The 209,247-nt window shown below is 41.9% G+C and overlaps 3 protein-coding genes across 4 annotated transcripts; 1 reads left to right on the top strand and 2 right to left on the bottom strand.

Moving 5' to 3' along the window:
• Positions 1-12,700: 12,700 nt before the first annotated feature.
• On the bottom strand, positions 12,701-27,677 carry COPE (coat protein complex I subunit epsilon). Its single transcript, XM_075280724.1, has 10 exons — positions 27,508-27,677; positions 27,051-27,113; positions 26,593-26,693; positions 25,646-25,798; positions 19,751-19,804; positions 19,179-19,260; positions 18,109-18,264; positions 16,268-16,336; positions 14,436-14,510; positions 12,701-13,047 (listed from the first exon to the last, which is right to left on the bottom strand). Exons 1-10 carry the CDS (start codon positions 27,604-27,606, stop codon positions 13,000-13,002), a joined length of 900 nt encoding a protein of 299 aa, XP_075136825.1. The 5' UTR covers positions 27,607-27,677; the 3' UTR covers positions 12,701-12,999.
• An 89-nt stretch (positions 27,678-27,766) lies between these two features.
• DDX49 (DEAD-box helicase 49) lies at positions 27,767-51,595 on the top strand. Its single transcript, XM_075280750.1, has 13 exons — positions 27,767-27,904; positions 28,275-28,398; positions 30,503-30,588; positions 30,681-30,802; positions 31,299-31,486; positions 32,356-32,496; positions 35,616-35,691; positions 36,588-36,664; positions 40,645-40,742; positions 42,663-42,737; positions 43,099-43,187; positions 45,343-45,414; positions 50,453-51,595. The coding sequence occupies exons 1-13, from the start codon at positions 27,790-27,792 to the stop codon at positions 50,636-50,638; spliced, it is 1,449 nt and encodes a 482-aa protein (XP_075136851.1). The 5' UTR covers positions 27,767-27,789; the 3' UTR covers positions 50,639-51,595.
• Positions 51,596-77,180: 25,585 nt separating this feature from the next.
• On the bottom strand, positions 77,181-202,427 carry HOMER3 (homer scaffold protein 3). Of its 2 annotated transcripts, XM_075280786.1 has the most exons (10): positions 201,910-202,427; positions 155,383-155,561; positions 147,931-148,087; positions 147,721-147,852; positions 137,525-137,632; positions 122,479-122,600; positions 104,140-104,296; positions 102,390-102,497; positions 90,091-90,171; positions 77,181-79,589 (listed from the first exon to the last, which is right to left on the bottom strand). In XM_075280786.1, exons 2-10 carry the CDS (start codon positions 155,400-155,402, stop codon positions 79,401-79,403), a joined length of 1,074 nt encoding a protein of 357 aa, XP_075136887.1. In that variant the 5' UTR covers positions 155,403-155,561; positions 201,910-202,427; the 3' UTR covers positions 77,181-79,400. The 2 variants fall into 2 exon arrangements, with proteins under 2 accessions (XP_075136887.1, XP_075136879.1); XM_075280778.1 differs by lacking the exon at positions 155,383-155,561.
• Positions 202,428-209,247: the final 6,820 nt, after the last annotated feature.

Genomic DNA, 209,247 nt, shown 5'->3' with positions numbered 1-209,247 from the left:
CCTAGGGGCTGTCGTCTGTGCCTTGGGAAGGGGGATCCCTTAGAGGTTGCTGTCTGATGTGGGGTGCTATCTTCATGTAAGTGGGGGGTGCTGCCTCTGTGTGAGGGGAGGCTGTGGGTGTCCCTGGGCAGGCTGCCACCTGTGTGCATGGGGTCAGGTCCCTGGTGGGTTGTCATCTGTGTGTTGGTGGAGGGGGTTCCTGGGGAGTGCCGCTTTTCTAGTGTGTGTGGAGTCCCTGGGGTGTTTCTGCATGTGTGAAGTAGGTGGTTGGGGAAGGGGGCTCCTTGGGTGTAAGCAGAGTAAATCACGTATCTCTGGTTACATAGCGCAGGGACGCTGAAGTTATAACATACAGTAGTGCCCCTGTGTTACATATATTCTCACTCCTCCTGCATTATAAATAGAATGGCCCCCACATCCTACTGTCCCACCCTTTATATCCAGGGAGTGAGCTGTATGCATAAACATTCTGCACTGCTCACTCTCCATGGTGTTTAAAGAGGACCTTTCATCACTTGGGGCACATGCGGTTTTATATACTGCTAGAAAGCCAACAGTGTGCTGGATTCAGCGCACTATCGGCTTTCACGTTCTGTGCCCCCGGTGAAGAGCTATCAGTGCCGGTACTGTAGCTCTTCATAGTCAGAAGGGCGTTTCTGATACTCTGTCAGGAACGCCCTTCCTCACAGCAGCGTCTATAGCGCTGTACTATGAGAGCGGGAAGGAACACCTCCTCCCTCTCCTAATAGTACTCGTCCATAGACTAGTACTGGGGGGGCGTTCCTACCCGCTCTCACAGTACAGCACTATAGGCACTGATGTGAGGGGAGGCTGTGGGCGTCCCTGGGCAGGCTGCCACCTGTCTGCATGGGGTCAGATCCCTGATGGGTTGTCATCTATGTGATGGTGGAGAAGGTTCCTGGGGATAATACTCGTCCATAGACTAGTAGTGGGGGGGGGCGTTCCTGCCCGCTTTCGCAGTCCAGCGCTATAGGCGCTGATGGGAGGAAGGGCGTTCCTGACTGTCATAAACGCCCTTCTGACAGTGAAGAGCTACGGTACCGGCACTGATAGCTCTTCACCGGTGACACAGAACGGGAAAGCCGATAGAGCGCTAAATTCAGCGCACTGTCGGCTTTCTAGCGGTGTATTACACCGCATGTGCCCCAGGAGGTGAAAGGTCCTCTTTAAACAATGTACAGCCTGGCGCACATGTGATCCTATCTTTCCTCTAGTAACCCCATCACATGAGATGACAGTGGCTGGTTTATTCCATAAGAGCAGGTAATACTAGACCAGGACAGGTAAGTGGATGGAAGGAGGGGGGGTTGATAGACTACGTTGGTAACTAGTGGAGGTGTTTTTTTTGTTTGTTTATTGTTTTGTTTTTTAAAATGGATGAGGATTGTGCTGATGGTTTTATTTCAATAAAATATATATTTTTTTAAATGTATGTTTGTTTTATTAATATTACTGTAGGTGGAGCTTATAAGATATAGGCCCTATACTGAATAACCTATAGAGAATATACCCAGACCATGAACCTACCTGCAGCAACTCCATTCTAGTCAATTCTGATGTGAGATAGCTAGAATGGAGTTGCTGTAGGGAGGACCTACCTATAGCAACTACAGAATACCCTGAGGCCACGAACCTACCTGCAGCAACTCCATTCTAGTCAGTTCTGTAGTGAGACAGCTAGAATGGTGTTGCTGTAGGGAGGACCTACTTATAGCAACTACAGAATATACCCAGACCATGAACCTACCAGCAGTAACGATATACTGATAAATCAGGCGCACAGCGATACGTCAGAATTTAACTCTATATCAGTTATCAATTGCCATATATTTCCATTGTCAACAATGTCTTACAATAAGAAAGTGACGCGAGTTATAGTAAATACATCAGGCTGCGGCATCAGTGCCCTGTTCAGACCATATGGTACATATATATATGTATGTATATTTATATCTTATATATTTACAAAATATATATGTAATATATATCTATTTATCTATCCCTATATATATATATGTAAATATATATATATATATATATATATATATATATATATATATATATATGTGCCATAAGTATACATGTCCAGGAATGTGTTTTTCCTATATTCTTGTTGATAATCATATACATATACAATGTCTCTCTTGGCCAGTAATGGATCCTCCCTATAGACACTCCATTCTAGCTGCTTCTGTAGTGAGGTGACTAGATTGGAGTTTCTGGCGGCAGCTCCTCTAAGCAACTCCATTCTAGTCACCTCACTACTGAACAGTCTACATTGGAGTTGATTCTAGCAGGTCCTCCCTCCAGCAACTCCAATCTAGTCACCTCACTACTGAATTGGCTAGAATGGAGTTGCTCCTGGTAGGTCCTCCCTCCAGCAACTCCATTCTAGATGGTTCACTAATCTAGTGTTTGCGTTATGAGATCGTTTTTGTTTATTTATTTTTAGTTGTGACCTAAGGAAAGTGGTGATTTACATTTTTTTTATTTGTAAAAACTTTTTTTTTTTTTTTTGTTTTTTTTTAACTCCTTCAAGACTGAGCCAATTCCAAGAGCCATACTTTTTTCATTTTTCAGCTCACAGAGTAACATGATGGCTTAGGGCGGGTTCACCTCTGCGCCCGGTCTCCGGTTTTAGCCAATCCAGCCAGTTTCCGTCTTCTGACCAGCGAAATTGAACAGGAGAGGGAAACCCGGCGGTCAATTTTCAAATCCATTCACTTGAATGGGTTTGTAAATGTGACTGCCTGTGTGCGTCTTCTGCCTCTCTGCAGGGAAACAGTTTTTTTAACCGGACACAAAGTCCTGCATGTCTGACTTTGTGTCTGGTTAAAAAAATTGGTTTCCCGGCAGAGAGGCAGAAGACGCACACAGGCAGTCACATTTACAAACCCATTCAAGTGAATGGGCTTAAAAACTGCCTGCTGGGTTTCAGTCTCCTGTCCAGTTTCGCGGGGCAGAAGACGGAAACTGTTCGGATTGGCTAAAACCGGAGATCGGGCGCAGATGTGAACCCGCCCTTAATTGTTTGCAAAACAAATTGTACTTTGTAATGGCACCATTCAATATCCTGTGCAATGTACTGGGAAGCTGGAAAAAAAATTCAGAATGAGGTGGAATTGGAAAAAAAAATGCATTTGCGCCAATTTCTTATGGGTTTAATTATGGGCCTCGGCTTATATTCGGGTCGGCTTATACTCGAGTATATACAGTAATCTTCTGTATGGGTACATGGAGGGGGAAGGGGGCTCGGAATGGAAAGAGCACTCTGACTTTTGAAGGAAGATTTTACTGGAATAATTTTTGTTAGGCAGCACGGTGGCTCAGTGGTTAGCACTACAATCTTGCAGCGCTGGAGTTCTGGATTTGAATCCTGCCTAGGACATCTGCAAGAAGTTTGTATGTTCTCCCCATGTTTACATGGATTTCCTCCCACACTCCAAAAAGACATAATGATAGGAAAAAAAAAGTAATAATTTTTGGATGCACGTCATATTTTCTCTTCTTTGACGTCTGCCGTCACATGCAAAATAGTCCCGGCATTGCGCTGTTGCCAGCACTCCATCTCTACTGTGCAGGCGTGGGATGTTCCTCTATCCTGCGCATGTGCCGCAGATGTCAAAGAGAAAGAGGAGCCACCCCCACAGAAGGAAGTCTGGACAGAAAGACAGCTAAGAATGATGGAGTGGGGTGGAGGTAGTATTGGTGATGTTCCGTTTCTGGAAATGGGGAAACGGAACATCATTGGATAATCAGAAAATGTGCCACATGACCACCCCAGGGATTTGGGCAAATATACATTTTGGCTAAATTATGTAATTTAGAAAGTAGGCAGGGGAGGATGTATAGATTAGTATAGAAATTGCATTTGATCCTGGACAACCCTTTTAATGGCCCAAAACATTTATGGCTATTTAAACTATGTAAGTAATCCTTGAAATCAACTCCAGCTAATTCATTTTCTGGCACATGGATCTATACCTCCTAATGCGAGTCCTCATTGCTCAAAAGAGCTTATCTGCATATTGAAAAAAAACAAAACAGCAATATCTCAGCAATGGAGGCTCCAATTTACCAGGGGAAAACATTATTGACCCTAACCTATGGTAGTGCTAGGTTGATAAGCTGTGTTGTAATGACAGAGCAATCATTAGGACCAGCAAATAATACACTGTTCTTCATGAATGTGCCCAAAAAATGTGTATTTGTGAGAACAGCAAGGTCTGTACTTTTTTCTACTTCCATTTTGTGAGAACATATTGTTATTTCTGGATCACATGCAGCTCAGCTGGATTAAATGGACTCTATCATAGTGATCAATGATGCTGTGAGTAACAGTCAGACCATGGATCTACTAACCCATATTCATATGATTCTGTGATTATGGGACAGTAGACGTATGATGGTCCGTAACTTACAGTATGTATTCTGTGCATCAAATTTTATAGGGGTCTACTGCTTGCAAGAAAAAAAATAAAATAATAGTGCATATTTTTATTGTATTAAATATATGAACTTGTTTAACACTTCACTGCGACATAAATATGAGGTGCACGACCATAAACTAATAAATGCAACCCTACTATTAGACTAAGCCTCCTAGGCTTGGACCACATCTACAATACAAAGCAGCACAACAACAGAGATACAGAGCACAAAATACAGTCCTATGAAAAAGTTTGGGCACCCCTATTAATCTTAATCATTTTTAGTTCTAAATATTTTGGTGTTTGCAGCAGCCATTTCAGTTTGATATATCTAATAACTGATGGGCACAGTAATATTTCAGGATTGAAATGAGGTTTATTGTACTAACAGAAAATGTGCAATATGCATCAAACCAAAATTTGACCGATGCTAAAGTATGGGCACCTCAACAGAAAAGTGACATTAATATTTAGTAGATCCTCCTTTTGCAAAGATAACAGCCTCTAGTCGCTTCCTGTAGCTTTTAATCATTTCCTGGATCCTGGATGAAGGTATTTTGGATCATTCCTCTTTACAAAACAATTCGCGTTCAGTTAAGTTTGATGGTCGCCGAGCATGGACAGCCCGCTTCAAATCATCCCTCAGATGTTCAATGATATTCAGGTCTGGGGACTGGGATGGCCATTCCAGAACATTGTAATTGTTCCTCTGCATGAATGCCTGAGGATTTGGAGCGGTGTTTTGGATAATTGTCTTGCTGAAATATCCATCCCCGGCGTAACTTCAACTTCGTCACTGATTCTTGAACATTATTCTCAAGAATCTGCTGATCCTGAGTGGAATCCATGCGACCCTCAATTTTAACAAGATTCCCGGTGACGGTATTGGCCACACAGCCCCAAAGCATGATGGAACCTCCACCAAATTTTACAGTGGGCAGCAAGTGTTTTTCTTGGAATGCTGTTTTTTTTTGGACACCATGCATAACGCCTTTTTGTATGACCAAACAACTCAATCTTTGTTTCATCAGTCCACAGAACCTTCTTCCAAAATGAAGCTGGCTTGTCCAAATGTGCTTTTGCATACCTCAGGCGACTCTGTTTGTGGCGTGCTTGCACAAACGGCTTCTTTCTCATCATTCTCCCATACAGCTTCTCCTTGTGCAAAGCGCGCTGTATTGTTGACCGATGCACAGTGACACCATCTGCAGCAAGATGATGCTGCAGCTCTTTGGAGGTGGTCTGTGGATTGTCCTTGACTGTTCTCACCATTCTTCTTCTCTGCCTTTCTGATATTTTTCTTGGCCTGCCACTTCTGGGCTTAACAAGAACTGTCCCTGTGGTCTTCCATTTCCTTACTATGTTCCTCACAGTGGAAACTGAAAGGTTAAATCTCTGAGACAACTTTTTGTATCCTTCCCCTGAACAACTATGTTGAACAATCTTGGTTTTCAGATCATTTGAGAGTTGTTTTGAGTAGCCCATGATGCCACTCTTCAGAGGAGATTCAAATAGGAGAACAACTTGCAATTGGCCACCTTAAATACCTTTACACATGATTGGTAAATTTTGGTTTAATGCGTATTGCACATTTTCTGTTAGTACAATAAACGTCATTTCAATCCTGAAATATTACTGTGTCCATCAGTTCTTAGATATATCAAACTGAAATCGCTGTTGCAGACACCAAAATATTTAGAACTAAAAACGATTAAGATTAATAGGGGTGCCCAAATTTTTTCATAGGACTATACATGTGAACAGATAAAAGTACTCAACCAGATATGGTACGTAAAAAGGCTTAGGGCATGCATGGAGCCTATATAGCATCCTGGTTTCATGTACTGGAGTACCATATTCTCCTTTTAAAGGGATCTTTAATGCAGTAACTGACCCATGTTTCCGTAATGTACTTATATGTCATATATTGCCTTACAGAAAGGCATAATGACGAACAAAAAACATCTTAATAATTGCTTGGACATAGAATACAATCAATAGCAGCTCAGCTGACAGTCAGCATCAGCAAAATCTCTGAAGTTGACTATTAAATCCCTTAGATACTGTGGTTGCTATTGAGCGTACCATCTAAGTGGTTGAATAGCCCACAAAAGAGTATAAATTATGTTGGCTGTTACAATAGGAGATTAACAGAGTAAGGGAGCTCTTTATCTGTTCATCAGCTCCTACAATATGAGTCTACCTGTCAGTATTAAACTGTCAGGCAATAATGCAGTATAATTTATATTAGATGCTAGCAGGAGGACCCAGCTTTGCAAGGGTGTATTTCATTTTTTTGTTTGTGTAGTGGCCCCATAAGAATTGTCCAGTTTAGCACACGTGTATTTTGTATATCGTTTGCGTGTATGTCCATAAGCATCTCATTTTGGATATCAGTGAAAAACCTGCGATAGGTTGTTATGGAGACCTGGAGTAAAGCTGTGTGTATGTGACCTTGTGTAACAGTGTCATCCACAGCGCCTTGTCCCTGACATAAAGCAGTGAAGAAAAATGTCTGGGTTGCTATGGAAACCTGGAGTAAAACTCTAAAATGTGGTACTCTGTGCAGAGCCGTGTATCTAATCCTCCGGCGTGTGGTATTGTGTGCAGTGGTCTGTCTCTAATCCTCTGGCGTGTGGAATTGTGTGAAGATGCGTGTATCTAATCCTCTGGCGCTTGGTACTTTGTGCATATGCGCGTATCTAATCATCCAGCTTGTGGTACTGTGTGCAGACATGCGTATTTAATCCTCTGGTGTGTGATACTGTGTGCTGACTTGTGTATCTAATCCTCCAGCGTGTGGTACTGTGTTCAGACTTGTGTGTCTAATCCTCCAGCATGTGGAACTGTGTGCAGACGTGCGTATCTAATCCTGCAGCATGTGGTATTGTGTAAAGACGTGCATATCTAATCCTGCGACTGTGTATTTACGCACGTATATCATCCTCTGGCGTGTAAAACTGTGTGAAGACGCGCATATCTAATCCTCTGGCGTGTAGTACTATGTGTTGAGGTGCGTATCTAATCCTGCGGTGTGTGTAGCTTTGTGCATTGGCGCGTATCCAATCCTCCGGCGTGTGGTATTGTGTGCAGTGGCGCATATCTAACCCTGTGGCATGTGGAACTGTGTGCAGATGTGTCTATCTAATCCTCCTGTATGTGGTATTGTGTGTAGTGGTGTGTATCTAATCCTCTGGCATGTGGTATTGTGTGAAGATGGGCGTATCTAATCCTCCAGCGTGTGGTACTGTGTGCAGACGTACATATCTAATCCTCCAGCCGGCGTGTGGTACTGTGTGAAGACACATATATCTAATCCTCTGGCATGTGGTACTTTGTGCAGATGCGTGTATCTAATCCTCTGTCATGTGGAACTGTCTGCAGATGCACGTATTTAATCCTTTGGCATGTGGAACTGTGTGCAGACGCACGTATCTAATCTTCCGGCATATGGTACTGTGTGCTGACTTGTGTATCTAATCCTCCAGAGTGTGGTACTGTGTGTAGACGCACATATCTAATCCTCCCACGTGTAGTACTGTGTGCTGACATGCATATCTAATCCTCTGGCATGTGGTACTGTGTGCAGACGTGTGTATGTAACCCTCCCCGTGTGGAATTGTGTGCAGTGGCACGTATCTAATCCTTCATTGTGTAGTATTGTGTGCAGACTCGTGTATCTAATCGTCCGACATGTGGAACTGTGTGCAGACGTGCGTATCTAATCCTCCAGCATGTGGTATTGTATAAAGACGTGCATATCTAATCCTGTGGCTTGTATAACTGTGTATAGACGCACATATCTAATCCTCTGGCGTGTAGTACTATGTGTTGAGGTGCGTATCTAATCCTCCGGCATGTGGAATAGTGTGTAGTCTTGCGTATCTAATCCTCTGGCATGTGGTATTGTGTGTAGATACGCATATCTAATCCCGCGGTGTACAAAACTGTGTGCATTGGCACATATCCAATCCTCCGGTGTGTGGTATTGTGTGCAGTGGTGCATATCTAATCCTCTGGCGTGTGGTATTGTGTGAAGATGTGCATATCTTCCAAATCCCATAACTTTTTGATTTCTCCGCTCTCAGGGCCAAATGAGGTCTTAATGTTTGTGGGACAATTTTTTCTTCATGATGCTACCATTAGTTATTCTGTACAATGTACTGGGAAGCTGGAAAAAAAATCAGAATGGGGTGGATTAGAAGAAAAAGTACATTTGAGCGATTTTCTTACGGGCTTCGTTTTTACAGTGTTCACTGTGCAGCCAAAATGACATGTCACCTGTATTCTATGTTTCAGTACGATTCCGGGGATACCTAATTTATATGGTTTTATTTACATTTTAACCCCTTAACAAAAATCCAATACTGTGCCAAAAAATTATTTTTCTAAAAGTCGCCATATTCTGACACCCGTAACTTTTTTATACTTCCGTGTACGGGATGCATAGGATGTCTTTTTTGCAGGGCTAGGTGTACTTTTTAGTTCTACCATTTTTGGGAAGCGTTATTGCTTTGATCACTTTTTATTCAAATTTTTAGCAGAGGCAAAACAGTGAAAAAATAGTGGTTTGGCACTTTTGACTTTTTTTTTTCGCTACAGCATTTACCATACGGGAAATATATATTTATAGATTTGTAGAGAAGGCATTTTCAGACACAGGGATACCCAACATGTATATGTTTAACAGTATTTACATATTTTTATACGTGTTCTAGGTGATTTGACTATTTATTATTATTTCCATCCATACAAGTTGCTGACAGACCGGATTGTGTGTGTGTGTGTGTGTATGTATATATATATATATATATATATATATATATATATATATATATATATATATATATTTTACTGGTGCTGCTACAACTATTTTTCTTTGAAATATATATATATATATATATATATATATATATATATATACACACACACACACACACACACACACCGTATATACTCGAGTATAAGCCGAATTTTTCAGCCCAGTTTTTGTGCTGAAAAAGCCCCCCTCAGCTTATACTCGAGTCAGCAAAAAAAAAAAAAAAAAATTTTTTTTTTTTTTTAGGAGGGAGGGTCTATGACCAGCCACAATATTAATGTGTAGAATCTCCCATAAAATAGTGCAAAAGAAAAAAAAAAGATTTTAAAAACATAAAAGTTCTAAAACACTCCTTTTCCTAGAATACATACAAAACTAGAAAATGACTGTGAAACACATACACATTAGGTATCCCTGTGTCTGAAAGTGCCCGGTCTACTGAATATAGGGTACCTGCAGTGCTCCTGTTCCGTCGGGAAGGGGTTAATAGAAGCACTGCAGATCCCCTATATTCAGCCAGACTGAATTCCAAGTGGGGGGAAGAAAAAACCCAGTCCTCAAGCTCAGGGAAGGGGCAGACAGACAACCAAAACACCCCCTCCCCTTTCCCAGCAACTACTGCACCCAAAAACTCTGACCATTTTAATTTTTGAAATTTTCCAGTAGCTGCTGCATTTCCCCCCCTAGGCTTATACTCGAGTCAATAAGTTTTCCCAGTTTTTTGTGGTAAAATTAGGGGGGCTCGGCTTATATTCGGGTCGGCTTATACTCCAGTATATACGGTATTTTTTTTTTAATTTTTATGCATTTATTAGACTCCCTAGGGGGTCTTGAACATTAATTCAATGCATTACAATGCTAATGCATTGCAAAATACCAGGGTTTCTATTGCAGACTACATAGATACATACATACATACATACATAGGCCTGCAATAGAAGCCAGTCAATGACAGGCTGGGGAGCCTTCACAAGGTTCCCTGCTGTCATGGCAACTCTATCCCGGACCCAGAGCTTTGACCTAGGCACTGGAGGGATTACCAACCGGGGGCATTAGCGCTGGGTGTCTATTGTATAAAGTACGGCAGATGTCGGGAAGGGATTAAGTCCTTTCCATATGAACAGTCTACAATGTTTGAGCAATGACTTATAATCAAATGGTATAAATTAGATTGTAGTTTAATTCCAAAGTATATTAAGCAAGTCGCATGCCACCTAAATGGAAAGGTGTCATGCCACCCTCTTCTGGCAGAATCAAATATCATTAATACTTCAAACTGTTCATTCTCAACTGCGCATTCATTTCTGGAAATTAAATGAATGCAATGCTCAAGGGTTAAAAATGCTTGCTATGCCAGTTAATAACACTTGAGGTGTGTAATTTCCAAAGTGGGGTCACACATCTGCAGATTCTACTTTACTGGTAATTCAGTGGCTCTGCAAAAGTGGAATGATGTCCAAAAGCCAAACTGTGCTCCACAAACCAAAATATTGCTCCTTACCATCTGTGCTGAGCAGGGCCCAAACACCAATTTATAGCCACATATGGCATTATGTATGTTATTCTGGATACAACAGTGTCACACATGTGGATATAAACTACTATTTGGGTACATAGCAAGGCACAGATGTGAAGGAGTGCTATGTGGCTTTTGGAGTGCAAATTTAGATTGTTGATTTTTGGACATCATTTATCATTTGCAGAGACCATTTAATTTCCCCTAAAAAAAGGGGTCACTTCTTGGGGAATTCCAATTTAATGGCTCTGCAAAAACACGGCATCCATATCCCTCTAAAACTGTACATCAACAGCTAAAAAGAATAGTGCTCCTTCCCTTCTTAACGCTGCTGGGTACCCAAGCAGCAGTTTACACCCATATATACAACTTTTTTTGTACCCAGGATAGCCCACGGAATAGTTTTAGGAGTGTGTGTCTCTGATAATACACAGTGGGCACAACATACTGGACAATAAAATGGTATATTTCTATAAAAATTTTAATTTTCATTTTGTAAATTAATTTTTGGATAACACTTTTGGGCTCAAAATGATACCACCTGAGAAATTCATTGAGGAGTGTAGTTTCTAAAATGGAGTCACTTTTGTGGGTTTCCATTACGTTGGTACTTTGGGGTCTCTGTGAATGCAATATGGCACCTGAAAACTATTCCAGCAAAATTTGCTTTTCAAACACCCAGTGTTGCTCCTTCCCTTCCATGCACTGCTGTGTGCCCAAATATCAGTTTACACCCACATGTGGGGTATTTCTCTTGTTCTGCAGAAATTGCATAACAAACTGTCAGATGCATTTTCTCCTTGAACACTTTGTGAATGCGTAAATTTTAGGCCTAAATGAATGTAGTATTGAAATAAGATGAAATGTCTAAATTTCACCTCCATATTGTTTTGATTCCCATGAAATGCTTAAAGGCTTAACAAAGTTCTCAAATGCTGTTTTGAATTAATTGGGGTGTGTGGTTTCAAATATGAGGTGATTTATGGCGATTTCTAATATGTAGGCCTTTATAATCCTCTTCAGAACTAAAGTGGTCCCTAAAAAATTAGTTTGGGAAATTTTCTTGTAAATTTGGAAAAACACTGTTACACTTGTAAGGCTTTTAACATTCAAAATAAATTAAAGGATGACTAAAAGATGATGTCAATATAAAGCAGAGAGATGGTTGATAATATTTATTAAAGGGGCTCTATCACTAGGAAGTCATTTTTAACTAATCACACCTTTGCATAGCCTTTAGAAAGTCTATTTCACACCTACCTATAGTATGTAGATTGCCTCAGTGGTTTCTGAATAAGTCCGTTTATATTCATATGCTAATTAGACTAGTGCACGATAGATGGTGCACACCCTTTGCCATTGTTTTCTATGGGAGACTGTTGCTGCTGATGACTCAGTTTCCTGTTTGGTTCCCAAACATAGGAGATAATAGAAGAGAGGAGGCTGCTGGGAACTTCCTGTGCTGGCTGGAAGCTCATTAGCATATGAATAAAAACGGACTTATTCAGACACCACTGAAGCAATATACATACTATAGGTAAGTGTGAAATAGACTTTCTAAAGCCTATGCAAGCATGTGATTAGATAAAAATGACTTTTCCCAGTGATAGAGCCCCTTTTATTTATTTGGGTGGTATGACTTATCTGTCTGAGAAGCAGGGTACTTCAGATTTTGAAAATTGTGATGTTTTCTAAATTTCCATCAAATTTCCTATTTTTTTTTCTAAATAAACACTAACATGAAGTACAATGTGTCACGAAAAAACAATTTCATAATCACTTTTGTAAGTTAACGAGTCTCAATGTTATTGCCCTTTAATCTGACATGTCAGTTTTGAAAACTTAGAGCACTTTTGGGCTGTGTCTTTAAGGGTTAAGGCCCCAAATATGTTTCTGTATAGACACAAGTGTAAACAGAGAGTGAAAGAAAAAAAAAAAGGTTTTATTGGGAATGTCAAAGCTAAACAAAATGAACACAAGTTGAACATGTGAAAATTTTACAAGGAATAATACAGTCAGGGAGAGTGGCAAGACTTACTGAAAAACAGTATATTACATTCCTATACAATGATGGAGTAAAGGAATATCCCCTCCTCCATCACTTGCATTAACTTGTGAGACTTGGCATTCCGCCTGATTTGAAACTTATGTATTTTCATTGAAAGAACTAGAACTTGTGTTGATAGAGTAAATATAAATTAATCGGGTCCAGGTCATGCGCTGGGAGCATACTGAAGCACAAGGCGGTCAAATTCATTCTCCTGGAAGAAACAGAAGAGAATTGTTAACGCTTTGAAAGGAGCAATTCCTACAAAGATTGACATTATATTCCATCTGATAGAGATAGTAATGACTAAACTACTTTATGTACATTATACATGCAACTTTCCTAAACCTATGTTACATATTCAACCAACCAAAATCCTTTCCAATACATATATGCCACAGCCAATGAAATGCATTCCTTCTGTTACCATTTAGAATAACCATTCTTAAAAACATTTTAAAGGAGACCTATCATACACCAAAGTATAAGTGAAAGCATCGGGCAGGATTTATTATACTCTGTATGTCAGGCATAAAAAATAAAAAAGTTTAGCTTTTTTTTTTTTAAATTAAATATTTTCTGGCACCCATAACCACTTTTATTGATGGAAGCATGGCATGGGAGGTGCACTAGATTTATCAGCACTTTATGCCAGTTTACTGGTGAAAATGATATGAGAAATCTATGTCAGCTGCAAGGAGCAGATATCAGTGCGCAGGTGCATGGCCTGATGCAGGGTGCTCCTGAGCTAGGAAGAGGCCACACATGAGGTTCATCAAACACATACTCATATTAGAAAAGCGGTGTGTTTTTAAATGAATACTTAATCTCCCTTTTGTGTTTAATGTTATTTTTAAGGAACAAAAAGTCAATCACCTGTTCTCTAGTGGGAGCACCCCTCCAAACAGGTTGTTGTTTATTCTGTTGTAGATGCAGCCAATTTTGGGGTTAAGGATGCAGCAAGTGAAGGGAAAATGGTTTTCATAGCAACTCATAAAGCACACCATTATTCTCAAGTAGCACAACTGGCGTTAACAAAGGAAGCTCCTTAACTTTGTTGATGCTCTTTAAGTGCTACAATCACTGCTGACTGAGATACTTAATGGGACAACTGGCATTCCATATGAGAGACACTTTCCACTCATGCACTTCCTTTTGGTAGCAGCAATAATAGGATCAATGAATCGGGACTTATGATGTATGCAGCAGCGTATGTAGGCTCTTCTACTTCCGCTATCACTGCTTTTGTATTGTAAGTCCTGGTTCTTTGATTCTGTCTATAATTCAATTAGAAAGTAGTGCATAGATGATTGGGAATTGGGTAGTGCTGCTCTACACTGTTTCCAGAACTTCCATATGGGTAAATGAGAGCTACGAAAACAACATAGCAGAGGTGAGTTGCTTAAAGTCCCATCCCGGTGGTCTGGACTTATGAGCAATTGTTCCGATCTTGTCAATCTGGGAATTACTTTATTAATGGCACGTGAGCACTGAACACCACAAAGATTTCTAGAAATTGAAAGCAGATATAGAAATACTGCAAGAATATTGAGGCTGTGCCTTTTCAATAGCAAAGTATCAGTTTTACAAAATGGCAGTTACCTTTGCTTGAAATTCTCTAATAAACGGGTGATTTCGATGTCCATCCTTCAACTGTGATAGATAGCGGTTTGTGACCTTGAGAAAAAGAGGATAAAACCCAAATCATGAAAATAACCCAAGCAGTTTACTATTGCCCTTACTGAATCCCTTGAAATCAGAGGACATCTTAATAACATTAGTGTGTCATTTTTAATATATACAGTTATAATTTGGAAATATTTTTTTAAAAAAATATTCTCTTGCACAACAAATGTATATGGTTTCAATTCAGTTTTAATGAGCTTTCATTTATAAGACTGTGCCATTTCAAAGTATAATGTGTGTAGTATTTCTCTGTGTGCTGGTATTACGCTGGGTTCACACTAGCGCCCGGAGTCCGTTCTGAGCTTTCCGTCTTCTGCATGCAGAAGACGGAAACCTGTCATGTCGTGAGCGCCGGTGAGCGGAACCGTTTTTTTTTAAACCGGACACAGAGTACTGCATGTCCGACTCTGTGTCTGATTTAAAAAAACGGTTTTGAAGCGGAGAGCATAAAACGCTCACCAGCGCTCACGGCCGGACATTTTTCAAACCCATTCAAATGAATGGGTTTGAAAGAGTCCTGCAGGTTTCCGTCTCCTACTCAGTTTTGTGCAGGAAACGGAAACCTGCATGAACGGAGACCGGGCACAGATGTGAACGAGCCCTTAACTGTGTGCCAAAATCCACAGCACAACTTTTCTGTCTAAATCTATTCTAACAGTACCCATACAGTGTTGCAGCTCAGGTGGAAACCTCAATACATGCTAATATCTACCTAAAGAAGAAAATGAAATAAGGAGAGAAGTCAATGGAAAGTCAAATTCACACTTGCTTTCCAGGATGTAGTTAACACAATATAGGAAAGATGACTGCCACTCTTCTCATTCCATAGTTAGACCGACACCGCCATTAAAACCTAGCTTGTATTTCTAGGAATCCAGTGTAACAATATCAAAATAAAAAAGTGGTGGCAACAACTTACGTGCTTTGAACCACTGGTTCCTAATCATAACATAACAGTTTACTGCACAAGCTGGGGGACCAGAACAACAAAGAGCCTGTGTGCTAAAGCCAAGGACACCTATGGACCCCATAAACTATAATGGGGTCTGCCGGGTTTTCGCAGTTTTTATACTGAAACCAGCGGAGAGAAAAGTCCTCTGTGCAGATTCCAACCTAAATATGCCATAAACACCTGACATGGAAAAAAATTTAGGGTAGCTGGTATCTAATTTAAAAATCCAAAAAGCTTTCTGTTTGACATATATATATATATATATATATTATATATATATATTTTTTTTTACTATTTTGATGCTTCTGTCATGAGCTGCAAGTATTGTTCAAAACACACGAGCTATTGCACTGCATGTTACTATTGTCATGATACATTTTTAAACAGATTCCTTGTAAGAATTTTTACTGTTTATTGTACCTGCCACCAGCTGTGGAAAGCCTGACATCCCCATATTAGCTCTGTCCTATTATATAAATCTCTATCACCTTTACACAGAGATTAGAGAAATACATCCATATATAAAAGAAATGCCACAGATTTCACTCATTGAAGGAGTGAGAGAACAAAGTCTGACGCATGTGGCCAATTGCATCAGTTTTTTTTCTGAAAAACTGTACGACCATTGGCTATGGTGGGAGGGTGAGGTCTTGGCTAAATAATTATCTTCAACACAATTTGCAAGATTACTTTGCTGATTTTTCATAATTTTTGCATTAAATAATAGCCTAAGACCACCTGAGCATCACAAATAGAAAACACATCAATAAGAAGATAAAAACAATTCCTCTATTACCTCTGGTGGTTTTCCAATGTGTTGAGTTAATACAATGAAATTAATAAGCGTTTCTGGGTGACTGTTGTCCTGAAAATTAATGAGAGATATTGTCATTTGACTTCAATCTTTTTATTAAATCAAAAAAAGGTTTACAGTGACATTTAACAACAATACAATTACCACCGACCAATCTCTTTGCTTTATTCTGACATTAAGGTCATGACATCAATAACATCAAAAGGTACTATTTATAGTGCGGTGGAAGCCCCGACACTCAGTAGGAGTGCCCTTTATCACCCTTATTGCTTGCAATCACTATTGAGCTATTGGCAGCAGCCATAAGGGCTTCTAGTACAGTTGAACACATAATAAAAAAATCACATTATACAGCTGTAGCAGGGTTAACCACAACTTCTGCAATTGGCTAACCTGCGGCAGTGTGATATCTTATAACAAAAGACATCAAAAACCTATATAAATTAATAAAATGACCTTTCATTGGTTTTTGTTGTCTTCGATGATGAGATATCACAATGCAGCAGTACAACAAATTGTAGAAGTGTGGGTTAATTGTGTTATATCTGTACATGTATGACACTGGCTCTTGGTTGTTGGCCATAACATCTCTGAATGATAGCTTTGGAGGTTGTCTGGCCTCAATACCAACTGGCATAAATTGGCTTTCTTGCAGTAGCCTGCAGCTCATTAATGTCAAGGACTAGTATTCAATGTATGCATCAGATATCAGATTCTATTACTGGATATAGAGTTGCCAACGTGTATAGTGGACTTTGAGGATTTGCAAGCACTACTCTAGAAACATATAACTAAGATTGAAACATGGTGTAACTTGTTTCACTCTGTAGTGGAGCTTCTTAACTTTACACATTACACCCAGTTTTAACCTGAACCGGGGTGCAGGTAAGAGAGTCATTGGTGCAGCTCCCTATGTCCACTGTGGCAATTAGTGGCAGAAGAAAGGGGTAGCCTGCAGCTCATTAATATCATGGACTCCTTTCTCCCTGAGTAATATGTGCTCTAGAACTAATAAGGCACAGGTGTCAAAAACACAAGACCAGCGAGCCAAATGTCCTGTCCTCTGCCAGAATGTTGCCAGTACTCTAAGCTGGGGAGTGCTACAGGCCTTCCAATGACAAAAGAAACAGCTATAGAGGTCACAGTGATTGCCTTTGCAACTGCGCCCCTAAACCAGGAGGCCTCATAGCTTCTCTCACCACACTACTATCCCCAGGTGTAGGAAATTGAATACTTACCTCTTTTTCCTGCAAAGTGCTGATGTGTCACCCGGCTGTGCACTTCTTCTATTGTCCTGCTGGCTACCCTGTTACTAGCAAACTATACCATAGAGAAGGAGATGATATGGCCTGGACTGCATGTGATGTAATTTAGGGTGGGGAGAAATATTACCTGAGGGGTCAACTATATCTATGTTGAGGGGACAAACAGTAAACGATGTTTACCTTCAGGTGGGAGATAATTAGGACACCATTACCTATGTGTATTAACAATAATGTTAACATCATCCTTATGGTTGGCTTCAACAGGCTATAAATGTAACTGCACCTAACTGGTATAAGTACGTTTATGCAGTCTCATAATTATTATTGACCCTTTGAGTAAAACCATAAGGCTGATGTTGCCCTTAGCTAATAGGAGTTTGGCACACCTATAATAAAAGGTATAAATGTCACAAAAAGAATTTTATTGACTGAAATCAGTGCGCCTGTCATTTCCTTATTCTACCTTAAAAGAGAGGAGCATAAAGGCAGTGACAGATTCCTTTAAAGTCCTTGTATGCTAATAAAAAGTATCACCAATAGATAATCATGTTCAAGTACCTTGTCCAACGCCTCCTGTAGGACTCCTTCCGCATCCTCCCACTTTCCCTGTCCCATATAACAAGCAGCTTGACCATTTAACAACAGAACAGTGGAAGAGTACTTGTCAGACATCTCTTGGAATATGTAGAAGGCATCCTGCAGTTTATCTCCACCCTGTTGGAATAAGACTCAAGCATGAGAAAACTGAGTACAGAGATACAGCAGCAACAGACAACACAGTAAAAAGCTATCTTGATCTATGAAATATTCATGAATTATCACGCAACCTAGATACACACACAGTGTCCTCAGTTTGATGCATGACAAGGGCAACTGCCACAGGAGGAAAAACACATATATATATATATATATATATATATATATATATATATATATATATATATATATATATATATTTTAGTATGAGTCTGCTTACCAGATGCAGAAAGGATTAACGTAAGGTACATTCTAAAAGTAGAGATGATGCTCCAATTTCACAAGAGAAGACACAATAAGGTCAGGAATTTGGGAATCATTAGTTCATAATTAGAGATGAGCGAGTGCTATTCGAAACGGCCGTTTCGAATAGCACGCACCCATAGGAATGAATGAAAGTGGCTACGTCCATTCATTCCTAAGGGCGCATGCTATTCGAAACTGGAGTTTCGAATAATACTCGCTCATCTCTATTTATAATGGTTTTTACTTTTGCCAAAGATTCAAACTAAGTATAGAAGGTGTTGGTTACACTTCATCTTGTATGGTACGCTGACTGACCATAATCTGCTCTATTCACTTTCTGAAAGCAGTTGTCTATCAAAACAACTAATTTAGGTGGGGTTAGGGGGTCCTTGGTGAGCTGACCATTTCCCCTGCATTGGGTTGTGGCTTGGACTGTTACATGGCACTCATTTAAATGAATGGCCACCTATATAATAAAGAGGACAGTTTGAGACTGCCAGAAATGGGACCTGCTCTCATAGTGCCTCTAATATGGCACATGGATAAGAACTGTTTTTATGATACAACCACTGTAAAAAAGTACTGGTAACCTAACTTTCTACATACAACCCATGCCATATACTGACCAGGGCAATGTTAACCCATGCTGTTGCCAGCTGTGTCAGTGTTGCATCTTCGTCTGTATCCACCATCTTCTTCAGTTCTTTGCTAGAATGAAAATATAAGAAAATAAAAGTAATAGGTACTACTAAAGAAGCAGTTATATCAATTCTCTTAAATACTATAACATGGGTTTCAAGAACTTCTATACATCGTCAGGGTTAGGGCTAGTTCACATGGGGATTCCGCAGTGCATATTCCGTTGCGGCAAATGAAAGGGCCCAGTCCGGATCGTGCTGCCGCGAGATGCGGCTGAATCAGCTGCAGAATCCGCCTGAAGAAAGGGCAGCTCACCTCTTTTTTCTAAAAAGAGCGCTAGCGGTCTACATAGACCGCTATTGTGAGGGGGTGGATTATGACGTGGATTCAGCGCCAAAATCCACTCCCTCTTGCGCTGTGTGATCAGGGCCTTAACTTGTATACCAAGTTACTGCCAACACAGTGTCTATTTGTGGTGCTTCTAATGTCAACCAACATATGTGTGTGTGTACCTATGATTATACATACTCATAATATATACAAAGAAAAATACACTTACCGAGCTAGATCAAGTCTGTCTAATTTCAGAAGTATCTGGATCGCTGTTGCCATGCTGTGATGAATAAAATGATATTGTTAATACTTTTTGCTCACTTCTTCTATCATATCTATACACAAACGATCATTTGCAGATGCACCAGATGTGAAATAGCGTTTTTCTCATATTCTGAGAAACTAGGATGAATTTTATCTAGTTGTCAGCCTTTTTTCCTATGTTTAAAGGGGCTTTCAAAATAATCAAAAATTGGTCAAATGAGGAAAATGACATAAATAATGCCTAATAAAAAGCCTAATTTGCCTAATAAAAACCCTGCCATTGATGCACCATTGAAATAAGTGATATACTTCAGAGGTCACATAGGTAGGTAGGAACATCACCTCTACAGAGAAGACAGGTAAGGAGAACAGAAGAGGCCAATCTGAAACAAGGGTGATTTAAAAGGTAAATAATCCTATCCTACTAATATTATCAATGTGACAGTTTGTGTGTTTGTTACTCAATGGCGCAAAAACAGCTGAACGGATTTGGATGAAATTTGGCACACAGATAGATTGTAACCTCAATTAACACATAGGCTACTTTTTATCCCGGTTAATGACATGGCTTCACGTCTGTTATGAATTTATGTACATATACTATATTAAACTGTTCTTGTCAGCAGCTTATCTCAGGTTCTGATAAAGCCAGGTCTGTTATCTCTCTGTGTAAACACATAGAAAACACAATACTTGTGTACAAGCATTTGCAGATTATCTGATATGCTCTAGTCAGACACACACAAGAAGGAACTCAGGAACTCTCTGCCCCAGGAAGTGGTGATGGAGGATTCATTAAACAAGTTCAAAGAGGGCCTGGATGCCTTTCCTGAAGAGAAAAATATAACAGGTTATGGACTCTAGATTTTAAGGACATGTTGATCCAGGGTTTTTATACTGACTGCCAGATTTGGAGCCGGGAAGGAATTTTTTCCCCTGAAATAGGGAAATTGGCATGAGCCTCATGGGGTTTTTTGCCTTCCCCTGGATCAACACTGTAGGGATTGTAGGGTTATAGGTTGGACTTGATGGACTAATGTCTTTATCCAACCTCATCAACTATGTAACTATGTTTAATCCAAATTGGCAGTTTCACAATTTTAAACATGCCAGTAAAAAGAAAATCTAATTTGTCGCAAAATTCTCAAACAATTAGAGCTATGAAGGTAGCCAGAAGTCAACAGAGTTCTACTCAAGTGGAGCTGAGGAGGACTGAACAAGCTAAGCGTCAAGCGGCTCTTAGAGCAGTCGAAACGCAGAAGCAGGCAGATCACAGACTCCAACAACACACTCATTATATGGCGTCCCAGGGAGCTGCTGAGATTCCAGAACAATCCAAGGCATGATGCAAGTAACAAGTTCAGCGACAGGCCAGCTTGAGGGCTGTCAAAATGCCACAGCAGGTGGATCATCGACACCAACAACACGTTTATATGGCGTCCCAGAGAACTGTTCAGATGCCAAAACAATCAAGGCATGATGCAAGGAACAAGTTCACCAGCAGGACAGCTTGAGAGCTGCCAAAACGCCAGAGCAGTCAAACCATCAACGGCAGCAATTTGCTGAATATAGGCGGATCATCGACGCCAACCTCACACAGACGAAGTTGCAGGCAGAGGCTAATAGTTATTATTTTATAGCATTTATTCCCTCGTTGGCCCAACTATTTTTTTTTTTTATTTCACTTTTACACAGTATATTTTAAAATACTACAATATGAAATTGTAATTTAGGTGGCACATTAAATTTTGTGTAATCGATAATTCATTTTACTCCTTAACGTCTAATGATAAAATGCACATCATGTGTGGCTATACGTTTCCACACAATGGTGTATTTTTTTCGGCATATTTATTTATTTATGGGTACTATCAGGAAATTTCATTTAGTCCTACTGACACAAGTATACACAATTCAACATTTAGCTATGCAGTCGGTCTTAGACACCATGCACATTTTTGGAATCCGGACTGGTTGGAATAGATGGGACACCATGTCACTTTTGTTAAGCCCCAGAGATAATAGTAAAGTAGGATTTTCCAAGAACACCATTATGTAAACAACCTCAAGGAATTTATCAAAATGCGCATTAAAGGGGTTGTCCCATCACAAGGATCCTATCTATACTGCTTGTTAATGTGAATGTAAGACTTTTCCTAAATACACTGCTTCAGCAAAACTGCTTTGTTTGTCCACTATCTTACTTTATTCATTTTTTTGGGACACATCCCTTGACTTATCTGGTCATAAGTCAAGTGATGTATCTGCTGCTCTGGGGGGGGCAGGCGGAGGAGCGAAATAGCTGCATCGCTTCTGCCTTCATGCAGGGCAGGAGCATGGAGATGTTGCTGGCATCTGTGCCGGCGTCTGTGCATCTGTGCCGACATCTACACTCCCCGGCATCCGTCTCTCTATTACAGCGGATGCCGGGTCTGTATTCACATATGCAAAGCCAAAGCTGGCCCTGCGTGCGCGCTCATAGACCAGTCTAGCCTTCATAATGTGAATACAGACCCGGTATCCGCTGTAATAGAGAGAGGCGGATGTCGGGTCTGTATTCGCATTGTGAAGGCTAGACTGGTCTATGAGTGCGCCTGCAGGGCCAGTGGCATCTCGCCGCTTGGCTTTGCATATGTGACCCCGCCCACCAATGACGCAACAAAGCCGGAAGACAGAAAATTTTATAGCAACGAAGACTGGCGAGTATGCGACGTGGGACAACCCCCTTAAGAGTTTTTAACCCCTTCAGGACTAAGCCAATTTTGTTTTTTGCCTCCCCACATTCAAAGAGTCATACTTTTTTTCATTTTCAGTTCACAAAGTCACATGATGGCTTATTGTTTGCAAAGCAAACTGTACATCTGGGAAAGAATATATCCTGTGCAATGTACTGGGAAGCTGGAAAAAAATTCAGAAGGAGGTGGAACTGAAAAAAAATTAAAATAAAAACACATTCATGCCTAATTTGTATGGGTTTAATTTTTACGGTATTCACTGTGTGGTAAAAATGGCATGTTACTTGTATTCTGTGGATCACGGTGATACCAAATCTATATAGTATATTTAATGTTTTGATACCATTTAAAAAATTTCTTTGTGTCACCATATTCTGATACCTGTAACTTTTTTATATTTATATGTATGGAGCTGGATAAAGAGTCTTTTTATATAGGACAAGATGTCATTTTTATTGATACAATTTTGGGGAAGGTCAGCTCTCTTTTTATTCATATATTTTAGAAAGCAAAGTGTTGAAAAAACAGCTATTTGGCAGTTTTGATTTTTTTTTTTCTTTCCTACAGTATCCACTGTAGGGGATGTAATATTTTTACATTTTAGTACTTTGGGCATTTTTCAGAACGGGGGTACCGGAAGTGTTTGTTTATTTTTTTTTATATTTGATCTAGGAAAAGGGGGAGATTTGAATTTTTATATATATATATATATATATATATATATATATATATATATATATTATTTTTATTTTTTTTAACTTTTATTTTCAGACCACCTAGGGACATTGAATACTAGGGGGTCTGATTGCTCATACAATATAGTGTATAGTAAAATCCATTGACTTCTATTACATACTGCTTATGACTCCCAGCTGTCATGGAAACTGATGACATTATAGAGGGTGGTGATCATTATTTCGGCTCTTAGCCTGCAGGAGCTGTCTGTATTATATAGCCGACATCCCCAGTGTATGGAGAGAACTAAGCTCCTGAGCCCTCTCCATACAGCCTCTCATCCTTCAGAGTTGAAGAAATTTATTTTCCAGAAATGAATACACAGCTGTAAAGTGAAGTGAATTGCAATTTTTTTCCAAAAATATGCCATTTAAGCACCCAATATCTTGTGCCCAACTTGTGTCAGCAGAGACACACACACTCTAAAAACTGTTGAGCTGGTTATCTGGGGTACAACAGCTTTTTGAGTGTGTGTCTCCTTTGACGCAAGTTGGGCATAACTTATTGGGCACTGAAATGGCATATCTCTGGAAAAATAGCACTTTTCATAATAATAACGCTGACAAATAGTGTCATGCTTGCTGTGAAGAATGCAGACAGATAGATGCCTGGGAACGAGTAATTCCATGTGACATTTCTGCACAGATGAGAGACTGATTTGGCTGACTGGGGTATGCACAGGTAAGATTATAGGAATGCCATGGATATGTTATTGAACTATGGGACTCAAAAAGATAAGGCAACAAAAAAAAGGAGCAGATAGTTGCCTACTAGTACATTTGCAAGAGGGGTCTATAACAAGATCTTGAGAAGTCCATTTAGTCTGCCAAAATGTGTAACCAGCACTGTTAATAAAGCACTATTTGATGACCAACAGTGAAGATTTATGGGGGCTACAAGATCGTGACCAAGATCACAGCTCCAGAGTTAGAGCCATTTAAAGTTAGTGTGTTGCTGAACATGCTGTAGTCGGGGTGAACAATAATGCACTTAGCTCAAGCCCTAAGTCCAGCTCTTCCAAAACTGTAGAGGGGGTTAAAGTGAATCTGTCACTATGCTTTCAACATTAAACCCACAGCAATGTCACGAAGGATATGTAAACTATTTTTTTTTTTTACCTTTTCTGTTATATTAAAATGACTGTTTACCTATAAAAACAAATCTCGGACTTGATGGTCTATGCTCTGAAAATCATCACCTTGAGAGATTGGGGGGATAATTTTAGATGCAAATACGTTGAGCTCTGTTGTGCCTAAAACCACTATTCTTACGTAGCGAATCTGAGCTTTTAAACAAAGCTTGTGCTACAGAAACTGAGCTATCAGTACTTAAAGACACAGGGGAGTATGAGAGCTGCTAATACGCAAATACAAACAGCCTCTCAGTGTGACTCTTCTCTTCAGAAAACAGGCGAGAGTGACTCTTCTTAGCTAATTTACATACTGATTTCTGAGGAAACTATTATAGGTAAAAGGGTGATTTCTATCATAACAGCGGAAAAGCTAATAATGATATTTCATACCCTACCGGGCAGTGCTGAAAATCTTGGTGATCGGTTCCCTTTACAATATATAAATAGCTTGTAATAATGTTCCCCCCTAATTTACCTGACTTTTACATATTTTCCCAGGATAGCGGCGTACCACAGAACACGATATTGAACAAGTGTCCAAGCCTCACCATTATTTTAGGCTGCACATTATTTGCTATATGTACAATGTTTATTTTGTCACACCAAAAGAAGACTTAAAGGGGTATTCCCACCTCACATACTCATCAGTCTTTACTGCTGTAAAATCTTCTTTCTTCCTGGTTTCTTGCATCATTTGGTGGGCGGGGTTTCACAGGCAAACTGTCGTTTAGCTCCACCCCCAAATTCACGTGTAGCTCCGCCTACCCATATTGGACTATGAAGAACAGGCAGGAGCAACTCCATTCTGTGTTACATACAGAGACTGCCTGTCTCTGCCATAATGAACACAATTGATTTAGCTAGCCTGATAACTGGGAGAACAGAAGATATGAAAGCAGCTCCTCTCCTCTGATAGCAGGAAGCTAGGTCACGTGGTGTAGACACAGGAATAGCTAGATACACAGGTTGACTCCCTGCACTTAGCCCCTCCTCCCTCCCCCCTGAGAGCAGGCAGCCCCTCCTCCCTCCCCCCTGAGAGCAGCAGATACATCACTTGACTCATGAGCAGCTAAGTCAGGGCTATGGCCACAAAGAATTGAATAAAGTAAGATAGTGGACAAACAAAGCAGTTTTGCTGAAGCAATGTATTTAGGAAAAGTCTTACATCCACATTAACAAGCAGTATAGATAGGATCCTTGTGATGGGACAACCCCTTTAATATAGTATTTGGCAGGGTAAATGTGGGCTACTTACCATTCCAGACTTTCTCCTTGGTGAAGAGTACGCAGGGCAGCATCTGTGTTGCCATCATGGAAATAAATTGCAGCTGCCATTAACAGGAAGGTTGTGTTGGTGACATCAACACTTTTAGCCATCTTCTTATCAAGCTCAGAGACAATAGCATCCCTATAAAGGACACAATATATTAAAGTAAACCTGTCAGAGCAGCATGTGACAGGAGGGGGGATGCTGAGCTCTGTGATATATACAGAAGGATAATAAATCCTGATAAAACTCCTAAAAGAGACAGTGGGAGTCCTAACCATCCTGACAGTTCAAGATATCAACAGACTGGGACCAAAATCTTCAGAAGGTTTGGCAAGAAGAAGCGCTCACCCAATTGGATAACGATATGTTTATTAAGGCACAATGCATTTCAGGCACGTAGGCCCTTTATCAAGTGTAATAAATCACCCTACCCAGATCAGCTGGGAGTCTTAGTGGCTCCGAGTTCAGGCCAGTTCAAGATAGGCTGCTTTCCTTGTATCAATGTACATGTATAAGGAGTTATTGTGTGGGTAGGTTGATCAAGACCTATATGTCATAGAGCTCATCTTCTCTCTCATTATCACTTCTTACTCTCAGATAGGGCAACACAAATCACTTGACAGGTGTAATATAAAGATAAATGAAATCAGAACAAGGGAAATGCTGCTAACACACAATATGGAACAAAAGCATTTCTTCAACTCACCTCCAACATGTGAACGATGCAGTCCCTCAGTTTGAAAAGGATTTTCACATAGAATACAGGTGAAAATCCAGCACTCGCATAAAACAACTAATTTGTTGACAGTGAGCAACCTGTAAATGATGCCTCACAGGCAAAACTGTACCTGGACATTAACAGGGGAAAATGGCCAGGCCTGCAACTGGCTAAATAAAGGAAAAAGCCAAAATAGATTTCATAACAAACGTACCTGCGACTTTCATTGGACAAATACTCCGCAAACATGCGAACAGCCTGCAGCTCAGCACTGGAGTTAGAGCGAATTTCATCCAAAACAACCCCATACTTCCTCTGTTACCAAGAAAAAACATAAGACGTAATAATGAGGACACAATAATAAGCCTTATAATATGTCATAATGAGGACACAATAATAAGCCTTATAATATGTCATAATGAGGACACAATAATAAGCCTTATAATATGTAATAATGAGGACACAATAATAAGCCTTATAATATGTAATAATGAGGACACAATAATAAGCCTTATAATATGTAATAATGAGGACACAATAATAAGCCTTATAATATGTAATAATGAGGATACAATAATAAGCCTTATAATATGAAATAATGAGGATACAATAATAAGCCTTATAATAATAATAAGCCTTATAAGAGCAAGAACGGGTCATATGTTACCGTACCTGAGCTATATACGCCCGGTAGAGGAATACATCTCTTTCCACCTCTTTCTCTGGACTTGAAGGCTACAAAAGAAAAAATAAAAGTTAATTCCCTTAGTATAAGTATTATTACTGCTAGTATGGCGTCAACATACTCGACAGCACTGTACAAATTGTCAAGACTCACATCAGATCTTGTCCCCAATGGGGCACACACAGTCTAGTCCTATTATCTCAGAATCTCATGGGCAATAGGAAGCCATTTAACCCATTATGCTATTGGAATGTGTGTTATCCAGAGACAACTGAATTATTTCACTGACTTTCTGCTTCACACATCACATAGCGATCTCCTGAAAGCCTCTGCACAGCTGTGAACATACTTTTAGACCCTTCAATACTGTGTTGACCATGGATTTGTGTTATTGAGCAGACAGCTACCGTGGGAAAGCCCTGGACTGCAGGAACATCTCCTCACCTTGACTTTCTGTGCCTCGTTGATGCTCTGTTGGTAGCTGCCTATATAAAACCAATTTTTAACATCGAACAGCTCGTCAACTTCTCCCTGTGCAGCCATCTCCAAACCAGACACGTCACCCAGACTGCTCTATGGCACTTCCGCCTGTGTACGGCTCCCCCTCCGCGCATGCGCGGCTAGCTTCAGGAAGCGCATACCCAAGGTCCAATAGCACTGCGGCGCACAGTAGTGAGGTAAAGGTCTGCACAGGAAGTGCTGTCAGTACTCACGTGTGAGGAAAAGATGGATGAGTTTGCGAAGTTGGGGATTTCTTCGTGGCTACAGGAGCAATGCAAGCAGCTGGGTATCCGCAAACCGAGCCCGGTACAGGAGAACTGTATCCCGCCCATCATGGAGGGTATGTGGCTGATGTGCTAGAAGTCTGACAGAAGGGCTGGGTATCTCTGAAGACTTGTTCAAGGGAACTTGTACTGCAATAGTGCACCTGCCCCCCCTGCTATTACGTTGTCACACCGCTAGGCACACCCCAGACATGCAGGGTCAGGAGGTGACTCCAGCACTTACCTCAGGGGCTGCATCTGGCCAGGAGATTCACAGGCGGCTGACTAGCAGGCAAGCAATGTCAGACCTGACAGGAGACCGAGTTATTATAGAGCTGGCCCTCACTACATGTCCTATACATGCTGAGTATTGTGCTATAGCTTCTCTATGTAAATGCTATGATCACATATGTTCTGATGTGCTCAACTGCTTTTGTTTTTATGTAGGCCGAGATTGCATGGGTTGCGCTAAAACTGGCAGTGGTAAAACTGCAGCCTTTGTTCTACCCATACTCCAGAAGTTGTCCGAGGATCCCTTTGGAATATTTTGTTTGGTGCTCACACCCACTCGGTAAGATCATACATTATTATTATGGTGCAGCTAATCCATTGGTCACTTAAAATACTGTACAACGATATGGGGTCACACAGCGTAGTTTTCATCCATTTCTTCTACTTATCAATAGGCGATAAGGGAGCAGGCGTCTTGTGTCTCTTTCTTAAATTGATCGGCAGTAGTACATATTCACTGTACCCCCTTTCACTGTTTTAGAAACTGCGATGGTGTGGTAGTCTCGCCCCTGTATTAATGCACCATGCACATTGGTGACCCCCGTTCTCATGAATGGTAGGGTTCCTAAAGGCTGGACACCAACAGACACTTAAAGGGGTATTCCCATGTACATAATCATATCTATATTTGTAGATCATTAAAAGGTAAACATTTTTGCAAATATATGTAACTTCGTCTGCGGTGATTGTAGAAGTGGGTAAATACAGGTGCGGGTAAGGTTTTCGTACTGTGTATAAGGTATGGGATATGAAATGTAACTTTGTATCTTGTGTTTGCTGTAATTCTGAGAATACATGAGACTTTTGTGTTGAAGTTAATTTGTATTTCAGCTGCTATATGGTGTTCTGAGAAACTTTACATAGTGACTTTGGGACAGAGGTATTTCAAGTGAATATACTTCGATATACGACATTGTATGATTTGTTATTTTCCGCCAGTACATGTAAGTTTTGGGCACAGGATACTCTTGAGCAAGCAACATAAAGTCTGTCCCTGTGCATGACAGTTTAGTAACTCCATGTGCCTCTTAATAGCAATTAACCCCATCATGTCCCTCTCATTAACCCTTGTGTAAGAGTTACTGATATGTCAGAGACTTTATTACTGAGGTCTTTTATTAGTAGCTCCATATGTCTCACATATTAGTAAACTTCATATGAGGCAAACAGGGGTTAATATGAGGGACATGATGGGGTTTATTCATATTAATGTGAGGCACACAGGGGTTAATATGAGGGACATGATGGAGTTTATTCCTATTAATGTGAGGCACACAGGGGTTAATATGAGGGACATGATGGGGTTTATTCCTATTAATGTGAGGCACATGGAGTTACTAAGACTAAACTAATAACCCCAAATGCCTGACATTAATGAGAATAGTAATCCTATGTACCTGTGTGTTTTTCAGTTTCACTTTGCTAGCAGCTTCCTCTCCTCGGCCAGCCTTTGGGCAGGAGCTATCACTATAGCAGGCATAGTGATGTGAGTTTGGGTTTTGTGGGGGTCCTGGGAAAAACGTATGTGCGCTATTGTTACGAAAAGTAGCCTATTGCGCAATCCAGTGTAGTAACTGTTTGTGGAAAATTTCAGCCAAATCGGTGAAGCGGGTTTTGCGTGATTGAGGAACAAACATCCAAACACACAAACATCCAAACTCACAAACTTTCACCTTAATATTAATAGGATTAAAAATTCTGCAAAGTTTTAAAGATTTTTTCTAACTTTCTTAGTGGTGACAGTCTGTGATCTTGATCGGTTGCCAATGGTTACGACCACTATTGCAGAAACTTTCTATGGTCTGGGACTTGTCAGGAACCCAGCCATGACTTTCTTATTGTAGCCGGGTTATCATGCTACACTACATGTTTGAGAAGATATCCCGGCCACAATAAAGAAATCATGGCTGATTTTCTGACCTTATAAAAATCCTGCATTCATGGTCGTATCCACAGACAACCGATCAAGATAACAGACTGTGACCACAAGATATTTAGAGAAAATCTTTAAAACTGCAAAATGTTTAATTACTTATATCTGCAAAAATGTTTTACTTTTAATTATCTACAAATTTAAAAATAATTATGTAGATGGTAATACCCCTTTAACTGCTTTACTGTAGATAAGTGTTGTTTGTGGGACAGCACTTTAAGGCTACGTGCACACAAATGTGTGTATGTGCGGATCAGTGAGAAAATGGCAGGGATCGCACATGTATGATATTTGTGTGACGTCCATGATCTCCTCCGACCTGTACATTTCATTGAAGAGCCTGGGCTGTAAACCAGAAAGGAAGAGGACATGTCCTGAATACTGCCTCAGGGCTTGTGGCCCACCCACCCAGATCTGACATAATCCAGCTATGTTTATTTTTTGTCTACAGTGAACTGGCATATCAGATTGCCGAACAGTTCAGAGTCCTTGGAAAGCCGATAGGTCTGAAGGATTGTATAGTTGTTGGTGGGATGGGTATGTATCTCTTGGTTAGAGTCTATGTCTTACATTAAGTTGTGTATTGCTCTCAGTATGTATTTACACATTTTTTTTTTTTTTCTGCACAGATATGGTTGCGCAAGCTTTAGAGTTGTCCAGAAAGCCACATGTTGTCATAGCTACACCTGGTCGCCTGGCTGATCACATCCGCAGTTCTAACACTTTCAGCATCAAGAAGATTAGGTTCTTGGTAAGATGTTGAACATAGGGCCTTAACTTCTTGCTTACTAAGTAATATGAATCACATGTTAATATAGGTATGCTACAGGCTTCAAGAAGGCCCTGAAGACTCACCTATTCAGGAAGGCCTACAACCTCCAATAACACTATCACCGCACTGCCATCTGTACAGTCTCCCCCTCTCCTTCTGTCTCTAGCCCCCTTCCCTCATAGATTGTAAGCCCTCGCGGGCAGGGCCCTCTAAACCCACTGTGCCAGTCGGTCATTGTTAGTATTATATCTACCTGTATATTCTGTGTATTGTATGTAACCCCCAAATGTAAAGCACCATGGAATTAATGGTGCTATATAAATAAATAATAATAATAATGCTGCCTGACATCCCTATTGACAATACTGTTGTTAGATAGTTTGACAAATGTCTTGGCATTTTAAAAGGCACATTGTGCTGTTCATTACTCTTTATATATATATATATATATATTTCTCAATTTTTATGCTGTCAGGTTCTGGATGAGGCTGACCGTCTTTTGGAACAAGGTTGTACTGATTTCACTCAAGACTTGCAGGTGATTCTTGGAGCAATTCCTGCCAAGAGACAGACTCTTCTTTTCAGCGCCACCTTGACTGACACCCTTCAGGAGTTGAAATCTGTTGCAATGAACAAGCCCTTTTTCTGGGAGTCCACTTCAGAGTAAGCAATTGAATGCAGATGATAAGAGACTCTAACTTCATAGCTCAAGTTTGCTTAATTCTTAGAGAAGAGTTGTATGTATGCAAAGGGCATGAGTACACTCTGGGGACTGCAGTGAAGTTTAGGAAAAATATCTGATCTTTTAAAAGGGTTATTCAGCAAAATTTATATGTTTAGAAAATAGGTGATGAATGGTGGGGTGTCACTTCTGTGACTGTAACCCTTTATTAGAATACGGTTCTGTAGCCCTTGTGCATAGGACTAATAAGATAGCTGAATATAGTACTAGATTATGTCAAACCGTCCCACTGATATTACAAGGTGTTGGAGGCATGTTCCAGTTTTTGAGAATGCTGGTGCCCTGCAAATTAGTTATCCCTCATTTTGTTGACGGGAGTGAATTGGGTATTTGTTATTTCACATTAAGAGTAAGCAACACAGAATTATGTATTCCATAACTTTATACTTGTTATCTCTTCACACAAAATACAGAAATTCCAGGTTAGACTTATTCTGCGTTGTGTTAAAGCGAATTGATACCCAGTATTGGAACATATCTTTTGATATTTGTGGTTTTAGTTTTTGTAAAAATTATACTGGATCTGCATTGACTTACCAATTCTCCGCCTCTCACTATTGTTTAATGAGACATTACTACTGCTATCTAACTTTTTTAATTAATGTTCCCGTATTCCTTTTACAATCCTTTTGCTGCTATTTTTATTTTTTAATGGAGAAGCAACTGTTAGCTTCCCAAATTGAGAGAACATCTGATTTGAAGGTGCTTTGTTTTGGGAAAAGAAAAAGAAGCTTATAAGTCACTGTCCTGTTTATTAAGAACCTTGGCAAACTATTCTATTTTTCTTTAGGGTACGGACAGTGGAGCAGTTAGACCAGAAATATATCTTGGTGCCCGAGAAAGTAAAGGATGCCTATTTGGTGCATTTGATCCAGAAGTTCCAGGATGAGCATGAAGATTGGTCCATCATGATCTTCACCAACACTTGCAAGTAAGCTGTGATAATTCTTTTAACAGAGTCCAAGCTACTGAGTTGAAATTAGTGTCAAGTTTTGTGGGACATGATCTACTTGTTTGGAAGGGGGCTCAGGGTGCATGAAGTACTTGTGTATTAGAGCTGGCTAAAACTAAGGAGGCGTCCAGACTACAGAAATATTTAGATTTTTTTTTGGGGGGGGGGGGAAGGGTGTGGAGAAAGCAGGATGTCTACAGTCATAACCAAAAGTTTTTGAGACTCGGAAATTTTGGTTTGTAGGTCTTTTAGTCACTTTTTTTTTTTTTTTTTTTTTTTTAAACTCACGTTATTGATCTCACAACGTAATAGGTCTTTCTCATGTCTTCATGCATGTGCGATTTTACGTTCCGCTAGAAAAGCCAACAGTGCACTGTTGGCTTTCCCAGTATGTGCCCTGAGGCTGAAGATATTGATGCCGTTAGTTTCAGTACCGATCTCTGTCCACTATCAAAAGGGCAATCTTCACAGTTCAGTGTCATCATTGGGCGGTAAGGAACGCCCCCTCTAACAGTACAGGGCTATAGACGAGTACTGCCAGGGGAGAGGAGCGTTCCTCCCAACCCAGCGATGACGCTGAGCTATGAAGAACTATTGACCATTGAGGGGATATCGGTGCCGAAACTAATGACACTAATGTCTCCAGCCTCGGGACACATACAGTGAAAGCCGGCAGTGTGCTGAATTCAGGGCACTGTTAGCTTTCTAGTGGTATTTAAAACTGCATGTGCATGAGGATCTAAAATGTGTTCTTTAAATATATGCATTTATTAATTTTGAGACAAAATATTCCATGTTGAGTAACCCAAGATGTGTGCTAAGGTCCTGCAAATACCAATAAAATTAATGATTACCTTCGTAACACAGCACAATACCACTAACAATATTATTCAACAATGTACATTGTGTGCAACAATAAAACGGATACAAGAAACCGTGCACATAAATTCTTCTTTATCAAATTATGAATTAGTGTGCATCTGGACACTATCAGGACACAGGCAGAAGTTGCTTTCCAAATTTCAGCACATTAGTGGTCCGCTCATCAGGGGCTTCCAAGTATATATGACTGTTTATGTATACCATAGAAACATCTGACTAAAAGATCTAAAACCACTGATGCAGCACACTAAAATCTGTGTTGGGTGTCCAAACTTTTCAAAATCTATTAAAGCTCAATCTAAAACTTTTTTATATTTATATAATTTTTACTTATACCATTAAAATTGAATAAATGCCCCAAAGGCGCACAAATGATGATGCTGGCCATGAGCATGGAAAAAACAGATAATACTCACAAATACTGTTTGAATCCTAACTCTTGATGAGGTGGAAATCAGCCCAGGGAGTTCTTATTCCTCAAGGGATTTGGTTAGATAGGAAATATCTATTGGCACATTTCCCTGTTGTCACTGTATAATATGTCTTTTGATTTATAAAGGACCTTAAAGATCTTTAAACGTGAGACCATAAATATAATTTAGAAAAAGATCAAAAAAGCAGGGGCCCTCACCATTCTTAAAAAGCAGTCTTTTTTTCGAAAATGTCTATAAAAACATTCGTGCAGACATGATGGGGTGAATGGGTCCACATCTGTGTGACGTCATCGTGTCATGCAGAAGTTTTATTACGGCCAGCTTAGCTTGGCCATTTACTTGACTGTTTGTTATGGTGTTACACGTACCACGATCTGGATGCTCATCTGGCCCTTTGTTTCCATCTCCAGGATCAATAGTTTTGGCTCTTCATCAGAACTGCATTTTAGATTTTTGTTTATGGTACACTTTTATTATAGTTCCTTGATGAACTTCCTGCATCTTTTATCTGATTATTGTATGGAGTGTTTATTCTGTTCCAATGTTTTATGGTGAGCGTTAGTTTATTTCCCTATGGTTTACATTGACCTCTAGATTCTTTGTATCTCTTTTCTGTGATTATCTCAGCTTTTTGTCCACAACTGTACTTGGTCTGATAGTGAAGGCACAAGTTGGGAGGGGGGGCCCCATACTCCAGCGATTTGACACTTTCCGTATCCTTCCTATTTTCCACACCTGTTATCACTAGAGATGAGCGAACACTATTCGAAACAGCCGTTTCAAATAGCACGCTCCCATAGAAATGAATGGATGCCCCCGAGTGCCGGCCGCTTCCATTCATTTCTTTGGGAGCGTGCTATTCAAAACAGCTGTTTCGACTAGTGTTCCCTCATCTCTATTTATCACGAATTAAAGACATCTAAACATATATATACGCTTGGGAACATATGTGTAGCTATATTGTCAGAAAAGGACAGAAATTGCCTAGATGTCTCGTTACAGTAGAAGAATTGTAGACAGTAACCTGAAAGCTCTGCTGGGTTACTGGAGGAGCTTTGCAGCTTCTTAATGATCATGGCTGTCAGACATTTTTGAAGGAGCAGAGCAGGAGTTTGTAGGCCAACTCTATTTTTTCATAGCCCAACTCCAACTCCACAGCCCTGATCAGAGTGCCCCATCCTCAGAGTGCCCCATTTATACTTCCTGGAGGGTTTTAATAGGTGCAAAAAGGCAATAGGAGGGTTTCTCAAACTAAAACACTACTACTACTACTACTACTACTATACAGACCTCTCTTGTAAGTTAATATTTTACCTAAATACCCCATGATGGAAAACCGAGCAAGACCGATCTTGCACGTGATGTAGGCTGCCCCACATCAGAGACCATCAATATTAGATCTGCAGGGGATTGCAGATCACCGGTACCAAGGCATTGAAGTCTATGCAGTAGACTGTGCTGCTGTGCCGCTTCTGTTACCTGAATAGGAGAGCCATTGCTATCTCCCCAGCCACTTTTTAGTAGCTTTCAGCACCCTGGGTCTGCCAGAAAAGCTGATCATTGTCGGGACCAGGTGTTGGGCTCCTACAGATCATATACTGATAACCTATCCACTGGATAGGTCTTCAGTATGAAAAATATTGTAGGGGATGAAAACTCATTTAAATTGTGTAAAGGGCAATTTTTGTGTTCTTTTATACTGTCCTTTAATTTAACTACAGCCAAAACAATCTAAATAGAGATCAAAATTTATCTCTTGGTCATTTCATATTGATGTTTTAGGAACTGCCAAATCCTCAACATGATGCTGCGTGAGTTCAGTTTTCCCTCTGTAGCTTTGCATTCCATGATGAAGCAGGTAAGTGTTTGCAAATTGCCACTTAATTCTACACTGTGCTGTGATATTACACTTTCATGCTGTGGGCACGGAAGCTGTTGAAAAATTCCCTAACTGGGACGGCTTGAGTGCTCAGATGCCATGATCAATAGTGACCATGGCATCTTGAGATTTGGGGCAAGATCGTGGGAATATATTGTGCTGGGAATCAGCAGATGCCAGAGTCTAGGAAAAAGGTTGAAAGTTATAAAAATAAAGTTTGGAAAAAACCTTTTAATTAAAAAAAAAAAAAAAAAAAAAAAAGCTTTTTTTTTTCTTGTACTTTGAATGCCATAAACCCCCCCCAAACCTGCAATTCACAAATTAACATATTTTGAAAAGACCGCAGTACTTACCTGGCTGCTGTGGCCCCTTTTAGTCAACTAACTGACAGAGATGCCAAACAGCAGTGAAAACCACCACCGATCTGATATGGCCTATCCTATAGATATATGCAATAAGTTGTAAAGTCCCCCAAAACCCTTTCAAAATTGAAGTATTTCTACAAATAAAATTTCCATTAACCATGAGAGGCATAGCAAGATGACATATCAATGCCTTTAGGGGTATACATAACTATACTGTATATTTTCCTGGGTATTTGCCTAAAGCAGAAATAAAATGTCCAAATAAAACTTTCCTGGACACTTTGGATTGTTACTAATAACCAATGTGCGTTGTAGCAATGTTTCTTACTCCAGTTCATGATATGGAAAAATGCTCTTCTCTTTGTCTAGCTATGACATGTGAAAAGGATTGGCTCTGCAGCTGACAAAGCATAACCCAGCTGTATTTTAGCATCTTTTATCTAATGCATGGTATAGGAGAGCTCTGTAACTCTAGGGTAATAGTTTCTGACCTTGTATTCTTCTTCACAGAAAGAGAGATTTGCTGCCCTTGCTAAATTTAAATCCAGCATTTACAAGATTCTTATTGCAACAGATGTGGCAGCCAGGTGAGAAGGTGCATGGCACCCTTTCAGTTTTCTTGTTCTCCTTAATCATTGATATGAAGGGAATGTGCAGCATGAGTTGTACTGCTGATGAGCAGGACTTGGAGAGGACTTAAAATGCATCACTGTCATCTTTTACAGACGTATGTTAATTTGACATTCCATCCCACGATGTAGTAAACTTTAAATTGACATTTAATGCATCACATACTACTCGTTTCACTGACCTGTGATGCATTAAATGTAATTTTAGGTGACTCGCATCCTGTAACTAAACATCACTGTGTTGCTTTGTGACTCTGTCACTAAGGTAACTGAGTGAAGTCACATTGGAACCTAGGGGATATCGTGACCCCTATTTTTTTCACAAAAAAATTGAGCAGTGTTCTTTTGTCATATGATGTGAGCCATAGTCGTCGTGTAACTCTAGGCTTAACGTATGTTATATCCGTATGTCTTTTCTGTGGAAGGAATTACAATCTTACAGTGCTACTTATTGAAGTGTCTGACAGGTTTTCTTTTAGTGTGTTGTTAAAGGTGTTTTCTGGGATCAAAATAATGATTTCTCTCCTTATGATATTGATGGGCTAGCTTATCAGTGGTTGCCTGATTTCAGGACTGTGGAGGGACTGATTTAGACTCCCCTATTTTTCCCCAGCCAGACTCTAATTTGTTCATAAATGGCTGATAGACATGGTGAGCTAAAATATACTATTATTCGTTAAAGTCTAGTGACTGAATTTCTGTGAAAGTAAATATGTAACAAACTATGTATCAAATTATGCAATAGAAGTTATTATTATTGTTTATATAGCAACATTAATTCCATGGTGCTTTACATTTGGGGGTTTATATACAGTACACAAAATATACAGGTAGATATAATACTAACAATGACCGACTGGCACAGTGGGGTAGAGGGCCCTGCCCGCGAGGGCTTACAATCTATGAGGGAAGAGGGATAGAGACAGAAGGTGAGGGGGAGTCTGTACAGATGGCGGTGTGGTGATAGTGTTATTGGAGGTTGTAGGCCTTCCTGAATAGGTGAGTCTTCAGGGTCTTCTTGAAGCCTGTGATTGTGGGGGTCAGTCTTATGTGTCTTGGTAAGGAGTTCCAGAGTATGGGGGATGCACGAGAGAAATCTTGGAGATGGTTGTGTGAGGAGCGGATGAGAGCAGAGCGGAGTAGGAAGTCATTGGAGGATCTGAGGTTATGTGTGAGCAGGTAGCGGAAGATTAGGTCAGAGATATATGGAGGGGCCAGGTTGTGGATGGCTTTGTATGTTAACAATAGTAGTGGAGGGACTGGCAGAGGGGAGCAGCCGATGAAGATCGGGGTCGAGGTGGATTAAGCAAGCAGCGCAGTTTAAGGTAGACAGGAGGAGGGCGAGGGAGTTTGCTGGGAGTCCATGGAGAAGGGTGTTGCAGTAATCTAAGCGGGAGATTATGAGGGCCTGAGTTGTTGAGTTGGAGACGGCAGGAAGTGTTGAGGGTTTGAACGTGTGACTTGAAGGATAGGTTGGGGTCCAGTGTTATCCCAAGGCATCGGACCCCTGGGACAGGAGTAAGTGTGGTTCCGTTAACTTTGATAATTGCATAATATAACTAAGAATAATAATTTTTTGTTGGAGTGTGTAACTTTTTCCAACTCTACCCAAAACAAAATACGTTGGCGCTATACAAGTAAGAGAAATAAACAGCAGTGCAAACAATGAAGAGGGCACAGTTTTTGACAAGCAGTTTGGCCCTTTCGAACAAATGATTGTGTGGTTGGAGAGATTCAGATTCCCATATCTGATAGTGATGAACTAACCTGAACCCTGAAAACCCTTTTAACAACCTTTTTTTCTGAGGTTTAATTTGAAAGTGTGTCATTTCCTAATCCATTTTCGCATGAAATGTGATACCACTGGTGCCTGTGAATCCGTATGCTTTTTAGCAAAGAAAATGAAACCTCATTGGACCGTGCAAAATTGTGTTGTCTCAGACTGCAATGAATAAACCATGAAGCTAAACTTATACAGCAAGCCACAGAATGCAATAGTCTCTTAAGGGCTCAGGCCACATTGCAAACAAATTGTTTTGTTTTTCCTTTCTAATAGTAGATTTAATATGTACATAAGTAATTCCCTTTACATTTCAATTTTTTTTACCACTCTGGGCTTTGGCTCTACATTCAAGTTTGTTGATGCAGTTTTTGTAGCCAAAACCAGGTGTGGATAGTAAAGGGTAGTGGCAAATAGTGTTTTTTTCCTTTTTCTGTTATAAATCCCATGGTGCTTTAAGTACAGATTTACACCACCAGCTAGAGACCATGTCATCTCTGCCTCCTGAGGGACACTGTAACTTTCCTTTTTTTTTTCTTTTTTTTTTATATACCGTATTTTTCGGACTATAAGACGCACCTAGGTTTTAGAGGAGGAAAATAGGGAAAAAAATTTTTGAAGCAAAAACTGGTAAAATATTTAATATATGGGAGTTGTAGTTTTGCAACAGCTGCAAGGCCACATTGACAGGTGACCCTGCAGCTGTACGGGGACGCATAGAGTCTTTTTTTTTTGCGGGGCCAGATGTACTTTTTAGTTATACCATTTTGGGGAATATCTATTGCTTAGATCACCTTGTATTGAAAAAAAACCTGGTGGTTTATGATATGATTTTCTACTTTTATATATATATTCTAGTGACAGGAGGTGATTTAGAACTTTTATTTATTTCATATTTTTAAAGTTTTTTTTTTTTTAAACACTATTTTATTCCCCCCCGGGGGCTTGAACCTGCGGTCACTTGATTGCAAGTCCCATAGACGGCAATACAACTGTATTGCCGTCTATGGGACATTCTGTCTATTAGTATTACGGCTGGTCATAGACCCAGCCGCAATACTAATATATAGCAGTGACAGGCCTGGGAGCCTCATTAGGCTCCCGGCTGTCACCCGAACAGGTCGGCTCCTGCGATATCGCCGCGCAGGAGCCGGCCTGCAACTTCACAGGTACGGGGCCGGTGGGGACCGGGCCCAGGGGAGAGGGGCCGCTGATACTGACCCGGCATCCGCTGTACTAGAGAGGCGGGTGCCGGCGAGGGATAGACGCTGGCACTGGTGCCGGGGCCTGAGACATCGCTACGCTCCTCTGCCCTGCATGAAGCCAGCGGTGGGGGGACGTGGCTTCATGCAGGGCAGAGGAGCGCAGCGATGTCTCAGGCCCCGGCGTCTATCCCTTGCCGGCATGCGTCTCTCTATTACAGCAGATGCCAGGCGCCACATTCGGACTATAAGACGCAACCTTCTTTTCCCCCCAAATTTTGGGGGGAAAAAGTGCGTCTTATAGTCCGAAAAATACGGTAATACTTTTAAGACTTTATTCACATTTCTGTATTTGGTCAGTGTGTTGCTTCAGTGTTTATATGCCGGATTGAGGAGCACACACCAACAGAGAAGGGAGGTACCACCGGCCAGGTCACTGTTCAGATTATCCGTGTGTGGGTGGTCTCACTAACTTATTAATTTGACCCTATGCGTTTCTTCTCTATGGGAGAGAATCATCAGGGGTCTATCTGTAAGGTCCTCACTCCAAGAACACAAACATAGTATTCAAACAGAAAGCGGTAAATGGTCTGACCGCTAGCAGGACCGCCGCTCAATTGTTCAGCAGTGAATAGCCCTGCTCCCTTACAGGTATTTAAGTCACTTCCCACTCCCTCCATCATCGCAATAGCCAATCAGCTTCATTGGCCGATCACACCCTCTCAGAGACGTAATAACCAGTAAATTATCCTTCCGTCACGGGCGCCTCCCATCTCCAATCTCATTGGACGGGGCCGACAATGAGATTGGAGATGGGAGGCGCTCGTGACGGAAGGATAATTTACTGGTTACTACGTCTCTGAGAGGGTGTGATCGGCCAATGAAGCTGATCAATTAATGAAAGTAAAATAAATGACCAGAGTGTTTCTTTAATTCTGCCATATTTACATTTCCAGAGGGCTAGATATTCCCACAGTGCAGGTTGTCATCAATCACAATACCCCAGGCCTGCCGAAGATCTACATTCACCGCGTGGGCCGTACAGCAAGGGCAGGTAGGATTCTTTCAGCTTCAGATTTCCTTTTTACTTTATGACCTAGTTAATAGAATTAAAATAGAATTAAATATGATTATTTGGGGTCACTTGTTGAAAATACTCTGGGCTTTTGTCATTACTGAATTATTATTTTTTTTTCTCTATACGAATTACATTTTCTGTCTTTGATTAGATTGTTTTTTCAGTATGTTATTTAGGTATAGATAGAAGTTTAGTTAAAAAATACGTTTGACTCTTGCTTTTCTGAACTCTGCTCACATATGCATACATAGGCACCTGCTTTGCAGCAAGGCATGCAGTTGGAACAGAAAATAAATCAACAAATGATGGCGTATGAGAGCTTGATAGGGCTCCATTATATAGATTTGAATCTCTGCTGATAAACCTGCAGTGGTATACCTGGTTGCCACACATTAGGGTAGGGCCTCTGCTTCTTATTGAAATGAGTGGAGATTGGTTTCTGGGTATATTTGAAACTGTTTTTGAGCCAGAATCCACCTCAAATTCAGTTTCAAATTTCACCATGTGAACGTGCCCTTAGAATATCTCCCAGGTGGGTCCTTGTTCCAAGCAGAAGGTCTCTCACGATGTTCCCATCCTACAGCTGATTTTGTCAAGGGACACAAACTCAGGCAATCTGTTATAGGTAGTTGGAGACCACCAGTAGATGAGCTGCTCAATAGGAAATATTGAAAGAGATTTGTCATTAGAAGACAGTCCATTAAAAGAAGACTTCCAGCAGACATTTACATTTCCATTAAAACTTGCCTGTCTACTTAAAGGGGCTCTATCAGCAAAATCATGCTGATAGAGCCCCACATATGCGTGAATAGCCTTTAAAAAGGCTATTCAGGCACCTCTAAAGTTATATTAAACTATCCCCCCCCCAGTTTTAAAATAAAACCCTAAAAAAGAATGTGATCTACTTACCGAACGTGCACGGTGGGCGGGCATTCAGGGTGTGTCTTCATCTTCATCCCCGCCTCTTCTTCCTCCGATGTCCTCTGGTCCCATCCTCCTCCGGCGCTCGCGAGTGGACACTGATATAGCCTGCGCAGTAGCCGTAGTAGAAGCCGCATGCTACTGCGCAAGCGCCCCGGCCATTTTTTTTATATCAGTGTCCACTCGCGAGCGCCGGAGGAAGATGGGACCAGAGGACGTTGGAGGAAGAAGAGGCGGGGATGAAGATGAAGACACACCCTGAATGCCTGCCCACCGTGCACGTTCTGTAAGTAGAGCTTATTCTTTTTTAGGGTATTATTTTAAAACTGGGGGGTAATTTAATATAACTTTACCGGTGCCTGAATAGCCTTTTTAAAGGCTATTCACGCATATGTGGGGCTCTATCAGCATGATTTTGCCCCTTTAAGGGATAGGCTGCTCCATGGACAATTCTGGTAATAGTACTCCGGCCACACCTTGGCTCTATTTGTTCACTGTTTCTCAGGAATAACTTATGCAATAGATTGTGGATGTTGTTTCTTTTGATGTGTAAGGGTGAATTTACACTACTGTTTTTATAGTCTGATGCTCTCATCCATCATATGATAACAGCAATGAACAGTAAAGGTTCTCTCAAGAATCCGTTCACTTTAATTTTTTAACATTATGGTGAATTGGAACGGACGCAGATGGAGGGGCTCTGCAACTATCAGTTTGAAGATGTGACTTTGTGCAGTAGAACTTCCCGTTATGATTTTCTCTTGTCCTTGGTTTTTCAGTCCTTTTCACTATCCTTTTGTTTGGCGCAAACAGTTATTTGTTCTAGTTGGTTGAAAATGTGTTTTGTTATAGAAGCTGAATAACACTGAAAGATGAAGAGTTGCTCAATTGTAATATCTCTTATATCAGAAAAACATCAAGTGTTGCATTGTTTTTTTGTGTGTTCTGATGACTTTTTTTTTTTTTCTACTTTAGGGCGACATGGCTTGGCGGTAACATTGGTGACTCAGTACGACATTCATCTGGTGCATGCTATAGAAGAACAGATCAGTGAGTGTCTGCTCAGTCTTAATATTCATTTATAAGCCCCTTTTTACTACATAGCAGCCTAATCAAAACTAAAAGACTGTAAAGAGAGTGTTCAGGTTTATAATAAGTATAAGTACTTTTTGTCAATCTAGCGGTTTGATGTTCACTCTTTCATCCTGCTCTGAGCTATATTTACTTGATTTTCTATTATTTTCTGAGATTTGTGGTTGTACTGTAGATCTGAAGCTATCAAAACCAAAGGTTGATGACTGCCACTTCATTCCTAAATTTCTTTGGCTCTGTATCTTGGACATCTCAACCTATCAAATATTGTGAAAAAGTAAACCTTCAGTTGAATAATTCTACCTTTCTCAATGAGCAGATCTGAAATTACAAGAATACGCAGTGAAAGAAAGTGAAGTCCTGGATATCCTCACTCAAGTGAATGTCACCAGACGGGAATGTGAAATTGTAAATATGCTTTCAGTTCCTTTAAAGATATAAGAAGCCTCCAAAGTGTACATTATTTCTCGTTTATATAACTGGGGAACACAATACCATTGCTATAGGCCTGGTCACTAGGTGGCTGACGATAGGAATCAAAAAGTGTTTTTTCCAACTCTCGGCTATATATACCTTCTCCTCAGAAACTATGCTAGACAATTTTAGGAGGCTGACACAAACTTCTTGTTTCTCTTTATTTCTTTCTTGTGCAGGTGCAGTCGTACCCTACACCCCCCCCCCCCCTTCCCGGGTGCTGTGCAATTTTGAGCATCTAGCCTGTCACCCCATCCCCATTGCCCCATCCGCGACTGGAGTGTGACCCCACTTGAGGAGGGGGGCACTACTGCCATTGATGTCCCTGTGTCTCGGGACACTTTCCCCTCCATAGCCAGGCCCCCTGTTCTTAGTGTGCCCCCCTTCAGTCCCCTGCCTATCTTTGTCCAGCTTCTGGTTGTCCTCTGGTACCTTTCTGTCACGATCCCTGCCCCCTTCCTTTTCTTCTCCAGCAGCAGCCTTAAGCCAGCTTGTTTGCTTGTTTTTTTTTTTTTTTTTTTTTTTTACGTGCACCCATGTAATTGGATCAGGATGATCACACGGCAGCTATCTGTTCCCAGTGTCTGCCACTCAAGCCTGCCCAGGACCCTTCTGGCCTCCCTTACCCTGGCTATATATGACCTTGCCAGACTTATCCAGTCTTTGCTGGAGACCTTGAACAGTTACCCTATCAGATTGCTGCTCAGTCTGCACCCCTCAGGCATTCTCCTGGCCATGGGTCCCACTCCTGTTCCAGCTCTAGGAGTTACTTCCATAAACAAACCAGGAAGTCCTCATATAGGTCTATCTTCTACTCCCCTTTCTCTGAGTTTTCCCCAGACAGGGCTGCGGTTTACAGCTGTCTCCGGCCCAGTCTGTTTCTCCTGGTGACGCCTTTGACTCAAACTAAGCAAGGCAACATCTTTATCAGCTGCTAAGCAGGATCTCATTCATGCAGTCAAAGCCATCCCTTGTACCGAATTCCCCTGTATCCTCTGCAACTGATTATACTGCCATGCTGGGACCTGTCCATCTGGCCTCATCCACCTGATACTTCCCTGGTTTTGCTGGAAACTTTTCTGGTGGCTATCCTCCCCAAAGATCCTTCAGGGTAGGTTTGTTCTCACTTTTCATTGGCAAATGGTCTCCACCAATGCCAGTCTCTCTGAATAGGGCGCAGTCTTCAGTGCCTTCACTTCACCATCCTGGGCCAATGGTCTAAGTTTGAAGCCTCTCTCCAGATCAGTCTTCTGGAACAAAGGGCCATTTTCTTTGCTCTGTCCCATTGGACCTCTGAAAAAGGAATGTTGGTTCCTTGTTCTATGGCTTCTTGTCAAATTTTTTTCTTTGTACTTCTGCGGTACAAACGGGCTATTATAGTATCTGATGAGAGAGTATACCCTGGGGGTGTCAGTCTCCTAGTGGTCAGGCCTATATCCATGGTGGTGTAGGGCTAGGCAATTATTTGAAAAATAACCAAAACCGAATGTCAACCTGGATAATTGAGATTTCGAATATTACAGTATATGCAGTTTCGTTCAAGCCAATTATTATGACCTTAGAGTATAATAAGCGGAGGGCTAGGAGAGGTGAGGAAAAAAAAACAGTGTAACTTACCTCTCTGGCGTAGCATCTCAGTGCTTGGGTCTACGCACCGCGACACCACATGATGCTGAGGCCCAATAAGTGATCTCTGACATCATCAAGAAGCTTCAAAGACAGCAGGGAGTCACACCAGAGAGGTAAATAACACTGTTTTTCCCAATGATAGAGCCCCTTTAATATACTCTGGGATCTAAAACTCCACAGCATAATAGTTTCAGTTTAACCATGTTCAGTCCGAATGAAACTGCTGGGCGAACCTTGCAAGATGAATTTTGGTTCACCCAACACTTAATTATACTATGAATGGGGCATGACCTAAAAGGAGAGTGACCTAAATAATCACCATTAATCGAAATCAAGGTAATATTTCATAATCTCCTAACCCAGGTACTGTGTCCCCCAATGAATATAAGGGGAAAGGGATTTTATATTGAGTACAAAAAACAATTTTTAAACACTGCCACATTTTTTATCTTGCTCCTAGAAACTTGAATGTACTGATTTTGATGAGAAGAAGGAGATAAACAAGAGGAAGCAGCTCATTTTAGAAGGGAAGGTAAGGTGCAGCCAATTGAGACAGTGTCATGGGTTCCTAGGCTGGCCATTTTTATGGATGTGACAAATTTAGTTTGGAAAATATTTCACTACTTATATCGCTTTACTTTATCTTTAGCTTTCAGTATTAAAGCAGAATTGTGGTCAATGACTGCAATTAATATGGGGAGATTTACTCAAAAGAGGCCCTGAGTATTATGTAACAAAGGGCCTAGGACAAAGCAATAGAAGACCCACACGGAAGACCTTTCACTCCGCCAGTTTCAATATAAAAAAACAACTGTCGGACCATATCATAGTCTATGGGGTTTGTTGGCAACCACTGTTTTAGCGGACAGGCTTTCTGTTGTTTGGGTCACCAGTGGACCCGAACTACAGAGACCCCAACTCAAGTTTGAACCTAGCCTTAATAAAACATTGTTCAATGTGCTCCTCAGTATGTGGAGCATCGAACAAGCTCCTGAACAACTGTGACACATTATTTGTGCAATTTTGCCCTTTTTGAAGCTCTTTGACATGCTAAATCAGATCTCCTAAACTCCCGTGTAAGATGTCCAAGAGCACATCATTGGTTGTACCCCGCAACATTTTTGGATAGCCTCTGCCATTAAGAAAGGATCAGTGATCCCGTTTCCACACAATCTTGTGATGTGATTTTCTGTATATTTATTTTTTTTTTAGATTCTATCTCGCTCAGTTGAACTGTACCTAATATAAAATTACAGACCTCTCCGTTCTTTGAAGGTGGAAAAACTTGCAAAATTACTAATGTATCAAATACTTATTTTCCCTCACAATAAGAACTACCTATAAAAGGAATAGAGATATCACTAGTTGAAAACATGGTCAGGAATATGATCTTATAAGCATAATGAATTGCTGCATACTAAGTTCTAATTCCCAGCTGTATTTTAAATTGGTGATATCTCTAGTCATTTTCATTTTATAGCTATGCACATTTTTCTATCTGGTATAAAACTGGGTAGGGCCAAAATGGACCACCTTTTGAGCTAAAAACAGACAGTGAAATATAGATAGAAAATCGGGGACCTCAAATAGAAGAAAAAAATTACAAAAATGTACACAAACCTGTGAATAAGGCCTGACTGACTACTGCTCAGACGTCTTCTTAAAAATGGACACAAACCTGTGAATAAGGCCTGACTGACTACTGCTCAGACGTCTTCTTAAATGACTCATGAATAATTATTAGCAGAAACAAATTTTCTGAGCGTAATATGAAATTTGATATTCAATATTATCAATATAAATGTTTATTATAGCATATACAGAATGTATAAATATTCATTTTTATTATTACATTAGGGAAATATTAAAATTTCACATTAAATTCCACAGCTGATTGAAAGTCTGAAGGATTTAGAGTTAAAAACCATTATTAAAAACCATTATTTTCTTTTTTTTTTAATGTAGATTGTGAGCCCCACATAGAGCTCACAATGTACATTTTTCCCTATCAGTATGTCTTTGGAATATGGGATGGAAATCCATGCAAACACAGGGAGAACATACAAACTCCTTGCAGATGGTTTTTTGCCCTTGGCGGGATTTGAACACCAGGACTCCAGCACTGCAAGGCTGCAGTGCTAACCACTGAGCCACTGTGTGGCCCCACAAAAAAAAAAACAAAATGCAAAAAAAAAACCATTATTTTCATCATTAACCCCTTCCCGCCGATGGCACTTTTTGACTTCCTGACCAAGCTCGATTTTTCAAAACTGACATGTGTCACTTTATGTGGCAATAACTTTGGAACGCTTTAACTTACCAAAGTGATTTTAAGATTGTTTTTTCGTAACACATTGTACTTCATGTTAGTGGTAAATTTTGGTTGATATGTTTTGTGTTTAATTATAAAAAAATTGGAAATTTGGTGGAAATTTTGAAAAATATGCATTTTATAAAGTTTGAAATGATGTACATTACATACAGATAGTCAGACCGCCAAAATTATATCATAAATCTCATGTCCCAGATCTCTGCTTTATGTCGGCATCAAACTTTAGGCGCCCTTTTAATTTTTACGGACATTATAAGATTTACAAGTGAAACAACAATATTCAAAATTTTCAAGAAATTTCCAAAACCCATTTTTTAAAGGGCCTAATCCAGTTATGAAGGCGTTTTGAAAGACCCTTGTATTAAAGCCCCCCATAAATCACCCCATTTTCAAAACTGCACCCCTTAAATAAGCCAAAACAACATATACCTAGTAATTTAACCCTATAAGTGCTTAACAGGAATTAATACAAAATGGAGGTGAAATTTTCAAATTTGAATTTATTTTACTAATATTTTCGTTTAGCACTAGAATTTGCACATTCACAAGGGGTTAAAGGAGAAAACGCATCCCACAATTTGTTAGGCAAGTTCTCCCGACTACCATAGTACCCCACTTGTGGGTGTAAACGAATATATGGACGCACAGCGAGACGCAGGAGGGAAGGCGCGCCAAAGAGCTTTTAGAGGGCAGATCTGGCTGTGATCAGTTTCAGGAACCATGTCACATTTACAAAGCCCTTGAGGAGTCAAAACAGTGGAAACCTCTAGAAAGTGACCCCATTTTGAAAACCGCACCCCTCAAAGAATTTATCAAGTGATGCAGTGAGCATTAGTAACCCCAAAGTGAATATGTAAGCTGTGCGAAGTAAATTGGGTACACCAAATCCCATTCTATTTTCCCACTAGCTCCTATGACACAGACGGGGAAGAGGAGCATTCTGGGGAATCAGCGCTGGTGTATGCTCTCTCATAAGCTCTAAATATGGGGTGTCCCCTGAAAACGCTCGCACCGCTTACACATTTCCTTCTAGTCGCAGCCACTTATGTCCTAATGATTTGGCGACTTTTGGGGTTTTTGTCTTCACATTGTACAAGGTAGATTTTTATTTTTATTTTCTGGCAATGTGGCCATATGAGGGCTTGGTGTTTGCGGTATTAGATGTACTTTTCAATGCCACCATTTTGGGGTGCCTGTAACTTATTGACTACATTTTATTAACTCTTTCTGGGTGGGATGTAAAAGGAAACATCAATTCTGGCATTGCTTTTTAGCATTTTTTTTTTCCCCGTGCAGCGTACAGCATAAGTAACATGTTACCTTTATTCTGCGGGTCGGTACGGTTACAGCGATACCTCATTTATATGATTTTTTAATGCGTTGCTATTTGTGCAGAATAGAATTCAATTCAGGGAAAAAAATCTATTATTTTTGCATCGCCATCTTCTGAAAGGCATAACGTTTTTATTTTTCGCTAGACAGAGCTGGTTGAGGGCTTATTTTTTGCGGGAAGACCTCTTTTTATTGGTACCATTTTGGTTTTCATCTGACCATTTGATTACTTTTTATTGAACATTTTGTAAGGGAAAGGTGGTGAATAATCATTATTTTGTGCGGTTTTCTACGTTTTTTTTTTACGACATTCGCCGTTCGGGTTAAATAATGTTTTAATTTCATTGTTCAGGTTATTACGGACGCGGCGATACCAAATATGTAATGTTTTTTTCTATTTTTCTTTATTTTACATAATAAAACATTTTATATGGGGAAAAAGGGATTTTTGGGGCTTTATTTATTTATAATTTATTTTAAACTTATTTAAACTTTTTTTATTTTGACTTTTTTTTACTTTTTTTTTCTGTCCCCATGGGGGATTGAAGCAGTGATCGGCTGATCACTGCTTCAATAGAGATACGCTGCAATACACGTGTTACACGTGTATTGCAGAGTATAGGAAGCTGTCAGCCTGTGTGGACGCACAGGCTGACAGCTTCATTTACGGCAGGATCGGCCAGGCGCGAGGATGGGGTAAGTGAAGGGGCAGACCCGGGGTCACTGATCAGACCCCGGGCTGCCCCCTACGAACACCGGCACCCCCTGAAACCGGCGCGGGGGGTGCCGATCGGCACCATATGACGTTGTAACCCCGGAGGTGCCGGTGGTCATGTTGATCACCGGCATCTCAGGGGTTAACACCCGCGATCGGACCCGGTTCCGACCGCGGGTGTTACAGGGCATTGTCAGCCGTGTGTTACGGCTGACACCCGCTGTGCATGGTGCGCACACAGTTTCTGTGTGCGCACCATGCATCCGCAGTAATAGTACGGCGGTTTGCAGGAAGCCCTTCCCTGCAGCGCCGTACTATTACGGCGAATGTCGGGAAGGGGTTAATATACTAAAACCCAAACTCCTAAATTTTAATATGAACAAAGCTGTGGAGCTTACTGTACATAGAACCGTAGAACTGCTGGAACATGAAAAGGCCTTGCTATTGTATGCTGTAGCACTGACCATTACCAGTCACTTGGAAGTACAAAGATTAGCCCAAACTCTGTGGCCTGGTTCACATCTGCTTTCGGTATTGACGAGCAGTGAGCTTATGAAAGCACACGGACCTCATAGACTATAATGGGGTCCATGTGTTTCCCATGTGGTGTCTGCACAGAACATGCGGAGAGAAAAGTACTTCTTGAACTACTTTCCTGTCTACATGACGCATGTGGAAAACAAACAGACCCCATTATAGTTTATGGGGTCCGTGTGCTTTCTTTGCTCACCGCTTATCAATGCGTTTGGTATTCTCTTCGGGGGGTCCCCAAGTGGACTTCACCAACGGAATATCGAATGCAGATGTGAACCAGGCCTGAAAAGAGTCCTTTATTGTTTACGTACCAAATATTATACATTCTATGTATTCTGGAAGGTGGCACCCAACAGGTATTTGCCTAAAATAGATTCTAACCCAGATTCTTTCTTCAGATGTACTAGATGGTGAAACTACAAAAACACACTACCACTGCTCCAGGCGTTACTCTTCTCTATCCTGTGCATAGCATTGCACATAGGGGTATCAGACTTATGTGCACCTGCTTGATCATGAAGAAACTTTCAATGTTAGAACTGGCACAGGCACAACTGCAGAGCCTGCACTATCCTTATGCCGTACATTTATAACACTGTGGGGAAAAGGTTAATAAAGTTCAGTTAATTGATTTTTCACATCTTTATTTTAATTTAGGATCCAGATCTGGAAGCAAAAAGAAAGGCAGAGCTTGAAAAAATAAAAAAACAAAAAAAGAAATTCAAGGAGCACATTCAGGAGGCAATTCAGAAAAAACAAGATGATCAAGTCCGCAGAAGGCTGCAGAAGAAACAACTCAGACAAAAAAAGAAGGCTGCCAAAGCTCAGCAGAGCAGTGACTGAATCTGTAGCGATCTATGTACTGTTTTCAGTTACCAGGAGAGGCAAAGGCAGGATGATAGGATTGCAGGAGCTGACCGTTTTCTATTATATCTATTAACAGCACATCTGTAGATACTGTCACCCCGTGTCTACCCTTGGTATGTGTCATTTAGTGGTGGATTGGAAGTTCTGGCACTTCAACTTGTTTGCCAGCATCAGTGATTTATTATTTTTTTTTACCTTATTTGCCTTGAGCTAATTTTGTGTTATTAGCCATTCAATTGGTACAAACACACCTTTCCAGTTCTTTAATAGTGATCTGTATGTGTTACTAGATCAAGGAGTATTGGTGCTTATAATTATAATACTTATAATTGTAAAATGGTTGTCCCAATTTAAAAAAAAAAAAAAAAGTGAAAGAAACTGAATTCCCCTCGAGCATCTTCCTTTTGCTTCTTGCAGGTCAGTTAGAGATGTAAGTTATATGTCAAGACAGGCAGGTGTTTGTGGTGCATAAAATATTTCTATTGTTGCTATTTTTCAGTATGTGATTTAAAGGGATTTTCCCACCTCACTGTTTCACAAGTCTGCCTGCTGTCTCTTCTTCTCACTTCCTGTAACGCCCCCCTTCTCTCTTAGCTTCCTGAATGGGAATCACAATACTTATGCAGATCAGATAATATGCACATGCTTGTACAGAAGGGACTCCGTGTTATCTGTGTGATAACAGACAGGGGTTTATCAGCAACTGCAGAGCAGTAAGTGACATCACTTTTCCTATCACACAGGTCCATAGTTATGGAAACGTTTTGTAAACAATGGGAGGAATAAGTTCACATAGCAGGAAAACAAAGCAGCATTTCTAATGCAATCCTTGAGATGGGAATACCCCATTACGGTAACCAACTCAAAAACCTTGTTGTCCAAAGTATATAGACTCATTGGTAGAGGTCTTGTGAAAGGAAATATCTATTTTATTTAAGTTTTAAGGCTTTTCCAGGACTGTGTAATTATTGTAATATATTTTCTTTTTTAATAAAAGTATTAATTTGCAAAATCTGAGTGTGAGCTTTATCAGGTAGAATACTCAGTATACACTAATGTAGTGGTCTATTCTCCTTGAAAGGAAGGTTTCTCATGTTCTCATTTCTGAAAGCTGTTCTATAGCAAAAGTTTGTTTTTGCCTAAGGGTTAGTGAAATTTTGAGATCATAGATGCTCCTCCATTCTGGGGGTAAAATTTGGAAAGATATGAAAGATATGCGATATTGAAAGTTTGAAATTCTCTGCTTTTTATACAGGGAGTTTAACTCCTTCCCGACATCCGCCGTAATAGTACGGCGCTGTGTGCGCACCATGCCCCGCGAGTGTCAGCCGTATGTTACAGCTGACAATGCGCTGTAACACCCGTGGTCAGAACTGGGTCCGATCGCGGGTGTTAACATGACCACCAGCATCTCGGGTTTCAGTATATAATGGTCCTGATCGGCACCCCCCCCTGCCCACCCGAAACTGTGGTGGTAATGGGTAGCCCGGGGTACGATCAGTGACGTACCTGGTTTATCCTGCCAAAATGGAAGCTGTAAGCCCCGTGCATCTACACAGACTGACAGCTTCCTGTACACTGCAATACATGTGTGTTGCAGCGTACATCTAGTTAAAGGGGTATTCCCATGTACATAATTATTTTTAAATTTGTAGATAATTAAAAGTTAAGCATTTTTACTAATATAAGTAATTAAACATTTTGCAGAGTTTTAAAGATTTTCTCTAAATATCTTGTGGTCACGGTCTTGTGGTTTTGATCGGTTGCCATCGGATACGACCACAAATGCAGGAACTTTCTAAGGTCAGAAAATCAGCCATGATGTCCTTATTGTGGCCGGGATATCTTCTGATACATGTAGTATCCCTGCCTGATAACACAGGTACAATAAGAAAATCATGGCTGGTTCCTCACAAGTCCCAGACCATAGAAAGTTTCTGCATTTGTGGTCGTAACCATTGGCAACCGATCAAGATAACAGACTATCACCACTAAGAAAGTTAGAGAAAATCTTTAAAACTCTGCAGAATTTTTAATTACTTATATTTGCAAAAATGTTTAACTTTTAATTATCTACAAATGTAGATATGATTGTGTACATGGGAATACCCCTTTAACTCCTTCCCGCCGATGGCATTTTTTGATTTTCGTTTTTCGTTTTTGACTCCCCTCCTTCTAAACCCCATAACTTTTTTATTTCTCCGCTCCCAGAGTCATATGAGGTCTTAATTTTCCCTGGGACAAATTTTTCTTCCTGATGCCACCATTAATTATTCTATATAATGTACTGGGAAGCAGGAAAAAAAATTCAGAATGGGGTGGATTTGAAGAAAAAATGCATTTCTGCGACTTTCTTACGGGCTTTGGTTTTACGGCGTTCACTGTGCAGCCAAAATGACATGTCCCCTGTATTCTGTGTTTCGGTACGGTTCCAGGGATACCAAATTTATATGGTTTTATTTACATTTTGACCCCTAAAAAAAATTCCAAAATGGTGTTAAATTTTTTTTCTAAAAGTCGCCATATTCCGACGGCCGTAACTTTTTTATACGTAAGTGTACGGGGATGCATAGGGCGTCTTTTTTTGCGGGGCCTGGTGTACTTTTTAGTTCTACCATTTTCGGGAAATGTTATTGCTTTGATCACTTTTTATTCAAATTTTTAGCAGAATTAAAACAGTGAAAAAACGGCGGTTTGGCACTTTTGACTATTTTTCCTGCTACGGCGTTTACCGAACAGGAAAAATATTTTTATAGATTTGTAGAGCGGGCGATTTCGGACGCGGGGATACCTAACATGTATATGTTTCACAGTTTTTAACTACTTTTATATCTGTTCTAGGGAAAGGGGGGTGATTTGAACTTTTAATACTTTTTATATTTTTTTATATTTTTTTTTACTTTTTTTTTTTTTTTTTTTGCATTTATTAGACCCCCTAGGGGTGTTGAACCCCAGGGGGTCTGATCACTAATGCAATGCATTACAATGCTAATGCATTGCAATGCATTGCAAAAAAGCATCATCTCTTTTGCAGGCTGTATACACCAGCCTGCAAAAGAGAGAATTTGCAGACTGGCTGGGAGCCCTTAACAAGGCTCCCGGCTGTCATGGCAACGGGGGGTCGGCCCTGGAGCATGCTCCAGGAGCCGGCGATCCCTGCCAAAATGGCGGCGCCCATGCGCCGCCGGGAAGATGGCGCCTCCGGCGCCTTTGACAGCAGCGCCGGAGGGGTTAATGCCTCCGATCAGTCCGGGGACCGATCGGAGGCATTAGAGCCGGTTGTCTACTGCTTGAAGCAGTAGACACCCGGCGGCTATGACGGCCGCCCGGCTCCCGGGCGGTCGCCATAGTTACAGACCCGACACGCGCCGTACTATTACGGCGCATGTCGGGAAGGGGTTAAGCATCGGGACCGAAAAAAAAGTTTAAAAAAAAATAAAGTTTAAATAAGTTTAAAATTTAAAATAAATTATAAATAAAGCCCCAAAAATCCCATTTCCCCATATAAAATGTTTTATTATGTAAAATAAAGAAAAATAGAAAAAAAATCACATATTTGGTATCACCGCGTCCGTAATAACCTGAACAATAAAATTAAAACATTATTTAACCCGAATGGCGAACATCATAAAAAAAAAAAAAAAAGAGAAAACTGCACAAAATAATGATTATTCACCACCTTTGCCTTACAAAATGTTCAATAAAACGTAATCAAATGGTTAGATGAAAACCAAAATGATACCAATAAAAAGCAGAGGTCATCCTGCAAAAAATAAGCCCTCAACCAGCTCTGTCTACTGAAAAATAAAAATGTTATGCCTTTCAGAAGATGCCAATGCAAAAATAATAGATTTTTTTTCCCCTAAATTGAAATTTATTCTACACAAATAGCAGTGCATTAAAAAAAAATATAAATGAGGTATCGCCATAACCGTACCGACCCGCAGAATAAAGGTAACATGTTACTTATGCTGCACGGGAAAAAAAAAAAATGCTAAAAAGCAATGCCAGGGGGGGCGTGGCCTAGACCTGTTGGCTTTTACCCTCTGTGGATCTAGTCCTCTGTACCCGCCACCATACCTACCTCCGCCACACAGAAAAAGGGTGGCGGCGGACTCTCCAAGATGAGTTGCCCGCAGCCCACCCCTGCCTCCGAACGCCTACGTAGGTTCGCTAGATCTGTCACACACCCCCCCCCCCTCCTCCGTTTCCCCTACTGCCTCTCCTCCTGGCCCATCTGTGGAAGATGCCGAGCCTACCCTGGTCACTGCTCAGCTTTTGGAAAGTCATTCAGGCCGGCACTTCCTCCCTGACTGGCAAGATAGAAGAAGTCAAAATTGACCTTGGTTTTCTCCACCAGGATTTTCAGACTTTGCGGGGCAGGGTGGGTGAAGTGGAGGACCGTGTTTCCCATGTGGAGGACTTCAACCTCTTCCTGCCAAAATTCAGGAGTTAGAGAGGGCGGCGACTCTCTGGACGCAGAGGGCAGATGATTTGGAGAACAGACTACGCCGCAACAACCTTCGGATTTTGGGCCTCCCGGAGCGGGCTGAGGGTGCTGACCCCCGCTCCTTTATTGAAAAGTGGCTGCGGGATACCCTTCCGGAGGCACATTTTTTATCGATATTTGCTGTGGAAAGGGCCCATAGAGGGCCCTGCTAAACCGGCTCCCCAGGGGGCTCCCCCATGTCCTCTGCTGGCTCGTCTGATTAATAGTACTGACCGGGATGTTGCTCTGCGGGCTGCACGCCAGGCTGGCGAACTTAAGTTTAATGGAGCTACAGTGGCGCTCTTTCCTGACTTCTCGGCTGCCCTCCAGAAGACCCGGGCGTCCTTTGTAGCGGTTAAGAGATGTCTGCGGGAGAGAGCTATACAGTATTCTATGGTTTATCCGGCCAGAATTTGTGTCATCCATGGTGATCACTCCCTCTTCTTCAATTCCCCTAAGGATGCGGAGGACTGGCTGTCTCTCCTACCCGGCTCCCCACGTCGTTGATTGCATATTTCGGTGGTGGGCAGTTCTCCTGGACTATGCATAAGGACCTATGATTCTGCAGTACTCTTGCACTTATACTTTTGCTGTGTTTGATACGTATCCTTTTACTATTACTGTCTAGGTGGACTTCATAACTGTTTTCTTGCCCAGGGACTTCGAATGTTTATAGTAAGCTTTTGTGTTTTCGGCTTTGTCGCATAGTCGTACTTCGCTCCACTGCGCTACTTTTGAGAAAGTGCCCGGACTTCCATCGGTATTGGGTGCACTTTCTCCCCTGTTGTGGTGGTCACAGTATAGTTATGTCTACTGTTTCTGAACTGTTTGTATTATTGCTTGCACTTCTTGTGGGTGAAATGTTTTGTTTTGTTTGTGTTTTTGCTTGGTTTTTGATCTGCCGCGCGCTCTCTTGCCTGTGTGTCCTGCAGCTTCCGGCCTGTTTCGATAAGGTAATGGGTTGTCATGGCGTCACTTAGTGTTCTCTCCTGGAACGTGAGGGGGTTGGGTAGCCAGCGTAAACACTCCTCTGTTTTTTCCCAGATCAGGCAGTCTAATCCCCATATTGTGAGTCTCCAGGAGACCCACTTGATATCTGAGACTTCCAGGTGGTTACAAAAATCATGGGTTCAATGGGCCGCTCATTCTATGCACACCACTTTTTCCAGAGGGGTATCCATTTTGGTGCATCGTAATCTTAGATGGGAGTTGGGGGTGGTTGAGCGAGACCCAGAGGGGCGGTATGTGTATGTCCAGGCTTGGATTGATTCGGCCTTATATGTAATATTAGGTGTGTATCTGCCCCCCGCATCTGACCTGTTTGTACTTCAGTCTGCAGCCCAATTTGTAGCCAAATTCCCTGGGGCTATGGTCTTATGCCTAGGTGATTTTAACAGGGTGCTTAATAATGCCGGTTCGGATCCTCTGCCCTCCTCTCGTCCCACACCATTGGCCAGATTGGTCCAGGAGTTGGGACGGCAGGACGTGTGGAGGATTTTGTCTCCTGATTTTAGAGCTTTTTCCTGTCATTCTGCCCATAATCATGCCCTGTCACGTATAGATCAGCTTTTGGGAATCTGAAAACGTGTTCCCTTTTACACTCCGCATCTTATTTACCTAGGGCGATTTCGGACCACTCTCCCTTCCTGGTCACATTAAAACATGGCGATACTGTTAGATCATATCAGACTTACCGCATACACCCCTTCTGGCTCAATTTTTTTTACCCACTGACCGAATTCCTGATCAGCTGCGTACCTTTTTGGAGATTAACTCCGCTGGTACTCCCCCTTCCCTTTTGTGGGAGACGACTAAGGCATACTTCAGACGCTGTATTAAATCCTCTATCTCCTATGTTAAACGGGAATCCTCGTTGTTGGAAACTAGTGTAGCGGCTCAATGCACCTCCTTAGAAGCGGCTTATGTTGCCAACCCGACTGATGATGCTAGATCCCGATGGCTGCATGCTGGTAGACAATATTTACATGTTTTGCATGATAAAGCCCGTAGGTCCCTGTTTTTTAACAAGCAGTGATTTTTTTGAACTAGGTAACCAATCGAGCAGTTTACTAGCGCACTTGGTGCATCAGAATACGGCTTCCCCTGCTATTCTTCGTGTGCGCTCGGCCACAGGCGACACTATTTCTAATAGCCGGGATATTCGTGACAGATTCCATCATTACTATAGTGAGTTGTATCGCTCCCAACTTAGGACTAGTGACCAGGAATTGTATGCTTATCTTGACTCCATCCCCTTCCCCACCTTGTCTGCCGACCAGGGTGCTTTTTTGAACTCTTCTTTTACCTTGGAGGAGTTAACAGAGGCGCTGTCGGGTATGGCAACAGGGAAATCCCCGGGCCCAGATGGCATTCCTGTGGAGGTTTACACCCCGTATAAAGATGTCCTTCTTCCTCTATTACTTGTGTTACAATTCAGCTTTTGGGGGCCGCAGTCTCCCGGCGTCCTTTTATTACCATTATCCTGTTACTCAAACCGGATAAGGACCCGCTGGACTGCGGCTCTTACAGACCTATAAGCCTGTTAAACATTGACTATAAACTCCTGGACAAAATGTTAGCTAATAGGCTTAACTCGGTGGTTCTTGGTCTGGTCCACCCGGATCAGACTGGTTTTATGCCAGGCAAGTCCACTTCTGATAATCTGAGGCGTGTCCAGGTGGTGACCCAGATTGGTTCGGCCTGTTCGGAGGATTGGGCAATAGCTTCTTTAGATGCAACCAAGGCCTTCGACTCAGTCGAGTGGCCTTTTCTTTTGCGCTCGCTATACCAGTATGGCTTTGGCGATGGCTTCATTACATGGGTGTCCCTTCTGCACCAGTCCCCTAGGGCGGCGTTGTCCATCAATGGATTGCTGTCCCCGTATTTTTCCTTAGGTGAGACCCTGTCTTCCGGGGTATTCTCATTGGCTCCCGAGAGGAGAGAGTCACGCTTTATGCCGATGTTCTCCTCCTCTTCCTGACTAATCCCTCTGTATCGCTGCCTCAAGCCATGGAGCTTATAGAGGAATTCGGTAATTACTCAGGCCTCTGCACTAATTGGTCTAAATCTTCTTATATGCCCATTAGTTCAGTTTCAGCGGCGGTGGAGGGTACCATGATGTGTGGGCTTCCGGTTGTTCAGGCCTGTAAATATCTTGGTATTGTTCTTCTGAGGGACCATAAGAGGTTCCTGGATCTAAATGTGTTCCCACTCAACTCCCATTTTAGGATTAAATTCCGGACCTGGGCTGCATTGCCCCTGTCCGTAGCGGGTCGTATTAACCTGTTTAAAATGATAGTTTTGCCCAAGTGTTTGTATGTCCTGAGCCACTCAGCCGTGCCCGTGCCTCTCCAGTTTTTCCGTCAGATGGACTCTCTGACGTCATCCTTTGTGTGGGGCCACTCCAGGCCTAAACTGAGCTTGTCTACCCTCCATAGGCCAAAGCAACTCGGTGGTACATCTCTCCCCGATTTGTTCCTTTATTACTTAGCTGGCCAGCTTCGTTTTCTCAAACCCTGGCTTTCATCTGAACTGCTTCCAGGCCCCGAGGCCCACCTGGCTCACCATCTGGGCTTGCGTATCTTGTGGCCTGTGTATCTTGTGGCCTGTGTTGGAATGTCCCCGATTGTTTAGGGGCAGACTTCTGCCCCTTCACTCTCTGGCGGCACGGGTCTGGAAGCAGGCCCGGAAGGTGTCTTTTTTTTCTCTGATGTCCCTGCGGAGACCCCTCTATGGGACAATCCTGGTTTGCCAGACCTCCATAGGTTGCCTGATGCTCAGTCCTGGTCCCGTTATGGTGTGTCCTCCCTATCAGACCTATACGAGCAAGGTGTCTTTGTTACATTTGATTACCTAGTCTCCTTACATGCTATCCCCCGCCATCAATTCTTTCGCTTTCTCCAAATACAGCATGCCCTCTCCTCCATATTTCCCGCTCAGCCATGTGCTATTTCTGAATACCCGCTTATTGGTGTGCTCTGTTCCCAGGGTCCGAGGAGTCTGATTTCCGCTCCTTATGAGCATTTAATTTACGCAGAGGTCTCTGACTGAGGCCCCAGCCCTGGCACCTTGGCGCACCAATATCCCAGAGCTGACGGATGAGACGTTTCAGGATGCTCTGAAATCTTCCTTGTATGTTTCACCCTCAGCTAATAATACACTGATTCAAATTTTTATTTTACATCAGTGTTACCTGACCCCGGCCCGTCTTTTTAAGATGGGTCGTCTACCTGGCCCGAACTGCCTCAGGTGTCCGTTTCCTCATGCGGACTTCTGGCACATGGTGTGGAATTGCCCAGTTGTGCAGACCTTCTGGCCGAGGTTTTGGGCCGTCCTGTTCCGCTTTCTCCCGAGGTCTGTCTGTTTGGAGTGCTTGATGAGGAGCTGTGGCAACATCACATCCGGGTCTTCCTTCGGGAGAGTCTGTTTTATGCCAGGAAGGCCGTAGCCCTCCGGTGGATGGCCTTGCAGTCTCCAATTGGTATCTCAGTGGCGGAGACTGGTCAATTCAATCCTCCCATTTAATCAAATTGTATATAAAGGTAGGGGCTGCCCCCAGAAATTCTCTAAGGTCTGGGGAGCGTGGTATGCTTCTCCTGTTACCCAGTACTCTTCCCCCCTCCATGCTCTGGGTGCCTTTACACCTTGAGTAGGAGTTGTCGTATTCCTTGCTTACTGCTGCATTTCAATATGTGTGTTTTGGTGGTGGACCACGGTGGGTCGGCATTGTGGCAGATCTCTGTTTGTTTGTTTGAAATTTTCTTTGTATTTTATTTTTGAACTCCTTTGCCTGTATTTTCCTAACTGCATCGTTTGCTATGTTACTTCTCCTTCAATAAAACGAGTTAAAAAAAAAAAGAAAAAAAAAGCAATGCTAGAATTGATGTTTCCTTTTACATCTCACCCAGAAAGAGTTAATAAAATTTAGTCAATAAGTTACAGGCACCCCAAAATGGTGGCATTGAAAAGTACATCTAATACCGCAAACACCAAGCACTCATATGGCCACATTGCCAGAAAATAAAAATCTAGTTTGTACAACGTCCATGTCCATCGCAACACCACCAACATGGCCTGCAGGGCTGAGCTAGGCAGACTCCCCCTATGGCTCACCATACAGAAGAGGGCGCTAGCTTTCCAGGCACACATCCAGGGGAGCAAGCCCGACTCCTACCACCACCAAGCAGGGCTAAGCCACCTGAGCAAACCAGACACCAAACAACAGCCAACCACCAAACCAAAAACACCAACAGATGATAACCAAGGCCGAAATAAAGGCGACCACAGAGGCAAACAGAGAGCGGTACATTGAAGAATGGAGAAACGAAATAAATAACTCCAAGAAACTCACCGTGTACCAATCCCTACAAAGGGACTACACCATGGCCACCTACCTGGAGAGAATACGCCACCCCAAGCACAGACAGACCCTGAGCCGGTACAGACTGAGCGCCCACAACCTAGAGATAGAGACAGGGCAATACAGGCAGACGTACAAGCCACGGGAGAACAGACTGTGCCAGCACTGTGACCAGGGGGCCCTAGAAGACGAGACCCACTTCCTGCTACACTGCACCAAATACTCAGCTGTGAGGGCTGTCTACTACCAAAGACTCTCTGCCCACATCCCAGACTTCATATCTGCAGACGAGAAGAGGAAACTCTACATCCTACTGGGAGAAGAAGAGGCCACTGTGGAGATCGCTGCCCAATACGTGTCCAGCTGCCACCAAGCAAGAGGAAGATGAGACTCCACGGACTGTTATATTTATCCCAATACACCCGCCCTACCCCACCCCCACCTCCCCATATAGCAGTCACCAACGAAGAGGAAGATGAGACTCCACGGACTGTTATACCCCAAACCAACCGCCCCGCCCCATCTCCCCATATAACGGTCACCAACGAAGAGGAAGATGAGACTCCACGGACTGTTATACCCCAAACCACCCACCCCACCCCCACCATACCCACCACTCACCCACCCGAGTCCAACTCCCCCCCCCCCACACACACACTTTACTAGCTTTGGCAATGCCAAATATCTATTCGGACGTGCCAATAAAGCTTTTTTGATTTGATTTGATGTGAAGACTAAACCCCCAAAAGTCGCGAAATCATTAGGATATAACTGGCTGTGACTAGAAGGAAATGTATAAGCTGTGCGAGCGTTTTCAGGGGACACCCCATATTTAGAGCTTATGAGAGATAATACACCAGCGCTGATTCCCCAGAATGCTCCTCTTCCCCGTCTGTGTCATAGGAGCTAGTGGGAAAATAGAATGGGATTTGGTGTACCCAATTTACTTCGCACAGCTTACATATTCACTTTGGGGTTACTAATGCTCACTGCATCACTTGATAAATTCTTTGAGGGGTGCGGTTTTCAAAATGGGGTCACTTTCTAGAGGTTTCCACTGTTTTGACTCCTCAAGGGCTTTGTAAATGTGACATGGTTCCTGAAACTGATCACAGCCAGATCTGCCCTCTAAAAGCTCCTTGGCGCGCCTTCCCTTCTGCGTCTCGCTGTGCGTCCATATATTAGTTTACACCCACAAGTGGGGTACTATGGTAGTCGGGAGAACTTACATAACAAATTGTGGGATGCGTTTTCTCCTTTAACCCCTTGTGAATGTGCAAATTCTAGGGCTAAACGAAAATATTATAAAATTTGAAAATTTCGCCTCCATTTTGTATTAATTACTGTTAAGCACTTATAGGGTTAAAATACTAGGTATATGTTGTTTTGGCTTATTTAAGGGGTGCAGTTTTGAAAATGGGGTGATATATGGGGGGTTTTAATACAAGGGTCTTTCAAAACCCCTTCATAACTGGATTAGTCCGGTAAAAAATGGGTTTTGGAAATTTCTTGAAAATTTTGAATATTGTTGTTTCACTTGTAAACCCTATAATGTCCATAAATAATAAAAGGGCGGGGGTGGGGGCATCCTATCCCATTTTCTCCGGAAATTTGCTTATTTGGCATCCTGGACGATGAGGCTTGGCAACATCACGTCTGGATCTTTCTTCGGGAAAGTCTATTCTACGCCAGGAAGGCTATTGCCCTTTGGTGGATGGCCCCTCGGTCTCCGTCTCAATGGCGCAAACTGGTTAATTCGATCCACCCCTTTAACCAAATTATATACAAAGGTAGGGGCTGCCCCCAGAAATTTACTAAGGTCTGGGGAGCGTGGTGCGACTCCCCCGTCACCCAATATTCTGCCCCCTCCATGTGCTCGGCGTTAGGCGCTTACATACCCTGAGGCATGAGGTCTGCCAGGTGGATCCATTGCCCCTTACTTGTTGGTAAAATTGTATACTTGCTGACACTGTAATGCCTTTTGTTTTTGCAATTTTCTCTGCTCATGGTGGAGGGGCGGGGGTTGGATGGTGGCGGGGCAGTTCCTCGATTTTTTTTTTTTTCTCTGTGTTGTTCTGTTTCTATGTTTTACCCTATTTGCTGTTCTGTACATGTTTTTTATGATTATCCTGTTTATTTTGTTGCATCTCCTTCAATAAAACGAGTAAAAAAAATAACCCACAAAACATATCAACCAAAATTTACTACTAACATGAAGTACAATGTGATACGAAATACCAATTTCAAAATCACTTTGGTAAGTTAAAGCATTCCAAAGTTATTGCCACATAAAGTGACACACGTCAGTTTTGAAAAATCAAGCTTGGTCAGGAAGTCAAAAAGTGCCATCGGCGGGAAGGGGTTAAACCAATAAAGTGTTTCACAGAAATGAAAATAAAGTTAAATTTACACATTTCAGTTTCTTGCACTAATACGTTAATTTAGACCTAAGATTTACATAGGCACAGGGGGTTAAAGGAGAAGATGCATCCCACAATTTGGATGTAAATTATTGTTTGGGTACACAGCAGGATGCAGAAGGCAAGGAGAGCCATTTGATTTTTGGAGGGCAGTTAGAAATGGAATCATTTTCAGGTGACATCTGCAGTGTCCCTGAGATTCGAAAACCGTGGAAATCCCTGAAATGTGATCCCATTTTACAAACTAGACCCTTCAAGGAATTTATCAATGGATATAATGAGCTCCCAAATAAACTGTCGCTTTAGCCCCAATGCATTAATGGAGAAAAAGTACCCCACAGTTTGTATGGGCACATGACCAGGTTTGAGTGCCCATTTGCACAGCCTCTGACGTACCAGAACATAACCCCATTTTGGAAACTAAAACTCACAAGAAATTTTATTAAGGAGTATAACAAGTATTTCTCGCTTATTTCATTGGGGGAGACAACACCATGGGTATAGACCTGGCCACTAGGAGGAATCATTAAAGAAGTCAGCTCTACCTCAGGATTTTGTACTCGCTCTAAAACCCCTTTCCCTGTATTCATTGGGGGGCACAGAGCTCACCATTCTTGTTGTTCCTGCCCTGGGCTGTTTTAGTTCATTTTCAGGTTCGGGACAAATTGGTGGTTGTTGGTTCTGTTTTTTGGACTATTTTTTTTTCCTTCTGTGTTTCCCTCCCTCCCTACTACTTTGGTACAAACTGGTTAGCACAATGTCTGTGGAGAGGGTATAGCCCCAAAATGCAGGTACAATTTGACACGATAACAATATGAAATGACAAATCCAGCATAATATATATCAAGGTAGTATATATGTAAAATATTAGGAGGGAACAGGGGAAAAAGATAAAAATGTCAACCAGGGTCTGGTGCCCATACGTTACTGAAGATGGGGTGGGTATCAGAAATGGTGGAATTGACCTTCTCCTAAAGCATAATGGTATCAACCTGTCTCAAAACCACGCGCACTGAGAGAAAAGGTTTTCTCTAGCTGAAGGTGATGTGGATCTGGGCAGTTAGTAAGATAAATTGGAGTAACTTGAATTGCTTGAATTTAAGGTTAACGGGTTTAAGAAGAAATAAGGGGGCCTGAAATGGGAATGACTGTCCAAAACCTGTTGCGCAGACCTATGGGTATCCTACCAATAACGCTGGGCATGAGGGCAGATCCATCACACATGGAGTGCAGCACCCAGAGCTTCATGGTCCCTGAAATAAAGGGGTGAGACCATAGGGAAAAAGCTATGGCGTTGATGGGGGACCAAATACGTCCTATGAAGTACTTTTAGGGAGAATTCTGAGGGTGACCTGCCAGCTGACCTTGCTAATCGATGTACAACAATTGACGCATTGGGCAGGGGTCAGGGTAATATTCAGGTCTCGCTTCCAGACCTTATTGTCAGTGGGCGGGGTGTTATATATAAATGAAAGGAAGCCTCTATCTGCTACCCTGAACAAGCATTGTATTTCGAAGCTAGAGGAGAAAACATCAGAAATGAGTGGTGTGAGGGAACGTAACAAAGATACCTGGGAAGTCTGAAAAACCTCAGAGGGAGTTGGGGAAAATGTGCTTGCATAGTAGTTTTTGGTGAAGACCCGCCGATTGCAGACAGCGAAACCAGTTGTGTTTCCGCCAAACACCTGAGGTGAAAGGCCGGGGGGGGGGGGGGGGGAGGAAGAGGGTTATTGAATATTTGTATAAGAGGAGAGATTGGCCTTTGTAATCTATATTGAAAACACACCCTCCTCCATAACTGTAATATATAGTAACTCACTTTAACAGCAGATGGATAGCTCTGAGCTGAGAGAGCCTGAGCCTGGTAGCTATATAATATTTATAAAGATGATGGAGCGAGAGTCCACCCATCCTCTTATTGTAGTTATTATAATACATGCCTCGTCCCAGCGCTTCAGTGATCCATTCAGGACCAGTCAGTCATGGACAGCGGACCTTCACACCCATTCAGTTGGGATTTGTTGGACCCAGGGGGCCTGGTCTCTCCTCCTCCTTTTTAACTATAGCTTAAATGAAACAAATAGACAGAACCAAGCATTGTGTAATACTAATGAAACAGTAAAGTAATTTGGTGAGGAAATAATGGTAAGACCCTCATCTTGTTAGGTTATGATATGGTTCACAACTACCATAATGCACATATAATCCAGGATAATTGGTTTCTGGAGCAGCTGGAACTGATGAATGCCCAGGGGTGGGGTGTCAAGAGGCATAGAGTGAAGGACCAAAACTCAAATCCAGAATGGGTTATTGTTGGAGTAGAGGAACTGCGCTCGTCCAGATGTATAGTTTGCAAAACAGCTTTATTTAATCCACATACTATGCGTTTTGGGGAAGACTCCCATTTCTCAAGTGTTATAGAGGATTGCATGCTAACTAATAACCACCAAGAGGAAGTATATAAGGGTATAGCACAATTACTACCGCCCTCAGGGGTGGATCATCATAGTAGTCACATGGTAAGTCATAAACAGAACATTCATTTAAATATCAATATAAACACAATGTACAATGTACAAATATACATTAAGCACACAACTAGCCAAGGTTTATTAATTTTAGAAGCTTATTTTGTTGTTTTAAACCTTGGCTAGTTACCAGAGGGCGGTAGTAACTTTGCCATTGTGCAAAAAAATGCCATAAATGTGCCATCTAGGTGAAACACACGTTGGGGTTCATCTGCTACATTTGATTTGTATTGCTCTAGATTGTTCTATTGGTGGTTTATGTGCTGGTTACCCATCCTTATATGTAGTATGGCTATTTACACTTACACTATTTATCCCAATTCTGGTTTATGTAACTCTCTAACATCATTGTCTTGTTCATGGCCTTATATAGTAACCCTTTGTTTTACTACCACATTTATTTCCACCATTTCTGTACTGCATTACTTACCTGTCTGCGGATTGCTTTCTGTGACTGGGACTCTGTGTTTTGCTCCCCACCTTTCTTACCTTTTTATATTTTTTTATAAATAAAATGGATTTTAAGATTTAAATTAGTTGTGTGGGATTTTGTTTTGTATGTTCAACATGGACACAGAGACCAAATACATGTAAGCTGTGGCAATGCATCACCGAAAATAACAAACCATGTCAGGAAGGCATTAAAGGGATTCTGTCATTAAAATTGTATTTTTCCTCACTAACACAATGGCAGAGCTGACTGCACATGCGTAGAAGTTTGAACAGAGCGCCAGAAGAAGACACAGAGAGAGGCCGTTCCAGACAAAGATGGATGCGTCGCTGGAGATTCCTCTCGCAGCATTGGGGACACCCCCAGTGCTGCGAGAGAACTCATTTGCATACTGAAGAAAACCGGGATTTCCACCTAACGGTGGCGCAGAGAACACTTCTAAAGGTAGGAGAAAAATAGTCTTTCTTAAGGCTATTTCTAGGTGTTAGTGAGTAAAAATACCATTTAAATGATAGAATCCCTTTAAAGGTCATCACTTTGGATCTATAAGGTGTCCATTTTTGCTCTTCTGCATTTTGCATCCAGTTAGATCCAGGCTGCCCTCTTGTGGATACCTGCCTATGAAATCTTCAGTTTCTTGGCAATTTACTATTTTAGGTTGTCACAATAATACTATTTATAGAAAAGGAATTTCACAAACTAAACACACAAATACTATTCAAAGCTGCAAAGCTTTATTAAAATTGAGAAAAGCTTCAAAAGTCTAAACAGTTTGAAATATAAGAATTGTTATTGTGTTCTATCCATAAGAGAGGAAAGTCTAGGAAATGGCAAACAAAGTTTGTGCTTTTAAAAAATCAAACCAGTAACTTGATGGCTCAGTTGACATGTTGTCTATTTTCCTGATAGGGGATGAAGATGGTTCCTGACAGATATGTGAAGGCAAAAGCTATACTGTAATTCACCCCTAATAGCATATACAATATCTATTCGTTCCCAGTATATTTTCTCTTTGCATTCCTGAGCTGCTGAGACCAGAATTGGTGAAAGGTTCCTCTTTTCCAGTGACACTGCAGGAATGCAGCATATGGACACCATATAGCGGCATTGAAAAAAAATTGCTGTAAGTAGACCGATTCCTCTAGTGGTTTTAACAATGACTTTATATTGGAAACCATCAAGAGGCAGGGCTTGTGACTTAAGTTTTATTCTAATTACGATTTATGTACTTTATAATAGACTACAGTTCTGCTTATATATACAAGAGGGATCCTATAAAGAACTCAAGGGTAATAGCTTGGCAAAAACTGTCAGATTCATGGAAATCATGAATACTGTACACTTATTAAGAATGGTTTATTCATTGGTGCATCAGTGAACTTGCCCAACCTCCCAAGAATAGAGGACTTAAAATTATGAGATGAGATCTTTAAGGGGTTCTCCAGGAATCTGACAACTCATATTGGAGGCCATGTAAGGTGAAACATAAAAACCCCATCATGCTTACCTGTCCCTGGCGTTCCAGTGTCTGTTGTCACCGGAAGTCCTGCACCACACTTACTAACCTATGTCACCAGGTCCATTCCTATGGTCATTGATTTGCCTCAGTGGTCATGTGCAATGCAGGATATCCAGTGGTGACTTCATGGTACATGCCTGAATGGATAGCTACAGGTTTTTTTTCTTTTAATGTTTCATCTCCCATGCTTCCTCTATGAGTTGTCAAATTCCTGGACAATCCTTTTAACAAAACCAAAATGTATTCTTCATTGATGCTAGGGTCACGCTAGCGTTTGGGTCTGCATGGCGACCACAAAGATGGAGACCGTGTCCACTTAAAAAGCGGCTACCAGTGGAAACATGCAGACTCCATAGACTGTACTTGGTCTTTGCAGGACTTTTCTCTCCACCGATTTTACACAGAATCTGCAGTGGAGACTCCAACGCAGATGTAAATCTAGCCGGATAGCTGCATTTGTCACAGACTATCGAGTACCTGAAGCTTGAGCAAACACAAAGTAGCTCAGCCCTACAGGAAAGAAAGTCTTAACTCAGAAGTACTTGGCACACCCATTTTAATGTTTTTTTGATACAACAAAAATGTCGACTGTACTACGTTTGTCCTGCTCTACATTATAATTGGAACTGTAGTTCTGTTTGCTAAAGGAAATCAGATAATCTTAGGGTGTCTCACAAAATGAAATCTGGGCTATGTGTGTATAATAAATATGTATATCGTACACACACAATGATCACACTTAAAAATCATGTGTTAGACTACATTCACACTCCATTTTTTAGCAATATACTTCACTTTTTCTTCTGAGAATGGGTTTGCATGGTGCTTTCTTACTGAAGAACTGTATGCGGTATTCAATAACAGTAATGTCTAGCAAATGTTACTGTACACCTCACCAGAAGTTTAATGTAATGGTCATCACCATATAGGCAAGAAGTATAGTGCCATGTGCTAGGCATGATGAGTTAAAAACTGTGCACAGTTCTTCAGTACAAAAAGCACCATGTGAACTCAGCATAAAAATACTGAAAGCAGACTGAATGGACCATCTGTCTGTTTTCTTAAGTAAGTTGACCACGTTCATAAAACTTTAGACAGTTTTCTGAAAACAACACATAAATACACCTTCTAAGAGATGTTAGCACCATCTGACCATGTGTTAACGGAGAAGCGTAGATTATGATGTTACTCTGATTTTCCTTAGTCCCAACATCAGCACAATAGTGATATATTTCTGCCCGTGTGCTGGTAGGACAGAATGAAATTTTTAATGAACAAACAAATGGTTAAAGATTAGCCCCTCCACCTCCTCAATATAAGGAAGGAAGTACCGACCCCCAACATGTAATTATAGAGACAAATACATAACACATAGGGATGAAGCCTTGTGCTGCTGTTGGGACTAAGGGAAAATAGATTAACATCATAATCTACGCTTTCCTTCCATCATACCAGCAGCATAATAGTGGGGACCTAGCATGAAAAATCCCTGGGGAGGGTGCTCTTGAAGAACAGAATTTAAACGGATCCTATCATACAAACACATTTTTTTCTTAGTAACACGTCGGAATAGTCTTAAGAAAGGCTATTCGTCTCCTACCTATCATTGTCTTCTCCACGCCGCCGTTCCGTAGGAATCCCGGTTCTTGTTGGTATGCAAATTAGTTCTCTCGCAGCACTGGGGGCGGGTCCCAGCGCTCAAACAGCACTGGGGGCGTCCCCAATGCTGCCAGAGAACTCTCTCCAGTGCTGCCTCCATCTTCGTCAGCAACGTCCTCTTCATCCTCTTCTTCCGGCACTGGCCTCAAATTTCTAGGCCTCGGGCAGAGCAGACTGTGCATGCCCACAGGCCACGAGAAAATGGCCGCTTACATAGTATGAGGAGGCTTTTAACAGCCAGTTGTCCAGATAAGGAATAATCATGATCCCCTGGATTCTCAGAGATGCAGCTACCACAGATTCCATCTTTATGAATACGTAGGGTGCTGACATTATCCCAAATAGAAGGGCTGTGAATTGAAGGTGTCTCAGCCGACCTTCTACAATCACAGTTATCCTTAAATATTTCCTGTGAGCAAGAAGAATAAGGATGTGAAGATAAGCATACTTTAAGTCCAGAGTGGCCATGAAACCTCCTTGTTGGAGAACAGATATTACAGATTTCACCGTTTCCACGCGGAATTTACTTTTTGTGATGGATGTGTTGAGATATCGCAGGTCCTTTCCAGACCCTTGATATTGCAGCGGAATCTCTTCCAGGACGTGATGTTTTATGTAGTCCAGTACTGAGGACTTTAGAGCCTTCTGATGGACAGCGAATGGCGAGTGGTCCGTATAAATCTGTCCTGGTGAGGTACAGAAAAAACAATGCCGTACCTGGACCGAATCATCTCCAAGACCCATGAATTTGAAATATATATATATACAGCGTTGGCCAAAAGTATTGGCACCCCTGCAATTCTGTCGGATAATACTCATTTTCTTCCATAAAATGATTGCAATAAAATTCTTTGGTATTATTATCTTCATTTCATTTGTCTTCAATGGAAAGCCACAAAAAGAATTGTCAAAAAGCCAAATGGGATATAATTCAACACCAAACATAAAAAAGAGGGTGGACAAAAGTATTAGCACTGTTTGAAAAATCATGTGATGCTTCTCTAATTTGTGTAATTAACAGCACCTGTTACTTACCTGAGGCACCTAACAGGTGGTGGCAATAACTAAATCACACTTGCAGCCAGTTAAAATGGATTAACGTTGACTCAACCTCTGTCCTGTGTCCTTGTGTGTACCACATTGAGCATGGAGAAAAGAAAGAAGACCAAAGAACTGTCTGAGGACTTGAGAAGCAAAATTGTGAGGAAGCATGAGCACTCTCAAGGCTACAAGTCTATCTCTAAAGACCTCAATGTTCCTGTAGAAAAGAACAAACAATTGGATGGACCCAAGGATAAATCCAAAAATAGAAAACTGCGCTGAACCTATGACTGATAAAATGTAAATACTTTATTGACGACACTTTATAATTACACACTACATATAGTCATAGGTTCAGCACAGTTTTCTATTTTTGGATTTATCCTTGGGTCAATCCAATTGGTTGTTCTTTTCTATTGTTTGCTCCCCTTTATTGGTGGAACTTAGAATAACTGTTGCTCCAAAGAACCGATCACCTTTAGTGGTAATATACCACCCTAGGTTTAGATCAGCTCAGTGCATTGAACTATTTCTGAATGTTCCTGTGTCTACCGTGCGCAGTGTCATCAAGAAGTTTAAAGCCCATGGCACTGTGGCTAACCTCCCTAGATGTGGACGGAAAAGAAAAATTGACAAGAGATTTCAACGCATGATTGGGCTGATGGTGGATAAAGAACCTTGACTAACATCCGAACAAGTTCAAGCTGCCCTGCAGTCCGAGGGTACAACAGCGTCAACCTGTACTATCCATCGGCATCTGAATGAAAAGGGACAGTATGATAGGATACCCAGGAAGACCCGACTTCTTACCCAGAGACATAAAAAAGCCAGGCTGGAGTTTGCCAAAACTTACCTGAGAAAGCCAAAAACGTTTTGGAAGAATGTGCTCTGGTCAGATGAGACAAAAGTTGAGTTTTTTGGGAAAAGGCATCAACATAGAGTTTACAGGAAAAAAAAAGAAGCCTTCAAAGAAAAGAACACGGTCCCTACAGTCAAATATGGCGGAGGTTCCCTGATGTTTTGGGGTTGCTTTGCTGCCTCTGGCACTGGACTGCTTGACCATGTGCATGGCATTATGAAGTCTGAAGACTACCAACAAATTTTGCAGCATAATGTAGGGCCCAGTGTGAGAAAGCTGGGTCTCCCTCAGAGGTCATGGGTCTTCCATCAGGACAATGACCCAAAACACACTTCAAAAAGCACTAGAAAGTGGTTTGAGAAAAAGCACTGGAGACTTCTAAAGTGGCCAGCAATGAGTCCAGACCTGAATCCCATAGAACACCTGTGGAGAGATCTCAAAATGGCAGTTTGGAGAAGGCACCTTTCAAATCTCAGGTACCTGGAGCAGTTTGCCAAAGAAGAATTGTCTAAAATTCCAGCAGAGCATTCTAGGAAACTCACTGATGGTTACCGGAAGCGGTTGTTCGCAGTTATTTTGTCTAAAGGTTGTGCTACCATGTATTAGGCTGAGGGTGCCAATGCTTTTGTCCGGCCCATTTTTGGCGTTTTGTGTAAAATGATCAATGATTTGACTTTTTTTTCATTCTCTTTTGTGTTTTTTCATTGCAAGCAAAATAAATGAAGATATTAATACGAAAGAGTTTGTGCTTGCAATCATTTTCTGGAAGAAAAAGTATTATCTGACAGAATTGCAGGGGTGTCAATACTTTTGGCCAACACTATATATATATATATATATATATATATATATATATATATATATATCTTGAATATAACTAAAGGACTGCGGAAGGGTTTTTCCTTTCTTGTCCACCAGTCCTTCCATAATTTTGTCAAGTTCTTAACCGAATATCTTGCCTGGTTCATATGGCAACCCACAAATATTAAACTTTGAGGCATTGTCCGCCATCCAGGGTTTTAACCAAAAGGGGCGACAGGGAGCCGTAGTCAAAGCTATAGACTTGAAGAGAAGCCTCATTAAGGTAATCCACCTCAAGGAATATACCCTTAAAAGAGATCAACAATTCATCCTGAGAGACTCCAGAATCGATTTAAAGAAGAGAGGTTGGAGCACAGTTTCCTTGCTACCTCACTAGTAGCAATGCCGATAGAATACTGTGCAGAGGAAGCCGTATGTGCTTTTCTCAGGGAGCAGTCCTCCCGATGGTCCATAGGGTTCTGAAGCTTTGATTTGTCTTCAGAGGGCACACGTGTTCACCTGGACAATTTGGCGACCTCCATATAAACTTTAAGTGGAGGACTCGAGGTCTAAAACTGGTCCTCAGATATTGGGAATTGTTTTGAACATTTTAGATAACACGCAGGCCTTCTTTGGATGTTTCCACAGTGGAAATAGCTTTTTTCAGCATGTTGTCCACTTTGAAGGCCCTAGGCCCCCTAGTGGTGGAACTAGAGGCTTCCCCATAGTCACCATCATGGTTCCCTGACTTGATGGACTTCAACAATCTCTGGATTTTTTCCAGAGAAAAAAGAGATTTCGCTATATCAGTATCCGAGTCCTCAGATGAAGAATTAGCTTCATTTACCACCCTGAACTCCTCATTGGATCATATGATAGAAGCAGATGCCTACTGCGACTGGGCCTATGAGACAAGTGAGTTAAGGACTCAAATCCTTCATGGTGTCCTGGACATACTCTTTAACCCAAATAACCACATTTCTAATAGTTGATTCCTCAGAGTCTTCTTTTCAGCGGCACTGACAGCATGTATTGAATTCGTGACTGTCAGGCAAAGAAATTTCAAAGGAGTGACAGGTTAGATGTTTGCACTTACGCCTGAAGGACTCATCACCACCAGACGCAGAGGAAGACATCTTAACGCAAGTGTGAAAGTGAATAGCAAGAAAGGAAACGCAACAGTACTAGTCAGTTGAACTAGAATGTACAGAATTATGGTTCTCTGCAACGCAACAAAGAGGCAGAGGAAAGGAAGCAGCAGACTTATAGAAAAAATGGAGTGCAAAGACACTCCTATTTCTTGTGTTGGGTTAAGCAGAGGATAAAAGCTGTACGCAAGCCAGCGTACTCTGGACTCTGCTGTCCCCACACAGGGGAACTGGAGAAAAGAAGCAGGAATTGCCATGTGTCGCAAAAAACCCAAGCGATGCAAGGTTTACAGAGCCGCAAGGTTCAGTGTAGGCACTAAAGGCAGCCGACTCGTTTGCCGACCCATTATAAACAACAGCTGAAAAAAGGGCTTTCCCTGCAAGTAAGCAGACTAAGCAACAGAGGCAGGAAAGACAGACATAGAGTTTTAACCCTTGTATTTTGTACCAACAGGAACCAAAGGCAAAAAAGAGTCCTGACAACTGGAGAATAGAAGACAAAACAAACTCAAACAGGAGTGAGGAGTATCAGTTCAGGGCTCGTTCACATCTGCGTTGTGCACTCCGTAGTTCAGGTTTCCATTTCCTGCCTAAAACAGAGCAGGAGACGGAAACCTGCAGGAGGATTTCTCACCCATTCATTTGAATGGGTGAGAAAGCTGTCCGGCCGTGAGCGGCGGTGAGCGTTTTAGGCTCTCCGCCGCGAAACCAGGTTTTATAATCCGGACACAGAGTCGGACATGCAGTACTCTGTGTCCGGATTAAAAAATCCGGTTTCGCGACGGAGATCCTAAAACGCTCACGGCCGCACCCGGTCTGAGCTTTCCGACTTCTGGCATGCAGAAGACAGAAAGCTCAGAACGGACAGATGAACGCAGGTGTTAACCTAGCGTCATTCTGACTCTTGTACAGCCTGTTCTGACTGTAAAACAGTTGAGACACCAACCTTAATGAGCGAGAATGTAAAGGTGTTTACATGACAGTGAAAAACGGGCACATGATTGTCCATTTTTTTTTTTTAGTGGCGGTCACATGGCTTCACTAAATTCAATGGGGCACATTTATTAAGCTGCTTGCATCTTTTTTAGCATAAATTGCTCCTTTTGTAGTCTCTTTCTGCCCTACGCGTCATTTAAGAAGCAGTTGTGCTTTTTTTTCCCCACATGCTATGTTGCTTTCACCACTTTTGCTTATTGACGAGAAAAGAGGTGTGGCCTAAATGGAGATCCTTTTCATGCCGTATTTATGGCTTGATCCTTGTTAAAAAGACACAAAGAAAAGGTGTGAATGCACTCCAGTACCTGGACAATTTGCATTAAAAAGGGACAATTGTGCCTTTTTCGATTAAAAAAAAAAAAAGAAAAAAAGGAGCAAAATACAAATAGCTTTAACTAACCTGTGCTCAACATTTAACAAGGAGCACTAAAATAAGACTAGCGGTGCCTGAATAGCCCTATTCAGGCATATGTGGGGCTCACACAGCATACATTTGCTGATAGAGCCCCTTTAAGTCAAGAACTTAATGAAATATACACTTCTACTAGAGAATACTATAAGGCCAAATCCAAATGCTTTTTGGCCTATCATACAAAGGATAATGTAATCTACTTAGCTTGTGATTGGCTAAAAAAATTATTGTTAAAGACTTGTGGCCCTTTCTCTCTTCTGAGCACAATTTACAAGGGCTCAGATATCCCTGTACAAATAATGAGATACACAAAATTGTCGAGAGGACCTATTCTAACCTGGAGTCATGTTCATGCTAGGAATAAAAGATCCAGCAGCATCATAATAGTTTCCAGATTGTAACTGGCCATATTCTTGCCAACTACATAGCCAGTGTTGGTAAAAAATGATGTTTCACATTAGAGCACCTTCTCTCAGGTTCTTACATTGCTATATGTACCTGTGCTGCTAAGTGATCATGACAATGACAAACTCTTCCATAAACTATTTCTAACAGAAAGGGTGGCTATTTAGTAGCTAGTAACCATCAACGACATAATCTCCTATCCACAAATGACTAGAATCATTTCACAAAATCTTACAATACCTCCCACAAATAACTAAATAACAAAAATCTCCAATTTCCAAATGTGAATACGCAGCCATTATAGTTATTCAAAAATTGTGATAGAGAGGCTACTGAACTTGAGATTTACATGTAAAAAGCTGTTTGAATGTCAGCAAGAATTTAAGAGACAGACTATAAATTCTGAGCAAAGCCATGCATAGTGATTGACAGATGTGAATGCCCAATCTCTGTCTATGACATAGAAAACTATATATCCTCTATTCTGTGCTACCCAAGTGTCTGCTTGAAAGATTCCTTCAACTGTATTATTTTTGGGTTACCAGCAGTACATTTATAAATTCCATCAATAATTAATTTATATGATTTATATGCAAGTCGCAGAAGGGAACATCAATGGTTAAAGTCAGCTGAATGAAGCCTGCAGGGTTGTGTTATGCACAGCAATTTTTTTTTTTTTTTTCAACATGGGCAGATCCATTTTTAGATGTCTGCTATGGACATCCTGCAGTAGATTTGACCCATGTGCTTTAGATGAACACTCCACATAGTGAACCACAGCTAAAAAAAAAATTGTATTTTTGCACTATTTTTCTTTCCCTATTAAATCAACTGGGAAAACGCTTGTATTTACACAGCTAAAATTGACATTTCAAAAAAGCAGCTTTTCCGCAGCGCTTATTTTTCTGCAATGTGTGGATTGGATTAGCCAGAATCTCAACCACTTTGCTGGTACTGTAAAATTAAGCGTTTTTTTTCCCACTGCGTTAGGATATTTTGGAAAAACTCCATTGCAGGTTTTGATGCACTTCAGAAGCAGATGCAGCAGGAAGGGGAAATGTAAGTTTTCCTCTATATTTTCCAGGGGAGGGGTTTTTTTGCGTCTCTGGCACTTTTTTTTCCTCACCAAAATGCAGCATGTCCTAGGTCTGGCAGTCAAACTGTGAGGAAGATCTATAGAAAGGACACAATGTCGATCACTTGACTTAAAAGCGCAAAAAGCAGGTATATCAGCGAAAAGAAAAAGAAAACCTAATTGCAAACACAGTTCTCAACTACCTTTTCAGGTCAGTGACCTCCATTCCCAAAACCTCATGATTAGGAACAGTTTATCTTCAGATATGATATCACAGTTTTGTTAGTGGTTAATCTTTTCACTTGGTGGCTGAATACTAAGGGTAAGTTCACATAGGTTTTTTTGTTCAGGATTTTGAGGTCGTATCTGCCTCAAATCCTGACCAAAAAGACGGCTCCCATTGAAATCAATGGGAGTCGGTGACTTCTTTTTTCCAGGAGTCGTTTGTTCCAGCTCCCAGAAAAAAGAAGTGACATGCTCATTCTTTCAGGCGGATTTGCCTCGCAACATCCACCTGAAGACACCTTCCTCCCGACTGGAGCCTAATACGGAGCAGAGTGCGCAACTGGATGCCAGTGCACTGCACCAGCATCCAGTCACAGCTACCTGTATTTTGGTCAGGAACCTGAGGCGGCCTCCGCCTCAGGTTCCGGGCCAAAAAACCTGTGTGAACTTACCCTAACTGTTCATAACTGTGAGATGCTGGGAATGAGATGAGATGGAGGTCAGTGATCTGAAGAGGAAAATGGGAACTGCGTTTGTTGTTTGAAAAGGAGTACTATAAGTATATACTATAACATCTAAATGAGTGTCCTTATACTGTGAGGCAAAGGCCCCACATAGCAAAACGCTGCAAAAAGAAGGTTTTTCTTCGGCAGCGGTTTTTGTTTTTTTTGTTGTGTTTCACTATATGGAGCCTTAGGCAGTATTTGTAAGTCAAAATCAGGAGTGGAACAGAAAAAAGCAAAAAGGTACTGTCATGGTCGTAAGTGTTGGCATCAGTGAATTTTTTCTAGAAAATTAAGTACTGTACTTCTAGAAAATTACACGTTTTGTTATATACATGTTTACTTCCTTTGTGTGTATTGGAACAACACACAAAATAAAAAAATGACCAAAAATGGGCTGGACAAAATTACTAGACCTCTAACTTAATATCTAGTTGCACACCCCTTTGGGGAAAAAAAAATATCTGTAATCAATCACTTCCTATAACCATCAAGCTTCTTACAGCCAACTAGAACTTTGGTGCAGTGTTCAAACTTCTCCAAGTCTCTCATATTTGCAGGGTGCCTTCTCCCAACAACAATTTTAATATCGCTCCACAGGTTTTCAATGGAATTTAGATCTAGGATTTTGGTTTACTCACATACATTTTGGCAAATTGCAGTCTAGCTGCAGGACAGTTTGAATTTCTTTGGAACTTGAATGAGGCTGTTATCCACCAGACTATTCTGCGTTGCAACCTTTCATCAATTTTTCTCTTCTGTCCAGGGAGATTGGCTACAGCGCCATGGGTTTTAAAATTTTTGATTATGTTGCACACCGTGGACAAAGGAACATCAAGATCTGTGGAGATGGACTTGAGATTTCCAAAATTGTGGAAAATTATCAACAGACAGTTATCTTCTCCCATTTCTGTTCTCCATGCTTAATGTGGCACACACAGACACATAATGCAAAGACTGAGACAACATCTCGCCATTTTATCTGGATTCAGGTGTGATTTAATTTTTTTTATATTGCCCACACCTGTTACTTGCCACAGATGAGTTTGAACAAGCATCACATAATTGAAAAATGTTTTTCACACACCCACAATTTTGAAAACAATTTTGTCAATTTTTGGAACTTTGTGTGAAATTATGTCCAGTTTCTCTTTTTTTTTCCTGTTTTTTTGTGTTGTTCCAATACACACAAAGGAAATAAACATGTGTATAACAAAACGTGTAATTACAATAATTTTCTGGGAGAAATACTTCTTTTTTGTTAAAATTCCAGTGGTGCCAAACTTACAGACATCACTGTATAATGGAAATAATTTGTACGTCTTACATATTTTGGACTCACACCTGATTTTGCCTTACAAACACTGAATACAGTCATGTGAAAGCAGCCTTAAACAATTCAGACATTAGGCCAACCCTATATACTGCAACATTTCCATTACTTGTGAGAATACTTTTCACACAGTCTTTTCTTAATTCCTGAGATGGCATCCAGAGTCACAATCTGAGAAACGCCCAACTAAAGATATATTCTCTGTTCTATGTGGTCACCTGTCACTGGTTTCTTTTAGGTAGCATCTACCACATTGTCTTAAATGCCACAAATGATGACAATATATTAGGTTACCTTAAGAAGACTGTAATAATTTTGTAATATGTGGTATGGGCCACAAATCCTGTCCCTGCAGCAGCTCTATTGACTTGAACTTACTGCAATGTAGATTCCTGTGATGCTGCTAGTATGGGTAAGTTTAGGTCATTAGATGGTCAGGAAGGCAAACCACTGACACAAATAACTTATTCTTTGAACATTTTCTGCGGATTAATCTTTTATATGTATTTCCAGGATTAAAAATTGATTACCTATACTTGATATTGGTTGGGGTTCAACCTGCAATAATCATTTGATCAGCTCTATTGATAGCCCATAAATATAAAAAAAAAATGCCTGGCCAATCTCTTTAATGTTATTTGCTAATCTGCATATTATCTGAAACCACCAGCCCTGTATGTAGCAATTTATTTAAGCTGCATATCAGCAAAATATGATTGCATGTATTAGGCTAGTATCCCAAAACCACAATGTTTGTATGAACATTTTCAATTCTCTTCTCTGCAATCCATATTATAGCTATCACTAAGAAGGATTATCCCTGAAACCCAAAGTAATTGAGATGTGTGCCCATGTCTGATTTTAGTGCAGACAATATCATTATCCTCTCCCCTTTTTATGATAAGTACCTTGAATGAAACTGGTTAGGATACAATACCTGTGTCTACAAATATTCCTTTTCAGAGAAAGGTAACAGTCCAGTTATGTATTTATTTAAGGCATTGACATGGCAGACCCCAGGTTTTGTGGGATTTTATGTTTTTGCCCTGATAAAGTTGGTTTATAATGTGGAAATGCACAGTGAATTTACTCTTTATTCTCTCACCATATGGAACAGGTCTTGCTTGTATTACATGGACATACATCTAATCTGGTGCACAGTTCTCATGTTCCTTTTGGTTTTGTTTCATGGCTTTTGTTCCTAGTTAGAAATTGGTACAAACTACAGAGAAAAGAAAAATTCTAGTTTCAATTAGAATTGCAGCGGAAGTATAGTAATAGCAAGTAAATGTGCTGGACTTGGACCTGGTTTTTCTACCTTTACAAGCTGCCTGAGCTAGACAACCTACATTATTTATGGACGAGAAGCCAGTAAATAGAATGACGAGTGGCGACTGTTACACTCCAAGCTCCTCTGTCTCTCATTAGGTGTTAGGAATGGTCCAGCTGCCATCCCAAATCCCACTAGATAGACAATCACAATCAATAGTTTAGTCAGAAGCTTCCATCCAGCCTTTAGTTTCCTTCTAACAGTTGGGAGAGCCCCAAACGCAATTCATTGAGCTGACAGATTTTTATATCCAGCTCATCTCCGGCTCTGCTGATTTCTTCCCGTATCCTGTCTCTTTCTGAATTTGTATCTTTCAAGCTCTGCTCCGCCTTCTGCAGCTCTTTCTCCAGTTCTTGGTTTCGATCCTCCAGCTCCTGCCAAACCACAGAGTAATATAAGGATTCAAAGATATTCTGCAGTCATTGACTTACATGGTAATGTAGGCTGAGAAAAGACACAAGACTAGTTCTAACATTTATCAATACACAGAGCTGAACATTTAAATCAGACAGGATGATATAAAATCTTTATGCATCTCCACTCCAATATATACAGTGCTTTGTAAATGTATTCAAACCCCTTGAACTTTTTCACATTTTGTCACCTTACAATCACAAACAAATGTATTTTCTTAAGATTTTAACTGATAGACCAACACAAAGTAGCAAATAATTGTCAAGCGGAAGTAAAATAATACATGGTTTTCAGAATTTTAATCTAATAAAAATCTGAAAAGTGTGATGTGCAAAAGTATTCAGCCCTTCTACATCAGTACTTTGTAGAGCCGCCTTTTGTGGCAATTATAGCTGTAAGTCTTTTGAGGTATATCTACCAGCTTTGTGCATCTAGACACTGAGATATTTTGCCCATTCTTCTTTTCAAAATAGATGAAGCTCAGGCAGATTGGATGGAGAGCTCCTGTGAACTGCAATTTTTCATGTCTTGCCACAGATGCTCAATGGGATTTAGGTCTGGACTTTGACTGGGCCATTCTAACACATGGATATTCTTTTCTCTAAACCATTCCACTGTAGCTCTGGCTGTATGTTTAGGGTCATTGTCTTGCTGGAAGGTGAATCTCCTTCCCAGTCTCAAGTCCTTTGCAGCCTCCTACAGGTTTTCTTCCAGGATTCCTGTATTTAGCCCCATCCATCCTCCCATCAACTCTGACCAGCTTCCCTGTCCCTGCTGAAAGAAAGCATCCCCACAGCATGATGCTGCCACCACCATGTGTCACAGTGGGGACGGTGTGTTCAGGGTGATGAGCAGTGTTTCTTTTCCGCCACACATAACGTTTTGCATTTAGGCCAAAAAGTTCAACTTTGGTCTCATCTGACCAGAGCACCTTCTTCCATGTTTGCTATGTCCCTTATATGACTTGTGGCAAAATGCAAAGTCTTTCTTTCAACAATGGTTTTCTTCTTCCCACTCTTCCATAAAGGCCAGATTTGTTGCAGGCACGACATATAGTTTTCCTGTGGACAGAGTTTCCCACCTGAGCTGTGGATTTCTGCAGCTCCTCCAGAGTGACCTCTTGGCTGCTTCCCTGACCAGTGCTCTCCTTGCTCGATCTGTCAGTTTAGGTGAACGGCCATATCTTGGTAGGTTTGCAGTTGTAGAATACCTTTTCCATTTTTGATGATGATGGATTGCACAGTGCTCCTTGGGGTGCTTAAAGCTTGGGATATGTTTTTATAACCTAACCCTGCTATAAACTTCTCCACAACTTAATATCTGACCAGTCTGGTGAATTCCTTGTTCTTCATTATGCTGTTTGTTAACTAGTGTTCTCTAACAAACCACTGCCTTCGCAGAACAGGTGTATTTATACTGACTGGACTCTATTAACTAATTAAGTGACTTCTGAAGGCAATTAATTGCACTGGATTTTATTTAGGGGTATCAGAGTACAGGAAGCTCAATACTTTTTAGTTGATTAAAATTTTGAAAATCATGTATCATTTTTGTTCTAATTCACAATTATCTGCTACTTTGTGTTGGTCTATCACTTAAAATCTCAAAAAAATACATGTACATACATACAAGTTTTTGGTTGTAAGGTGACAAAATACAAAAAAGTTCAAGGGGTATGAATACTTTTGCAAGCCACTGTAGTGTTCGGTGTAAACATTGTATTAAAGGGGAGTCTTCACTGGGATTCTTCAGAATAGTGAATTCAAACTGCAAATGCAGAGATATCAACCTAGGAGAACTCTTCATAAGCCTATTTGTGAGTGTCAGATTGCCGCAAACATGGGGGTGGCCTTTTCAAGGGGCGTGGATAGCTATATATATGTTCAAACCACATATAATAATATTGGACCCAAAATAAAAAACAATAGTGTAATTTTTATTTATGACATTTTTTCAGCAGCTATCAAAAATAATGGTTATGCTACAATAATAACTGCACTAAACACATTGAGAAAAGTTGCCAGTGGGTAAATAATCAGCGTGCACTGAATGAAATATATGCATAGAGGCGACCGACCGCTCTTCATGCTAATGCACTGTTTATTAACCATGTAACTGTGACAAATGACATTTTCTGTGTTCATTAGCAACTGCTCAAGGTCAGCAGCAATGCAACAACTTCTCACTTCTTCAGATAAAATCAAAAAGGACAGAAAATTGTGACATTTAAAAAAGAACATAATTTCTACATGAAACAAAGGCTACAGAAATCGTATATATGTTCCCTTATACAGTCCTATGAAAAAGTTTGGGCACCCCTATTAATCTTAATCATTTTTAGTTCTAAATATTTTGGTATTTGCAACAGCCATTTCAGTTTGATATATCTAATAACTGATGGACACAGTAATATTTCAGGATTGAAATGAGGTTTATTGTACTAACAGAAAATGCGCAATATGCATTAAACCAAAATTTGACCGGTGCAAAAGTATGGGCACCTCAACAGAACAGTGACATTAATATTTAGTACATCCTCCTTTTGCAAAGATAACAGCCTCTAGTCGCTTCCTGTAGCTTTTAATCAGTTCCTGGATCCTGGATAAAGGTATTTTGGACAAACAATTCAAGTTCAGTTAAGTTAGATGGTCGCCGAGCATGAACAGCCCGCTTCAAATCATCCCACAGATGTTCAATGATATTCAGGTCTGGGGACTGGGATGGCCATTCCAGAACATTGTAATTTTTCCTCTGCATGAATGCCTGAGGATTTGGAGCGGTGTTTTGGATCATTGTCTTGCTGAAATATCCATCCCCGGCGTAACTTCAACTTCGTCACTGATTCTTGAACATTATTCTCAAGAATCTGCTGATACTGAGTGGAATCCATGCGACCCTCAACTTTAACAAGATTCCCGATGCCGGCATTGGCCACACAGCCCCAAAGCATGATGGAACCTCCACCAAATTTTACAGTGGGTAGCATGTGTTTTTCTTGGAATGCTGTTTCTTTTTGGACGCCATGCATAACGCCTTTTTTTTATAACCAAACAACTCAATTTTTGTTTCCAAAATGAAGCTGCCTTGTCCAAATGTGCTTTTTCATACCTCAGGCAACTCTATTTGTGGCGTACGTGCAGAAACGGCTTCTTTCTCATCACTCTCCCATACAGCTTCTATTTGTGCAAAGTGCGCTGTATAGTTAACCGATGCACAGTGACACCATCTGCAGCAAGATGATGCTGCAGCTCTTTGGAGGTGGTCTGTGGATTGTCCTTGACTGTTCTCACCATTCTTCTTCTCTGCCTTTCTGATATTTTTCTTGGCCTGCCACTTCTGGGCTTAACAAGAACTGTCCCTGTGGTCTTCCATTTCCTTACTATGTTCCTCACAGTGGAAACTGACAGGTTAAATCTCTGAGACAGCTTTTTGTATCCTTCCGCTGAACAACTATGTTGAACAATCTTTGTTTTCAGATCATTTAAGAGTTGTTTTGAGTAGCCCATGATGCCACTCTTCAGAGGAGATTCAAATAGTAGAACAACTTGCAATTGGCCACCTTAAATACCTTTTCTCATGATTGGATACACCTGGCTATGAAGTTCAAAGCTCACTGAGGTTACAAAACCAATTTTGTGCTTCAGTAAGTCAGTAAAAAGTAGTTAGGAGTATTCAAATCAATAAAATGATAAGGGTGCCCATACTTTTGCACCGGTCAAATTTTGGTTTAATGCATATTGCGCATTTTCTGTTAGTACAATAAACCTCATTTCAATCCTGAAATATTACTGTGTCCATCAGTTATTAGATATATCAAACTGAAATGGCTGTTGCAAACACCAAAATATTTAGAACTAAAAATGATTAAGATTAATAGGGGTGCCCAAACTTTTTCATAGGACTGTATGATACATTCATTTCTCAGAGCATCTGGCTTATTCATATGACAAGGGCATGTAGCTGGGGTGGCAACAATAAGCATGTGGCCTGCTGCTGGTTGTTCGGAGAGGGCACCAACAAACATGTGCCTTGGTGCAGTTTGTTGTAAGGGCTATCAACAAGCCACTCTTATGTGTTTAAATACAAGGTAAGGACGCATTCACACGGAGGAAAATGGTGAGGAATTTGGTGTGGAATTTCAGCGCTGAAAAAAAAAAAGCCTTTCATTGACTTCAATGGGATCCTTGAACAGAAAAAGGAAACCATTGAAGTCAATGGGAGACTTTTTTTCAGCGCTGTGAATTGACCCTAAGGGTAGTGAACCTAGGCATTGCCACGGGTGAAAGAAAGCCTAGCTACAGTTCTGCATATTCTTGCCCAAGTATCCTTTTTTATTTTCTTTTAAATGAACAGCATATGGACCTATATACTTCAGTGAGACTACAAGGAATATGCAAATAAGTTTTCCTTGATGGACAAAGGAGAACTGTTCCTCTTGTGCTACCATTTTGGAAAGTAGCTCCCTATAGATTCATTTAAGATGGCTAAAGATATGACCAGGGATTAAACCCAAACTAACTTCAAAAGGAAGATATTGCTTTACCTTAATTCCCATAATTCCATAACCTGTAAAGCTCAGCACACCTCAAAAGGTAATCTGCAAAGACTGTCTCCTAATTCGTTTACATGGAGTTTTTTGGTTGAGGAATTTGGTCAGGAAACTGACTCAAATTTCTCCTCCAAAAAACGCCTCACCATACAGTCCTCTGGTGAGGCATTTTTAGGAGGAGGAATTTGAGTCAATTTCCGGACCAAATTCCTGACCAAAAAAACTTAGTGTGAACAGGGCCGCCAATAGGCCAGTACTACTGCTACTGGCGTCAGGGGCCCGGCCAAATTGAAAAATGGGGGGGCCCGGTTTTGGACCGCTACCGTGTGCCGACCCCTGGTGCCCGCAGCAGTCATTATATGTCCGATTTCAACTCAGATCTGCGTCCAGAGGACGCAGATCTGAGTTGAACACATACGCGGCTGAAGCAAGGAGCTGAACAGGTCAGCTCCGTTCTTCACCGCTGAATGCCGCCTACTGGCTGTGTAGACGCGATGTGATGACGTCACATCGCGTCTACAACTGTGCGCCAGTAAGAGAGAGAGGCGCGGAGAGAGCGGCGGGGGAACGTGGAAGAAGGTAAGTGTAATGTGTACTGAGGTGGAACGTGAAACTGGGGGCAGATGAAGGAAAGGACGGCATGACACTGGGGGCAGAGATGGAGAGGACGGCATGACACTGGGGCAGAGATGGAGAGGACGGCATGACACTGGTGGCAGAGATGGAGAGGACGGCATGACACTGGGGGCAGAGATGTGGAGACATGAATCTGGGGTCAGAGATGGAGAGGACATGAATCTGGGGTCAGAGATGGAGAGGACATGAATCTGGGGGCAGAGATGGGGGGACATGAATCTGGGGGCAGAGATGGGGGGGGACATGAATCTGGGGGCAGAGATGGGGGGACATGAATCTGGGGGCAGAGATGGGGGGACATGAATCTGGGGGCAGAGATGGAGTGGACATGAATCTGGGGGCAGAGATGGAGTGGACATGAATCTGGGGGCAGAGATGGAGTGGACATGAATCTGGGGGCAGAGATGGAGAGGACATGAATCTGGGGGCAGAGATGGGGGGACATGAATCTGGGGGCAGAGATGGTGGACATGAATCTGGGGGCAGAGATGGAGGGACATGAATCTGGGGGCAGAGATGGAGGGGACATGAATCTGGGGGCAGAGATGGGGGGACATGAATCCGGGGGCAGAGATGGTGGACATGAATCCGGGGGCAGAGATGGAGGGACATGAATCTGGGGGCAGAGATGGAGGGGACATGAATCTGGGGGCAGAGATGGAGTGGACATGAATCTGGGGGCAGAGATGGGGGACATGAATCTGGGGGCAGCGATGGGGGGGACATGAATCTAGGGGCAGAGATGGGGGGGACATGAATCTGGGGGCAGAGATGGAGGGACATGAATCTGGCGGCAGAGATGGAGGGACATGAATCTGGGGGCAGAGATGGAGGGGACATGAAACTGGGGGCAGAAATGGGGGACATGAATCTGAGGACAGAGATGGAGGGGACATGAAACTGGGGGCAGAGATGGAGGGGGGACATGAAACTGGGGGAAGATGAAGGGTGTATATGAAGCTGGGGGAGAGATAGAGGGGGGACATATGATTTACGGGTGACTGTAGGAGGATTATACTGTGTGCGGGCACATGAAAAATTAATGAGAATGGGCGGAGTCAACATAAAAGTGGGCGGGGCTAAATTTGCCGCGGCACGCAGAGCGCGCCGCACATTTTGTCCCTCTTTCGGTTCTTCAAAAATTGGGAGGCATGGCTACAGGGGGCAATGGAAAGATGTTAGAAGGTGGACGGGGGCATCAGGTGTGCGGCACTGCGGAGAGGGAACTGGGGCAATAATATATAAGTTTTTAGCTGGAGAACTACAAAGCACACAATACCTCCAAAGGTATGTGTGCTTTGTATTAATAATGATGTAGGGGCTGCTACTAGCATAGCAGCCTGTTTGGGGGTGGGACTTTCACTTTAAAGGAGTGTTCACATTGCGTTTTTGGCCTCCCTTGCCGGGATACATTGGTAACCAGTCACAATCAGCTACCCACTTATCCCTGCACAGAGAACTGCAGGCCCCCCTTTTTTTTTTTAATGGCCAGTTCTTCGTGCAGGGATAAGTTGACAGCTGATTCTGACTGGTTACCAACGTATCCCGGCAAGGGAGGCCAAAAACGCAATGTGAAAAAGCCCTGAGGATTTATTAAGAGGGCTCTTATAAATGGTGTTGGCTCTCTATAGGTGTTGTCACACGTAGCAGATTTTACCTGCAAATAGAATCTGATTAAGCCTTGTAATGCTGCTAAATAAAGGGAAATGTAATATATAATTGGTATGTCGCAAAATAAAGTAGTTTTAAAATGGCGGGGGGGGGGGGGGGTTATAACCCTAAACTGAATCCACCATATGCAGTACTGTGTGAGCCCAGCAATTACTGGATAAACACTGCTGGAAAATAAAATAAGAAAGAGCAGTTATGGCGTTCTGGACCAAATGTAGATGAGGAAAAACAAATAAAAACAACTACAATCAGAGGAGATGTCACTTGTGAGTTGGAGAATATAGCAGTATATCTTTTTTTCCTGTACCTACATCTGATCAGTACTGACCTCTTTGGGACAGAAGTTGAGTGGAGGATTCATATACATTGAAGTTTGAGTATGGCTCTTTCAAGACCCTATCAATGCCCCTGCTCATAGTGAAGATGCGTGCCCGTCGTGTGCATGCACCAATTTGTCCCTGGCTCCATGTACCCTTGGTTTACTTAATGTTCCAAGGTATCTCAGCAATAAAGTTCCTAACGTAATAGTTCCTGTGAATGAGCTTTCTACATAGAGTATTGTGTACTCTGATTACCGTTGACGTCTGCCTGTTTACCTGACTTTAAATCTGCCCTGACTTCAGATAAGTGTCCCTGTCCTGACTTACTGCCTGCATACTGTTACATACTAATTCTGCCTGCCCTGATCTCAGTTCTCCCATTGAGCACATCTCTGCCTGTCCCTTCAGTGCTATACATCAGTGTCTCTTGACCCGCCGCCTCGGTTAGTTGCTACTGAACAGAGATTATTCCAAGAACTAGCGACCTGGTGGTTACCTGCAGTGAAGTCCACATCCCCATACAGACAGTAAAGGGTGAAAACCAGGGCACCACTTACAAAATACCCTCAAGAGTATCCCTAATCCGTTCAGTGGCATAGTGGGTCACAACTCTATGTTTTAGGCTTGGCCTCTTTACATGGATGAAAATCCTTCAAGTACTGAATTTTGGTAGTAGAAGTGCTAGTTTTGTTAGTAGGGGCTAGGGCCCAAGAGGACCTGACTAAAACTGGTGGCCAGAGTGATTGCTTTATGTTTGGTAGGATGTACATTCTGCTACACACAAACATTTTAAGGCTTGAACACCTTTGCCCATGAAATATGTTGGTGTTAGGCAGCAACTCTGAAATTGTTGTGTATAGTTTTGAAATAGAGTGCACTTTTGGTCAGAGGGGGACTTAATATTATTATTATTTTTTTTTTTTATTGTACACTATGGAAGTTACTGTTACCAGTGATCTGCACAGACTTGCAGAGAAGATGCAGACAGACACCAAACACCCCCTGCTTAAGCAATCCCTGTGATGTCATTCTGGAGCAGAGCCATCAAAGAAACCATGGAAATCAAAAAGCTGATCACCAAAACATCCTATAGGATTACAATGCTGGTTCTGCACAAAAGGAGATTCAGAGAATGATGCTGTCTAAGGGTCCGTTCACACAGTGTAAATGCGCGTGTATTTTGACAAAATACACGTGTAAAAAATACACGTGTAAAAATCAGACTCCCATTGATGTCAATGACATTTTACACGTGTATTTTGACGTGTTTTTTTACACGTGTAAAAAAAATGTCATTGAAGTTGATGGGAGTCTTATTTTTACACGTGTGTTTTTTACACGTGTATTTTGCCAAAATACACGTGCGTTTACTCCGTGTGAACGGGCCCCTATGGTTGCACAAAAGTGGGCTTTGATAAGTTTTAATAATAGAAGCCAACAAGGCTATGTATGGAGACTTTTTAATGAAGTTCATTTCATATATTTATATATAGAACACTGTGCAAATGCTTTTTGTGAAAATACGGGTTTCCTCTGAATAAAACTATAGATTTACAGGCTGAGGTAGTGTATACAATTGGAGATTCAATAAGGAATGCAGCTGCACCTACTGTACATACAGGACATATATATCTTTCAAGATAAGGGCATGATTTGTCCACATAGCTCCCATTCACACATACACATACATATTCAAGGACTTGCTCAGTACTGCTTTTTACAGAGATCACAGTGCAGAGAGAATACAGTAAACTGCTCCCCCTCATCCAGTGACTTTTCCCTTCCAACAAGCGAGAATAACAGGGAGCCAACTGTGTATCCTTCAACAAAGCACCAGGGCAAAGCATTTCCATGGCAACCTGCAGCATACTGACAAAGAGAATCCACGCTGAAACATACCCTCATGTTGGAAATACTACATATACTGTAGTGTATATAATGCACAGAAATGTATTATATATACCTAGAAGAGATCTAAAAAGGTTCAAAAGAATGGTATGTATGTATTAAATTAATAGAACAAACAAAACTAGTTAACTGTCAAAAAAAGAAACTACATCATCCAAAGCCTGTATAACAGACTGAGGCTGCTAGTGGCATCACAATGCTATATGCAGTCCGTATGGGAAGAACAGTGGCATAAGGCATACTTAATAAGGCTATCTTCACTTTTGCGTCGTTTGTTCTGTGTTTCTGTTCTGTCACTGCTTTCTCTAATCATCTGTGTTGATAATCTGCTGTCTTGCTCAGTTGCCAATGGATATGACCATGAAAACAGGAACTTTATGTACTTTGGAACCCAGCCATGATTTCCTTATTGTGGTCAGGTCCTCATCTCATGCATACACTGTCTAAGTTTCTACATTCATTGTTATATCCATTGGCAACCAATAAAGATAACAGATTGTTACCATTGTACGATTAGAGATGTTTACAATTCTGCAAACTTTTTAATTAAATATATTTGCAAAAATGTTTAAACTTTTTAAATTAAACTTGAAGTTAAACTTTTTTAAATTAAACGTGATAATGTTCATGGGAAAACCCCTTTAGGTCTGTGCATGGGCATGTTGTTAGACAATAATGCTCATACACACCAATAAACCAATTAAAAAACCCATTTCATGTCCTCTAAGATCAGATGTGCTATATACCATTGCAAAGCTGGCAGTGAGCTGAATTCAGAGCACTTTGAGTTTTGCTGATATCTGCCCCAGTTCTAGAGGTATCTGTGCCTTTAGTTTTGGCTACCAATATCACTGCATTGTCAGAAGGACTGCCTTCACAGTTGAGGGTCATCGCTGAGCCGTCACCTCCTTCACAGTACATAAAGTGTCCCACTGCCCACTGACGACATGGAGCTCTGAGGCCTGCCCCTCTGACAGTGCAGCATATTGGTAGTCGAAACTAATGGCACGGATATCTCTAGAACCAGGGAAAATACCGGCAAAACTGAAAGTACGCTCTGAGCTTTGCAAGAGAATAAAACACTCCTGACCTTAGAGGACATGAAAGGACTTCATTAAAGAGGGTCTTTCACCACTTCAACCAGTTCAAGTTCTTAGCATCTGTTAATAAGAACTACTCAACTGATTCCAGGACAGTTGGAATTTTTTTACTAACCTCAACCATTCCCAAACAACAAGTGCAGTTAGTTTCGATACCTGATGTGCTCATGCATATGCAATTTTATATACCGCTAGAAAGCAGACAGTACACTGAATTCACTAAAACGTAGGATGTAAGCACAACAGGAGAGTTCACCATCAATGAACATTTTCTTACTTGTAATTTCTGCAGTAGCTCATCTCTTTCACTTTCCAGCTCTGTAAGATCAGGTCTTTCTCCTTTCAATAGAAGGATCTCCTACACCGAAAAAAAAAAAAAAATACACTCATATTGGTGTAATCAATACATGCTTTTGATTTTAATTATTAATATTTGGTCACGCACAGCAATATCTATTTTAAGGCTTGGGTTGCATAATTTCTTTGACCATAACACAAGTTGGATTGCAGTTTTGCCCTGATCGCATTGCTTTCTAATAAAAGGTTGCTGCAACCATGAGGCAAAGATTAAAGATTCACATACCTAAATTGTGACATAAATTGTTAGCCAGTAATGCTTTCAGTAGATGTGATGCATGCAGAGAAAAACTCTGATATTTGACTTTAGGCTGAATAATGGCCAATCCTTTATACTTCTCAACTGCATATACCATCATTACCCATTCTTTCTTTACTATATATAAAGGGAAAAATAGTGTAGTACCGTGTTGGCCAGAAAAACCCATAAATATTTCATACTTGTGTCAAAAAGACAAACCTGTTGTAGGTATGATACCTTTATTGGTCAGAAAATTAACATTTCAAAGGTTTCAAAGCACAGAGGCTCCTTAAGGCTTTAACAAATGAATGACTGAGAACTCAGCACAAGACTTGCATGATGCTATCCAAAGGCAATTAGTTCATGAGGTGTGATTATGGGGATAATGTTCCTCCTTAGGTGTGTGGAGACTTATACAGCCATAGTCGCTCCACTGTAAGGGAATATGGGAGGAATATGCAAATCTGTCTCCCAAGATGTAAATATAAAAAACAAAAAACTTGCGAGTCTTCAGTAGGTGATACCTTTTTTAATAGCTAACTCATAATGATGACAGAATATGACGTTTCGAAGCTCTCGGCTTCTTCTTCAGATAGATCTAAAAACACTTTCTAAAGGCTGTATATTTATGTACAACTGGACACATAGGGATAGGATTTCAGGAGGGAGGGGGAAGAGGCTTATTAGTATATACATATAAATATAAACAATTCACAGTTCCCAGGTTCTTTATCTTTATGGCTGTCTAAGTTCAGTGATTTGTATAGAATGACATGAACCCATGTGATGCATTCATTCCATTATCCAAAGTGGTAAATAGGGTCATGCACCTGGCCTCATAAACCTGTCTCTGTTTCCTTGATTTAAAATTCCCTCTTAAAATCAAAATTTTCATGTCATTGGTGATATTATGATCTTCCTGGCAGAAATGTTTTGGCACGGGAAGGTCTATTCTTTATTGTTTAATTGTATGGCAATGTGAATATGGCGCAGTGTAGAGAGAACTGACTTGGTAGAAGTGAGAGGCTGAGAGACCAGATTATGGGGATAATGTTCCTCCTTAACCCCTTCCCGCCGATGGCATTTTTTGATTTTCGTTTTTGACTCCCCTCCTTCTAAACCCCATAACTTTTTTATTTCTCCGCTTCCACAGCCATATGAGGTCTTAATTTTTGCGGGACAATTTTTTCTTCATGATGCCACCATTAATTATTCTATATAATGTACTGGGAAGCAGGAAAAAAATTCAGAATGGGGTGGATTTGAAGAAAAAATGCATTTCTGCGACTTTCTTACGGGCTTTGGTTTTACGGCGTTCACTGTGCAGCCAAAATGACATGTCCCCTATATTCTGTGTTTCGGTACCGTTCCAGGGATACCAAATTTATATGGTTTTATTTACATTTTGACCCCTAAAAAAAATTCCAAAACGGTGTTAAAAAATTTTTTTTCTAAAAGTCGCCATATTCCGACGGCCGTAACTTTTTTATACATAGGTGTACGGGGATGCATAGGGCGTCTTTTTTTGCGGGGCCGGGTGTACTTTTTAGTTCTACCATTTTCGGGAAATGTTATTGTTTTGATCACTTTTTATTCAAATTTTTATCAGAATTAAAACAGTGAAAAAACGGCGGTTTGGCACTTTTGACTATTTTTCCTGCTACGGCGTTTACCAAACAGGAAAAATATTTTTATAGATTTGTAGAGCGGGCGATTTCGGACGCGGGGATACCTAACATGTATATGTTTCACAGTTTTTAACTACTTTTATATTTGTTCTAGGGAAAGGGGGGTGATTTGAACTTTTAATACTTTTTATATTTTTTTATATTTTTTTTTTTTACTTTTTTTTTTTTTTTTCATTTATTAGACCCCCTAGGGGTGTTGAACCCCAGGGGGTCTGATCACTAATGCTATGCATTACAATGCTAATGCATTGCAAAAAATCATCATCTCTTTTGCAGGCTGTATACACCAGCCTGCAAAAGAGAGAATTTGCAGACCGGCTGGGAGCCTTTAACAAGGCTCCCGGCTGTCATGGCAACGTGACGTCGGCCCTGGAGCATGCTCCAGGAGCCGGTGATCCCTGCCAAAATGGCGGCGCCCATGCGCCGCCGGGGAAAATGGCGCCTCCGGCGCCTTTGACAGCAGCGCCGGAGGGGTTAATGCCTCCGATCGGTCCGGGGACCGATCGGAGGCATTAGAGCCGGTTGTCTACTGCTTAAAGCAGTAGACACCCGGCGGCTATGACGGCCGTCCGGCTCCCGGGCAGTCGCCATAGTTACAGACCCGACACGCGCCGTACTATTACGGCGCATGTCGGGAAGGGGTTAAGGAGAAACCACCTATTAGGTGTGTGAAGACTTATACAGCCATAGTCGCTCCACTGCAAGGGAACATGGCAGGAATATGCAAATCTGTCTCCCAAGATGTAACAAGTCAGTTCTCGCTACGCTGCGCTGACGAGGTCCAACCAGACCGAAACAGACGTCCGTAGCTGAGAAATTGACTTGGTAAAAACCCCACATTATGCAGTAAAGGCTTCTGGGAAAGTGGGGCATGATGTTCAGGATGCTTCCTATAGAGGGCAGCATAACAGAGGCACTGTCTCCCTGTTTACATCTTGGGAGACAGATTTGCACATTTCTTTCATGAGATGTGTGAGAAAGTGACAGGGAAGGTTCAGGAAGGGCACTATGTCTCCCCCAGATTCCTCACGTATGTGTGGTGAGTGAGGTTAACTCAGGGCTGTAGCAAAACCTCACCTGTAAGCTTAACCACTTCTTGTCCTAGAGTAGGAAGGAACTTTCAAGCACAGGTGGGAGCTGGACCTCATTAAAGGGCTATAAAGCCTGACAAGACTTCAATCCTTGGCAGTTCCTGGGGGAGAGTGGAGGAGCCAGGTTCTGTCCCTACAGCCTGACCTCTGGTCAGAGACCAGTATGAACCACAACCTCTGTTTAGTGTTGTTTTTCCGTGTGGCTGAAGCAAGCCACACGTATAATTAGAGTACTTCTGTTTAGTTAGCACCTCAGCCGAGTACGTTTTGAGTTATTGTTTTTTGCCTAAAGTTAAAGAGGACCTTTCATTAGATTGGGCACAGGCAGTTCCATATACTGTTGGAAAGCCGACAGTGCACTGAATTCAGCGCACTATCGGCTTTCCCGATTTGTGCCCCGGGTAAAGTGCTATCGGTCCCGGTACCGTAGCGCTTTACAGTCAGAAGGGTGTTCCTGACAGTCAGTTAGGTACATCCTTCTCTACAGCAGCGCCTATCGCGCTATGCTGTGTGAGCGGGGAGGAACGCCCCCTCCCCTCCTGATAATACTTGTCTATGGACAAGCACTGTGAGCAGAGGGAGGAGGCGTTCCTCCCCCTCACACTGTACAGCGCAATAGGCGCTGCTGTGGAGAAGGGCGTCCCTGACAGACTGTCAGAAACGCCCTTCTGACTGTAAAGCGCTACGGTACCGGGATCGATAGCGCTTTACTCGGGGCACAGATCGGGAAAGCCGAATTCAGCGCACTGTCGGCTTTCCAGCCGTATATGGAACTGCCTGTGCCCCATCTGATGAAAGGTCCTCTTTAAGGCTTATTTATTTTTTGTATAATGACACAGGGTGATAGGAGACCAAAATCAACTGTATACACAAAGGGCACCCACAAAAGTAAGAACTGTCCCTTAACAGGACTAAAATATAACTTTTAATATTCTGATTAAAACCACAGGTGACATCATTCCCCCAGTAAAATAAATAAAGTATCCCTTGTTCAAATTCCTGTCTGGGATCCTAAACAAACCACTGATATATTATATATTATATTATTATTATATTATATACCGTATTTTTCGGACTATAAGACGCACTTTTTTCCCCCCAAATTTTGGGGGAAAAGAAGGGTGCGTCTTATAGTCCGAATGTCGCCCGGCATCCGCTGTAATAGAGAGGCGGAGCGAGTGATAGGCGCCGGCACAGGTGCCGGGGCCTGAGACATCGCTGCGCTCCTCTGCCCTGCATGAAGCCAGCGGCGGGGGGACGGAGGAGCGGAATAGCATCGTTCCTGCCGCTGCTGGCTTCTTGCAGGGCAGAGGAGCGTAGCGATGTCTCAGGCCCCGGCACCTGTGCCGGCGTCTATCACTCGCCGGCATCTGCCTCTCTAGTACAGCGGATGCCGGGTCAGTATTGGCGGCCCCTTCTCCCCCGGGGCCGGTCCCCACCGGCTCCATAGCTGTAAAGTTGCAGGCCGGCTCCTGCTTGGTGATATCGCAGGAGCCGACCAGTTCGGGTGACAGCCAGGAGCCTAATGAAGGCTCCCAGGCCTGTCACTGCTATATTCGTATTGCGGCTGGGTCTATGACCAGCCGTAATAGTAATATACAGAATGTCCCATAGACAGCAATACAGTTGTATTGCCGTCTATGGGACTTGCAATCAAATGTCTGCAGGTTCAAGCCCCTGGGGGGGAATAAAATAGTAAAAAAAAAAAAAAAAATCTTTAAAAATATATAATAAAAAAATGAAATAAGTAAAAGTTCTAAATCACCTCCTTTCCCTAGAATATATAAAAGTAGAAAATCTTATGTCAAACACATACACATTAGGTATCCCTGTGTCCGAAAATGCCCGGTCTACTAAAAAAAAACAAAAAAACACTCTATGAGTCCCCGTACAGCTGCAGGGTCACCTGTCAATGTGGCCTTGCAGCTGTTGCAAAACTACAGCTCCCATATATTAAATATTTTACAATTTTTTGCTTCAAAATTTTTTTTCCCTATTTTCCTCCTCTACAATATAGGTGCGTCTTATAGTCCGAAAAATACAATTATAATATACAATATATTATATATTATATTATATATATATATATTTTATATATGTATTTACTCAATCAGGAATCAAGGTTCATGTATCCAATACAGGGGAAGTCACATGCATGTCCCCTAGTCATGAATTCCCATTCTATATCAGTGGTACAATATAGCGCCTGCATGTTAGGATGTATGGATACAGGGAGTGGCAACAATGTGTCTGCGCACTAATGAGATCGGACTAGAAAGTATTGTAATGGGGCAGATAAAGAAGATGCCGTTCAATCGGTATGTGAAGCATTCTCCCCCACAATTCCTAACTCCAGTCACTGTGCTGATATAACCACAAAAACGAAAAAAAATGTATATTCAGCTCACCCTCTTATGATCATCTTCATCATGCTGGTGTGCACGAAAGCAGGCGGACTTATACCAGTTGGAAGTATTCGGAGACGAAAAAAGAGATAGGATCCAGCACCAACCAGACGATATATAAGTAAAATCTAGCTTTTATTCCATGTCCATAAAAGGATTCACATGACAAGCATGGAAAGTAGGAGTAGATACATAGTTGTACAGCAGCTACGCGTTTCGGAACATAGTTCCTTCCTCATGCCATGGACACGGAATAAAAGCTATATTTTACTTATATATCGTCTGGTTGGTGCTATATCCTATCTTTTTTTTTGACCGGAATGATATAGACCAATCATTCTGCCTACACCACTCCTATACCAAACCTAGTTATAACCTTTTCTTTGCCTCTACGCGTTTCACTTTACTAACGATAGAGCTCATCAAGAGGATTCTACCTAATATAATCCAGTTCCTGGAGCCCGTGTGGTAGGCTCCATTTCTTGTAAGGGATTGAAAAGATTATACCTATGATTGGTCTATATCAGCACAGTGACTGGAGTTAGGAATTGTGGGGGAGAATGCTTCACATACCGATTGAACGGCATCTTCTTTATCTGCCCCATTACAATACTTTCTAGTCCGATCTCATTAGTGCGCAGACACATTGTTGCCACTCCCTGTATCCATACATCCTAACATGCTCAGGCACTATACTGTATCATTGATATAGAATGGGAATTCATGACTAGGGGACACGCATGTGACTTCCCCTGTATTGGATACATGAACCTTGATTCCTGATTGAGTACATCAGTACTCAGTTGTTTGTTTAGGATCCCAAATAGGAATTTGAACAAGGGATACCTTATTTATTTTACTGAGGAATGATGTCACCCATGTTTTTAATCAGAATATTAAAAGTTATATTTTCGTCCTGTTGAGGGACAGTTCTTACTTTTGTGGATGCACTTTGTGTATACAATTATTTATTTTTTGCCAGTTTTGCCAAATAAACATACAGGGTAAAATTTGTTGATACCTGATTTTTGTGTGTCTGTCTCTTGACTGTCTGGGTCCGCTGAGCCTACTCTCCCACAGCTGATACTATAGTAAGGTATATTAGGGTAATAATACTGAGATTATCGGTGTGAGAACTTAGAGGGTTTGGGGTTTGCAGCCATCTGGAGTCAGTCTGATGAATTGTGTCCATGTAACAGCTCATAAATCCAGGTGTTAGATTGAGTCCTTTTGTCAATTATCTAAATTTTATTACAGTATTGGCTTGAATTTTTTTTTTCCTCTCTTGTTCTTGAAGAGACCTTTTTTAGAATCAGGATTTTTTTTTTTTTTTTAAATGTAGATTGTGAGCCCCATATAGAGCTCACAATGTACATTCCCTGTCGTCAAACAGCAGCACAAGTGGAGTATTCTGCCCCTGTGTGCTGGTAGGACAGATGGAATTTTTAATTCATTAACCAGCACAACCTGGCCCTATAAGAGGGCACAAGGACCTCCCACCTGCGTTTTTTTCTGTCCTGTGATGGTGGGACAAGTGGAGGAGGCCTGTGTGGTCTCCTGTATGGTTTGGAAGAAGGTGTTTGCAAACCTTCTCTTCCTTTCCTTTTTTCTTTCTTTCAGAGAAAGATTGAGGTTTATATTGTAGTCATATTTTCAGTGCTGCAGTTTGATTCATTGCCAGCAGTAAGGTAAGCTGAATCCTTTTTCAGCTTTTCCTTTTGTTTTAGTGCAGCTTGCACTAATATCTATTACATATTCCCTCCAATACCCATCATACCAGAGTACTGATGGAAATAAGACAGGACCAAGTCCAGGCAACTGCCATAATACCATTCTGGCCAGGAGGACTTAGTTCGCCCAGCTCATAGGCATGAGTCATGGCGTATATTGGAGGCTTCCCCCTCTCCCAGACCTGGTCACTCAAGGAGGTCAGAGATGCCAGGTTCTGAGGAGATTCAACCTGACAGCCTGAAGGTTGACCAGTCCCTATTAAGTCATAGCGGGCTGTCAGAGGCCGTCCTGAGAACTATCTCCTGCACCAGAGCGGAATCCACAAATAGGAGCTACCGCAGAGTCTGGAATGTCTTCAGAACCTGGGGGTCGGAGCATGGCATAGGAGTGACTGACCCCTCTGTGGAATCAATACTGGAGCTCCTCCAGGACGGCTTAGACAAAGGGCTATCTCCAGCAACCTTGAAGGTACAGGTAGCCGCTTTGTCCGCCTATCTGAGGAGGCGTTTATCTCAACACCCCTTAGTGAAAGGGTTCCTTAGGTGTGCAACAAGAATTAAACCTTTGGTGTCAGCCCCCGTTCCCCAATGGGACCTTGGGATCGTGTTGGCGGCTTTATGTGACCCACCGTTTGAGCCACTGGAGGAAGTGGATTTAAAGCTGGTAGCATTTAAAGTAGCCTTTTTGCTGACGATGACCTCAGTTAAGAGGGTTGGGGAGCTCCAGGCCCTGTCATCAGAGGAGCCTTACGCCTCCTTTTTCAGTGACAGGGTTCAACTCCGTTTTTGCCAGGGTTTATACCCAAGGTACCCTCTTTGGCAAACCTGAACCAACTCATTTCGTTACCAACCTTTGTACTGGAGCCTTCCTCCCTGGAGGGAGTTAGGCTGCACTCCTTAGACCTGGGCAGATGTCTCTGGATCTACCTCGATCGGACCCTGCCTTTTAAGAGGTCAGAACACATCCTGATCAATCTAGCCGGGCGGTTTAGAGGTCAGAAGGCCTCAAAGGCCTCTATTTTCTGTTGGGTGAGGGGGGCCAGCAAGATGGCCTTATCAACTCAGAGTTTGTCCCCTCCTGAGTGCCTAACGGCGCATTCGACCCGGGTGGTGTCTTCATCTTGGGCGGAGAGGTCAGCAGTTCCATTAGAGCACATCTGTGCGCCCGCCTCTTGGTCCTCTCCCCTCACCTTTGTAAGGCATTACCGCCTAAACTCCCGGGCGTCTGTCGCGACGGCTTTGGGCAGTCAATCCTGACCTCTATGGGCCGTGGAAACCCTCCCTAAGTGGGGGGATTACTTGCTACCTCCCCACTTGTGCTGCTGTTTGACGACAGGCAAGCTGAGATTATAAAGGATAATCTGTTTTCCCTTAGTCATAACAGCAGCACAAGTCTCCCTCCCTATTACTTTTTGTAAATTATTGTTATGTGTGTTGTATAGATTATGTACTCTTGTATTAACACGCAGGTGGGAGGTCCTTGTGCCCTCTTATAGGGCCAGGTTGTGCTGGTTAATGAATTAAAAATTCCATCTGTCCTACCAGCACACAGGGGCAGAATACCCCACTTGTGCTTCTGTTATGACTAAGGGAAAACAGATTATCCTTTATAATGTCAGCTTTTTCCCTATCAGTATGTCTTTGGAATATGGGATGGAAAGCCATACAAACTCCTTGCAGATGGTTTTATGCCCTTGGCGGGATTTGAACACCAGGACTCCAGCGCTGCAAGGCTGCAGTGCTAACCACTGAGCCACTGTGTGGCCCCTAGAATCAGGATTTTTTACTTATCTGGAATGGGAAAAGTTTCATCTGGAACACATAAAAAAAATCATCATCTAATGCTAAAGCCATCTACAACCTTGTCCACTCCATACATTCTGACCTAATCTTCCGCTACCTACCCACAAACAACCTCCAATCCTCTGAAGACCTCCTACTCCGCTCTTCACACAACTGCCTCCAAGACTTCTGCCATGCATTTTCCATATTCTGGAACTTTCTACCATGATACATAAGACTGTCCCCCACAATCACAATCTTCAAGAGGACCCTGAAAACTCACCTGTTCAGGAAAGCCTACAACCTTGAATAACTTTGTTGCTACCACACCACCAACTAAACATTTTCTACCCTCAATTTCTATCCTAAGGAGAACAGAGGTTACAGAGGTTACACATGACCCTCAAATGAACATTTTGAGGAAATTTACTGCTTAACAACCAACATTTCATGGGGACAATAAAATAAATCATGTATTACCAGATTTGCCTCTCCTCACATATAAACAACCATCAATTTCATCAATAGAAGTGCCCTCATGTCACCATCAGTGACTTGCACATTACCATGGAACAGCAAAAAGTGCAAGACTTGTACTCCCATCATCAAGCACGGTCCACATAAAAAAAAAAAAATACAGCAGAACTAAAATATTTTTGGAACATTTTCATGTACATCCTCTAATATGGTTTCTTTGAGGGGTATAGTGAACATTTTGATCAAACAAATATTGTTTTGAAAGAATGATTACAAAATTACGTAAAAAATTTAATTTCCATTTTCTTCAAATATGTGTAATTTTAAAGGCAGTTTTTCTGCACACAACACATCAAAAAGAAGAAACACACACCCAAAATACATCACCCCACTTCTCCCCTGTATAAGGGCTTGTTGTTTGTGGGATGAGATGCATTTTGTAATGACACCATTTTTGGGTGCCTACAACTTATTGAATACATTTTACTCTTTTTTGCAGGCTCTATTTTTTTAAAATTCAATCCTAGCATTGCGTTTTACCTTTAAAATTTTTTGCCATGCAGCATACAGTATAAGTAACATGTTTCCTTTATTCTGCAGGTCAGTACTATTACGGCGATACCTCGTTTCTATTATATTTTTATGTGATACTTATTCTGCAGAACAAAAACACATTTGGGGACATAAATTAATGTTTTTTGCATTGCCAATTTCTGAGACGTGTAACATTTTTATTTTTTGTTTGACAGTGTTGGCTAAGGGCTTATTTTTTGCGGGACAACCTGTGCTTTTTATTGGTGCTGTTGTGGGGTACATATGACTTTTTGATCACTTTTATAGCATATATTGTAAGGCGAGATGGCGAAAAATCACTATTTCCGGCGGGTTTTTTTCCCGATGTTCACCATGTACATTAAATATTGTTTCAGTTTTATTGTACAGATTGTTACGGACGCAACAATACTAAATATGCATTGTTTTTATTAATTTTTAGGATTTTTTTAGGGAATTTGGGGGGGCTTTATAACTTTTTTTTTTTTTTTTCAAATACTTTTTTTTTTTCCACTTTTTTTCCCCCACTTTTTCATATGTCCCTTTAGGCAATGATTTCATTGCTGAATCAATATTATAGGCTGCGAGATACAGATTGCATGTGTCACGCAGTCTATACAGGAAGTCAGCCTATGTGTCAGCATAGGCTGACTACCACAGGTTCTGGCAGGATCACCAGGTAATGGGGGGGGATGTCAGGGTAGCCTGAGGTCACTGGCCAGACCCCAGGCTGCATAATACACATACCCAATCTCACCGGCACAACCCAATCTCACCGCGCGGGGGGGGGGGGGGGGGACAGCAAGATCGCGAAACCCCTTGGATACAACTAACACCCACTCCTTATGTTGGAACTGACAGGTTAAAACCTACCCTGACTGCCCAACGGATTTTTACTATAGGGCAATCAGGTAGGACCTGTCAGTGCCGACGTAATTTTCCTATGGGGTGGTTGTTAAGGCATTAAGAACGTCAGTGAGAGAAAAATTTGGGAATTCAAGCTTATGATAAAATTTGGATCATTGACAAACTGACTCAACCTGAAACCTGTACAGAATTAAATATAGGGTGGTGTGGGAAGAACACACAATTACACCATTATTTTTTTGAGTTTCGGTGTGTGGTAAAAATAACATGTTTACAATGCGGGTCAGTGTAAATTATACTGATACCAAATTTATATACATTATTTTTTTTTATATAAAATAAAAACATGGCACCACTTTGAGGTGCATATGACTTTGCGATCACATTTTTTTCATTTATTTCAATTTTGTTTTAATCATTGTGAAGGATAAATGCTATTACATTTTACTAAAACAAATATTTCTGGATACAGCAATTCAAATTATGCTACATTTTTTTAGAGTTTACTCTTTTGATTTTTAAAAATATTTTTCCATTCATTTACTTTTATCTTTGGTTCATTCAGTGGACTAGGGCCTGCACTTGTGTAACCAGTGTGACCACTATACTGTATATGGTGTAAGCTCAGCTCCTGAGCACATGCTAAACTGTTCCTTCCCTCTTCTGCAGTACATCTACCGCCAATGCTGGGAAGATGTTAAAGGCTAATAAAACATTTAGGATGAAAAAAATTGGATTTTTACTTATTTTAGTGGTTACCTTGAGTTAAAAAAAAAAAAAAAAAAAAAAAAGGTTCAGGCTGCAATTTTAAATTCCTTACTTACTTTTCAGATACTGATACTAGGTTTACAACCAAAGTTTTGAACTTTCCTCATGTCCCTCCTATTAGTATATACTGGATGTAAGGTCTGTGTGTCAAAGATGTGGCTGCCATCAATCACTCTCAGGTATCAGCATAACTTCATTCCTGTACTCACTACAGCCCACAGCATCTCTTCTCCCTTGTGCTGACAAACAATGAGGCTAAAATGTGTAAAGTATCCCCTTTCCTCTGCTGAATAAGAGGACTACCCTCGCATATACACACTTGCATTTTGATCTGCTGTGTGCAATATACTTCTCCTTCCTGCTCGCAACTTTAACTTAAAGACGTAAAGGGGAGAGCAGAGATCTGTTCTCTTGGACCTATGTCATAAGCTGTAGAGCAGATGGCTATGTAAAGGACTTCACAGACTCCACAGCAGGAAAATGGTCAAAAATTTTAACAAACTGTTTAAAAAGCCATCTAATTTTGCATCAATAATAAATGTACAATAAAAAGTCTCCATAGACTCCATGTGCAAAAGTCTCCATAGCCAAAATTTCTATTAATTTATACTGACTTACCTCTTCTTTGTTCTTAAGCAGCGTCTCCAGCTCTCGAAGTCGCTCAGAAAAATCATTTTCCTGATCTGTGGCAGACACTGTTGTAGACTGAGTTTCCAGTTCTGTAACCTACACAATAGTGAAACAAAGTCATTTTTTTGTGAACTTCCTAAGAAATGTTCAATTATGGAAGAAAAGTATTGGAAGATTGATAACAAAATCAAAATAAAACTAATAGGAAAAGGTTTTCAATTACTTTAAAGTGTAACTCCCATTTTTTTTTTTTTTTTTTTTTTTTTGCTATTAGAAAACATTCTGTTACATTCTCCTTAGCAACCCTAAAACGGAACTGCTGTTAGGGCAAATCCATAAACATTCATTTACCAAAGGGGAATTAAGCAAATGAAATGGCCGTATCTTCGGTTTTATACTACCTAAAAAAATGGTTCTGGTGTCATATGAAAGCTGAGATTCAAGAACCAACTAATCTGGGATAACATTAGTGAGAGACACTGTCGGAAATTTTAACCTAATACTGTATAAAGCAGTTTGTTCAAGCTGCATATAAAATAACAGTCCTGACTGAGTATTTAACTAATGATATCTCAGATTAGAGAGAATCTCAGTTTATGATACCACTTTTCTAGGGACCACCCCTCTTTGGTAAATGCTTCATCTCTACATGTGTACAGACAGCCTCTGGCATTGCTTAGTTAGATCTTTGCTTATAGCAGGGGTAGGGAACGTACGGCTCTCCAGCTGTTGCAAAACTACAACTCCCAGCATGCATACTGGCTCTGCTGTTCTGGGAACTCCCATGGAAGTGAATGGAGCATGACGGGAGTTGTAGTTTCACAGCAGCTGGAGAGCCAAAGGTTCCCTACCCCTGGCTTATAGGAACTTTACAGCCTGTTTTCTATTAAAAGAAAGTTTGATAGATGAATAAAGTACGGTATATTATAAAAATGTTCACCACACCACACCCCCAACACAATAGCAAAAAAAATAGAAAATAATAAGTCAACGAAATAGAAGTTACTCTTTAAGGAGTTTTACAGAAATGTACTTATGTAAATCCCCTACTACAGTACAGGCAGGAGACCCATTACCATAATTTTGGGGAACTTTATCCTTTATTTACTCAGCTCCTATTTTAAACTAGTGCTACCAAATAATTTTTTACCAAAACACAATAAAACATCTTAAGGATGCAGATAATTTTGTGTGAAGTCATGCAGTCATCTTCCTAACCAGAGGGTGATTATGATATTTAATGTTGATACAACACCTTTAAACCCCTGAAAATTGTCGGGTCTTTAGAAAAATTTCTGTTTTTCACAGCAGGACAGTTTTATGTTTTAAACAAATCAAGTCTAAGTACAGGTCTCAAGTATGTATAAAAATAACATTTTATGGCCTCTTGGGTTAAGCACTGACCGCAAGGCAGCAGAATGGAATCACAGTGGAAGGCACTTTTTAAAATATGCCATTGAAAACTAAATCTGAAAGCTTCATGGAAGAACTGCAGCCTGAATTAGTCCAAATTAACATTCTTCACTAATATTTGTGCTGTCATTTCCATTGACATAGGAACATTTGTCAAAGTACAAACTGTATTTTAAAACACCTACACTTACACTTATAAACAAAATGGTATTAATCAAATAATCTCCAGTTATTTGACAGTACTTACACTGAAGATAAGGGATTCCTGAGTCATTTACCATATATTTGCAGTGAAATATACAATAAAAACATTTGATGTCCATACCCTTTGTCGTAATCGTTCTGCCTCCTCCTGATATCCAGCCAGCTGCTTCTTCCACTTTTCCACATTGGCATTTGCTTCCCGCAAAGCAGCTACCAACTTATTGTTGTTGTCCTGAAGACTGAAAAACTCGGCCTCCCACTGCACTTCACACACTGATCTGGCAAAGAGATACAATTCAAAATCATGTCGTATCTAGATACATGTGTGTATAATATACAGCACACATAAATGCATGGTTACTTTCTATTTCCATATGGTGCAAATAGTCAAGGGTAAGGGTCAGTGCGCACTGAGTTTTTTAGCGCTGATTTTGACGCTGCATCCACGTCAAACTCAGCCTCCAAGAAAAGCCTCCCAAAAGAACAATGTGGGGTCTCAGCCTTAAGGAAGAGATAGACTCCAAAAAATATTCACTGTCAATAAAACATTATCCAAAGAGTTGTATTTACTTCTTTATAGAATTGTTACAATACCATAACTTGGACTTAATGAAGTAATATTTTTTGTAGCACTTTTACAGCTGTTCTCTACCATTGGAATCAATTGGAAAGTGGTACTTGGTGCTTGTCAAACGTATTTGATCCCCATACTACCTTGGGGTTAATTGTAATGTGAGGTATATGAAAGGTTTTCAAAGGTTTGTTCCATATCCAGTCCCATTATTACTGTCCATGTGTTAACGGTAAAACCATGTTAAAGGGGCTCTATCAGCAAAATCAAGCTGATAGAGCCCCACATATGCGTGAATAGCCTTTAACCACTTCAGTACAGGGCCAATTTGTGGTCCAGGACCAGACACATTTTAGGTTTATTATGTATGTGCGGTTTTGAGGTCTGTAAAATTTTTCTTGTATGTCTTAGTCAACTAATTTTTGCGTCTTTTTCGGGGACACATAGGGCTTTATTTTTATGTTATTTTTATTTTCAAATGGTTTTAATTTTTTTTATATCCAGGAAAATATAAACAAAATAGGAGGGAAATTGTGTCTGGTTTTCAATTTATAATTTTTTTTTAATTTAATAACACAAAGTGTCACTGAAAAACTTTATAAAATAGTTTTTCCTCTCCGTTACGGTAATTTTTATTTTGTATGGTGTCGTCGGGGGCGGGGCTATAACCTTTAATAACGGCGTTTTATTAGCGTATTATTTATTTATTTTTTATTATTATTTTATTTACATTTTTTAAAAACTTTTTTATTATATTTTTATTTTATTTTTTTTCCAGATTGTGTCCCCATAAGGTGATAAGAGACCTTTGGGGACATCTGATCACTTTTTTTTTTGTACTTGAGGCTGATTTCTCCTATAACTGGGGCTGGTACATTTAACCTCAGTTACAGGAGGAATACAGACTCCTGCACACTGTATACACAGTATGCAGAGCTGATCTGAGTCCTGTAGGACCCAGCAGCTCTGGCAGGACACTGCTCCCAGCAGATCACGTGTCTGCCGGGTCAGAGGGCAGCTGATTTATGGCTGCGTCCATAGCTGTGTATACAGCGCTCATTGAGCGCTGTATACACAGCGATCGAGAAGGCAGGGGAGGTAATAAATCTGCCCTGTCTTCTCTCTAGGAGCTCCGGCTGAAGTTACAGCCGGCTCCTATTGAAAGCAGCTGCACGATCTCCGTGCAGCTGCTGTGTTCTGGTGGACGTACCGGTACGTCCTGGCAGAACTAGACAACCACTTCCCGGACGTATATAGTCTATGGGCAGTCCGGAAGTGGTTAAAAAGGCTATTCAGGCACCATAAATGTTATATTAAATTACCCCCCAGTTTTAAAATAAAACCCTAAAAAAGAATGTGATCTACTTACCGAACGTGCACGCTGGGCGGGCATTCAGGGTCCGCCGTCTTCTTCATCCCCGCCTCTTCTTCCTCCGATGTCCTCGGGTCCCGTCCTCTTCCAGCGCTCGCAAACTGACACTGATAAAAAAAATGGCCTGGGTGCCTGCGAAGTAGCCGTAGTAGAAGCCGCATGCTACTGCGCATGCGCCCAGGCCATTTTTTTATATCAGTGTCAGTTCGCGAGCGCCGGAGGAGGACGGGGCCGTAGGACATCGGAGGAAGAGGAGGCGTGGATGAAGATGAAGACACACCCTGAATGCCCGCCCAGCGTGCACGATCCGTAAGTAGATAACATTCTTTTTTAGGGTTTTATTTTAAAACTGGGGGGTAGTTTAATATAACATTTACGGTGCCCGAATAGCCTTTTTAAAGGCTATTCATGCATATGTGGGGCTCTATCAGCATGATTTTACTGATAGAGCCCTTTTAACAGCTGAAATTAATTGGCATTTGACTTATTGAGAAGTGAAAGCACCAGCAGCCCCTAGCATCAGGTTCATGATGTGGCACTGCCTTAACCTTTTCGCTGCCAAGGGTCTCTGGAAATTTTGCACCTCCAGTAGCCAGAGCAATTTTCACAGTTTTGAGATGGACAAATCAAACCTAAATTGCAACATTAAAAAAGCATCCAACCCCCCCATACCTATATATTTTCTTAAAGTAAACATCTGCAGCATTGTCAGAATGCCACTTGGTACTGTATACAAACAGGCACCTTCATGCAATTTTGATTTAAAATGAATGTTTTATGAAAAAATGCAAATGTATATTAGTTGTTAAAAGCGGAAACTAAACAAAAAATTAAATGCACCAAACCTCCTAAAAATAAGAGTTCAACATGTGCAGAGTTCATACATATCACTATGGCCTGCACCCGCATGCACGTCTCTTCAGAAAATCGCTAGAACTGGAAGGAACAAAAATCTGCTTTGAAGCTGGAAATGAAAAGTATCATCCTATAAAATGTAGGGATTACACACCATGAAAAGTAAGTGAACCCCTAAACCCTATATATTTTTTGAAAGTAGACAACCTGAAGATTACAAATGTCTTAATGGGTCATCGATAGCCACATCCACCTTCATGCAACTTTGCGACCAACACAAATAATTTTTTGAAAAAATACGCTAAAACACATATTTGCACCTAAAACTCATGTTCAATCTCACATTCATATACAAAATACATTTAAAATAATAGCTAAAGGTGTATACAATGTGTAAATATATTATATAAACCGCAAACATCAACTACAACAAGAGCTCAGACTCCCTAAAACAGCTGAAAACCTTCCATGAACAGTTCAACCAGTTCCATCCCACCATCAACCTGACGCTCAATCACTCCTTCTCCGAAATAAACTTCCTGGATGCAGTCATCAAGATACAGGACAACAAAATTGAGACATCGCTGTATCGGAAACCAATTGACCGCCCTACGTACCTAAGATGGGATAGTTTTCATCCTAAACACATAAAGAACTCCATTGTATACAGCCAGGCCATCAGATACCATTGCATATGTTCAAACCCTGCAGATAGGGACGAACACCTTGGGGGCCTCAAAAACACATTCTTGAGGCAGGGTTACCATCCAAGAACAGTTGATAACCAAATCACCAGAGCCACCAGGATACCAAGATCGGAGTTATTAAAATACAATACCAAACAGGAGAACACTCGGGTACCCCTGGTTGTCACATACAACCCCCACCTGGAGACGCTGAGAGGAATCACACGCAAATTACATCCACTACTGCAAAAAGACAACCGTCTAAAATCCATATTTTCTGACCCCCCTCTCCTATGCTACAGACAGACACCAAACCTCAGGAATATGATTATTAGCAGCTCACTGTCACCTCCAACTAACAAAGGAACATTTCCATGTGGACAGAAGAGGTGCAAAACCTGCCCGCACATACTGACCACTGACAGGATAGAGATACCAAACTCTAACAGGGAATATAAAATCACAGGTACGTTCACCTGTAACACACCTAATGTGGTGTATTTTATCATTTGCACCAAATGTTCCACTGAAAATCTGTATGTTGGAGAGACTGGTCAGAAACTCAGAATGAGAATTAATTCACATCGCCATACAATCAAACAACAGAGAACTGATCTTCCCGTGCCAAATCATTTTTGCCAGGAAGATCATAATATCACCAATGACATGAAAATCTTGATCTTAAAAGGGAACTTTAAATCAAGGAAACAGCGACTGATTTATGAGTACAAGGCCATGACCCTATTCCAGACGTTGGACAATGGGATGAATATCTCACGTGGGTTTATGTCTTTTTATACACATCATTAAGACAGCCATTAAGATAAGAACTGGGGGATCTGGCAATTGATTGTTTGTTGTTATAAGTATATAGTAATAAGCCTCTTCCCCCCTCCCTCCTGTAATCCTATCCCTATGTGTCCTGTTGTACATAAATAAGCAGCCTCTAGAAAGTGTTTTTTAGTTATATCTGAAGAAGAAGCTCAGAGGAAAGCTTCAAAACGTCATATTCTGTCATCATTATGAGTTAGCCATTAAAAAAGGTATCACCTACTGAAGACTTGCAAAGTTTTTTTTGTTTTTTATATTATTTTAGCGTGTAATGGACATCACTAGAGATGTATTTTACTGTACTGTACTGTACTCAGGTATGGACAGGACAGGGATTGGGTGAAATGTAAACTTTATTCATGACTTTGTATGTGTTGTGTATGTGTTTGGTGCGACTTTTTTTTGGCTCTGCAACCTGGACAATGGTAAACGTCTGGGTCACAGCACCAATAAACTTCCTTGTTATGTTTAGAGGGTATTACATAAGAATACCCCACTAGTAAAACTCAGGGGAAATTACATTATACTTGTATGTGACAATCAGAGGGCAAAGGAATAGTATGCTCTCTGATTGGCAGGAGAAGGGTTAATAGGGACAGAAGAGTCCCTGATAACCCCCCCTCCTGAGGTCACATACAGGTTATGCACAGATAATGACTCCATTGACTTCAATGGAACTGCTATTTTTACACGTGTATTCTATACACGTGTATTATGCTAAAATGTGTGCACGTAAACTCCGTGTGCACGGGCCCTAAAGGGGTAAAAAAATTAATCCTAAAGCGCCTCTGTGAAAACGGCGCAAAATCTGTACAGGGCGGTATGATTCCTAAACCAATAACAGTATCATGTAGGGTCCTTTAACAGTAGCGTACCTTTGTAGCCATAATCTGATAAAGAAATGTAGAGCTAATCGTAATTACATGGATATGCAAATGACCTTAAAAGTGCAATGGAGGTGGGTCCATGATCCCAAAATTGCCAACAGACACAATGACTCTGGTTGTAATGCAACCTTTAGCCATGATTGACATTTTCTGCTTCTGCCTGTGTCACAGATGTCTGTAGGCAAATTTGTAGGCTTGCAAGTTAATTTGCACATCCATACCAGGCTATTATTGGTTTAGGAGGTATTTTAAACCTGACAGATTCAACAGCCAATAAATATTTTAGAAGTGTAATCTGTTCTGCTTGCCTAGTAGCAACTACCAATGTCAGTTGGAAACTGAACATGCATTGTTAGTTATTGGAGCCACATGTTAAATATGGGAAATCATGGTCACTTAACTGGTAAATGTCATGAATTAATGGTTTGTACCACCAAGACCACTCCAAATATTAATGTAAAATAATTTGAAGTACTTTTCAAATCAATAGCACAGTAGAGTGTTTTATGAATATGTAGCATCAATAACTAGAGAGAAGTATAAAAATGGTGACCTGGCGCCCGTCTGGTGGAAATAGTAGACTCCAGTCAGGAGCTCACCAGGACAATTGCAGCTCTTACCCGGGCACCGTCCCACACAGTGGGTGGTGAGGCAAATAGGAAAGGAAATATAGAAAGACCTGGAAATGATAGAGCGCTAATGGCAACAAAATCCAAAATGAACTTGAAAATAAAAATAACGATGTGGATGGTTAAGATAAATTGTTTCTGTTTATTGCTCCAAAGACATAAACAACAGCTTAAAATGGCTACGCGTTTTGACACCGAGCGGGTGTCTTCATCAGGCCAAGCAGGCGGTGTCCAGCAATAGCCTTAGAATCAATTCATCTTAACCATCCACATCATTATTTTTATTTTCAAGTTCATTTCGGATTTTGTTGCCAATAGCGCTCTATCATTTCCTGATTTTTCAATATTTCCTTTCCTATTTGCATCAATAACTAGACCATTTTAATGAACTAAGGCTAGAATGAATGGAGCCCAAGGGACCCTATTGACTATACTGGGGTCTGTCAGACGTCCATTATTTTAACTGTATTCGCCAGACAATAAATTCGGGCTTGCAGGACTTTATTGTCTAGCAATATCTGAAGGATCTGCGCTACCCTGTGTAAGATTGTTGAACGCGATAACAAAATTCATACCTTGAATATATTAATAATGAGTTTAGAATTTATAAAGTCCTCAACAAAAAATCTAATTTTTAATCATACGACAGTTAATATATTTTATGTCCAACAGGAAATATTAAAAGGACCCCCTAGAAGCTGGAAAAGAAAATTATTAGATCCTCTAATCTTTTCCATAAATGCAAGTGATTTACTGAGGTCTCTGCACACTAATCTCTGATCAAGCTCTGCAAACCAGTAGTCAAGAAAAAGCTTTGAACCCGATCTTTGGAGTCAATTCATAGTTATATGCAACACCATTACTCCTTATTATAAAGTTAAAATGGGCTAATATGTAGAGGAAAATGTGCAGAGCTCTGAAAGATATGAGTGTCACAAAGTCCTCTATAAAATGTGTCACTGAGTCCTCTGTAATTACTGTGTATTTTAATTGGCTTGTGGCAGATGGAGGGGAAACTAAGCTTTAAATCTGGGTTATACTAACACATTTTCAGTAATTTTAGATTATCTGTGTCACTGTAACTCTACGGTTAATAATTTCAGAAATGTTTAATCTGCAGTGTGCTGAAAAGACAAAAATACACAATGAGGTTTACTGAAGGACCATTCTGATGTATGTAATACGAACATACTTTATATTGCTTAAGAAATAAATAATCTGTACACACAGTACATACACTCCTCAACATTGAAATTGCAAACACCAAGACAAGCCGTAAGGTTATGCAAATTGAGGAATTACCAGGTAATGCCAAGATCTGCAAATCATGAAATGAAACCCCAAAACTCAGATCAAGTGGTGTCAAATATGACTACAATCTGTCCTTGAATCGAGAGACCTTGATATAGCAAATTGCTACACACCTAAAGCTGAGATGTCAATACTGTTCAACAAACTTCACAAGGGAACCTCACACCGGTCCTCCTCCCAGGGTATGGGAAGGATAGCATAATGTGTGGTAACCAGCCCCTCTAATCTTCATTTCAGGTACACTAACAGCTCAGCGCTACACTGATTTGGTCGTGGAACAAATGGGTATGTCGATTTCTCCAAAGTGTCCCAGGACCAGTTTTTCAACAGGATACTGGCAGGCCACATGTTGCTCATGTTACTATGAGTAGCCTGCATAGCCTAAACTTGCTACCATGGCCTCTTGTGTCTCCGGACTTGTCTCCCATCAAGCACATCTGGGTTGTCATTGGTGATCTTGAAGATTTGTGAGCCAAACACATTCAGTATAGCTTGACATGCCTGAGACATCCATTAATAATTTCATTGATAGCATGTCAAGGCGTGTAAACTGAAATAAGTCTGCTGATGGCGCTGGATACTGAATAAATAGAGATGTTATATTAAGTTTCCATTTTTTTATCATTTGCGTATCATAGATAACATGTCTATTGATCCTGTGAGTTCCATTATTCCAAGATCTGTACCATCACTACAGCATGATCCAAGAGCCAATAAACAATATAACAAGTGAACTGGAACTCTTTTGCAACAGCATTTCATACAACTGATGCAAACTACACAGAAGAAGAACTGTCATAACTGGGATCGCTTAATTTATTGTTGGCATCTATGTTTACACAGGGTGATGTTTACCCGTACAACCACACAGTTGGTAGTAAGAAGAAATAATCAATTAAAGTTTATCAATGTATGTGAAAGCAGCAATGACATGGAACAGTCCGCAGCCAGCACTGCATTATGTCTTCACCCTGTTTAGGGTACTTTCATGCAAAATGAAGATTTGTATGTGCTCCAAACCTGGCTTTGGCATCAAAAACTGCATCATCAAACCCTGAAGGTATGTCAATGGGAGGCTATTAAACCCATTAATTTCAATGTGTAGCGCGTGTAAGACCGGCACACATTGAAGTCTATGGGATTCTGATTTACAGCGGTCACTTTGACACGTGTTTACGTGCCTGAATGAGCGGAGTGTAACTCCGTGTGAAACCACCCTAAAACCTACTACAGCAAAATCTGCCTTCCAAATATTGCTCTGTCCCACTATGCGACCATACAGCTGCTTATATCCACGTGTGGAGCATTTCTTTAGTCAGGAGAAATTGCATAAAATGTAACTACACTTTAAATCAACTTTAGATCATCTTTCGGTATGGAGGTCATTGATAAATGTTCTAATTTAGTTTATTAGGGATTTTGAGCTACTTTATGTTTATCTAAGGCTAGGTTCACACCTGCGTTTGAGTTTTCGTTCAGGGGGTTTCCAAGCAGACCCCTCAAAAGGAAACCTAATAAGTATAAGAAAAAAAAAAAAAAAAAAAAGCGGTTACTTTAGGAAAGACCTGGCAGACCCCCATAAACTATAATGGGGTCTGTGTGGCTTCCACATGAAAAATGTGGAGAGAAAAGGACTGCTTGAGGGGAACAGAATCCCCGAAAGCAGATGTGAACCGAGCCTGAGCATCTGAAGTACAATCCCTGCCTCTTCTTTATCCCCCTCTGCTATTCAGTATTTATCTGTTGCTAGCTGAAATCCGTACACCATTTACATGTAGATGGTGTACGGATTCTGCTCACTATGCGTATAGTAGGGCAGTGCTTGTACAGTGCACACGGCCCCTGCTTGACGTCAGGGGACTTTCTCTTCCCTCTGCTCTGCTGTTGCTAGTTCTGGACTGCCTGCAGGGGAGAAAAGTGCAGGGAGGGGCTGGCAGATGTGTGAGTAAGCTTCTTAGGTGCATTCCCTTCCTGGAGGGAGCAGTGATCTCCTATGAGGTGCACAAGGCTGCAATTTATGAGGTCTTCCTTTTACAGTAAATACTGCTATGAAACTGATCATTGGCAGTATATTTTGGGGGATACAAGTATAAAAAGCATAACCTATAGCATGTGTATATAAGTAAACAGTGTTCCCCCACGTCCAAACCGCGGCACAACAGATGGGGTATTTGTGCCCCTGTGCGTGTTTTAGGACAGGTGGAATTTTAATTAATTAATTAAATTCAACCCTGACCCCCTCCTATAAGAAGGTAAGAGGAACCTCCTCCCCTTGTGTTTTTTTCTGTCCTGTGTGCAGGACAGGTGGAAGGAGGTTTCTCTTACCTCCTTATTTGTTTCTTTTTTTAACTTTAAGGAACAGGTTTACCTGTCCCTGTGTCGGCTCCAGGCTTGTCCGTGCTCCGGCATCTTCCTGGCTGTTTTCCCCCGGGCCGGTTTCTCTCTCTCTCTGTTCGCGCTGTGCGCGAGCTCTCCCGGGCTCCGGCGGAGTTTTTTCCTTCTGCGCATGCGCGGCTTCTCCGCTGGCGCATGCGCGGTCGGCTGGGAATGCCGGCGGCCGGCCGGATGGGGCGTCTCTGCTCCTCCGGCCGAAAATTAACCCTCTCCCTCCCTGTTGGAGGGAGAAGGGAAGATCTTGGGGGCTCTTTCTTCTGGCCCCTCTTCTCCTTAACCCCAGTTGGGGGAGGAAGTAGAGTCCTTTTGTTATAAAAGGAAAAGTATAAAAAAGTACAAAAAAAAAAAAAAAGGGAGAGAGAGGAGGACGTTAGGAGGGAGGTGGGAGGAGCTAGTTCCCTACTCCTCCCCTCCTCTTCCTCTTTTAGGTATTTAAATCTTGTCAGTGCAAGGGTGCAGTTGCTTGCTCTATTTCTGTGGATCAAGCTCCGCTACTCCTAGCGTCCTTTGGTGTTACCTTGCTACCCTTTTTTTCAAGGACTAGCACTTATTTCATACGGTACTGTTAACCCTAGCTAGGCTATGGTGTTGTTTTTCTGTAAAATACTTAGTGTATTTTCTTTTCTTTGCAGATGTCTTCCTCTCCAAAAGAGGATGAGCCTCCCAGGCGTAAGGGGACGTCAAAACGCAAACATCTGGCGTGCAGAGAATGTAACATCCCGCTCCCTGATGGGTACGAGTACAACAGGTGCCGCCAATGCCGTGCCCCTCCGCCTGAAGAACCCGCTCTCCGCGACATGGTCGCGTGGGTGAAGGAATTTGTTACTGACTCCATGGAGGCCTTTGTCAGCTCGGCCAAAAGACCTCGCAGGGAACCACGGTCCTTATCGTATCCTTCGGAGGAAGGGTCTAATATCATGGACGATTCTTCTGCTGACGAAGAATCTGATGTTCCCAGGACTGCCTTTTCCGTGGAAAAAATGCCTAAGCTCCTCAGGTCCATCCACCCAGGCGGGCGTGATGTTGACGAGGGGGATGCCTCAGACTCCACCAATAGAAGGTCCAGGACCTTCCAAGTGGAGCCCGCCCTGGCCAAAGCAATGAAAGCGGAGTGGAAACGCCCTGAGAAGGCGTTCTTTCAATCAAAGAAATTTAAACTAATGTTTCCCCTGGAGGAAAGTGCCCAAACTAGCTGGATGCCTCCGCCGAAAGTTGATTTTGCAGTGGCCAAGCTGTCACGGCGCACTGTAGTTCCATCGGAGGATGGATCAAACCTGCCAGACGCCATGGACAGACGCGCTGAGTGCATTCTGAGGCGCATTCATACGGCCGCGGCCTCCCAGGCCTCCATCGGCATAGCCTCCTCTGAGGTCTGCAACCAGCTTCATGCCAATCTAGAAAGATTGCGGCAGGATATTGATGACGGGGTTCCCCGGGATGACCTCCTGAAATCTTTTTCCTCCTTGTGTCTGGCTACGGAGTTCTTAGCGGAAGCAGCCACTTACCAAGTGAAGGTAGCCGCAAAGGGCATAGCTTTGTCAGCTGCTGCCAGGAGACCTCTCTGGTTAAAACCATGGAAGGTTGATAATGCTTCCAAGTTCAATCTCTGTGCCCTCCCTTTTGAACCAGGAAGACTGTTTGGGAAACAGCTGGACGAGATCATGGAGGGGCTGGCGGACAGTAAGGGTAAATCCCTTCCGCAGTCTTATGGGAACAGACCAAGTACATCTCGTGGCAGAGGTTCCCAGCGCCAATCTTCATCTAGGCCTCAATACAGGAGGTCAGGGTTTCAGTCCAGAGGATCTGGCCGCCGTTTTTCCAGGGAGGGGCCAAAGAAGCCCTCCTTTTGACAATCAGAGTATCCCTCCAAGGGAGAAATCCCCACCTGTTGGAGGGCGCCTACAGAAGTTTCTTCCAGCCTGGCGTCAGAACATCAAGGACCCTTGGGTCCTACAACTAATTCAACACGGATATCACATAGATTTCGTGTCGCCTCCTCCCGCCAGGTATATCGTAACCCGCTCTTTTTCAAGTCGAAAGCAGGCGTGTCTGGAAGAAATGATTCAAGATTACCTAAGCAAAGAGGCCCTGGAACCAGTCCTGATGGAAGAAAGAGGCGCAGGCGTATACTCTCCAGTCTTCCTGGTGCCAAAAGCATCAGGGGGCTGGAGAATGATCATCGACCTCAGGTTTCTGAACCGGTTTATCCGAAAAATGCACTTCTGGATGGAAACGATAAAATCTGTCATTGCCTTTCTCCAGCCCGGCGACGTTCTCGCAACTTTAGATCTCAAGGATGCCTACCTGCACATCCCGATTTTTCCTTCTCACAGGAAGTATCTAAGGATAGCCGTTTTAATGCACGGCCGACTGTGTCACCTTCAGTTTGCGGCTCTACCCTTCGGTATCACCTCGGCACCTTACATCTTCACGAAGGTAATAGCCCCTATCGCCGCCTGTCTCAGGCTTCAAGGGCTATTCATAGTCCCATACTTGGACGATTGGCTACTGAAAGCACACTCAGAGGAGTTGCTAAAAAGTCACTTGGATGTCACCACCAGCCTCTTACAAGACCTCGGCTGGATAATAAATTGGGACAAGTCAAACGTGGAACCCTCAACAGAAAAGAGTTTTCTGGGGTTCGTGTTGGATTCCGTTCAGATGACAGTAGCTCTTCCTCTTCCAAGGAAAGAGAAGATCAAGTTAGCTGCCAAACAGCTCTTCCAGAAACGCTGGGTCTCGATCCGAACGGCTATGAGAGTGCTGGGCCTTATGTCCGCCTCGGCGGAAGCAGTCCCATGGGCAATGTGGCACATGCGCCCTCTCCAGAGCGAGGTCCTCAAGAAATGGAACCGCAGCCCTCTGAGTCTGGATTCACGCATCCATTTATCCCTCAATACCCGTCAGTCACTCAGGTGGTGGTGCCATCTCAAAGACGGAAGGTCCATGGTCCAGCCGGTCTGGATCTTGTTGACAACAGACGCATCTCTTACCGGTTGGGGAGCCCATCTAGGCGAGATGTATGCAAGAGGGATTTGGAATCGGTCAGAAAGGACCAAGTCTTCCAATTGGCGCAAAATCAGAGCCATTTACCTAGCGCTTCTGCATTTCACCCCCTTCCTTCGGGGCAGGGCAGTGAAGATACGGTCAGACAACTCAACCGCAGTCCTCTACCTGAACAAGCAGGGAGGAACCCGGTCACTCGCCCTTCTGAGAGAGACAGAACTTATCTTCTCCTGGGCAGAGAAAAATGTTACCCATCTCATGGCAGTTCACATCAAGGGAGCCTTGAATGTAATAGCGGACCAGTTAAGCCGGGGTCTGACGGTGTCAGGCGAGTGGTCCCTGAACAAGGAAGTATTCCTCCAAATAACCGAGATGTGGGGAACTCCGGAAGTGGACCTGATGGCCACCAGATACAATGCCAAGGTAGAGAAATTTTGCTCCCTCTACCGGGAAGACAATCCCTTGGCAGTGGATGCCCTGTCGATTCCATGGAGGTTCAGGCTGGCATACATCTTCCCTCCGCTTTCCATGATACCAAGGGTATTGATGAAAGTCAGACAGGAGCAGGCATCCGTGATTGCAATAATTCCATTCTGGCCAAAGAGGGCATGGTTTACCCAGCTCATTCAGATGAGTCGAGGGACATATTGGAGGCTCCCCCCACACCACAACCTGGTCACTCAGGGTGCCAGAGTTTGCCAGGACCTCGGCAGGTTCAACTTGACAGCCTGGAAGTTGACAGGTCCATACCTGGACTAGAATTGCTACCCACAGCCATCAGGAATACCATAGCTCACTCTAGAGCTCCGGCAACTAACCAGGCCTACCGTAGGATCTTCACCATCTTCAAGACCTGGTGTACGAAGAAGCGGGTATCTCAGGATAGCCCTTCCATTCAAACCATTTTGGAATTCCTGCAGGATGGCTTGGACAAGGGCCTTACACCGGCCACGCTGCAAGTACATATAGCTGCTTTATCAGCATGTCTGAATAGGCGTCTAACCCAGGACACCTTCATATCCCGGTTTCTTAAAGGGGCAACCAGGTTAAGACCTTCCATAAGGTCACCAGTCCCCCAGTGGGACCTCTCCACCGTCCTATCGGGACTTTGTAACCCACCCTTTGAACCAATGCAGGAGGTGGACTTTAAGTTCATGTCCTTAAAAGTGTCTTTCCTTCTAGCTGTCACATCAGCCAAACGGGTGGGGGAGCTTCAGGCCCTGTCGGCCCATGAGCCCTATACAATTTTTTATCCTGATCGGGTACAACTGAGGTTTTTACCGGGGTTTTTACCCAAAGTGCCTTCTTATACCAATTTAAATCAGGTCATTTCCTTACCTGTATTTTTTCCTTCTCCATCCTCTCCTGAGGAGGAGAAGTGGCACACTTTAGACCTAGTCAGGTGCTTACAGATTTACCTGCAACGCACTAACAGTTTCAGAAGAGAAGAAAACCTGCTGGTTTCTTTCTTCGGGCGCTCCAAAGGGTTAAAGGCCTCGAAGCCCACACTATCAAGGGGGATTAAGGAGGCGATAAGGTTATCCTTTGTCTATCAGGGGTTGTCTCCCCCTGAATTTGTTAGGGCCCATTCTACCAGGGCAATGTCCACTTCCTGGGCGGAAAAACATTCAGTATCTTTGGAGCATATTTGTACAGCTGCCACCTGGCAGTCCCATACTACTTTTGTTAAGCATTACCGTCTAGACCTTCAAAGGTCAGAGGCTACTGCCTTCGGCCAGACCATTTTATCATCTGTGTGCCGAGGGGGCCCTCCCTAGGGGTTATCTCGCTACATCCCCATCTGTTGTGCCGCGGTTTGGACGTGGGGGAATCGTGGGTTATGTAGATAACCTGTTTCCCATAGTCCAAACAGCGGCACAAGACTCCCTCCCTATTAAGTTTTTCTTTTTACTGCTAAATTTACTTTTTAACTAACACAAGGGGAGGAGGTTCCTCTTACCTTCTTATAGGAGGGGGTCAGGGTTGAATTTAATTAATTAATTAAAATTCCACCTGTCCTAAAACACGCACAGGGGCACAAATACCCCATCTGTTGTGCCGCTGTTTGGACTATGGGAAACAGGTTATCTACATAACCCACGATTACTTGTGTTCAGATACGGCATTCAAATAACCAAATAATGCTGTGTTTGTCTCTGAACAGTAACAGTATAGTATAGCATATGTGTTATATATGCATATATATATATATATATATATATATATGCATATATAAATGATATACATGTGCTATATATTTCTATACAATACATGTATATACAGCAGCATAACCCACATGATATAATGTGAAGTGTGTGGGATCCGCTGGATGTACACATTGCTTACTGAAACCAACAGAGTCTCTGTCGCAGATGTGAACTTAGCCTAATGTAGCAAGTCATAGATGTCAGATGCTAGAGACAACTGTGTCGCACAAGGTCCTAGAGTTGTTTTACCTGATTGGCCGGCTGTATAGGTGCATTATGGGAGCTATGGGCAAAATGAAATACTGGATACAGTACTAGCAGACATCACACACAGAAAGATGCGCCCTAGAAACTAGCTAGAAGTAGGAACTGTGTGAAAACAGACCAGGAGGCATGCACAATTAAAAAAAGCTGCAACAACGGTACTTTTAAGTGAAAAAAAATTGCTGAAAGTAATGTTTAGGTGTTAGAGGTTTTTTTTGATAGTTTAGTTAACAAATAATGGATGCTTTTTCACCTTTAACCCCTTGTAAAAATTAGAAATCTGAGGTTAAATTGCTATTTTATTGTAGCAAAAAGTAATTTTTTATTTTTATGTCTTAATGATAGAAAATTCTGTGAAACACCTGTAGGGTGGAAGTGCTCACTATATCCCTTGCTAAACTGCTTGAGGGGTCTAGTTTCTAAAATGGCGTCATTTTTTTTTATGGGAGGGGGAGTTCAAAGTTATTACCAAATAAAGTCACAAAATGTCAGTTTTGAAAAAGTTTTGCATAGTGGTGCATAGTGAGAAAAGGAGACTGTAGTTTATGATACTATAATTTGTATTAGCTTGGTATTCTCTTAAACTTTTGTTTATTAGTGTGTGCCCCCTTTCCTGGCTGGGTACATGCAATTGACATGTAATTGAAAACATGCAATTCACATTCATTTGCATTCTGCTTCCTACTGCCTAGAATATGTGTGTGTATTTTGGACATCGTGGTCCTGAATAAATATATATTTACATACACGCACACATTGTTCAGGTCCACCAGTGAGCCAGACTGCTAAAACAGTGGTTACCCACGTACCCCATAGACTACAATGGGGTCTACCAGGTGCCTGTCGAGTGTCTGCCATTTTTATACTGAAACCTGTGGAAAAGTCCTCTGTGCATAATTTTTTTTCTTTGGAGACTCCAGGGGAAGATGTGAACCTAGCCTTAGCATAGACTTGTCTGTGAAATGAAAAAATAAACACAGACAAAGGCCACCATCTCTAAAACTGCCCCTGAAGGAATTACCGTATATACTTGAGTATTGCTTCGTTTTTACGGTTTCACTGTAAAGCCAAAATGACAAGTCACCTGTATTCTATGTATCGGTATGATTCCAAGGATACCAAATTTATATAGTTTTATTTACATATTAACCCCTTAACAAAAATCCAAACCTGTGCCCCAGGAAAATGGCGCCTTGGTCAACTTTGACCGAGGCGCCAGAGGGCTTAATGCTCAAGCATTAGCACACCAGGTGTCTGCTGTATAAAACATAGTTATAGTTAAATACCCGGCATCTGCCATACAGTGGATGTCAGGAAGGGCGTCAATAAATAAAGTTAAAAAATAATTAAAATAAATAAATGTGTTTCCCCAAAAATAAGACAGTGTCTTATATTAAATTCTGGTCCTAAATATATTTGCATGTCTTAATTTCGGGGGATGTCTTATGTAAGGAGCGGCAGGAGTGGGGGACAATGTCCATTTATCAGAGTGCTGGCATGACTGCCGGTTGTAGGTAGTGCAGGAGGTTAGGAGGGGGGGAAGGTATGCTACTTACCTTCCCCATCTTCGTAGCAGCACGTGTGATTTGCAGTAGTGAATTACATCCACTACTGCAAAAAGACCACCATCTAAAATCCATATTTCCAGACCCCCTCTCCTGTGCTATAGACAGCCACCAAACCTCAGGAATATGGTTGTGAGCAGCTCACTGTCACCTCCAACTAACACAGGAACATTTCCATGCGGACAGAAAAGGTGCAAAACCTGTCCTCACATACTGACCACCGACAGGATAGAAATACCAAACTCTAACAGGGAATATAAAATCACAGGTACGTTCACCTGTAACACACCTAATGTAGTGTATTTAATAATATGCACCAAATGTTCCACTGAAAATGTGTATGTTGGAGAGACCGGTCAGAAGCCCAGAATGAGGATGAACGCACATCGCCATACAATTAGAGAACAAAGAATGGACCTTCCTGTGTCAAAACATTTCAGCAGTAAAGATCATTATATCACCAATGACATGAAAATTTTGGTTTTAAGAGGAAATTTTAAATCAAGGAAACAGAGACGGATTTATGATTACAAGCCGATGACCTTATTTAACACTCTCGAGAATGGGATGGATCTGTCACATGGGTTCATGGCATCCTACAGAAATCACTGAACTGAAACAGCCATAAAAGACATCCTCTGAACTGATAAGAACATTTCAAACTGATGAATTGTTTAGTTGTATAACCAATAACCTTCTTCCAGCCCCCCTACTAGAATTCTAGTTCTATGTGTCCCTCTGTACATAAATATGTATCCTTCAGAAATTGTTTTTAGATATACCTGAAGAAGAAGCCGAGAGCTTCGAAATGTTGTAATCTGTCATCATTATTAGTTAGTCATTAAAAAAGGTATCAGCTACTGAAGACTCTCAAGTTTTTTGTTTTAATGTTTCCTACCCACTGGCTAACACGGTACAAAACCAAACATTTTCCATATATATATATATATATATATATATATATATATATATATATATAAATATATATATATATATATATATATATATATATATAAGAACTGACCTCAAGAACGCAGCACACTAAAATGCTTTGCATGTAATGTATGTTTTCTACCTTACATACATAGACTTTGAAGTGAAATCTAGCCATAGCATTTTCCGTCAGCCGCCCCTCTCCATAGACTAAGGGCTCATGCACACAGAGTTAACGCAAGCGTATTTTAGCATAATACACGTGTATAGAATACACATGTAAAAATAACACTCCCATTGACTTCAATGAAATCTTTTACAGTGTAAAAAACATGTCAAAAAACGAGTTGCGTTTTTTGCCTCTTTTTTATTTTTACACTTGTAAAAGATTTAATTGAAGTCAATGGGAGTGTTATTTTTACATTTGTATTCTATACACGTGTATTATGCTAAAATATGCTCGCCTTAACGCCGTGTGTACGAGCCCTAAGTGGGCATTCACATGGAGTAAAGTGGCGCTGATTCTGCCATGATAACTTGCGGCAGAATCAGCGTTGATAAAAAGACTCCCATTGACTTCAATGGGTTCCGTTTAATGCGCGGAACACTTTGAAATCAATGGGTTAAAAAGCCTCCGCGTGTGTTCCGCGTGTTAAACGGAACCCATTGAAGTCGGAGTCTTTTTATCAGATTTCAAACATTATTTAAGCAAGCCATTGACAAGCAACCTTTTTGGGAAAGTTGCGAAGGTGCTCAGAATTGAAAAAGTCACTTTTTTTTTTTGTTTTGCACAAAACCCCAATTTGCAAAAACACTAGGACTTTTTAATACTTGTATGGCAGAAAAGGCAACCCCAATGGGTTTAGTCTGTTTCTCATACTAATAGCAAAGATGAAAATTTTAGCAGTGTTTATATATTTATACACACACACACACTGTATGTATTTACCCTTCTGACAACATTTTCTTCACCCGTTCTCGTTCTGTACTGAGCTCCATCTCCGCACTCTGGCTCCTGAAGAGTTTCTCATCCCCTGGTCCATTGGCACTAATAATTGGAGAAGGTACTATCTAGAGAAAATAAAATATGTTGAAGTAAACAACCTTATATAACTCACACATGACTTGTCATCACTGACTTCTACTTTTTTAAAAAAAATATGCTATCTCATACAGTAGTGTTAAAATTGTTTTCCAAGATTTTATTTATTGGCTTATCTTAGAAGCAGGCAGCCCTATACACAGTGTCATAGTTGTGCTGCATTACTACTTATGCTAGGTTCACACTTGCGTTTGGGTTTCCGTTCGTGTAGTCTAATTGGGAAACCCGCAGACCCTATAGACTATAATGGGGTCCGCTGGATTTCCGCTTGAAAAAGGGGGAAAAATGCGCAGAAAAAAGTCCTGCTTGAAGGATGGAAACCCCAATGTAGACCAGGCAGAGGTGTGAACCTAGCCTTATGCTCATATTTAAGGGAATGGAGGATGAGCTGAAATAGCACAGTGAAACCACTACATAGTGTACAGACATGTCTGGATACAGCCACATTGTGCAGATCTGGAAATTGTGGCAGCCGATTGATGATGGTGTCAAACCACCACTAATTTCATATTGATGAGAAGTTCTAGCCTACAGATAGGTTATCAATATTAATTCTGAGACAACCCCTTAAATGAACTCAATTCTTCAACATGCCTAATATATTTGTAGTTAGGGCAATTTCACAGAACAATAATGCAGCAGCACTTTAGGGTTCATTATAGTAAGGATGGTGTCACATAGTGTACCTAAGATCGAGGCCCCACGGGCCGGAAATGCTGCAATTTGCCTGCGGCGTTTTACAATAAGTGCAAAGTGTATGTCAATTATATTTACGGAAATACCAGTGGCTTTCTCGTAGATATAATTGTAACAGAAAGGAACAGAGGAAAACTCAGTGAACTTTCTGTTTAAAGTGCTGCGGGAAGAACCGCGATGCATTTCCACCACTGGTTTTCCCGCAGCACTTTAGCATTGCGGATTGTCCTGTGGGGCCTTAGCCTAAAGCAGTAATAACTGCGCTCAATTCTGAGGCCACTACATTCATCATCCATGTACATAGTGTGTCACACTCTCCTAAAGTTATACATTGCAGTGCTTGCTACACGCCATGGCTTGGCTGCTGTTAACATAGTGAAACATTTGATTACTGCCTGTGATGTATAAGAGACAGCTAACAGGATAGGAGTAACATTCTAACTGGTGTTGGTCTACTGCTGCAACCCCTATTGATCAGAATGTTCCCTTGCATGAATGGAGTGGTTGGCTTAGTATGCCAGAGATAGCTGTTTATAGTATTCAGTTACTGAAATGATATAGGGAATGAATGGAAAGGCAGTGTGCATGCTCTGTCTGCAGCTATATTTGGGAAGGGTATTGGGACCTCCATTTACAGGATAACATAATGTACAGTGGGAGTCCTACTGCTGGGACACCCACTTGACCATTATCCCATATCCTGCAAATTGGGAATAAATCACTTTAAATGAATGGTGTCACCATTGGGGTTGGGGTGCTTTGTAAAATGTCAAGAAAACAAGAACACAATGATTAGGAAATCTCTTAACTATATGTTATTTGCAATAGAACACATAGAAGTGGAAAGTTAGACATTTTTCCATTTCATTGGAAAATATGTAATTGATGGCAGCAACAGATCCCCAAAAGGGCCATGTCTACTATTGTATAGCATCCCCTTTTCTTTTTACAACAGTCTGTATACATCTGGGGAGTGAGAAGGCCAATTGCTGGAATGTCCTATTCTTGTCTGATATAGGGTTCTAGCTTCTCAACAATCATGGGTCGTCTTGTCTGATCTTTCGTTTCATAATGATCCAAATGTTTTCCATAGGTGAAAGGTTGTCTGGACTGCAGACAGGCCAGCTCAGCACTCGGACTCTTCCTCTGTAAAGCCATGCTGTTGTGATGGATGCAATATGTGGTTTAGTATTACCTTGCTGAAATATTCCAGGTTTTCCCTGAAAGAGACAATGTCTGGATGGGAGCATATGTTGTTCTAAAACCTCTATATACTGCTCAGCTTTGGTGGTTTATTTCAAGATGCGTAAGCTGGCCATACCATGATACAACTAATTTAACCCCATACCATCAGAGATGTGGGCTTTTGACCTATGCACTGATAAGCTGATACCTCTTCTCGAGTCCACAGGGCATGGTGTCTGGTTTCCATTAAGAAATTCTAATTTTGACCACAGAAAAGTTTTCCAAGCTTTGGCCCAGAGAAGACGGTGGTGTTTTTGGTTGTGCAGATATGTGGTTCTTCTTTGTACAGTAAAGTTTTGAGCATTTGTGCACAGGGGCACAATAGAACAAAAGGGGACATACATGGAGACACTGTGAAAGAAAAGGTGCACACAGGGGCTCTATTGAAGAGAAGTTGTACATGGGCAGTACTGTTGAAGCGAATGGGCACACAGGGTCACTATGGAAGAAAAGTGGCACACGTGGCATTATTAAAGAGAAGGGGCATGCGGGAGTCACCATTACAGGGGGCTTATGCCCCAAAAAGAATTTACCCTTTATCCATCAGCGTATAAATACCTAATACCCGAAAATTCCCACGATCCTGACAGTAGGAAATGTTCCCCACCTCTCTGTTGATGTAGGTAAACATGTAGGTAGGTTGCTTGGCGAACAGATGAATCCGTGCTGTCATTCACTTCAATGGGAGCACTTCATATAGCCAAAGTACAGAACTTAGCTATCTCTAGCACTTCAATGGCAGTGGAAGGGTGCACTGTCCACTAAGCAGCATGCCTACTGCCAGACTGATTGAGGTCAAGGTGAATTTGCAAAGGGGAAAAACTCCCACTATAAATATTTTTTGTGGCATAACCCCTTCCATGGGGGCAGATGAAAGCATCTGTGCCTGTACATTTACATTCTTTATCATTAAAGTGTTTATGAATTTTTAGTAAAATACAAAACGAGATTTGGTCAAACAAAATGGGCATAAGAGATATATGGCAAAGGGGGGAATAAGGGTATGGGTAAAGAACTAGCATGGAACAAGAAAAGCGGGCCAAACAGTAGGGAGGGGAGATAACAAGGGAGCATTTAGCTCTGGAGCAGCAGAGCTGTTTAGTAACAGTAGCAGGGAGAAATAGAACTGTGTACAAAGGCATAAAAATAAAACCAATGGGAGAGGGCAGTGTCCTCTAGTGAGTGAAAGCAGAGGTGAGGGGAGGATGGAGGTTAGAAAAAGAGGCATCAGAGAAACCATTAGGGGAAGGAGGTAAAGGGCGAGTGAGAGATATAATAGAGAGTCAGCATGGAGAGAATTAAGGTGGAGGAGACGGGAAGGAGGACGAGAAGGGAGTTGAGAACTAGAAGGAGTTCCACAGTAGCCACGCTTTCTGGTGTAAACTATCGTCGTTTGAGTTCTGCAAGAAGGTTCTCCATGCAGCAGATGTCTAGGACTTCTTGAAACCAGTTTAGGATGGATGGGGGAGATGGGGATTTCCACAAACTAGGAATGACACTATCAAGAGAAATCCCGGAAGTTTGCGCAAGTGTTTGTCAAATTTACGGTAGAAAGGAAAGGAGCTGGGTTATCCTTAAGCTCAACTTCAGTGACTGTTTTGATGATGCCCAGGACTTCATCCCAGAAAGGGTGCAGCAAGGAGCAATTACACCAGACATGCCCCATAGAACCACATTCTGTGTGCCATCGCCAACAACAATCTGAGGTGGAGGGGATGATCTTGTATAGCACAGAAGGAACTCTCAACCATTGATATAAGATTTTATAGTTTCTTTCCTGTGCTTTGCAGGAGTTGGAGAATTTATGCAGGACTGAAAGGCGAGATGCCACCTGGCAGAAAGGAAGCTCATGTTCCCATCCGATAGTAAACTCTGGAAGTTGGGTGGTCTCCCTTTCTGCAAACAGACTGCAAACATAAGAGATTAAAGGGGTAAATATAAGTAATTAAAAATTCTGCAGAGTTTTAAAGATTTTCTCTAACTTTCTTAGTGGTGACGTCTGTTAGCTTGATCGGTTGTAAATGGTTACGACCACTAATGCAGAAACTTTCTATGGTCTGGGACTTGTCAGGAACCCAGCTATGATTTTCTTATTGTAGCCGGGTTATCAGGCAGGGACACTACATGTATCAGAAGATATCCCGGCCACAATAAGGACATCATGGCTGATTTTCTGACCTTAGAAAGTTTCTGCATTGGTGGTCGTATCCATGGCAACTGATCAAGATAACAGACTGTGACCACTAAGAAAGTTAGAGAAAATCTTTAAAACTCTGCAGAATTTTTAATTACTAATATTTGCAAAAATGTTTAACTTTTAATTATCTACAAATTTAAAAATTATGTAGATGGGAATATCCCTTTAATGATACTGTAGGTTTTACATGTACCCAGGACCTGTTGTGAGACATACGGGAGGTTATGAATTTCTTTGTCCGTTCAGTGCGTTTGTGAAGTCTAGGGATGACGGTGAGAGGAAGGGAACATAGTGTCCTTGCCAGGGCAACCCAAAGAGTGGATCCAGTGAGAGTATCATCATTTTCAGGTTCAGCCTGAGGCAAAAAAGCGCTGCAGGAAAAACCATGGCAGTCGCATTGCAGTTCTTCCCACAGCTCTTTAGACAGAAAGTTCACGGATTTTACCTCTGTGGACTTTCTGTTACAATCATACCTATGGGGAAACTGCCTGTGTTTCCGTAGGTATAATTTACATGCTGTGATTTCCAAAACTGAGCTGGTTTTGCTTTTACCGCAAAATTGGCATGCGATTTGCTAGAATCCCATCCACTTTGTCCTGATTGTAAAATGCAGCGATTTCCCGTCCCGTGGGGCCCCAGCCAAAAAGTTTCTAAAATGTGGGGCCTTAGCCAAAGCCTAGATTCCAACGACTATGGTAGAAAATGTTTGTTAGCTGCAAATATCTTGTTGCAAACTCACAGTATGATAACAGAAAGTTTGTCTGTTGTGAATGCTAAAGTGGCCAAAGTGAAAACTGCAATATTTCATTTTTTTTGTGTATATGGACATGCATACCGGGCGAAGAAAAATTTCCAAACTTTAAAAATGCTTGTCTATCCAAAAAACAATGACATATTCCGTTATGCTGCATTTTAACATCTGTATTTATGACCACATTTTCCTGCAGAAAAAACTCCCGCAAAATGCAATCAAAGGGAGCCTTCATACGGAGTAAACGCTCCGCTCATTCTGAAAGTAAACTCGTTCAGAGTGAGCGGCGTTAAAACAGATCCCATTGATTTCTATGGGTGCCAGCATACGCGCGATATGCATTGAAATCAATGGGAGGCTTTTTTTACCTATTGCTTTCAATGTGATACGCGCGTATGCCAGAACCCATAGAAATCAATGGGATCTGTTTTAACGCCGCTCACTCTGAACAAGTTTACGTTCAGAATGAGCGGAGTGTTTACTCCGTGTGAAAGCTCCCAAAAACTCTGTAGAAAAAAATGCAAAGCGTTGTTTTCTGCAGCATTTTTTTAGCTGCAAAGTGCTATGTGAGCCCTTAGCCTGAAACTTAAATTATATTTTATGGGTTAAAAACTTCCTCTGAAAATAGCCTTAGTTAACCCAGTCAACACTGGTGAGTGGCTGCAGGCACAGAGAGGCTAAATTAAGAGAGCTTCACATGGCTTCACAGCTGAGCCAAAGACATTAGGGAAAGGAATTGACAAGCAAGGCTGTGAGAAATTGATTAGTCTTTGTACTTAAATATGTAAAAGATAGATGTCTCCCCCTACTTTCCCCTCCAGTCTCATCTTTACTTTTCTGAAGCAACGTGAATGATGATATTTGCTGTCTGTTTCTCTATAACATTACCTTATAATGATATCTGTATCCATAAATAATTACATTCATTATAATTATAACCCACCTTGTACTTACAGAACTGTGACCTGTTCTGTTTTCAGTTAACAGTTAATGCACATCATAAAAGAATAGATTTTAAATTTTCTGTTGTGTATACAAGCATCTACAGTATAATCTATAAGCAAAGAACAATGACATTCATTTCAACATAATTTTTCCTCTTTCCTCCTTGTGCATCTGAGAAGTTCCAAGGCAATAATCATGCAACAGCTTGTTTAAAACCAACAGAGTTTTTCTCCCATCTGTTCAATGCCCTGAGATGGCAGTGGTTATTCCAGTAGGTTTCTCTAGCGTCTGGCACAGTGTATGATGCCTGAATGCCAGGCTATAACACTGCCAGCCTGTGGCATTGCCAGCATTCATCACTATAGAGTTACAGTAAGCAGTATAGGAGTGTGTAGAAAGTACAGGCAGATAATGTTCAACAGGAAAAGAAGAAGGAAATAAATATTACATCATGAGGAAGGAAATACAGAAATACAGAAACATGAAATGGAAGTAGACTTGAAATTGAGATGGTGAAATACAAAAGAAGCTGAAGATTATGATCATATGTTTGCTAATATTGTCCAATTTTCTCAGGTATAGTTTTCCTGTGGTTTTCAGAACGGGACATAAGTGACATAAATCAGTGATCATGAAAGAGAGTTATTAAGACTGGAGTTTCCATTGGCGTAAAATGAGCCTAATTTAATAACAAGTGTTTGTCTCTCTTTGCCTGTCCCTGTGGAAGAAATTGAAATCAGAGATTTACACTATTAGAGTAGTTCACACGGCGATTTTTGGTCCGGAACTCGAGACGGCTGTTCCGGACCAAAAGCTGGGTAGCCGTGACTGAAAGCCAGCACACTGCACTGGCATCCAGCCACGCACTCTGCTCCGGATTAGGACCAATGAATGGGCCTAGTCCGGAGGAGGGTGTTTCTTCAGGCCAAACCGCGAGGCGACTCGGCCTGAAGAATGAGCATCTCGCTTCTTTTTTCCGGGAGCTGAAAGAAACGGGTCCCAGAAAAAAAAGATCTGAGCGGCTACCATTGATTTCAATGGGATCTGTCTTTTTAGTCAGGGTATTGAGGCGAATACGGCCTCAAAGCCCTGACCAGAAAACCCCGTGTAAATTTACCCTTAGGGCCCATTCGCATGGAGGAAAATGGTGAGGAATTTGGTGTGGGATTTCAGAGCTGAAAAAAAAAGCCTCCCATTGACATCAATGGGTTCCTTTTTTCTGCTAGCATGAATGGATCCTAAAGCCGGGTTCACACAGGAATTTTTGGGCTGGATTTTTATGAGGAATCCACGTCAGAATCCGGCTCAAAAAACCACCTCCCATTGCAATAAACGGGAGCCGGTCATTTCCTTTCCACTCGAGGAAAAAAGAAGCAACATGCCCTTTCTTCAGGCAGATTCCACGGCTGATCCAGCCGCGGACATCCACCTTGCGACACTCCCTCCGACTCTGCCCATTCATTTGGGCCTAATCCGGAGCGGAATGCCGCGACTGGATGCTGGTGCACTGTATGCACTGAACCGGCATCCAGTCATAGCTAGTCGTTTTTGGGACCGGATTCTGAGGCAGCCACCACGTCAAAATCCAGTCCAAAAAACTCCCGTGTGAACCCGGCCTAACGTTGAGGCGCTAGGTGGAAGGTATAAAAACACTGCAGAAACACGTTTTTTTCCGCAGCATTTTTCATTGAGTTTTTGTTGTGTTTTTCTCTGCAGTTATTACCGGTATATCCTTATTAAATCTATAGGGAAAACGTGACAGTAGAAAAGTAACGGACACAGACAGACTTCCCTCCATTTATGTTCAATGCTGTTGGGGCACCTTTATCTGGTGTAAATTTCACATTGTGGCGTTTTTCTGCCGTGTGATTTATTTATGGCGTATTTCCACCTTTTCCCCCAGATAAATGCACTCCAGTACATGAACAGCTTAAAAAAGCCCATCAGGTCAGACAGCATTGAAAAAGGAAAATTGTACAGTTTTTTTTTTTGTTTTTTTTTTGGGGGGGAGTTAGTGCACGTAGCCTAAAAAGCTGTATTTAAACTAACCCTTGGACAATAATTGACAAGTAGGTGCGCCCACATCATAAATAAAGGGACAGGTGATAAATAACCCCCACTGACTCTAAAGTAAACAACTTGACATATACTTAGTGGTGGGTTGATATATGGAAGATGGGATTAATAACATGATATAGAAGATGATACAGAAGATGGGATTAATAGCACTGCCTTTATTTTTGCATATGATACCAAGGTATGTAGTACAGCACATTCAATAGAGGATCTATATAGGTTACAAGCAGACTTGGACAGACTGAGTGTTTGGGAATTCACATGGTAAATGAGGTTCAATGTAGATAAATGTAAAATTTTGTATCTGGGTAAAAACAATATACAGTGGCTTGCAGAAGTATTCATCCCCTTCGAACTTTTTCACAGTTTGTCACCTTACAGTCACAAACTTAGAAGGGATTCTATCAATGAAAAACATTTTAAACTAAAAGCACATAGGAATAGCTTTAATAAAGACTATCATCTCTTACCTTCTTGCGCTGCTGTTTTTGAATTTTTATTCATCCTTCATTGTGCTCAGAAAGCACAGGGAGCATTCCTTCTGCGCTCTGAGCACAGAATTGTCATCCATTCCAGCTCCACTTTTCTTCTACTCCGTTGGCCATTCTCCTCCTCTTCTTACATGAGACCACCACAAAATGGCTGATGGACACGCGCAGTCGACTGTTCCATTGGCCATTTTGAGGTGGTTTCCTGTATGAAGAGGAGCAGAAGAAAGGCAGCTATGGAATGGATAGAGAGATAGAGAGAACGTCTCCTGTGCTTTCTGAGCACAATGAAGAAAAATTCAAAAATGTTGGCATGGACCTTCAAGAATCTGTGTTGTTTGGGGGTGTAGTAGACTAGGTACCCTTATTCACATGTGGTTGGACTGCCCCACCTGTCCTGACCTTTTGGACTGCCACTTTACAGTCAATGTCTTCCTTGGCAGGCACTGAAATTCCGATGTTGCCAGGCCTAGCGCTGTTTTCTGGATACTGACTCCTTTCCAATTGGCATGGACACTCTGCTAGCTCAAATAATTTTAGCCGCCAGAGCCATGATTGCATGCCTGTGAAAATGTGTACCCTGCTTGACGGTGGCGGAATTCATCCAGCACATCAATTTGGCTTATACTCTGGAGAGGATGTTGGCGTCTAAGAATTTGGCGTCTAAGAATTTGGCATCTAAGAATTTGGCATTTTGGTCTATGTAGATCAGACCTGGGCAAAGTCCGGCCCCGAGCCATATCCGGCCCTCTGACTGATTCAGTCCGGCCCGCACAGCTTTGACTAGGGAGGCATGTCTAGGGGGGCGTGTCTAGGGGGCATGTCTTAATGCCAGCAGAAGATGGAGACATGTGAGTGTGTCATAAGGTACTGAGATGTAAGGTGAGTCGCAGGGTGGAGAGTGTGTGTGTGTGTGTCTATATGTGTCTGTCTGTCTATATGTGTCTGTCTATATGTGTGTGTCTGTATGTATGTGTCTGTCTGTATGTGTGTGTCTATATGTGTGTGTCTATATGTGTCTGTCTATATGTGTGTGTCTGTATGTGTGTGTCTGTATGTGTGTGTGTCTATATGTGTCTGTCTATATGTGTGTGTCTGTATGTGTGTGTCTGTATGTGTGTGTGTCTATATGTGTCTGTCTATATGTGTGTCTGTATGTGTGTGTGTCTATATGTGTCTGTCTATATGTGTCTGTCTATATGTGTGTGTCTGTATGTGTGTGTGTGTCTATATGTGTCTGTCTGTCTATATGTGTCTGTCTATATGTGTGTGTGTGTCTGTATGTGTGTCTATATGTGTGTGTGTGTCTATATGTGTCTGTCTGTCTATATGTGTCTGTCTGTCTGTGTGTCTCAGTAACCTAGGGGCAGAGATGGAAGGGGAATGTTATACTAGCTATGACTAAGAAACGATTTGTTTCGAAACGCGTCAGCTGGTCAGTCTAAGTCTGTCGTTGACATCTGCCGTGTTCTCAGTTATCCATACACTCTTGAGACGCGCACTTTATATGGAGATGCATGTATTTTTTAATATGGATTAAATAAAGTGACAAGTTTTTATCCATGAGGATTTCGCTGGACTCCACGTCTTTTTCTATGTCCAATGTTATACTAGGGCAGAGATGGCAGATGGAGGGGGGGACATGAAACTGGGGGAGAGATGGAGGGGGGACATGAAATGGGGAAAATAAAGGGGGATATGAAACTGAGGGAGAAATGGAGGGGGGGGACATGAAACTGGGGGTAGATGAAGAGGGCACTTAGACTGGGGGGACATTAAACTGTGGAGGAAGCTGTACGGGGACCTGTTTGCCTCTAGTTGCCCCCAGTTTAATGTCACCCTCCAGCTACCCCTACGGTTTAATGTCTGCTTCCCGATTTTAATGTCCCCCTCTAGTTGCCCCCAGTTTCATGTCCCGCTCCAGCTGTCAATTTATTGCCCCCCTCCAACTACCCCCCCTGTTTAATGTCCCCCTCCAGCTGCTCCAGTTTCATGTCCCCTCTAGTTTCCACCAGTTTACACTGGGGCACCAGGAGAGGGACTTAATACTGTGGGGCAGTTGGAAGGGAACATTATAATGTGGGGGCATATAGGGTGACTGTAGGAGGATTATACTTTGTGGGAGCACATGGAAAGATGATTGGGAATGGGCGGAGTCAACGTAGACGTGGGTGGAGCTAAATTTGCCATGGCACGGCCCTCTAGCATAGTTTCAATTACTTATGTGGCCCCATGGGAAAATTAATTGCCCACCCCTGATGTAGATCGTACTGGTGGTCCTTCATTCAGCAGGCCTGACCCCCTCCCTGTAGTATTCCTTCATATGCTCTGTACCCTGTTTTAGGATGCACACTGGTGGGATTCATAGCTCTTTAGTTTTAGTTTGCTCTCTTTATAAATTTATCGAGCTATGTGATGTTATGTTGTACTGTTTTTTCTTTTCCCTCTCCCCCTTCCCCTATGTTTGTGCACACTTTGTTTGCCTATTTTTTTTTTTTTTTTTTTTTCTAGATGCAGACTTTGCAGGGTACTCATTACCATTACTTCACTCACAGTACTTATACTCCTGTCAATTTGAAACTGCTAACTTGTTGCATTATATTGCTGTATTGTGTGATGATATATTGTTGGTACTTACTTTCCTTGTTCTCGTTCTCTTTTTGTAAAAAAAAACAAACTTTTTTCTCAATAAAAATTAAATTAAAAAAAAGATAAATGTAAGAGATGAATAACCTTTATAAAGGCTATTCCTGTGTGCTTTTAGTTTAAAACATGTTTTTTAATTATAAAATCTCAATAAAATACATTTAAAAGTATTCTAAGTGACAACCAACACAAAGTACTAGATAACTGTGAAGTGGAAGTAAAATGATATGCTTGATTCACACATCAGTATGCCATCCGTCAGTTTGAATTCAGTTTGAAAATAAAAACGGACTGATGTACATACTGATTGTATACTGACACCTTTTTATGTTGATAGCAAACACTGTCCATCCCCAAGAGGATAGATAAGGGGATTAAAAGTAGAAAATTGTAAATGTCCTTATCTCTACTCTGTTTACAATTTTCTACTTTTAATCTCCTTATCTGCCCTCTAGGGGATGGACAGCGTTTGCTATCAGCATAAAAAGGTGTCAGTATAAAGTCAGTATGTGCAACAGTCCGTTTCAAAGTCTAAAACTGAATTCAAATGGACGGATGGCATACTGATGTGTGAACCAAGCCATATATTGTTTTCAAAATTTTAATCAAAAATCTGAAAAGTGTGAGGTGCAAAAGTATTCAGCCCCCTATGTCAATACTTTTTAGAGCCACCTTACACTGCAATTACAGCTCCAAGTATTTTGGGATATGTCTCTACCAGCTTTGTGCATCTAGAGACTGAAATTTTTGCCCACTCTTATTTTCAAAATAACTCAAGATCAGCCAGATTAGATGGAGAGCTCCTGTGAACTGCAATTTTCATGTCTTGCCATAAATACTCAATGGGATTTAGGTCTGGACTGTGATTGGGCCATTCTAACACATGAATAGTCTTTAATCTAAACCATTCCACTGTAGCTCTGGCTGTATGTTTAGTGTCACTTTCTTGTTGGAAAGTGAATGTCCTTCAGAGTCTCAAGGCTTTTGCAGTCTCCAAGAGGTACTTTGCTCCATCCATCTTCCCATCGACTCTGACCAGCTTCCCTGTCCCTGCTGAAGAAAAGTCTCCTCACAGCATGATGCGGCCACCACCATGGCCATGGTATGTTCACAGTGATGAGCAGTGTTACCTTTCCACCACACATAGCGCTTTGCATTTAAGCCAAAAAGTTCAACTTTAGTCTCATCTGACCAGAGCACCTTCTTCCACATGTTTGCTGTGTCCCCTATATTGCTTGTGGCAAACTGCAAACGGCACTTCTTATGTCTTTCTTTCAACAATGGTTTTCTTCTTGCCATTCTTACAAAAAGGACAGATTTGTGGAGTGCACGACTTATGGTTGTCTTGGGGACAGATTCTCCCCCCTGAGCTGTGGATTTCTGCAGCTCCTCCAGATTGACCAGTGCTGTCCTTGCTCGATCTGTCAGTTTAGGTGGATGGCCATGTCTTGGTAGGTTTGCAGTTGTAGAATACTTTTTCCATTTTTGGGATGATGGATTGAACAGTGCTCCTTAAGATGCTCAAAACTTGGGATGCATTTTATAACCTAACTCTGCTTTAAACCTGTCTGGTGAGTTCCTTGGTCTTCATGATGCTGTTTGTTCACTAGTGTTCTCTAACAAACCACAGAGGTCTTCAGAGAACAGGTGTATTTATACTGAGACTAAATTACACACAGCTGGACTCTTAAATAATTAAGCAATTTCTGAAGGCAATTGTGTGCACTGGATTTTATTTAGGGGGATCAGACTACAGAGGGATGAATACTTTTGCATTTCACACTTTTCAGATTTTTATTTGGTAAATTGGTGTATTATTTTTGTTCCACTTCACAATTATGTGCTACTTATGTTGGTCTATCACTTAAAATCCTAATAAAAATATATTTAAGTTTGTGGTTGTAAGGTGACAAAATATGAAAAAGCCCAAGCGGTGTGAATACTTTTGCAGGCCATTGTACGTACATACACAGACATATGTCCTAGTTGGAGTAAAGCTGGGAGAGTCCCTGGTGGAGAAGGACATGGATGTGCTTGTAGATCATAGGATAAATTACAGCATGTAATGTCAATCAGTTGCTTCTAAGGCCAGAAGGCTATTGTCATGTATTAAAAGGGATATGAACTCACAGGACAGGGATGTAATATTACAACTTTAGAAATCATTGGAGTGACCCCATCTGGACCACACCAGTTCAGTTCTGGGCACCAGCACATAGAAAGGATGTCTTACAGTTGGAAAAGGTGAAATGGAAGGCCACAAAAGTGATAAGAGGCATGGAGGACCACCATTATCAGCAGAGACTAAAGGAGGTAAATCTGTTTAGTTTGGAGAAGAGTCTTTTAAAGGGAGATAAGATAAACCTATACAAATATATAAATGGCCCATACAAAAAATATGAGAAAAAGCTGTTCCATGTGAAATTCCAACAGAAGAGAAGGGATAGACATGTAGTGGGGACTTCCACCAAAGATAACAATGGACCAGCAGGGCGGGAACACCGGGGGCAGATGAGCATTTTTTTTTTTCAACTCCTTAACCTATTTAAAGTATAAAATTGTTGCCTGGACAACCTCTTTAAGCAAAAAAGCGCATTGTGAACCCAGCCTCTGGTGGGTGATTATTGTATTAATAAGGCAAGGACAAAACATAGAGAAACAACAAAAAAAATGTAATTTTTAAATGATTTTTTCTCCTGATGAACAACATTCACATGAATTGGACATGATCATATACAGCATTTTCAGAGACCCAGCAATAAGTACCGTATTTTTCGGACTATAAGACGCAATGCAAAAATTTGGGGGGAAAAGAAGGGTGCGTCTTAGTCTGAATGTGGCGCCGCATCCGCTGTAATAGAGAGGCGGAAGCCGGCAAGTGATAGACGCTGGGGCCTGAGACTTCGCTGCGCTCCTCTGCCCTGCATGAAGCCAGCAGCGGCAGCGGCGATGCTATTCCGCTCCTTCGTCCCCCCGCCGCTGGCTTCATGCAGGGCAGAGGAGCGATGTCTCAGGCCCCGGCACCTGTGCCGGCGTCTATCCCTCGCCGGCATCCGCCTGTCTAGTACAGCGGATGCCGGGTCAGTATCGGTGGCCCCTTCTCCCCCGGGGCCGGTCCCCACCAGCCCCGTACCTGTGAAGTTGCAGGCCGGCTCCTGCGCGGCGATATCGCAGGAGCCGACCTGTTCGGGTGAGAGCCGGGAGCCTAATGAGGCTCCCAGGCCTGTCACTGCTGTATTAGTATTGCGGCTGGGTCTATGACCAGCCGTAATACTAATATACAGAATGTCCCATAGACGGCAATACACATGTATTGCCATCTATGGGACTTGCAATCAAGTGACCGCAGGTTCAAGCCCCCGGGGGGGAATAAAATAGTAAAAAAAAAAAAAAAAAAAAAAAAAAGCTTTAAAAATATATAATGAAAATATGAAATAAATAAAAGTTCTAAATCACCTCTTGTTTTTTTTTCAATACAAGGTGATCTAAGAAATAGATATTCCCCAAAATGGTATAACTAAAAAGTACATCTGGCCCTGCAAAAAAAAACACTCTATGCATCCCCGTACAGCTGCAGGGTCACCTGTCAATGTGGCCTTGCAGCTGTTGCAAAACTACAACTCCCATATATTAAATATTTTACCAGTTTTTGCTTCAAAATTTTTTTCCCCTATTTTCCTCCTCTAAAACCTGCGTCTTATAGTCCGAAAAATACGGTAAATGGGCTTGTTGGTTCCCTTTAACAATGTCCACTGGAATCAATAGGCTCTCTGTGTCTAATGTTTAAAGACGGTATTACATGGTTGTTCATTCACTTAATTTTAAATTGTCCTCTTCAAGATGCCTTACCTGCTGTGCAGTGATATTAAGAGCTGGATTTGTCAATTCAGTTTTATCCTGAGATTTTTCTCTTGCCAGTCGGGCAGCCTCTCTAACTTCCTGGAACTTCTCTGCAAACTACAAACCAGAGAGAATGGGTGATAAAACTCGTGTTAATTTTCTAGTAATAATTTGACAACTCATATAATTGAAAAGCAAATTCAATCACCTCCACGTTATATGGTTTGGAACCTGTTATTGGGGGTTATTTATTTTGGTCATATTTTTTGCAGGTGCGCTGTAACGTCTCTGCCTGTTCAGGTCTCTGTGCCACCCTCCGCACGCACGCTGCAGTGCAGGAAGCAGGCTCATTTTCATTCTTTTGCTTAGAGTTTTTCATTGCACTGTATGAATACTGCTCTATCACCTCTCCTCTGTAATTGAATTTCCACTACACCCATCTTCTGTACCTTGTTTCTCTCTGATCATCAAATGGTTAATTCTAGTATGGCCTGTGTTATTGACAGTCTGTCTACTAGAGATGAGCGAGTACTAATCGAAACTCCAGTTTCAAATAGCATGCACACATAGGAATGAATGGACGTAGCCGGCACGCAGCCGGTTAAGTCTGTGTGCCGGCAGCTTCCATTCATTCCTATGGGTGTGTGCTATTCGAAACGGCCGTTTCGAATAGTCCTCGCTCATCTCTACTGTCTACCAATCAAGCCTAGGGCGGGTCTTTTGCCATTATCCCACATAGCCATGCTGGCTATTGAGACTCTGTCCTTAGACTTTGTACCTGCTAAGCTCGTCTGTCTGCTACTATTGTATTACTGATCTCTGACCCTTGGCTTCCCTTTTCACCATTCTCTTGTATTTTGATTCTATACTTCATTGCTCGACTGTTACTGGACCCTTGGCTAGCTGACCTCCCTTTGTTGTTGTTTGTCTTGTCTTCATTCTGTGTTGTCACCTATACAGGAAGGGCTTTGTCAACCAGCTGTCTTCTGCTGCCTATGGCAGTGAGGCAAGCAGATAGGGGCAGTGTTGGATTCAGCTTAGGGCTCACTGTCTTGTTGTGCCCCTTCCTCCAGGGTTTTCCATCAGCTACTGGGGAATTGCTCCTCTAGCAATTCTCTTACATGCGCCTTTTAAGACACATCATTGGTTTGAGAGATGCTAAATTATTATTTTGATGAATTGCACACTTGGTCATTCTGATCTAGCTGTTGGGAAGTGTTGGGAGCAGTGCTTGAGCACGTGAGGGCACACAAATGTCAGACAGGCCCAGACAGAACACTAGTAGAGAGGATTGTTGATCCATCAACAGCCACAGCTAGCTCCCACAGATTCTTTGTCCACTATCCAGACGCAGGTGGAACCTTCATTATACACTCCTGTCTCTACTCAGACCATTTCCACATACCGAGCAGAAAAAAAATTGGTGGCACCGTTCTCATTAATAGAAAGCCATTGCCACCTTCATTTACAGTGGTGTCATAAAAGAACTACTATGATCTGAAAGAGTATTATTTTTAGCAACAAATCCAAGTTCTGTTGTAGGATCTAACAACAGTCAGGCTTGGGTATGGAGGCCTCATGGTGAGTGCTTCACTCCTGTCTTTAATTTGGAATGACACACTAACCAAACTTTTGTTGTGACTATCTAGGGAGCCATCACATATGACATTTGGTCATCCCTAGTAATTATAAAAAGGACTCTAAGAGCTCATTAATATATTGAGGACATCCTCCATTTGTTGACTCTCATGGCAAGACTTTCAACTGGCATTTTTCAACAGGATAATGCTCACCCACACACATAGCAAGGGTTTCCCAGAAATTTCTCCGCCAGATTGCAACACTTCTTTGGCCTACCTAAGTCATTTATGGGATCAGCTAGGACACCAGTTTCGGCAATCTATGAGTGTGCAGGATCTACAGTACATGGTCAGTTGCAAAATCTGTGGGCAAATGTGCTACAGGATACCATACCAAACCCGTGTGTCACATCTTGTATCCAGGCTAGAAAAGGCTCATCTAGGTACTACAGCCCCCAAGAAGTAACCCTATATTATAGACTACAGCACTCAAGGAATTTATCAAGGGGCATAAAGAGCATTTTTATGCCTTGGATGTTGCATTAATTTACCGTAGTTTAAAAAAATAAATGTAGAACTGTGTCAGCAGACATGCACTCAAAAAAAGGTTAAGTTTGTTATTTCAGGTACAAAAGTTTTTGGAGTGGTCTTGTCTGTGGCTTCTGCAGTACAGTGTATTGCGTTTTGCAAAGGGCACAATAACTATCTTCAGTGTAAAGAAGAACAATAAGTCCTGGAAGTGATGATATTGACCTTACAAGCTTGAGACTTCAGCATCATCATCTGTCTGAGACTGCATGAAGAGATAGAAGGCATTGAGAAGGCATACATCCACAGAAGATATGTGGTTGGTTCCCCAAGATGTATGGAACAACCTTCCTGCCGACTTCCTTCAAAAACTGTGTCCAAGTGTGCCTAGAAGAATTGGTGCTGTTTTGAAGGCAAAGGGTGGTCACACAAATTACTGATTTAATTAAGATTTCTCTATGTTCACTCAAAGCATTTTACAGACCGGCCTACAATTTTTGCATAGTACTTTACCATTTATATATCTATAATACCAGTAAAAACTTGGACATACTTTTACTTTCAATGTTTATTTTTAAAGATTCATCATTGTAGATTTGCATGGAAGACATGGAAACTTTGAAGGAACACATGGAAATAAGTTACAAAAAAAAGTCTTAAATTAGAATATGTTTTGTACTTTAGATTCTTCAAAGTAGCCCCCTTATGCTCTGATGGCAGCTTTTGAATGCTCTTGACATTCTTTCAATTAGCTTCTTGAGGAAGCCACCTAGAATGGTTTTCTAACTGTCTTGAAGAAGTTTCTAGAGGTACTGAGGACTTGTTAGCTACTTTTACTTCACTTTGTGGTCTGACTTATTCCAAAAAGATATTACTTGAATTTAGGTTGTATGATGGTACAGTCCATGTGATCTGCTGAAGCGCTCTATCAATTTCCTTTTTTTAAAAAATAATGTTTTATTAAAGTTTTAAGCAATATAATTATTGTAAACAAATAGAGTATGACAAACTCTAAGGGCTCGTTCACACAGGGAGAGTGGGGTGGAATTTGGACGTGGAATCCACCTCCAAATAATAGTGGTCTATGTAGACCGCTAGCGTTCGTTTTTCTGATAGCGTTTTTTTTGCTGCTAGCGGAAAAAAGAAGCGACATGACCTTTCTTGAGGCAGATTCTGCCTCAGAAAATCAATGCAAGTGAATGGGAGGTGGAAAACCGCTAGCGCTTTTTTGCTAAAAACCGTGATGCAGTTTTTAGCGCGGTTTTTGGCAAGGCATTTTATCAACATCTATTAACTGTCCTGGAGGGAAAAAACGCCTGGCGTTTTTTTGAGGCGGTTTTTGCCAAAAAACCACTTCCTAATTCCTGAAGCGTTTTTTTTTTCAGGACCAAATTCTGCCACCCCCTATTCACGTGTGAACTAGCCCTAACAAGAGCAAAAAGGAATTCAAACGGCAATGTGAGTAAACAATACCAAGATGCCAATAGACAACAAAGTAACCCCACCAAACATCTCTCCCCATGTCGCTGCCAGCAATTCACAAAGTTATGTTAATGGAATTGGTTGTTATGCATGTAATAACTCAAGGAATTACCATAGTGTGTATTGAAAGCAGTCATGAAAGGAATTCATAATTGTCAGGGGTCTTGTGCAAATACAGTCCTATGAAAAAGTTTGGGCACCCCTATTAATCTTAATCATTTTTAGTTCTAAATATTTTGGTGTTTGCAACAGCCATTTCAGTTTGATATATCTAATAACTGATGGACACAGTAATATTTCAGGATTGAAATGAGGTTTATTGTACTAACAGAAAATGCGCAATATGCATTAAACCAAAATTTGACCGATGCAAAAATATGGGCACCTCAACAGAAAAGTGACATTAATATTTAGTACATCCTCCTTTTGCAAAGATAACAGCCTCTAGTTGCTTCCTGTAGCTTTTAATCAGTTCCTGGATCCTGGATGAAGGTATTTTGGACCATTTCTTTCTACAAAACAATTCAAGTTCAGTTAAGTTTGATGGTCGCCGAACATGGACAGCCCGCTCTCAAATGATCTGAAAACAAAGATTGTTCAACATAGTTGTTCAGGGGAAGGATACAAAACGTTGTCTCAGAGATTTAACCTGTCAGTTTCCACTGTGAGGAACATAGTAAGGAAATGGAAGACCACAGGGACAGTTCTTGTTAAGCCCAGAAGTGGCAGGCCAAGAAAAATATCAGAAAGGCAGAGAAGAAGAATGGTGAGAACAGTCAAGGACAATCCACAGACCACCTCCAAAGAGCTGCAGCATCAGCTTGCTGCAGATGGTGTCACTGTGCATCGGTCAACTATACAGCGCACTTTGCACAAATAGAAGCTGTATGGGAGAGTGATGAGAAAGAAGCCGTTTCTGCACGTACGCCACAAATAGAGTTGCCTGAGGTATGAAAAAGCACATTTGGACAAGGCAGCTTCATTTTGGAAACAAAAATTGAGTTGTTTGGTTATAAAAAAAGGCGTTATGCATGGCGTCCAAAAAGAAACAGCATTCCAAGAAAAACACATGCTACCCACTGTAAAATTTGGTGGAGGTTCCATCATGCTTTGGGGCTGTGTGGCCAATGCCGGCATCGGGAATCTTGTTAAAGTTGAGGGTCGCATGGATTCCACTCAGTATCAGCAGATTCTTGAGAATAATGTTCAAGAATTAGTGACGAAGTTGAAGTTACACTGGGGATGGATATTTCAGCAAGACAATGATCCAAAACACCGTTCCAAATCCTCAGGCATTCATGCAGAGGAACAATTACAATGTTCTGGAATGGCCATCCCAGTCCCCAGACCTGAATATCATTGAACATCTGTGGGATGATTTGAAGCGGGCTGTCCATGCTCGGCGACCATCTAACTTAACTGAACTTGAATTGTTTGTCCAAATACCTTTATCCAGGATCCAGGAACTGATTAAAAGCTACAGGAAGCGACTAGAGGCTGTTATCTTTGCAAAAGGAGGATGTACTAAATATTAATGTCACTTTTCTGTTGAGGTGCCCATACTTTTGCACCGGTCAAATTTTGGTTTAATGCATATTGCGCATTTTCTGTTAGTACAATAAACCTCATTTCAATCCTGAAATATTACTGTGTCCATCAGTTATTAGATATATCAAACTGAAATGGCTACTGCAAACACCAAAATATTTAGAACTAAAAATGATTAAGATTAATAGGGGTGCCCAAACTTTTTCATAGGACTGTAAATAGGTCTCAAGACTGAAAGTACATTTTTGTTAAAGGGGTATTCCCATAACTCTTGTTCTGCAGCCTGAAGGCTGTGTACTCTCTTCACTTCCTGGATTTCTCGCACATTGGTGGGTGGGGTTTCACTTGCTCTATCTGCTATGATCCACAGTATGACGCTGATGTGGAAACTGATGTAGCAGAGCTGGATTTGAGTCAGCTTGTATTACATACAGAGGTAACTGACTCCTTATCTCAACCCTTATCAGCCAAATTCAATTAAACCGGCTGGTAAGTGGAAAAACTGAAGATAGACCACACAGTAATCCCGGAGCTCTCCCCTCCCCCTCCCCTATATGAGGAACTCCGTTGCTTGTCAGCCCCTCCCTCCCCCCCTGAGAGCAGGCAGCTAGGTCACTTGACAAATGATCAGATAATCCCAAAGGCCACTGTCAACAATTGAAGTGAATAAATTAAGATAGCGGCCAAACAAAACAGTTTTGATAAACCAATGTATTTAGGAAAAGTCTTATATCCACATAAACTAGGATTCTTGTTATGGGACAACCCCTTTAATCTATCTTAATGAAATGTAGTATAAGTCAGACCATGCACAATAAATGCTCTACCTTTAAAATACCTTTAAAATAACTACCGTATTTTCCGGACTATAAAGCGCACATAAAAACCTACGATTTCCTCATAAATCGTAAGTGCGCCTTATAGTCCGGTGTGCCTTATATATGGATGGAAGCGGCGGCAAAGTCTGCGTGCCGCTTCCATACATACATAAAAGGCACCGTAAGGGTGCATTCACACTACGGAACGCCAGCGTGTATCACAGCCGTACACGCCGGCGTTACAGCAGGGCTGCCGGACACTTCCCATTCATTTCTATGGGAGCCGGCATGTGAGCGCTCCCCATAGAAATAAATGGAAAAAAGCAGTCCATTCATTTCTATGGGGAGCGCTCGCATGCCGGCTCCCATAGAAATGAATGGGAAGTGTCCGGCAGCCCTGCAAAACCCTGAAACAGAATGTGAAACTTACCGAACGGTGCAGGGTGGGCGGGCATTCAGGCCTCCTCTTCCTCCGATGTCCTGACCACTTCCTCCGGCACTCGCGAACTGATAATGGCCTGGGCGCATGCGCAATATCATAATGCTTCTACTACGGCTACTGCGCATGCGCCCAGGCCATTATCAGTTCGCGAGCGCCGGAGGAGGAGGATGGAACATCGGAGGAAGAGGAGGCCTGAATGCCCGCCCACCCTGCACCGCTCGGTAAGTTTCACATTCTGTTTCAGGGTTTTATTTTAAAACGGGGGGGTAGTTTAATATAACTTTTACGGTTGGGCTCTATCAGCATGATTTTGCTGATAGAGCCCCTCCTCGCCTGCCGAGCGCTTCCAATAGAAGCGGCTGGCACGCGGGGGGTTAAGCGGCCGCTGGCAAAGTCTACCTGCCGCCGCTTTCAATAACATATAATGCGCCTTATAGTCTGGTGCGCCTTATATATGAACCGAGACGGACTATAAGGCGCTCATGGGCAATGCGCCTTATAGTCCAGTGCGCCTTATAGTCCGTAAAATACGGTAGTGTAAGAGGTACTGGGACTAGGTTTGCCTAGTGTTGTAGAATATTCTTCCTAGTCACACTCGCCCAAATAACAAGCAAATATTTATCAGATTTGCAGAGACCATCACTTTTCTTCTTGGTCAAAAAAAACTTACATGTGTGTCTTGTTGAAAAACCAAATGGTGGTCCCAGTAAGCACAAACCAAATGTGATGGCAGTTCGATGTTGAGATACGTAAGTAACTCAATCACTGTGAGGCATTTGTGGGGTCTAATCTTAGGTGTTATTAATCTGTGGTTGCTGAGGATAATTCTTATACATGTATCCTGTGCAGCATAGGTAAGCTTGCCATGCACTTGTTCACACAGTTTTTTGGTCAGGAATTTGGTCAGGAATGCACCTCAAAATCAGCCTCCAAAAAACAGAGTTCTACTAGGAGGCTTTTTTTGGAGGCTAATTTTGAGGCGAATTCCTGACCAAAAAAAATCCATGTGAACTCAGCCTTAAGATACGCAGACCTTTGGAAGATTCAGCTTAATTTGGTGGCATCTACCGAGAATCTAATGTCCATGGAGGTCATACACATAAGATTAACAGCAGATACTACTAAAATGAACAGGACCTGCAAATGATCTGCAGTTAACTAGCTCCACTTTATGGCTAGTTTTAATATTTCTTTCCCAGTTGTCATGAGAAACAGTTTTATCACTATATTGGAGGGTTTTCATAATTCCATTTGATGATACCTTAAAACTTCATGAACTTTTCAGACTGACTGATCTTCAAGTGTTAACCTCTAGGTGACGAGCGCCATACTATTATGGCGCAGCTACCTGGGTCTTAAGGCAAACCACCATACCATTTTTGTGGAAGTCTCCTTCCCACTTAGAGTCTGAGCAGGCAGCTACTGCAGTGGGAGTTAGCTCACCACACAAGAGGCAAGATCGGGGGAAGGCGATATGTATTTTCTGCAGCCCACGCTCTAGCCAGTGACCTGGGCTGCCAGGAGCCCCCATACCTGGTTGATCCTGTCGCTGAATGGAGGAAGTCAGCCTATGTGTCTGCCTATGCGTCTGACTGTACACTGCAATACCTGTGTATACACTGTGAGAAGGTGACATGCAGAGTGCTGGAGTCCAGATATATCAGCCCCACGTTTGTAACATATCTGTGGTCTAGGGCGGGTCTTGAATAGACCTCAGCCCCAGGTGTGGGTCCTGGGCTCCTTACTGGGCCATAAAAGGCTGCAGAGTCTACACTTCATGCACATCCTGGGAGCGAGAGGAGGCGCCTGGATCTGTCCTGAAACACTGAGAGTCTGGTGAGACTGTATTGTGCTATTTTGTTTTTGCCTGAAGTTGAGGCTGTATTTTATTTTGCTTATTTCGTGCGCCAAGTGCAGGTTTATTTGTTTTTTCTGTTTTTCCAAATAAACCTGTTTTCAGCAGACTTCATGTCCCTGTCTCTGACATTGCTGCTACCGAGCTACCTACCCCACAACACGTGCATTCAGTATATAGTATTGAACCAGCGATCAGATCATCTCTAGTTCAGTTTCCCTAGTGAGACTTTACTAAACAGTAAAAAAAAACAAAAAAAAAACAGGTGTATTAAAAAATGTAATAAATAAATAAAGCCCAAAAATTACAGCATGAGCCTGAGGACATGAAAGGTCCCCTTTAAGTAAATTATGTGGATAAAAATGAATCAAGTGAAATGGCTTTTTGTTTCAAGCACTTGTGTTAAATACAAAAGAGCAAATGATAAACAACAATTAAATATCTAAAGCTTGATGTGACCCTGTCATTGCACCTTTACATTTAATTAGTATCACATTTTGACTCGCCTGTGTTATTAGTTTATTATTCTTACTTGTATAGCAACATCATATTCCACAGCGTAGCTGTATGCCCCGTATTTGGAGTGTGGGTGGAAACCCACGGAGAACATATAAACTCCTTGCAGGTGTTTGTCTTTGGCAGGATTCAAACTCAGAATTCCAGCACTTCAAAGCTGCAGTGCTAACCACTGAGCCACCGGGCTCCCCACAATAGAACACAAATGAGAATCACCTGTGATAAATTCTTGGTACCCATGTGACATTAATTAGCCAGAGGATAATAATAGCCCCAGCTCTAGGGAGGGGGATCTTGGGAGCACATAATACTGTGTACGGGCCCCTACTTTTTAAATTTATTTATGCCCCATAGGGGATATTTTGATCGCTCCTTCAATAGGTATACATTGCAATACATGTGTATTGCAGTGTATAGGAAACTGCCAGCCCAAGTAGACGCATAGGCTGTCAATCTCCATTCAAGGCAAGATCAACCAGATATGCGGAGGGACAGCGATGGGGCAGACACGGGGTCATTGGTCAGACCCTGGGCTGCCGAATAGGAGCAGCAGCAACCTCCTGAAAACGACGTGGATGACACTTACAAAGACTTCCACCGTGATTTGCGGGACGTCCTTCCCAGCAGCGCCCTACTATTAGGATGGATTTTGCGAAGGGGTTAAGGCGATTCGCCACAAATTAATTTGGATGGGATCGGTTCATCTCTAATTACAACTGATCTGTAGACACTAAATCAGTTGATTATATAGCCAAACACCTAAGATTAAAGAACTAGGGGGAAGACACTGGGAGCAGGTTACATAAGAACAACAACCCCCATCATTTTCCTCCCCATGTATCTCTCATTTTCAGTCTCTAAGTGTTTCCCCATAAGTATAAGTATTATTTTTATCAGGAGACAAACATATAGCACAGCCATGACAAAGTTTTGCAGTGAAAAGTGCAGTTCCCTATGTCCTGATGGTGGGCACATGTTCTAAATGGTAAGCAAAATGACCATCTTGCTTCTCTAGTCCAATGATTTGACTCCCTCTTGAAGTCTGTCAACTGAGCAAAATGTGTATTGTAGAAGCAGTTAACAATGTGTTGCCAAGACGTACACTACCCCAAAGTAGCCTTTGAGTGAATTTTTATAGAGTCAGCGGGGGGAACATTTATGTCCTCTTGGGACAAGATCCATTGTCTAATCAGACCACTCCTGAAATCATTTACATGATTATTACATTTTTATTTATTTATTTTTTGGCAATGAGTGTAATTTTTTTTTCTCCCATTTTGTTAGTACACCAGTCAAGGAGGACCAATCCATATTGTTGCTGCTTCAAGCAATATGGATATAAGCATAATTAAGTTTAAATAATGAATGACAAGTGAGTACAAACCAATTATTGTAATTCTGTGTGCCTATACATGGTGATTAGCAAAATTACTTACCTGAGAGAGATTCTGTTCCGAGGCAAAGCCAAGACCATATACTGTGTTTGCACGACTATCAGCCCACTGTCCAAATTTCTGCGATGTTTTGGTGAAGGTCATGTTTGGTGTAATAGTGCTGTTGATAATAGCCTGAAAAATAAATGAGTTACATTCAGGTAAAAGACATTCCACTCTGCATTTCACAATGTATGTTACACTCTGCCTCACCTTGGTGCCACCCACACTAATGATTCGATACACATTTCTTGTGGCGTCAAAGAAGTATGATACAGTAGCAGCATGTTTGCTGGCTGGAATCCAGTTCTTTTTGGTGACAGGATCAATTTGAAAAACATGGGCTCGGGTGCTAAAAATTGGCTGTTCCCTGGAAAAGAGATGGAACCACAAAAAAAAAAACCAGGAATAAAAACGATGTAAAAGAAAATTTTATTGTAATATATACGGATTCAGAAATTGTAATGTTGAGTCTGTGAATAAGGATTTAGTATACTTGGCAATCAGTCAAACTTCTAATACAATAACTTTAAACCATAATGACCCTAGTGTATATCATATGTGTGTGTGTGTGTGTGTATATATATATATATATATATATATATATATATATATATATGACTCGGCTTTGCACAGGTATATTTAATTTTTTGTTTGTGTAATAGCCCCATAAGAATAGATTGTTTGTCATGGAAACCTGGTGTAAAGCTGTGTGTATGTGAAGACCTGCAAGTTTCCATTAGTCCATAAGCATCGTGTGATTATGTGTATCTCAGTTTGGATATCAGCGAAAAACCTGCGATCAGTTGTTATGAAAATCTGTAACAGTGTTACCCACATCGCCTCGCCTCTTTAAATCTGACCTATAGCAGTGAAGAAAAATGGCTGGGTTGTTATGGAAACCTGAAGTGAAGCTGTGTGCATGTAGAGACTAAGCGCCTGCAAGATTCTATTGGCTGATGTATATATGATATAAAAATATTACAAAGTCAGGGAGCCTTCACACCGCGTTAAAACAGATCGCATTGATTTCTATGGGTGCCGGCATACGCACGCTACCCATTGAAATCAATGGGAGGCTTTTTTACCTATTGATTACAATGGGTAGCGCGTGTATGCCGGCACCCATAGAAATCAATGGGATCTGTTTACGTTCAGAATGAGCAGAGCGTAAACTCCATGTGAAGGCTCCCTCAGATTAAAAAAAAAAAAAAAAAAATACAATAAGTAAAAAATAAAAAGTCATCCAATTGGCTTTAGATTTTTGAATTTTTGATTTTTTTTGTTCAATGTTCAATTCCGACTTTATGCAGTTACTTCCTGACTTCCTGCAATGATCAATTCTCAGTAAATTAACTGTCATCACAGACAGGATTAAATAGAAAAGTAGACCCTATATTTACATAGCATGGGAAGCACCAATGACACTATGTGATGGTGACCACTCACCCTTCCTCCCTGCACAATGATCTACAGTATGCATAGGCCAAAACACTTTTCCACAGTAGCCAATGAAAATCTCTAGTCAACAGATTCCTATGATCTATGTGGTCAGCTGTAACAGCAGCTCAAGCAAAACTGTGGGCCCTATAATCATGAACAAAAAATAAAATTAAAAAATCCACAATAAGATTACACAAAATATATATATTTTTAAATTGGTTAAAAAAATGTATAAGTTACACAGTTGTTTTAATCTCTTCTTGATGTGACATGCATGTAGGTTATATATGCAAAAAGGCTATATTAGGCTAAGGTCCCATGCATCGTGCTTCTTCCTGCAGCGCTTTGAACAGAAAGTTCATAGAGTTTTCCTCCGCTGACTTTCTGTTACAATTATATCTACGGGAAAGCCTCCGGCAACACAGGAATCTATTAGGGTCTCAATACAGAGAGCAATCCAGTCTTACCATCAATTGACTGGTACCTATACAGGCGGTTGACCGCCAATGGGGCTATAATATTTAGAGATCCTGAGGAATAATATACCCCATACTCTGGCACTGACTTTAGCGCTGAGGTGTTTTTAAAGTGTTTTTATATTTATACACTATAGCAAGTTTATTATAATAGACATTGCCAGCCTATTAGATTAGATACATTTAGTGGTAATAACAGAAATGGACTGAGTAGTTTACTAATACATATCGGTAGGACTACGTTTATATTGAGCAGCGATCGTGCTGCTTATTTGGGTGCTAATCTATAGCTACTTGGCCGAATCTACTGAATTTTGTGTGTGCTGTGACTTGCTTGCAACACTCAGAGGGGAGGTGGACTCTCCCTGAGAATACATGTATCCTTATGTGAACACACAGCATACTTCAATTGTCCTACTCCATTGTGAGACGTCACTAGTATTTTAATGAGTTTTTAATTGACATCAATAGAAGTTATATGTTATCTATTTAGTTATACCATTACCTATAATGCCCTTTGATTAAACGGTATTAGACCTCTGTTGTAGTCTTTCCTATGGGAATTATGCATAGGCTGTCAGGAGGCCATGGCCTGGCTTCCATGGCAACCCTTGGGAACTCGTGATCTTATCACAGAGTGTCTGAGGGAACATGGGGGGTGAATGGGGGGCGATCTCGCCCCCGGACCTCCTAGATGCTGTGATCGCTATTGATCAAAGCATCCAGGGGATTAATCTGCTGCAGTCAGAGTATCTTCTGATTCCAGTGGCTGGTCCCAGCCCTCAGCTGTGTAACACAGCCGAGAGCAGGAAGTAATGCTGCAGGCACAGCTTCTGTGTCCGCAGCATTACGGCGCTGGACATTAACTATATGTTTAAAGAGGACCTTTCACCATATCCGGGCACAGGCAGTGTTATATACTGCCAGAAAGCTGACAGTGCGCTGAATTCAGCGCACTGTCGGCTTTCCCGATCTGTGCCCGGTGTAAAGCGCTATCGGTCCCGGTACCGTAGCGCTTTACAGTCAGAAGGGCGTTTCTGACCATTAGCCAGAGACGTCCTTCTGCCTCGCGGCGCCAATCGCGCTGTACTGTGGAGCGGGGAGGAACGCCCCCTCCCGCTCCTGATAGTGCTCGTCTACGGACAAGCTGTGTGAGCAGAGGGAGAGGGGCGTTCCTCCCGACTCCACAGCACAGCGCGATTGGCGCCGCGAGGCAGAAGGACGTCTCTGGCTAATGGTCAGAAACGCCCTTCTGACCATAGAAGAGCTACGGTACCGGACCATAAGCTCTTCACACTGGGCACAGATCGGGAAAGCCGACAGTGCGCTGAATTCAGCGCACTGTCAGCTTTCTGGCAGTATATAGAACTGCCTGTGCCCGGATATGGTGAAAGGTCCTCTTTAACGTGACATAACCCTGATATCTCCATTTCAGTCTCCGAACTTACCATAACTCCTAGGCTGTATGCTCGTTGCCTCGGGGTTATGTTTGATTCAGAACTTTCCTTCACCTCAAAAACGTCTCTAAAATCCGGCCTTTCCTTATCACAGATACTTTAAACACTCTTATTGTCACCCTGATTCACTCTCTCCTTGACTACTGGAACTCCATCTTCACTTTATTAAACTCTTCCCTCTACAAACTATTCTGAATGCAGCGGCCAGGCTCATCTAGCAGTCTAGACGCTACAGCGATGCCTACAGTCTGTGCCAGTTGCTACATTGGCTGCCTATTCATTACAGAATACAATATAAACTTATCCCCCTCATCCACAAAGGTCTCCATAATACTGCACCTCCCTACATTTCTTCCTCATTTCTGTCTATTGCCAAACCCATGTTCACAGTTCAGTCAGTAACCCAAGACTAAGTTCCTCTATTATCAGAACCTTCCACTCGCATATACAAGACTTCACCCAAGTTGAACCTCTTCTCTGTAATGCTGTACCCTGGACAATCAAACTAACCCTCTACATCTTCGAGCGCAAACTAAAGACACATCTTTTCAGACAGGCCTATCACAATTCCTAATGTAAACCCTTCCGCAGTTAGAATCCCTGAAACTAACCCTCCACTGTTCACGCTTCTGCTTTATCCCACAGGATATCATGCTGTATCAGACTGTAACCTTATATGTCCAAGCACCATCTGCACATTAAAGGACACTGACTGTTGATGGCTCATACAGCTTTATGTGTTATGAAAGTAACCGCTGTCAAAAAAATGTCTGGACCATCATATAAGCAATGCTACCTCCAATGCCACCCCTGCTACCTTTTGTGTAATCCCTCTACCTCATAGATTGTAATCTCTTAAGAGCAGGGCCCTCAGTCTCATTGTGTGAATTCACTATTACTGTGTAATATATTTTTTTTGTCTGTACTTGCACCCTACAATTTGTAAAGTGCTGCAAAATATGTTAGCGCTAGATAAATAAAATATGTTTGTTAACATAATGAATCATGAAAATGTTATTTCTGGCAGGCCTCTATTAAAGACGAAAGGTCAGCAGGACATATATTAAATCACATTTCATTTCTATACATCTGAGTTGATAAGCATCCAGCTGCTCCCTCTTAATACCATGTCAAGCTTCAAGTTCTTGGGCTATACCATTCTCCATGCCCAACACATGCCATTTTCAGTAAACCCATTTGTTTATAAGAAAAGGAAACCATCTGACTTAAAACACCATAGAATCAAACTGATGCTTGAAGAAGTGACAGGATAAGAGACATGAAATTCTGCAGCTGAAGTCAAGATACATCTGGGATACGATGACTGCCTGCTGGGCACAAAGCATTATGCCCAAGTCATACTGCTCACTCCTTAGCACTTGCTATTTCTCAACTAGGATGAATTTCACAGGAGAAAGTGATAGCATGCTGTAGGAGGATGGAAAGGTGTACTGTATGCCCAGACCAATCAGCTGCCCCTCCTGCTGCTCCCCCCTCCCTCTCATAGCATGAAATTGATATGGGAATATCAGAGATCCCACAGCAGTGTACACTAATCCCCCCACCATGTTCTGCAATTTTCAAGAGAAAAACTAAACAAACAACAATACAACGTGATACCTTACAACGCTTCATCAATAAATACTAGATACATCAGTATGTAAATTATGGACAAGAGTATCATTATCACACAAATAAAATATCAGATAACACTAGGTTCACACCTGCGTTCAGATGTCCATTCTGTGGTTTCCGTCTTCTGCATGCCAGAAGACGGAAACCACAGACTGGGTCCAGCCGTGAGCGGCGGTGAGTGTTTTATGCTCTCTGCTGCGAAACCGGTTTTTTAAATCCGGACACAGAGTACTGCATGCCCGACTCTTTGTCCAGATTAAAAAACCCGGTTTCGCGGTGGAGAGCGCAAAACGCTCACCACCGCACAGCTTTCTCACCCATTCAAATGAATGGGTGAGAAAGACTCCTGCAGGTTTCTGTCTCCTGCTCTGTTTTATGCAGGAAACGGAAACCTGAAGTACGGAGTGCCGGGCGCAGATGTGAACGAGCCCTAAACAAGACTTTTGTGTTTGTGAGATTTCTATTGGACAATTACACCTCATCCTCATGCAATGCAGGCTCACCAAAGCTCACAGACAATGATATGGTTGCCATATCATCCCACCACCCTGCCCCCCAAGAACAGCCTACGAATAACCTTTTCAAGTAACACAAATAGAGGTAGCTCCCTATGTTTGATTTACTGTATGATTAGAGATGAATTTTTTTGGAGAATGTAGAAGAGCCAGCAGACACATGAAGGGGAACTATGGGATGCTGGAAGATGTCACTCCACCAAATGAATTATATTAACTGTGCCATGCTAAGCGGTACATAATGGCATACACTATGGCAAAGTAATGACACCTCTCCTAAAGTGTAATAAAGTAGAAAATATTTTGGCTAGTGAAAGGAATCACAATTCAAGTCATTAGATCTGAGATACGGGAATTAAGAGTGAACATCATCCCATTAAAGTGGTATATTTATGCACTAATTACTTACTTTCCAATTAATAGCCTGTTTTTCCCCACAGAGGAGGAGGGTGTGAAGGCATTACCATTTCTACCTCTGCATTGTGTGACCCAGATGAAGTGACAGCTGATTAATCTGACCCAAACCAAGGCTTTTCTTAATTGGGTCTTGGGGAATTTCCAAGAGAGATGTACATTCTCCCAGTTAATCATGCCTGGGTCAGGGACAGATACTGTAGCTGTAGAGTGCAAAACTACATATTCCAGTAAAGCAAAGAATTCTGAAATGTTGAATTGCTTGTTACATTTTAGCTATCCACAGGCTGTAATTTGTATTATTTCATTTGGTTATCTAAAGCAGCAAGCAGTGAATAGAAAAAGGGAGGGAACAGACTTCCTCTGCATTCCTCGGATTATACAATAATAGAGACTGCAAGTCAGTTTAAAAAGTATGTATTTCGTTCACTGTGGTTCAGCTAAAACTTGATACAAAGTGATGCTTTGTTCAAGGACTTTTACATAATACATGGACCTAAATAAGACAAAAACTGTTCAGCTCTAATCCATTGTTGTTGGACTGAAGAAGGATCAAACACTCTGGACCATGATGAGATCCGTCAAGAGGAGGCAACAGCTTACTATATGGTAGCTTTCAACACTGCCATTATTCCAAAAAGTCAGTTTCTTTAAAGTTTCACATTGAAGGCCATGAAGGCAAAGTTGAATGCTAATGAACTATCCAAAGAATACATCATCACTATCAAATCGGTTGGGTCCAACACCTGGACCCCACGTCAATCAGCTATTTGGCCGCCAGAAGCCATATACAAGTTTTATGGCTAGATGCAGCTTTCCAACTATTCAAGTGAATGGAAGAAGAACTGCAGTTCCCAGGGCCACCACTACAGTGTACAGAGCTTTTCACACAACATACAGCTTCCAGCTCCATACAGTGTAGCGGTGCAGCTCTGCTCACATTTACATGGAGTAGAGCTGGTTCCAGCTGTGTACCTATTATATGGCTTCCAGCAGCCAAAACAGACTGTTGGACCCTGACCAAGCTGACACTGGTGACCTATACTGTGGACAGGACATTAGCATCCAACTTTACTAAACTGGGACAATTCTCTTTAACTCACTAAGGCCAGGGCCCAACGTTGCAAAAACGCGGCGTTTTGGCCATGGCGGATAGGGCGTACCAAAAAAAACCACTGCATTTTACATTACTTGAAAACCGGAGGGGATTCTGACTACTCCCCTTCACACATTGCGGAAAAAAAATCTGCAGCGGAAATGTCGCAAACGCTTGTGTTTTTGCAGATCGCAGTAAGTCAATTATACCTACCCATACACTGGATTTTTTCTTTAGGTTTCACCTTCCCAGGCCTCCTGTCCCAGTCCTGTATTTTGTGAACAACCTCTTTAAATCCCCAGAAACCCCCTTAGACTTAGTAGACTGTCAGAAGCAAGTTAGGTATTAGCGTGCTACTTTTTTACTGGCCGCTGTGCAAGTTGCATATAATGGTACAGTATCTCCACCCTCAATAAAATTTAGGTAGAACTCCAATGTGTAATTATAATTATTACATAATCCTAAATTTCATTTATACTCTTTCATCTAAGTTCTGCAGGGCATTTCAATGTAACTAACTTAACAGTAACAATGGTACAGTCGATCATATTTTTCAATATATTAATGAAATTAGTAGAGAGTGTTACTGTTATATGTTTTACAGTGAAGGACTGAAGAGAAAACCATACCTGTTAGTAGTAGAAGACATTTGTGAAGCAAAGATTGTGGAAGAATAATGACAAAGAAGAATCTAAGAGAGGTCACGGTTTCCTTGACAGATGTGAACAAAGCATATGTTACAATAGTTCCTTCCTTAGGCTCCACGAGGGCAAAGCCTGGCCTTCTCAGAGCCCAAAATATTCATTTCCTGAAGAGATAGGAAACAGATGTCATTTATCTATCCTATATAAGCAAGAAGCACTTGCACCCAAATTTAAGATGTCTATCTTATGTAGTCTACATTAGGGGAAACTTCAAATGTTCTACTGATGTACATGCATTTTAGGAAGTGATATACTGAATGTGAAAAAGTACCAATCTTACAAGTGGTCATAAAAGTAGGAATATGTATATTTGCATTACAATAATTCTTACTGGACTGGTTACGATACAATTGTCAGTGAGCACTTTAGTCAATGGATAAAATTTTCTAATGTTTGTATATAGTTACAATGCAGTACACAGCAACTGAAATGCATCAGGTTTAGAAAAAATAAGTGAAAGATTTTGGAGAACAATTATACAGAGAGACTTTAAAGTCTGGCTTCCTTAACCCTTTAAGGACAGAGACTAGTCTGTACGTTAATGTTCGTTGACTTTTTTCATATTTTCCTTCCCCCTTCCAAAATTCATAACTTTGTATTTTCCTCTGTCGGCATAGGTAAGTGAGAGCTTATTCTTTGCATGCCGAGTTGTACTTTCATGTTCATTTTGAGGGGTCCGTGTGAAAAAAAGCACCACAAATCTATAATTTTTTACATTTTGTTTTTCTGGTGTTCACTCTGCATTAAAAGTTACATGGCAACTTACAACAAAGCCAAATTTTTGAAAATTAACAATTTTCTGGAGTTGTTTTGTTGACAGAGATACATTAGGACTCTTTATGTGAGGGGCAAGTTATACTTTTCATTGGTGCCAATGATTGGTATGTATGACTTTTTGATCACTTTTTATTGCTATTTTTTAAGGAAAACAAAGTGACCAGACTATTTGTACATTGCAGTAAATATATAATTTTCTTTTACGGCGTTCACGATATGGGGTAACTAACACTATATTTGGATAGTGCAGACTTATATGCATATAGAGATATCTAACATAGCTACTGATGTTGGTGGCTTCAAAAATTTGGCTTTCGACATGAAATTATTCTAGAAAAATGGTGCCCCAATATGAACATAGTACAAAGAGTCATCAAGACCAGGCTGCCAACATTTCAGACTACATACATCCACCTGTAAGTCCTGTGACTGACTTGAATTTTTCCCTATATATAAGCCTGAACATAAAAATGTATTCACTTTATTCAATAAAACTCCACCCAAAACACAAATTACAATATTATTTTATATGATATGATACTAGTAGAATACCCGCGGAAAATATGTTAAATTGTTGGTTATGCAAGCTAAAGTGAAATTTTTAGTGTCACACTGAAATTGACATTTTCAGACTGCTATAGTAAATCTTTTTTTTTTTCCACTTTAAGTTTTTAGTATTTTGCCATTTTACTAATTTGTCGTAACATTGAAGTGAAAAACAACTTTTTTTTATTTCAAAATTTTTATTGATTTTACATATTCAATACATATTATGTAGTAAAAACTATTACAACTATTTTAACCCCTTCCCGACATGCGCCGTAATAGTACGGCGCGTGTCGGGTCTGTAACTATGGCGACCGCCCGGGAGCCGGGCGGCCGTCATAGCCGCCGGGTGTCTACTGCTTTAAGCAGTAGACAACCGGCTCTAATGCCTCCGATCGGTCCCCGGACCGATCGGAGGCATTAACCCCTCCGGCGCTGATGTCAAAGGCGCCGGAGGCGCCATTTTCCCGGCGGCGCATGGGCGCCGCCATTTTGGCAGGGATCACCGGCTCCTGGAGCATGCTCCAGGGCCGACGTCACGCTTCCATGACAGCCGGGAGCCTTGTTAAAGGCTCCCAGCCGGTCTGCAAATTCTCTCTTTTGCAGGCTGGTGTATACAGCCTGCAAAAGAGATGATGATTTTTTGCAATGCATTGCAATGCTTTAGCATTGTAATGCATTGCATTAGTGATCAGACCCCCTGGGGTTCAACACCCCTAGGGGGTCTAATAAATGCAAAAATAAAAAATAAAAAAAAAAAGTAAAAAAAAATATAAAAAAATATAAAAAGTATTAAAAGTTCAAATCACCCCCCTTTCCCTAGAACAAATATAAAAGTAGTTAAAAACTGTGAAACACATACATGTTAGGTATCCCCGCGTCCGAAATCGCCCGCTCTACAAATCTATAAAAATATTTTTCCTGTTTGGTAAACGCCGTAGCAGGAAAAATAGTCAAAAGTGCCAAACCGCCGTTTTTTCACTGTTTTAATTCTGATAAAAATTTGAATAAAAAGTGATCAAAACAATAACATTTCCCGAAAATGGTAGAACTAAAAAGTACACCCGTCCCCGCAAAAAAAGACGCCCTATGCATCCCCGTACACCTATGTATAAAAAAGTTACGGCTGTCGCAATATGGCGACTTTTAGAAAAAAAAATTTTTAACACCGTTTTGGAATTTTTTTAGGGGTCAAAATGTAAATAAAACCATATAAATTTGGTATCCCCGGAATCGTACCGAAACACAGAATATAGGGGACATGTCATTTTGGCTGCACAGTGAACGCCGTAAAACCAAAGCCCGTAAGAATGTCGCAGAAATGCATTTTTTCTTCAAATCCACCCCATTCTGAATTTTTTTCCTGCTTCCCAGTACATTATATAGAATAATTAATGGTGGCATCATGAAGAAAAAATTGTCCCGCAAAAATTAAGACCTCATATGACTCTGGGAGCGGAGAAATAAAAAAGTTATGGGGTTTAGAAGGAGGGGAGTCAAAAACGAAAAACGAAAATCAAAAAATGCCATCGGCGGGAAGGGGTTAAGGAGCTGACATCTCAGTAATGAAAACCGCCTCACAGGCAGACTTGTGGAGTTGCCCATAGCAACCAATCAGAGCTCAGCTTTCACTTTACCTCAGCAGTTTCAGTGATGAAAGCTCCCTGTATAGTAAGCAATAATGACAATCTTACTATGAGGCAGTTTTTATTTATGGAGTGGTGTTGTGGTATTTGTGGGGTAGTGTTTGTGTTGTGTGTGTCTAGAATGGTCTGGTGTTTGTGTGGTGCGTTATGGCATTTGTGTGGTGTTGTACTTGTGGGTTGGTGTATGTATGCTGTCTGTGTGATGTTTACATGGTGTTTGTGAAATGTTTGTGTGCCACTTTAGCAGCGACTCTTTGGCGCCGTTGCTATAATCCGTCCCTGTCAGTCACAACTGTTGGTTTCCTCTTAGCACTTTCACTTTTCCCCATTATATGTATAGGGTCTAACTTCAGGGACCCCAATCTCACGACGGGGAGACATTAGCGAGATGTAAAGTGCGCAGTATTCTGCCCTTGTGGGTGGAGAGGGGTGTGTCCATTTAAATCAATGCAAAATGTCACGGACACAGCTAGTGTACGATGCTAATGTACGCACAAAATTTTTCACGGACATTAGCAGCGGACACTAGTTGTCGGACACCGACGGTAGTGTGAACACTTCCTTACGTGAAAATACTTATTTATAATAATAGCATCTCATCCTCTATCCCCAGCCCACAGGTTGCGCTATATAATGGCTTGGTTTCTCAGATTCAATTATGGTACATCCATCCAAATTGAGGCTATGTTTTTCATATAGTTATCAATATACTACAAAGAAGACTACTTGTGAATGAAATACAGCAAGTTTAAAGGGTCTTTCCAAGCTAAAAGTATTGGTAACCTATCTTACAGATAGTTTGTCAATATCAGATCTGTTAAAGTCTGACACCTTCCATTTCCATCGATCAGCTGATACACAAAGAATGGAGGAGGACACTGAGCTAACCTATAGCGAATCAGTTCAGCGACTACACAGAGAACACTGTTGTTTGCTTCCTTGTCCATTCTCTATCAGCTGCTGAAAACAGCTAATCGATGGTGGTTCCGGATCTTAAAAACCCACACATCCGATATTAGTGACTATCCTTAGGACAGGTCATCAATATTTTTAGCCCAGAAATCCCCTTTACTAGACTAGAATGAGTTTTATTAAGATCTACCTATAGACCATGATCTTCTTAGCCATTTGCAATGATCATTCAGAGGGCCGTAAAGAAGCTCTGGTAGACCAAAGGTCACTAGCTCATGCCTGATCATCAAGTATTCAGTTACTGCTGGACTTGACTGTCAGTTCCATGTGTGAAAGTCTGACCAGCTGTCCAACTAATATTCATAAACTGTTTCTCTCTATGCTGGTACTGGAGAGTATATTATAAGCAACATGTTAACTTCTCTTTGTACAACAAACAAATTCTAATCAAGTAAATGTAGCAATAAAATAAACTGTAAAGTTCAACTTAATAGTTATCAACGTGAAAAGGAACATGTTACAAAATAAAGCTAGTCTTCTTAAAGAGATTCTACCATTAAAATCTATTTTTTTGTCGATGACACGTAGGAAGAGCCTTAAGAAAGGCTATTCATCTCCTACCTTTAGATATCTTCTCCACGCCGCCGTTCGGTAGAAATCCCGGTTTTCATCGGTATGCAAATGAGTTCTCTTGCGGCATTGGGGACGTCCCCAATGCTGCGAGAGAACTCTCCAGCGCCGCCTCCATCTTCTTCAAGAATGGCCTCTCTGCACGTCTTCTTCTGGCGCTGGGGGTCAAAGTTCTAGACCTCAGGCACAGCCAACTGCGCATGCCCACAGGCCACAAGAAAATGGCTGCTTACTTACTGTGTAAGCGGCCATTTTTCCCCAGTGCTGTTTGACCGCTGGGGCCCGCCCCCAGTGCTGCTAGAGAACTAATTTGCATACCGACGAAAACCGGGATTTCTACCAAACGGTGGTGCGGAAAAGACATCTAAAGGTAGAAGAAGTATAGACTTTCTTAAGGCTATTCCTACGTGTCATTGACAAAAAATTTGATTTTAATGGTAGAATCCCTTTAAGGTTGCAGTATTTGGCAAACTGAAAAACTGAAACACAGTGTTTTTGTTGCAGATTTTGTTGCATTTTGTGAGTCATTGCCAAGAATGGCTACAAAAGGAATGGGAAATATCTAGGAAATTCTTATACTTCTAGCTTTTTGCTTAAAATTAATATGTAGCAATTTTCAAAAACCCATAGCTTTTCTGCAGCTTTTTTCCTGCAATGTGTTGCTGAGGTCAATGGAATCTCATTCACTTTGATGGCACTTAGCTTCCACAGCACACAAAAATACTGCATTTCTACAATATGGGGCCTTGGTCTAAATCACTAGACAAATGTGGCAAACAGCACGGTAGATAGATTTTTGGTGCAAATTATACCAGAATTTTGGTGCAATCTACTTGATAAATTTCCACCATTGACTCCAGTAAAAGAGGCAAAACCACTTAGTTTCCTAGTGCTCACAAGGGTACGTATGTATTCTCTCTGCTGATGCAAGTTATCTAGCCCAGTAAATTCATAAATATGGCAGTTTTCCATGGCTAAGGTGCAAAACATCCATTTTTTACGGTCATGTGAATCTAGCCTTAAAGGGGCTATCCAGGTTCCAAAAATTATCAACAAATACATCCACAGCAGTGCTAAGTCCTCATTGTTCCCTTAGGGTGCATGCACACTACGTAACGCCGGGCGTGTATCAGAGCCGTACACGCCGGCATTACAGCAGACTGCCGAACACTTCCCATTCACTTCAATGGGAGCGCTCGTAACAGCGGCGTTTACGAGCGCTCCCATTGAAGTGAATGGGAAGTGTTCGGCAGCCCTGCTGTAACGCCGGCGTGTACGGCTCTGATACACGCCCGGCGTTACGTAGTGTGCATGCACCCTTATACAGCCTATGCTTGGCTTTATTTTACTTGCTGTTCCTTTCCAATGATTCATCGCTCTCTGTGTACCCCTCCCTTCTCCACTCCCCTGCAGTTAAATCACATTTAACAAATCACTAGCACATATGGGGTCACATGCTGCTGTGATGTTTCGTTTACGCTGGGTTCACATCAGCGTTTGATGTCCATACTCAGGTTTCCGTCTTCTGCTGGCAGACCGGGTCCAGCCGTGAGCGCCGGTGAGTGTTTTATACTCTCCGCGGCGAAACCGTTTTTTTTAAACCGGACACAAAGTCCTGCATGTCGAACTTTGTGTCTGGTTAAAAAAAACTGGTTTCGCCGCAGAGAGCATAAAACGGTCACCGGCACTCACAGCTGGACACTTTTCAGACCCATTCAAATGAATAGGTTTGAAAAATGACTGCAAGTTTCCGTTTCCTGCCCAGTTTTGGGCAAGAAACGGAAACCTGTAAAAACGAAGACCCTGGGCACAGATGTGAACCAGCCCTTACTGGTTTTTCCCATAGCTCTTTTCACAGAAAATCTGCAGTCCTCTGCGGACTTTGTGAATTTATTATACCGGTGGGGAAACCGCTGGCATTTCTATAGGTATAATTGAGATGTTGTTGTTTTGGAAATTGCAGCATATCTGCTGCATGTATTTTTCCATAATGCGTGGATGGGATTTGCTCCACCTTACAAGGACTGTAAAATGCTGTGGCCAAACCATGGCATTTACTACATGTGGGGCTCCAGCCGTAGGGGGCATTCACACGGAGTAACGCCAGGCGTGTATTACAGCCGTACACGCCGGCGCTACGGCAGACTGCCGAACACTTCCCATTCACTTCAATGGGAGCGCTCGTAACAGCGGCGTTTACGAGCGCTCCCATTGAAGTGAATGGGAAGTGTTCGGCAGCCTGCTGTAGCGCCGGCATGTACGGCTGTGATACACGCCCGGCGTTACTCCGTGTGAATGCCACCTAAAGGGGTTTTCCCCCCCATCTCCCTGTTTCAGCAGCTTTGCATGCTGTCTCTTCTTCTCACTACCTGTATTCTCCCACCTCCCTTCCACGCTTGCTGAACGCTGTGAAGTTTAACACTTATACAGATCAGATAATATGCACATAGATAAGGGACAACAGACAAGGCTCTATCAGCAAATTGCAATTAGCTGAACTGAAATTTGAAGAACCTTATGGATACATACAATTTTATAAATGCAAACACACATGCATACAGTATATACTAATCTTAAAAAACCCCGTAAATATGCAAATAGTATACAGAAACAGGTGACATTCCAAGGACTGAAAAACAGAACCAAGAGCAAATACACCCCACATGGAGTATCTACAGAATCACTTTGTGTATGGTATCTCTGTAAGGAAACAGCAAACTGTAATTGCAGCCCAGCATGAATTCATCCAAACATCTATTATTAATGCTGCGGGATTCCCATTCTGGCTGCTAACTCTGTGCTCTTTCTATCTGCTCTTTCTATCTGCACTGCCACTGATCACAGAGAAATGGATGTATTTCTCTAGTACAGTATATTCTACTAGTAGTGGTGAGAGAACACTGTCTCATATCTACAGAATTTTAAGTAATTCTTCACCATTGAAGAGGGTGTATTACAGAGACTAGCTCTGTCCCTAGAGACGGCTTCAAAGCCAAGCTTTGCCAGAGGGGTCTGCAACATATTCTAAATACATATAGTGAAGGAAAGGTTAAATCAGGATTTTCATATTGGATGTTCACCCCTTCCTCACCACGGCTCCCGTCTTTCTCACTCGCATGGTTGCTCTTCTGTGCTATGATTTTTTCTGATGTGTGGTTACTCTTCCTTCCCTCACTACTTCTGAGTAAATCCAGTTACTGACCCCATTCAGTGTTTAACCTACTATCTACCAGACAGCACACAGGGAGACTGGTGACTGACATGCTATACAAAATGACTTTGTCTTCTCAAACAGACATATATTAAAATAAATGCTCTGAAATTCATGCTGCTGGTGCTTGGAACCTTTTCAGATTTAGGGTTAGTTCACACATAAAAACCACCTGGCTTATTTTGGTCCTGAAAAAAAACGCTTCCTAATTAGGAACCGGTTTTTTGACCTTGAGGCATATTTTGGAGCGTTTTCTGGAGCAGTTTTTAGTAAAAACTGCTTCAGAAAATGCCAGGCGGTTTTCCCCTCCCCTAAAGTGAATGGACTGTTAAAAAAAAAACCGCTATGCATTTTCGGTCGCGTTTTTTGCAAAAAACACTAGATGTTTTTCACCTCCCATTCACTTCTACTGCTTTCCTCAGGAATCCGCCTGAAGAAAGGTCATGTCGCTTTTTTTTTCTGCTAGCAGAAAAGCGAAAGCTAGCGGTCTCCATAGACCACCATTGTATAGAGGCAGATTTTGAGGCGAAATCCGCTGTCAAAATCTGCCTCATTGCCCCTGTGTGAACTAGCCCTAAGAGACCTGTGATACATGGTCAGGAAGGAGTCAGTACTCAGTTATGGGGCAGCTCTGGATGACTGGGGACCATTCATTAAAATTGATGCTTTATCTGTCCAAAAAGAGAATAGAGAATAGAACTCACAAACTCAGCTGCCAGTCTAAGGCTAAGGCCCATCCCATCCACTTTGCAAGTATTCTAAAACCCCGCGAAGGGAAAGTTGTTTGTTTTCCTCATTTGAGCCTGACCTCTTAACCCCTTCCCGACATCCGCCATACTAGTACGGCGAATGCTGGGTGTTTATAGATGGCGGCCGTTCAGGAGCCTGGCAGCTACCATAGCCGCATGGTGTCTGCTGTTTTATACAGCTGACACCCGGCACGTGCCCGAGGTGCCATTTTACCGGCGGCGTGTAGGTGTTGCCATTTTCCTGGAGATTGCCTGCACCCGGAGCAAGCTCCGGGGTCTGCGTCCTGTTTCTATGGCAGCCTTGGCAGGCTCCCAGGCCTATCATTCAATATGTTCTATTGCAGGCAACTCTATGTAGCCTGCAATAGAACTGCCAGATTTTTGCAACGCAATGCATTGCATTAGTGATCAGACCCCCTAGCGATCAAGACCCCCAGGGGATCTAATAAATGCAAAAATAAATAAATAAATAAAACATTTTAAAAAAAATTAAAAAGTATTACCCACCATTCCCTAGAACACATATAAAAGTACTTAAATACTTTGAAACACATACCCAAAAATGCCCGGTCTACAATTCTATTAAAATATTTTTCCTGTACGATAAACGCCGTAGTGCGAAGCTGCAGTTTTTTTCACTGTTTTGCCTCTGATAAAAATTTCAATAAAAATTGATCAGAGCAATAGACATTGCTCAAAATGTTATAATGAAAAAGTACACCTGTTCCCGCAAAAAAAAGACGCCCTATGCATCCCCATATAGTATAAAAAAGTTACGGGTGTCAGAAAATGGCGACTTTTAGAAAAAAACATTTTTGGCACAATTTTGGATATTTGTTAAAGGGATCCTATCATTAAAAGTCATTTTTTCCTGGGTACCACGTAGGAATAGCCTTAAAGGCTATTCGTCTCCTACCTTTTGTCGTCTTCTCCGCGCCCCTGTTCGCTTACAATCCTGGTTCTTGTCGGTATGCAAATGAGTTCTCTCGCAGCATTGGGAGCGGTCCTCCGCGCTCAGACAACATTGGGGGTGGCCCCAATGCTGCAAGAGAACTCACTCCAGCGCTGCCTCCATCTTCGTCAGGAACATCATCTTCACCATCTTCTTCCGGCTGGTTCAAAGTGAACAGCATACGCAAGTCAGCTCTGCCCGCGGGGCGGCCATTTTTTTGGTGGTCGGCCTACAGAGACCTACAGGAGTGTACTGCACATGCACGCATATGCGGCCAGCCACCAAAAAAATGGCCGCCAGCACGTGAAGTTGACTCTGCTCGCGCCCCGTGGGCAGAGCCGACTTGCGCATGCGTTTCACTTTGAACCAGCCAGAAGAAGACGGTGAAGACGACGTTACTGACAAAGATGGAGGAGGCGCTGGAGCAAGTTTTCTCGCAGCATTGGGGCCGCCCCCAATGTTTTCATACCGACAAGAACCGGGATTGTAGGCGAACGGGGGCGCGGAGAAGATGACAAAAGGTAGGAGACGAATAGCCTTTCTTAAGGCTATTCCTACGTGGTACCCAGAAAAAAATGACTTTTAATGATAGGATCCCTTTAAGGGGTTAAAACTAAAATACAACCTTGCTGATCACCCTGTGGACACTGTCCCAAAAATCCCTCAGCTTAGCACACTCCCAGAAAATGTGCAGAAGAGTCCCCTCTTCTGAGCCACTGCACAAACACGTAGGAGAAAAGGACAGGAAAAACTTGTGTAATTTAGATGGAACATGTTACCATCTGGTTAAAACTTTGTATCCTGCCTCTTGTTACTTGCTGGCTATTGAATTCTAGTGCGCAAACTCAAGAATTCTGGCACACTGCAAGTCAGAGAATGATAAGTTTAGGTCTGCCTAGCCAGGTAGGAGGGTCTATGATTCGGAGGAGGGGAGATCAAGAGCAGGTAAAAATCAGAGAGGGAATGCCTGACCAGGCTGGACCCAGAACAGGCCTTCTCAAACTTCGAGAACGGTCTATCATAGCTCGGGGAATTGGGCAACAACGAAAGGAAGTGATTAAGCTGAAGGCCCCGCCACAGGCGGTTTTAAAACAAAGAGGAAAACACCAAAACACAATCTGTCAATAGGAGAGAGACAATCAATCTCCAATACTCAGATGTGGAGAATGTAGGGTGAACAGTGGAAAAACAAGAGGATAAATAGGGAAACAGTAACAAAATATGCAAGAAACGGGAGAAGGGTGGGATGTAGGGGGTTGCTCCTGACGCAGTAGGGCTACACTTGCTGCATAAGTAATATTCACAGTAAAACTGTAGAACTGTAGTTTCGAGCATAAAAGAGAAAGACAAGGTCACGGAGGTAGAAAAGGAACTTTGGAAGAGGCAGTTTAAAATGAGGGCTGAAAGGCAGAAGAATAGTAAAAGACATTACAAACTGCCACACTTACTGGTGGGTATTGTTATCCTGCCAGAGAGCTGCAATCATGTCCTCCATCCTCATGATATGCAGGATCTTCCGTAGTCAATCCGACATGGACGGAGGGGAGGTAGACTTCCAATGATGGGGAATGACGGACCTAGCCACGATCGGCATTAAGCCAACTAATTTGCAAGACACAATTCCACCAGACGGGCACAATTCCGCCAGACGGGCACAATTCCACCAGACATGTAACACAAGTGCCCCTTTCTGAGGAACAATGCCAACTCTGAGCGGAGACTGTTGGGAAAATGCTATGGAGGACAGAGGGGACTCTGTACCACCTAGAAGAAATACTAGGAGATGGAAAACTTATGGCAGGAGCGGAAGGCAGTGAGCCACACATCAGGCAGAAAGGTAGTCCCAAACTCCCTTTTCCAGCCAGTTACAAATGGAGGCAGGGGTCAACCAGGGCCTGTAGGTAAGAGGTCTTAGATTAGAGAGATTGGGTGAAGAGGCATCCTAGTGTTTACACAGTGCCTCTCAGACTGAGAGAAGGGTCAATGTTTTTCGTCAGAGAGTAATAGAAATAGTGAAGTTGGAGGTATTGTCAGTGTGTGGTCAACTTTCTATGCTCCAGAGGCACTAACTCAAGATAAGGCAGTAAGGTGGTGGGAGACAGTACTTTAAGAAGTGTAAGGGGAGACTGATTGACAGGGCGGGCCAGGAAGGGGGAGTTTAAAGCTACAGGGAAGTCTGCAAAAGTTGTGTGTTTTGTAAGAAATAATATTGCTAAGCTGAACTTCAGCCCCAATGAACACCTTCTGCAAGTATTAAAACATAGATTACAAGTCAGACCTAATACTATTTTGGGTCAACAAAAGCAGATCCACAATGGTGTGGTAAGCATCAGGAGTGTACCTTGGGTGGGGCAACAGAGTCATGTGTCCCAGGTGCTGGTTGTCAGCCACTTGTAGGTATTTAGATACAGAATGGGGACAGTGAAATGAACCTTAGCCCCAGGTGATACAAAGCCTAACTACAACTCCGGGTGAGCATCTACATAGGAGTGCAGGCTGGTACTGCAGCCATCTTTTAGTACCTTTGAAATGTGACACAAAAAGCAAAAATGATATATGTAAATAACAGAAATAATATCCAATTGGTGACATGAATACTTTTATGTCACTTTATTTCCAGACACTCTATTTTGGTTCTAGACACATGATACTTGAAAAAAGCGTATGAAGTGAAATATATATTTGCTTTGACACAAAGTTTGTTCCATAAAACATACATAAAAAAGCTTGTGGTGTGGATAGCAATACAAGTGAACATATGACATGCCCTCTGTCGCAATGCGCAAGCCAAGCTACACTGAATACCTACCAAGCTGTTAGTGTCATTTCAGCCAAGTATATTCACAAAGTGTGTTTGTGAGAATATGGGATCATTTTGCTAGACTGACTGTGTTATAGGGAAATATGTAAATGGCCCATGTATTATTCTAGCACCCAAAGTCCAAAGAAATGGACTTTATCTATGCAATTAAGGCAAAATTTTAAAAAAAAGATGGTTATAATTCCCCTAGTAACAAGATGCCATTTTATCACTAGGGACAAGACCGGATACTAAGGCCAATAACTTCACTTATAAATAGGTATTTTACATATATGTTCCATAGTGAACCACTAAACAATGTTTGTAATAAATATGTTCCTACTGTATTTCTCAGAAAATAAGACAGGGTCTTATGGTATATTATTTTTTTCTGCAAAAAAAGAGCTAGGTCTTAATTTTTTCTATGAGCAATAATCACACATTTTATCGCTTTTTGTTAAAATTTTTATCAAAGGTGAAACAGCAAAAAAACAGCAGTTCAGCACTTTTGATTTTTTCTTCCCGGTTCGGCATTCAGCAAGAAAGGTAAAGAGGGATAGTTAATCTTCTTTGGAGGAAAGGGAGGATTATGGACTGGCACACCAACAAGGCCCACCATCAGAGTGGACTCATTGTGGGCATTTACACTGGGTCTCCGCTGTACATTATAGCGGAGACCCAGTATGGTAGCCACTCTGCAACAGAGCAGCCGCCATCTTTAAGGACCCAGCATCCACTGTAATCACACAGCAGAAGTTGGGAAGGGGTTAAACCAGCTAGGGTTTATTTTTGGAGCAGGGCATATATTTCAAGCCTGCACCAAAAAACCTAGAAAAGCTTGTTAGAGCTTCTTTCTGGGTAGGTCTTATTTTTGGAGAAACATGGTTGTATATAAGTGACTAAAATAGGAGTGTGTTGCTGTCTGCATTTAATATGGCATTGAATTGTAGGTCTTAACGATTATAATTTAAATCTAAGTTGCAATTAATTGGGCATTTTACCTCAATTACCATTAATGGCAATTACTTAGGCCACGGAGGCAGAGAACAAGGATCATTGTCGGACCCTGGGGGGTTCGTTACATTGCTTTCTATGTTTGGACACCTTCAATCGGTCTCTTCGAAATGTACTCTAGATAAGACTCGACAATTAAAACCAAAATCATGATTGATTGATTATTTTACCTCAATTGCAACTAAAGAACGATTATTTTAGGACAATCCAATCCAAAAACAATAATTTACAGCATGGAGCGGTTTCCATATAAAACTTCGCTTTTATTCACACAATTAAAATTACATCAGCAACGAATTGAAGCTACTGTTAATGCGTTTTGGCGGACAGCCTTAGTCATAGCATACCACATTGACACATGTGGCTCTCTTTATAGCGCTACTTCCAATGGTCACACATATACATGTATAACTCCTCCCCCACATAAATTAACTATTGCATTAAAACTATAGTAAAATCAGCTGTAGTCACATAACTTCTCTGCTATTGATATATCACATCCTGTCTTATATTCATACCTTCTGGTGTTTGTGTTTTTAGTGTGAAAATCCAGAATGTTTCACTTGCTAGCAATTTCTGCCTTGAATCTCCTTCCTTTAGAAGCTTGTGGATTTTCTCAATGCCCTTGAACCTAAAAGATCTACAATACTCACGATGCACCTGTGCAAAATGTTTAGATGGCATGGAAGCATTCACTGCATTGGGATTAACTGCTTCTAATAGATGCCAACGTATTCTTATTTGTAGTAGACATAATGTACATCCCACATATTGTAAATTACAAGCAACACAGGTTATTACATATATTACATATTCTGTGTTGTAATTCATATAATTTTTTTTATCTTATAGGATGTTCCTGTGACGCTTGATTGAAAATGGCGAGATTTTTCTGCATAATTACATGCAGAAATTACATTTATTATGTCCACATTAAATGTATGAGATGTGTAATTTATACATCTAGGATATGTGTAATGTTTAAAGAGGACCTTTCATCAGATCGGGCACATGCAGTTTTATATACTGCTGGAAAGCTGACAGTGCGCTGAATTCCCGATCTGTGCCCGGTGTAAAGCGCTATCGGTCCCGGTACCGTAGGGCTTTACAGTCAGAAGGGCGTTTCTGACACTTAGCCAGGAACGTCCTTCTGCCTCGCGGCGCCTATCGCGCTGTACTGTGGAGCAGGGAGGAACTCCCCCCTCCTGATAATACTAGTCTATGGACGAGCTGTGTGAGCAGAGGGAGGGGGGCGTTCCTCCCTGCTCACACTGTACAGCGCGATAGGCGCCGCGAGGCAGAAGGACGTTCCTGGCTAACTGTCAGAAACGCCCTTCTGACACTAAAGTGCTACGGTACCGGGACCAATAGCGCTTTACACCGGGCACAGATCAGGAAAGCCGATAGTGCGCTGAATTCAGCGCACTGTCAGCTTTCCAGCAGTATATAAAACTGCCTGTGCCCAATCTGATGAAAGGTCCTCTTTAATGAGTGCTGTATGCATCTACTATAGGAATGACGTGTGTGCTGTATACATCTAACGCATGTGATGTGTAATATATGTCTACCGTATGCGATGTGTGACATATACGGTTAATATGTGAGGAACATGGGTGCTGTATGCAACTAATATTTAACCTCTTCCCAACATTCTTTGTACTATTACAAAGAGTATTGAGGAGCAATGAACTAGTGGTCAGACCATCTGGGGTTTCAAGACACCTAGAGGGTCTAAAAAAATAAAATAAAAACTTATATATAATGAACTAAAAGTTCATGTCACCCCCCTTTTCCTAGGTCACATATAAAAGTAAATAAAGTAAAACACATTATGTATCCCCAGGTCCAAAAATACCTGGTGTACAACTTTATAAAAATATTTTCCTTTTCAATGAATGCTGTAGCAGGAAAAAAAAATAGCTGAGATACCGAGTTTTTTTTTTTTTTTACTGTTTTGCCTCCCATCAAAATTTGAATATAAAGCGATTAAAACAACAGACATTCCCCATAGTTAAAAGTACATCTGGCCCTGCAAATAAAGACGCCATAAGAATCCCCATATAGGGTAATATTAAAACGTTATGTGTATAAAAGTGTAGCCCTCGCCAAGAAATTTTTTTGGCAAATATATGTGTAGTCTATGAGTGGTGTATGTACTACATACGGTACATGTAGAATAAGTGAGGTGTGTCAAATACATGTAGTGTGCTCACACATCTGTGCATCTCAAATGATTGAGCGGCTTGTACATGGACAGTGTGTAATATGTGATCATGCTTATGATGTGAGTGCTGTGTATGCATTCTGTGTATGTTTATAATGAATCAGTGGTGTATATGAAGCATGTGTCTGTAGTGGGATATAGTACATATTATAATTTTCAGTGTTGCAGAGAATGTGTCAGACGAACCTTATACATCGAATCTTTGTCAGTGTCTGCACTGCTTGGACTCATAGTGATCCTGACCTTAAACTGTATTAAATTCACGAAACAGATGTGAATAATATGATTTCCTCATGGGTGAAGATTGCAAAAGAGACAACTTGTGGTTGGGGCAGTTCAACTAAAAAAAAACATGTCAGAAAATTTCAGATTTATGCAGATCCTAGTTAAGCTTTAATTGGAGAAGACTAAAGCCGGTTGCATACAATGTCATCCGTGTGTTGGCCATGCTTCTGCGCCCCTTTCATTCAATGAATAGATGCTGCGGAAGCAGGGTTGCAAAATCAGACAGGAATAGGACCTGTTCCATACTATGCAGCCCGGACTATCATCCTGCACGTGTCTGTGTTATTCATGGTCATGTGTACAGGCCCATAGAAATGAATGGATCAGTGTGCTATCTGGGAAAAAGAGCAAGACAGTGTGAACACTAGCAAAATGTCTAATGTTGAATAATAAATCTAAAATATCTTTAGATTGTCTAATCTAACTGTAAAATACTATTTGATGGCTTAGTTTTTGACAAAAAAAATGCTATTTGTGCATACATTAGGGAGAATTATGGTACAGAAAGGAACTTGTATAGATTAAAGCTACATTCTAACATCACAAGCACCTGCACACAGATGAAACCCTGTGTACACATGGCCACATAACTTTGCACAACTATACAGATGTTTACCTATATAATCGTGTATCACTGCCTGCCACATGCAGGGGTGGTTTCATCCACATGCAGCTGCCACAAATTGGAATGCATGCTAACTGATTTATTACTATTGTACATTATATAGCATCATTATCTCCTCTACTTGTGCACAGAAATTGTATTCACTGTCTTCCCTGTCTCCATGGGACTCATATTCTAACTTTTCTATGTAAGAAATACACACATGCTAAAGCTTATTCCCAAGGAAGCAAATAAACTAATGCATCACAGTACAAGCTCCAGGTTACATTGAATTCATATCCTTTATGCATGAAAATGACTGTGTTTTGTGTAGTCTTCGATTTATAGGTGATTGAAACATAACTACAAGAAATAGTTATAAAAGCTAAGAAACATATATATTAAAAAAATGTTGTTTGAACTCTCTTCTAATAAAATGTTTATTAGAAACATAGCAGGAATTTGCCCCAGAGACGTGGTAGCCAATAGATTGTAAACACTTCAGTGAGGGATCAAAACATAGAAGGCTGACAGGAGATTAGAAGCGCTCGTCGCTCAATGTCTGGATTGATGTGCAAAATCACAGCCCATGTGATTCCTAGGCTAGTTTTCTGTCAGTCTCTGAGACTAAACAACCTCCAGTTCCCATATATTGCTACAGTGCTTACAGCACACGCTACTGTCTACTTCAGCCATTTACACTGAGGTTTTGTGATTTAAATTAGATTTATTTGTTGTATATTTAATTAAGATGGTAATGTGGAAACTATACCTGTATATACTCGAGTATAAGCTGACCCGAATATAAGCCAAGGCCCCTAATTTTACCACGAAAAACTGGGAAAACTTATTGACTCGAGTATAAACCTGGGGGGGGGGGGATGCAGCAGCTACTGGAAAATTTCAAAAATTAAAATGGTCGGAGTTTTTGGGTGCAGTAGTTGCTAAGTGCTGGGGAAGGGGAGGGGGTGTTTTGGTTGTGTGTCTGCCCCTTCCCTGAGCTTGAGGACAGTTTTTTTTTCCCCCACTTGGAATTCAGCCTGGCTGAATATAGGGTATTTGCAGTACTCCTATTAACCCCTTCCCAACAGAATAGGAGCACTGCACATACCCTATATTCAACCTGGCTGTAGTCAGGCTGAATTCCAAGTGGGGGGTAAAAAAAACAAGTCTCAGGGAAGGGGCAGTTAGACAACTTTTTTTTTCCCACATAAGGGGTTTATCGTACAGGAAAAATATTTTTATAGATTTGTAGACCGGGCGTTTTCGGACACAGGGATGCCTAACGTGTATGAGTTTCACAGTATTAGTTTTATATGTGTTCTAGGGAAAGGGGGAGGATTTGAATTTTTAATACTTTATTTCTTTTTTTTTTTATTTTGCATTTATTAGACCCCCCAGGGGTCTTGAACCCTAGAACCCCAGGGGTCTAAAAATCATCATTTCTTTTGCTGGCTGTATAGAACAGCCTGCAAAAGAAAAGCACTGCGGGCCGGGGAGCCTTTACAGAAGCGCTGAGGGGAATCCCCGGAAGGAGCGCTGAGGGGCGGACCTGAAGGGGAACTGGAGCCGGCAGAAGCGCTGAGGGGAATCCCCGGCTGCCAGGCCACAGTTCCCCTTCAGGTCCGGCCGCTGAGGTCTTCCTTCAGGTCCGCAATCTGCGCTCCTGCCGGCCCCAAGGGATCTCCCTCAGCACTTCAGGTCGGCCCTTGAGAGAGTGGTCGCGCCCGGTACCCTCCTCTCTCCAGGGGCATGGAGGTGCCTGCCGCCTCCCTGCAGAGGTTCCACTCGGAGCTTCAAATTTCCACCTGTGGAGGGCATCTTCGCTGTAACTCTTAAGCTACCTTCACACGGAGTAACGCCGGGCTTGTAAAAATCCTCATTCACAGCTGTACACGCGAGCGCTGCGGAAGGCTCCCAAACACTTCCCATTCACTTCAATGAGAGCGCTTGTAAAGCCGGCGTTACAAGCGCTCCCATTGAAGTGAATGGGAAGTGTTCGGGAGCCTTCCACAGCGCTTGCGTGTATGGCTGTGAATGAGTATTTTAACAAGCCCGGCGTTACTCCTTGTGAAGGCATCCTTACAGTGGAGATGCCGGAGCTCATGAGTTGTAAGAGTTACAACGTAGGTGCCGGTTGCCATGGCGATCGCTCTGGAGCAGAGCGGCGCCATTATAGCTACAGACCCGACATACATGACACTCCTGAAATGCTGTTCATTTCAAACTGCAGAAGTATTTACGGTACTTCTGCTAGCAGGCCCGGAACGCAGACACATGCCGGGTGCGGGCCTGAGGTTACATGGCCACGTAACCCCGCGTGTGATAAAGCAGTGTATGTGTGTGTGTGTGTGGGGGGGGGGGGGGGGTCTGCATTCCGGGCCTGCTAGCAGAAGTACCATAAGTACTTCTGCAGTTTGAAATGAACAGCATCGCCAGGAGCGTGGCGATGCTGAGATCCTGGCACCCGCCCCGGTGTGTGTATGCCGGGTCCGGGTGCCGGGTCTGTAGGTATTATATTGCTGAATTACCGTAATGACGCAAGTATAAGCCGAGGCTAACTTTTCAGCACAAAAACTGTGCTGAAAAACTCGGCTTATGCTCGAGTATATACTGTATGTCTCTAATTTATATGAATTAAAATAAGCAGTCCCAACTGTGTTCATCAAGAAAATATACAGCTAGTATACAAGTTAAGACATGCATTTACATGAGACTTAGGGAGCATTCACACGGCGTAACGTCCCGCGAGATTTGGCACGTGTACGCCGCGTGACCCTTTGTGTGCCGTACACGCTCCCATTCATTTCAATGGGAGCGGGGCGCGTATGCGCCGCACTAGTTTGCGGCCGTGAATAAATGCACGGCTGCAAACTAGCGCGGCGCATACGCTCCCCGCTCCCATTGAAATGAATGGGAGCATGTACGGCACGCAAAGGGTCACGCGGCGTACACGTGCCAAATCTCGCGGGACGTTACGCCGTGTGAATGCTCCCTTAGATAGCAAACATGGGATGACAATGGCCATGCTAAACATGGCACAGATGGTACATGGAGGACATCTCTGTGCTACCCTTGCCTCCTTAGCTCTATTCACTGAAGTCATGGACCGAAAACAGACAAGAATAGGATATGTCCTGACTTTTTGCCCTGGCTGTGAAAATACTCGGTCGGGAGTATGATGCCATACAACTTACTGGCCTTATCTGGTTTTTATCACTACTTTTGTCATGAACATCTAATTTTGAAAAAGATATTGCCAGAGCTTTCAAGTCAGTAAGCTAAACTCTCTGACTTTAAGGGCCCGTTCCCACGGAGTAACGCGTCACTCATTCTGATACGTAAACACGTGTCAGAGTGAGCGCTTCAAAACAGAATCCCATTGACTTCAATGGGTTCCGTCTTACTCGCGCTACACATTTAAAGAGGACCTTTCACCACTTTTGGGCACATGCAGTGTTATATACTGCCAGAAAGCCGACAGTGCGCTGAATTCAGCGCACTGTCGGCTTTCCCGATCTGTGCCCGGTGTGAAGAGCTTACGGTGCCGGTACCGTAGTGCTCTATGGTCAGAAGGGCGTTTCTGACCATTAGCCAGAGACGTCCTTCTGCCTCGCGGCGCCAATCGCGCTGTGCTGTGGAGCGGGGAGGAACGCCCCCTCCCTCTGCTCACACAGCTCGTCCATAGACGAGTACTATCAGGAGCGGGAGGGGGCGTTCCTCCCCGCTCCACAGCACAGAGCGATTGGCGCTGCGAGGCAGAAGGACATCTCTGGCTAATGGTCAGAAACGCCCTTCTGACCATAGAGCACTACGGTACCGGCACCGTAAGCTCTGCACACCGGGCACAGATCGGGAAAGCCGACAGTGCGCTGAAATCAGCGCACTGTCGGCTTTCTGGCAGTATATAACACTGCATGTGCCCAAAAGTGGTGAAAGGTCCTCTTTAAATCAATGGGAGGCTTTTCAATGTGTTACGCGCGTTAAATGGAACCCATTGAAGTCAATGGGATTCTCTTTTGAAGCGCTCACTCTGACAAGTGTTTACGTATCAGAATGAGTGACGCGTTACTCCGTGGGAACGGGCCCTAACAGTCTAGATTGCTTCAAGGACAGTTCAGAAGAAGCAGAAACGTTGCTACCAGTAATGGAGCAAGGATGAATCCCGTTTGTTAACTGTATGGAGAAAAGTATTGGGCAACACCACTTGAACACTGAATTCAGGTGTTTTCTTTACTCCCATTGTCACAGGTGTACGGTATAGAATCCAGCACGTAGTCCTGCAATCTGTATTTACAAACATGTGAAAAAATGGGTTGTTTTGAAGAGGTCAAAGAATTTCAGTGTGGTACTGTTAGGGCTAGTTCACACGCAATTAAGCATGTGCATATTCCGTCACGGCTGCCGTGACGGGATGCCAGTGCAGTGCACAGCATTCCATCACGGCTTTCCGCTCCGGATTAGGCCCAAATGAATGGGCCTAGTCCTGAGGGTGCTGTCGCGAGGCGGACACCGCAGCTGATTCAGCCACAGAATCCGCCTGATGAAAGGTCAGCTCGTTTCTTTTTTCCGCTATTGGCAACATGCCGCTAGTGGAAAAAAGAACGCTAACAGTCTACATAGACCACCATTGTGGGGGGGCGGATTATGACGTGGATTCCGCGCCAAAATCCACCCCCTCGTGTCCCATGTGAACGGGGCGTTATAGGATGCCACCACTGCAACACATCAGTTCATGAAATTTCCTTCCTTCTACTTATTCCACAATCAACTAGGAGAGAACTTACTAAAAAATGGAAGAGTTTGGGAACCCCAGGAAGTGACAAATCATGTAAAGCTAAAGAGCGGGGTTAACAAGTGCTGAGCCAGATAAAAGCCACCAACTTTCTGCTGATTCAAGGGTGAGCAGCTGCATGCAAGCCTTATATCACAAAGCACAATACCAAGTGTTGGACAGAGTGGTGTAAAGAGTGCTGCCACAACTCTAAAGTGCATGGAAACATGTTCTGTGGTTTTACAAGTCATGCTTCTCTATCTGGTAGTGTGATGGTCAGGGTTTGGTGAATACCAGGAGAAGGTTGCCTGAATGACTTGTATTTTGCCAACTCTAAAGTTTGGCTCCTAAAAAGTATAATGCTTTCCAGTGTCCTTCACATACTTCTAACATACAAATAAAAACTAATACTTACTAAGCCCATTTCCCACAAAGCTCTCTGAAGAATGCAGATTTCCAGTTTGATGCAGTCCTGAGCCAAGTCACAAATAGTAATAGTGGCAGCCATAGGATAGGTCATCAGTATGTGATCTGTCAGAGAGGAGCAGCGCTGCAGTTCACTCTAATCACCACTATACTGTGGATGTGAGTGTTACTAGAATAGGAGCGGTGCTGCGCGAGCTGCCTGTCCACTAGTAGTTCAGGCCCGATTCACATCTGTGTTCAGTATTCCATTCAGGGAGTCCGCTTGGGGATCCCCCGAACAGAAACCTATACGCATTAAAAAGCGGACTCCACAGACTATAATGGGGTCCGTGTGGTTTCCGCACAAATCATGCAGAAAGAAAAGTCCTGCTTGCAGACCTTTTCTCTCCGCATGTTTCATGCGGAAACTAAGCGGAAAACACACGGACACCATTATAGTCTATGAGGTCTGTTTGGTTTTTTTAGCTAACCGCTTCTTAATGCATATTGGTTTCTGTTTGGGGGGTCCCCAAGTGGATTTCCTGAATGAAATACCAAACGCAGATATGAACAGGCCTGAAAGTCGCTGAAGACTGGTCCCCAGTGCACCAAATGCTTCATTTGCATAAGACTTCAAAGCTGTTTTTCTCAAAACCTACAAATGTATGCACGCTTCTCTCATCCACATAGTGCATTATTAACCACCGAAATACGTGGAGCCCCAGCCTAAATATGGTTTTGTTCATTGGAAGCTCCACTTCAAAATACTTGAGGAGAAATGGAAGTGGAATAGTACCCACAAAGAATCTGTACATCGTTATGTTTTAGGTCAACTCCTGCGGGAAAGTAAAGTACATGAATAAAAAAAAAAATATACCTGTGGTTTAATAAGTCTACATGGAACACAAAGATTTTTTTCTGTACGCAAATGTCAAGATGATTAATGCATATCTTGACTACACACTGTTTACTGCTTACATACATGTCTTAAGTTCATGAGGAAAAAAAGAGTTAACTCAGGGGTAGGGAACGTACGGCTCTCCAGCTGTTGCAAAACTACAACTCCCAGCATGCATACTTGCTCTGCTGTTCTTGGAACTCCCATGGAAGTGATTGGAGCATGATGGGAGTTGTAGTTTCACAGCAGCTGGAGAGCCGAAGGTTCCCTATCCCTGAGTTAACTGGTTAAAAAGAATACTTTCTTTTACCAACTGAAAACGCACTTTATTAGAGACACACGCCTCGCACCACAATGGACTTCCTCTGGCCTTCACAATCCCAGAAATTCATTGTGGCATACATAGATATCAGGGAACCAGGGTGTGTAAATAAAACATTACCAATCATTACTCCACCATACTGAATGGCTGACATCTGACAGGAAGGGTTCATCGATTAAGGGTAAGTTCACACGATGTAACGTTGAGCGTGATCTGGCACGTATACACGTGCCGGCAGATGACGTGCTCAAAATGCTCCCATTCATTTCAATGGGAGTTAGGAGCGTATACGCCGCGTTATTTTGCAGCCGAATGGGAGCATTTTTAGCGCGTCATCTGCCGGCACGTGTATACGAGCCAGATCACGCTCAACGTTACATCGCGTGAACTTACCCTTATGCTACTTGTACCAAATTCTGATAATTCCATCAGCATGATGCAATAGAAGCCTCAATTCATCTGACCAGGTGATCTATTTCCAGGGCCCAGTAATCCAATGTTTGTGCCCTTTTCCCATTGAGTCTTGACTTTCTGTTAGTACCCATCCATTTAAGGGATGAATTGCACATGTACGCACATTAGTTGAAACCCCAGTGTTTTGGTTTTTTTAGCTACAATATGACTGTGCACCACCTATTCATCAGACCATTTGCTGACCCCTTTAGTTGACAAGTTGTTTATGTCCACAAGATCCTCTCTCTCTCTGTATCTTTTTCCTTTTATTAAAATATTTTCAGTACACTCCACATTGTTGAAGTTTGGCAGTTTTTGAAACTTGTACCGGCTAGTTTAGAAACTGATGACCATGTCTCTCAAAAGTCACTCAACACAAAATGTTTCCATTTTTAATGTGAATTTACACTGATGTACAGAAAACCTGCTTATTTAATGTTATGCTGCAGTTCACTTCTAATTTCCATACAAAGAAGCTTCAATTGTGGAACAGCAGGTGCCTCATTCAGTGTATGTGCTTATGTATAATGTATAAATAATTACGTAACGTGCAGGGAGTGATACTATGTCTCTTATCTATAACATCCACAAAATATTCTATAAGGCTGAGGCTCCACAGGACGATATTCAGTGCTAAAGCTCAGTGGGAAAAACCGCAGCGGAACGCATCACGGTTCTTCTCGCAGCGCTTTAAAAAGAAAGTTCACTGAGTTTTCAGGCGTTTCTGTAGATATAATCGACATGCTGCGATTTCCAAAACTGCGCCAGTCTTGGAAATCGCAGCGTGTCCGCACTGCGGTTTTTCTAGCTAAGTTTTTCCCGCTGTTTTTTTTCTGGTTAAGTGGGCATGGGATTCGCAAGAACCCATTCACATTGCAATTACTGTAAAACGCCGCAATTTTTTCCAACAAATTGTAGCGTTTCCAACCAGTGGGGCCCCAGCTTAAATGACTCACAGATGCAGGTCACATCTCTGAGACCTGCACTCATCTCTAAATCAAGCTCCCCAACTTCCATGCCTCGATACTTATCTGACTGTGACCTGGCTGTGAAGACTGTCAGGTTTAGGCTAAGGCCCCACGGGACATCCTGCAGCAAAAAAGTGCTGCAGTAAAACTACAGTGGCAACACATTGCGGTTCTTCCTGCAGCGCTTTAAACCGAAAGTTCACAGAGTTTTCCTCTGCAGACTTTCTGTTACAATTCTACCTATGAGGAAACTGCTGGCGTTTCCGTAGGTATAATTGACATGCTACAATTTCCAAAACCGCGATGGGAAGTCCCACTCCCGGAATAAAAGTGGTTTTACGGGTAAAAATTAGTTCTGTTAGTACTATTACTGGGTTAATAAGTGCACCCAAATACCTGTAGAAGTATTTAGAGTTATTTCTGGCTTTCTCTGGGAGCTCCTGGCATATTCTACATTTGTTTATCATGTAAATTCTTGTGCTTCTAGCCTACAATTACCGTAATGCTTTTCTCCCTCCCCCTAGCTAGCCCACCTACTTCTAGCGCTTCCCAAATAACTAACTCAGAAAGTTGGAGGGGAGGGCAGGGGGGACTTAGTCAGAAATTGTTAAATTATCCTGGACAACCCCTTGAAAGTAAATCAGTTGAACACAAAGACCAAGTTTCATGGGAGAAACTCGGTCATGTGAATCTAGGCTTAAAGGGGTTGGCCACTTTCAGACCAACACTGAGAGACAAATGTTAATGTTTGTACAATAAAAAGATATACAATTTTCCAATATACTTTCTGTATCACTTCCTCACAGTTTTTTAGATCTCGGCTTTCTGTCATTCATTCTGTTACTTCTAGTGGATAAAACTCTGACCCTGGTCATGTGATTTACGGCCCATGGTCATGTGATGAGCACACAGGTGCACAGCTGATTACCAGGCAGATGTAATGACCATGGACTGTAAATCACATGACCATGGTCAGAGTTTTATCCACTAGAAGTAAGAGAATGAATGACAGCAAGGAGAGATCTAGAAAACTGTGAGGAATTGATACAGAAAGTATATAGGAAAATTGTATATCTTTTTATTATACAAACAATAACATTTGTCTATCAATACTGGTCTGAAAGTGGCCAACCCCTTTAAGCTCTGTTCACATCTCTGTGACCATCTCTGATACCATAGTCGTTTGTGCATACATCAATAACACCACTGTATAAGCCACCCATTGACGTCTAGGTAAATAAGGCTCATTATGGTACCTCCAACCTGAAGGAGGTTTGGCCTCATGAGAGAACCGCCTTAACTCTTTGATGACATGGCCAATCACATCTCTGAGAATAGCGCCATCTCTGTTCTGTGTTGCCTCTTTGTATTCTTGCTGTAGATGAATTCTTGAGCATGCAGTTTGAGCCAAAGCCAAGAATGGCTACAAAAGGATTGGGAAATATTTAGAAAGTACGTCTACTTATACCTTCTGTTCAATCCACTTCTGGCTTTGGCTCAAAAAAAAAACCACAGCAAATTCTGCAGCAAAAATACGCTGTGTTTCAACAACATGGTGCCCGAGCCTAAGGCGAGGACCCCACATAACAAAAATAGCAGCAAAAATCAAGGTGTTTTACATTGCTTGCAAGGTGGATGAGATTCTGACTAATCCCATCCACAGATTGCAGAAGAATATTCGGCTATCAGAATGGACTGTTCCCATTGCTTCCCTTTGACTTCAGGAAAATCCTCATTGGTCTCCATTTTGTATAACCCACTCCTCCCAGAGGGTAAGTCAACAGGCATGGTCTGTATGCGGCCAAGGGCGGATTTCTTCTGTATTGCGGATATGGTTGACCCTACTACATTGGAGCCTTTTGCTTTTCTCATCGCCACCTTAAAAGTCCTGATACCCGTCATGTCCTTGACTCATCGGTACATTACTAAATGGTAAGAAGCGCTTGGTATACCGATCTCTCTGGGCCAGTGGCAAATGGTGTGGTCTTGCACTGTGAAATCCTCTGCAAGATCTATAGGGAAACGCAGTATAAATTGCTTATGCACTTGGTATCACAACCGTGCACTCCTACACTTCCTTAACCACACAATACTCTCCTAATCCTAGCGGTGCCATACTGCCCATGGTTTCTTGTACCACATATTTTGGAATCATCCGTTAAACCTGGGTTTTTGGAGGGAGGTCCAAGCTATGAAGGATGTTTTTTTTCCTACAGGGGGCCCCTTTGGAGCCACTTATGAATCTTTTAGGCTTCCCTTCCATACGCCATACGACCAGGATTTTTCTTTATCTCTGCACAGCTGCAAAAACTCATACCTAGGAACTGGAGGAAAGTGATCTCCCCCGTCCAGACCTAACCTACTTCCTAGAATGATAAATGTCTGTAATCTTGAGCACCTGACAGCAAGCCTTAATAACTCTATAGAGGCGTTCCAATCTATTTGGTCCCCTGGGATACATATTGCATCCTGCAAGGCTTCTTGGTTACTGGTTGGTTGTTCTCCCCTCCCCTCCTCACAGCACCTCTTATTTCCCTTCTTTGTCTTTGAGATTTATTGCATTTATTTGTTTCTGTTATTTTGCAATTATGCGAAATGTCTGAATTTCTCTTTTCTGGTAAAATTTTACTAAAAATTAGTTTAAAAAAAGATTATACCTACAGAAACGCTGGCATTTTCCGTATAGGTATTATAGGGACAGAAAGTCCACAGAGGAAAACACTGCAGACTTTCTGTGAAAAAAAAGGTCTTTTCCACAGCATTTTTAGCTGCGGATCGCTACGTGGGCCCTTAGCCTAAGGGGGTTTCCTGGCCCCAAATGAGTTTTCATACTGAAGACCTATCCACATGTTGGGCTGCAGTGATGTATCAACAGTACCAAGCACGTGACCAATGAGGTTAGTGTAGCAGTCACCTGAGACTCTGCATTTCCAGCCTGGGCAGTCCATGGACCAGAGGGTAGGAGAGTATAATTTCTCATTTTCTACCTTACACTCAGAACCTGTGAGTTTTTAATTCATCAATGAAAACTTCTTTATGGCCTGAATGTGTGCCCTAACAACCATCAATATGGCCCAGGCCATTTTTTTTATCAGTGTCCGTTCGCGAGCAGCGGAGGAGGACGGGACCCGAAGACATCGGAGGAAGAGGAGGCGTGGATGAAGATGAAGACACACCCTGAATGCCCGCCCAGCGTGCACGATCCTATAGTAGATAACATTATTTTTTAGGGTTTTATTTTAAAACGGGGGGGGGGGTGTAGTTTAATATAACTTTTACGGTGCCTGAATAGCCTTTTTAAAGGCTATTCACGCATATGTGGGGCTCTAGCAGCATGATTTTGCTGATAGAGCCCCTTTAATGGCTTCATTGCAGTCTTCTTGGGAAATAAATTGCAACAAAGTATGCACAGAAGTCTTGTGCTTCATTGAAGAACACATTACACCTCTCTCTCTCACTGCTTAAATTTAAATATCACACCGTCTTGTAACAGCACAATTATTAGCAAGGCTTCTTGTAGAAGTGGGAAAGCAATGCTGAATTTAAGAAAAGAAGATCATATCCTCAACAAATATACAGTGCAACCTGGAAGACATTGCCACCATCTTGGCCTGGTTTTCTCAAAGAAGATGGACAGAATGCATAATGTGTGACAGAAGTGAAAATATTTGTCTGGATAAAGGGTGGTCTTCTCACAGAGGTAGTCTGTCTCTCTTTTGGAGAGTCTGCATTGTACAAATGACTCTTTACAAGAAGTGCCTTATTCTGTTCATTGAGATATTAAGTGATAGACTAACACAAAGTAGAAGATTATTGTGAAGTGGAAGGAAAATGATACATAGTTTTCTAAATAGTAATCAAGTAAAAATCTGAAAAGTGTGACGTGCAAAAGTATTCAACCATCCCAATATCGATACTTTGTAGAGCCACCTTTTACTGCAATTACAGCTGTAAGTCTTCTGGGATATATTTCTACCAGCTTTGTGCATCTAGACACTGAGATTTTTGCCCATTCTTCTTTGTAAAATAGCTCAAGCTCAGCCAGATTGGATGGAGAGCGTCTGTGAACAGCAATTTTCATGTCTTGCCACAGATGCTCAATGGGTTTTAGGACTGGACTTTGACTGGGCCACTCTAAGATATGAATATTTTTTGATCTAAACCAGTAAATTTAGGATTCCACTTCAGAAAAAGTTTGCTTAAATTTTCATTGTATTCACACACGTGATATGGTAGAGTTTTGCACAAGAGACGTTTCAGCCACAATCCTGGCCTTCATCAGACTCAGAAGAGATTATATGTGTTCCATATGAAATCAATTCACAATACTTTACAGATCATAGGATAAGTCTATCGCACACAAAGGGGTATATCATTCAAAAGATATGTGACAAATTAACACCAGGTCCATCTAAATATATTTACTGGACTTTCTGAATGGCTAGTATTGAAAAGATTGTAAATATAATATTCCAACAGCAAGACGAATGACATACAAGCTGATTTACCCTACATCCATAAGACAACACAATTCTCTCTTGGATAGTGTATTATGCCTTCATACTGTATTCTGGGAAATAGCCACTGATGAGTATGTCGATATCAATTCAATGCATATATGCCAAGCCAAATGTGCAGTGTGGAAGGGAGGAAAGCCTACAACTTTGATTCCAGTAAGAAGGCGAAAAAGAACAATGTAATTTTACAGTAGACAAGAAATAACAGCATAGGATTAAAAAAACGTAATATATTTATGTAAAACTTTATCAAAACCATACAGAGCTGCAAGGCAAAGCGATGCATTCAAAGAGCAGAGTCACTTTACCACAGCTATTAATCTGACTTGTCGTCCTGTGCAAAGTCCTAAGCTGTCATTTTGCCAGGAATATTGACAGAAGCATTTCACAAGTGCCAAGCAGGGGTATTCTGATACCAAAAGAATTTAGAAGTAAGTGACATGAGGTCACACGAGACCACCTATAAATATACGCATGAATCTTTGCACATGACATGCTGGCCAGTTTAAAGAGCTATGCACCATCTTGGTAAAAACTCTAATTGTAATATTACTGTTGGTTGGGTTACAATTCCCTTCTAAACCTATCAGCTACTTTTATGAAGATGCCTACATGCTGTACCTTCAAAACCTGATTGTAATTGTTTGTACTGCTGACAGCCCCCATACATGTACGTGCTCATTTCAGCCAAGGGTATTTGTTTTCTGAAGGAGACAGGGAGAGCAAACTGCTTCCAAACACCCCTGGTGGTGGCGGCTTAACTCCCCAGAGAGCAAAAATATCAACACGGCTGATTTTTCTCTCCACAACGTAATCTGTTGTGAGGGGGCCTAAGGGTAGGTTCACATTTAGGAATCTGCTGAAAATTTGGGGATTGTATTCAATGGAAGCAAAAATCGCAGCAGGACACAGAAAAAAAATCCTATCTACTTTGAGGGTACTGAAAAATACAGTGATTTTTGCAGCAGTTTTCACAAAGTGGGGCCCTTGCTTTAGGCTAAAGACCTGCATTGTGGAAATGCAGCTTTTTTTGTTGCAAATTTTGTAGTAGTTTTTTTAAGCCAAAGTCAGGAGTGCATTGAGCATTCTTGGCTTTTGCTCAAAATAAACGCAACAAAATTTGCAACAAAAAACCCCCCCTGTTTCTGCCATTTGGGACCTCAGCCTCAAAGAGGTTTTTCAGGACTTTTTAATTGATGACCTATGCTAAGAATGTACTTAGGTGCTTGGTAAGCAATGAAGAGGCTCTTTGATGGAATTCTGTAGCCTCTTAAATCAGCTGATCAGCCAGGAACCTGCATGTTGAACCACTGCCAATATTTAATTTATGACCTATCCGAAGAACCAGTTTTAGGTTAAGTAGTGAGCCGAAGCCAAAAAAACACTGCGGAAAAGACCGCGGCAAAAACTGATTGCAGATTTTTCAACAGAAGTTTGCAGTTTTGTTCTGCAGACTTTCTGCTTCTATTATACCTATACGTAAAACGTGTATAGAATTTCTGTAAGAATAACCGACATGCTGCGATTTGCAAAAATGCTTGCATTTTTGAAAATGCAGCATTTCCGCTGAGGATATTTTTCTGCAATGTGTGGATGGAAACAGCCAGGCCTCCATCCACTTTGCAGGTAATTTAAAACGCAACATTTTTTCAAAGTGGGGCACCGGCCTCTCAAGTCAGGAGTGGGTTGAACAGAAGGGAGAAGTATAAACACTTCCTACATATTCACTATTCATTCTTTTGTAGCCACTCCTGGGTTTGGCTTAAAAAAAAATAGCCAACTCTGCAAAAAAAAAAAAAAAAAAAAAAAACAAGCTACAATGTGAGGCCTTAGGGCTAGTTCACACGGGATTCCGCGTGAACACATTCCGTCACGGCTTTCCGCTTGGGATTAGGCCCAAATGAATGGGCCTAGTCCGGAGGGCGGTGTTGCGAGGCGGATGCCGCGGCTGAATCAGCTGCGGCATCCGCCTGAAGAAAAGGCAGCTTGCTTCTTTTTACCGCTCGCTGAAAAAGAAAATGATCGGCTCCCATTGATTTCAATGGGAGGCGGCAAGATTTTGACACGGATTCCACGTCAAAATCCTGCCCATTTTCCCCGTGTGAACTAGCCCTTAGCCTAAATGTTTCTTTAGGGTCTCAGAACTGAAGTTATTTGAGAAAATCTAGTGAATATTGAAGACTGGAGCAGAGATTTCCATGAAGTTCCTGTCAGTAATCCTATAGCAAGACACTACAGGCTCCTCTACTCCGGCTGATAGCGGGATGTGCCCAATTAATAAAATATATTTAGATTTACTGTCTCTTTAAAAGTTGATGACAGATAATGGTATGCAGATTGCATGACCTAATGCTGTATTTGTTAAGATCTGCTTTCTATCTTCAGATTTATTACTTTAAACTTCAAGAACACTGCTAAATCTACTCATTGATTTAACCCCTTAAGAGCACAGCACAAAAGTATGTTAAGGGGACCAGGCCTCATTTTTCAAATCTAACACGTGTCACTTTACATGGTAATAACTTTGAGTCGCTTTAAATGATTCTGAGATTGTTTTTTCATGACCATTCTACTTCGTGCCAGTGATAAATTTTGGTCAATATGTTTTGTCTTTGATTATGAAAAAATAGGAAATTTAGTGAAAATTTGGAAAAGAAATGCAATTTTCAAACTTTGAAATTGCATGCCTTTCATATAATAAAGTATTACTACCCAAATTACTTCAGAAATATATTTACCATAGCTCTGCTTTATGTTGCAATCAAACTTTAAAGCCCCCTTCATGTTTTTCAGATATTATTAGGCCCAATTCACATCTGCGTTCGGGCCATTCCGTTTCCCTCTCTGCATGAAAAAGGCGGAAAGAAAAGTCCTGCAAGCAGCACTTTTCTCTCAGCATTTTTCGTGCAGGAAACCGAGCAGAAACCACACAAACTCCATTATAGTCTATGGGGTCCAGGGGTTTCCTAAGGTAACTGCTTTTTTAATGCGGATTAGGTTTCCGTTCAGGGTGTCGCGAAACGGAAACTCATGTGCAGATGTGAATTGGGCCTAAGGGTGCCTTCACGCGAAGTAATGCTCCGTGCGTTTTGCTACATTTTACACGTGTAAAAATACACGTGTATAATGTAGTAAGCCATTCAGTTCAATGTTTTTTCTCGTATAACGCACATCTTTTTACGCACGTCTTGTGCAAAAAGACGCACGTTAAAAAAAAAAAAAGCCATTGAACTCAATGGCTAACTACATTTTACACGTGTATTTTTAAACGTGTAAAATGGACAAAAAACACGGAGCGTAACTCCGTGTGAAGGCACCCTAAGGGTGAATTCACACTACGTAAACGCCAGCTTATTCTGAATGTAAAACACGTTCAGAATCAGCAGCGTATAAAGCAGTTCCCATTCATTGCTATGGGAGCCGGCATACGAGTGCTCCCCATAGAAATGAATGGGCTGCTTTTTTCACTACGAGCACTCCCATTGAAGTGAATGGGAAGTGCCCGCGTGTACGGCTAGCTCTGCTCATGCCGAGCCGTACACGCGGGCACTTCCCATTCACTTCAATGGGACTGCTCATAGTGAAAAAAGCAGCCCATTCATTTCTATGGGGAGTGCTCGTATGCCGGCTCCCATAGAAATGAATGGGAACTGCTTTATACGCCGCTGATTCTGAATGTGTTTTACATTCAGAATAAGCTGGCGTTTACATAGTGTGAATTCACCCTAGGCTTACAAGTCAAGCAGTTATTTTGCAAATTTTCAAGAATATCTCCAAAATGCAATTTTCAAGGGACCAGTTCAGTTCTGAAGGGGTCTTGAAAGACCTCTCTAATAGAAGCCCCCATAAATCACCCCATTCTCAAAGTTGTACTACTGAAAGAATCCAAAACAGCATTTAGAAAGTTTCTTAACCCTTTCAGCATTTCACAGAAATTAAAACAAAATGGAGGTCAAATTTACACTTCAATTTCTGCCACTAACCCCTTGTGAATGTGTAAATTTTAGGGATAAGTGAACATATTAACCCCTTTCCGACATCCACTGTAACAGTATGGTGGATGTCAGGTGTTTAAATATGGCGGCCACTCGGGAGTCGAGTGGCTGCCAAAGCCGCCGAGTCTCTGCTGTTTTATATAGCAGAGACCTGGCATTAATGCCCACGACTGGTGCCCGCACTGACCGAGGGCATTAACCCCTCTGGCTCCTTGGTCAAAGCTGACCGAGCCGCCAACTCACCAGCCGCACGTAGGCACCGTCATTTTGCTGGGGATCATCCTGTTACTATGACAGGAATTTCAGCCTCCCTCTGAAATTGATAAGAGATTCATCTATCAAAACGTTCTGATCAGGGATGTATGACACCGCAAATTTGGAGTAGTCAGTGTCCGGCACTGTGCATTATCATTATAGTATAAGAATTTCAGGATGATTTCATAGCGTGTCCTGCTCATGGCCATTTGATAGATTGGAATATTATACAAGACACTTGTAATCGAATACTGTGGAGTTTGTGCTTTTTTTCTCTATGGCCATATAGGGTTAGGGGGATATCGTCACTCCATAGGGAGAGACCACCATTTAGGTGTGTGGAGTCTTATTAAGCTATTAGCGCTCCACTGTGCAAGGGAACATGAGAAAAATATGCAAATCTGTCTTCCATGATGTAATTAGGAAGTCAGTGCCTCAGTCATGCAGTCCAATAGAGGGCGCTAACTGAGGATATGCAAGTCTGTCTTCCATGATGTATGACTGAGGCTCTGTCTTCCTAATTTATTTATTTATATATTTAAAATTTATAATTTAAAATTATAACAAGGACATAAAATGCAAACAGCTCTTAAAGTAAGGCAGGGAAAAAAAAAAAAAAAAAAAAAGGACACCTATCATAATGGACACAAATGGACAGTAACTGATGGCTATCAGATACTGTCTGTTGCCTATAGACTTCAATTTAAAAAAAAATAACAGACACTTGCCGTCGTTTTTTTCTATCGGACAGAAAAGTCCTGCATGTAGGATTTTTTTGTCCGCTGGAAAAAAAACGGACTGGGGTGTAAATGGACACAAACGAACACTAGATAAAATCCCATTGAAATGAATGGAAATTTTAACGGATTTCTGAGTGTCTGTTGCTAAAATCTTGTAACAGACAGTAGCTGCTGACGGTCGCCAGCTGTATTGTGAACCCCCACTAAACGGAATAAAACAGAGTAGTGGGTCCATTCACACGAAGTAACGCGAGGCGTTTTTTTGTGCTTATTTTTACGGCTGTAAAAAGACATTTCCATTGAGTTCTATAGTAAAATACGCCTGTATTTTTACGTCCGTAATTTTACGTCCGTTATTTTATGGACGTAAAATTACGAAAGTAAAAATACAGGCGTATTTTACTATAGAACTCAATGGAAACGTCTTTTTACAGCCGTAAAAATAAGCACAAAATAAGCACAAAAAACGCCTCGCGTTACTCCATGTGAACTTGAAAGTCTTTGGTTACAGGAAACTTGGAGACCTTTTATAGTGAAGCGATACACACCCAGCTCTCTTAGCTGCTACCACATATGTGACAATAGTTCTGGGTTTCAGTCTCTGTTAAGGCCAGTGTCCAGCAACACCTCCCTGCCAGGGTGCCCTGCTCCTCCTATTTACAAATGCAGAATCCTGAGAGAGAAGGATGTTTTCCTGGCTATGGAGGAAACCTGTTCCTGGGGTTAAGCTCTGGATCATTAGCTTTCCCTCACTCCTTTGCCATCTATTTGTTCAGTGGGTAATAAAACTAAATGGCAGGAGCCAGAAAAGGTAATCTACCCTTGTATACAAATAAAACCATTGAAGTGGATTAATCAGCAAACATAAACAAAATAGGTCTAGCTATAAGTACTATTATGGCCATTTGCATTAAGTACCAGGCACCTATGATGTAATAATACGTCCATGGTGGTTAAGGGGATAATAATCCTTAACAGATTGTAGCTGGAGAATAGGGAGAAACTGATTGCTGTGAGTTCAGGGATGTGGCTCATGTCACAAGGTTTGAGCTTGTTACAAAGTCTTAAACTTGGTTTGGTAGCTGAAATTCCTTACCAAGCATTCTTTGTACTCAATAAAAGAATCCAACTTTACTTATATCAATGAAAAAGATCTTATAACCCCCAACACAAATTTAACAGAGGTCCCATGGGTTTTGTTCCACATGACACTCTATATATATTCCAATTGTGAGCATTCATAGCAAGCCATGTAAAGATAAAGATCAGTGGCTATACAGCCATACTGAAGTGACGCTCTTGTTGGCAAGCTCTTTATTATAACGTGGTGTGACATACCTAGGATATTTCCTAATATCACGTTATTATCAGATGGCCACAATAATGAGATAATGATAAGAGGGAAATCATATTCCCTTCCAGCTGTCCTGCAGACGCCATCAGCACACTATATACAGAACACTGTGACAGATCCAATGAGACTTCATTCACAAAATACAGGCTGCCATAAACGGTTAAATCAGTGAATTCCAACTTTATTAGGGTGCGTTCACACGATGTAACGTGGAGCGTGATCTGGCACGTATATACGTGTCGGCAGATTACACGCTCAAAATGCTCCCATTCATTTCAATGGGAGTTAGGAGTGTATACGCCGCATAATTTTGCGCCCGTGATTTTGCTGGTGCAAAATAACGCGGCGTATACGCTTGTAATGCCCATTGAAATGAATGAGATCTTTTTGAGCACGCAATCTGCTGACACGTGTATATGTGCCAGATTGAGCTCCACGTTACATCGTGTGAACGCACCCTTAGGGTCCATTCACACGGAGGAAAATAGTGAGGAATTTGGTGTGGAATTTTTCACACTGAAAAAATGCCTCCCATTGATTTCAATGGGTTCTGCTAGCTTTTTTTTCCACTAGCGGAAAAAAAAAGCTAGCAGAACCCATTGAAGTCAATGGGAGGCTTTTTTTTCAGCGCTGAAATTCCACACCAAATTCCTCACCATTTTCCTCCATGTGAATGGACCCTCAAGCTAAGGCCCCACAGGACAATGCATCATAGTTCTTCCCGCAGCGCTTTGAACAGAAAGTTCAGAGTTTTCCTTTGCGGAGCTTTTGTTTATCATTATACCTACAGGAAAGCCGCCGACATTTCCGTAGATATAATTGACATGCTGCGATTTCCAAAACTGTGACGGTTTTGGAATCGCAGTGTATCCGCGCTGCTTTTTTTTTACTGCAAAGAGGGCATGGGTTTCGCATGAATTCAGCGCACTATTGGCTTTCACGTTCTGTACCCCCGGTGAAGAGCTATCGGTGCTGTACCGTAGCTCTTCACTGTCAGAAGGGCGTTTCTGACACTCAGTCAGGAATGCCCTTCCTCACAGTAGTGCCTATTGCACTGTACTGTGAGAGTAGTGAGGAACGCCTCCCTCTCCTCCTGATAGTTCTCGTCCATCGACGAGTACTGGGGGGCATTCCTCACTGCTCAGCGTCATCGCTGGGTGGTAAGCAACGACCTCTCTCACAGTACAGTGTAATAGACGCCACTGTGAGGAAGGATCATTCCTGACTGACTCTCAGAAACGCCCTTCTGACAGTGAAGAGCTATGGTATCGGCACTGATAGCTGTTCACTGGGGGCACAGAATGGGAAAGCCAATAATGCACTGAATTCAGCGCACTGTCGGCTTTCTAGCGGTGTATTAAACTGCATGTGCCCCAGATGGTGAAAGGTCATCTTTAAAGTGAATGTTTTATAAAAAAATAAAATGCAAATAAATGTATATTAGTTGCTAAAAGTGGAAACCAAACAAAAAGTTCAACATGTGCAGAGTTCATTCATATCACTAAGGCCTACACCTGCATGCACGTGTCTTCATAAAATCACCAGAACTGGAAGGAACAAAAATCTGCTTTGAAGCTGGAAATGTTAAAGAAGACCTTTCACCACCTCCAACAAGTCCAGTTATTCATATTATTTAATAGCTGCTGCTCCACTGATCCCGGCACAGTTGTAGTTTTTTCTCTAGCCTTCACTGTTCCTAAGCAATCAATGCTGTTACTTTTGATGCCTGATAAGCTTAGTCTCTGTACTGTCAGAAGGGCAGTGTTAGGCAAGGGGTGTGGTTCTGAACTCTGACACTAGCTGCCTTTGATTGAAATTCTGAAACACAACTTAATTTGTCATATGTACAACTACCTTCATGCAACCTAGCAGCAGAGATTAGAAGCAAAAAATGCCAAATAATTCAAATTTGTCATTAAAGTGCATGCTCAAGCAACCCCATTCTGCAAACAAAATACTTTCCAAAAACATTCATTTACAGGTACAGATGATAAATGCCAAAATTGCAGAAATAGTGCAAACAATTTTGTGCATGTAAATTAAATTTTAATTTTCTTTTCTGCTTGAAAACATGCTTTGCCATATTAGGCTAAGGCCCCACACGCAGAATGTTGCAGAAATGCAGCTTTTTTGTTTCAGAATTTGTTGAAGTTTTTTGAGCCAAAGCCAAGAGTGGCTACAAAAGGAATGGGAAATATATAGGAAGTTCTTATACTTCTACCTTTTGCTAAGTCCACTTCAGGCTTTGGCTCAAAAAAACGCAGCAAAATCTGCAACAAAGTAAAAGCTGTGTTTCCGCAATGTGGGGTCTTAAATGGGTTAAGCCTCAGGAAACATTTATCCTCCGAGATCCCACTGATCCTGAGAATGAGAAGTGTTTTGACCCCGTTGTGAAGACAGCTAAGCTGAATTGTTTCCATTACATCAATGAGAGCGCTGGAGATAGCTGAATGCTGATCAGTAGGGTTGACACCATGCCACATCACATTCATCAGTCAAGGTTGGTTCACATCTGCGTTTGGTAATCTGTTTGGAGAGTCCGCATAGGGACCCCCCGAACGGACTACCAGACGCATTTGCAAGCTCTGTGCGGTAAAAGCACACGGACCCAATAGACTATAATGGGGTCCGTGTGCTTGACGTGAGATCAATTTATGACATATCCTAGAGATACATCATGAATAAACCTTGAAAACCCTATGAGTAAATTCAGACAGGGTTTTTTGGAGGCCACCTGTGGTTCCGGTCTAAAAAACAGGCAGCCACGACTGAATCCAGTTGCGCACTCCGCTCCAGATTAGGTCCAATGAAAGGGCCTTGTCAGGAGGAGGGAGCGTCTTCAGGCTGAATCGCGAGGCGAAATGGACTGAAGAATGAGCACCTCGCTTCTTTTTCCGGGAGCAGGAACAAGCGGGCTCCCGGAAAAAAATCCTGAGCGGCTCCCATTGATTTCAATGGGAGCCGTCTTTTTGGTCAGGATTTGAGGTGAATATGGCCTCAAAATCCTGACCAAAAACACTGTGTGAACTTACCCTTAAGCTAAGATGTACACAAATGTATTTGATGTACTCAATCGTACAGCTGGCTTTTAAATGACCACTAACTTTTCAGACAACTTAGCCCCATTTCCTAGAACATATGATTCTGAACCAAAATGTAATGCCCTTTAATCAAGAACATGGCTGCTTTCTGTCAGAAAAACCTGTCTGAGGCCAGGGCCCCACGGGCCGGAAACACTACAAAAAAAATCGCGGCGTTTTACAGTACTTGCAAAGAGAATCCCATGCCCACTTTGTGGTAAAAACTGCAGCACAGATACGCTGCGATTTCCAAAATCGGCGCGGTTTTGGAAATTGCAGCATGTCAATTATATCTACGGAAACACCGACGGCTTTCCTATAGATATAATGGTAACAGAAAGTCTGTGGAGGAAAACTCTGTGAAATTTTCTGGTCAAAGCGCTGCAGGAAGAACCGCAATGCATTCCTGTTGCAGTATTTCCCGCAGCACTTTATAGCTGCGGGTCGTCCCATGGAGCCTTAGCCTAAAATTTCTACCACCACGAATCTGCCTTCTAGCTAATCTGCTGTTCACTCCATATTATTAGGGAAGGTCTGTCCTTGGTGATTATTAAAATGTAATATATGTTCAGTTTGAGTGCATGAGGGAAGGAATGGGCTTTCTTCACACAGTGAATGGATTGGGGAGGATTCCACCTAGTGTTCTCAGCTTCCACACTCAGGGCCGGCGTCAGCGCACGGCATAGTCGGGCAAGTGCCGGGGCCCACAGAGCCTCTGGGGGACCCCCGGCACTTGCCTGTCAAGATTTCAGCTCATCGGCGTCCGTCCGCCGATGAGCTGGAATACATACGCGATTAAAGCAGGAGCTGTGAGTTCAGCTCCTACTTTAAAGCTCCGGCCCGGCTTGCGTGTGTAGGCGCGATGACGTCATCACGCCTACACACGCAAGCCGGGCAGCAGCTAAGCAGGAGCTGAACTCACAGCTCCTGCTTTAATCGCGTATGTGACTGGAGAGAGGAGCGTCGGGGGATCGATGGAAGGTGAGTGATGGAAGGTGAGTGTGTTTGTTTTGTATTAAATATAAAGGTGGAACATAATGAAGGGGGCCCATGAAACTGGGGGGCAAATGAAGGGGAGGGGGGGAACGGCATGACACTGGAGAACATGAAGGTGGTGGGGAGAGAACGGCATGAAACTGGGGACAAAGATGGAGGGGGCCCAATGAAACTGGGGGGCAAATGAAGGGGAGGGGGGAACGGCATGACACTGGGGCAGATGAAGGGGAGGAGAACAGCATGACACTGGGGCAGAGACGGGGGACATGAAACTGTGGGCAGATGAAGGGGGAGAACGTGATGAAACTGGGGACAGAGATGGAGGGGGGGACATGAAACTGGGGGCAAAGGAAGGGTGTATATGAAACTGGGGGAGAGATGGAGGGGGGGCATATAATTTACGGGTGACTGTAGGAGGATTGTACTGTGTGGGAGCACATGATAAATGAATGAGAATGGGTGGAATCAACAAAAGTGGGTGCCGCACATTTTGCTCCTCTTTCTACTCTTTAAAAATTGGGAGGTATGGCACTGGTGACGCCACACTCCTGCATGACGTCACGCGCTTCATCTGCGATGCACAGTGTCTCGACTCCCCCGCCTCCTTTACAAGGGGGCCCACTGAGGCTCTGTCGCCCAAGGGCCCATAAAAACCTGGAGCCGGCCCTGTCCACACTGCACACAAGTTTCTCACTTGTCAAAGCGAGTATCTTTATATCTGAACTAGCCTCTGCCCGCGACTTCGGTTGTTGGAGTGGATAATCCGCCTATATTCAGTAAATTGCTGCCGTCGATGGTTCGCCTGCTCCAGCGTTTTGGCAGCTCTTAAGCTGTCCTGCTACTGAACTTGTTCCTCGTACCATGCTTGTGATTGTTCCAGCATCTCAGCAGCTCGTTGGGACGACATATAATGAGCGTGTTGTTGGTGTTGATGACCCGCCTGCTCTGGCGTTTCAACAGCTGTCAAGCTGGCCTGTCGCTGAACGTGTACCTCGCACTGTGCCCATGATTGTTCCGGCATCTCACCAGCTCGCTGGGAAGCCATATAATGAGCATGTTGTTGATCCGCATGCTCCGGCATTTCAGCAACTCTCAAGCTGCCCTGCTGCTGAACTCGTTCCTCGCGCTTTGCCCGTGATTGTTGCAGCATCTCAGCAGCTCGCTGGGACGCCATATAATGAGGACAACAATGGAACTGTATACAACAATAGCCCACCACAACAGGGGTCCTTTGAGTAAAGCCAAAAAAGAATATCAATGTGAGAGACTGTACCATATGAATGTATAGCCACCCCATGAAATTAGTAAATGTTGATGACAAATTCAAAGGTTGTGGTGTATGCACAAGGGAGACAAGTATAAATGTATTACTACCCCAACACAATAATAAATGTCAGAACCAGAATAAACCGTTGTTATATATGTGCAGAGGATACCGATAGGTCACAGTACACAACTACCAAAGAAAACACAGCAAAGATGTGATTTCCTCCATGTAATACACAAAGGAATTGGTGGAAAAATCATTATCCTACAGGTGACATATTATTGTAGTGAGTTATACCCACAGGATCCTAATAGGGCCACCAGAAAAACTGGACTACTACCGTAATTAAGTCATGCAGATGACAATGGTAGGTAGAACAGAATAGAAAACTCACAGAAAAATATCAGATCTTACCCATATTGTGGCTATGGTCAAGTGACAGGACCACAGAGTGTAGGCTAAAGGAACCCAACGCGCGTTTAGGCAACGCCTTCTTCAGGGGGTGACATTAAGACCACATAGGAAGGGTTTTTATACAGATATATTGTGAAAGCGCCAACCAATACAAAGGAAGATGGACGGAAAATGGTTACTCCATGCCGAAACATGCGTCGGGTGAACGTGCCCTGAAGCTAGGTTCACACTAGCGTTCGGGTCTCCATTCTCAGCTTTCCGTCTTCTGCCGGCAGAAGACGGAAAGCTGTCAGACCGGGTCTGGCCGTGAGCGGCAGTGAGCGTTTTATGCTCTCCGCCGCAAAACCGTTTTTTTTAAAACCGTACATAGAGTACTGCATGTCCGACTCTGTGTCCGATTTTAAAAAACCAGTTTCGCGGCGGAGAGCATAAAACGCTCACCGCCGCTCACGGCCAGACATCTTTCAAACCCATTCAAATGAATGGATATGAAAGAGTCCTGCAGGTTTCCGTATGCTGCCTCTGTTTTGTGCAGGAAACGGAAATGTGAACGAGCCCTTACAGGTAAGAACAGACGTCTTTTTCTTGTACAGGGGGTAGAGGGCTTTACACAGAAATGTAAAATAGTCTGCAGTGGCAATGGGGCATTTAGAAACTGAAAAAACTGATCGGACACCACATGTCAAGGCTTATACAACCAAAGAATATACTGTCCAGCAAGATCTTGCAGAGATTTAAATGTCTGATGATTTTTTATGTGTTAAAATATGCTCTGTTTTTTTCCACACCAATGAAAACGGCTAAGGGTAAGTTCACACAGGGTTTTTTGGTCAGGATTTTGAGGCTGTATTCGCCTCAAAATCCTGAGCAAAAAGACGGCTCCCATTGAAATCAATGGGAGCTGCTCAGGAGTTTTTTTTCGGAGAGCCGGCTTGTTCCTGCTCCCGGAAAAAGAAGCGAGATGCTCATTCTTCAGTCCATTTCACCTCACAATTCGACCTGAAGACACACCCTTCTCCAGACTAAGCCCATTCATTGAGCCTAATCCGGAGCAGAATGTGCGGCTGGATGCCGGTGCAGTACACCGGCTTTCAGTCGCGGCTACCTGGTTTTTGGACCAGAACCTGAGGCTGCCTCGGCCTCAGGTTCTGTTCCAAAAAACCCCATCTGAACTTACCCTAACAATCATCAAAAATGCAAAACATCTGTGGCTTCAAAAAACGCATGTGTAACAGCGTTCTAATACTTTACATTGATTATATCCCTATAAGAACTTCATGAGGCTACGGCCCCACCGTTGCTGAAACGCAGCTTTTTTGGTTGCAGATTTTACTTCGTTTTTTTGAGCCAAAGCCAAGATTGACTATAAGAGGAATGGAAAATATATAGGAAGTTTGTATATTTGTCCCTTCTGCTCAATCCACTCCTGGCTTTGGCTCAAAAAACTGCAACAAAAAAAAGCTGTGTTTCCGCAAAGTGGGGCCCTAGTCTGACTGTTCTAGTCTTTCACTTCCTACCCACTAAATAAGAAACCGTACTATGTAAAGTCAAATTGTATGCCAATGCTTATGTTGCATAATTATGGGGTTTCTTCTCACATAGAATTGGCAAGTAGTTGTAGGAGACATTTTAAAAGCAGTGATACTGCACAGGAAAAAAATCTCACAGATACAAAGGAGTAATCCTTCATATCCAAAGTGCTTTGCAAAAAATTCCACATGGTGACACCTTTCTGCTGCCAGAAAAGAAAAAACACACCTTTCTAAACGATGAAACAAACACTTTCATAACCAATTGTTATCTCTTGAATGCCAAAGGGCAGTTTTAAAGGTATCAATATAAACTTTCTGAACCTCCATGCTTCTATGCCATATCTGCACAAGGGTTCTCTCTGAATACCACAAAAAGTACATTAAATACAATATGTTGACGGTAAAATGAACTCTGTGCTGCAAATTATATGTTCTGTAAATTGCTGGAACATAAATTATACACCAAAAGAAAGACGTCTTGTGGCATTTTAAGACCGCATGACGTTCAGAACTGCATGGAGGCTTGTTGTAGAGAGAGGACTGAAGCACTTAACTTTAAAAAACCAACTGCAAAAAACATGCCTACTTGCACAGTGACCAGATTCCAGAAAACTACCCTCGGTTTACATCTGTACTTTTCATTTCTGCTGTTCTTCTTTGTCAGAGAAACACAACAACAACAACAAAAAAACACAACAGCAAGGCAAGATCTGTTATGCAGGGTTCACACTAGCGCCGTTGTCCAACAGCTAGTGTTCGTAGCTAATGCCTGTGGAAGATTTTAGCATCGGCCACTAGCTGTGTCCGTTTACAATTTCCATTATTTTAAATGGGATATTATGTAGTGTCCTGGGCTCCATAGCAAACTTTTGACTTGGGCCCTCCCAATGCCACATGGCATGGTGTCCCCTTTCCTGGATCCCACACAGTATAACACCCAATTTACACACATTTTAAAATCCCACACACAGTATAATGTCCCACAGTGGTCACTACAGTGTTCAGTGAAAATATTGCAAAAATTTCCGGTTTGGCAGAGCCTAAAATTTTTTGAGGCGCACCACCCACAAATCACTGACTATAATGGGTTCGTGCGGGCAGTGCACGGCAAGCACACGGACCCCACTGTAGTCTATGGGGCCCGTGCGCTTGAACTACACAGCACTTGCTGTTGCGCTTGTGTTCCGTCCGTAGGGGTCCTCATGCGGAACCTTACGGACGGAACACATCAGCATGTGTGAACCGGGCATTACTCACCTCTCCTGGGTTATGGTCTTTAGGCCTCTTTAATGAAATCACAGACATAGGATACACCTGCAGCATTATGTGTGATGACACCGGCCTGACCCATGTGACGTCTCCAAAGTCATTGGAGTGATGACTGCAACAGCAGTAGTTCTGCCACTGCATACAAACTATATGGACAAAAGTTGGTAGTTTTCCTCTAACATCCGATGCAATTAGTTTTGGTGCCAGATATGATAATTCAACCCTCTACTTCTAATAGATTTAGAATTTGATGTTATTAAAGTTCCAGGTGTAAAGCCCAAATACAGTAGTGTCCATATAATAGACTTTTCCGTTGGAGGACCTGGCTTATTTTCTAACTTTGATGGTCACCAGAATGACAAGCCATCACTCCGGTGACAGACATGTTTTTGTGTGCCTATTTATTAAAGAGGAGCCTTTCATGTCCTTGGGCACATGCAGTTTTGTATACTGCTACGTGCCCTGGGGCAAGCGGTATCTGTGCCGTTACAGATCTCTGCTCACTGTCAGAAGGGTGTTCCTCACAGTCTAGCTGGGCTGTGAGAAACACCCCCCCCCCCCCCCCAAACACACACACACACACACACACACTGTACACTTCCATAGCCCTGTACTGTCGGGGGGCATTCCTCTAAAGTAAAATGCTGTAATTTTTCTAAAAAATGCATTTTTGTAGATCACAGCGCATCGCTGGCATGTTCCACATAGGTATAACAGAGACAGAAAATCTGCAGAGAAAAATGGACTTTGTGAAAAGGACTAAGGAAAAAAAAAAAACACAATGTGTTTCCACCACAGTGTTTTCTGCATCACTTTTTGGTTGTGGCTCGCTACATGGGGACTTAGCTTTAAGGAGGACCTTTCTTCATCACTGCCAACTCCAACTCTTTGCATCCTTCAATAGGGTGACATTTTTTTTCTCTAGCCACCCCTTGATTCCCGAGCAATAATTTCTGTTATTTTCGGCACCCAGAATGCTAGTTAGACTCTATAAGATCAGTTGGGAGGTCCGGGGCTGCCCAAATGATACTAGGGAGCCTAAGTACCATATCTGCTATAGATAAACTAATAGAAATGATTGTTCAGAAATGCTGGGGGCTCAAGAAAAAAAAAAATCTAACTACACCAGAATCAGTGATGCAGTGCCTATTGAAGGAAGCAAAGAGTTGAAGTAGATGTTGAAAGTTGATAGTAGGAATGTTGCACAATATCTATACTGAGAGGGACATCTCATCTGGGCCACAGACTTCTATTGCGATGGAGCGGTTTACTTTAGTATGTGGGTATCTTAAGCAGTGGCCCCCTTCTATCTTTATATGTTCACATCTCCATGGGAATTTCTGTTTTTCTGTTCTATGAACAGAAAAATGGAATTTCTGATGGGGATGGATTCATCATGTGCCAGATACAAACAGATCCCAACTGACCCCACTGACTATAATGATGTCTACCAGGTATGGTGTTTCATTTTGCAGGACTTTATATCCACTTATTTAGTACTTTCTGTTTTGTATTTTTATTTTACATTGTGTAGTACAACCTTTACTACTTTTCATGCACTATGACGGTGAATAGATATTGGGTCTTATTTAGACTTTCACCAAAAAGCAAAAGTGTCCCTCCACACCTCTTTTCTTAGGGCATTAGCAAGCCACATGTGGTCCACGGTCACCAGCTGTTTGACTCACTATAAATGCCCTCAGTTAATACCATATCCACTCATTACAATGCAATATCCACCCTCCTGACAATATTACAGATATATAATAACTCAAATTAACACTAAAAAAAATCACAAAATGTTTGAAGTTTCATTATATCTTATTACTTCATTAATATAAATCTACTAGTTTTGTAATGTTCTTTGCAACTGTAGCTCACAACGATTCCTCAAAGTTCAATGTGTCTTGCAAGGTATAAAAGGTTAGAGATCCTAATGAATCCATAAAAAAGTACATGCTTAAGGATTTCTGTGACCCCTCACAGTTGTAAGGAGACTTTGTCCCAAACCAGATGAGATCTTGTCACTTCTGACACCGGCTGAGAAGGATCACAGGGGGCACGCTGTATATAATGCATAATCTTTAGGTTCCTTGGTGTAAACTGAAGAAAAAAAAAAAAGTGTGCTTATGCCCTCTCTACAAGGAGATCATGTAGGTGCCCACGTTTATAGGTTTCTTGCCACGAACTGGGCTGGGTAAAGGGAACCACAGTTACCTCCATTATCTGTATTTATTGCATACTGAAGTACTTTCATGAACCCATGCAATAAGAAATAATATTATGGTATACGCATATAGCTCTCCAATGACTGTGCCTTTACAAGGACATATATCTACATAGAAAATATATATATATATATATATATATATATATATGTATATATATAATTATAGTGTATATATATATATATATATATATATATATATATATTATAGTATAGTATGAGGTGTGCAGTAAGCCAGCAGTTCAGAGGCTGAGGGACACACATATATATATATATATATATATATATAGTGTAGTATAGTATGAGGTGTGCAGTAAGCCAGCAGTTCAGAGGCTGAGGGACTGTACAACTTTCTACCTGTTACCTCACACACACAATATATTAGACAAAGCTAGAGCTAGATAGGCAGGCTGGGATAGTACAACCTAGTATGACGCTATAATATACACTGGGTATCTAGCAATAGGTAACAATATGCCATGTCCCCTCCTCAGGTAAATGAATGCCCGCTTATACCATATATCCCCGTCCCCACGTCCTGTCAGCCATGCCAGCTCTCCACACAGCCGGTAAACCGTTCACTGGTGGCTCTATGTCTGCCGCGTCCGTCCATAGACATTACATGCGGTCACTTACGCGCACTCCTTGTTCATGTCCGTTTCTCTCATGTCTCTCCAGTCACTTCTTCCCTCTTGCTCTCTCTCTCTCTCTCTCTCTCTCTCTGTGGTGCCGGATGCTCTCCAAATTTCCTGTCAATGTCCCACTTCCCAGACCCGTTAGCTCCTTTATAGCCACCCCCCCTGCCCTTTCTCTTTCCAGACACAAAGGGCTGAGCGAGCAGGGCTGAGCAGGCAGACACAGCTGCTGCCCGGGAAGCTGCCACCTTCTCTGCCTCCTCCTGGTGTGGCACAAGAACTTTAAGTCACTTTCCTGTCACATCCATGGACACTGACTAAAAATAGCAAATCCACGAGGTGCTTCTAAAATGTCCCCTGAACGGCTGCAACAGTCCGTAGTGATACGTAACCGTTATCCGGGCAAGCACAGTAGCCAGCAAGGGGTCACGGTGCCCTGGCAGTGCCCAACTATCCCTCTAGTGATGCCCTTCTCTCTTTGTTCTTCCTCATCCAGCTGCCCCATCTCATTAGATTTTTTGTCCACTCCTCACTTTATTTCCAGTCACTTTGGAGACTCAGTGTCGCCCTCTGCCGCCAGCTAAAATGTCATCTCGTTATTTTAATCCTTTCCTCTGACCTGTAGATAAGGGAGGGAAAGATGACTGGGATGTACTAGGAGTATTTTTCCTGTTTGTAACAAAAACCGGCATATTTTGGTTCAATGATGTCATCGCAGCGAGAGAAGGCCCTGTTCATGTGGTGTGGATTTTGTCTGGATTTCTATGCAGATTCCTCACATCACTAAATCCTGACACAGTTCATTAGGATTCTATCAGCAATATAGATGAATGGTGGCTCATGACATCAGATGGAGATTGAAAGTGCCATGAAAAGGACATCAGGGATCGCTGCAAATACGCCCAGGAGAAGTGAGGCAAGGTGAGCATAACTGTTTGTTATTGTTACTTCCCATGGGCAGCGCTATTTTAATGGATTGGGGGACCCTGTTCAAACTTTTTGAAAGTGGGCCCCTCAATGCCCCCCACAACCACCAATCATACATTTAAAAAAAAAAAAAAAAAGAATACTCACTGAACCACGTTACTGCGGACCTGCAGGCTCCGACTGTAAAGTATGCGGCTCGGTGCTCATTGTGCTTCCCTGCCGCAGACAGTATCAGCCGGAGGCAACGCTATAGTATATTATAATACACTGTCTACCAATAAGTACTTGGACACCCAGGCAAATGAAGATATCTGTGGTCATGATGTACGTCATGCCTTCCGCCATTAAATAGAAAACAGCATTGGCATTAGTCACATGCAAGATGCCACGAAGTGCAGAGTTGTCCGATTGTCGGGTACCACAGAAATGGTTGATCCTTAAGGGACATAGCAAGAGAACTGAATTGCCCAAAATCAACAGTGGCCTATGTGATTACAAAGTGGAAGGTGAACAGTGATTGTCGGAATGTGCCCCAAGTCAGCAGACCCCGAAACTGGGAGACAGAGACTGATGAGTGATGGCCAGAGAAGCTGCACCCAACCAATGTCTCACATACACGAGGGAGTTTCAACAGGCATCCGGGAGTATTGTGTCGATCGATCCCATCCATAAGGAAGCATCTGCTGGCTTCTACCATCTATTGAATATGAATAAATGTGGTTTTTCTATTCTACCACAGGTGTCCAAATACTTATTGGTAGACCGTGTATAGTATACTATATTCTATACTATAGCCGAAGGCTCCACTATAGTATTCAATTTTATCTGTGTTCTAAGGACATAGAGGTGAAAGGACCAAGGGTTGCTGGGGAAGAACCGCGCTCACTGGTACGTGCAAGAAGAAGGTGAACCAGGATCCAGATAAAAACGATTTATTAAATGTTATACAATACAGCATGACGCGTTTCGGACCTAACACTGGCCCTTTCTCGAGTGCAAAAACGAGAGCTGTTGTTTTCCTTTCACTTTGCTGTATAGAGCCCACTTCTTCCTCTTCCTCCTGCTGGGTAGTCTATGCAGGATACAGACGGCGTCTGTACCTGGGGATGGTCTTATCTCTATGCCCAGGACAAGTGGTGTAGCTCCATGCTCTCGGGGAGGGGGAGTTGAGTGCTCGGTGCTTGTATTTCTGAGCTCTTTATCTCTCCGCCCAGGACAAGTGATGTAGCTCCCTGCTCTTAGGGAAGGGAGGGGGAGCTGAGTGCTCTGTGCTTGTATTTCTGAGCTCTTTATCTCTGGCTCTTACAGTTATTAGTCGGCTAATTGAATTTTGCTGATAAGGGCTGATACAGGGAGTCCATTAAACACAGACCTAGAAAGTGAGTATATTGCAAGCTGACTCATGGTCCTGTAGCATGTAAGTTTGGGATTTTCATCACCTAAGAAATCCAGCTCTGCTACATCAGCTCCATATTGTGCATCTTCCAGTGATACTGTGCTAATTTATTTACAACCATCCCTCATTACTGACTGCAAACATGTACTGCTATGAAGAGAGATAACAGAGCTGGCTTTGTCTGTGAGATAGCAAGTGAAACCCGCCCACCAATTTACCAACAAAACCAGGAAGTGAACAGAGCATACAGCCTGCAAGGTGGTGAACAGGCGAGTTCGGGAATACCCCTTTAAGTTTCCTCCTTATATATAGTAGCCAACCCTTTTATATAATAATTACTCTTTTATAAACAAGCCCCCTTATACATTATTGTTTCCTCTTACACTGTTGGACTGAAGGACCTTAGGCTCACCAATGGAACTTGTTCTGGGGTCCCACCCAACAGCTTCCTGCTAATAGCCTACACCACGGCTCCTCCACTGAAATCGTACATACAGTCCTATGAAAAAGTTTGGGCACCCCTATTAATCTTAATCATTTTTAGTTCTAAATATTTTGGTATTTGCAACAGCCATTTCAGTTTGATATATCTAATAACTGATGGACACAGTAATATTTCAGGATTGAAATGAGGTTTATTGTACTAACAGAAAATGTGCAATATGCATTAAACCAAAATTTGACCGGTGCAAAAGTATGAGCACCTCAACAGAAAAGTGACATTAATATTTAGTAGATCCTCCTTTTGCAAAGATAACAGCCTCTAGTCGCTTCCTGTAGCTTTTAATCAGTTCCTGGATCCTGGATAAAGGTATTTTGGACAAACAATTCAAGTTCAGTTAAGTTAGATGGTCGCCGAGCATGGACAGCCTGCTTCAAATCATCCCACAGATGTTCAATGATATTCAGGTCTGGGGACTGGGATGGCCATTCCAGAACATTGTAATTGTTCCTCTGCATGAATGCCTGAGGATTTGGAGCGGTGTTTTGGATCATTGTCTTGCTGAAATATCCATCCCCGGCGTAACTTCAACTTCGTCACTGATTCTTGAACATTATTCTCAAGAATCTGCTGATACTGAGTGGAATCCATGCGACCCTCAACTTTAACAAGATTCCCGGTGCCGGCATTGGCCACACAGCCCCAAAGCATGATGGAACCTCCACCAATTTTTACAGTGGGTAGCATGTGTTTTTCTTGGAATGCTGTTTCTTTTTGGACGCCATGCATAACGCCTTTTTTTATAACCAAACAACTCAATTTTTGTTTCCAAAATGAAGCTGCCTTGTCCAAATGTGCTTTTTCATACCTCATGCAACTCTATTTGTGGCGTACGTGCAGAAACGGCTTCTTTCTCATCACTCTCCCATACAGCTTCTATTTGTGCAAAGTGCGCTGTATAGTTGACCGATGCACAGTGACACCATCTGCAGCAAGATGATGCTGCAGCTCTTTGGAGGTGGTCTGTGGATTGTCCTTGACTGTTCTCACCATTCTTCTTCTCTGCCTTTCTGATATTTTTCTTGGCCTGCCACTTCTGGGCTTAACAAGAACTATCCCTGTGGTCTTCCATTTCCTTACTATGTTCCTCACAGTGGAAACTGACAGGTTAAATCTCTGAGACAACTTTTTGTATCCTTCCCCTGAACAACTATGTTGAACAATCTTTGTTTTCAGATCATTTGAGAGCGGGCTGTCCATGTTCGGCGACCATCAAACTTAACTGAACTTGAATTGTTTTGTAGAAAGAAATGGTCCAAAATACCTTCATCCGGGATCCAGGAACTGATTAAAAGCTACAGGAAACGACTAGAGGCTGTTATCTTTGCAAAAGGAGGATGTACTAAATATTAATGTCACTTTTCTGTTGAGGTGCCCATACTTTTGCACCGGTCAAATTTTGGTTTAATGCATATTGCGCATTTTCTGTTAGTACAATAAACCTCATTTCAATCCTGAAATATTACTGTGTCCATCAGTTATTAGATATATCAAACTGAAATGGCTGTTGCAAACACCAAAATATTTAGAACTAAAAATGATTAAGATTAATAGGGGTGCCCAAACTTTTTCATAGGACTGTATGTGCTGACTATCTGGCATTACTGAGTATGTTCCCAGTATAGTCAGCCCCTATAGTTATGTGCATGCCCCAATAGCTCCATGGCCGATTCATGCACAGTACTGTATTTGGAATGACATGGCCATGGAGCACTACATGTATATGCAAGATTATAATGAGAAACTGTGATGGGGACAGGAGAGGTAAGGCATGATGAGTATAATTGTTATTTTCCCTTACCTCCTCTGGGCCTCCGATTATTATACTTTGGGGTATGATGAGATCCCAGAGTATAATATAATAACAGCACTGAGGGAGTTGGTGGGGCAACTGTGGAGTATTATACTGTGGGGGCCCTCTGGGGAGCATATTATATTATATTGTGTGGGGCCACTGTGGAACATTATACGAGGGGGGCACTAAGCAGCATTATGACCTTATAATATATAAATGTAAAAAAAAACAAGGTCAGAACAGGTAGATCCCCTAAATGATGGTAACGGAGAGTTGGTCGCTGGGGACCAAGAAAAAGCAGAGTTACTAAAAGTGTGATTTGTCCCAAATACAGCAATTTCATGTTTGGAGAGAGGGGACTTCCGTGGGGTAACAGGGAGGTTGGAGGGCTCGAGGAGGCAATATGCAGCAACTATGCTGGAGGCAGGTGTGACTCGAGTAGTTGGGAGAACTATGCTTACTATGATTCTACAATCTTAAGTGTTGGATGGAGATAAGAACCTAATACGGGGATCCAGATATACGAAACATACACCCATTTGAATTCAATAAACTGACTCATTTCCACATTTGGGAGAATCAGGGTGTTTTATGGTCTCAGAGCTGCTGTGAGAGGGGTTTCTTAAAAGCTTGGTCAATTGATTTTTCCCTACATATAGAATATTTCATCAATGCCTGCAGCTTAAACAGTTGAAGTCTTTTGACTTGTCAATTCATGATAACACTAAATTCCATTCTATCCATGGACGTTACCAAAGGGTTTATATCAGTTGCTTATCAAGACTTGTCTCATGACTTAGATAAATATCATCTACATGTCAAGGATAAAAGGGTGGCAAATGTTGGTCATATAACAGTAGAATTATATTTTGGAGCTCACTTTATCTCTCAAATTATTGTTTTGTGAGGCACAGAAACGATCTCACTTATATTAATTGCACAGACCAGGCAGTCTTCAGGCCTCTGTAGTGATGTCACAGACATCACACGGGTCAAGCCAGCGATGCGACACCCGATGATGCCGGTTTAACCCATGTTGGTGATGTTATTGAGGAGGGCTGAAAACAGCGGAGAGTTGTGCTGGAGCCCAGGAGAGGTGAGTAACACTAGTTTGTCACTGCTTTGTTTGTCACCTTCCCTGGGTCTCTGATCATTATACTTTAGGGTTCGAAATATTTTGTGGGTGGTGTACCCTAAAAATTTCGGATTCTGCTGTAAGGACCAGAGTGGGACCTTATACTGTGTGGAGATCACTATGGGACATTATAGTGTGTGTAAATGGGGCGTAATATGGAGAGTGTATGCTTTCAATAAATTGAAAGGCAGGCCGTGTACCATTTGTATGTACTTAGTTATATACCATTGGATTGGAATTAGCTGTTCTTTGTTCGGTATGGGTAGGCTGTTTTTTTTGTGTTTTATTATACTTTGGTGTTGTGTATGATAACCACTGGTATGCGATATTCTGTCAATGCTTATATTCTATGATTTTTCCATCATTTTGACCATTTGCATTGTGTTTTTTCTCTGTTTGAAAATTGGAAAATGTGTTTGGTCGGTTGTTTTAATAAAAGCAATCTGATTGAAAAAAAAATGGTTCTTTATCTCTGTATACAAGGAAGAACAGGGAGTAGTTTATTTAGGAGTCACCAATGCTGTTAATACATCAACCAATGTACTAAATGGATAAACATAGAAATGGTCCAATTCAAGCTAAACAAATTAAACATGAGCAAGTCTCTGTGTCTAGATGGATTACACCCACCAGTACTTAAGGGGATTTTCCAATCTCAGTGTTTCAGATTTGCCTGCAGTCTTTTCTTCTCACTTCCTGTATTTATCCCCCTCCCCCCTCCACCTTGCTGAACAGGACACTGCAGTATCACAATTCTTATGCAGATCAGATTATATGCAGATGCTTGTAGAGAAGGACTCAATGTTATCTGTGTGTTTACATAGTTAGGTAACAGACAAAGCTTTACCAACAAACTGTAATTAGCTGAACTGATTGTCCTGCTGCACTGAGTAAGTGATGTCACTTGTCCTATCTCACAGGTCCGTGGTTATAGCAACGTTGTGTAACAATGGGAGGAATAAGTTCACAAAGCCGGAAAACAAAGAAGTATTTCTAAAGCAATATATTTAGGAAAAGTCTTCAATTTACATAAGATACTAGTATATATAGGATTCTTGAGATGGGGCAACCCTTTTAACCCCTTAGAGACACAGCCCAAAAGTGCGTTAAGGACCAGGCCTCTTTTTTCAAATCTGACGTGTCACTTTAAATGGCAATAACTTTGAGACGCTTTAACTTACACAAATGATTTTGAGATTCTTTTCTCGTAACACGTTATACTTCATGTTAGTGGTAAACACTAATCAATATTTTTGTATTTATTTATAAAAAAAATAGGAAATTTGATGGAAATTTGGAAAAAAGTGCAATTTTCAAAATGTGAAATTCTCTGCTTTTCAGGCAGATAGTCATACCACCCAAATACATGAATAAATATTATCTACCATATCTCTGCTTTATATTGGCATCATCTTTTGATTGTCTTTTAATTTATTTAGGCTGTTACAAGGCTTAAAAGTGTAACAGCGATTTTCCAGATTTACAAGAAAATTCCCCAAACTAATTTTTTAGGGACCACTTCTGTTCTGAAAGGAATTGTAAAGGCCTATATAATAGAAACACCCCCAAATCACCCCATTTTCA

The sequence above is a fragment of the Leptodactylus fuscus genome, chromosome 1 (assembly GCF_031893055.1).
Source record: "Leptodactylus fuscus isolate aLepFus1 chromosome 1, aLepFus1.hap2, whole genome shotgun sequence".
In the NCBI taxonomy this organism is placed as follows: Eukaryota; Metazoa; Chordata; class Amphibia; order Anura; family Leptodactylidae; genus Leptodactylus; species Leptodactylus fuscus.
This window is presented reverse-complemented; position numbering and strand designations above follow the sequence as displayed.

What these genes read in the sequence shown, in the direction of transcription:
- HOMER3 (XM_075280778.1), bottom strand. Translation starts at nt 201,941, where the DNA reads ATGAGAGAAACGGACATGAACAAGGAGTGCGC. An exon ending in TTAGTGTGGGTGGCACCAAG is followed by an intron (nt 147,853 to 147,930) that starts GTGAGGCAGAGT and finishes TTTATTTTTCAG; the next exon opens with GCTATTATCAACAGCACTAT. An exon ending in AAGAAAATGTTGTCAGAAGG is followed by an intron (nt 104,297 to 122,478) that starts GTAAATACATAC and finishes TCTCTTTGCCAG; the next exon opens with ATCAGTGTGTGAAGTGCAGT.
- COPE (XM_075280724.1), bottom strand. Translation starts at nt 27,606, where the DNA reads ATGGCTGCACAGGGAGAAGTTGACGAGCTGTTCGATGTTAAAAATTGG. An exon ending in CATGGGTTAACATTGCCCTG is followed by an intron (nt 18,265 to 19,178) that starts GTCAGTATATGG and finishes TTATTCCAACAG; the next exon opens with GGTGGAGATAAACTGCAGGA. An exon ending in ACATTGGAAAACCACCAGAG is followed by an intron (nt 14,511 to 16,267) that starts GTAATAGAGGAA and finishes CTTTTTCTCAAG; the next exon opens with GTCACAAACCGCTATCTATC.
- DDX49 (XM_075280750.1), top strand. Translation starts at nt 27,790, where the DNA reads ATGGATGAGTTTGCGAAGTTGGGGATTTCTTCGTGGCTACAGGAGCAA. An exon ending in TATCCCGCCCATCATGGAGG is followed by an intron (nt 27,905 to 28,274) that starts GTATGTGGCTGA and finishes GTTTTTATGTAG; the next exon opens with GCCGAGATTGCATGGGTTGC. An exon ending in GGGCCGTACAGCAAGGGCAG is followed by an intron (nt 40,743 to 42,662) that starts GTAGGATTCTTT and finishes TTTCTACTTTAG; the next exon opens with GGCGACATGGCTTGGCGGTA.